Source organism: Numida meleagris, chromosome 5 (genome assembly GCF_002078875.1).
Source record: "Numida meleagris isolate 19003 breed g44 Domestic line chromosome 5, NumMel1.0, whole genome shotgun sequence".
Classification (NCBI taxonomy): domain Eukaryota; kingdom Metazoa; phylum Chordata; class Aves; order Galliformes; family Numididae; genus Numida; species Numida meleagris.
Window position 1 is genome coordinate 3,293,997 of NC_034413.1, and position 285,928 is coordinate 3,579,924.

General features: G+C 46.5%; 6 protein-coding genes and 4 long non-coding RNA genes across 22 annotated transcripts; 6 read left to right on the top strand and 4 right to left on the bottom strand.

The window, feature by feature from the left end:
• On the bottom strand, nt 8,298-27,275 carry ABRAXAS2 (abraxas 2, BRISC complex subunit). Its single transcript, XM_021399230.1, has 9 exons — nt 27,125-27,275; nt 25,916-26,006; nt 23,012-23,048; nt 20,400-20,466; nt 18,226-18,416; nt 17,551-17,670; nt 16,820-16,904; nt 14,561-14,675; nt 8,298-10,462 (listed from the first exon to the last, which is right to left on the bottom strand). The coding sequence occupies exons 1-9, from the start codon at nt 27,194-27,196 to the stop codon at nt 9,996-9,998; spliced, it is 1,245 nt and encodes a 414-aa protein (XP_021254905.1). The 5' UTR covers nt 27,197-27,275; the 3' UTR covers nt 8,298-9,995.
• On the top strand, nt 27,304-34,547 carry EEF1AKMT2 (EEF1A lysine methyltransferase 2). 3 transcript variants are annotated; one of them, XR_002439440.1, is made up of 7 exons: nt 27,304-28,102; nt 28,349-28,414; nt 29,220-29,334; nt 32,317-32,424; nt 33,295-33,511; nt 33,960-34,042; nt 34,284-34,547. XR_002439440.1 is itself a non-coding variant. In XM_021399231.1 (6 exons), the coding sequence occupies exons 1-6, from the start codon at nt 28,047-28,049 to the stop codon at nt 34,379-34,381; spliced, it is 660 nt and encodes a 219-aa protein (XP_021254906.1). In that variant the 5' UTR covers nt 27,996-28,046; the 3' UTR covers nt 34,382-34,547. The 3 variants fall into 3 exon arrangements, 2 of the variants coding, with proteins under 2 accessions (XP_021254906.1, XP_021254907.1); XM_021399231.1 differs by lacking the exon at nt 33,960-34,042 and having other exon boundaries at nt 27,996-28,102; XM_021399232.1 differs by lacking the exons at nt 28,349-28,414; nt 33,960-34,042 and having other exon boundaries at nt 28,006-28,102.
• On the top strand, nt 40,157-79,721 carry FAM53B (family with sequence similarity 53 member B). 7 transcript variants are annotated; one of them, XM_021399501.1, is made up of 6 exons: nt 40,157-40,285; nt 46,299-47,808; nt 52,300-52,503; nt 55,060-55,111; nt 61,932-62,659; nt 76,555-79,721. In XM_021399501.1, exons 3-6 carry the CDS (start codon nt 52,435-52,437, stop codon nt 76,879-76,881), a joined length of 1,176 nt encoding a protein of 391 aa, XP_021255176.1. In that variant the 5' UTR covers nt 40,157-40,285; nt 46,299-47,808; nt 52,300-52,434; the 3' UTR covers nt 76,882-79,721. The 7 variants fall into 7 exon arrangements, with proteins under 7 accessions (XP_021255176.1, XP_021255179.1, XP_021255180.1 ...); XM_021399504.1 differs by having other exon boundaries at nt 40,165-40,285; nt 46,427-47,808; XM_021399505.1 differs by having other exon boundaries at nt 40,166-40,285; nt 47,655-47,808.
• Nucleotides 67,836-75,804, bottom strand: LOC110399979. Of its 2 annotated transcripts, none has more exons than XR_002439504.1 (2): nt 70,495-75,804; nt 67,836-68,680 (listed from the first exon to the last, which is right to left on the bottom strand). It is a non-coding gene; the product is annotated as an uncharacterized LOC110399979 (long non-coding RNA). The 2 variants fall into 2 exon arrangements; XR_002439503.1 differs by having other exon boundaries at nt 67,836-68,771.
• On the bottom strand, nt 80,323-153,828 carry LHPP (phospholysine phosphohistidine inorganic pyrophosphate phosphatase). Of its 3 annotated transcripts, none has more exons than XR_002439501.1 (8): nt 153,673-153,828; nt 142,846-143,033; nt 142,082-142,235; nt 139,371-139,434; nt 138,151-138,243; nt 130,376-130,467; nt 89,139-89,267; nt 80,323-81,567 (listed from the first exon to the last, which is right to left on the bottom strand). XR_002439501.1 is itself a non-coding variant. In XM_021399508.1 (7 exons), exons 1-7 carry the CDS (start codon nt 153,789-153,791, stop codon nt 81,477-81,479), a joined length of 801 nt encoding a protein of 266 aa, XP_021255183.1. In that variant the 5' UTR covers nt 153,792-153,828; the 3' UTR covers nt 80,323-81,476. The 3 variants fall into 3 exon arrangements, 1 of the variants encoding a protein (XP_021255183.1); XR_002439502.1 differs by lacking the exon at nt 89,139-89,267 and adding an exon at nt 99,668-99,886; XM_021399508.1 differs by lacking the exon at nt 89,139-89,267.
• On the top strand, nt 156,375-158,340 carry NKX1-2 (NK1 homeobox 2). The gene is made up of 2 exons (XM_021399512.1): nt 156,375-156,876; nt 157,722-158,340. The coding sequence occupies exons 1-2, from the start codon at nt 156,375-156,377 to the stop codon at nt 158,288-158,290; spliced, it is 1,071 nt and encodes a 356-aa protein (XP_021255187.1). The 3' UTR covers nt 158,291-158,340.
• OAT (ornithine aminotransferase) lies at nt 167,512-178,581 on the top strand. 2 transcript variants are annotated; one of them, XM_021399509.1, is made up of 10 exons: nt 167,512-167,666; nt 170,314-170,540; nt 171,479-171,703; nt 171,832-171,927; nt 173,260-173,387; nt 174,286-174,408; nt 174,707-174,835; nt 175,803-175,916; nt 176,706-176,850; nt 177,608-178,581. In XM_021399509.1, exons 2-10 carry the CDS (start codon nt 170,342-170,344, stop codon nt 177,766-177,768), a joined length of 1,320 nt encoding a protein of 439 aa, XP_021255184.1. In that variant the 5' UTR covers nt 167,512-167,666; nt 170,314-170,341; the 3' UTR covers nt 177,769-178,581. The 2 variants fall into 2 exon arrangements, with proteins under 2 accessions (XP_021255184.1, XP_021255185.1); XM_021399510.1 differs by having other exon boundaries at nt 167,560-167,673.
• On the bottom strand, nt 188,355-192,886 carry LOC110399982. Its single transcript, XR_002439505.1, has 2 exons — nt 192,804-192,886; nt 188,355-189,023 (listed from the first exon to the last, which is right to left on the bottom strand). It is a non-coding gene; the product is annotated as an uncharacterized LOC110399982 (long non-coding RNA).
• LOC110399983 lies at nt 228,858-244,243 on the top strand. Its single transcript, XR_002439506.1, has 2 exons — nt 228,858-228,895; nt 242,623-244,243. It is a non-coding gene; the product is annotated as an uncharacterized LOC110399983 (long non-coding RNA).
• LOC110399984 lies at nt 246,056-252,030 on the top strand. Its single transcript, XR_002439507.1, has 3 exons — nt 246,056-246,622; nt 246,944-247,247; nt 251,042-252,030. It is a non-coding gene; the product is annotated as an uncharacterized LOC110399984 (long non-coding RNA).

Consider the following 285,928-nt stretch of genomic DNA (forward strand, 5'->3'; position numbering starts at 1 on the left):
CTCGTGGTGCACGTGTCCTTGGCTGCTCTGCTTTCCTCCACTGCTGTGACAACACTTCTCCCACCGGAGGAAATATTTAGCTTGCATCTTCCTGGAGAGCAGCAATTTCCCCGTTCCCGTAACTCAAGAGTTCCTCCCCAAACAGCTGCGGCGTCTCCTCGGATCGTGGAGCGTATGTATTTATTTTGGTGGTTTTTTTCTCAAAGAACCGATCAAGTGAGTGCGAGGGAAAGATACCTACATCATCTCCAAGAACAGCTGCTCTTTACAAACCAGCCCCAGGAAATCTTTTGTCTATTTATACTGCCAATTAGCAGAACGTAGGCTTCTGTATCCTGAAATATTCCGCCATCTCCCATTAAACAAACAGGGAAGTGAGCCTCGGTTCCTCGCTGCAGATGGCAGATGTAAGTGGGATGAGAGCAAGCAGCCCCTTCAGCGCTCCCCTCACTGCTGGGCTTCACATCGTGCATTATCGTTACCTGCATTATCTCGTTCATCTGGAGCTTCTCAACAATATCCTCAGGAGAAAAGAAAATAGGTGCGATTCGTGTTGGCTTTCATGTATTTATTCATTCATTTTCCTCGGCGTGAGTTCCTCCGCATCTTTCTTAGCTAAGCTGATATGCACAGGATGGATAAAAATGCATGAGGTCTCTATGAAAATGCAAGTATTCTCTAACCTGTGCCTGGCCAAGGGTCAAAGCAAGGCGCGTGATGTTCGGGCTCACATTTGCACAGTGTACATACGTTCTCGTTTTAGTGCGGTGACCCGGATGGCTGCGGGCTCCTGGTTCTGGGGGCTTTCCATCTGGGAGTTCCAATGGAAGCGGCCATTCCTGATCCTGCATTCATCACTCCGAGCAATCAGGCCAGGGCCCATGGTCCTCCATCACTGCGACTGACAGTAATAGCAGTCTCTCAGCTGTCATCAGGGGATATGAACAATCCTTCTTTGGGCAATGGAGAATTCAGTCCCGTCTGATGACTGTCAGCTGAGGTGATCTTCAAGGGAAGGGATTCTCCCCACAAATCCCATGTCCCCCTCCCCAGCAGCGCTCCTGCCCTTGTCCCTTCCTGCATTCCTCCTTCATAGAGCAAACTCGCACCCATTCTGCTGTGCTGTGGCAGTGCTGGGACAGCGGCAAGCACGGGCACTGCATGTTCATTTTTGCTGGCCTCCTTCTGCAGGAGCCAGGCCAGAACAGGGGCTGTGCTCTTGCTTCCTACAGTGGCAAAGGAGGTGCCACAGGAGGGCACAAAGGAGAGTGACTCATCTCTGTGATCATTAATTAATTAGTGCCCTGCTGCTCCTCTGGGCAGGCCAAACTGATTATCTGTGAGGAAAGCTGACACAGAAAAGTAGAAAATTCAGCTCACAAAGGAACTTGGAAGGTGTTCGGTCCCAAACCTGCGGCAATCCTGCCTGCCCCATTGATGGGGTGAGAGGTATTGGCCTCAGCCAGCACCGGGGGGGGTTCCCGTTGGAGGTTAGGAAACATTTCCTTGATTCTGTGATTCATTCTCCAAAAGAGCAGTGATGCCCTGGCACAGCTGCACAGGGACTGGGGAGGGTCACAGTCCCTGGAGGTGTTCAGAGCCACGGGGATGTGGCACTGAGGGATGTGGGCAGTGGGCACGGTGAGGGTGGCTGGGTTTGGGGCTCTCAGAGGTCTTTTCCAACTCGTGTGATTCTATGATACTATGACTTCAGGGTGCTGTTAGGTGCTTGGACTCACTGGGTTCTCCTTAACAATCTGGGAGGTCCCCACCACCTCTAAATGCTCAGAAACAACTCTCCCTGTCATCAGACAAGTGTATTTTTAGCCTTTTCCCAGAGATCTTTAGAACTGCTCCAGACACACAGGTGCCCCTCGTAAGAAGGCCAAAAGGCACATTTGTGGCAGATTTGTGCACTCCCTCATCTGTTAGTGTGCCTTGGGCAGCAAAGGCACCTGCCTCCCAGAACACACCCTTCCCTGGCACCCCCTCCGTGCCAGAGCAAAAATCTCACCAGAAAAGGCAAATATTGCTCAAAAAAAAAAAAAAAAAAAAAAAAGATCTTCCAGCCCCACCTGCCCAAAGGAGAAGGGATGCTGAGCAGGAGGGCAGCTGCTGCCTGCCTGCCCTCACAGTCCCTCCTTCTCTCCTGCTTCCAGAGCTGGGGACAGAGCGGAGCAGGGGCTGGGTGCAGCAGAAAGCATCTGAAGCCAACGGTGCTACCAAGAGCTCGGGCTGCTGGCCAAGGCGTGCTGCCAGCTGCTTGCTGCTCACATTGTTTAATACAGTATATTAAGCAAAGATCAATATTGGATGCACGGTCTCCTTCCGTGTCTTAGAGCATGAGCTTGGCCAGAGCATCCCACATGGACAGCCATGCAGGGACTCATCTCCTGGCAGTGGAGGTCGGCGGTCACACTGCCCTGCCCCCAGCCAAAGTTCTGGGGGTACTGAGAGAGCACAAAGGGACTGCTTAGAGCCAACTCCCTGCACCTTATGGGGCACCACAGCATGGCAGGAAGTTGGGATGGGACTCCTCAGGGACACGGCAGGATGGCCCAATGTGTTCCTTAAAAGCATTTCTGACTCCTGAGTTCAGGATGATGTACTTTGCTTGGTAAGTAAAATGCAGAAGGTCTCGCCGTTACCATAGTTTATTAATTTGTCTCTTTAGTCTAATTCTCTGCTCTCTGTGGGGAAGGATTAAATGAATCATACGTAGCCCAAGTTACAGGAAAAGCCAGCACAGAGTAAGGGGAGAAATGCGGAGCTGCAGCACAGGAGAGTGAGTCAAAATTCATTAAAAAAATATGGGTTAAGGATTTGTAGTGAGCAAAGTCTAAAATAATGAATATTTCTTACGAGGAAGAACATCCCCCTCTCTTCTGCACATGGGTGAGGAAACTCCTCGCAGGGCTGGCAATGAGCAGGGATTAGGATGCTGTGTGTTCTGAGGGGTTCCTCTCTCATCCCGCTGTTTTCCTCCGTGCAGACATGGCTCTGCAAGGCAAGACCTGGAACGACAGAGCATGGAAGCAAAACACCAAAGGGAACCTGCTGGTCAGTCACTGCAACCCACGTTATGTCAGCGGGAAGAGACCCTGTTATTGGCCTAGCACTTTTTTTCAGGCTTGGCTACAAGGACGCTTGCTTTGCAGAGCTCTTCTCGTGGGCGTGTGCCCTTCCCCGAGCAGTGCTGCAAACGCTGCTGTGCAACATGCAGGAGGATGCACGGGGAACAGCTCAGCAGGGCTGCACGGTGCTGCTCCGGCTGCTGCACCACCGCTGCCAGCAAGAGCCACCCGGGGCCGAAAGCAAAAAGCACCACGCAGGGAAGCAGCTGATTGCGTGCCTCAATCTCGTGCGTTGCAGAGCTGCTCTGCAAGGTAAGGTTTCAATGGCAAAGACAGGAGGCATTCAGGATGATGTCGGTGCGGTGAGCTGCACAGGGCTGGCGTGGCTGGAGCTCAGCTGCGAGGCCGTGACGCTGAGCTGCTCGCTGCTCGTCCGGGCAATAATTGGATTGGAAAAGAATAAATCATTATTATTTATAACAGAGCTATTACCCTGTCCTCATCCCAAAGCTTCTGCTGACCTCCTGCCGCCCAGCTCAGATCCACGCGGCACTTTTTAACCTCAACTTGCTTTCAAATATTAATCCTCATGCAGGGCACTGGGTATCGGGGCTCTCACAGTGACGTTGGTTCCATGTGGGAGGAAAACAAGTGTGCTACAATATCCTCATGGTGATTTTTTTTTTTTTGCCATTTTTTGCCATTTTCTCAGTTCACATAAAAAAAAACCAGACGCATCACTAGGCGAAACGAGCTCTGATTCTAATTATTTTTCTCTGGGAATGAGAAGGGATGGGGAAGGATTCCAAGTGGGAGATGATTCTATTAAAACAGTAAGCTGGCTCTTTCTGATTCCTTTTTTCATAACGAATTGTTGACTAACCTGAAAATACGCCGGGAAAGGGTCGCTTTGGATTGAAAAGGCGTTGCGCTCTAAAATGATTACAATAGTATAATTACAATCGATGGCTTTAGAATCATAGAATTGCTCAGGTTGGAAAAGACCTTTGTTAGATCCCATCGCTCCCTGGCCCTGATCCTGCTGCCTCTGGCTCTGCCCTCACCTCTCTTCCCTCTGTTTTCCACCAGGAATGCCCTGGAACATACAAGGGTTAATGCAGCCTCTTGCAAGATGCTTCCATGCAATGCTGAGCCCATTTAGGATCCCAGGTCCCTGACTTTGGCAGGGTATGGACCAGCTCACCCTCCCTCTGAGCGACGCGGTCAGCAATGCCCCATTGCATTCTGCAGACAAACACTTTGCACCCATGTGAGCAAAGCAGCCGAAGGACCTCGCCTTCTCTGTGTCTTCATCCTCCGTGTGTTTGATGGATCCCGTGCTGGCCGCTCAGAGCAAGGACCCGCCACCAAATGGTTTCACCAACTGAAGCATTGGCTGAAGCCTTAATTAAAACGCAGAAGCTCCAGACGAGGGTTTTCGTGAATAAATGCCGCTAATCACATTTTCAAAGAGCTGTACGACTGAAATTAATACCTCCCTCCTCCATTTCTACGGGCGAATCCTCCCCAGAGATAGCTCCACATGTTGACCATGGATGTTCCTATGTCATACACGCCATGAACCCGGCTGGCTGCAGCACAGCCTGTCAGCACGAGCCCTTCCCGAGCACTGCTCGACTCTCCTTGAGGTTCTACCAGCACACAACCAGAGCATTCCTGTTTCAGACATTCTGGTTATAATTTCCCCCTACAATGACAGTGCAGTTACAGCTGGGAATTATTCACGGTATTCAAAATGAGTGAATGAATGAGTATCCAAATTTCAAATGACCACCTCCATGAGATGGTCCTGTCCTACTCCTGAAACGTTACACCCCATGAACAAACATGGCTGGGGTTTGCTGTGGCTGGACACGTGCTTCAAAGCGTTTATGGACTTTTTTCCACAACTCCAACACAGCCGTGGGTGTGCAGGGCTTTGTAGTGCTGGGCGATTCGCATCGCCCTGAAAAACTGGAAACCTCATCTCCCTTTGCCGTCAGCTTCTTGGATGGTCTCCGAGGCCTCTAAGCAGAGCCCCGGCAGCTGCTCCCCACCCATGTGCGAGTCTGCAGCCAACTTGGGCTTCAGCTGTGGTATGGGCAGAGAAAAAGGAACCTCAGCATGGACTGCAGCAAAGACATTGGGCAACTTGTGCTCAAGCAAGATGAAGAAGTGTAGAGGATGAATGTAAAGCCTCGGGCACCAAAGCTCTCTGACAGATGGGTGAAGCATAGAACCATAGAATTATTAAGGTTGGAAGAGACCTCTAAGACCACCAAGTCCAACCCCAACCCATCTCCACTAACCACGTCCCTCAGTGCCACATCCCCACAGTTCTTCAGGGGCAGTGACCCCAGCACCTCCCTGGGCAGCCTCACCTCATGCTTGGCAACTTCAGCACAGTGTTCATAAAGAAACTCAAATTTTCAGTGTCCCCATTCTCAGCCAGAGCCCAGCTGGCACTTTGGATCCAAGCAGATAATTCTACCATTCCAGTCTTCCATTCGCATCGCATTAAAATTGCAGCGCCCTGCAGCCATAATGCACGCTGGTGGGCCATGCTGAAGACAGCTAGAGACCTAAATGCTGTACCCAGAGATCAGCTGCACCTACAACACGCATCCATTACTGTAATTATAATTACATGGACCCGAAGCCCTAGAAACACATTGCATCATCGGCTGGGCGTGTGCCAAAGGCCCTGCAAGGAACCGGCCTGAGCGCAGCATCGCTCGTTATTACATCCACCCTCCTGGATGTAGAATTACATTACAAAGGTATTTGCAATGAAAGGGGAACGGAGACTTGTGGGTCTGTGGGTAATTCGGAAAACTGGGCTGCGAAACTGTGAGATCTGCAGCTCTCTGGGGGGCAGCGAGGGAGCTGGGAGCCCTCAGATACTCACCTGCTCTCTCAAATGAGAAAGGAATAAAGCTTAAGAGGAAATAAAAATAAACAGGCTTGAGTTTAACTCGACGTTAATAAAGCTTAAGAAAGGATTAGGCTCAGCTTGGGGAACACACTTGGTTCCATTCAGCAGCTTGTTAGGGCTTCCCTTCGGAGCACATAGAGGTTGCAGCCACCCCGTTTTGGTGCGGGACAGAGCCGAGCAATGCTCAGCAGCGGGGAACAACCTGAAACTCAGTTCTCTTCATTTGCACTGCTGCTGTCCTGTTACATTTTGTGTCAGCATTGAGGAGCACCCAAACCTTATTAGGTGCATCAGAACGGAGAGCAGGTGATGGTACAGTTCAAGATCCCATAAAGAACAGCAGATCTTCAGCTCTTCAAAGCAAGGACAAATCGAACAGAACTGCTCAGTACTTTGTAGGGCTGCAGCTGCTTTGAATTGCAAGCACTGATAAACGAATAGAGCAGTTCCTGGGCTCCTCTGCTGCATGGGTACCTTGCTATATGCTTCTAAAGTCAGAGAGGGATTTTTCCCGGCGTTGCTCACTGAATTGCTGCAGCAGGGCTTCTACCTTACACTGCGCTGCAGGAGAACCCTCCCACGTCTCCCTGCACGCTTACCAAGCCTGCCAGCACCGGGGCATCCCTTTTCCAGCCTTAATGACTCTATGAGTAACGATGCTGGGCTTCATGCACTGGTCATGGAGCACCCAATTCATCTCCTGGGGACAGGCCAGCTGCTGGCTTTGGTGAGTTACAGTTCCCTTAGTGCACCCAAGTCAACAACTCATCTGAATCATTAGGGATGATTAAGGTTGGCAAAGACCTCTACAGTGTGGGATTTCATCGCAACAAATGCACAGGAAGAGCCACAAAGTACAGCTGGATGCACGGGAGGAGACTGGGACCAGCTCCCCTCACCTCACAGCGCTGCTGAGGGGACAGGCGGCAACGTCTTGAGGCTCAGAAAAAAAAAAAAAAAAGGTAAAAATTAAAAAATAAAATTCTAACACATCCTAGAGCCCTCAGAGCTGGAGGAGAAAAGTCCTTACCAGGGGGTGAGGGAAGGAAGCACCGCAGCGAGCAGACCATCCCCACACTGAGCACCCGGGGATGGAGCGGGAATGGGTGACAAGCTTGCTGCTAAAATAGCAGCCCTAATCCCAGCACTAACAGCCCTGATCCCAGCGGGCACCGTGATTAGGGGCTTACTGGATCGCTGGCACCTCCCTCGCTCCCGTCATCAGCGCTCCGGGTGGGATTACGAGGGCAGGAGGTGGGTCTGCCACCGTGCCCCTGCTGTGAGGACACGGGTGGGCCCATGGTGATGGAGGAGGATGCTGAGGACGGGTGGCAGAAGCCCCGGCTGCTGGGCGTGAAGGAGCCAGCGCTCAGGAGGCAGCTCCCCGCTGCTCAGATTATCTCCTGGCTTTCTGCTCGGGGATTTACCACTTGGCGCTTGGCAATTAGAGGCAGGAGCTAAGATGAGGACAGCCAGAGGTCTTCCTGGCTGCAGGACACAACGGACGGGCACTTTCCATGTTCTAAATATTCCCACCTGTGCGCAGAGTCCACTCCTACTTGCAGTTGTGACGCTACAGCTGTGCAGCAGTCCATCTCCCATAGCATCCCTCGGTGCATCCTGACCCTGGATTTCCTCCACTGGCAGGGTCACTGTCCCTGGAGGTGTTCAGAGCCGTGGGGCTGTGGCACTGAGGGATGTGGGCAGTGGGCACGGTGGGGGTGAGCTGGGGTTGGGCTTGGGGATCTCAGAGGCCTTTTCCAGCCTTAATGATTCTATGATTCTCCATACTGTACAGTCCTGTTCTTCTAGCTATAAACAACCAGGAAAAAAATAGTTTAGAGCTAAAAGGAACAGCAATCCTAGGTTTCTCACAACAGTAAAACAGGAAAACATTTTCTTGTGCCAAACGAACTCCTGGACTTCAAACTGAGAAGCAGACACCATTTTCCAGCAGCTTTCCTTCAGTGCCGCCTACCTGCTAGTTACTGGTTTTCCTTTTTGTGCGTGCGTGTGTGCTCCCGAGAATCACCAAAGGAAAACGTGCATTCCACCCCCAGTCACCTACACTCTAGATGTCAGAGAGGCGCAGAACTCGGGCTGGCTTTGTTCTTGACGTGGTCCAGCACTCGGGCATCCCTGCACGGACACTTCCAGCACCGCCTCCTCCCTCCGGCCCAAGCCACCTCTACGAGCAGCCCAGCCGTGGCAAGTCATCCATCTCCAGCCCCATTTCTGGACTCTGCTCGAGTCACTCATCGACACAGAATCTGACAGAGATTCAAATCTAAATGACAGGATTAAATAAGATTTTATTGTCACATTATAACTGCTTCGTCAGAGATGTACATTTTGCAGGTTTCTGTGCGGAATGAGAATAAAACCGGAGTTGCCATCTTGTCAATCCTTATTGCGACACACGCCGAGAGCCAGGGATACAGCCAGAACCAGTCCAATGGACTGCAACGCCCAGAGACAAAATGCAACAGCTTAAGGCTAACAGGAGTCATGTAAAATAGTTAAAACAGACCCCGAGATGTTGAATAGTGGAAGCACTCGATAGGAGAGAGGCCGGGTAGAGAGAGGCCGATGAGCAGAGCTTTCCCCACATACACAGCACGTGCTGAAGTTTCAGTCTCTTGCAAATCTGGGACATTTCAACCCTCAGTGCGAGCGCTTTGTTCCTCTGGGTATAAACCAAAAGTGGTTACTCACATCTCAAAGTGACAAATGCTTACGATGCCCTCACCGTAAACTGTGTGTTTTCCTCATTTACAGATCAGGGACGAAATCCAATAATACAAACGTTTTAGTGGCATAATTTCACGTATTTGGGGCAACGTTAGTATACAAGCAGTAATTAAATAAAAAATAAGTGCATCCAAACATGAAATTCTCTAAATACACCACACTTCATTTATCCCAAATGGCAATTTTCTGATGAGCTGCAATTCCAATTAAAATAATCATTTACACATTTCATCCGGAGCAAAAAAGAGGTAAGAAACCCAGGGGACTCTCCAAGCCATCTTCTCCTACTCTGTCCCCTATTTATTACATAAAATAACTCATCCAGAAGCGTAAATCCAATATTCAGATGCAAATCAAATGCAAGAAGCAGGCTCTGCTGTTTGCGACTTGCAGACTCCAAAGTCCAACCATGATGGAATTTACTACTTCCGTCAGTCATTTTCTCCTGCATGTGCACTTTGTATTCATACTAAAATAATAAACGAGACAATAAACGAGGCTAGTGTGGCATACAGTCATTGTAAACCCAGCAAAACCAGAATAGTAATAATTGTGACATTCATTCGGATGATTTACCAGCCATCCCACCCCCCCCCAACACCCTTTACAGGAAAAAAAGGCAACTGTCATTGTAAGTGATAGACACATTCTGCTAGTAGAAAAGTCGAAACAAACCCCTCCTCTGTTCAAAGAGCATGCCCATAGAAGGTAGACTACATCTGTTCCAGTCAGGCTTCTCAGAATTACCAACATTTCTTTGCTTGCAAAGGCCAATCCGGCTTATCACAGAAAGCTATTCTGAAGGCGGCCCATTTTTTTTTTTTTTTTTCCCTTTCGAAAATTAAAATTCAAGGCATGATAGTGCAAGAGGTAAGTTTTGATTTGAGAACATTACTTGTAGGCTAACTGTGCTTAGTTACTACAACCCAATGTATTGTCTTCAAGAGAATACGGCAACGAAAGCTACAAGGTTTCTATCAATTTCATTTCGCCTAGATTTCCCAGTACATCCATGAACCTCATCAGTATTAGTACAACTTGATTATCCTAATGATCCCATTACAAAACTTGCAAAATGCATCACGAGGTGAATAAACCTTCTAGTGCAAGTCTTCTACGCTGCGTGCACAGGAATCCTGTGTAGTTCGTTTCCTCCAGGTTTAATCCCCAAAAATCTTTCTGTAACAACAGATGAAAAACAGTGTCACATCCACTTTTTCCCCCCCCCCCCCCAATCAAATCTGAGAAGTTTGAGCGTTCCTGGAGTCTCCATCGGGATGTGCTGAAGGTCGGGAATCCCTTGTCTGTGAGTATTCACTGTCAGACGACTCTGTAGGTTCGAGCAAGTTTTCGTAATCACTGTCTTCTGATTCGTCAACATTGTCACCAACCTCTCTTTGGGAAGATGGCATGGATGCTCCATTACCAGAATATTTCAATCCTGTGTTTGTTGAAACGTAACCAGAAGAACCCACTGCTTGAGGCCGAGGCATAAAAACACTGCTTTCCAGGAGCCCGTGACCGACAGTACTTTCTTGACTGGTCGCACTGAGATCCGAATACGGAGGGGGAGGATTGGAGACGTCTGAATCCTCAAGCGTGCAGCCTTCCACCGCAAACCCAGTGTAGGACATTCGTGGAACAAACATAGGTTCCAAGTTATCCGTCGGCATTTGCCTACTTAAAATTGCTTGCTGCAATCCTAGGAGAAACAAAGCAAAGCGGCGTGCTTAATGCTTTTGTAAAGGACATTACGAAGCCACCAAGCTGTAGCCAATTCCACCCAACCCTTACCCATGCTCTTCTTTCTCTCTGGTTGCTAATAAACTTTCCTCTCTCTGGCACTGCTTTCCAACTCCGGCACTGGATCTTTCCTGCTCAGTGTCCAGTGCTCATCTTCAGCAAGCTGTGATTTCCATGGTGATGAGCACACGACACACAGCACGGCTGAGGCTGCCAGGGACCCGAGGGCCCATCTGCTCGAGCAGGGACGCCTAGAGCGCGGTGCCAGGACAGTGTGGACAGACAGCACCCCTAACGATCACGTCAAGTCTTGTTTATTACTACATCACGTTCTTGGGTATTGAAAAAGAGCATCTTTGCTAAATTTAACGGTACACTCATGAGCCTCTTCTCTATTAGCACAATTTGGCTATCCTAGCGTCCTCATTTTAAAAAGCTGCAAAAAGCATCAGAAGGCAAATCAACCAGCTAAGTGCAGCTCTGCTGCATTTATTTGCACACTCACCCTCTACAACTCATTTCCTTCACGTTAAGTCCCCTACAAACATAGCTGCATGAAGTTCCCACATCTTGATGCTTTTCCCTCTGTTTTTTGCTCTCTCACATCAGAAAGCAGCTATGCCAAGGCTCATTGTGCCTGTGTCTCTTCAGTTCATGTACTTTTAATAGCCAAAGCAAGGCCAAAAGTTGCAGATGTGCCTTGCCTTCAAGGATTTCACAGTCTCAGCGTTTCACAGTGAACAGAGAGTAACATAAGCAGTACTTGTGTTACAACCCAGACGATGGAATTTAATCAGCACATGCTTATTAAGATTACAGATGGTACTATGCTACTAATAGCCACCAGCGGAACAGAGTATCAGAAAAGGAATTTCAAAGTGATCCTAACAAATGAGGTGACCACGAAAACAATTCATGGAAGACATGCAGAGGAACGATGGACTGCACAAACTGCACAATAAGGGACCGCTGCATCCTTCTGCAGACAAGAAACTGAGGTTTGCTGCTGATGGAACAGGAGTTACGTTGTGTGTAACGAATACAGCTGGAACGCTGCATCTAATTTTAGATACCCCAGGATGAGAAACATGGAACAACTGGAGAAACCCTACAAAATAAAGGGATTTGCTCGTGGTCTGGATATCACGACCTAAGAGGGCAGGCTGAAATAGCTTGGATAATTAGACAAGACTGAGGAAACTGCTTAAGCCTTCAAACACACATAGGAGGGTACCGTGGAAAGTTAATTAGAAGGCAGCTTAAGTTGATAGTATTGTACATTAGACACGAGGAGAAACTCCCTTGCAGTAACACTTATTAAGCACTGGGATAGACTTAAGTTTGACTGGTTTCTAACTGGTTACCAACCTCCAACCATCTGTCAGATCTGACACTCGTGTCTTTAAGGCTGTCTTGCAGCTAGGTGCTAGACTAAGTGGAATCAGCTCTACTGAGCACACACCTCACTTCTGGCAAACGCAAAAATCAAAGCTGAATAGCTCCTGTAATCAGGCCAGTGAGCTGCCTCTTACCTAAATAAAAGGGCATGTTTCCCTCAAGTGCCTGAGGAAGGAGCTACATAGCACAACTGCAGTTTCAGCCTGCAATATGAGAACTATGGTGGGAGACTTCCTGGCATCCGGGAAGCGCACAACCCACACCCCAGAACACTAGCAAAATAATTTCAGTGATCTGTCAAGAAGTCTCAGCTGACTTTTATGCTCTAGTGTTAGAGCCATAACCCATTACCCAAACATCCTTAGGAAAAGCAAGCTTTCACACAACACCACCACAGGAATTTGAATCAGATGCTCCCTCGTCCTCCAGCCCAGAGGCCGATTAGCTGGAACAACTCACTCACTAAAACCAAGGAAATTCTCCCAATACTGAGAGAGTGGGAGAACAGAAGGCCAGCTTCGCTATTTAGCTACTTGCCTCTAAAAATATTAGAGATACAAGCTGCGTGTTTTCTTATTTCTGGCACCCATTCTCAGTCCAGCACTTCCATCTCGCTGGTATTATCTGGAGACTAACACTGACTGCTCTTCCTCCTCCGCCCTGAGCTTCTGCCATATGGGCTGAGATCAGCTCCAGCCTCACTGAACAACCAGCTCTGCCTCTCGCTGGCTTGTGAAGCAGCAGCTCCCTGGCTGCTTCATCACCAGCCAAGCAAGATGCAACATTGACTCATGCTGCTTTTGCCTTGCAGATAGGCTGTGACCGGTGCTGGCTCTTCACCTCACCTGTGAGGATCAGGGAAGGAAGAACCTCAGGGAAGAGGCCCGGCAGATTGAAGTTTGCTGTGAAATACTAATGTGGTAACAGTACCTTGCTGCCTGGAGAAAAAAAAGCATCCCATCAGAGCAACAGAGTGGCCTGCTGCACAGCTGGGGTTATTAACCAACACGAGCCATCTTTCAGCCTCAGGCACAGATACAAAAACCAATAAAAAACACGCTGCAGCTAAAAGAACAAAAATTTGATTATTTTACCATTGCAAAACACGGGAAGACAGAGGAAGCGTTTGCTAAAATAGAAGTAAATTTATAAGCAAATTATCTAAGTATTACTTCCCGTTTGCCTATTCTCTGCCTCTCCCTTCCATGTTCAGCCTTCCCCGACACACACGGACTCAATCAGAGCAGCAGTGTCTCCTTGGAAATGTCAAGGCTACCCACCACTGCTAACCAGAAGCATTTGAAGCCATGCTCTGTTCTTGGGCAGCTGGGACAGTGAGGCAAGCAGCCCGGTATGTTCACACAAGAGGTCTGCCTGATTCACAAAGATACGGAGCAGCAAAAAAAGATGCTGCATGTACACCTAGTACAGGTTCTCCTCACCAGCTCTGAATACGTGGTAGGAAAACTTGGTTTTATACTCTGTATTAATAGATCGGATCTAATAAAAGCATGGATTTTTAAATAGGATTTATTTAAACTGTTGAAGCTTAAATGCCAACTCAGTACAAAGCTTGCTGATACAGGTGTTCAAAGCACAGCAGAAGTGCAATTTCCTTTCAGAGCCTCACTAGAAAGAGAAGAGAATCATTACTATATCGCATTGAACAAGTCAAAGAATTATCAGACTCTATGGCCCCAAAATTCATCCCTCCAATGTGCTGAGAAGGACATTTCAGAAGCACCATGCCAACAACATTGATACAAATTAAAATTCACATTTCAAGTGCCATATCATCACTGATAGGCAGGCAGATTCCAGTGGCATTCTGCACTAAGAGCTTCTTCCACTTTCTAGCAGGTACTTCTGAACGGAATGGCTTCAGAACAGATTTTTGGGAAGATCTAGTGTAACACTCAAAAGTGGTATTTCAATACTAATCACATTCACTAAGTCAGTAAAGAACAAAAATAACGCTGAATAAGTTAGGATTCGGTAAAAACACAGTGGGAGGAGGATAAGAATGTAGATGATCTTCTCTATACCAGTGGTGAAAAATAAACACACCCCCTAAAAGTTGCAAGGTCAGAAGGCATCTAAGGCAGCACATCGGGTGATCTATGTCAGTAGTCATCACTTAAGTACTCCTTTCCCCTCAGTCTGCTTGCTTGCTGTCCACTGATGGAACTGGAATCTAATGTAATTGGTGCTGGGCTGGTATTTGGGGTGGAATCAGGGAAGGGAATAAAGATTTCAAAAGCATGGGCAGTTTCTGGTCTGTAAACACAGCACCCTGTTTTTATGTAGTATTTCAAAAGGAATCTCTCCAGTGCTTAGATGTGTTTTTCCTGTTCCTGGCTTTACTCCGTTTTTCCTTTCCTACAACTGATCTTTTCCTGTGTTACTTCCAGGATTAACTTCCCCACTCTTGCTCTACAGTTCCACCTCTCCCCCTTATTTCCAGCACGCTAACACCAGCTGAATCCTACAAGGACACTTGCAACACTTACACTTCCAAAGTGCAGGTACCACCCGTCCCAGTGCGGTATATTTCATTCTTTTGCTATGAGCTACCAGCAATGCAACTCCAAACGATTCCACAAAACGTTCTGCCCTTACAGTATCTTGTTCTGAAACGATGACATTAGAAAGTACTTACTTATTTTTTGTTCTTTTTCGTTTTTCCTTTGTGCAATTTGCCTTTTTAACTTGTTCACATCAGCTTGAAAAGATTCAACCACACGCTCACTTTTTTCTACGTCTATACATACTGCCTAGGAGAAAAACATAAGGCGTACTCAGACTTTGCAGAAATACAGAAAACACTTCCAGAGCAACATTAATAAAGTCACTGCCACAAAAGAAGCCATTAAAAGCACAAAGCTAAGAGCAGGAATTGGCTATTTCAGAGCATTTTAGATGTTGTGTTGAGAGACATGGTTTAGTGGGGTTATTGTTGGTAGGTGGATGGTTGGACTAGGTGATCTTGTAGGTCTTTTCCAACCTAGCTAATTCTATGATTCTATGACTTAACTCAACCCAAAGCATTTTCTTCATGGCTGCTGTCCATTCACAACTGCTGCATGGCAGGAAAAGCAGCTCCAAATAATTCCTCAGCACAAGGAAGACGGCCATAATAAGAACCAAAGATAGTTTCTCTCACTTGGTGAAAGAGGCTTGATTTTTTTTTTTTCCAATTTGAACTCCAAGAGTCTACAGTTACCTTAATGCAATGTTGTTAGCACGATAACGATACTATGGCAGCATGATTACAAAACCTAGCATGCACCTTCATGCTTTTCATAGCAGGCCAAATTTAAACTGGAGTGTGAAACAGCTGTGTCAACAAACAACTGCCCTGAGCTCACCTCCCAGCTGATAACTCCTAACTAAGCAAGGCCCAGCAATTTTCAGCCAAGTTTCCCTACACTGGTTAAGAAATGAATGGGAAATTTCAGGAAGACCTTCATTTAGGAACAGTTCTGCGTAACACGGGTCTCCTTTTTAATCCAAACATGTTATAGTGGATTTTGCTTACATCTTCTGGAAATCAATACCGGTCATTAGCAGTAAACACAGTCAGTTTTGAAGAGTACACAACTCTAAAAGCAATGATGAATCTTCAACAGTAAGTCATTAGCAATTTAGTGCTGCTGCTTCAAAGGGTTACAGCCAGTGATCTTACCTACAGCTGGAATTGAAGAACATGAACTCTGCTTTCAGTGCTGTACCTAATTCTTAAAGATCATAGTGTAAAAAAGCCACCACACACACAACTAATTGGTGAATAGTGCAAACACAGGCATTTCAGCTGCTTTAGCAGGAAACCTGTTCCTGTAAGGTTCTCTATGAAACGTGTACTTGAAAGGTCAAAGTTCCTCAAGTCAGCTAACACCCAGGTTATTTCTCAGCTCTGTAATGATGTACAGCAGCAAAATGGGCATGGTAAAATACAACCAAGCCATACTTTTAACAGGTAGGAGGACCACTCCCTGATGATGTCACAGTTTCCTTTTTTTTTTTTTAATTTTTGCTGATTCAAACACCGTCAAGAACAGAAGAGGAAACATTCTCTGTTGGCAAAAATGTCATTAAAAAAATAATACCACTAGCTAGCATATTAGACATCAGAAAATAAATGTCCACGTGCCAAGGTGAAAACAGCCTTCCTTCTTGATGCAAGTTGCCCACCTTACCACGCAGGTTCAAGGGAGCAACTTCCATGGAGAAATAGTTCTGTGCAAGCAGGGTGAGGAGATGGCTGGAGTAATGACTGCTTTGCTCTCTGCTCTTTGTACCAAGCAGCAAAGCTACGCTGGAGCAGAGACACATATCACTGCAGGGCAGATGTGAAGGGAAAGCCTGGAAATTAACTGTGACTCCATCACAATTAGCAGATGTGCGTGCTCCCAAGGCAGCACAGCTACAAGCTGTGAACTGACAACCTTGCATCCTGGAGGTTTGGTACACGAGGAGCTTTCAGATGCTTTGCTGCATTTGGAGCAGGATGCACTCGTGCTCTACACAAAACATTCACAAGTTTTAACTACCAGATGGAGCTCCGTGCTGCATACTACACACCAAGAGCCAGGAATCATTTTTAAACTCACACAGGCAAATCCCCACAGCTTTCAGGAAAGCTTTTCTTCAAGATGCACTCTTAAAAATAGCTGACATCTCCCAGAAATCATGGAGCAATAAGTCACATTTACTTGCAAGAAACAAAGGATCGATGGCATTCATATAAATCATTTTTGCTGAGGTCACTGTCATGTTCCACTGCTGAAGTCAAACATTTTTGCACAGTTTATGAGAAATCATTTATGAGCTCTGAATAATTCCTGTAATCTTGCTTTAATTAAAAGACAAACAAAAGATGCCACATACACACTGACGAATAGTAAGTAAAGGAAGTTACCTGCACTTTTTCCTGAAGTGCATTATAAACCTGATAGATAGCCCTGATGTCCTTCATCACTCCATCTTTGTCAAAAAAATCAGTACTGCAAAAAGAAAAGCAGAGATCATTAGTTAGAGAAGACAACACAAGTTCCTATCTCACGCTCTCTCTGAGTTGCTGTTAAGCAGTCAATCTCTGTATTTCTAAAATACATTTTCTTTTATACTGGTAAAAAAAAAATACTCTACAGAACCAAAATTTGAATTGCAGAACATTTGATATCAAGGCTCCTTCTGGAACAATGAAGTCCCATCTTTATTCAGATTAAACGTATGCTGAAAACTGTAAGCTTGTGACAATTTCACTGTCAACAGTCATAAGAGCTATTTTGCATTAAGAGCCTTTAATTAAAATTACTAAACCCAGCAATAACAAAAACCCCAAACACTCCAAATCAGCGTTCTGCTTTTAAAACAAGCTTGCATACAAAACTGCTTGAGAAAAAAAATAAGTAATCAAATAATCCTTCAGCCAGAAGGCCCACAGCACGGACTGCCCATACTAACTCTGCTTTTCCACTTAGCACATTGAGTTACAACTGTTCCTGTCAAAGATTTCATTCTAAGCAGAAAAAGCACAGTAGGAACCAACTGCTCATTCTCCTCCAGAACTAGTTTTTTGCAGCTTGAAGCACATGTCCTCACTATTTTTGGGGAAGGTATGGAAGGTAGAGCTTGATAAAACCTTACCCGTATTCCTTAATAACTTTGGCATAATTCTGAGAAGTATTTGGCACTGAAGAAACTTTGTATTCCTGTTGACTAGTGTTGCCTAGATTAGGAATAGCAAGGGACACCCTTTGATTATACCTGCAGAGAAAGTTTAGAAAGAGTTCTTAATTACTTTTCAAGAAATTATTTACAATAGTCTTGACACTATTCCATCTCTTTGATGATCAGAACTTGTCTCATTTCCAAGCTATTGAGTTAGGTTTATGATAAAAATTGCCATATGTTAGAAGTTGTGTTTAAATAAATGCATGATCAAAAATTCCCTCGAGATGGAGGCACCTCTGTAGCTCTAACAGCCACTGTGCCAGAGACACGAGGGTGAAGCTGCATTCATGTCTCTTACAAGGAATATGGTACCAACATCCCATTTCTCTTAAAATATATTGTTTTTATTCCTTGAATGTTTAAAAACTGAGAAGAATTCTCACTCACCCCAAGACTGACCCATCAATTACTTGCACAGGGTGGTGGTGGGTGAAAAACCATCATCACTAACAACTGTACACCAAGGTAACACTTGATAAACAGAAAACTGTGTAATTGTGCCAACTTCAGAATAGTTTACAATGTAAAGAACAGCAATAAGAAACAGAACAAAGAACAAGGATTGGCTCATGCATGGAGATTGCTTACCTTCGGTTTGGTCTAAAAAGCACATATTCTAAAGCATGTGTTGAGTTGTTTGCAGTGGAAATGAAGCTGAAGAGAAGGAAGACGAGATCAGGCACTCCAAGAATGTGGGTCAGCTGTTTATGAATGATGTGCTCTCTGTATGACATCTGCTGCTGAGTGTTCCTCCTAAATCTGTACCATCCGATAACGTTCTGTAATCAAGTACAAGAAAGCATTAATGAGAGGTACAGATGTATCGACTGATCATAAGGCTGCCTTAACTTTGATATGTTAATCAGCCAGATCTTGCAACAGCTTTGTTACAAGAAAACCTGACCGAATTACTAGAGGTTTGTACCTGTTAAATAGCCCCAGAAACTGACACATCCTGCTACACACAACTATTAACTGCTCAGCCTCCTTGTGCTACAAACACTCCCATGCCCTCAGTGGCATTTAGGAGCCCGCTTTCATTAGTTTCTAATTCAGTCGTTTACTTCTAACGACAAATCCTGGAGCACCTTCAAATGATCAGACCCAAGCAGTTTTCAAACACAGCAGATGTATTTATTTATTTTTTTTTAGCCTAAACGTTTCAACTGCCTATTCACTCGTATTGATTTGCAAGACACATTTCCAGTGCTATGCAAACTTATGTGCAAATACTTTGTCTGTCTGGGAGACGTATGGGACTAATCTGCTGCGCACAGCGATAAAATTGTGTGCTTAATTGTGATAAGACTCATATGCACAGCAGATAAGACATTATAATTCAATGATGATTTTGAACACAACATATTAAAATTATTTAGTGTAAATGGGCAATTAAATTAAGACAATAATGACAAAGGATGCATCATTAACAATCCGGTTTAGGAAGACTCCCAAGAATAGGCACTATCACACAGTGGCACATAAATATTGTGTACGTTTATTGGAGTAGAACAGACTTGATGTATCAAACAATAGGACACTCAGTGTCATAATTAAGCATTTTTTTTTAACTTCTTACAGTAAAATCTGTACAATTACATAGTCTGATGTAGTAAGTCGTGCTTATTTTGTTAGCAAAATGAACACAAGACTGCCTTGGTTCCTTGACTGCACTGCTTCTTTTCTTTTTTGACACTATGACAATTAATGTCGTCAAATCTACAGTACTTTAATCACAGGTATGTGCCTGTACATATAAGATACACACACAAAGAATGTATATGCTAAGTGTAAATACGTAAGTACACAGAGAAGAGTTTGTTCTGACAGCATTTGCTAGAAGATAACAAAAACCATCGCCATGATTTATGTCGCAGTCATTGCACAGATTTAGAACTTGCTTCCCTAAAGATCCTTCCTCAACAAAACTGCCTGTAAGCAGAGGTTTGCAGTTCAGCTTGGCAAGATGATCAGCAAATAAAGACTGCAAATTCAACGATGATAGCTTCACCCTTGCTCAGAGCAGGATAGTGAAAGTTACACTAGAGTCACCTGCAGAGGACAGCAATCCCCAAAGCCCAACACATCAGCCCTCACCATCAGTTCTGTGACTAGAGGGATGCAGGCTGCAGCTCTACAAGCAGCTGGGATAACACTGTTTTGCTGCTGGTTTGCAACAAGAAGTACAACAAGAGAAAACAAACCTTACATCTGCTACCCCTGCCGTGCAGTAACTGCTGCTAACCAGACGTTGTGAGCCCAACTCATGTACTAGCTAACAATGCACACATGGCAGAAAGCTATGACAACAGCAGGCATATGACTGCCTCCTGCCAAGATCTCCAGTTTAAAACTGGCCCTGCAACAATTACAAGGCTATAGCATGACAATTTGTTTTAACCTTCTAACATGGACTTTTTGGAACAGATGTTCAGATTAGAGACATTTTTTGTTGGCTTCAGCAGCTGAGCACACAATGGTTACGCTACACATTCAGCTCAGAAATCAGATGGTGCATTAGTACCAGCCCTTCATTTCTGGAGATGTAAACTTAAATTCTTCACTTTTCTTCAGGGAATTTAGACACTGCCCCCAGTTTAACCTAAGTACCACAAATCCACTAAGTAGTGTACAGGATAATCCCCAGTTCAGAACAGATCAGATTTGTTAAAAGGAACTATTTCTTCTAGTTAGCTGGCTGTCTTTTCAAAACCATTCTTTCTAATTATGTCTAGAAGAGGAGGAAAAGACACACAACTTACTTTTCTTCGATCTTTAAGAATCCTGTCCAAACTCTCCTCATTAACCTTGCCGGCGTAGTCATAAAAGCTTGAACCAAAAAAGGAAAAGAGAAACACAGGCACTTAGTTTACACACACGCACATTATACATAAAGTAGTTTATGTTCTTCAAATAGATGGCATTCTATAAATCAGAAATCAGCCTCTACAATTTTACCCTTATCAACATTGGTCAGTATTCACACCACCTACCTAGTACATCCAACTTGGCAGCTACTTAGCATACAAAATCAGAAGCCTGGGGTGACTCCACAGCAAATAAGCGGGAGTCACTCACAGAGGAGGACGCCGAGCACTGAGGTGAGCTGTATAAGACTAGCTGGTGCAAATAGCCTAACCATTTTTAAACAACTGATAACGAAATATAATGCGCCTGAAATTATTAGCTCTCAAATGCTTTCAATGAGCACTTTGCTTTGATGACTAGTATTTCACTGGCACCTCCACAACAGAGGGAACATACAGAAGCGGACTGTGGAATTGTATTTTGACCAGCATTCTGCAAAACCCTACTTTGCTAATGAGGGGCCTACCTGCCAGGGAGGAAAGGAAAGCAGGGCCAACTGACATGCAGCTACAAATCACTTTCCTGAGCTCCAATCCTGCAATTAAGCTCACATGAACAGACCCTTAAAGCCAAAACAGTTACACTGGGGGCAGCAAGAATCTGAAGAAGTACTGTGGTCTTTCCACATGGCTCTGCTTAAGGAACAGAGTCCCAAATCCTAACAACTTGTTACTCAGAGGACACGACGTAGTTAAGAATTTATAAAGCTATCTACACAGATAGGTTTATAAATTCAAATGAACCACACTTCATAACAGAAGCAAAAACATTTGAAAATAGATTCCTCCTTGACTTACCTGCCAAGTCCTTAGTCTCTCTCAAGAGCTGATATCACTAACACCTAAAGCAGTGCAGGAAAACACTCTGTTTTAGAGGTCTATGATCTCAACTCTTGTTTGTGTGGGGAAAAAAAAAAACAAAACAGAAAATTCTGAGCTCAGTACTTGGCTGGTAAATAAGGGTGGAAATAAGATTTGGTTTAAGATGCAAGTTATTTGGAATATCAAGGCTACAGTTATTAATTTGAGATACAGCATTTGCATAATCTTTTCAATTCATTCTCATGTTTGTATGTTCTTGTAAGTATTGAATATCCAACTCTTTCTTCACAACTGGTAATTTTCCCACAGGATGAGCAACTCATACCTCACAGAACACCCTAATTTGAGAACTGCACAGATAAAGATATCGGGCCTTTTAAAACCCTTACTTCTTATTCAGTTCCTGCTCCTTGCTAAATGCACTGGAGCCAAGCCTGTGATATTCACCAGCAATGCCAGCTTACAAGAATACAGAGCAGATGAGCCACAGGCCTCCTTAGCCTGGCTACGTTTAAATCAAAAGAATAAGGCAGAATGCCCCCACACCAGCAGCTGCTGCAGCTGAAGGAACAGAACAACTGGCATCTTGCTCTGGTACTGATAAAGGTTAGCTGAACTCCGTGCGATTCCCCTATGCTCTGAAGTTAATAAATTCATTCTTGCTCACGTGCAGAAATCGTGCTGTGAAATGCAGACTTCCTCCCCTTCCTTCATCACCTCAGCTACTAACAACACATTTCTTGAGTGGGGAGAGATGGTGAACGTGATCGGTTTTGATATGTGCTGCACGAAGCACCGCTGGGAATCAGGAAGGGCCCACTAGACACTGGGACATTATCTCAATGTGTGGAGCCTTCAGCATATAAATCACTGGGATAAGAGTACCCTTCTGTAATTATCAGATAGCAAATGACAGACTGCAGCTCTTCTCTCTACTGTAACTAATGTCAGTCACAGTATCTAAGGTACTGTGTCTTCTTAATTGGCTGGAAATCTCTAAATAGAGACAAGAAGAAATTAATTGGGAATTCCTTCTGAAAAGGATTTCTAGGGAGTAATTTAGAAGCCATCACTGTATAACAAATGAAGACCATATAGAAAAGCTACACGTAGTAGATTAAAGCTGCTAAAGGGAACATCAGACCTACATTTAATTTTAATTCTGGAGTGAAGATCAGAAGGCAAAAAGAAGTAGCAGCAAGTTGAAAGCTTCACAGTAATTAGTCGGTGCATATCAGTACAACTAACTACAGACCTTGTGAACCCAGCAGGTTTGCAAGGTAAGATTGTACTGCGACCCATCAGGCCTAAGCAGAGTTAGTCTAAGACTGCAATAATTAAAATTGGTTTTGACATTCACCTTAATTATCAGTGATATGATTTGATCTGACTTACATCTCCCTCCACTGAATAGGTGGCAATTTGAAGAGGCAGAGGAAGAAGCCTGCAGCAGTTACCTTGCCACTCTTTCTAAACTAAGACTTTCTATTAAGGCAGGAGGTACTAAAATTGAACACATGCTTCCATTGCCACGGTACATGCAATTTACATGTATTGCTGTATCATCACCAGCTGAGGAAACAACACAAACGTTGCTAGCTATGGCTGAAATGCTGCTACATTACAGAGAGCTATTTCATTTCATATATCACAGCCAACACCCGAAGAAAACAGAAAAAGCTTACCTAAAGAGTTTTGAACAAGGCTCATGGTTGTGGATTTCTGCAACAATAAAGAGAGAGACACATGTCCAACTGCTCGAGATAAAGAGGAGTGATAGTGGCATATCTTGCATAACCTTTCCACATCACATCTATTGAGCAAATAAACTTTTCTATCAGACCACACAATGTTCTTTCGTGTCTCAGCAACTCTTGATGACACAGCATCATACCCGGAAAAGCAGCTTCTCCTTCTGGTCTTCCATTTCACAGAGGAAAACGCTTGAACAATACGCAACACACACACACACACTAGCTCTCATATACACAGATATATCCTAGTCTCAGATATATACATTTTATATTATTTTACAGTTGTAACCTCTTCACAAAGGCATTTATGATTTCTTTCTTCCTCTTTGAAAAACCTTTCCATGTTTTACTTACATTGGTATTCACTGCTGCTTTAGTAAACAGCGTTGAAGAGGAGGTGTTAAACAGCACTCCACAATGATGAGCTGCACTTTCATTTCATACAACAGAATATATAAATTAAGAAGTCACTCTAATTTTTTTCATTGATGAGTTACTAATGAATGCTAAGATGCTAATTTAAGCGAAGGTTGTAGTACGTCAGTAGTCACAGAGAGGAAAAAAAAGCAAAAATAAACCATACAGTTTCTCTAATACCAAGCACGACTTCCTTTTTGTGGCATTCAGTACTTCTGTCAAGTTCTCCTCTGCTCGTACTCCTCAGACACAGTTTGTCACTTATTCATATTATTATGCTTTGATCACACAACTTTTGCCTGACATTGTATTTGCTCAAACCCGGCAGCATTTATGGGGCAACGCTATTTCACGTTCCCATATCAGAATGCTGCCAGAGCGCTCGGCAACAACTCTGCTCAGAGCCTTCCTTCCTGCGTGACTCACCACCTGCTGTTCTGACAGCCACCGCCTGCTCGCCATGCCAACCTCAGCAGAATCACAGGCAGACCACAATTCCCAAGCACAACAGACTACACACACATTGGCCTCGCAGCACGCTGAGCCACCATCACTACAAGGCCCCAAACATCGGTGGCACGCGCGCTGCCTGAGAAGCGACACTTCCACCACGAGAACAATTTGCTGTGCTGCCGTTAGGCTTTGAAACAGCTCCAAACACAGAAAGCCACCTCATCCCCATGGTTTCATTCTGGCACGCAGGAATCTGTGGGAATGATCTGCTAAACGAGGCCAGCAAATTTAATTATTCCAGCTCCTACTAACGCCTTCCAGCAAATACATTGACTATGACTGCTGAGAATACACTTCTTGATTCTTGGGTTACTGCACTGCTACATAGATGCATGAAGGTGCCATCGTTCCAAATCTGGGTTTTACACATTGACTTATTTTACATATAGAGTATCCTTACTACATATATGTATATTTATACACACACACAGCGCCACTAAGCCTAGAGATAAAAGACACAAAAACGTTAGGGTTCATCTGTGAGAACTCCAACACTAAACTGCCCATTTCATTTCAACTTCTAAACTCCTGGGTCAACTTGTAACGCCGATAAATAAATGCCTAAGTAAGAATTTGGTCAACAAAAAGTATCCAGAATATATCTGGGGGCATAATTTCCCCTTTTTTACAAAAAAAGAACTGAAAGTATAACGAAAGAGTACCTAAAAAGGGAATAATTTTTAACATTTTCAAGCACTTGGTTATGAAATCAGACTAGAGTGCAGCTGCTTAGTGACATTACTGCCTTGCATTGTTATCAGTAACTATGACTAGATAGCACTGAACAGTCACGTTGAGTTTTGTCTGAACAAGCAGACATCAGCTGCTTTCCTTGACACAATGCTCTGATAATCATATACACAAACACAAGATCTATCCCTTTATTTTTTGTAATTTATCTCAAAGATTAGTACAGGTCACACAGTCAATTTACCACATATTTTTCTTTAGGAATGCCCAGACCAGGAACCTACTTAACTTTTCAAAGCCACGCATACACAACCACCACTACTTCAAGGTTGCAAGTATCCTCCCATGTTCCATAATACAGCACGTACTTCCAGAGACCATTAGTTCTAAAAATATCATTTCCAAGATTGCTGGAAGACATCTGTGTCTTAGCTAAGCTTTATAACGACCGTGGTAAGTTATCTACAATCTGTTCCACAAAGTCAAGTATGCACACATTTGGGTTCTTACAGATGAAGATGTATTTTAACACCAAGTTATATGCACGTATACAAAAAGGACATTTGCTCTTAGGGACTCCTTGATTTCTGTAAATCGCAGAGTTGAAAACCTGTGTTAGCTTCTCACTCGTGACTTCAACCAGCAGTTCTTGACATTAGATATCCTGCTAGCAACCTTTCAGCTTTCATAGCAATACATCAGCAGTACATACCAGCTCTTCTTGTCACTAAAGTAGACCATTTGACAAATAATCCTGGACAAATAATGGTTCAGCAGCTTACAGGGTTATCACCTCCCAGCCACTGATCCATACCCTCTACTGTAAGTTTGCCCCTCTTCTTGTTGTAAACCAAACAACACATTTTATTTTGAGCACATCCCTGCATTTAGGCAACCATACAAACAGGAAACTCCCTGCAGCACCAAGAAATCATTTATCCATTACAAAATTCAGATCAACTGCTACACTGAAGAATCTCTTCTTCACAAAAAGAGATGCAAAAAAAGCCCTGTATGTCACAAACAGCTTTTCCTTTCCTCACATCTCAATCATGAACAAATAATATAGCAAGTGATTTAATTCCACTTTTAAAAGATTGGAAAATCTCACAGTGGTCTCAAACGTGAAATAATAATTCCTATTGAATTATTATATTGAGAAATGAAAAACCCAGCAGTGCTTCTCTCAGAATTTCTCAAAGCTCTGTTACTTACCAATTACCTGTAGAAATTCTGTATTGCTGATCTGGGAGTCACTGATGCTAAAGGTCTCTTCTTGTCTAACCTCTCCTAGCAGAAACCCTTCCTGCAATTTCAAAGGAAAAAAAAAAAGACTAAAAATAGAAAAAAAACACAATATGCAGTAATTCACTGTAACTTTCTTAGCACTAAATGGAAGGCTAAATACAAAGTTATTGTTTGACATAAACACATGGGTTGCTGTAGGTACAGTCTTACATTTACTAGGGTTGATATCCTAATTCATAACACTGTAGCAATGAGCCACCCCACAGCAACATGAGGATTTCATGACCCAAAACACCCACTGTAGTGAAGTGAATGCCCACTCCCTGGAAGCATTCAAGGCCAGGCCAGATGGGGCTTTGAGCAACCTGGTCTAGAGGAGAGGTATCCCTGCCTGTAGCAGGGGGTTGGAACAAGATGATCTTAAAGGTCCCTCCAACCAAAAGCATTCTATGATTCCCTAGGCAGTACAGCACTCACACAGGGAAAGCACACACTTGGTGGAAGGGCACTGCCTCTTGTTCTAGCCCCATGGGAACACAGCAGGCAGGGAGCAGCCCTGAGGAGAACACCACAGCCGCTCCTGGAAGCAGAGTTCTCATCTGCAGAGACTGAAACGTACACACGGAGGCGAGCCAGGCCCTGAGCAACACCAAGCATCATAAAGCCTGAAGTAACCTAATCTTTCCATCTCCTCTCCTACCCAGAATGAGTAAGGGCAACAAGCAGAGATGAGGCACTCCGGCTATCAGCATAGACACAGCGGCGCACGGCTTCCTGGTACGGAGGGGTGGGAGCGGGTTTCCAAAGGGAGCGTGTCAGCAGAACGGAGGCATTCAGGAACACCGCTCTGAGGCAGGGCCGCCTGACCAGCGGCTCTGGGAAAAACACCGCCGCTGAGCCGCGCTCAAGGCCGGCAACTCCCGCACACGCTGCCCACCGAGCGGGAGCCCCGGGCCCAGCTGCAGCCCCGACACTCCAGCGGGCCCCCCCCAGCCCCAGCGGCCCCCCCCCCAGCCCCAGCGCGGCTGCAGCGGCCGCTCAATGCGCCCCGCCGGCCAGGGGCCGCTCCTCAGAGCCGAGCGGGAGCCGCTGCCGCCGGCCGTTCCCCTCCCGAGCGGTCCGAGCCCTGCGGGCCCAGAGCCGCCGCGCCTCAAGGAGGCGGCCCCGGGCACCTACGTGGTCGGCGCTGCTGTTGGCGCTGAAGTAGCAGACGGAACTGAACGTGTAGCCCGAGATGGAAGCCGCCATGATGGAGACCACTGCCGCCGCCGCCGTTCCCACAAGGTAGCGCGCGCCCACAGCGCCCAACCGCTTCCGGCGGGGCGCGGGGACTGCTGGGAGATGGAGTCCGTCCCCGCGCCGGCTGGCCGGGCAATCCTAGCATCCTTCGAGATCGTTCAGTCCAACCGCACCGGCGCCAAACCGTGCCTCTGAGCACCGCACCCACACCTACAAGGATGGTGACTCCACCATCTCCCGCTGGCTGGCCGCCCCTGCCGTGAGGAATTCTTCCCGAGGTCTGAGCATCACCTGGGTTAAGATAAAAGAAGCGCAATTATGGATTTATAAGTAATGTGCTGTGGTCACAGATGAAATGGATTCTCTTTTCCCATCTAGGACACCCAGTGTTGCTTACAGTTGTGTATAAGTCAGACTCTCTATGCAAGTGGCGCAAAAAGAAATAGCACAAATCCTTTTTTTGTAAAGATGGCCTGGACTTTAGGCAGTCCTTATGAATGAAAATGATGAGGATATATCCCCTTGGAGCTGTGCTGTTCCTTAGAACCAAACTATCCATCGGTTTCAGTGAAACACTTTGGGACGGTGATAAATAATGAGCCAGCAGAAGAACGAAATGTTGGCTTCGGAAGTGCTTGGGCAAAGGACACAGCGGTAGCGCCGAACTGAGCAACACCCTGCTGTAAACCACTGAATCCCAGCGCTAGGAAGAAAGCGCTTTCGCCCCAAGGCAAAGCCCGGGGCCAGCTTACGGGAGGAGCCCGGCGGCACGGAGCGCCGGTCCTCCGCACCGCAAGGGCGGCGCCCTCTCCCCCCGCGCCAGTCACGCTCTGTGGTGTCGCCGCGCTTCCGGGCGGGCATGGCGGGCGCCGGGGAGGAGCCCTTCGCGCCCTCGGCGCTGGGCACTAGGCCACAGTGAGTGGGGGGCTGTGGGCAGGGCCGGCACCGGGAGCAGCCCCCAGCCTGCGGGAGTGCCTCGCCTTCTCGGGGGGCTGCTGCGAAACGCTCCCTGCCGCTTGGTTTCGGTTGTGAAGCGGGCTCCAGGTGGTCCCGTGACCTAGATGCGGGCTCGCTCTCCTCCTTTTTCCACTCTTTGAAGTCGTTCTCAGTGCTAATTGCGATATCTTCTTCTTTCACTCCCCCCCCCCCCCCCCGCTGTAGCTGGGATGCAGCGTATGAGAGAGAGCTGCAAGCTTTTCAGGAGACGGGAGACGCTGGGGAAATTTGGTAATTAAACCAACTCTGCCGGAACGTGCCTGCTCTTTGTTTCCAAAGGGGATGCTGCAAACATGCAGCCCGTGGGTCAGTGAATAGCTCTGGGTGTTGGCAGGGGGAGGGGGGGTGTCAGTTTTGGAACCACCCATTCCTCTCCTGACCAGCTTTGCAGTGTAAGCTGTGCTTACACAACTGTCCTAGTGCAGAAAGCAAGCTGGTAGCTATGGTCTGTTGTGCTCACAAGTGGTCGTTTTATCACTGAGCTCACATGCAAGTAGGCAAGTTGCCAGTGCTGTCTTCTCATACAACATACAGAGGGCTTTGCCTTCCAAAGGTGGTATTACAGTACTTGGAGGGACCTTGTAAGCAGGAGGAGGACTGACTTTATTTACACAATCTGATAGGACAAGGGGGAATGGCTAGGAACTGAAAGAGGGGAGATTTAGGTCAGAAGTTGGGAAGAAATCCTTCGCTCAGAGGGCAGTGAGGCCCTGGCACCGCTCCCTGAGCTGTGGTGCCCCATCTCTGGAGGTGCTCACATCCATGGATGGGCCCTGGGCAGCCTGAGCTGGGGGAGACGACCAGCCCATGGCAGGGAATTGCAACTAGGTGACCTTTAAGGTCCCTTCCAACCCAAGCATTTCTGCGGTTTGATTCATTTAAATTTAAAGCAGACATGGAGTGTGAGCTATGTCAGGTGCTAGCCAAGTGCTTCAGTAAGAAGGGCTCTGCAGAAGCTGGGGAGCAATTAAATACATTTGCTGTGCTGATTGTGTGTCTTTGCTAGCTTGATTACCTGAGCCCTTGTTCCTAATAGGTTTGGAGAAGAAAGCATGGTTCGCATAATCAGATGGTTGGAAAAACAGCAGGTGCCCCTTGACAGCTCAGTGCTTGACATTGGAACCGGGAATGGTGTTTTACTGATTGAATTGGTTAGTACATTGCAAAGTTTCTGCTTTTGTAACAGAATCGGTGCTCAGAACTCAGTTCTCACAAGGGATAGTAATCACAGCGAGTTATGAGCTACAGGAAAGACAAAAACAAGCCCTTCCAGGTCAGATATTCTGTGCTTTTGTGAAAACTGATGGTAGCTTTCTAGACAATGTGTAAATTGGAACTTCTACTTTTTTTTCCACCAGCAGAACAGTGGTTACTGTGCATGAGGTCTTAGGTTTTCCTTTGGTTTAAGAGTACAAGTGAAATTACTTCAGTGTTGTTGACAGGCCTTAAAAAACATTCTGTAACAAAGACAGAATTGCACAAGGCAGACAGCCTGTGGGGCTCAGATAGGTAACTCAGTGAAGCAGCTGTGCCATTAAGGGTTTCAAAAATGCAGACCTATGTGACAGAACATATGTGTTGCTCTATGTAATGGAAGTACCGATGTGTTTTTATTTTTATTATTTTTCTGCGTATGCTCAAACTTGAAGTTTCTTGATACCGCCTGGATCGTCACTTCGGATTTCAAATTTTGCAACGTTTCTTTAAATCAATTGGCCTGAATATCCCTTATTTTAAGTTTACTTTCCTGTTTTCCTACATTTAAAAATGCTTTTCTTCCCACTGTTGTGTTAAACACTCACAGTTAAGGAGATGAAGCTGATTAATGTGCCAAGTACTCAACTGCGAAACCAGACTCCTTGTCCATCCTCAGTTCTGACAATAATACTTATTTTTGATGTAAAAGATGGCCAAAACCACGTAGTTCATATAAATGCTTTGATAAGTTGGCAGTGCTTCAAGAAGCATCCCTTTTTGCCAGGGTGGAAACCCCTTACCAGAAAGGTTCTGAAGTATTATAATGTTATAGAGTGATGGAAGATGATGTGGAGCCACAGTAATTCTTTTATGGTTCTGATTAAATCCTTTGCTATAATATTACTGCAGAATTGGTAAAGAAGGAAGCTTTGTTGCTGTTGTAGTTCCTATTTCCAACATTCTCCACTGGTTCCAACAGAAATTGAATGGAAGTCAAAGTCGGGTTTATAACACATCGTTGTTTTAAAAAACATGGACTTTGATTTTAGAAGAACTTAAAGCCTTTGTGGGGACTGACTGCCACACTGCAGCACAGGAGAAATCATGGAATCAAAAGCAGAAATTGTTCATCTCATTAAGAGAAATAAATGTTGAAGCCTACTAATGATGAGTTCTAAGTGCAATGCTAGCTCTTTCACTTTTGAATCATCCAGTAGAAAATTCTTTTGATTTGTAAGGCGTTTTATACTGACACCACTTAGAAATCTGAGATCGATTTTCATTCTGTAAAAAGCAAGCAACAGCATGATAGCTTTTCAAAACTATTAAACTGCTGCAAGAGCAGGTGAAGGGTATTCACCACCCAAGTGAGGGTGTCTGCCCTGCAGTGCAGAAACCCAAGCAGTGCTGCACTGATAGCACTGCACGCTGCTAATTGAACCAGCTCTGTCAAGGAGCAGCAGAGGCTGTTTGTGAGTACCACCTTCAGGACACGTTGTGGTCATGTTTGGCGCTTGAATGAATGAACCCTTCCTCTCCATATGGAGTCAAGCCATACAGGTTTAGCAGCGTTTAATGTTGTTTATCCTTAAACTTTCCTTCTCTGCCCCAGAGACTATAGGAGTGAATGGAAACTCCCTGAAGTGACTCAAGCTCTTCGTTTCCAAACAGAGGAGCTGTTGTGGAAACTACGCTTCCACCCCCAGGCCTTCAGCACAGGCATCTCAGGAAGCTTGGTTTGCTCTTGGAGCTCTGGGGAGGAACGTGGGCAGAAGCCTAAGCAATATGCTGTTCTTCATCAAACACAAACAACGCAGTCTTTGTGTTAAGCTGAAATTAGTCCTCAATTAAGAACAGCTGGCTAGCACTGCGCTCACACGGACAGAGGGGCTGCTAGAAGGAGGAAGGACTTTTAAAAAAAATATAGTTTTCCTTGTTGGGGTATTGGCCTATGGAAGAAGTAGACAGGCAGCAGATTGCTTAATGCTAGTTGGGGTCCTTGGTATTCAAAAAACAACAAAAAAATGCACCCCTCCTCCCCGCCATTCCTGCCTGCAGCTGGTCACAAAGTCATAGCTCTTCCTGCAGGGTTTGGATCCGGACAGATCCGCTGACCCACGTGCTGCCAGATCTCCTCTCTTCAGCTGCTCCTACCTGCGAGTGCAAATGTGTTACCACACTGCTCCCAGGTACCCAGCTCCAGCTGATGTGAGGCATGTGAGCCCATCTGCTTTGCAAAAGGGTTGCTAGGCTCTCGTTGCCTGAGCTGGATGAGCTGGGTTATCATTATCTAGTTCAAAGTCAGCAGAAAGTCTCTGTGTGCTCTTTTATGTGGTTCGTAACCTGCCTGAAAATCACTGATACAAAGGCCCCCCTGCATGCAAATAATTGCATTGAGATAGACATTAAGATGAAAAATCAGAAAAGTAGAAGTTTTACAATGGTTTTCTGTATTAATAAAGTGTATAACGTATATTGCCTCTTACAATTTAGGTTGTAAGCCAAAAAATTGCTCAGTCTCACATGTGTTAAAGAGGTTTTCTTATTTTGAAGTATCTGGCATTGGCACATGTTCTCATCACGGAAAATTCCTGGTTTCTAGGTTACTTTTGGTACAGATAAGAGCTTATTCCCCTCCAGAGTTTTTGACAGTTCTGCTCAGTTTCCCACTTGTTGACATCAGCCAGCTTTCAGTCAGCAGTTCTTCTGATGAGGTAGCAGGCAGATGGGGTTACTGCAGTCCATTCACTTGGCTGCTAAACTCTGGTGGTGATAACAGAAATAAAAATGAGGAATAGAAATAAAGGTTTTGGATTGTTTTTTTTTTTTTTTTTCCCTCATTAAGAGGGAGGAGGATGAATTATAGAGTATAGGAATAGACCTGGTGAGCAAAAAACTTGCTAGCACGCTGATTAAGATTCTCTGCTTCTGACTAGGCAAAAAATGGCTTCACTAACCTCACTGGGATTGATTACTCACCTTCTGCAATACAACTTTCAGAAAAAGTAAAGGAGAAAGAAGGGATGTCTAACATTAAATTACTGGTAAGTGCTGAGTGAATCTTCATTAAGGAAATTGAGAGCAACTTGGCCCCGGGGTTAAATGACCTACTTGATATTCGGATGCACTCAGCGTAATATATTAATGATGTATTTTGAAATTCATTTGTATTTTATACCTCGCAAGAGAATTCTAACCAAATAAATCTGTGTTCACAGGAAGATCTGTGGTTTATCTTGTTGTTTGTAGCAGTCACAAGCTGTCTGTGCTTCTCGCAGGGAACAGAAGAGCGCGTAGCCATTTCACAAGCCCTATATTTAAGCTGATTTACTCTGAATTTTAGATTTAAGACAGAAGACTATATCCTTATGGGAGAGGAGCCCTGCAGCAGGGAGTTTGGGAGGCCCTGCTTGGGCAGAGGGGGACCGGTTGACCTCCAGAGGTCCGTTCCAGCCACAGCCATTCTGTCACCGCTGTTTCTCTGCTCTGCTTTTCCCTGCCAGCTCTGTATCCCTCTGATGTCTCTGTTCTTGTACCTCAGTTGTGATCTCTTTGTAACAGGCACCATCTTGTCTTCTGTATTTGTACAGGGCCTAGCACCCAGCGCCTAGGAAACCAGGGATCAAAGTACACATAATGATTTAAAGAATGAACTCTCAAATGTGTTAGCTTGTGCTTTAGATGAGTAGGTATATACGTGGGCTTTATAGCAAATAGATTATTATGTCATATGTAGAGAACAGGAAGCTGATGTGGCATTGTAACTGTGAAAAGCCTTTGGCTTAGCTTTTCCTGAGGATGCCCTTTCCTATTGCCAAGTTTGAGACTTTTGATGCTAAAGCATTGATTTTCATTAAAGTTTCAGGAGCTCCTGAGCAGAAGATTGTTTTCACAGTTGTAGACTTCTGGTTTAGGTAGAAGACTTCCTGACTCCATCAGCGGAGTTGTCGGGATTTCAGGTCTGTATTGACAAGGGGACTTTCGATGCCGTGAGCCTTAATCCTGAGGATGCAGTTGGAAAAAGGAAGCAGTACGTGAGGTCTCTCTGCAGTGTATTGAAACCAGAGGGCTTTTTCCTCATAACATCTTGCAACTGGACCAAGGAGGAGCTGCTGAATGAGTTCAGAGAAGGTGAGCAGTTGAACAGAACCATTTGCCAACTTGTGGTTGATCAAGGGTGCAGTGTCTGGGTTAACGTATTTTCTCAGATCAGGATAAGACAAGGTAGGAAAAAGATTAATAAACTCCTCGGCTTATTCTCACTGTTTTCCTCAAGAATTACTGCTTCTACATTTGCCAGCACCGATGTGCCAAGGGGCACAGGTTTTGTTATACTTTAGAGAGCAAGGATCTCAGTCTAGCTACACTGGGAAGGGAGGGAATTCTGTACCCATGTGATTTTTTTTTCTCTTTGGCCTTTTATTAGCAGATCCAGTTCACCCATACAACTGCTATAAAATTGCCTGTGTTTAGGGGAGCTGGCAAGTCTGACTGACCTTTTTTGTGCCCTCCTCAGTGACCTTTCTGACCCTCTCTGAAGGTGTTTTTGTCTTGCTTTTTTTTTTAACATGATGGTTAGCTTCTGAATCTCATGCCTGAAGCTTGAAACTCCAAGAGTGTGGATCTAAAACAGCCATCCCTTCTGGGGAACTAAAATCACTGGCAAGTAATCATCTTTTCTGCCATTAATTTGTGTGATTCAGCCAGCTAAGATTTTTATTACCCATGGAAGGGTTTCAGCTGTATAAAGAAGCAGTGCAGTGTAACAATACAGCCCTGTGAAATTACAAAGTAACTGGCTTGCAAGTTTTCCAGACAAACGAAGAATGGTTTGCAAAGGGTTATCAAGAGGAGAATAAAATGACTTCCTTCTAATAAAAGCATTTTAATTTCTGTCTGGCAGGATTTGAAATTCTGGAGGAGCTGCCAACACCCAAGTTTTGCTTTGGAGGAAGAATTGGAAACAGCGTAACAGCATTGGTTTTCCAAAGAAAAAAGTGAGACCATCCATCTTGGACAAATTAGATTAGCTGAGAAAAGTCTGAACTTTAAAGTAAGCCTGACAGCAAACCTCAGACACGTGTGTAAATAAATGTTATTTGAGTACACAGTTAAATGCTATGTATGGAACTCCAAGGGACTATAAAACTCTGCCCTAGAAACATAACAGCTTTGCATAACTTGCCTGTAAATTTTGTCCTTGCTACAACCTCACTTGTTTCAGGGAAGCTGCAACTTTGAGAGAGACAAATAAGTCATTCTAAATATTGACTAAGATAGCCAAATGATGCTTGCATTTGGAATATAAAGATTAGCAGGTGTTTAATTTCTGTTTTGGTAATCAGTGACCAATAGAAGCAAAGGTATTCTACCAAGTAAGTCTCATTTCTCTGTTGTGGTATAATTGGAAACAAGCTTTTGAGATGTAGTTGTTGGACCTTTTAGTTTTGCCATAGGTAAACATGAATGTAACTGTTAAAGAGGGAAATGAATAAAAGCTGACAGTCTTGCCAAAAAAAAAAAAAAAGGACCAGTCAGTGCTTTAAGTTCAGAAGATCTGGGGCTAAGCATAGTTCTGCCTCCACTGAAATAGCTTGACTCCTTCCCCACAGAGGCCAACTACTGAGTGCTTTTAAGAACCTCACCTGTGGGAGTGTAGCCTTGCTTCATAACTTACTTCCACTGATCCCATAATTATATAAAGGTGTGACATGATAATCTCACTAGCATGTGACACCTGTCTCTTCCATTATTAAGCTGCTATATAGTGATGTCTTAAGAGCCAGCAGTGACCATATGTTTTCCAGTGAATTTCTCAGAATAAATTTTTGTTGCATAATCAAGAGGACTTTACCTATAAATTCACACTCTGTGAGATATGTAGGATTTAGGGCAAGTTTGAGGCAGAGTTCATGAGCCTGTCAGCTTCTCTTACAAGCAGGAGAGGGACTCACTTTTTACATGGCTTGATAATGATAGGATTAAGGGAAATGGCTTTAAACTAAAAGAGAGGAGATTTAGGCTAGATGTTAGGAAGAAATCCTTTACTCAGAGGGCAGTGAGGTCCTAGCACAGGCTGCCCAGGGAAGCTGTGGGTGCCCCATCCCTGGAAGTGGTCAAGGCCAGATGGATGGGGCCCTGGGCAGCTGAGCTGGTGGTTGGTAGCCCTGCCCATGGCAGAGAGATCAAAGCACAGTGATCTTTAAGGTTCCCTCCAACCCAAGCCATTCTGTGATTCTATGGTTATGATCAGGAGTTGGACTCAATGATCCTTATGGGTCACTTCCAACTCAGGATATTCTCTGATTCTATGATTCTCAGGACTACATTAAAGTTTTCTAGTGAAATGCTCAAGAAATGAAAAGAGCAAGCCTGCAGATGGGTGCTTCTATGGGGAGGAAGGATGGGGAACAGAAAAAACAGAATGGCACCCACAAGTGAAATAGTTTTGATTCCTGGTAGTGGCCTCTCTTCAGTCTCAAGCAAGCGCAAACACTTGGGTCTAATGATTTCTGCATCTGATCTGTAGCTGGCAATATTCTTAGGCCTGTGCCCTTTGAACTATCACTGGAGAGTAGAAGAATGCTTGTAAAACATGTTGAGGAGGGCTTTTTTAAGGCAGTAATAATCAAAGGCCTGCTGTTTGAAATCTGCTGTTAGAAACCTGACCCTTACGAATAATGGAGTCTAGGCAGCAGCTGTAATAGTGACTTGAATAATGGCTTTTTACTGACTAGTAAGATTTGGAAAAGACATGTCAAAGAATGGCCTTGATTTTGAGCAGTTCATCTTGCTGGACGATTTTTCATGAAGGTATAATCTCAGAATGTCTATGCTTCTCAGTGAGAAACCTCTTAAAAGAGGCAGAGAAATAAGCAGTGAGTTAGGAGCAGCGAGGCTTTGCTTGCGGTTTGGAGAGCTTTATGGTAGTCCATAAAGGTGGATATCTGCATGAATATGCAGTTGTGTGACTTTTGGTCTCAGCTGCAAAGCCAGACTACAGGAGAGTAAATACAGCATTTGAAATGCGTCCTGCTCGTATTGTGTTTCTCTCTGGAGATTTTGCTTGTGATTTCTGTCAAAGGTGAGATTTGTGGGTAGTAAAACTAATACCGTCCCTGGATCTCAGCAAGCTTTTTCTGCAGTCCCAAGTTTAGGTTGGATGATGCTGCAGGACCAGCATACCTTTGTGGAGCTGTGAATAGCTTTGTGTAAAAGGGAGGCAGGACAGAGAGGGATTATGTTCCTTTGTTGATCTACAACGTGCCAGAGGCTGAAATTCCCTGAGTGCCAGTGGGCTTTGCACCTGGCTTCATGAGCCAGATGCCAAGCTCAATGAGATGCTTGCAAAGACTGGAAAGGAAAGGGCGGCGTCAACCACTGTCCTCCGGTGGACACTGCTTTGAAATGAAGTCTCTCCCATTCTCCTTGACCAATTAAGCCTCAAAACTAGGACAGAAATTAGATCTCGTCTTTCTAAGCCAGGTGTTTTCAGTGTGTGCAGCTCTAGTGATGCAAGAGCTGCTTGGAGCTGGTGGTTGTGGCTGGGCTGTGCAGGTCCTGCTAGCCACTGCTGACCTTTTCTTCCAGGATGATGGCTTTTAGGACATAAGCCCTAACAAGCAGCACCTCCACAACCAGCTGCTTTTGGTACATCTCTGACCCCCAGTACCTGGCTCCTTATATCTGCCATTGCCAAGCAAATGGCCTTTTGTGGTTCGTTTTTGAGGTATTTACTGGGAAATCCATCGTGTTTGTTGTGGCTCTCGTGCTGCTGAGTGGGCTGGGAGCATTTTACCTGGGGGAGAGCAGACCACTGGATTTGTATGGGTTGTATTGGGGAAGTGAACTGTCAGGATGAAATATCTGAAAGAGGAGACCAAGTGAAATTAATGAAATAAGTATTGATTCGAGAAGGCCTATCTTTACACGTGGGATTCGGTTAAAGCAGAGGGTAAATAGGTTCTCAAGACAAAAAGCCTTTGCATTTTCAGCATCACAGCGCTTCCTTGAAGCAAAAGCTACTCCTGTAATCATGTTGCTATAAATTAAAAGGTGGGAAATACCAGACGTGAAAACTGTGACACAAATGAATGAACACAGAAAATTCAGAAGAAAGAATAACGTTGCCTTGCTCCTTGACTTCCCTCTTGGTGACCAAGCTGTTATTTATGTGAAAGTATTTTCGTTTCATGGTCATTGCTCCCTAAGGAGCAAAGAGTCAATGGCAGTGCAGTCTGGAGGGTGTTTTTTAAAGTTATTTTTTTGGAAGGCTATAAAGATATGGAATTAATATTCTCTTATTAAATTTAAATATAATCTTGTGGCCTAAAAGGAAGAATTTATGGGAGCTACAGTTTTTTTTGAAGGCATGCTGGGTTACATCTGGAACACTGAGAGAATCGTGGCAGCTGCTGCACCAGAGAGGGCCGGCCATGATGAAGTTACAGTCTGTCTGTTCTATCTGGAGACTATTCAAATCTTTATAGAGAGCATTGAAATAACTGCAGTATACTGGGGTCATATCTCCATACAGATGTGGACTCACCCCCCCCTCCCCCCATATGAAACTCAGTGTTGTAGCCTGATTTCTGTCCACGAAGAATGGCCTGCTGACCCAGTTGTACTGTGGGATTTGGGGTATTGGACCCCGACAGTGACCGGAGAATCCCAGCTTTCACTTCGGGATCTACAGAAGTCACTTTTAGGATTGTCTTTCAGTTTCGTAACGGAGCTTTCAGATGTTTGGGATTTCAGTCCTGCCGGTGTGACACCTCCTTGCTCTTCCCGGCACGTGTCCCACTGCACGGATCTAGGCTGTGGGTCTGAGGGGAGCAAACACAGCGTGCAGACAGTGCCGTGTTTCACAGGTTGACCTTAGGACACCTGTGTGGGGTCAAAGGCCCGAATGGAGAAAGGAGGCGATGACTCCGCTCACTTGCAGCAACGGGGCTCGGTGTCCAGGTGCACGGGGTGAGGCTGAGAAGTGGGGCTGACGCTCATCCTGGCAGCACCTCCAGAGTTAGTTTTACATAAGGATGAGTTCTTGACCAGCTTTTCTGCTGCATTAGGCACAGCGTGCTTTTCTTCGGTGCTGACACTGGCTGCTATGTATTCCCGTGTTCCAGGAATGCTCTGGCAGCGTTGTAGCCATTGTAAGGAAAATCCACGGACGTGTGCTCTGCTCTGTCCGTTCTGCTGGCTTCCAGGGTGCCTAGTAAAAGCTGCCAACGTTTATGTTATTTCATAGCAGAGAAAACCTGCGGGTATGGTGTTCAGCCACACACAGCAAAATTCGCGGGGCTTTGGCACTCGGATGGCTTTCTGAATCTTGGCACGCCGAAAGGTGAAGAGCGTGCCTCGCTACAACAGTGCCTGCTTTATTTCATGGACCCATTTTAACGTATCAGATCGTCTGTGAAACACACGAGGAACGCGTACAAAATAAACAGGCCAGAGCTTTGCGTCGCCCCGGGGAGACCCACCTGCCTTTGCGCTCCCGTGGTGTGTTCCCTTTGCCTGGACTTTGCAGCGTTTCCCTTCTTTCAGAGGGGCTGGCTCTGCTCTGCCCCTTGACTGGAAGGTCCTTGAGCCCAACCCAACCCTGCTGGGCAGCAGTCAGTGGAAAAGGGATGAACCGCGACCGCCTTGGGGCAGGGGAGGGGAAGGAACACTGGTGTGTTTTATTTGATACGGGGGAAAGCCAACCCGCGGCTTGATTTCCATTTGTTAGGTAACAGGATAGCCTGAAATGAGCAGATTTCTAGGTTACTGGAAATTCAGCAGAGTGCTGTCGGGCAAACACATGATGTAGCCATGTAAATTGTGGATCATGGCAAGAGCATACACTTGTGCTGGAAAGCCAGGGCTAACAAACACGATGGGAGAACAGAAACAAGCCTCAGCGCAGCCACTTGAACAGCCAAGTGCTCGTGGACGGTGTCACAGGCCGAGCAGAGATGGCAAGAATCTACACTTGCTTTTTGTAGCCTATGTAGGGTACCAGCTCCCCTTGTCCAGGTACGCCGAGCTAGGATACGTTGATTGCGTTACAGAGACATGGAAAATAGATTCACACATTGAGGATGGTGCTGCAAGGGCTGCCACGGGGATGGATTCAATTATACTGCGAGCTTGATTACTGAATGTTCGGCTGGGAAGCCGCACAAACTGTTTTCAGACTTGATTCCCCAAGTTCTGCAAAAGGAGCTCGCAAGCGTCGTATTTTCATTGTTAGCAGTCTGGATAAATGATGGTTAAAGCGCATCGTTTGAGTGGGATGGAGGAGCTTATCGGAGAATGGCTTGGATTGGAAGGCACCTCAAAGATCATCCAGTCTGAACCCGGGCAAGGTTGCCGGCCACCGGATCGGGCTGCCCGGGGCACCTCAAGGGACGGGGGCGCCCGCAGCTCCTTGGGCAGCCGGCAAGGGAGCAGCAGCGCGGCTGGGGCCGGCCTCTTCCCCCGGGTGCCGGCAGGAGGCACTCTCGGCCGCCCGATGGAGCCGCCGGCCCCGAGCACGCGTCCCGAGCGCCCCGCGCGGTGCCCGTGCCCGCGGGGAGCGGGGTGGCGGCGCGCCCCTGCCGTGCTCCTCCCCGAGCGCTCCGCGGGCGGCGGCGGGGAAGCGGAGCCCGGGTGCGGGGCGCGGCGGGGCCGTCCCGGGGGCGGCTGCGGGGCAGCGGCGGGCGCGGAGCTCCGCAGGTGCGGGCCGGGCCCTGCCTCCGCGCCGGCCCCGCTCAGGAAGTGACAAGCGCATTTCCTCCCTCCTCCTCCTCCTCCTCCTCCTCCTCCTCCTCCGCCCTCCCCGCCCGCAGCACGGCGGCGGCGGCAGGAGGGAGGGAGCGCGGCTCGGAGCGGTGCCCACAGCCGGCCCCGGCCGGGCCGCGCCGCCGCTCCGCCAGCACGGTAAGAGCCGGGGCCGCGCCGGGCGGGGCTGCGCCGCGCTGTCAGCCCGGGGGGGGCACGCAGCGCCGTCCCGGGAGCGGCGGACAAAGGGCGGCGGCGGAGAGCGCTGCGGGCAGCCCCGGGTTGGGGGGGGATGCGGGAGCTCAGCCCCGGGTTGGGGGCGGGGGGGGGGCAGGTCGTTCTCGCAAGTTTCGCGTTCCCCGAGCGAGCGTTCGCCACCCCCACCCCCGCAGCTCCCGGACACGTGCTTTGCTCTCTGCGGGCCCGGAGCGATGCTCGGCGCGGTGTCAGCGCGGGGGGTGCCGCCCCCGGTCCCGCTGCGGGGCTGCGTGCGGGGTGCCGGGCCTCGGGGCTCGCTGCTGGGTGGGAGCCGTGCGTGCTCCGCTGACACTTGGCAGCGCACCCACCCCCGAGGAAACGCGCTGAGTCCAAACTGAGCGTAATTGGTTATGAAACAGACCGAGCTGCAGTTCGTAACCGCGAGCAGATGCGCCCGCTTTCCTTGTCCGTCCCCGAAGCGCCTTTTTGACAGGTTAGAACTACCCTCGGGCTGCCCGGGTAGCCCCGAGCCGGGGGGAAGGCGGGCGGTGCGAAGCCCGCGGTCGGGAGCATCCCTCCCGCGTCCCCGAGCCGCAACGCGCTGAGCCCCGGCACCGCTCCGCGACGCCGGACCCCGTCTGAGTGAGGATCCCCGCGGGCTGGGACCGTCGCGTCCAGGCTCCGTCCCCTCCGGGGTGGATGCGGAGCGGGGAGGGTCGTGTCGGAGCAGAGAGCTGCTGCGGGGGGCTCAGCCTGCCCCGTCCGAAGCGTTGCTTTGCACGTAAACCCGGGGTGAATCCACGAAGAGCATCCGTGGGTGAGGTCGGGGTTCTTGGGTACGGGAGTGGTGCGGACTGTGACACGGATCCAGCGCTGATTGAGGCTGATTCTCAAGTGTGGATGCATGGACAAATAACTGTGTGTGCGTAAATATGCCAGTAGGTAAACGTAGTTATGGGATTTATGTTCCTCCTTATTTTTCTTTCTAGTAATATTGGATACGGTTTGGCTCTTTTTCTTGCTCGTCATTGGGACAGATGTGATTTCTTCTTTCCTTGCAAAATCCCAGCTAAAGGAGGGGACACCCCAGGCTGAGGAGCGTGGAGTGGATGTGTTCCTTCTCCCCGCCCCCCAATTGCAGGGCTGGCAGGAGCTGGAAGCGCTCCTAATGAGTGCTAATTGGCAGCAGAGCAGCGATGCTCGCAGCCCTGGGAGAGCCCAGCCCACGAGAGGAGGGGGTTTTCCACCATGATGGTCTCAGGGCTCCTTTAGTGAGATCTGATGGACCATGGAACCCTCCCCAGCACCCGGCTATGCAGACAGGAGGGAAACCCTGCCCCAGTTCCCCCATATTCGGGTGAATTCCAGCTTAGGCAGCGAGTGGTGATTACAAACTGCGCTTATTAGCATGGGTACGAAGTGACCTGTGCATGACAAGTACTGCAGGCGGAGAGATGCTATCAGGTGTTGCAGGGAGACACCTAATCCCCTCCTTTGGTGCCGTTTTTCACCCTTTTCTTCCATCCCCTGATGCTCTCCGCATTCCCGAAGCCACGGTGTTCCACCAGTGGTGATGGGGTGCAGCCCTGTGCCTGCACTGCCTTGTTGGGCTTTGTGCTGCTTGACCCCAGAGCTCTGGCTCTGTGCTCTATCAGTGTGCCGTGTTTATGAGAAAGGACTTTGCTTTTCCAAGGTCACTCTCCAAGCCTGCATTCACAGCCCGGCTGCCGGTGCTCAGCCAGCAGTGCAGAACGTGGCTCTGGGGCAGTGACCAGAGGTCCCTGGGCTGTTTTGTTTCTCCAGATCTGATGGGTTGGCTGCCTTTGGAGAGACCCACTTCCCCAGCCAGGGCTTGTTCCGCTGGTGCGAGCTCTGATAGCACGGGCTGGGGACATGTAAATCTTCCATCATCAGCCTGTATTGAAAATTGAAAAGCAGCATCATGAATTAATTGACACATGGCATTGCTCTTGGTTTTGGGGAGCTGATCCATGGCTTGTGAAGCCTCTTAATATTTGATAGGCTGGATTCACACGATGTCAGATAGAATCATTCAGGTTGGAAAAGCCCTCGGAGATCCCCAAGCCCAACCCATCCCACCATGCCCATGTCCCTCAGTGCCCGGTGCCCACAGGTCTGGACCATCTCCAGGGACAGATATGCAAAATGAGTAAGATTTGGTAACGTTAGGAGTTTCGATTGAAACTTGGTGAAGGAAATCACCGCGTGGCACTGAGCTTCTGCAAGAGCCCCCAAACCTGTGCAGGTCCCTGGGCAGCAGGTGTGCTGGTACCTGCTCCCGTTTGAATTTGTAAACACGTAATTGGATGTTAGTTTAAGAGATGGATGGGAGAGTGTAAAAAAAAAAAAAAAAAGTGTTCTGGGGAAGGGGTTGGGTTGAGGTCTCCACGCCTCCAACTCCACAAAATATTAAAGAGAATAACCCCAAGGGAGACTTGGTCACGGTTTTTGTTTTCAGAGGATTAAATGTAGCAGCATCGGTGGTATCGCTGCTCTGTACCCCGCGAGGCGTTCCCCTGGGCTGCATCGTGCCCGTGCTCATGGGGTTTTGCATTCAGCAGCCAAAGCTCGGGGCTCGGCCGTGCAGTACGAGTGGGACCGGAGGGTTTGGCTCCGTGGCTGCTCTCCTGCATCGCTCCAGCTCCCAGGCTGTGTAACATGTGAAAACTGGCAAACCGTGCTCCGGCAGCTGGAAAACCTGCTCCAAGCCAGCCCAGAAAGGAGCAAAACTCCTAAGTGGGAAGGTGACGTTAGCGGTGGACGTGATGGGGTTGGCGTTTGTGTGCTAACCTTAACGTCGCTGCAGACGGCCTCGGGGCGTGCTGGGGAATAGTTGTGCACGCCACGAGATGACTTCAGGAATGTGTTCCTGATCCTATTATGGCACGCTTGTTTTGTCCCAGCCTTTACAAGCGAATATCGTGTCATATTTTTGAAGGGATGAGTTTTAATTCTATGAAATAGATGCCACAAGCTATTATCGTACGGAAAAATGGAATATCCATTACAATTATGAAGATACAGAGAGCGTTACCGAGGATCCGCATTCGCTTTTTGTAGCTTCTCTGCTAGTTCAGAGAGAAGATTATCTCCTTATTGGCCCATCAGTTGTGTGATAATTGAAGTGCAGTGTGGTGGCTGGTGCTTCTCAAGGCGAAAGCATCGCGGGTAATGAAGATTTGCAGTTCCCGGTGGCTTCATTGGGGCACCGAGCCACCCACGCTCCAGCTTCCACGTAGGTTGTGCTGCTGGTGGATAGAAAACTGCTTTTCCCCTGCAGGTCTTATGTGAATCGTTGGCTTTGGGAAGGGGTTGGGAAGGGCCGCTCTGTGCCGTTCCTCCCCCCTACTGGGATGAGTCAAACATTGCAAACTTCACTGGAAGTCCCCGGCTGCGCCGTGGGAGCCGTGGCGTGGCCCCGTGAAGGCTGAAGGTGTAAATTATTTGGAGCCAGTGTTTAAGAAAGCTCTATATTTAGTGCCTGCTGCTTAACATCACCCCGGCTTACTGCTGGCGACAGGCGCGGCCATGCTTCTGCTTTCTCCTGCACGCAGCACTAAAATATCCATTGGCTGTCCCTTTTCTGCATCATTTCTGATGTCCCTTCCGCTGTGAGGGGGACATTTTATTATTCCCGTTGTCTAAACCCCCTGTATTTTATTTTCTACCTCTCTGCTATCCACTGATTTGCTTCTTTGGGCACTTCTGCTCCTGTTTCTGTTTCTCCAACTGTCGATGCCAGAAGGAGCATCTTCCCCAAAAAGGAAGGAGAGCAGAGGAGGGGGGTGAAGAAGAGGAGTTACCACGGAAAGTTTGAAAATGTGAAAAAACATCATCCAAAAGACAGAACTTCACGTTAAATTGCAGTCTCATGCGTTTGAAGGTGGTGGTGTGATGCTGGGGTCTGTGCCATATTCCAGGAGCCGTTAGTCCCTTTGCTCCGGAGCGTGGCAGCGTGTATTTCTCCATGAGATGCCCCATTTGTACCAGGCAACCATTCCCATTTGCATGCTGACAAAACTCCTGGCCCAGCGCCTTCCTGCCAGCCAGGGAGCCAACACGGGATGGGGAAGGGGCCGCGTGGTCCCTACCACCACCAGTCCTTAGGGCACAGGGGCATTGCCTTTCCTCCTGATTTATGCCTGTAGGGTGGGAGGAAAGGGGATGTGTGAAGAGTGTCCAGCTACTGGAGGCTCTGGGAGGAAAAAGGAATATATATTTTTTCCCTTTACTGCGTGTTCACGCTGTCGTAAATGACTTGGCACCTGGTGGGATGGGAGTAGCACCCGTCCCGTTGGCTGGCGTTGGTGCCAGCTCAAACACCGCCAGACGTGGCTTTTGTTTCCATTTGCTGCTGGGCCGTCCTTTCTATTTCCTCAGAGACAGGCAGAGGGATTGGGGCTTCTCTAGTGCCAGCAGTAGTGGGGAGCATCCCACCCCACACTGCCAGGCCCACAGCATCCTGCTCCATCCAGCAGGACCGTGCAGGAGCCGGAGCTGCGCCAGGTTTGGGCTATACGTGCTGCTGACACCTTATGGGAACTGAGCGTGTGCTGGAGTAACAGATGGGTATTATTTCAGCTTTGTGAATGTCTCCCTGAGATATTAAAAACACCGGCTGGACCCCAAGTCCCAGCTCTCATGAATGGCTCCCTGGAAATGCTGTCGGGAGCGTTCAGGTGCTGCTTGGCTTTGATGAAATGAGCAAATGCCAATAGCTGGTGTTTGCTTTGCCTCCTTCCTCCTGCAGAAAGGCTCCCTTTGAGGGGTGGCAAAGCATCCAGCCCTGTTCCACGTCACAAAATGTGACCATCCCGCCTTTATGTTGGTGCTTTGGGGCTCTGCAGTGGGAAATGCTCAACATCCCGCATCAATGGGGATGTCCTGTGCCCATGGGTCTGCCCATGGGGATGGGTGACCCCAGCAGAGCCCGGCTCCCAGGGGAGAGCCCAGCCCTGCCCAGAGAGGTTGTGGATGCCCCATCCCTGGAGGTGTTTGAGGCCAGGTTAAATGAGACCCTGGGCAACCTGGTTTAGTGCCTTATTTAGTGGTTGGCAGCCGTGCCCACAGCGAGGGGTTGGGACTGGATGATCTTTGAGGTCCCTTCCAACCCAAGCCATCCTATGATTCTGTGACTCTCCTTCCTGGAACCAGCAGTGCTGAGGCTGCCGTGGGATGTGCTCCCCAGATCGGCTCCTTGGCAGCCCGCGCACGTAGGAGCCGTCTTCTGCTAACAGATTGTGGTGTATTTAATGAACCCGAGGAAAAACAAGAAATCCGAAGGCTGCGGGGCGATGCAAGTTTGCTGTTCGGTCTGCCAAATGCACGCTAATTCAGACAACTCGCAGATGTTTGGCTCCCCGTGCGTTAAGGAGATTTATGTACGATGCAGGGCTGGGAAATTCATTCCCAGCGTGCCGGAGAGGCGAGCTGGCAGCGGCCACGTGCGGGCGAAGGTTTCCTGGCCTCCTTCCTTTGTCCGTTCCTTGCCACTGACATTTCACTGCAGCGTGCCCGTTGGTTGCTGGGAGGATGGGTAAAGGTTCGTTTTCCAGGAGCCAGCGAGCTCTGTGAAAGCTTTTTCCCAGCTGAGGAATGATGTCCCAGAGACTGCTCGAGGGCAGAGGGACGATGGTCCAATGGGGACCATGGTGAAGTGTGACTGCAGCGGTGGCATCGCTGGCCCTGTGGTTCTTCCTGCTTTATGGGCTGGTCACAGGTGATGCAAGTTGTAGGCCCAGAGACTGCCAGCTGAAAGCGTTCCAAACTCCGAAAATATTGTCTGCCTAATTGAATTTTTGGAATATCCTGAGCGATTGCTTTTCTGCTGGAGGCTCTGCAGTCTTAGAGCTTTTACCCGTAAGAATGGAGCAGGAGGAGAAGATCTCAAAAAGTCTGTCTGTTCTCCCTCATCGTTGCATGTACATCCAGTATTTCCCTGCTTTAAATCCAGACACTTCCATCACCCTGGTTCTTCAGGGCCCACCAGCCTCAATCAGTTCTTCCAGCTCAGCCTTGAAAAAGGGAGAAATCTGCCTTGCTGATGGTACCCAAGTCTGAGAATGATGCTTGTGTTCCAAGATTCCCTACAAGACCCTGCGAGATGCCCAAGCTCTCACTAGCACTTGGCCGTGCCATGGTTCTCTGGTTGCCACAGTTGCAGTTGATGTTGAAACCCAGGGCCTCTGGAGCAAGCAAAGCAAGGCTGGCCAACAACCTTGGAGGTTTGTCACCCCGGAGCTTTGACATCTGGCTGTAAGTAGGTGGACGTCGTGCTGCAGAGGTAGGTATTGAGATGGGTTTACATGGCGCCTGAAATCGTTCACGTTTGAGAAGTGGTTCTGTAAAAATGGCATGGTGAGGCCTTGTTTACCATCTCTGACCCAGACGTTTCAGGTTGGATATGGGAAGACAGTGTGAGGAAGAAACAAGAAGGGGTTTATTTGTTTCTGTTTTCTAGAGCAGTGTACTCCAAGCAGTAATTAAAAGTAAACCTGGGCTCTGCTGCCTTGTTCAGCATCCCTGGTTGTTAAGGTTAAGCAGCTAAAGCAATTCTCAATTCAGCAATTCCTCAACTTTTGGGAGCGTGGCCAACACTCACAGTGTCTCACAGACCATTGCAAATTCTTGTCATAAATCTCACAATTGGAAAAATACAGACATCGAAAGGTGAGCTGGTTCTTCGGACTGGCAGGCTGGGCTGTGGTGCAGCTTCAGCTGCTCTTCTCCGTAGACTGCCATTGCTCTAGCTCCCTGGGCTCGCTAGGAAATATTGCTCAGAATAAGAAGCAGACCCCTAATAAGCAATTAGGCAACGGTTGAAGGTTTTTCTCAAAGAGAATGTGCCATTTTTACAGTCCTTTTACTGATGAAAATCATCATAGAATACTGTCATAGAATCATAGGATGGCTTGGGTTGGAAGGGACCTCAAAGATCATCCTGTTCCAGCCCCCTGCTCTGGGCATGGCTGCCACCCCCTAAATCAGGCACCAGCTCAGGCTGCCCAGGCCCCATCCAACCTGGCCTTGGGCACCTCCAGGGATGGGGCATCCTTTAGGGGGTATGTCTAAACGGCCCATGTGGCACCATGCAGAATTACTGGTGGTATTTCCTACCAAAGTGGCTGGGACCTGAGGATGGCTCCTCTTGCCTTTAATTGCTGTCGTGCATGAGATCCATGCAGCAGACTGGACCCCGTGCAGTCGCTGTGCGCATCCAGTTGCCCCCTCTGTGCCAGCAGTCCCCTGTTTTGCACCTCTTGTTTGCTCTTTGCAATGACTAATTTTGCTCTCTTCTTTTCCTTTTCAGTTGCCAGGGAGGAAAAGGCAAAGTCACAGCCAGCCGCCGCTTTCTTCAAGCTGAGATGTTGAGACAAAGCACCTCTGACCCTGCCCTGTCTTTTCTCTCCGTCCCTTTCCGCCGTTTGTTTGTGAGGGAGTCTTTCCCCTGCCACTCCTATTCCGTAAGAGCAAGGGGGCAATAAAACTGATGTTTCTTTACTGAACTAGATGGTGTGCAATTTTCCTTAATCGCTGATTTTTTGGGGGGTGAGCACTTTGGATTTCGGGCTCTCCCTGTTGGATGCGTGGCTTTGGGCTCGGGATAGCAGGACTTGATGTGGTTTCAGCATCACCTTGAGGCAGGGTCCTTCACGGAGCACTTGGAAGCAGGGGTCGGATGGAAGGAGACTTTTTATTTGCAGAGCAGTGTATTTATGGCGTTGGGCAGCACCCTGGTACATCTGGGGCTCCTGGTTGGGTTGCCCACCATGGGCCATGTTGATGGACCTGGTTGTGCCAAGAGTTGGACTGGGTGATCCTTGTGGGTCACTTCCAGCTCGGGATATTCTGTGATCCTCTGATTTACGGTGGCTCACGGTCAGGTTGTGCGTTCCTAACGTGGCTCCTTGAGATGGGTGCTGCCGCGGTGAGCCTCCTGGTTGTGACTTTTCTTTCTTTTTTCTGGGGTTCCATTGCGGACGGGGGTATTTACTCGCATTTATTGGAGGTTTTAATCTCGTAAATAAAGGCAGTGTTCACTAATGGTACAGAGCAGTGAGCACTGTGCAGCTTGGCTGCGGGAGTCCGATGTGGAAGTGAGCCCGTGCCTGGCCCTGTGCAAATATCAGCCTGCAAGGACTTCTTCCAAACTCGTAACACAAAAAATCAACGAGTTGAAAATGCACCTCTTGGTATTGTCTGAAGTGCGGTGAGGCAGATGTGGAGCCCTGACATACCTGAATGGAATGGTGTTCTGTGGACAGACAGGCAGCTCCACCACGCAAAGACTTGTCCAAGGATTGGACGCCATCCCCTGACGAGGCAGCTTTTTTGTATGCTATTTAGAGCTTTAATTCTGCTTTTTCAAAACACACCGGTTGTCCCAGCCAAACCTTCAGGAAGGTTTTTGGTTGTCCCCAATTCTTAAGTCATTTGCAGATGTTGGGAGAGCTGTGTTGTGCAGGGCCCCAAGTGTTGCTGGGGCTTTGCATGAAGAAATTAGGATCTGCATATCAGGAGGGGAGTGTGCACAGGGATCATTAGTTTCCCCTTGTACTGTTGCAGTAGGACAAGGGGAAATGGTTTCAAACTAAAAGAGGAGAGATTTAGACTGGATATAAGGAAGAAGTTTTTTATAATAAGGGCAGTGAGGCACTGCACGGGCTGCCCAGAGAGGTGGTGGTGCCCCATCCTGCAGACACCCAAGGTCAGGGGATGGGCTCTGAGCACCTGTGGAGCTGTGGGTGTCCCTGTGCATTGCAGGGAGTGGGATCAGACAGCCTTTAGAGATCCCTTCCAACTCAAACGGTTCTATGATTGTGGCCGTAGCACTGATGTTGGCATTACTTTTTCGGTCCACGGATGCAAGTTCAATCCTCCAACTCTAATGTGTTGTAATTTGGGTTAAGAAGAGTCTTGCCCTCTTCTTGCTGGCGGTAAGGGTGTGGTGATGATAGGAGGCTTTGAGGGTGAGAAACAGAGATTCACGGTTTGAGCAACTCTAAGAACAGAAAGGAAGCACAGTATTGTTGTGACTGTAGTCATAATAGTGATACAGTGAAATGGTAAAAATGTCTAGGTTTCATTCCTTCCAGCTGGTAGCAAATCTAAGGCAAAAATAGTAATAGCAGCTCTCCATCCGTTCACAGAGTAAGTGGGGACATGGCTGGGGGGGTTTGGGGTGTGGGTGCCCCTTGCTGTGCTCTGCAATGCACTGCCCTCAGAAAATGTGTATGTGGGCCTTGGTGGAATGACGTGTGCAACAAGAATTGTTGGATGGTAATTTGATGGTAGCAACAGCAATTTAGCCTTACGTTGCAGAATAAGCCGTAGGAAACTCTAGATCTGCTTTAATATCTCTTCTGTGACCGAGCTGCTAGATGAAATCAGTGACACCTGTAGAAGCAGGTCTGTGTGCCCACTGGGCAGAGGTTTCTAGGTGTGGTGGTTGGAGATGCTCTCGCTGCAGTCCTGGCTGCAGAAGGAGATGCTAAGGCAACCAGTAAGCCCAAAGGGGTTCTTGAAAGATTGAGTTTTCAGCCTTTTGGGGGGTTAATAAAGCTCCTGGATTGTGTCACACCATGGCAGCGGCCCAAGTCTAAACTTAACCTTGACTGAAGGATGAAGATAGTTCCTTTATCTGATTGCAAATGAGGAAATACATTCCTTAAAATAATTAATGGTCCCCGAAGAGCATCTTTTTATTAGCATCTCTATGCGTGGAAAGCTCCGGTCCATAAATACCCGGCCGTTTCCTGCTCATGGCATGCCGTTCATAGGAAGACCAGTGTGAATGGGTGCTGCCCCACAGCCCCGGTGGAGCATGGTGGGGCAGGGCATTGCGGTGGGAAGTTTTGTTTGGCCGTGGCACAGTGCCGTGGTGGCAGTGCCCAGGGGGATGCAATGGGCAGAGCACTGCCACCCAAGTGGGGCAGGGAGCTGCTGCCCGGGCTCACCGCCACGCCTGGGTGTGCGTAGTGCTCTGCTGCAGTGGTATTAATCATTACCTTAGGGAAAGATAATTATTGGTGGAGAAATCGTAGCCTGTTAATGAAAAAACGTGCTTAACTGCTTGCTGGCTGCTGGGACTGCTCGTTTGATCTGGATTTCCCCTGCGGCTGCTCGCCAGTGGTGGCCTTGGTGCCCTCCGAAGCACCACGAATCTGGCGTGGGTGAGCATCTTTGTCCCCATGTCCCAAGCAGGGACCAGTGATGGACATGGCTAGGAATGGTGCAGAGCTGGTGTGGTGTGGTGTGGTGTGACCCAGGGGGCTCACGGCAGCAGGAGTGGGCTCGCTGCTCCCTGCTATGGGCCCCACGTAGGGCTCTTGTAGCAGATGGTGTTTCCTTGAGCAATATCAGCTCTGTTTTGGCAGATGCAGGCTCGGACGTCCTCAAGGGCAGCCCTGTCCTGTCTGTGGCTCAGCCATGGTCGCCAATGGAACTGAAATTGCAGGAAGAGCATTCCTAGTGCCATTCCCGGTGGCATTCCCGGTGATGCTGGGAAGGAAGAGGAGCCTGCAGGACTGGGGTGCTTTGTGGTGCCGTGTGCGTGTCACTGGGGCACCACGAGGGCTTTGGAGATCCCGCTGTGTAACACTGGAGGCTTTGGCAGCGCTCGTGCCATTGGGTGGTCGTTGGGCTGCCCAAGGGTTTATGGTGAATTTATAGTAAATTGTACATTATAAGGCATCCAGTGGCCCAGAAGAAGCTGGAGTCTGTGCCACGTGCCTTCTGGAACAGTAAATCTTAGAAAAATGTATTGATTCCCGATCCTGGCTTTGCACTCTGGCTGAACTTTGTCCTCACAAGACACAGTAGGTGATTTCTCTACCAGCCAGCTGGCCTCTAAATGAGCTACTCATAACTCCATCGCGGCCTCTAATCCAAATAAACATGAAAAAGATTATTTGCAAGCTGGAAAGAGAATCCTTATCAGTTTGTAATGAGGTTTAATACTTAGCAGTGTGTTCTCGAATATTGTCCTTAAGTACTGCAATTTGGTTTTGACTGCATGTTACAAGATAAGTGTTTCATGCTCTTCGGATCATGCAAATGGTGTTTTTGTTTGTTTGCGTTAACGGCAAGGCAACAAAATAGTGAAACAGGATTAGAGGGGCGATTTGGGAAAAACACTGATTTCTATAATCAGATTTGAATTGCAATCTGTCTGCTTTTGCGTGGGGGTGGGTGCATGGGAAGGGATGCCAGGAGGTGAAGCAGGGTTGGGCAAGTGCTTGCAGTCCGTGTGCCTCTGTGCGCTCCTCATGCGGCCCTAACGCAGCATTTACTGCCTCAAATTCCCAAGGAAATAAGTAGGGATCAAGAGGCAGGGAGTGACACCTAGGGTTTGTGGGCAGGCAGTTCTCTCCTTCTTTGCAGACAACTCTTTGCCTCGTTTCATGTCCAAAGGGCTCCTCGTGGTTCTTCCAGGAACCAGGGAGTTACTGGGATGGCATGGGGCAGGCAGGAATCAGGGAGTTATTGGAGTGACATGGGACATCCAAAGGGTTTCAGAGGGGTAATGATGCTGAAGTGGCTTCGGCTGCAGGACGTCTGTTCTTGCTGGGTCTGCAGGCAAGTGGATTGCCTCGGTGGCTGTAGCGATTCCTTGCTTCCAAGCCTCAGTATCTCCATGCAGGGCCGATGGGTTCCCTTTTTTAAAAAGCAGAATTCAGAGGGCTGTGCCTTTATCTGTCTGCAACACTCCTGTTCCTCCGCCGTGCCTCGTGCACACTGTGTGCTCCCCACAGCTCCTGCCAGTGCTGTTGCATGAAACGCCTCCGAGCTAATCGGGTGCCCAGGAACGCCAGCAATGCTTAAGAGCCCAAAATAAATACTCCTCGCCCTGCTCCTAGGGCAACCCCTTCACTCCGTGCCTGCCCGTCGCACTCCGGCCAGGGAGAGCTCCTCAAACCTCACCTGACACCTCGTCCTCTTCCTTGTGCCCGCAGGAGCCGCCGGCCCCAGCCCCTGCTGCTCTCAGCCCTTTTGGGGGAAAATGCACTGAAGTGGGAGCTTGGCCAGAGCGTGGCTGATGGAGACCTTTGCCTGGACTCTGATGGACTCCGACGCAGGACTGCATTACCATGGTGATGATCTTAACCAAAACTCGGGAAAACAAAGGTGCTGACTCTGTAACATGCAGGACTGAGCTGGTAAGCATTGCGACGTTGCGCTTCACGACTCTGCTGCCGCCATCGCTTTGCTGTGGCTTCAGGATGCTTTTTCACGCTGCAGGGTTGGAGCTTGAGATGGTTTTCTCGCTAGTGCTCCACTGGTTTCTGCTGGGCTTGTTAATATCCAAAGAGCGGGCGATGAATAAATGATTGGAGTGCTGTGGCTGTTGCATATGTGCATTTCACTGAGCACGCGATAGAATAAACAGTCAGAAAAATAAAGTCGACGCCGTGAATAACACGGGCTAGAAGTTGCTTTTCCCAGAGTGAACAGATGCTCGTCATTAATAGGAGGATGAGCAAGTGGGGAGCAGGATTAAGTAGGAGATGGAGAGGTCGGGGCTGTGTTACCTAACAGTCTCGCTGGCAGCATGGAGGGATGCAAACTCAAATGCACCCAATAAGCAGGTAACAGAAAAATTGGGGCGGCAAATGGGGAATGATGCTGAAAGGGGCAGCATGAGGGTGGGGTGGAGGGTAACACAGAGCTGTCTGGTAATGCTCAGGGGGGACTGTTGGGGTTTGCACCTCTGTTCTGCAGGACAAATGGTCACAGTCTGGAAAGGAAGGGGACAGAAAACTGTGCTGTGCAGGGAGCCACAGATAAGGATGCTCAGGAAGCATCTGGCAGGATCAGCCATACATGGGCATTTGGAGCATAAAAGCAATGGGAATGCCTGAGTTCACTGAGGATGGAGAGCTCTGTGGGCTGGCTTCCTGGGTTGGTAGTGCAGGCTGCTGGGTGGGCTGTGTGGGCAGCATGTGCTGAGCACCCCAGGGTGTGGGTGGAGGGGTTCGGCTGCAGGAAGGAAAAGAGCAGAAGCTTCCATCTTGTGCGGGATGGGCTGCGTAGCCACACCACCAAACTTTGCCCTCCCTTGTTTGCTGAGTGCCTGCTGCAGCGCTGATGCTGTGTCAACAGGGAGTAACCGTTCTAGTTACATGGTTTGCATTGCCAGGTTGTCCGGGCAGTTAAATTGAGGCAGATGTTCACAAGAAGTCTGATCCAGCAAAGAGAGCAAGAGTTTTTCTGTTAGCTTCATGGGAAAGGGTGAGAGCAAAACTCAAAGGCAATGAGTGTCTGAGTGGCAGGCACTGTCACCTGCTGGAACATGGTGGGCTCGCTGGCTGGTTTGTATCGCAACGTGGTGCTGGGCTGAGCTCTTATAAAATTTACGGCAGTTATGCTCAATATGTGACATACATCATTTGGAGATGTTCCTCTTCCTTCCTCATTTGCAGGTGTTCACTTTTGTCTCTGAACAAAGCCTGCTGCTCTGGGGGCTGGCACACAGATGCATGCTGCTCTTCCTAGGGCTGTTCCATGTTTGTGTTGGCTCCACTTTGGCCACTCTTCAGAGACAGCTGCACGCCCTCCTTGTCTCCTGATCCATTGTGCCTGCCTCTTAAAAAGATGGGGCCTGGCAGAAAGAGATCTCTTTATTGCACCTAAAAAAGCCAGACATGCTCCAAAAAGTGTAACCTACTGTTATTTCCCTTCTCCTCATCTGCACAAATCCCTGCTTTCTGCCTCCACATCCCTCTACGTTCAGTATTGGCAGCATATGAAGTGGGGTCATTTTGTTGGATTGCCAGCAGCTGGTACAATGTTGTTTTTGTTATTCTTATATTATTTTTATTTGCAACGTATAGAAGAGGAATCAGGAGAGAAAGTGCAAATGCAGTGGCCTAATGCTGGATAAAACACAACTATGGTAGTGCAGATGGATGTGGAGTGTGTGCTGGTGCTTTGCTCAGATGAAGTCAAGCCTTGTTCAGATGGGATGGAGTTGCCAGGACAGACACTTCAGAAGCAGAATGTGGATATTTTGTGGGATAACAAAAGGACGATCAGTATGAAAGTGTGTTTTTGCAGACATAGCTGAAATGGCATGTGGCTCCAGATGACATATTGATTTATTGTATATAAAACTGTCCATGCCCATTTTTAGAAGTCTGATGATTTGTCATACACAGTCAAGAGGAAAATTCCTGGGAAAAAAAAAAAAGAGCATAAAAAGCCAACTGGGCTTATTTAGTGCCCGTATAATGGCATTTTTACCTATTTTTAGTGCACGTTGGCACCATCTGAGTGCAGAATCCTCAGGAAAAGTGCTGGGGTGCCTTAGAAACACACTATATGTTTAGACAAAACACAAAGCTGCCCTGTGTCTAGATGGGAGGCCTGCATGAGCTTGGAGGAGCTTCAGCCTCCGCTGCTTTTCTCCCTCTCAGCCCAGAGCTACTGCCCAGCCCGTTGGGTCCTGCAGGCAGGGATGGCTGCAGGATTGCTCATTTGCAAGCTCAGGCCCCAACACAGACTCTCCACAGCATGTAGCTAACCTCCATTTGGCTGAGAGAGGATGGAAGGTGGACGACGTGCAGGCCGGGAGAGGAGGCCGCACGCTCGGGGCCTGGCTGTCCTTGGATGGTGCGAGTGGGCCGCGGGTGCCCGAGCCGAGGATGCAGGCCGGGCGGTTTCTAACGCATTGATCGAGTCTGCCAGAAGTGAATAGTTTTTCTGGTTGTTTTCAGCACACTCCAAAGATGAGTCAAGGACCTACCCTCTTCTCTTGTGGCATTATGGGTAAGTAGCAGAAACTTCTGCCCGTATTTCTTTCATCTCCGCTCCCGGGTCCTTGGCGATGTGCGGGAAGATGTCCTCACCTTCTGCACCTCCCCTAAAAATGCTGCCCTGCAGAGCCTGGGGTGCAGCCCCGTGCCTTGGGGTTCAGTATCGCCCATCCCACAGCACCGGTGTGGGAAGCCCCTGCCCAGGGGTGGTTTGCTGCCCCGCAGTGCTGAGTGCATTCCTAGTCTCCTTCCCCATCACTTTATGTGTGCTTATTTTTGAAGTTACTCATACAGTTGGGATTATAAGCATTTTGAGTCTGAGATTGTGTTTCTCATGTGTTCGAGTATCCATCCCACAACTACATCTCTTGACTGTTTGCATGATACAAGTGATAAATGTCAGTATTATAGCTAAAACGTTCTTCCTTTTGGCACAGTGTGTATGGACAGGCTTCAGGCAATAACAAAAATATCTTTTTTGCCTTTCACAATAACATAAGCTGTTGTATATGATGTTTAATACCATTTATGGCAGAGCTTGCTACCAACTGTCACGCTGAGTGGCTACTGAAATTGATGGGGTTTTGGTGCATCAGTCCATGATCCTGAAAAAACAGTAATGCAGGAGGATGTGCCACTATACAGTGCTCTTTGGGTTTTGAAATGAGGATCCAGTCCCTAGGCGAAGTCTCAAATCCCAATTAAAATTGTAGGTCAAGTTTGAGCCAAGCTACTTGGTATGAAAGCCAATACTTTGCAGACAAAGCGACTGCCCCTTTTCTTCATGGACACAACTCTCATTAGCGTTAATGGGAGCTGAGCACATGCATTGAGAGGAGATATTTCCCAAGCTCTCTGATAACTTCAGTTGTTTGGAGGAGGGGGAAAAGATGGAAAATGTTTTGATTTTTTTTTCAGATGAAAGTCACAAGCTTCAAAGTCAAGAATGGGCAGAAACAGTGCATTCCTTTTCTCCTGCCTGTCAAAAATGAGTAAGGAACAAAGAAACCCAATCAGATGGTTTTGTTTTGTGCCATGGCACTGGCAGGCTCTTCCACAAATATGAAGAGTCTAAGCCTAATTGAAAATCAGCTTGGTGTTAATAGCTTTTACAAAGCCATTTGCGTATTCCTAGCGCTGCGCTGGTCTTCCTTGGCTGCCAAATTATCCTGTTTCCAAGGGAACCTAATCTCACCTCCTTGACCACAGCTTACCATGTAATTGTCTTTGTCATGCCCAATCAAGAGGAGTGAGTCTCTGGCGTGCGAGAGAGCATTGTTTGGTTTGTGCTTCATTTTAGGCATCTTTCCCAAATGTTCTTGATGTCTCCAAACTTGGGCCATGATCACAAACCAACTCCGTGCTGAAACTTGCTCAGCATTTTAGGTGAATTGCAGGGTTATGATGGCACTGAATGTGCAATGAGTGAATATTTCAAGCTGAGAGGGAAAGCACGGAGATGAATGGATCGAGGAAGGTTGGAGCAGTGTCCCAGCCAGCATCAGCACAGCTTCGTGCCACGTCCTGAGCAGAGCAAGGCCTGGGCACTAGGGCTTCTCACCACATCAGCCCAGGGATGCATATCTACAGGAGGGATAGGAAGAAGCTGGCCAAGGCCCCAGGTGTGCATAATACCCCATAACTGACAGAGCCAGCTAGCCTGGGCTGGCACGTGCCTGTGTGCAGCATAACGTTGCTTTTAGTGTCACTTGCTTCCTGCCTGATGTGGCAGCCAGAGCACTAGGGCTGGCGATAGCAGAGGGGATGCCAGATACGGGGACTGCTCCCTCCCATTGCCAAAGCATGTATTGGTGTCCTCGGGCCAAAACGTAAAGAAGTCAAAACATGAACGTGACAAATGCCCCAGTATGGGTCTCTGGCAGCATCTCAATGAGCAACACAAGGCGCTCTGCTGATACCTGTGCAGGCAAAATGTCCTGAGAGCCACTTTGAATGGGAAAGGAGTACACTGATGCCCATACCTTTTAAATGTAAGCATCTCATAAGGTACTGAAGTCTGGGAAGATCCGAAAATCAATTGGAACTTTTAAAAAACTGAATATTATTAGTAAGCTTTATTAAAGACTTGATGTGCCAGATGATGCAATGTTTGATCCACTTCTCAAGGTGACCTAAATATTTAGAGTTATGTGTGGGACAATAGCAATATTACTAAGAAGACTGTTGAATTTATAGTTTTAGGCATTTCATCTTTAATCTTTTTCCCAGCTAAGGGCTATTTAAAGAAGCAAAAACCACTTCCTTTTTCCCTTCTCCTTGATGTGCCCTTAAAACACCTGGGAGTATAGAAATTATCCTACTACAGGATAGAGATTTTTTTTCCTTTTCTTCCCATGCATTCTCCATTGTGTACCCCTGTGAAAGTATCAGTGGCTGCGCTAGAGAAAGCAGCCAGCATTTTAGAAAGTTTGGGTATTACTTTTGGCTTGCTGCATTGAGAATTTTCTGTCTGTGGGTGGATGGCAGTGGAAAGTTTACACTATTTTAACAATGCCTTGGCAGTACCGCCTGACTCCTCTCTAAGTAGGTATGTAAGAAGCACTTGGCATCTCCATCAGTAGCAGTAAGCAGTATGCTATTGCAGCCCTGCCTCAGAAGCTCAGCAGATGTGTAACGACAGCCACAGCCTCACGTTCTCTAAGAGCAAGAAGTCATCTTTGACCTGACATCCCAGCAGTGTTTCTTGAGCCAGGTGACTGCTGGCGAGAGGGGAGATGATGAGGAGCCTTTTAGTTTTACAAAAAATGTGGGGATATTCCCCTTGATGTACAGCCATCGACACCAAGCACATGGCTCTTGTTTGCATTTCCCATTGAAACACGGCTCCACACATGATATTTTAATCTTATTTGTGCCATGGGAAAGCAGGAGGGCTGTCAGGCTCCGTGGCGCTGCCATCAGCTAATTACAACCATTAAATTTGTTCCATGTTTAGGAATCATCTCTTGAACATAAACAGGGGGCAGTGGAAAATACAGGCTGCCTTTCCCCGGTGCGCAGTGGCCAGGAGACCGACGTTCAATGCAAAGAATATGTAAAAAAGGGAATTGGATGTGCACCCGAAGGAAGAGAAATGTTTGGGTTAGGATCCAAATGGAGTTTATCTGCCAAAAAGGAGAAAAAAAAATTGATTGAAACCCGTAATTACTTTACAAGTTGCTGTAATAAATTATGTATGAATGTAAATTATTTCGCAGGAAAAGAACGTAGGGGAAACTTGAGCAGAAGGATCATGCATTATGTATAGAAAGGAGCCGTAAAAAATATTACAGCAGCACATTTGTGGCATGGTAGTTAAAGTTGTGTCAGCGATTTGATTTGACGCCGTTCTTCTCTGTGGTGAGGAGCGCGGTTGTTAAAATTTGGGTGCCCAGATCTCGGTGTTAGGGCTGTGGTGGTTGCTTCAGGCCTATCCAAAGCTAAAGGATAGAGTGAAGGCATTGTCCAGACCCTTCTTGAGCACTAGCACTTGGGAATTGGCAGAGAACAGCGAGGTCACCTCTCAGCCTCCTTTTCTCCAGACTGGACAACCTAAATGTCTTCAGCCTCTTCTCACAGGAGTGCCCTCCAGACATTACATGCAGTTCTGGAACTCATGGAGAAGGGACCTGGCAAGTTCTTGTGTGGCCTGTGCAAAATGTGGAGCTCGACGCATGGAAATCTGCCTACAGGGATCTCAGTGCCTTCATCCAATGGGACCGTACCGGTCCCCTTGGGTTTGGAACAAAGCTTCTGAGAGCCTCATGACCTGGACCTCCAGGCTTGTGTGATGTGGTAAAGGTTACCCAGGGAAAAAGATGAATGTTCAAGGTTCTGTGCCAGACACGTGCACTTGTAAGAGGAAATGCCGAGGTTTTGCCCCAGAGGAAGTTTAGAAGTAGATGGCGGCATTCTAAACCTCACGTCTGACAAACTCATCCTTGTTTCATTGACGGGCATGTTCAGCAAGGGGCTGGAAGTGTTTAGTTTTGCAGTTTCAAGTTGAAATCCAAAAGTGAGAGGCCCAGGCTATTTTGTCTGAGGACACTGACTGCTGAGAAGGACCCGTTTAAGGAGGGGAAGAGCTCCACGTACCACATCTACATCGCGCCTTGGTGGTGAATGCCCTTCCATCGTTTTCCATCACCGAGCAGTGTTCTCCAGCAAAGCCGTTTACTTCTGAACTGAGGAGTCCTCATGATGGATTTTGCCCTGGAACAAATTGCTGCCTCTGGGTAAACCAAGCTGAGGTTTGTCATTTCAGAAAGTTAATACATGCTTAACTGCAGCAGTATTAATGGTTCCACTGCAATTATTGTTATCAGTGTTCTCAGGATGTGAATCTTAGTCTTAAAAAGTTGAGCAGAAAACCAGGTGTTTTTCCTCATAAGCGGTTCCCAAGTCTTTTAATTACACCCTCAACCCCTTATATGATCCCTGTTCTCAGTTTGTTTTTCTGTTAGCATCACTTTGCATTGAAAAAAACCCCACATTCTGGGTTCTTGTTGGGCTTTGGATGGGTGGTTTGTGCTGGGGGTCAGCGGGGAAACCAAGCACCCCATGCACGAGCATCTCCTGGATGGCAGCTGCCCTGCCAGAGCCCCAGCTTCCTCCAGCACAAGCTGAGCACAAAGGAGGAAAGCAAACAATAACCCGAAGTTGTTGCTTGGGATAACAGTATGCTTGCAATTTTCTTTGTGATTTTTTTTTTGAAGGTTTACAGCTGTTTGTGCAGAAGTAATGTCGAAAGAGGAAGGTATCCTGTATCCTCTTGAACAAGCTTACCAAGGCCTTTTGTAAAACGTGACGTCTGGGCCTGGGGGTCGTGGCAGCTTGCCATAAAAAATTAGCTTCTATTTCTGTTTCTTTTGTCTGGTGACCTGACCCGAGAAATCTCTCTGCTGGCAGCATAATAAGGGGGGAAAATAATAAAGATCTAAACATAGATGTAATTGTTTAGCGCGGATTTCTCACTTTTCATCGTGCTTCTTGAAATGAGGACAGCAGCAGTTCAGGCACGGCGCGGTGCAGTGCGGGGCTGCTGGGGGATGGAGCTGTCCTGGCAGCTGCTGGCAGGGGGAAATGGGGAAAGGAGCCAAGAGGGGTTTAGGGGGTGTCAGCTTGCGGGGGCCCCGGGTCTGACCTCCCAGCTGGAAGCCAGCGCTGGTAGGAAGCGGTCTGAACCGTGACATCTTCCCTGCCATCAGGCTGTACCTGCAGCTGCAGGCTGGGCACGGCTTTGAGTTCATTGCTCGGTTGTCTAAATGGAAAAAAGAAAAAAAAACGAAAAACAAGCCAACCCTAAAAAATACTGTACAATTTAGATATGATCACATGAAACTTACAGCGACGGTTAGCTAGCACGGTTTGCCTCCCAACAACAATAACAGTTACCAGAGAAGGTCTGTTGGGTGATGACTTTTTTCCATTGCAGCAGCCGATGGTGCAGCCCTACCATGGTTTTCCTGTTGAGCATCAACAGCGTGTTTGTACAGAGCCCTGCTGGCCCCAGCAGCCCGTGACAAGGAGCCCAGCCCTGACGGCCCTCCTTTCTTCTTTTATAGTCAGGGAACCATGTGTGTGAATGAGATCATCGTGCTTAATCCTCTTTTCACATGGCCATCGCTGGGATCTCTGCGTGCAGCTGCAGCCCGGTTTGCAGTTTCCCCATGTCCCTGTGGATATTAGGAAAAATTTCTCAGAAAGAGTGGTAATGCATTGGCACGGTCTGCTCACGGAGTGGTGGGATCACTGACCCTGGAGGTGTTCAGAGCCGCGGGGATGTGGCACTGAGGGACATGAGCAGTGGGCATGGTGCGGATGGGTTGGGGATCTTGGAGGTCTTTTCCAACCTTCATGATTCTCTGGTTCTATAAAGTGGCTTTTGTCCCATTGCTATACATGTTCTGGATGCTGTTATAAACCACTGACTTTGGAGGCACAGGTTTCTCAGAGCTTTGCACAGATCCCCTAAGCCCATCTCATAACATAAATGTCTTCACGCCATCCCCTGAAACCTGCAGTTTTGGAAGATCGGTGCAAAATGTGCAAAACTGGTGGACATAGCAGCACGGGTGACCGGGGAGATTGGCACCTGGGCCCAAAGCACTGGAAGACCCCAGTCTGGGAGGACGGATGGGAGGTGGACATCTAATACAGCATCAGCCAGCACGGACCTTGTTATGTACTCTAACTTCTGTTAGACACAGTATCTTTGGGTGGCTATGGGAGACGTGCTCAGAGCCTTAGCGGGGAGGAAGTTTTATTGGCTTCACTGGAGCGATGCTGTTTCAGCAATTAGCAAGCAGGACAGCCCAGTGGGCTTAGGGCTTTGGCTTCCTGTAGGCTCTGATGTCCCTGTCTGTATTTCTTTGCCCACAGTGGTAGCCACAGCCTCTGCCATGGAGAAGCCCCCAGGTCCATCTCAGCCCAGCGTTGTGGCAGCTCTGGCCCCTCACTTTGGGTTTTTTGTGGCCTTCTCAGGCAGCTGTTGCTTGTGGAGTCCAAGATGAAAGGAAAGCATCCGAGGCATGATCTGTCCCAGAGATATGGCAACAACCGTGTCATTTCATAATGCTGGATGCCCCTTAGCGAGGGCAGTCTGGATATTCAAAGGCATATTTCTATGCTGCTGTTATCACTTTTTCTCTCTCTCCATCTATGCCACAGCAACCATTGTGCTGGCGGTTCGGAAAACCATATTCCGAGAGTTAATTAATTTGTACCGAAAAACGTCCCATATGCTACTCTTTGTTTACGCACGTGGAAAGCGAATCACAGAATTCATTAACGCTAATGCCTGTGGGTGTGTGTTTTTATCATTTCCGAACCAGAAAATGACAGATGGGGAGACCTCAGCAGGAAATGTCCACTGCAGATCGAGCAGCCGGGTGCCAGCATCTGGGACTGCCTGGCCGACAAGGGCGAGGAGGGCACGCTGTGGCCGCGGGAGGCCACCAGCACCTGCTCGGTGACCAACCTCATCAAAGAGCTCAGCCTCAGCGACCCTCACGGCAACCCGTCGGCGCCGCCCAGCAAACGCCAGTGCCGCTCGCTGTCTTTTTCGGATGAAATGTCCAGCTGCAGGACATCATGGAGACCCTTGGGCTCCAAGGTCTGGACTCCGGTGGAGAAGAGGCGGTGTTACAGCGGCGGGAGCGTCCAGCGCTACTCCAACGGCTCGGCCACCATGCAGAGGAGCTCCAGCTTCAGCCTGCCGTCCCGTTCCCACCCGCTGGCCTCGTCCTGCGAGCACCGCCCGGGCTGCCCGCCGAGGAGATCGGGGGCTGGAGGCGACGCCTGGAGCCCCGAGGGCGGCCGGGCGGACATGCAGCGCTCCCTGTCCTGCTCTCACGACCGCTTCTCCTCCTCGGAGCCCGGCCCGCCCTCGGCCAGCAGCACGCCGGCCTCCACGCCGCAGCTGGGCCGCCGTGCCGGCGGGCTGTGCCGCAGCCGCTCGCAGCCCTGTGTCCTCAATGACAAGAAGGTGGGCGTCAAGCGGCGCCGGCCCCAGGACGCGCAGGAGCCACGGCCCTCGCTGGACCTGGCCAAGATGACGCAGGTAAGGGTGGGCACCGGGCACCCTCTTCCCTCTGCCACAGGCAGTGGCAGGGCTCCAGCTCATGCTGTGCCCCAGCAGCAGGCCCAGGGCTTTGTACCCATAGCAGCTGCACTTTTATGTTCCAAGCAGTGGTTTTCATTACGCTGTCTGTGCAGCCAGGCAGTCTCTCCCAGTGAAGGATGTCTCAGTGTTGTTCATATCACTGCATGAGGTGAGGCCAAGAAACATCCTGGCATTTTCACTCCTGATCATCTCGTGCTATAAATGCATTTGTTCCCACTTCAGCGATGCGATGGCATTTCATGCCTGGCAGCTCAATAGGTGTTCAAATGAGCTCGTTTGTGTTGGAGGATGTAATCAGTTTTTCCTTCTCCCGAAGAGCTTAGCAGATAAAAGGGGTCAGAGAATGACGTGTCTGGGTGATTGGGGGGGGACAACGCATGGCACCGCAATCATCTTTTGATAAGCCATGCCAGTAACATTTAATATGCTGGGCTTATTTCATTAGCTAATACATGGGACCGACAGTGAAAACAACTGACACTTGTTACTGCCTTTTACTAGCCACAATTGGCATGACTGAAGGCCCTCTCGTTTCCTTGTGTTGGTGGAAACGTTTCTAAAACACACGCAGCACAGCACTGCAGTTGGCAGCAGGCTGGCTCTGAACGCTTTGTTCTATCCATCCGGTTCTCAGCCCAGAGGAGGAGATGGAATGCAGTTTAGCCATCTACTTTTTGTCGTGCCTCCCCCACTCCCTAGTTCTCTCACGGTGAGCAGTCACTTGTTGCTTCACCTGTACTGCAGGGCAGAATTTCCTGCAGGCCTGGGTGGGAGTTTCGTGGTAACCCACAGCCTGCAAAAGGCCTGACTTGCCCCAGAGATGGCTGCAGGGAGAGCAGCTGTCATCATCATCCCCATCATCGGGGATGGGGCAAAGCGGGGTCACCCCAAATCGTCGCCGGAGTCCTGGACATAGGGAAGTGATACCAGGGCTCATTGCAGGCTGTATGCAATTGCCTCTCCTCCAGAGGAGAAGCTGGAGTGCAAAGCATTAGCCACGCTCCTCCAGTTTGCTCTGATGAGTTTGCTTACTCCTGTCTTTAAGACTATGAACAAAAAGGCTTTTGGCTCCCTGCACGTAGCTGCAGCACCCTGAAAAACATACTCCTCATGCTCTGTACATAGCATGCCTACAGCTGATCTGTGGCAAAGAGTAAGCGCAATAAATGCGAGTTTGCACACAAATACCCACAGCAGTTTATGAAGAGCTGTGCATAGGGTCGTGTTTGCTTATCTCAGGTTTTTGTTGCGTCTTGGCAATGTTGCATGGAAAAATGTTTGTGCCACAGTTTCTGGTGCAGATGTGCAATAACAAAATCCAGTATTTGCTTGTGCTACGGCCAAGGGGTTGATGTGCAGTGTTGAATGTGGTCGGTGTCTCTTACCATTCGAGCTGCTCACCTTCGAGAGGAGCTGACAGCACTTGGTAGCAGAGAGGTGTACACAAGACCTCTCAGAATTAGACCAAAGAGTTGAATGAGTTGCAAAGGCCAATGAGCTGATGGATTACTGCACGTGCGCCCCATCTGCATTTGCTGGAGTAGTTGGTGGTGAACAAAGGGAAGAGATAAAAGATACTGTACTATTTTTATTCCCGGAGCTATTTTGAGCGCCTGCACGGTGGTTACCGTCACGGAGTGATGCTTGTGCTGTGGTGAGATGAGCGAGAAATGGTTTCTGCAGATTGTGGAGGAGAACCAACTGCATCGGGCGTTGGTAGGAGAAATACAGACAAGCAGAAGGGAGCACAACTTGCAGAACATGTTATTTTTAAAAATTGCCAATCCTGTTGCAGTTTTCCTGGGGATAAGTGCTTTGGGCCATTGTAGTCGTTGTGGGGCAGGCTGTGCTGAACGGTGAGGACCATCCTCCTCAGGTCACAGCCATGGCAGGGCTTGATCTCTCCTTAAAAGAACAAATGAATTTGTCTTTCATCAAATCATAGAACACCTCACATTGGCAGGGACCCACAAAGACCAACCTGGCCAACCCCCAGCTCCACACAGGGCCAAACCCTATATCTGAGAGCAGTGTCCCATTGTTCCCTGAGCTCCAGCAGCTTGGGGCCATGCCCACTGCCATGAGAACCCTGTTCTGTGGACACTGCCCTCTGGGGCAGAGCCTTTTCCCTATATCCAACCTGAACCTCTCCTGGCAGTTGATAAAAAACCTGAAACTGAAGCTCCACAGGAATCTTTGAAAATGCCCATAAAGCAATTTTTTTTTTTCCAAAGGCTCGTGATGATTTTCTTCTCTTTAATTGTTGATACTTGCAAACAAAGGGCTGGGATGGAGAGGGTGGCAGGTGGGGAGGCACTCGCAAAAACATCCATCTTGCCCTCCTACTGGCAGACAGACCAAGGGCTCGGGGCATCATCTGCAGGTCTTGGTGGTGCCTTCCCTCCCCAGGCTTCAAAGGAAGTGCTAAGGGATCTAACAAATCTCAGCCTGTCAGCTGGACTTGTGAGCCACACCAGAGTGAATGCCAACATGTGCCCAGAGGAGGACCCACAAGAATCTAAAATGCAGTTTTGGAGGATGGCAAGCCCTGGGGCCTGCTGACTGCAGTCCTGGGGCTGCATGAAAGCTTTGGAGCCCACCTGGAACCCAATGCAGACCATGGGGAGCTGGGCCACTGGCTCCCACAGGCCGTGGTTGCATTTGCACATCTTGCAAGTGTGGCTGCAAAAGTGAAACAAAAAAAGGAAACGGGCTGAGAAGTGGGGACAGTGTGGACAAAGAGTTGTGGTTATGAAATAATGGAGATGCTAAAAGCAGCAGCGTGTCACCGTAGCGAATATGTTTGGTAATGGAATTGCCACAGAAGGGATGCTGATAGTGCCACAGCAGCTGTTTGGCAAGTGAGAGGTTGTGAGAGGAGAAGAAGGGGAGCAGCTGTTCCCTCCCTGCAGGAAAAAACAGGCGAAATACCCCTACGTGGGTTCAGCCCATAGGCCAGTGGGAGCTGAGATGCTTGGAGTGAAGCTGAAGAGCAGTCTGAGCTCTGAGCAGAGAATGTCATGGGTGTCCCTGGGTGGCCACAGCACCTTGCGCACCAGCACAGACCCAATCCCATGCAGTGCTGCTGGTGGGTTGCACAATGTAATCCATACCAGGAAGGATGGCTTGTGCCATGGATGGCAAAGGAAGGGAGCATGCAGGCTGCAGAGGTGTGCGGGCAACAGCCCCTGGAGCAATGGTGAGCATCTCTGCTAGTCCTGCCCTGGAGGCCATCTCTCCTCCATCAAGCCTCCTGTGGTGCCTGTGGGCCTTCACATGTGCACGCATTTCCCTTGCAGTGGATGTGCCTGAAGTTGCTGGATTCCAACAATGCATTGAATTATCCTGGGAAGCCTCAGGGCAGAGCAAGGTTCTCCATTGGGTCCAACCAAGGTGGACGTTTGTCAGCTGGGAAGCAAAGCAGTGGAGGCCTTGTGCAGGGAGACTCCGGAGCTTCCCTTTTCCTCTGGACACCAGCCTCGTGCACACATATAATTTGGATAGCCTTGGCTTTGGACACAAGCAAAGGGCCAAAGAATGACAATAATTGGATCACATGTGTGGCTGAATACAGCTCAGTTCCTTGAAAACCTCAGGCATTAAGGAGTAGCTGTATTTTCTCTGGCTCCTGTGCTCCACCTCAAAGCATCCTTCAAGCCAGGGAAGCGCGGCCTGCATTACGTAGCCACCCTCCAGCACTGATCAGAGGAGTGCAGCTGCCAGGACAGCTCACACTGTGCAAGCAGCGATGCCATCAAGGAAGGAAGCCCCCGTGCTGGTGGCACCTCCTCCCTGCCCATCAGTGCCAGCACTGTGGCCTGGCTGCTGCTGGCTGCCTCCCGTGTGTTGCTACCACAAACAAACAACATGGCCATCACCAAGGAGCCAGCCCTGTGTGTGTGTCTGTGTTTGCTGCCGGGTTTGAGGAAGCAGGGCTGCAGCTCTGCATGGGTTGCAAAAGCAGTGCTGGGGGCTGTGCATGGGCTGGGGTTTTCCTCATCGCTCAGTTGGGGTATGGAAAGGTTTTCACGTGAAAGCTGTCTCCACGTGGGAGGACTGGCAAGGAGCAAGATGAGGCAGGTCATGGTGAGCATTCTTGCCCTTGGTGGGGCCGGATTTTGGAGTGTGGGGCACCGTGCTGGAGCCCTCCCCAAGAAGGGAATGCCACAAAAACCAATTGGTTCCTCTTGGGCAGTGGGAGACACTGTGGTCAGCGTGCTCAAGAAAGCCACGCAGATTTGGGTGTTGGGATAGATTTTTCCTGAGGTGGCTTTTAATGACTCTCAAGCAATGAGAGTGGTTGGGTGATTTGAGATGAAGAGCAGAAACAATGGCAGGGGGTCCACATTGCTGCACGTTTCCTCTTCTCTGGCCTTAGGGGAGGTAGAAATGGCTTCAAAGCCATTTCACAGCTGGGGAAACTGAGTCACACCAGCAGAGCTGGGGACCAAGTCCAGCTCCTGGATCAGCATCCAGCCCCAGCAGCACATCAGTTAATTCTTTGCCTGTGCTGGTAACCACATGTGTTTATAGGCCATAAACCCAGCACCATAATCAAAATAAGAATAATTTGACCTGAAATAAACATTTTCTTCATACCAAGAGGGATACTTGGGCCAGGCAGGATGCATTGAGGCAGGAGGGGAGCGAGCTGCTCCTGGAAGCAATTACATGGCCACATAGCTGGGCTAATTAAGAAAGGGATCTAAATGTTAAAGTTCTTCTGGGAGGGAAAATGCTTGGAAAAAACATTGCCTTTAATTTCTCAAAGCCCTTGTTGCCTGTTTTTGTCTCTCCTTTCCACATTTTCCTTAGGAAGGAGAGGTGGACTCACATGACTCATGTACTGGTACGGCACCAAATCAGAAAGACATCAACATCGGGCAGACATCAAACCCTGAAAATTACTGCCCTTGAAATGCTAGCCGGTTTTGATCCAAAATGCTCAGAATCATATTTTTCCCCACGAGCGATGTGGTTTCTCCAGCACCTTTTCCCAAAGCGCTGGGTGGGTGCAATAGAAGATGCAGGAGATGGGTGATATCACGGGGCTGTCAGGGCCTGGCCACGTTCCCGCTGGGCAGGACTGGGGCACCGTGATCTGCAAAGCTTCACGGCAGCACTGACGTTGATTCAGGCTGTGCTGTTTGACTCATCCATGGAACACCGAGCCAGGGGCCGGCCCCGGTGTTGCCGTATGCGCCGAGCAGATTGCTTCCCTTCACACAGGCTCTGGAGAGCAGCAAGGGAGACAAAACACGTCTGTCGCAGCGATCGCGGCAGCCCTGGATCGGAATTTGAAATCATCCTTGGTAATGGCAGAATGGGTTCTTGGTATCTCTTGCCCGTTCTGCTTCCTGCTTTGTAAGATGTTGATACGGCTGTTACTGCGAGATGTGAATTTGTGTTAGCACATTCCCAAACGCAGCTATCCTTTTTACAGTTGTTGTTGGTTGGTTTTTGTTTTTTTTTCCCTCCAAGTGAAACGTTTATGCGTGTATTTGTTCAGCTTTCCCTGCAGCATACAGCCCTGGCCTGAAGGAGAGGGTGGTCCCACGTCCAAGGCAACGTGCCCTGGAAAGATGGACATCTTCCTGGTACATGCTTTGACACCTCTGTGACAACAGCAGTCAGATGCAATAACAGAGGGCTGTTCCTGGAGGGGGCTCAGGGGAAACCTTATTGCTCTCTGCAGCTCACTGAAAGGAGGCTGTGGCGAGGTGGGGGTTGGAAAGACCTTGTTCCTGAAGCTGCCTGTCCTGGTGGGGTGCTGGTGTGTTCGTGCCATGCACAATGGGACTATTCACAGCGCTCGCTGGCTCCGTAGACACACGGTGCCATTCATGGGGTGACTTCACCCTCTCCAAAGACCACGTGCTTTCGCAGGATGGAGACGTTGGCACCCATACTCACAAGAGGGTCCCCTTGAAATGTGGTCAGGAGGTTCTTAGCAGTTTTCTGTATTAAAACTCAGCTTCAGCCGGAGCTGGAAGTTGATGTTGGTGATGGGTGGGAGTCAGGCTGTCCCCTGCCCCATTTCCTCTCCAAACTAAAGAGCAAGAGCACATATCCACGAGGGTCAATAGATGAAGGAGCTCACGTGCTCCCACAGCTGAAGTAAACAGCTTAGAAATATTTCAAGCTGGTCTTAGTATTGAGTGGGGAGAAGTTTTAAACTGTAGCGTGGGGGAAACTGCTCTGTTCTCTCCTCTCCAGCCACCCAACTCTTTCCTGGCGTGGTAAAGCTCTAAATTACCACCTAAAGCTTTCTTGAACTGTGGCAACTCTTCTTTGGATGGGATGGGCAGCAGCGACCTCAGGCCGCCTCAGCACCCACTCTGAGGAGTAGCAAATACTGCCCAAAGGTAGGATGAAGGGCCAAAAACTGGAGGTTTGGGATTCCAGTCGTGTCCCAGGAAATAGTTTGATGTTGATGTAACTTCTGAGAGAGGTTCCAGCTTCCAAGCCCCAGTGTTTTTTAAATAAACATGAATGAGAGACTGGAAAGGTCACTTTTGTGGCTTGGTGGGAAAATGCATTGGAACTGAGCTTTGGGATCAAAAGCAAGTGACGTGGCTTGGAGGGGCAGAGACCTCAGAGGCCAGCTGGGTTTGGCTTCAGTCAGGCTGTTGTACATGCAGCATGGGTGGTTGTGAAGTGACAGCGTTGGACTGGACCCCATATGAATCAGTGCCATCCCTGCCTCTCCTCCGCGAATGCCCTTATAGTTTCCATGCCATAAAAACATGGAGATGTCACACTGAGGGACACAGTCAGTGGGCACGGTGGGGGTGGGTTGAGGATCCCAGAGGTCTTTTCCAACCTTAACCATTCTGTGATTCCTATCATAAGAAGTGCAGCCCAGCAGTGACCATTTCAGGCAGTACGTTGGCCTGCTCAGAAGACGCTTGTAGGAGGTGGTTTGTTGTGGCAGGCTCTATTTTAGGGGCACAGCGGAGGTTTTAGTAGCAGTAGTGTGTAATGCAATTCCATACGCTGTTTTGATTTTACAGTAGAAATAATCCCATCTGCTTCAATTACAAATTTGTGACTCACCAGACAGAACTGGCAGACAGTAAATCCTGCCATGGGAGTGGGCAGTACCTGGGGATATGGGCATCCCTGCCATCAAATTGGGGTTGTAGCACAGGGATCTGCAAGCATGGCCAGGCTCTTTGCACAGCACCCTGGGTTGAGCAGGGCCCTGTGGGTCCCAGGGGTGCTGGGGCTGTGCCCACTGCTCTGTGCGGCCCAGCTCCGTCCTCACTGGTAGCTCTGTCCCTACAGGGCCAGGCATTGCACCCCTGTTCGCACTCACATGAGAGGATGGGGCTGGAAATACAAACAGAGCTTTGCAGTGTCTGTCCAGAGCAGACACAAAATCCAATTGTATCCCAAATGCCTGTATCTGATGCATCACATGCCTGGTTTAACCCCTGCCCTCCAGGCTTGCATTGTGTACAGACCTAACAAACTGCCTTCATGTAACACAGTGCTTCATTCTCAGGCCCAGCCCACCATGGGCCTCTTGAATCTTTCTGGAGACCGCCACGTTCAGGATAGGAACCTCACAGCACCTACAGAGGCTGGTGCTGACCTCAGGTCCCCTTGCTTTGCTGAGCCCAACCTGGTGTGTGACCCTGTAATGCTATAACATGATGGAAAGTACAGCAATAACAGCAGAGTGACAAAGTCTTTGGCTACAGCAAATAAGAACAAGCCCAAATACAACAGCTGTGGATGCAGAAACAAAGTAAGAAAAAGGTGCTCACCTTTAGAAGGCCTCTGGTAGGGAGAGATCTCCAGCAAGATACCCTCACCTCCACTGCCAACCCTTAAATGAGGTCTGGGAAGGGGTGGATCCTGGCTCCAGCCCTTCTGATCACTCAGCTACATTGCATGCACCTGAGCTCCCCTGGGTTGGCCCTGCCTTCCCACCATGTGTTCAGTCACTGCTTCAGGCTGTGACTTAGCGTGTCCACTACAGACCCATCTGAGTTCCTGTTTGCTGAAGTCTTTGCAGCAGAGAGAGGATTGCAGAAAAAAAAAAACGCTTTGGCAATGAGGTCTGCGAAGGTGCAAAAGAAAAGGAAGGTCCCACGGCTGGGGAGGTCACCATCTCTGCGCTTGTTTGAAGCTGTGTCTACTCCTTGGTGTCTTGGCACAAGGGCCAGGCCACTGCTGGACTCCTCATGCTCTGACAGACTCAGCGGTGGTGGCCAAAAGCAGTTCCTTGTGCTGTTTGAAAAGAAAAACACCAGAAAAACCCGGCCCTGCAAAGGGCTTCTGGGCTCGCCAATCCTTTCCCTGTCTGATGAATGATGCGGTGATGGGATCTGCAGGCAGCAGCCAGGTTCCTCTCCCGTGTCCCCCTGAGAAGCTTCATCCATCACGTCTTGTAGCAGGGGCTGCTGACAGTGCTCGGGGAGGCGGCGTGGGGCTGGCGGAGCAGGGCAGCACGTGGCAGGGCATGAAAGAGGAGCTGGAGCTGTGGCCAAGCCCAGCACGGCTGAACCTCAGCGACGGCCTCCTGGGCAACGGGTGTTTTAGTAAAAAATATTTCTTCACTGCAAAGTTTTAGAAGTGATGGTCAGAACAGTTCCGAGGGAATCTCTTTCCTGCAAAACTCTCCGAGAGCACTGCAGAAGAGAGAGCTGAATCAAGCAGGAGGGCAGCTCGCTTTTCAAGAGAAAGATGCTCAGAATTCACCCAAAATAGAGATTGCGTCGACAAAGCAGCGCGTGCCTCATCTGCAGCACCTCGCGCCGTGCTGCTGGGGACAGCCAACAGTGACAGCAAGGTGCCACCTTGCTTGTTGTATGGTGCCAAACCCCTGTGCAGACAAGTGCCACTGTAGGTCCTGTCCCCAGCAAGGACATCCCTTGGTCCCAGCCAGGCAGTGAATGGGCCGTGCTTCATGATGGTCTCAGTGGCTTCACCCAGGGGAAGGACCCTCAGGGCCGTGCCAGGAGCAGAAGCGAGCCCATCACCCTCCTTGTCGGTTTTTGCTCCATTGCACTGATTTTTTGGCAAACGCAGCCTCGACGGTACGTGACTGTGCAAAATACAGTATTGGACAAAGCCACGTTGACTCATTTGGAAAATGTTCCGCTTTCTCAAACCGTTTTCCACAGCTTCCTTTTCTGCCAGCAAGGGCCTGGGCAGCTCGCTGTTTGCTGCTGCTCACATTTACCCTTGTGCCCCTGTTGGCACGTCCTGCCCCGCACCCACACTGGGGCATCGGTGGGTGCTGGCAGAGCCAAGAAGGTCACAGGGAGATGGAGGCTGGTTTTAAAGAGAGGAAGCCAGGTGATCTTTTGGATGCTAGCAGTCACCTGCCTTCCCCTGCCTTCATGGGGATGGATTGAGGCACGGCGCAGCCTCGGGGCTCCTGCCACGCGGAGGAGATGCCAGAGGGGCTGCGTGGGACAGCCACCACTTCCAAACCGAGTGAAGCTGTGTATGGCTGCAGCTCTGCTCTGCTGTACGTGGATGGAGCCATGGGCACGGTGAGCAGCTGGGAATAAAGGTGCGCGTGCTCATGGCTGGTGGGGCTGCGCAATGACCCGAGTGAGTGGAACTCTCCAGCTCATACTGAAGCGTTCGGTGTCTGCTAGGGAAAATATTTGTTCTTGGCAGGAAGTGAGGATTTCCTCCAATTATCGTTATGAATGGATTTGAAGCTGCGAGGCTTCGCTGAGGCTGCTGCGCACGGGGTGGGCGAGCCCTGGGCAGCAGCACCGCTCAGATCCCGCACATGGCTGTGTTCATCCCTCCTGGATTTCAGGGTTACACCTCTCCAGCACTTCCCAGGGGCTCTGTAGCAGCAGCAGCATTCCCACCGATGGCTCCTACAGCAGCATCTCATAGAGTCATGGAATCACAGAATGGTTGGGTCGGAAGGGACCTTGAAGCCCACCCAGTTCCATCCCATGGGCAGGGATGCCTCCAGCTCAGGCTGCTGTTGGTGAAAACCCACTACAAACCCGCACTGTGGCTGGGGCAGTTGCAGAGCTCCAACATGAGAGTAAAGCTACCAGTGAAACCAGATTAACTCTGCTAGTCCCAAAGGCAGTGTTAATACCGAAGGCTTAATCAAACCCTCTTTTTTTCGTTATTTTTGGTCTATTAATGTGGTGTGAAGCAACTCAGTAGGATAGGAGATATTCCTTAGCGTGCTCGTGAAAGCTGTTGTTCACACCAAGCAGAAGAAAAGCAAAATTAAATGCTAAAGCTGTAGAATTTCAGTGCAGCATCTACACAAACATCAAAATGCCAGTGCCTGTCATAGAATTAGAGGTGGGGAGGCCAACTGTGCTTGCCAGTGGTGACATCCTCAGCTCGTCCCTGCCTGGTGTGTGTGCAGGATGGCTGCAAAAAGTGAATCACTGTTTTGCAATGGAGGTAACGGAGCAAGCGATGTAGCTGGGTGGAGAATAAAGGCAGACAATCAGGCATCCAGAGCCATCCGTACCGCGGAAAACCTCTTTCATGGGGCAGTTACAACATGCATGCAGCGTCTGGTTGTTTAATATTACCCTGTGTTGTGGGAGAGGGAGCACCTCGAGCCCCCAGACGCTGCCGTGGATGGATGTGGGCTCGCAGAGTCCTGGTGCTGCATGTGGTGCAGCCGGAATTTCAGCCCTGCATCCTTGAGGAAGGCTGTTGGTTCTTCTTGCAGGTTTGTTTTCCAGCATCTCCTTGTCTCCAGCAGAGATAAGTATCTGGCCGGAGGGGCTTGAGGGATAAACAAGGCTATAATAGAGCAGCAGAGCTCTGCCGGCTGCCTTTGCATTTTGTACCGGTTTGCTTTGAAGCTGGCATACGTGGCTGCTTGTGGTTTCGGTAATGAGCACTGAACAGCCTCCAGCTGGCTCTCCTGGGCCTGTTTGAGCACACGGAGAGCTGGGTGCCTCCAAACAGACTCATCGCTGGGGAACGAAGCACATCTCTCAGCTTGGCAACGTCTGAGGGATGGCCGGCTCCTTGGAATGGAAACTTGCTTCCGCTTCTTTCCCTTGCCCCGCTGGCCATCCCATGCCTGCAGCACGGCGCAGCTGGAGCTCTGCCCACCACCAGCTCAATGCCTCGATAGATACATTGAAAAAAAAAAAAAATAGTGGATGGGTTTGAGCTCACTGACACACAACTGCCTATAGCCCAGCTCCGGACGTACGGAGCTGTTTGCATTTCATCTACCTATAACTGCCCGCTGTGTTTTTTTTCCTCCGGTATTTTGGCCGTTCCTCCCCTGACACTTCATCCATCACCGGGAGCTCTCTCTGGCGCAGGCGGTGCTGGTGCCGGCTCTGCAGCCCCGATGGCGGTGTTGGTTTTGAAGGCTGGGCTCGGCATGGCTCAGCCCCTTGGGGAGGCTGATGGCAGCTCTCCATAAAGTCAGCCCCAGGGAGATCAGCCTAGGGATGGAGTTGGAGAAAAACTGGTCGAGTACTAAAGCTGTGTGTATTCCTGACCTGAATTGCGGCAGGAAGCCCATTTCTCAGTCTGAAGCAATGGATGTTCTCTTTGGCAGCACGAGCGCGGGACGTGCAGGACATGGATGCCACGTAGGACTTCATCATCCTACAAACAGTCAAAGCAGCAGATAGCAATCGAGGCTGTGGGTGAAGGTACCTCACGGCAACAGGGTCGGAGAATGGCTTAAAACAGAGCAGGGCAGCGAGGTGCCCATGGCTTTGTTCCATCGAAGCCGGGCCGAGGAGGCTGGCGCTGGTCCCCTGAGCTCCTCCGCTCCCTTCTCAGCCCAGGTTGTCTGCAGCATTCTGAAGAAACTGGAGCGCAGTGTGCTAATAGGAGGTGATGACAGCTCGGTAGGTAGGGCTGGGATCACTGACAGCTCGTAGCGTTGCACCTTCACCGGGAAAACTGCGGCAATGACCTGGCAGGGTGGAAAAGAAGGTGTTTGTGCAAAAGCCGTTCCAAGCGTTTCGCCACGGGGATCACGGTCGTGCTAATATTTATTCTAGCATATGCACCGGGATCTCCTTATTTGAGGGAGACGTGTTTCGGGGAAAAACGCACAGTTGCTTATTTTATGAGGGGAAAGAGTGTTACGAGGAAATGTTCCCGAGGAATTTCTCCAGCTTTCTCGCTGCGGGGGCTGCCAGCATTCAGCCTGCATCCCTGCCTGCTGGGCACGCAGGCAGCAGGAGGGGAGGGAGGGAGGGAAAACCTATGGAAACTTGCACCAAAACCTATGGAAAAGGTTAAATGTGGGAGGTGAGTCCCTTCCTGCTGCTCCTTTCGCTCCAGATCCGCTGTAAAACCTGGAGGAAAGAATTCAAGTGACTGCAGGAGCAGGTAGGGCCACTGCCGGTTGACCCGTTGTCCTTGGTGGCCCTGCGTAGGGCAGTCGGTGTGGATGGTGTTTGCTTTGGGTTGTTCCTTGGAACCTTTAGCTGTTGGTCCCTGCCCGATGGGGAGCACTGTGGAGCATCCCTACGCAGTCTGAGCCGTGCCATAAGGTCTTCGCTCTGCTGGTTGGCTGGCGACAGTGGATTCCAGCTGTGTGGCTCATTTCAAGTCGTCAAGAACTTCTTATTTCTGCTTTTAGACAACTTTTCAGGTGTTTTCTTTAACATCTCATTTTCTTCCTCTCCCTGAGGGGTTGCTTTGCGTGCTCCTCGGGCATCTGCACTGCTGCAGAAGCCTAGCTTCCTCTTGTGGTCTGGTGTTAGCGGGCAACTTTGGGAGAGGCTCGTAGGAGCCCCGAGGTTGCCTGGGATGGAGGAGAAGCTCTGCATGGTGCTGACACCAGGAGGGCTTGCACCACCTTGTGCAAAGCTTCTCTCTTTGTCTGATACAGAGGACTTTGATGCTCCATTTTCATTGCATTCACGACTCTTCTCTGAGTCACGTCCAAGCTTGGAAACAAATGGAAATAGACATTCCTCAAGTGCCAGGGCTTTGTTTGTGAAAGGGACTTGCTCTTCTAAGAGCGCTGTTGACTTTCAGGAGACTTAGGCTTTCAAGTACCTAAATCACTTTTGGAAACACGCTTGCAAATTTTTCTGAGGTACTTAGAAAATAGTTTTCATGTGTCCTCAGGCCTTGGTAATTAGACGTTGTCCATTAACCACAGCTTGCAGATCTCTGCTTGAAGCTGCTGTGCGCTCAGCCCCTGCGAGGCAGAGCACACGGAAAGACAAGGTTGTATTAAAAACAGGGAAGGGACGAGGTGGGGCCGGGTACCTGCAATGTGCCCAGGGGTGGGTGAGGGCCACAAATGGCACTGGTGTGAGGGAGCAACCCTTAACTTAGAGTCATAGAATCATAGAATTCTTTGTGTTGGGAGGGACCTTTAGAGGTCATCTAGTCCATCTAGTCCTCTGCAATGGCTTCTTGTGCCGCAGTGCTTCACTAGCACAGCACCTGCTGATTTTGAGAGAAGTAATTGGAGTGCAAAGTAGCTGAGATTGCAACCTAAGTTTCTCAGGAGATACATCAAGGGACGATCTGACTTCATTAAGAGCCTGGGGTAAGTTGTTTTGGTAGAGTTACTCCCAGCTTACCTGGATATGAAAAGTACACAAGAAACAAAAGCCTTAAGCAAATGAGCCTCATTATGCTGGGATCGTGGATGAGGATGCTGGGAGCAAGGCGGGCTCTTTGGGTAATGGGATGTCCTCTGTCCTCCAGCTTCGGGTTGGCCCGGGCCCTCACGCGAAAGCCATGAGAACAGCACAGAGATTTGCCTTCCAGAAGGAGCCCTAAACACCCAAGGAGCCGACCACACAAAGTCAGAAAATGTTTTGTCTTGGTCCTTTACACCCCGTGCCCCTCTCAGCTCTTCTCTCCCCTTCCTTCCGCAGAACCGCCAGACCTTCAACAGCCTTAGCAGCCTTAGCACCGCGGCGGAGGACGGCGCCCAGCGGCTCCCCACCGCCCGGCCATGGACCACAGCCCCCCGCTCCCCGGAGGTGATGCCGGGCAGGACCCCCGCCTGCACCCCAGTGCCAGAGCCACGCACACGGGGCGAGGAGCGCGGGGCGAGCCGGGACGACCTGTCCTGCGAGGAATCCGACGAGGGCGGCGGGAAGGAGGAGGATGGCACCCCGTGGCGGGGCAGCGGGGTGGGCGCCGAGAGCCCCTTCCAGCTGGATGGAGAAATAGACATCGAACAGATTGAAAACAACTGAGGACGCGGGGCCCAGCGTGCCGGGGTCTGGGGCTTGCAGTGGGGAAGGGTCCCCCGAGGGTCAGCGCGGGTTGTGCCGCGCTGCCGGCGTCCCCCTGCCAGCTGGAGGGGACGAAGCAGCTTTGCCAAAATTTCATCAGGTATTTAGAGCAATTCCGTGTGCGTGTGCGTGTGTGTGTGTCAATCTTGAAATTCTTTGTAACTACTGTAGCCAGATATCAGCTAGTTTGGGAAAACCGCCTGTCAGACCTTGGAGACCGGAGGGACAGGGATCTCCAAACAACGCGCATCCGTCGGGCTGGGCCTCCGGCAGTGAGAAAACAACTCCTGAAAATGTAGGATCGCGGCTGATGGATCCAGCCATGGCTTCCAGTTCACCCGTGCGTTTGTTTGGAAAACAAAAGGAAACAAAAAAACACCCCCGGGGAGGACTGGAAAACTGGGGGGAGAAAGAGAAAGTCAGCTGAGATTTGCCAACCGCGCGCTGGTGAGGCCGGGCTGGTGATGGGGCAGCCATGATGCCCAGAGCCGCCACCGATCCTCCAGTGCCTGGCGGTGCCATCGGATGGAAACCACAATTTTTGCTAGAATGTATTGATGGTAAGAGCTGGATATTTTGCTTTATACGTGTTTTTTCATTTTCCTTTTCCCGATGAGGATCCAGCAGCGCTCGGCCCCTCGCCAACCATCGCGCGGCTGCCACGCTCGTTTTGCTCTGGCTGTGAAGTGGGTCCCTGTCCAACGCCATAGGATTACTTGACAAAAGTAAGCTGTCAAAATGCTGAAAATTCAGGTAGCAGCACTGAAAGCTTTTCCTCTCGCTGTGCCTTGCTAAAGCACAGATAAAGCAGTGACCATTACGTTTGTACGAGATACAGTCTTCGACGAAATAAGCTGTCCACTTGCTAACAGATTTAGAAGGACACGTCCTTATTTTTTTTTTTTTCCTCCCCTTTTTATTTCTTTTGTTTAAATCTTTTGGAAAGCTGTACGTGCGGCTTCCGGCATCTTCTGCAGGTTCCTTGGGGTTATTTCCCAAGCTCTGCAAAAGCACAAAGGGAAAATGAAGTGATAGATCCCAATGGATCCCAACCCCTTCAGCAGGGGTCCGACACCCCACTGGGAGCCCGTGAGCCAGAGGAGGCTGAGAGCGGCCGGCGCAGGTTTTACTGATCCCTGCTGTTACGTTACTGCACTTTTTCCTGTGGGGGCACGGGGTGTTCCCCCTGTCCCATCCGCTCATAGCTCTACACCTGTGCGCGGCCGCGGTCATCTCAGCTCCCTGCAGAGCGGTGCTGGGGCCTTCTCCTTTCGGGGAATCCTCCGGCTCTCTTCAAGTGTCTCTCCATGCGTTGTTGGAAACAACTCACCCTGGCTGCACTCCCCTCGCGGGAAGCCTGTGCTCCAGAGCTGGGATGGCTCTCCGTGTCCCAGGCCCTTTGGGACGTGGTGTCTGCCAGCCTGCGTCCCCAAGAGCAATGCAACCACATTTTGGCTTTGAGTCTTCCTGATGTCCCAAACCCCCGTGACAGCCCCGGGCTCCCGCAGAGCCCAGGGCTCGCCTATGCACACGTGGGGCTGTAACCACAAGGGCTCTCTTCTCCCTCCAAGGGCTGCTACCTAGGACATGCTCACCCCATGCAGTAGGACGGTGACCGAGCGGCCGCCAGCCGTACCCGACACAGACGTAGCATACAGTTTACATACAGCACAACCCGTTTGCCTTACTAAAGACGCTTCTCCAATGAGTAATGGCCTTATACCGGGCACATTAGCTTAGACACAGACTGCAGTGACGGTTTGTAGGCCGCAGTGGTGTTCTGTTGGGTGTTTCTCTGTTGGTTTCGTATGATTTCATGTACCTGTTTTCAGTTCGAGAAAGCCTTACTTTAAAAAAAAAAAAAAAAAAAAACTCTCTCTCTGTAGAGGTAAAACAGTTGTGGATTTATATATATAAAAATATATATATAAATAAAAAAAATTAAAAAAAATATTAAATATAATATAGTACGTGCCTCAGATCCAGGGGACATCCTGATGATTGTAGTCGGACGCGGTGCGAGTGCCGCGGGATCCGTTGGTAGAGGGCCTCACCCGTGACACTGGGGACCCCTGCAGCCAAGCCCTGCCAGGACGTGGGAGCGCAGCGATGTGCAGGCCGAGGCCTTTGCTCGCAGGCTCGTGGTTGTGAAGATGCCCGTGGTTTGTTCAAGGCTTGAACCGATCCGACGGCTTCAGGACGACTTCAGGCCGCGGCATCAGCAGTGAGATTGCAGCAGTAGGGAAATGAAGGGTTTGGGTAGGGAAATCCTCAGCACCGGTAACGCACGCACGTGTTTCAAGCCTGTTCTAGGAGAGATTACATCTTGGAAAAAAAAAAGACGGGAAGAAGTGTTTGTAACATAGATTGTAATTTTTCACGTTCTAGCATAGCCTCCTTGGCCAATACCGTTGTGTTTTCAGTGCTTTGTTTCAAAGCTCCTGGCTGAACAGGATAACAGACTGACGTAGGATATTCTAGGATTGTAGCAGTGCTTTGCAGAGTTTATGTTTTTGATGTCGAAGAAATCAAAAGAAGAGGATGGCCAAAAAAAAAAAAAAAAAAAAATTAAAAAAAAACAACCCACACAACAACAACAAAAAAAAAGCCTTCTGAAGCTCTGCCCTGCCGTAGCGACGTCTCTGCGCACCGCACAAGCACAGAGGCATGCGCGTGCCCCAGGGGCGGGCGAGAAGACTGCTGACCTGTCCCCTCTCCATGACTTGATTGCACTAGAGCAGCTCAGTCTCAGGAAATTGCTTGTTACTTTTACTGTGTAAATAAAGCTTCCTGGTTCCGTAGCCCTCGGCCGACGTCTCGCCTCTCTGTGCTCCCGCTCGCCGCTGTGGGTCGGGGCTGTCGCGGTGCTGGGAGGGTCTGTGTGCCGGGGGGGAGAACGTTGTGCTCTGATGGAGCTGAGAGAGGCAATGCTGGCGCCAGGAGGTATCTTATGCTTCTTGTTTAAGGTCAGAGGGAATGATATCCTATGAAGCTGAGCGAGGCAAGGAGCCCAGGTGAAGGCACACGGGGCCTCTGCTTCCTGGGGAAATCAGGCAGTGTCCTACAGCCTGCACAATGGCCCTCGCCTTCGCTTATTACTTAAAGCAGAAAGCTGAACGGCTGCGTTTCCTTAAGTGAGCAAACAATCCAAAAAGTTTCGTGACAGCTGGCAGCACGTTCGTCTGCCTGACCTTAATCTGACGGCAGGTATGGCAGAACAGACAAAAAGGAAGAATTACAGGATCAAAAAGAAATTCCCCGTGGCCCACTGCAGCCCTAATGCTGGACCATGGCTTACAGCATCCTCTGTGTGTGCATCCAGCACACGGAGCCGTAGACTTTGGCTGAACCGCTGCCCCGGGGGTAAAAGATAGAAAAACAGAACGAGAGACGCCACTAAGGTCATTTTCCCAGATGTAGTTTATTTTATTGCCATTGACCTCCTAGCTCACATTCCCCCTCCGTCCCCAAGGGGTGCAGCCTCCGCAACGCACCCGGTGCAGAACCGCGGAGCCGTGCGTCGGTGCCTGGGGTCACCTCAGCTCTGTGGGCTGCTGGAAACCCATCTGGAATTGTCATTGACCCCCATCCTGCGCTCAGACAGCAGTAGCTGGATGCAGGCAGCAGGCTGTACGTACGCACACGTGCACGTTGTGTTTAAATAACCTTTCCGAGGTCCCTCAGGAGGCCAGAAGCAGGTTGAAATCCACGTGGTCTCATTCCATTCCACTCCAAGGCACAACGTCTTGCCTAAAATCCAAGGGGTGCAGAGCTGCTGACGGCGCTCAAAAGCTTTTGACTTTAAAAGGTTGCAAACACCATCCAGAGACGGTGATGGTGGGGAAGCCATCCCAAATCTCCAGTTCTTTCTGTTTGGAGCAAGCAGCCCTCTCTGCTCACCTCACAGGCTGCCCTGTGAGGGGAAGGAGAAGGCATTGGCCCCTGCTGGGGAGGTCCCGTACAGACCCTTGGCGGGTGCTGATCCAACTGAACACAACTACAACAGCAGGGCTAGATTCATGGAATTGTGTTTATTAGCGACATGATGACACAATTATTCAGTAATTTGTCATAGCTTTCCTGAATTTCTGTGCTCTAACCCAGGCCAGCGCCAGAGAGGTGCTGGAAACCGGGATGGAAATGCAACCACAGGCTTGCCCAGTGTGCTCGGGCAGTCCCACAGGGTTTTTGGGATGCCCGTAGGATGACCACCAGTGCACTGTAGAAGCACACCAGTACCCAGCCAAACTCCACAGGGCAGGGTTGCTCTCCATGCCCCTCAGAGACATGCTCGTCCCAAAAGCCACCCTCAAGGGCTGTGCTGGCACTTGGATGGCACCGAGGGGAAGGAAGCTCAAAATGCACGCAGAGAGTTCAGTGTTCCCTCTGTTGAGGTTAGTGCCTTGGTTTAGTACCTTGAGTGAACCGTTCAGAAGCACGGGTGTTCTGCACTCCTGGGAGACAGAGAGCAGACACAGAGAGGACGCAGCAGCCGGTGGCCATGCCACGTGCAAGGCCCCGTCCTCGTCCCTTAGCTCTCTGCAGCACCATTGCTCCTACATCTGGCTGAGGATCGTGTCCACCGCTTCGGCCAGGTTGTTCACATAGGCGTCAGGCTTCACCTGGGGGTGGTTTTCATCACAGGGCCTGCGAAGGAGATAGAGGGGACCGTGAGCAAGAGCAGCCTGCCCACTGGGTCCTCCTGCTCCTGCCCACAGAGCCTGGCTGGGCTCAGGGCCCAGATGGAGCCCTCGGCCGAGCCTGGGTCTCACTTGACTGCACGCCTACGAACCTACGAAATTAAGCAAACCATTTGTCTCCCATAGTTTTTCCTCTAGAAATAGGCAAGGAAAGGAAGAATCCACTTCTGACCTAGAAACAAGCAAGGTCTGCACACAGCTTTAGTGAATGGGGAGGATCTGCTGGGGTTGAATTTTGCAAATCCGGTGGTGGTGGTTTCCATCAAAAAGAGCCAGACTCGCGGTCACCGCCGTCAAGACCTGGGAGCGGAGCAGCTCAAAGCCATGCTCACCAGGGATTTAACTGAAGATAGCGGCCTGCAGATGCACAATCCCATTTCACTGATTCAGCAGCATTCCTGGCTGGGAGAGGCAGAAAGAGCCCGGGTCGATTTCCCAAACCTCGCGGCCCTCTTATGGCCCTTGGGCTGAGAAACCCAACAGCTGCTGAACAGAAAACATATGTATTTTATACGCTTAATGGCTTTCCTTTGGGAAAGAGTGAGAGCCCTCATGTCCAGCTCCTGTCGCTCTGGGCTCCTGTCAGGGGCCATTTTCCCAGCAGGGAACATGCATTTCCCATTGGATGCATGGAGGTGGAAGGTTATTCCATGGGTCTTTAGTTAATTCTCCAAGTTCTATCTTGTTCCAGGGCTGGGGTGCGATAGGAGCCGCAGTTATGAGGATGTTTAGGTTTTCCTCAACCAAAGGAGGATTTTGATTGCTGATGGCAAAGCAAGTTATAAAACAGTATGGAGAAAAACCTTAAAATATAAAGAGCAAAAATCCTGTGCATCTCCACCCCTTACGCACCAATCATTGCTCCCTCTGGGATTTAACCAAGGGTCTTTTATGACTACAGAAATACCAGGATGGTAAAATACTCTTCCTTTTTTTTTTTTTTGGCAATAATCCTTAATCTCAGTGGGGATTCAAAAATGTAACGAACAGAACTTCTTTCCATCTTACACCTTGAAAAATGTTTCTTCCCTCGCTTATACACTAGAGGGAAATGTTAAGAACTGCTGGAAAGGAAAACTGCCAGACTCCTTCAATCACGTTGCCCTCTTTGACCTATTGAGAGGATTTTGCAGTTGAGATCTGTGCTGACAGTACAGAAACCCACCTGTAACTCAGCTTCTTAATGCAGCTGATCAAGGAATGCCCTGTACACACCTGTGTGCTGAGGCAGGGGCTGGCACAGAGATACACAGATCTATAAAGTGGAACAAAGTGAAGAAGGGAACAAGGCTCTGATAATGCAACCCTTACTGCAGATCAGGGCCAGGCCACGTGCACGCGTGTCACCTGGCTCCAGCAAGGACTGTGGGCTGGACTGCATCAGAAGGCAGAGCCCTGGAAGAACACACGCTTCCCTGCTTGTCCCAGAGCTGAGCCCCCATCGGTGCCACTCCTGGAGCTGTTTCGTGTGGTCACTGCCTTGGTCTTGCAGGACACGGCTGTGTGTTCACAGCCAAGCAGCTCTGGGTTTTTCTCCTGGCTCTTTTATGCATCTGTCAAAGGGAAACTGCGAGCAGCAATCGCCAAACAGCAATGCCAAGAAGCAACGCTCCAAATGCAGCCAAACAAAGCTTGTTGTTAGAAACTGTGCTATGGAACCATGGGGACCTGGGCACCGAGGGGCTGCAGGATGAGCTGGGCTGGCAGCGGGTGCTCCTCCGGCCTTCCCAGGGGTTCAGGCATTTCCCCAGCAGAAAACCCCAAATGTGGGGTTTTGGTGCCCTTACATCTGCTCCAGCACTGATGGCCCTAGAAGAGCCCCCACCCAGGGCCTCCAGGGGTGGGTGGGAGCTGGAGGCTTGGTAGTACTCTTGTCCATCAGGGCATCCCTGGGGCATGACCTGCCTCCTCCCTCTGCCCACGGGTCAGTGCTGCAAGAGCCCAGCAGCTCTCCATGGCCCCAGGTGCCAGATCCTCCACCCATCCCAAACAGGTTGGTTCAGGTCAGTGCTTCAGCACCAAGGGAACTGCAGGAGCAGAGAGCCAGCTCTGCCCTTTCACCTCTTCACACGGTCACTTGGTGAGAAGACCTCCAGCATGGGAGCAGGGCTACCAGCACACAGCTGGCTTCCTCCTGGTGAAGCACAGAGCCAAAGCCCAGACCACAAGGCAGAGAAATTCTGCAGGGCCAAGGGGATTCGTTCACTGCCTGGGTCAGACTTCCCCTGGGGCAGGTCTGTTCCATAGGCCACGCTCCATAGGTAGATGGCTCTCAGTGTGGTTCAGCACACAGAAGTGTAAATGGAGGTACCATTAAGGACAGGGATGGCCACGGGGTGAAAGCAGCTCCATGGCTTGGATCAACCCGAGACCTGCAGAAACTTGTCTTTGGAGAAGAGCAGATGGGAACCGATCAACGCACAGTCGTTATCACGGAGTAAAATCAGCTTTCGTGTAGTTCTTTAAAATAGGGGTGGGTAGGAAAAACAACAGGCAGGGACAGAGCAAGGCACACAAGCTAAGGGGAAAAAGACAAATGATCTCGCATTCCAATGTGCGAGGCTGCGGTCATTTGGCAAACCTGGTCCCTAGCGCTGCACGTCCCACAATCACTGACCTTTCCAGCAAGACAGCAAGCAAAGACCATCCACCAAAGCTCCCTGTGTTTGCACAAGGAATCTCTTTGTGTCACAACACAGAATTCCTGCTGACTCCCCAATTAAGCAGCGTACACTCCTGCTGCACCAAATTAGATGAAAAAAAAAAAGATTAAAACCATTCCCCCTGACAACGTATTCTTCGGGGGCTCTTACCACGGCTGTAAAATATGTGAGACAGAGTTTAACAAGATTTTCTTTACGAGGAATGTAAACAGACACCGTTAACCTTTGCTGGTGTCTTTGGACAGATGCAATAATTTCAGTCGGTGCTCGGAGTGAAACTCTCGCTTTCACTGAATGTGCAATTTAATCAGTTCAGCACTGAAAATCCAAATAAATCCCGGTGACTGACAGCGCACCGACGTGCAGCTGATGGATGCCTGTGCAGCACATCTCCTGGCGTTGCGATGGGAGCCAAAGCAGCACGAAAGGAAGGCACCTGGAGAACGCACCCAGGGCTGGAGCAGGTCCCAGAGCTTCAGGGGACTGTACCTCATCCCTCATGTCACAGCCAGATGTCCCTCAGAATAGAGAGAGAGGTTTTTTCTGGTTCAAACGCCAGTTTTTGGAGAGCCGCTGCAATGGCTCGCATAGAATTATAGAATCATGGAGTCATTCAAGCTGGAAAAGACCTCTAGGATCACCAAGCCCAACCCCAACCCACCCCCACCATGCCCGCTGACCATGTCCCTCAATGCCACATCTCTGTGGGTCTTTCTTGTTCTGCCCAAAGCAGAACACAGTGCTCGCAGAGGTGGACAAAGAGTCCCAACCTTAAGCCATGGAGCCAAGGATGCCTCTTGCACTGCTGCTGCTGCTGTGCCATTCCCCCTGGCCAACACGCCTGCAAGAGCCCCAGGAGCACAAGCCCATGCTGGAGACTTGCAGCAACCTCCACCTCCCCTCTTTTGCCTCCCAGAACTGTGCACAAAGCGCACTGTGTTTAACTGCAACTCACTGAAATTCAAGCATCCACCAGATGAAATCCGGTGAAATTAACAGCCAAATTGTTTGCTAACATCTGAGGGAAGCCCGTGGGCCCATCTCTTAATTGCTCCCATTCATATTAAGCTGCTGCAGTTCTATCTGAGCAGAGTAAACCTGCTCAGGTACAGTGCTTCTCCGGGCGGTGCACTTCAGCACGCAGGGAACGCTGGGCTGGAGTTCACAGGGAGCTAGGGGTGAGAGGAAAGGAGGTGGCCAGGACATCACCAGCCAGAGGCTGGTGGAGGGCACTGCCCTTATTTTGGGAGAGGCTCAGCACAAACCTCACCCATGTCCTCTTCACGGGCACATGTACCCGCAGCAGTTGTGAACTGTTCCCTGGACAAACCCCACGTGCTGCCATTCCTGCACAACGCGTTGGACCAGCGGCCTCGGAATGCATGCACTGAGGACGCGGGCAGCTGTTCTCCCTGACCCGTCCCTGTTTTATTTTCCCTCTCAGGAAATACAGCACATGTGGACACGCCAGATTAAGAGCTTTGGAGATTACATGTCTTGACAGTGTTTGCTCGGGCTGTGGATAGGACACAGACAGAGGCAGCAACGTATACAACCAACACCTCCCACTGCCTTGAACTACTGCACCAACCCTCGACGAGCACAGCTGGCACACGGCTGATGGTGCCACCTGTGGGACTTTGCTGGGGTGCAGCCTGGAGGAGCACAGAGGTCACCTGCCCCATGTGCAGCCCCCGGCACTGCCACGGGCACCCAGAGCCCGGGGCATCATTGGGAAGGACAAGGAGCAGCGCTCCCACCTGCTCTGGTTTTGAGATGTGCTGCCCAGAGCTTTCATGCAGCAAGGATGCGTTGTGAAGAAAGTATTTGTTACATCTGTGCAATAAATTGCTAGGCTGACTGATACAGCTAGAGGAAACAGACAGGACTTCTGGAATTACAACCCCTTTGCCTGGTAGCGTCCAGGGTAAATGGGAGCTGAGATTTATTGCTTTCACCCTGCTACCTGCACCAGAGCACCTGTGCAGCTGTACCAAGGGACGCCGTCCAGCAGCCAGGCTCGCTAAAGCACACAAAGCACTGGGTTCTGCAAATCCTTCTCAAAGTATTGCATTGAACAGACCCTAAACTGAGGTCTCTCCAGACTCCCAGTGAGAGATGCAAACTGTGGCCACCTGCACTAAACCCTGGGCCTGTCAGTATGCAGGGCTGAGCTGCGGGATCGGCCGCTCTGCGCTGACACGTGGATGCACCTAGCGCTGCAGTGCAAGGGCAGCACAGATGGTTTCAATAGCAGCAAGTCTCCCTCTCCTCCTCAAAAGTTAAATGCACGTTTGCTGTTTGCTGAGGAAATCTGAGGGCTGCCCCTGCTTTGCCAAAGCCTCCAGGCGAACAGGGTGTTTGCAAGCACTGTGAGACCCAGCGCTGCCTGCCTGGATTAATTATTGGTGACCTGCGTGGTTGTGCCAAGTGACCTCACTCCATCCAGTAGAAAATCATTTTAAACGCCCCCAAGAAAGTATTTGGACACAAGCATGTTCTTTGTGCATGCATACACACAGACGTGCACCTTTGATGCCACCAGGGTGCTGGCTATTGAAGGAGCTCAGTATTACCTGAAGGTGGCAAAGGCCGATTCCAAGGGCTGAGTCTGAAGCTCAACAAACTCCGTTCAGTGCTCCTGCAGACCTTCTCTGAAGAGAGTATTTCATTGCTTTCCTTTAACACGTTCTTTCTGTAATCCATGTTAAATGTGCAAAGTGAATGCTGGCTTCCACATCTGCACAGCACCGCGGAGAGGTTAAAGCTGCAGAAATCTGGTAGTCCTGGGTACTGGCAAGAAAGGAGCTTTGTGGATTATCGGGGAGTGAAGTCTCAGTTTAAGAATTTGAATGCCCTTGGGAGAAACGTGACTTCATAGAGTCATAGAATCAGTAAGGCTGGAAAAGACCTCTGAGATCCTCTAGTCCAGCCGTCAATTTAAGAAGCGTTAGGCCAAAGTTGCACTGATAATGTGACCCTCTAAATGAGACACAGCATTCCCACCCAACAAGCCTGAGCTACCCTACGGATGGCAGGGTATCTCATCTGATGGTGCTTACTCAACTGAAGTAACATGGGGGTACTTCTCAGAAACTGCTGCCCCTTTTAGAGTGTAAACTTTGCCACGGTTATTCCAAATTCTGGCTCATTTGCTCACACCGCTCCATAAGTCAGACCTTCACAACCTTCTCCTTGCATGGCTGCATGCTGAGGTTCCTCCCTTTCCACCGTGCAGGGCGGAAAGAATCCACCTGCCTGGGCAAACAATACCTGCAACCTGTCAATGAATTTTCACAGCACCTTCTGGATTAATGGCAATGAACTTTTGGGTGAGGGAATATCCTTTCCTATCTGCACTGTGCCCACAGCAATGAAGCTTTCCCTTGACGGTGCTAATACAGTATGATTTTTTTTCTGTGAAATAACAAATCCATGCTAGAAACCCACTGCTGCTGCCATTTCCATTTCATAACATCGTGAGATGGTTCCTCACTTACTCTGAACTCTACAATTAAATCATCATGTCCCACGGATTATTCGGAACTCTTTGCAACCTCTGCCTTTTTTGTTACAAAAGCAGGGATTGCATCCAAGTGAGGAAAAAGGCTGAGTGCACATCACCAAGGTGTGATGTGGGCACACAGTTTCCCACAGATGCAGCTCACGGCGCTGCCGCAGCTGCCCAAAGGGTTGGAGCCCATCAGCAGCTCTGCTTTGGGCCTTCCTTAGCACCAAGAAGAACAGTGAGCCTTGTGCTGGGTGCCTGCAGCCTCTGAATCACTGCACAGGGCCTGTCTGGGGAGCAAAGTGGACAGAAAACAACGCAGCCCTGTGTAGGAAGGGGTCCTGGCATTGGGCAGGACGTGCCAGGGAGCGTGGGGCTGACGGCGTCAAACCACATCTATCTACGTTTGTGCTTAAGAATGGATTAGGGAAAGCATGCTAAGCCAACAGTGTTAGTGTAAGGATTAAATCCCCGGCGCTGCTGGCTCCCGGCCCTCTGCAGGTTTCCACCTCCTTCCTTCCAGCTCCCAGTTCTGCTCCTCAGCTGAAGGCTGTGTCCGACCCACCGGGGCTGCAGCCCACGGTGCAGGCTCAGCAAGAGCCTGCTCCCACCGACATCTTCTAGGAGGTCCCCAGCCAGTCAGCAGGGATTTCGCTCTGTTTCCAAGTAAATCATTCCAGATTTCATAGAATCACAGAACCACTACAGTAGGAAAAAGTCTGTGAGATCTGCAAGTGCAGTGCCAGCCCTAACCCACCACTGCCCATGTCCCTCAATTCCACATCCCCACGGCTCTGGGACACCTCCAGGGACTGTGACCCCCCCCACTGCTCCCTGGGCAGCTTGTGACAGTGCATCATCACTCCTTCTGAGAAGAAATTTTTCCTAATATCCAACCTGAGCCTCTCCTGGTGCAGCTCGAGGCCATCGCCTCCTGTCCTACCAATGGAGGCAGCCAGCTCGCTGTGGGCACGACCATCAACCCCAAGCCAAAGCTGGGGTCCCTGCTGGCGCAGTGGGGCTGAGGCCAGCTTAGGGATGCCACTTCTTCAGATCAGACCAAGCTTGCTATGGTTCTTAAATATTAAAGCAGTAAACAACCACTTCTAATACAAAGGAAAAAAAAGGCAAAGAAGAGCAGCGGCTTTGAGACTGCTTCACCTTCTTGGTCTCAAAGCTTTTGCTTTTATCCGCTGAGACTATTTCCTTCCCTTTGCATCACCTTCAGGTGAAGACTAATCCTCTGGAGAATGAAAGGCCCCCAGTACGGGTCTTAGCTGCGCACGAGCTGCTTCTGTAACCTAACCTGCCTTGAAATGAAGTTTATTTACACAGCGTGCTCCATACCTTTGAGAAAAGCTGCTGCTTAAAATACATCAAAGCGTCGCTTTGTGCTGGAGGTGGAGCAGCCCAGGAGGCTGCACTCTGCACAGACTGCTGAATTCTCACAAGGCATCTGAGGGCGGAGATATTTGTCTGTGAGATAGAAAAAAAGTAGAATAAAACAACCCTCAAACCTTTTCAGACTGCACTGAGGACAGCACAGAGAAATCCATGCAGGGCCCATCAGCCCTTCGTGCTTTTTCCCAGCCAGCAATTAAGCAGCAGCTTGAAATGCGGGCTTAGTTTGTGTGCTATGTGGGCATAAACATGAAATAAAGGTGTTTCTGAAACAGACCCCTCAAGCCCTTGTGTGGAAAGGGCTTCTTAGATCATAAAGAGAGAGACTTCATCTTCATTAAGTAAAACATTAAAGGAAATGTTCTAACTTAAAGCGCTATACATTAATGCCCGGTAGTGTAAGGGGTTTAATTGCCTGTTGCTTTCCCACCATAAATTAAGACCTGCAGCTAATGGAAAACCTTCCCCCAGCCTGGCTGGTGCACCTCGCTCCCGTTTCATGCCTTCACCCTGGATGGAAACAGAAGGGCACCACGGAGTTGTCCAAAGTTCATAGAAATGGGAAAGTTTGGAGAAGACAACAAGAACGTAAGCATCGCACACGTTTGGCACGAGTAGCTCGTTAACTCTGCAGGCTTTGTGGTTGTGTATGTGTGAATGGAGTAACAGTCTGGTATGGGTTAAAGATGCCCCACGGTGACCCAGTGTCACACAGTCAGACAGGATGTATCCATTGCCACTCTTGGTCTGCAGCTGAACAATGCCCACATCAAACATATGCAGGTACATCTATCTATATATCCATATAAAAATACATATGTCATTTCTCTTTATTATTGCTTGCACTAAGTGACCCCAAACTGCCTGTGCAGCTCTGTCCAGCAGCTCCTGTGAGGTCAAGACGAGCAGCACCGTTACCAAGGAGGTCCTGAATGACCCTACATGCCCCTACAGGGCTGATCCATCCCCATTGGGACCACTTCTCAGAGTGGCAGTGCTCACACCCAGGGATATCTGGCAGGTGTCACCACAGCCCTTCTGCTGCTCCTAATGGCAGCCAGCACGGAGGGCCCAGAGCCACCACTGCCCCAAGAATGTGCTCAGCCTGGACAGTGAGGTACCCCTTGGCTGCAACATCTGGCACCCCTAACAGAAAGAAGTCAAAGGTTTCATACAGTTCTAGAATCACAGGCTGATAGGATGGCTTGGGTTGGAAGGGACCTCAAAGATCATCCTGTTCCAACCCCCTACCCCAGGCATGGCTGCCAACCCCTAAATCAGGCACCAGCTCAGCTGCCCAGGGCCCCATCCAGCCTGGCCTTGGGCACCTCCAGCGATGGGGTGCCCATAGCTTCTCTGGGCTTCCACTCACACTTTGTAATTAATTGGTACCTTTGCAGCACATGTCTTCCGGGGCCAGAAGGGAGCCACAAATCACCCAGCCTGACTTCCCATCTGCTGCATGCCATAAACGTCACCCGGTAATCCCTCTGTGGAGTCCCAGAACACGTGCTTGGCCAACACGCTTCTTTCCACAAAGAAAGAAGCTATCAGCAAATGGAGATTTTACCGTTGCCCTTGGCAGTGCGTGCTGATGCCGAGCCCCTGCCAACATTTGTACCTTATTTCTAAGTTCTTTCGCTACCACCTCCAGTTGCTGGCTGTGCTATGCCTTTCTCCACTGGATTAAGGATCCCTTCCGTTCCCTGCTTCTTCTCCCCACGACAGTGCTTTGCCTCTGTCATCAAATCCCCATCTCCTTTACAACAAACTAAACAGGCTGAGCTCTCTGAGAGTCTCAAAGGCAAGGCATTTCCTCCGACCTTACAATCACATCTGTGTCTCCCTTCTGCGTCCCCTTGTGCTCTTCCATTTCTTTTAAAAATCGCCCCTGAGAAGATCAGCACGTGCCAACCTGACATCCAAGGAGTGTGTTTTCCTTCCCACCCCTCAAATTCCAGCCCCAGCCCCAGCTCCCAGCAAATTCCACCAGCCAGCTTCACTGCTCTATAAAATCAGATGTGAAATCATTTCATGGGTCACGGGAAAGGGAAAATCTCCAAGAAGAGCGCTAACGTGACCCAGGCGAAGCTGCAGAAACCCAGTGGGAAGAAAAAATGCTGATCGCCCAGGCGTACTTCTGCTGCAAAACCTAACAAAATATTGATTCAGCTTCCAAAAACGAGGCTAAAATCCACGGGCTGTGCAGATCTCCAAACCCGCACGTCTCCCAGCTGCCGCCCACGTGACCCTTCGCTTCGACCGCGCTGCAAGGAGTCATTTTCAAACCTTCCCTTATGGAGATCTGCAACTGAAGTAAAAGCAAAGTAAAGGCATCTATGCCTTAAAATAACCCTCTGAAGTCACCGGGAGAATGAGCTGAGATTTCTCTGATATTTAGGAGGCCGCTAAGTTACTGTTGGCTCTTCTGACACATAAGCATGGTTCTGTGCTCTGCACTTAGCTGTAGTATTTTTTTTCTACCAAACCTCTTTTCCATTCTCCTTTTCGCCCAATTTAACATCTCTAAAATGAACTCTGGGCTAATGCGGATGTCAGGCTCTCACAATTATCCTGCTTTCAGCACAGAGATGCTGTACGACATTTCTCCCTTGGTACTGCTTTGCCACAGCCCTGTACTCAGAGCCACGCTTTTGATACAGACTCTGATGTGATTTGGTTAGTAATTACCTAGGCTTGATTATTCATTAATATTAGTGATAAATAAAGCCAAGCAAAGGTCTCCCATTGCCAGTGCCAGGGGAACTGTGACTCCTCTGCTGTCCTTCGCAGCAAGCAGTACCAGCAAGGTGAAGGATTATTCACAGGAGAAAAAATTGGTTGGCTGGAGATCAGTTTAGTGTGAGCCAGCCTTGAAATCTTACAGAACAAGAGACAAAAAGGCCTGAAATAAAAACAGGCAGAGAGCAGCTCTCTCTGTCGTGCCACGGGTCTTAATTCCAGTTCTATGAAGTGTGGTCTAGTCTGCAAAATTAAAATTACAAAGCGTAACTATGGATTAATTGCTAGAGGGGAATCCATAAACTCTGACTTTGGAAGACCTCTGCCTGGGTCCTGGCTCCAGGGGCTCTGATACAGTTTTCTAACTCTGCTTAGTTGTTTCTCTGGTCTTTAGAAATAAACCCATGCTTTGATGAAGTTCCTACTTCCGTGGCCAGTAGTAGAGGAAGAACTTTCCATCCAGCCTGTAACTATTTACAGTTCCTAAAGCTGCTTCTGCCTCCATCACTGGAACCTGATTTTAAACCTGCAGCCTCTGCTTGCATCCTATGGCAGTTTTTACAGGTCAGCACACTGACCCCAGACAAAGACTTTAGTGCTTTTGCAGCTAACCCAGCAAGCAATGCTAAGAGAATGTTCAAGATCTGGAAACTACAAGAAAACAAAAAACATGAGAAAGGACCTGCAAATTGTTTAATTAACATTGATGCAGAGTATCGTAGAATCATAAGAGTCATTTGAGTTGGAAGGGACCCTCAAAGGCCAGCTGGTCTAAAAACCCCTGCAGTGACCAGGGACAAGGTCCACACATCAAATCCAGATCTTTCCAACTTGGAGAGAAGGATGTCATGGGGTACCATGCCAAAGGCTTCACTGATGACATCAGTGGCTCTTCCCTTGTCCACTGATGCAGTTACACCATCATAAAAAGCAACAAGGTTGGTCAGGCAGCACCTGCCCTTGGAGTACACGGGGGTTGATATGCAATTAGCATCAGACGAATCATGCTGGTTTCCCTGAGAATGACTTGCTGACAAAGCCAAGCCTTCAGTCAACACTAATGCAATCACGGAGCGCTGCTGCAGCACGGGGCAGCAGAGGTGACACCGTTCTTAGAAAAGCGCAATGCCTCCTGCAAGAGTAGGCCCCAATTACGCTACCCCTAATTAGCTTTCCGGTGGTAATTTGAATTTTTTTTTTTTTTTTTCATTTCCTGTTATATCGAACCACTGCCATGGTCCACCCTGAAAACACGTCAGCCATTAGCAGGATGATCACAGTGCAAAGCGAGCCCCAAATCCGTGACCAGGGACAGACTCCTGAGAACTTGCTTTGCTGGGAAAAACCCAGCAGCGGTTTGGTGAGCAGATGGAGCTCCTGGGAAACTCTGATGTCACAGCGAGGGCAACTGCACCCATGCAAGGAACACCATGGTGGCTCTAGGAGCCCCTTGTAGGAGGCTCCTACGCTCACATTGCTTTTTATTTGGTTTGCACATGAAGAAAGTAAAGGGTTTCTAACTTTTTAATAGACATGGGCGTCAGGGAGCTGGAGCTGGGAGCCCATTTGTGGTTTTTTTGCCCAGGGTGCATGTCTGGGGTAAAACCGCTAACCTGGAAATTGGGGGTCATCATGGAAATGCTGACAGACCTTTACCTGCAGTGACAGTGCATTTCCAGCCCATGAAGGCTTCGGAGAACATGGCATGTGGGTGGTTACAGCCACAAGTAATTACGCAGTTTATATTGAGGGTTTGGGGGTTTTGTTGTTGCTTTTGTTGTCTTGGGTGGGTTTTTTGGTGCATGCATTTCCCAAGTACTGCTCTGTTCAACAGAAGACCTTACTGATGGCCGTTTGTGAACAAGCATCCCCCCAGCTGATGTTTCTCCCCATTTTGTGCTGGGAAACAAGCACGCACCTGAGCTTCTGCTGCTCCTCTTCCTATCCCCTTTGCAAATCTGTGTGGCTCTGAAGGGCCTGGCCACGCACAGGGCTCCTGGTGTGCTGAATTCAGTACCACCTGCACAGACATCTTCCCTCTTCGGTCGACTACAGCCCATTGACATGTTTATGGTTCCTACCCAGTAGGCATTACTACTTACTACTTCCCAGGAGAAATAAAAGACTCTTTAAGCTGGTCTCCAGACGATTGCAGAGTGCTGATGCCCAGCAGCACTGGCAGTGACTTCACTTCATCGAATCATAAAGGTTGGAAAGGACTGCTAGGAGCACCAAGTCCAGCTGGCGACCCAACACCACCATGCCCACTGTCCCTAAGTGGGACAATGCGGCCAGTTGCTTGAATGGGGAAGGAGTCACCAATGGTAGAGAGGCAGAGGAGCAAGGCAACATATGGACCCTGGTTTTACCAGCCTAAATCTGGGAGATGCTATTTAGGTCTAAATCCAAAAGAAGCCTGGAGCCCAAGGCAGCCTCCTCCCAGCCCCCCACTCCCAAAGCACAGCTTGAAACTAAGTCACGAGTGTTTGCAGCATGAAAGCTCTGCAGCAAGAAATGATAGCTGCTTCCCACAAATGTGGGCAAGATAAACATCTTTGTTACAAAGCATGAGCCTCTCCAGTTTTATTGACTGAGATAGAAAGCATCAGATAATGGGAACTGCTGAATCCAGTCTCTGATTAGCAATTAAACACTTAGAGAGGGGCAAGCCTCTGGGCAACAATGCCTTCCCCATTGATTCATATAAAACCTTCTCACATAAATTAGCTATCCCCATGATTTTAATGCTTCACTATGCCCTTGACAAAGGAGCCCTTACAGGGCTGTGCTCAGCAATCGGCTCCAGCTTTGCCCTTTGGAAACCTGGCCAGGATCCAGGGCCGTGGATGCTGCTGTCCCACTGGAAGTGGGATGCAGGAGCAGAAGGGGCTCCTCGCCACGCCGACCTTCTCGTGGCCGTGGGATGGGGCTGTCGTGGCTGGAGGGAATGAAATGCACAAAGCACAGCGGGGTCTCGCCGCAGGGCTGCCCGGATCCGTCCCGTCAGACTGATTTGCCCACACAAACAGCAAACACATCTTGGTTTGCAAGAGCAAGGAGCGTGCACGGCCCGCGTGTGGCTGCCCTGCAGCTCCCGCTGCCTTTGTGCACCTTGGGCCGGGTTCCAGCCTGGCTGGGCCAGCACCGACCTCAGCGATCCATTCTGATTTGCACGGGCTGATGGAAGCGAGATGGGAGCGGGGCATTTTCTACGTGAAAGGTATTATATAAAAGCGAACGGCTATTCACGTCACCAGCCCATCTCCCTAATTAAAAGCTGAAAGGATCCGAGCTCGGCCCGAGGAACGATCAATCCTGCCAGACACAATGTACCCGGGAGACGTTTGCAGAACACGGCTGACGCTGCTGAGGGCTTTGTTTCCCCAAGCCTCCTTCCACCAGTGTAAAAGCTGCGACTGGAAAGTCCTGGTCCTTGGAGGGAGCGCTGGTTTTTATCAGATGGTAATGATGAGTACATCGTGAAATCATTTAATAGTTCTCATTAAATGCATTGCTGGAGAGCAGGCGTGATTTACGGACGGTATGCCAGGGGTATAAATAAGCCGCGCTCTGCTTGTAACACAGCTGGTCAAGAAAATTAATGTTTTGTTTTCCATAACCTTTGTGCTCTCCCTTCCTCTGCTACTATGGCAAAGCTCGAGGCGTGTAACTCGATCGTACTCTGAAAGACAACACACGTCCCCACGCCTCAGCCCAGAAGCAGAAAGGCTCCCACATGGAGCTGCATTCCAGCCCCTAACACGTGGATGCTTCCTCACTGCAAAACAAAACCCCAAACTACTTCCAGGCAGACTCGCCTCCTCTGCACTTGTGCTACGAGTGCTCCCAGCAAGCCCGGCTCCAACAGATACTGATACGCTCAGCATTGCTGCACTAAATGCGTTTCCACCTTTAAAACTGAAGTATTCCTTTTTCTTTCTTCTTTTTTTTTTTTGCCCTGGGAACAGGACAAAAGCCATTCAAACCAGATTACCATCCATCTTCAGCTTAGACGAGAGGAAACACGAGGCAGTTGCGGTGCAGGACGGTGGCCAGAGACACTTTTAATGCTTACACTAACTGTGGCACCTAATCCTAAGCAAACACTTCATCAGTTGCATAATGTTTTTTCAAAAGCCCTTTTACTCCCAGCACAAGGCGCCCAGTGTGCGTGCGACCCGGGGCAGGAGAGCCGAGCTCTCAGGGCAGACAGACGTGGATGAGGCTTAGCAGAGAGTCGATTTCAGAAGGACAGAGGGAAGGGCTTTGAGATCATATGGTTCACATCTGGAATTTACAGGCCCGATAATTTTATAACCCTCTCCTTATGGTTTTCCCCCTCGCTCCCTGGCCTAAGCCTTGTTTCATTGCACTCTGCGGCAGCTGCTGCGTCTCTCCAGCCCAGAACTCCACGGAGGGGTGGGAGAGGACGTGTCCATGCAGACCTTGGTGGCACCAACCAGGACTTTTGCAGTGGCTGGGGAAGGCCAGCAGGACAGCCCGCTGCTTGCTGACAGCACGTGGGGCCAGGTGACCTTTAGAGGTCCCTTCCAACTCAAACGATTCTATGACACTACGCTAAGTCCTTTTAAGTCTCACCCAGAGTCCCTTCTGGTTGCTTTTTATGGCACATAGGAGCCTTTCTTCATAAAAGCCACTTTCTGAAGACTTTGTAGTATTTCTTTTCTGGCTGAAACCAAGAAACCTCTTACTCAACCAACCATTTCTCAGATGCGCTGAATAACCTGGGCAGTAACATCACCGCATGAAGACATTCAGAAACGAGCAGTCAAAACACTGAGGCAGCAGAGGACACAGCAACATGAAAACCACCTCGAACCACGACAGGAAACATGGAAAAGATCAGTCTCATTTAAGCCTGGGAACCTGTGAGCGCGTGTACATTCATTAACAAATAATCTGTTTGTTACTACGATTGCTAACACTTGTTAACGCTGCTTTCAGCGTTGCCAGCCTCTCCCACCCAAAGTGAAGGCACTCAGTGAAGGATGTCCTTCACAGTGACACAGTGGTCACTGCCCTACCTTAGTGCAGGGACTTGCAATCTGCCTAGAAGCAATCGTAGCTGTCGGGCTTAGTTTAGCCATGCCTTGGAAATCTAGCTCTGAATTTCTTTGGGTCGTTTCCTCTGGAGGCAATACAGCTTTTGGAAACCCCCGCTGAGTTTGAAACGTTTGGAAGTAATCGCTAATGCCCCCAAAAATTGGAACTGAGGAAAAAATCTGAGCAGTATCAGCTATTGGAAAGCAATGGGACTGCAGGAGAGAAATGCTGCTTGAGAATCAGCCCTGACCCCTCTGGGAAGGAGCAGCTGCCTGGGGAATGCGTGGTGTGGACACAGCAACCTCAGTAATGGCTTTGCTCATCCTGTATGGGCCAGGTTCTGGGCCTGCTGTCTGTGGGGAACTTCCTTTAACTGCAGTGGGAACTGATCCCAGGAGCCTGACCACAGCATTTGTTTCTCTGTGTGCAATGCCTTGTGCGTAAACAAAGGAGGGAGGAAGAGACCTCTTCGGTAATCATCACAGAAATGATCTTGACCTTTTAACACTGAAACCAAGAATAAAACTGATAAATCCCCCTAGAGCCGTTCTCTACCTTCTTACTGTATTTCTGCCAGATTAAGCTTGGAAACTTGGCTCGTTTGCTGGTATGCAAGGATGTCCCCTGCACAAAGCTCCCACTGAATGTATGCAAGGAACCAATGGCAGGGCCATTGCTGAGCTCCTCCTGGCACAGCAAGCCTTGGGCCTGCAAATCTACACCCTGCACACTAAGTGCTCTGGCTCTGATAGCAGCCATAGCAGCCCCATGATTGACACTACAAGGCTCCTGTGCAAACCTCAGGACCTCAAACCAACCATGACCGAGTGCTTGAAAATTCCAAGGGACCCGGTGGCTTTGGCTGACAGCAGATGCCCACTGCGTGCTCAAACAGGCCAGCCACTGCTTGGCCTAATGTGCGATCCGCCCCTTAAAGAGTTAAAACAAAGAGTTCTGCTAATACTTAAGCGTTACAAATCTTCTCTGTTAAAATAAATTATTCAGGGGATGTCATCCTCCCATCAGCACCATCTGAGCTACGTCTTTAATAGTTCTGTGCGCTGAACACTTTCTGTCATACTGTCAGCGATAGCACGGCTGCAAGACGAGGAAGGGGGGAATGCGTGCGCGCACACTATCAAACATGAAAGACAAAGCTGCTTCCTCTTAATTGCTATGAAACACACGCTGTCCGAGGCTGAGGGGAGATTTGCGATGTCCATTGCATTACAGAGGGGTAAAGCAAGCAGAAATAACACGCAGACCTTCAGGAGCAGCAGTCGCCTCGACTTTCTCACCTGATGGATAATTCACCCACCCCCTACACTGCATTTCCTTCTTTTGCCCCCAGATGTTAAAACAACCACCTATCTGCCCACGTCATCACTTACTTGTCCAAATGACATGCAAAATGCAGAAAACAAATGTAACCAAACATGTTTAGAAGCAAATGTGAGCTTTACATAGGAGAACTCTCCTCCCAGGTGATAGGATGAGAGGTAACGGCCTTACGTCACGCATGGGGAGGCTCAGGCTGGATATTAGGAACAATTTCTTCTCTGAAAGAGCAGTGAGGCACTGGCACAGGCTGGGGGAGGTCATCGCCCCTGGAGGTGTTCCAGAACCACGGAGATGTGGCACTGAGGGACATGGGCAGGGGGCATGGTGGGGGTGGGCTGGAGTTGGACTTGGGAATCTTAGTCTTCTCCAGCCCTAATGGTTCTGTGATTATCACAGCATTGCCTCATATTAGTGCCTGTGATGCCCAGAATGCCCAGGCAGCTGCAGCAAGTACAATGACTACGATCTGCCAGGACACGGTGATTAAAACCTCACTTGCATTTGTAAAAACAATGTCTGCTTCATGATCCGTGCAACTTAAGGGGATGAGCTCCATCCCTATGGGTCAAATTGTCATTCATAGTCAAACGTCTCTTCTCTCTCAGTGGGAGTGGAGAATAGTAAAGGTTTCCTGAGGGAGACTGCTCCATCTTTCCTTCTTACTCTGCAGAGCTCCTACTAAGTGCTAAGTGGTGGTTCTCCTAAAAGACAGACCAAGGAGTAAGAGATGGCTGCTTAAGCTAACGAGGCAGGCTATAGATTTAGCAGAGGTTATGAAAAAAAGAGTCTTCTTCAACCCTGGCACCACATTCAGAGGTAAAGAGGAGCAAGAGGCATGAAAGCGCTTGGCACTGCCTGTCAACACACCCTCCATTCACCCAAGCACCTCAATGGGACCCGAAAGCATTCTGCTAAGTACAAAAATGCTGTGGTCAGTTACGTGTGCTCAATGACTGAACAGTCAGCAAGGAAAAGCCGTTCATGTCCAGGCTGGAATGAAGAAAATTCAATTGCAAATATGCTAAGGTATTACTCGCAGAAGTTGGGTCCCCTGTGGAGTGGCAGAATGAGCATTTGCCAACACTGTGCCTTATGGGACTGAAGAGTGCAGCCAAAAGAGAACGGGGTGAAGCCACCAAACAGGGAGTGCAGAACGGACACCAAAGCCTGAATGTACAATCAGCCTAAATCTCAGAGATGAGAACACTCTCTGCTGAGTGAAAAAGAGAACAGGCGCATTCCGCAGCAAAGCCAGAACTCCATCACTTTGCCAAGACTTCTGATCTGTGCCTGTGTCCCCAGCTGTTAAACAGGTTAACTCCTCTCACCTATGGCAGATAGGTTTCATATGTTGGTGCTCCGTGTCTCATCTGCTGCTAATGCACTCGTTTCCTAAATTTGGATGCAAGGAGGACGAGCTGGCCCTGTGCTCATGCATAAAGGATGGTCAGCATCCTGGAGAGAAGCCATCCAACCGCAATCTATCATCCGGACCGGAGCACAGAGGATACAAGTGTAGGCTGAAAGTCAGCTATTGTGTGATGCACCTACAGGAGAACATTTGGAGAAATAAGGTTAACAAGGAAAACAGGAAGCCTGAGCTTGTTTGCCCAAGGACAGTGATTATAATAGTGCCTATCCTTATAACATACAATGGACATTCAAGCAAGGCTGTCACATGCCACAAGGAGGAACATCTGGAGAAATACCTCAGTCTGGGTACCTGGGAGGGTGAGGAATCCCCATCCCATCCAATGCGAGGTGAGCAGTACAGGAGCAGAGCAGGGGTGGATGGGAGCACGGGGAGGGCCAGCTGCTATTTCTGGCCGTGGTGCTGCCGGAGGTACCGGGGAGGTCACTTCCACTTCCCTCCGCGCCTCTCACTTGCTCAGTGGAAAAATAGTTTGTCATCTGACATCTGAGAAACAAACCCTGATCTTTTCCAGAAGTGCTGTGCAAGTGGATCAGCACTGAGATCCACCACGAAGAAGGAATTCCAGATTGGACCTGGCATTACCATTACCATGGTTATGGTAACTCCAACAACAAGAGTTTTACATGAGGCTTCTCCAAGGATAAAACTGGAAGGGACCCGTGATGATCATCTAGCTGCCACAGTGCTGATAACCTCATGGAAAGCAAACTTCTGACCACGTGTGTGAGAAAACTGGGCAGCACTCCCCGTGTGCATGGCCTGGAGGCTGTGGGGAATCACTGCTGTGGGGGAATCACTGCTGCTGGGTGTCCCAGCTTGGGAACAGCCGTGGCCATATGTCCACATGGAAAGGCATTGAGGATGGATGCCACCACTTGGGCATGTCAGGAGCCGTGTGCCAGTGCCAGCTCAGCTGCTGGAAGTCACTTAATCCCTAATTTGGGCTCTAGGTGAAACGTCAGGTGCATGGGGTCCCAAGTTTGGAAGCAAATTTCCTCCTGTCATTTGCACAATCCTAATAGGATGGAGACAAGCAGCAGCCACTGGTCTTGCTGTTATTAGTATCAGTGTCTTATCAATTCCCCTTCCAGCCATTCTGTGAGAAGGCTGAAATGTCACAGTATTAAACCTCACAGGAAGCTTAGCAATGTAAAAATAGCACTTTGCAGAAAAACAAACGCGACGCGCGATGCCACCCTGAAGAACTGCCTGGGGAAGAAATGCTGCTCAGGGGAAGTTCAGGTTGGGAATAGGGAACAACTTCTTCCCAGAAAGATCCGTGTTGCATTGGCATAGGCTCTGCCCAGGGAGCGGTGGGCTCACCATCCCTGGAGGTGTTCCAGAGCCACAGAGATGTGGCACTGAGGGACATGGGCAGTGGGCACGGTGGGGGCGGGCTGGGGTTGGTGATTTTAGAGGTGTTTTCCAGCCTTAATGATTCTGTGATTCTACCTTGGCCATCAGAGGGAAAAACCAAGAAACCCAACCGTAGCGCAGCAGTCAAGGCCCAAAAACACAGTGACCTTATGAATATTTAAGACAAAGCGATTTGTTTTGTTTGGAAACACACCCTGGCAGCATCCGCAGTGAGAATGCACGGCCTCTAATGTGGAACATGTGTTTGGGGAGAATAATAAAGCACCTGAGCTGGAAAGTCAGGCGGGTTGATCCTCCTCCCCTCTCTTGGCAGCCTCAGCGTCGCTTTCTGGATTATGACTTCAGGGGTCAGAGCACATCAAACAGGTGGGCCGGGAGGCTGGGTGCTTCCTCCTGCTACCCGTCCCCAGAAAGCCAATGGAAGAAGCAAAGAGGACGGGTGGGAAAAGAGCCGGCAGCAGTGGAAGCAGCAGCGGAGTTCTTATGCACAGCAAACCCGGGAACGGGTCCAAGATTCGCTTACTGCCAGACCAAAGCCACCTGCACGACCATTTCCTAACCACGCAGCACAGCACGTGGCACGAGGCGTGAGGTGTGCAGACGCGCTGGAATCCTGCTGTCAGTCAAGCTGGCCAGCACGCAGGAAGGGTTAAAGGCAACTGGAGCCCTCCGCTTGTTGACCGTGTGAATTAGAGACGGATAGTTTGCTGCGAACACGCTGATCAATATCTCCCAGCTGCCAGTTTAATCAGGATTAAGCCAGCAGCTATTAATTTTGCTCTTTTCCGACAACATTTAGCCACCGTGTGAAAGCGTTTCCTCTATCGCAAACAAATTAACCTCGATATCATCTACCCAGACGTTTTCAAGGGACAAGGAAAAAAAAAAAAAGAAAGAAAACCCCAAACGCAAACAATAGAGGCCAAGACTAATCATCTGGCTTTAATTAGAAGTCATGTTTTCCAGCGAGTTGGGAGGAGGAAGCGCTCCGGCTGCCAGCGGCTCAGCCCCTTGCTGCAGGCACCCGGCGCTCGCTCCGAGCACGCGTGTGCTTGCTCCGAGCGCTGCACCTTGCAAAGCCACCTCTGAGCTCCCAGTGCACAGCGATGCAGCCAGCAGCACAGCTAGCAGCATCCCAGGAGAGGTTTGGCTCCTCGGACAGCTCCACAGCCCCCGAGCATCCGCCCCTCCCGGCAAAGCGGTGGGAATATTTTAACATTCCAGCTCGCTTGGGTTTTGGCTCACCTGCAGGCGCTGAGTATGTACACACACACAAACTGCTTTGCTTCTGAAATGCATCCACGTTGGAGAGCGGTGGCAGGCAGCCGCGCAGCACGGCGTGCAGGTATGCATACCAATGCCCCGAAATAATGCAGCGGAACTCAGGGATGAAAGCCCTGGGCTACACACAAAACATGCTTGCAGACCTAGGAACAAATGATCACAGGGAGCGGAATAGCAGCTCTGAGAGCCAGCTGTTTTGTCCCCTTTGTCCTCGAGAGTCTTAATCTCAATTATGGAGTGACTCACGGAGGAAGAGCACACATCCTAGGACACACGGGACCGGGCTCCCAGCTCTACGAAAGCCCTTTCTCTCAGCTATTCTGCCCATGGCAAGGGCACCAGACATTCTCTGAAGAAAGGATAACAGAGAGGCCGGGCTTTCCTTCCAAGCTTCCTCTGAAATCACACTTGGCAGAGAGGCCCCAGCCTGCTGAAAGAGCATGGGAATGTGCATGGCAAGAGCCGTGTCCAGGTTGGACCTCGCTGGGGTTTTCTAAGCCATCTGGGCTCCGACTTAGCTTTCCAGATAAGCTGCAAGTGAAAAGCCAGCTCCCAGCTGAAGGGCTCAGTTTGGAGTTGATGGCAGGGGAATGGCTGCAGGATGTGCTTGCTGAGCTCTACTGCCGCCAGGTGGGGTTAAGGGCAGCAGAGAAAGGCTTTTGCCACCGCTGCTGTGTGGGGAGGACAGCTTGCTCACTCCTTTCCTGTTCCCCAGATCCACAATTCCACTGCCTCTTCCAGCTGGAAAACTTCTGCTCCTATTTCCCATCTGCTGGAAAAGGAGCGAGAGACCTCGTGCAGGCAGAGCTCAGGCAGTTAACGAATTTCCCAGTGCTGGGTTACACAACCGTCCCCCTAGCAGGCACAGCAGGACAATGCTTGAAAGGAGGTTGCCCTCCATCAGTCCCCAAACCCCAAATCCCAGCTGGTGTACATTTCCCACCATCACACAAACACCATCTGCTGGAAATCCCTCCTCATTTACACAGCTCCCAAGCTTCCTGAGATGCTTGGACACCTCTCTTCCCCTTCTCCACGTGGACCTGGAGAGGCCCTTGGAGGAGGGATAAATGCAAACCACCATTTGCCAGCTAGGGTGGATTCTGCCCTCTTGATGTCATGTCAGCTAAGGCAGCTGGTTCTTCCCCAGGAAGACATGACTGGGGGGGGGGGAGGGGGGTACGTGTCTCTGTGAGAAGTCTTTTGAGAGGAAACAAACAGGGAAACCTCAAAAGTGTTTGAGCACAGAGTTCTGCTTCCTTCCACTCCAGCCTGTACAAACCACCTAATAATTGCAAAGTGACATCTGGCTCTGACTGACAGATTGGGTGGCACTCAGCCTCCACCCTCCCGGCTTAAGGCAGGAACTGCGTTGAGATAAATTAAACTGAAGAGCTATTGTTCAAGTCAGAGCAAATTAAGCTGTATTCGGGCCAGAGAGGGGCGATTTGAGGGAGGCTGACATGTAGCAGAGTCAGTGCAGATAGCACCAAAGGGCAAACAAACGTGGAGAGAGAGAAAAGCCATCAGTGCCAGGTGGGACAGCAGCTACCATTGTGCTCTCCCAGGACTGGATGTAATCCAGGTAACTGACAGCAGTTACCCAGCACTGCCTCTGGGAATCGGTGGAGGAACGTTAAAATAATACTTTGCTCTCTTTCTTTGTAAGATCTTTAAAGTTTTGCAAACACTGGGGAACAAAACCCCTTGGCGCTCCCGTGCTGCAATATGAACTGGGTGGGATAGGCACTCGGGCAGGTTAGGAATCCCAACCACTCTTTCATTTGTTTTACTGAAGGGGAAACTGAGGCCCCGAGGGAGGCAAGCCAACGTTTCCTGATTTGAATGCTTAATGTTGGGCAACTCACCCGCGTGAAGAAGCCATTTACAATTTTAAACGTGTATATATATATATATTTTTTTTTTTAAATCAGATTAAACCATCACAAGTTTGATCCCCTTCCAGACAGCTCGGTTGGCTGCCTTGCATTTCAGCACTTGGATTTTTCCCACAAAAAACAACGCCGGTAGATTGCAGAAACGAGACCATATGCCTGCGTGTGCTCACACACGCATCGCTTTGAAAATGGCAGCACCAAATAAGTACTTCCCCCCACAAACAAAAATTCCCTTTGAATCATTAAAGCCGCTACACAAAATATAGACTTACTACTGCATAATTAAAAAAGCCTCTGCAACTTTAATGCATATTGCCCTTGATCATAGGGAAAAAGCAAGAAAGAACAAAATCATTAGGAGCTAAATTATTCCAGTAGCCTATTATCATAGTGTAATCTTATTAAAGAAAATTCATGCTGGTATAGCCTCTTATCTTCTCCACTTACAGAAGAGCCATGTGGTGTATTTCTGAGTGCACAGAGATAATAAAATTATGGTGAATTATGCAGTCTGCATAAGGAAGAAGCATAATTCTGTCCCTTCGAGGAGGGATGCTAATTTTTCTCAGGGAGGCCAAACCAGCACTACCCAGTTCCTAAGTACGAAGGGACCATTCACTATTATCTATGGAGAAGCAATTTTGGAAGAGATCTAGGGGCTCACCCCTGTGAAAGGGACTGTCTTGCTGCCACAGATCAGCCAACAGCCACCACTGGCTGGCACCCACAGGTGCTGTGACCTCCACCAAAACCACTCAGTGTGGGTGTCGGTGTCCACCCAGCAGCATCACTACACTGCAGCACTGATGCTGTTCTCTCCTAGGTGAGCTCACATTGCGCAGCAAGTCCCAAGCCTGGCCACCAAGCCCATTCTGTGCTGCGGTGCAGCACTGGGAGAGCTCCTTCTTTGTAAGCATCCCTGGAGCAGACAGATCCCGCTTGGCTGATGACACTAATTGAATTCTGAGTGCTAATTAGCAGGGAGGATGATGGCTGCTGCTCCAGCTGTCCCGTGGTTCACTGACAAGCTGAGGCTGTCCCATGAGCTTCTGCTGTGCTATGCCAGGATGCCACAGCAGAGCAGGGTGTGAAATCATAGAACTACAGAATCCTTAAGATTGGAAAAGACCTCTAGGTTCAAGCCCAACAGCACACATCCTCACCATGCCCAATGACTGTGGGCCTCAGTGCCACATCTCTGTGGGTCTGGAACACCTCTAGGGGTGGTGAGCCCCCCCCCCACTCCCTGGGCAGCCTGTGCCAGTGCCTCACCGCTCTTTCAGAGACGAAATTGTTCCTAATATCCAACCTGAACCTTCTCTAGTGCAACTCGAGGCTGTGACCTCTATTCTATCACTGCTACCTGTAAGAAAAGGCTGACCCCCACCTCACTCAACCTCCTTTCAGGGAGGTTGTAGGGAGCCATAAGGTCTCCCCTGAGCTTCCTCCAGCTCCACTTTCCCCCGAGAAACCACTGGAGCCATCTGGTTAGAGCTGACCACACCACCACTGCCTCGATAAGAACAGCAGGATGCTCATCCAGCACCATCCAGCTCAGCCAGCTGCCCTGAGTGAGGATGGGCCATATTGGGAAGCTCACTGTGGTTTGGTGCCCTTGGTGCAGCTGCTGTCTTTTCCAACCAACTTCTACAAACCAAGTTTTACTGATCGCAGGCCAAGGACACACAATACATTCCCTGCAGATGGATACATACCCAGCAGTGGAAGGGAAAAAGGCCTCACTTCCCTCATCACCTGCTGCGAAGGACAGACACGCAATTAAAAGTTTTCTGTAAATGTTAATTACAGTAGACTTACTTAGCTAATGACCAATTGATCTTCTGATTGTATTAGGTTTATAAGTGTAATGAACTTAACTGAAGTACGGATTACAATCTTGTTCTAATTAAAACAAAAATGTGTAACATATATGAGCCATCAGAAAGAGATTTAATGGTTGTTTGGGGTCAAATCATTGAAAATATTAATGAGTTGTCTAAAGCCCACAACACTTAATTCGCTTCTTCATCCAAGTGGAATTTGTATTACCAGGATCCATCCAGGTAAGATTTTCTTGTGCACTCAAAACCAGCCAGAAGATAGACCTGAACCACAACCTCCACGCTCCATCACTTGCTCCCCTGCTCTTAGACTCAAAGTTTGGAGAGGGAAGGTCATTGTTACCTTGCAACGGACTGACAGAGAGCAAACACCACGCGTTGCTACCAGCAGCCACAGGGAAAAGGTGCTGAGTGCTTGTGCTTCAGTGGGATATAGGTAAAGCTGGCCAGGAAACAAGGCAGAGCTCTGGAGGCCACAGGGTTGGAACGCTGCAGTCCTGCAGGTCCTCTGCCGGCTCTCGCGTTGCCGAGAGGAGGAACTGACCTACTTTAATCAAAGTTTTTAAAGCCAAGTGAAGAGGGGGATTGGAAACAGGACGTTCTCACTGGAAAGCTCTGGAGTTAATTTCTTCCACTCTTCTGGCAGCACCGGTTCCTGCACTTCTCTAAGTTACAGCTTTTTCCCTTTTCCTGGATGCTGCCCCAGGCAGGGAAATGCTGTTGGTTATAGGTGATGCCTCCACCCAGTTCCTACCAGAAGTGACACGTTTACAAAGTCAAAAAGCCTGAGGCCTCTCCAAACACCAAATAACTCTTTTAATGATTGTGATCTCCCAGTGATGCTCAGAAAAGCGCTTGCAGGGGGAAATACAAACTTACCTCTAACAGGAATCCCAAAACCACAGGGCAGACTTGGACATCTCAAGCACCTGGACAAACTGGCACTGATGGGCTGGTGCCCCATTTATTCAAATTTAGTGTCAGGGCTTGCTATTAGAGAAATGGCCCAACTGGTTTCATTGTTCCCTTAGCCCCCAAAAGAAGCCCCACCAAGCACACGGCTGGACAAAGCTCTCTAGGCTGCCTTTCCCCAGGCTGCAGGGGGAATCCAGCAGCATGCAACTCCTACCTGGTCTTCTGCAAACCAGCTCTGAAGAGCAGTGGAGATGCTCTGTAAGAGCAGCAGTTGCTCAAAGGCATGGTTGAGGAGGAGAACATGTGAGCTCAGGAAGAGCTTGTGGTTACGACTCAAGGTGTCATGAACTAGCGTACGGGATGATACTTAGACCAGTTTGAACTGAAGGCTTCCTGTCACCAAAATACCTAATTTGGATGCCACTTGAAACAAACCAGGCTCTCAACACGTGCAGCTAACGCCATGGGTGGCTCTTGGATCCATCTCCAAGATGGTGCTGTCAGACTCCATGAAATTTGCCCACCTAAGGCATCCCAGTCTGTGTCACTCAAACCCACCTGCCCCCATCTTACCCCTGCCTATTCCTCTAGACCACAACATAGCAGCTTGTTAGCACTTACTCTCAGGAAAAGACACTCTGTCCACCTCTCTCAACCCAAGCTACTGCCTGGCTGTGGAGTGTGGGGCCAGCAGAACCTTTCTCAACCTGCCCTGCCACCAGTGTCACCCCAGCACACACAAGAGACTTCAGTTCCAGAACAATCTCACTTCAAATGGCCTTAACAGACTGCCCTTGGCAAAACCAACCTCATTACAGAGCCCTCCTTGAGAACTGCCTGTGTTAACCTGGTTAGAAACTGATAGTTATCTCGTATATCGAGTCCTAGATTATGCATCCAGGAGAGTGCCCTATATTAATAGAGGGAGGAGAGCTTATACTAGAATACAGAAATTGCTTTAAAAACCCCTCTTGCTCGACTTGCAAGTCCATGGCAGGACTGTACAAGACAGAGAGTTTGAGCCCACTGAGAGCTGCACTCATCACCTCTGAAAAGTGTGATACCCAATGAGCAGGGCTGAGAGAGGGTAGCACTGTGGGGAATACTGCAGGGAGTAAACCTAATTATGCTCCTATTAACTTGCCAAGAGCTGCAGGGATAGAAAACACTGTAAGGTGAATACACGAGTGTAAGATAACATCACTCATGCTGCTAGCCCCAGAAAGGAGAGAGCCTGCAGCCAGAAGTGACCATGTCCAAATAACCAAACACTCTGAGCACTCATCATGAAGCAAAGAGCAGGCTAAGGAGATGGACTGGTCAAATTCAAGGGCAGAGAGCTTCATGTCTGAGATGACAGGACCTCAGGGCAACAATAGCTAGATATAGAAGTCCAAAAAAATAAATAAATAAAAGCCAGTGGTTCCAACAGATAGGCACGGGTCTGCAATGTCCCCATGCAGAGCTCTTAGATTTCAGAATGCAATTACCAGGAGCAGAGCAATAGGCACCAGTGGGAAGCACTTGTCAACAGGGGATGCATTTATTTAGGGTGAGGGTGTACTTACGTGCACAGAAATATCACCAAATGACTCTGGGGACAGCTAGGAAGGTTCACAGACACACGACCCTAGGAGCATGCTGCAGCAAAACAAGCTGAGTAGGAACGATACGATTCACTGAGAAAACAGAGCTCTAAGTCCCTCTAAAATCTGCAGATTTTGCTCCTGAGGTTTCTGTGCAATAAATCGCATTAGCAACAGGATTTACATGTTGAGAGGAGGTAAAACAGGGTTAAGGAAAAGATAACACAGATGCTACTTCCCCAGCCCCAGCTAATTTTCATGCAGTTCCGGTTTTAGATAAAGAGCCTTCCATTGGGATTCGTATGAGAGCAGCGACGTGGGGTATTCAGAAGGGCCATAATGCGCTGCTCGGGTGGCTAAAGCCGCTGCTTCGGAGCAGGCATCCTTGTGGAGCACAGCAGGGAGCCAGGACACATTGACAGCTCTGCTGCCAGACAACCTCCTTCTCGAGACCCTTCCCACCTCTGCTTTGGGGCAGAGGACGGGGCAAAATGATCTAGTGAAGCCCTGACTTGCTAATTGCATTCTGTACTATCAATGGATGATGAGGAGAACTAACCAGAAGCAAATGAGTTTATTCTGTAGGATGGCTACTTCAGGGAGTTGGGCTCAACGTTGAACCCCACACACACTTGGCAAATCTCTCCTTTTTCAAGAAGATCCTTGAGCTTGTCCTTCTCTTAGGGGACAAGATTTCAGCTTCGTTAAAGCGCCTGCTTAAGTGCTTCACTGAAAACAGGTGAGCTGAAAACCACCTTCAAGTGCTGAACAGAACTGGAGCAGCTCACCATGGATGGCTGAGCTCACAGCCCCAGAAATGAGATGTTAAAAAAAAAAAAAAAAAGAAACACAAAGCAAAGCAAAAGAACTTCACTTAGGCTGAGATGAACTCAACCCAGGCACACGTACACACCAAATAAAGAAACTACAGCTCTCTCAAAAGCTAAAACGAGCTCCTCTTTCCCAAGAGTGTCAAGTATGACCATCTGCAAAACAGGAATGTGAGCGGATGTTTCTTTTACTAAAATGAAATATAATTTTTTTCTTAGCAACGAAACACGCAGGTGAATTTTCCCCAGTTCTCTGAAGCCAAAAGCCAAACCTACCCAACATATGCAACGAGCCCAATCAATCCGTGGGACCACAATTCAACCCTTTTGTGAGCCAGACACAGGACTCGTGCTGCCCTCACACAAGCCCTTTTGGCCCTTCTGTTCATATATTTATGAGCAATGTGGAAACCAGACAAGGATAACTCAAAAGGGAGCTGCTGTTGGATGGCTTCCCTGTGGCTTTCACAGAGAATGGGCTCCTTTTAGCTTTTCCCACTAGGCAGATGTTGCCCTGTGCCCGGGACAAAGCTCCCACCCCAGTGATGGAGAGGCTCCCCTGCCCAGAGCCATCCCCAGGCTCTCTGAAAACCAGAATGCAGGATTTTGTTGCATGACTATAAATGGCAAATTGCAAAGGCCAAGGAAGATTATTTATTTATTCTTTCATTCCTTAGTGCATGCAAAGCCAAATTCTGCCTGTCTTATGGGACTGCATGCGAGAGCTGATGCACACAGACTGGCTGCTGGGGCAAGGTCCCCAGGTACTGCTATGTGGATGCTGGTTTCCTGCGCAAAGAAACCTGAAGCTGCAGGTGACAAATATCCTTGGGACAGAAGGTTTAGCACGGCACAGCAACACTGAAAACATTCTCATCTGACCCTCGTGAACAAAAAAAAGCCACTCATGCTGATACTTCAAGTGCCTGCCAAATCTTTATCCACCTCGTTATGAAGTGTCATATGGGGACATCCTTTCTATCTCCCATTTCAAGCTCTTTCCTCAGTTTTCCAGCTCCTGTAACCATGGATAATGCTCAAATGATCCCAGGCTCTCTGACTGCACTCTGATATGTTCTTGGAAACCATCACATTCTGTTTTTTTCCTCCAACTCACTTCATTTTATCTATCCCAGTTTCTTCCCACATTGCCTCTTCCTCAAGTTCGGCCCCAAGGAATAGGATACATAACAAACTTGAGTAAAGTGAGTGGCACCTTCTACCAATTTTCCCCATGAAGGAAATGTTCCTGCCTGACTCTGCAGCCCTGGGTGACTCTGGGCAGCACTGTGGTATCCTTCGCCATCTCAAAACCCTCAGGACCCTTTAATCCTGTTTTCAGATCTAATCCACTAAACATATGCATCATTCTACCCAGATGTTTTTTGTTTTGTTTTTCTGAGCTCCAGTAAAGCTCTGTGTCAATTCTCTCTCTGTTAGACAAGATTTTCTCATCAGCTTTGCTCTGAGCACAGATCCTGGCAAAACTGCCTGAGACAGACAAACCCTCCGTGCTCCAGCATAACTGCACGTAGGCTTGGCAACTCACCCCAGAAACACACCAAAAAAAAAAAAATGACATTTTGTTTTCTTCTGAGCCACATGACAGTGCTCTTCAAGCACTGAGTGATGCAGGGGACACCATGTGTAGATGGTGGAAGCCCAGCATATCAGCCGCATGGCCACTGCACTCTCTCAAAGATATGCAGCAGTGACAGTTGATTGTCTCTGCCGCCATGCCTTGCTATCTCCCCAGGCTGAAAAACTCCAACAGCACTTGTGTCTATGGAATATTCTACCCATGGACTCATAAAATGAAAAGGGAAGACATTCTGTGGAGGGTCTTCTTGCATTCTCCTAAAGCTGGAGTTTCCAAAACCCTTGCAAACTAAGGAGTCACTCTAGTTCCTCCCCTGCTTTGTTCCTAGCTCAGGTTCAGCTCTTGGCATGAAATACCTGTCCCTGTATTCCTTGTTTCTTTCTTAGAGACACACTCAACTCAACCCCAACCCATCATGCTGTTTCTCTGGCACGTGATGTCTGAATTTAACCAAACTGCTATCCTCATCTGATAATCAGTGAGTATTCCTTTTTTTTTTTTTTTTTGCCTTCCCTTTGGTCCACGTTCAAAACAGTTTTCAAAATACTGAAGGTTCAGTTCCAACTCAAGCAAAAAGCCCCCAGATCTCTGGCACTGCTTTCCAGAGTGAGTTCTGATGTGAAACAACCTACTCTGCATCCCCCCCAACCTCCACTGCAGTGTGCTCCTGTTCCAGCATCCTGTCAGGACACCCCCCCCACAAGGATTTTTAATAACCTGAGAAAAGTAAATTAGCCGAGATGGAGTGATTCTGCACCCAGCAGGATCGCAGTCCAACGTTTCTTCAGTAAGAGTCCTCAGGTTAGAAAACCGTCATGCAATTTCGCAGACTTTTACAGCACAGCCTTCAGGCACATGCCAGAATCCCAAATTTCACCCGGTGACCAGACTTATATATTGACAAGGCCCTTCCTTTTGCCCTGTGCTATTCATTTCAATGGTACTTCAAAGACCACAGGTCTACGGAGGAGAAAAGGACATTTTCTTTTGACCGTCTATTAACATAAATGAAAGTCCTTTGAAAAGATACGAGCTCTAGAAAGCTGCTGTACGCTTTTCACACACTGGATGCAGTAAAAAAGAAACCAGGCAGAGCCATTCTGCCTCCGAGCCGGCTGCAGAGACGTGCTCAGAGTGCTGGGTTGCTTCGAGCACCAGCAGCCGCAGCCTGCGCCGAGACAGGTGCAGAGCCCACCAGGCCTCAGGGTTGTTCAGTCCCTGTTTCTGATTTGCAGCCTTCTTACCTACGCTACATGGTCATGGAATCTCTAGAATCACATCTGGGACCTTTCCCCTCTCTGTAAGCACACGCTCCAGGTGTGAAGTACACACAGGGCCTGTGCAGTTGTGGAACTCACGTCGCAGGTGCTCAGAGCTGAAGAATGCGATTATCTGATAAGCACTTCCAAAGTAATCGGAACAAAATAATTATAAGAAAGACTTCTTCTGGGGCGCTGCAATTCTTCGAAGCTTGGAGCACAGGAATATCGAAGCTGAAATTGAACATGCAACGGTTTAAGCCATCTGAAAGTAAGTTCTTCCATATGGTGTCAAAAAGACACTTGCTCTCTCTCTCTCTCTCCAGTCTTACCAGCTTTCACGAGGGAATTTCTTGCACAGGCCAAGCAAGTACCTGCAGTCTGTGCTGTGCACCACAGGAGTGATGCGGCCTGCCAGCCAGTGCTGCCTGCTCCCCTCACCTGGGCAGGGCAGAGGCACACTACTGCCAGACCCTACCTGCTGCAGCCAAGGGCACCCTGAGCACAAGGTTTGAAGGGTCAGGCCCGAGGTACATGGCCTAGCAAAGAAGATGAGGTAAATTTTTCTCTTGGAATTAACAAATAGAGCAGAAGATAAAACCAGCAGGAAGAAATGCCAGCTCTTCCATTTTAATTGAAAAAGAGATCCATTCGGTCCTATTAATGTGAGCGCTAGGTTGCAGCTTAAATACACATCCTAAGGGCACACTATGTGACAAGAGTTTAAAAGTCACTGGGATTTAGATTTAAAAATAAAATCTACAAGTGTAACACAATGGAAAATGCAGCAACAACAGCAGAGCAGCAAGGTCCTAGGGTGGAGCAAGAGCAGATTTGCTCAAAATGCAACAGCCACAGACATAAAAGAGAGAATCCACTTACCTTCAGAAGGCCTCAGGTACACAAGGATCTCCAGTAAGATAGCCTTGCCTCCACTGCCAGCCCTTAATGAGGTGTGAGGAGGAGTGGATCCTGGCTCCAGCCCTTCTGGTCACTCACCTGCATTGCATGCACCTGAGCTCCCCTGGCTTGGCCCTGCCTTCCCAGCTGGTGCTCCATCACTGCTTCAGGTCACACATTTCCTCTATACCAAGAGTGTTCCCCCCATACCTCACTGCATACCCACTGGCTCCTCCCAGTTTTCTTCATGTTGACTTAGAGAACCTGAATTTGGAAGCGCTCACAAAGAGACCAGAAATAATTGTGTGTTAGAGACCAAATTTTTGCAAGGCACGTGTCAGCTCAGGCTCTGAGGGGTTTCCTGATGGGCTGAACCTGCTGGTTTCAGGAATCCCTAAATGTGAGCATTGAGAAGAGGGATTTTTTCCTGTGGATTGCTGACCTGCAGTGACTATTAGGTAAACTCATGGTTTATAAAGAAAGAAAAAGACGACGCATCTTGAATCATCCTATGCAGGACACTATATGCAAAAATTACCTACATGTATTAGAAGTGAACAAAATTTAGACATAAAAAACTGCCCATGAAGGCTTGTGATGAGCAGACAAATGCATTTTTCCAGTGAGATTACCAACAAATGGCTGAACAGGAGTGAGAGGCAGCGAGCCCCAATGCAGCACTCACCCAGTCCCAAAACCAGGAGGGAAACTGGGCCCCACATCAGGATTAGACATGGGGCACGCTGTTGAAAGCTGAAGCAAAAGGAAAGCGATGCGCAGCTTCCTTATTTTAAGGGCCTGTTGTAGAACAAATCAGCTAAAGAAAATACAATTTATACCTTCCTTAATACCTGATACAGGAATGAGAGGCACTTGCTCTCAATCTCCACCTCCAAGCATTTGTAGAACAGCTCATTCGCAGCCAGCGTAAGCTGAATGGTGACAGGGAACTTGCTGTCTTTGATGCCATCTACTGGGAAGGCGGCTCCAATGGTTGGGACATGGCCTGGGATGTGCTGCTCCACTGGAGAACATGAATTATTGCAGAGATCCAGAGTCAGAGGCTGCAGGCAGGACGTGGGGAGCTCCTCGGGGACTACAGACTTACAGAGCACAGTCAGGGTGTTCAAAGGCATCAGCAGAAACCACGGGGCCACACCACCACCTGCTTACCTGGAGTGATGCTGCACCAGGGAGCACAGTGGTCTCCCAAGACTGCAGGCATCCAGGAAAAGAGGCAGGAGGGAAGAGTGCAAGGAATAAGCAATGCCATGGGAAAGGAGGCCGTGCAAGAGGGAGGCCCTGAGTGTAAGGTTCAAGCTAAAGGTGATGATGGTCCTGCTAGGAAGGGACAGGAGGGACAGAGCAGTCTTTTAAGGGAGGCAGTGCCTCCTCACTTCCAGCTACAGCCTAGTAGCCCCAGTCTGTTTCAGGTCCCCATGCTGCTGGAGGATATCTCATGCAAACACTCTGCGAGGCAGAGAAACAACTCTGGGGCAGTTGGTTGAGTCCCAGCTATTTTAGGAAGGTGTTAATGACCATATTTAATCTCCTGGGGTGGAGGGTGCGTGTGTTTGGTTTTTTGTGCCATTTTATGAAAAATCCCAGCAGATAAGACCACAACTGGCCTCGTTTGTTTGTTTTTTTTTCCCATCCCAGTAAGAATGATTTACAGATGGGAAATCCCTGCCAAGCATCCCAGCTCCATAGCACATTCTGGCTCTGGCTGTGGAGTCAGCACTGACTTGGAAAGCTGGCACAGCAGTCTTGGTAGAAAGGACACTGCTCCCACACTCTCCTCGGAAACTAGCCCAGCAGCATATCAGCAACCACGTGGCTTTCTGCAGAGAGCAGCCTGTTTTCTCCCTAAGAAAATGGCCATGTACAGAGCACACCCTGCCCCTGGGTGTCACACCTGCCCCGAGTCCCCCACAGCCACGCAGTGCTGTGCTTATGCAAAGCTGCTCTTCCTGATGCTGTACAAAAGATATGGGAAGTAAAGAGAGAAAAAGAACTACCCAGGAGAAGCAGTAACTCCGATGGCAAACAAAATGGAGCTGGTATACAATGACACTTCAAAACTCAGCATAGATAAGCCAGAAAATCAACTTTTCTTGGATCTCCTGTAAATACACAAAACTCCCATGCTATACAGAAGGGCAGCAAGCTGAATGAGACAGAGGAGATGTCTAAGCTACCAACAGATCTTCACGTTTCTCTTCTATCTCCAGTCACACACACACAGTCAAACCTGTTGGCCCATGCATTAGCCTACCAATAGGTTGTTCTTTATCGCTATTCATTGCCTGCACGCGGCTTGCACAGACAGCACAATCAACAGTCTCCAAAGGGAATAATAAACGTGCCTGAGAAAGTCACTTATTTGGAAATAAAACCCCTTAAAACAACAGCAATCGCTGGGAACTCATCTGGGATTTGCATGGTTCAGGGCCAGGACCCAGCTCCACAAGGGACACCCACAGCTGGATTCAGGGGGCTCTCTGCCATGTGCAGCCAAAGGGACATTGCTGGCACCGGGTCCCGGGGCAGCAGCGTGGGCTCAGGGCACAGTCACGCTCTTGTGCAGTCCCAGGCTCTGGCACAGGCCCCGTGGATAAAGAACTAAGCAAATAAAGACAGGAATCTGGGGCAAAGAGAAGGAATGGGATAAAACAAAATGAGGAAAATGAAAGGATGAGCAAAGACTGCGTGCATCTCAGGTGTAGCAGGGGGAGGGGTCGATCTAGATAAAAAAAAAAAGGCAAGTTTGGTGTTTTCTGTTCACAGGGCCACATGTACCTTTGTGTAACAGCCTATGCTGCCTTTAGTGTTACCCCGGTGTTTGCAACAGAAATCTGGGCCGACTCTTCATACAAACAAATGGGATTGATTAAATTCTATCGTGCTCTCACAGATTTCAACAGGCATGTCCTATATGTTTGCTATGCAGAGACCTGGCCAAATTCCCCGCAGAGTAATAGTTATAGAAAACTGTTGGTTTACTGCCTGTGCAATCCTCTAGGAGTTTCCAATAAAGACAGCAGCTCCTGGATTTGTTCGGCAATCATCCATATCTTCACAGTTCTTGAACCCCTCCAGGGACGGTGACTCCCCCACCTCCCCTGGCAGCCTGTTCCAATGCCTCACTGCTCTTTCTGAGAAGCAATTTTGCCCAGGATCCTGACCCAGCACCAGCTGGGCTTGCCAGCACTCTGCTGGGCTGGGGGCACTCACCTCAACTTGGACCTCCGAGCAACACGGGCTGCTCATTGAAGCTCAGCCCTGCTCCAGCCCCCAACCGGAGAGCTGCCCCGCACGGCTGTGCAGCGACGTGCAGCCAGGCAGGGACAGGGCTAGCACAGCAGCAGGGAGCCCAGCCGCAGGAACTGGCCGCAGCAAAACCATTTATCCATTTCCACCAGATCCAGTCGCTCTTTTTTGATCCAGGAAGCATCTGTCTGGATGGAACTGTGCTCTGCGTTATGATTCAGCGCGGGTAAGTTTTATATGGCAAACTCTGTGGCTTCCTCTTAATTGTCCTCTTCTTTTGGCAGGGCAAAAGCCCTTGAGAATGGCCATATTAGTACACGACTGTGTGGGAGGGGGGTGCCAAAAGAAGCAATTTGGAGCTAAACACTGTACACTGCAGCTGGAACAAGGATCCCAGTCACTGACAGAGGGCAAGAAGGTCCAACCCCCTGCCCAACCGCACCATTTAGCATCTTCTGTCACGTGCATCCCAAAATCTTCAACAAACTTTTAGAGCAACTTCTGAGAAACCCTGCCCTGAGCTGTGGCACTGACAATGTTGCCACAGCTTTTTTTTTTTTTTTTTTTGCAGCTGAAAGCGATCCCAGGTCTCAAGAACAGCCCCGCTTCTTGTGCCTGGGGTGTGCGATGTTTCAACAGTGACCACGAAGCAGGAAGGACGTGACAGACGTGGGATTTGTGGGACCTTGCTCAGTTCTTTGGGACCCGTGGGTAAGGCTCCCAGCTGTCATCAGCCAGAGCAAACACCATCCAATACCACAGCCAAATTCTGCACCTTTGGCATGGAAGCAAAAACCTGGGGAGCCACAAAGGTGAGGGGTGGGCAGGATGTGCAGCAAACGGGGCACTGAGGCTTTCTGACACACAGAGCTCAAACCCTCCCTGCTCTCCCGTCACCTCGATCCACCCCATTTACTGCTCCCTTCTGGAGCTTGTGGGTGCTGGGCTTAGGGGTGACAGTGCAGGAGTGGCAGTGGCAATGCACCCCTCCTGTGTGCTCGTAGAGGAATGCACAGCACAGGAGAGCCACAGCTCCCGCTCAGACAGACAGCCCGAGCTCATTCCTGGCTCTGCTTTCAACAGTGGCCAGCTTCTGACAGCGGTTGAGAAGCAAAGTGTGGGAGATTTTATATTAGAATTTGTGCCCCGAAGGAAAATTTCCTTTTGAATTTTATGAGTGAGAATTTGGCTTGCGTCTGGAAGCACAAAGGCTTACGCTGCTACCAAACCCTTTGGACCGAAATCCCGACTCCGAAGGATTCAAAGGAAATTCTCCTTCTGTCTTCTTCGGAGCAATGTTTTCTTTCAGGTTTGTTGTTTGTATAAGTATCCGTATAACAACCCTAAAACCCCCAAACGCTTTAGAGCTGAGTAGGAAATCAAGTCTATGCATTTATGCTCCTGCAAGACATGCTGGGCTGGAAAAGACTGTTACTTTCATGGTAATAAAAGCGTAAATACTCAGCCAAAAGGCACAGAGCTCATAAACCCACAAAAGCAGACAGGCCCAGCAATTAGGAACTTGCTACAAAAGAGACCTGCAACAATTATTAAACCCCAGTCTCGGCATTTTCCTCTAATATAAAACCATGGCAGCAAAAGGGCTTCCAGGCCCATAGCTCTGCTCCTTTGCCCATCTGCATTTTCATGGGTGCTGGATAACCTCTTTTTTTTTTTTTTTTAACAAATCCTACATCGTACCAAAGTGATTTTCCTTCCTGTGCTGCTATCCCAGCTTACAGCAGAAGTTTCCAGTTGCAACGGGGGATACTCATGGCTAAAGAAAGTCAGCCCTCCCATTCAAAAATGCATTTGCTACAGGGACGCTTCCTTGCACGGCCTACTTCTGAGCACGTATTGCCTCTCCTCACACGGACAAACATGAAGGAGAAAACACAACGATAAACTAGAAAGAGAGAAAATAGGAAACTCACGAAGATGGGACAGGAGGAGCTTTGCTCCCTTCCCACCAGCACTGAAGCTGCCGTGAAGGGCAGGTATTGCTTGCCTGCAAAACAAGTGGAAGAAGAGTGCTCTGAGCGCCTTAGCCTGATTTGGGCTGGTGCCTCACGAGGCCTCTGCTGTGCTCCCGTCTGCATTCCCTGTTCCCACGGCCCCGAGCGGTGACAATGAGAAAAACCAGAGCAGCCCATGGACTGTGCGGATGATCTCTGAAGTATTTACATTACTAAACTGCACCTCCATAAATCTGGCCGATTCTCTGACATAGGAAAGGGCCCAGGGTGTTAAATAAATAGGCAGTAAATTTCAGAGGATTTGGTAAAATGAGAGTTGTCGTTACTTTTCCATTCCGAGAAGACTGATCTCGGTTATAATTATCCCAGCTACATCCACTCTTTTCAATAGCTTGCACGCTGATAAATGAAGCGTTTGCTCTCACAAATGCCTCTCCTTCCCCTGATGTACGCAATGTGTTCCAGATGGATGGAGAAATCATTTTTTTCTTCTACACTTGCTAAGCTATTTCCAGGCACCCAGAGCACCAGCAGGTGTAAATCAGCAGCGCACTGCCGAACTCTGACACTCCAGATCCTCACCTGCTGTAAAGAGTAGTCCCCTGCTCCTAAACTTGAAACAGCATCCAGCACAAAGATAGCATCACAAGCAATATCCCACGGATGACTGCTATAAGGAAAAAAAAAAAACCCCATCAGATAAACACAAAAGGTGGTAATTGCAATAATCACTTTGAGCAGGCAACGCTGCCGCTGCCTGCCAGCTTAGTGCCGCTCCTGGAAAAAGCCACTTTAATTAGGCTGATTTAAATGCAGATAAGTTTTCCTTTCAGCCGAGGTCTTTGTACCCATTTTGTGTGCAGAGGAGTTGGCCTCAGAGTCCTCAGCCAAAAAGTGTCCTTTTGCTCCCCTAATGGGTGCCAAGTGCTTGCCACTCTCTTCAGCAGGGAGCAGCGGAGCCCATTGATGCCGACCATTGTACTTAGCTCTGCAGAGAACACAGTCCTCCGATTCCAGCCTAATAGCTCCTCTGAGCAGGGACTTCACCACCAGGTTAAGAACAATCAGAGAAGGACAACCTGACAGGAGCTGGCACACGGTGTGGGATCCAGCTGTGCAGCAGAGGGGAGTGGTACCTCTGAGGCTGGTGAGCAGCAGGAGATGCTTTGGACATCAGAAACATCAGCAGACACTACCAGTTTGCAGTGCCCAAACACTCCTCAGGACACACTGATTTTCTGAGTGCCTGCCTGGGAACAGCCAGGACCTCATCTGCAGGAGTGCTGAGCCCACACAGCTGCCCCTGCGGCGGCTGCAAGCTGCCTTTGGAACATATGTTTCCATGTAGTGCTCCAGTACTTGCAAGCTAAGCAGATGAGCGATCGACCCCTTGGACAGTGTTGGTTCTAACCTCCGAGCCTCTCTTCCCTGCGTGCAAAGCAAAGAGAGCATCCGAATATTGCTTAGCAATTTGTACCACCGCTGGTTTGGGGCAGGGAAACTACAGGCTGGCTGTGCAGGGATGTGTGTCCGAGAGACACAGCTTTAAAGGATTTTGTGCATGTGAGTGCAGCTTAGTACATGATGGAACTCAGGGACTGCTGAGAGCAGGGGTGGTTAGTCATGGCAAAAGTTCAGGAAAGGGCTTTTCACAGCAAAAGTCCATCTGCTCTGGTGAAAGTGGACTCCCCGCATCTCCACAGATTTTAAAGATGAGAAGTGTCATCTTTAAAGATGAGTGTTTGCTAGGACATCTCAAATGGCAAGGAAAAATAGAGAGCTCTGCCTACAAGAAGAAAAGCCAGCTCTTTTATTGTGTGCACTGCTTTCCTTTATGTCAGCTCCGTTAATGCCCCATGAAGCCACGGGTCTGTAATCGAGCAGCTGGCCTACAGCAGCACTGGCATTCGCTGCTGTCTTACACCAGACTTACTCCAGCTGTTAAGGTTTAAGGCCTCGCCTTTCACACAGTTCCTCTTATTAAAATGTACCGGCGACCAGCAGCTAAGAAGTTTTACAACCGAGTTGCAAATAGAGACTGTTATCTCAGTTGAAGAGGATTCAAACTGTAACATAGAAAGTGGGTAAAACACAGAAGCTCTGCCCAAGCCCTCATCTTGGAGGGGCAGCACGCAGTCACCCTTGTATCGAGGTCAATTCCTGCCCCCGCCTGGGCCACTGTCTGTTTCCAACGGGCTCAGGCCGTGCCAGAAAAACACCTTTGCAGCTGCAGCCTGGTCACTTCCCAGCAGGCAGCCCGAAATATTCTCATGCTTAGTCAGACAAATCCTAACCAGAGGCTGATGGAGTAAAGAGCAGCTCGTCTGCGTGCACTGCTACGGCAGATGTCTACAAACCAGCAGAGGCTTTGCCCATCTCCAGCAGAGTTTCACTGCTGCGATGATCTAAGAGTATGAATACCCAGAGAAGGGCATGCATGCCTGAACGCTTTTCTCAGTCTCTAGCCAAATACATTGGTTTAATATTAGACTATAGTTTAGTATGGTAAATTTTTTTCCCTCTGTCACTGTTGGTTAAAAGCGCCCAGCAGTATTCGGGAAATCAGCTCTTGATACAGTGTTTACAAAGCAACAGGAGTTCTTTCAGCATCATTTGGGACTCTGAGACCAAACACTGCCCATGGTGGTGCTCCAGGCATCTTTGCTATAACAGCATTATAAAAATGTAATGAGAATTTAAAAGACAGACGGCAAACAGATAATGGAGACACCCAACATGAACATCACATTTAACTCTCACCATCTGAAAATAGCTATACATTCCAGCGTGCACTCCCCAGCACAGAGGGAATGGTGTCTGTGTTAGAAGAGCCCAGGAGTCACCCAGCAGCATCCAGAGGGAAAAGGATGGGGACTTTCAGAGGAAAGCTGCCTACTGTATCTTTTATACACTGTCGTTTTTAAAGAAGACCAAGAAGCGTAGCACATAAATATGAGGAGCTGGGTTCAAGCAATTAGGATTTAGAACACCAACAGCGAGGTCACTGATGCTACCACATCACAGATTTTTCTAAAATCCCTAGAAGTTAGCCTGGACAAAGCTGCCTGTGAGTATCACTGTGCTGAAATCAGGGAAGGTCACTCAGTGCCTGGCTATCTCAGACATCTCTTGGAATAGTCCTCGGAGTCCTTCAGGAGCAAGGGTTGGACCAGATGAACCAAGAGGTCCCTGACGACCTCAGCCATGCTGGGATTCTGTTAATGGTCCAGAGAAGAACCTTCTTTTTACTCCTCTCATCTTCCCTTGAGATACATTCAGTTGGAGCTTCCCAAACACTTCTCTGACATGCAGTCTCCACTCTCCCCTTCCCATCTTCAGCCCATTCCTTCCTATTGCCTCCTTCCTTTGAGTCACAGTCACGTCGAATGTGCTGCCTGATTATCAGTGGCACTGGCATTTAGAGCTCCCTCATGGAAAGCAGCATTTTGAAAGCTTTTCCAGCTTCTCCTCCAGATGATGTCACCCTGGGTGGGTGCCAGGCTGGGTTCAGAGTGAAAATTCTTCACTTCAGGGTCAGACATTCTCCTATTTTTAGGCCTGATTTCAGTGTCAGGCAGCCAGTGGTATAGCTGAACGGTTCATGTTATTCAACTGCAAATGCCTGCTGGAGTTCCAACAAAGCTCTGTTTGTAGCAGGTTAAGGGGCTCTGCAGCCCAGGAACCCCTTTTGAAGTGTGGCTGCAGCTGCTCTGCTCCACAGTACTCAGTCAGTCTGCATGGAGGTGCAGAATATTTCCAGCTCACACTCTCCATAAACTGCAATAGAAAAAACAAGGCACTGAATTCTATCTGGCTCTTTGTAATCTTCTGCTGGCTGCATTCTGTTCCTTGCAGTCCTCTGGAAACGCACACTGTGAAAAACGCAGCTCCTCAGATGCCAGCTGGAAGTTGGCAGCGTCCTAGAGATGGTGGGGATGGGGAAGGGGACAGATAAGAATGGCCCTGCAGCACATAGGAGTGAGCCACAGCAGCCACAACCTACTTAGGATCACAGAATGGCTTGGGTTGGAAGGGACCTTAGAGATCTTCTAGTTCCAGCTTCCCTGCCATGGACAGGGTTGCTGTCCACCAGATCAGGCTGCCCGGGGCACCGTCCAATCTGGACCTGAATGCCTCCAAGGATGGGGTATCCACAACCAGCCTCTAACCCATCATGTTTTTGTCACAGAAGCATGGCACAAGTGATGAGCTGCTGCAGGTATAGGCTCACCTCCTCCATATGTAGGCATCTGCATTCACATAAGCTGTCTTTACAACGCAAAGCAATGATGGTTGTGGTGTGTGATCTACCTGACCTGCTGCAGAATGGGATGAGTGATGCTGACAAGTCCCCAGATCCCACCGCAAGGCTAATGAGGGCGATATGAGCTCATACAAGGTGTTTGCTCTGTCACTGTGGAAAACAGCAGGATGGATCACAGCATCCCTTCTTTCTGCAGGAACACGACCATCTGCAACACCACAGCAGCACGTGTTGTGCAGCCAAGTTTCCCATGCGAGAGCAGGCTGTGTAGCAGTGTGACTGTTTCATGTGTACGCTGACAGCTGTTGAAACAGGTTGGGAGGGAGCGGAAACTGAAAGGGCAAAACTGACACATCCTCCTCTTCAGGTTCCTCGGGTGGCACTCAGAACACAACTGGGAATGGAAACAATAATTGTAGCTGTGAAATGAAAGCGTACACTGTCATAAGAGTGGTGAAGCACCGGCACAGGCTGCCCAGAGAGGTGGTGGTGCCCCGTCCCTGCAGACACCCGAGGTCAGGGGATGGGCTCTGAGCACCTGATGGAGCTGTGGGTGTCCCTGTGCATTGCAGCAGGATTGCACCAGACGGTGTTTAAAGGTCCCTTCCAACTCAAACCATTCTACGGATTTAAAAAGAAAATGAATAAGTTTTTCAGCCAGGAGGTGCAGCAGCCAGGCCCAGCCCAGCTCCCCATAAGGCAAAGCCAGACCCCATTTTTCGGGACGGCGGGTGGCTCTGGTTTAAAGCTGGCTGCTGCTGCACGGGACACAGAGCCCATTCAAAGCAGCAGCCCAGCGAGCTGCGTTAGCTCATCTTTTGGCAACCTATAAGTGAGCAGGGCTGAGGTGTAACCATATACACTGTTGACAATGACTGAAAACCACAAAGAAGTAAGAATGGTAATAGTTATAGGGTAATGTGTGAGCATGAGTCACGTCCAAGCGTCAGCTGCAAGCTATCTTCATCTCCACCAAAGAGCCCTCCTTGGTGTTAGATGGGCGGAGCGGAGTGCTGCTCCTCAAACTCCCCCTTTTCTCACATTACTCTTTTTCTTCTTGACATGGGGCACAAAATGAGCAGCCATGTATGGAACCATTGTAGTTGTGCAGAAGACCTGGCAGTGCTGGTGCTTTATTTTTAACTCCAGGCAAGTCACATCATGCCTTCCAAAGGGCATGAAAAACAGCCACCAGCCCAAGCACAGCAGAGGCAGCCTGAAGGGGAGCAGTCCCCACCTCTTGTCTTTTGCAGTCCAAAAGCCACATGTCTACAGCAGGGCACCCCACTTTCTGCCTCTGATCACCTGCAGCTACGTGACCACGTACTGGAGCAGACAGCCTTGCAAACATCTCAAGAGCACAAAACGTGCTGGGTCCTAGCCAGCCACTCCAGGTTTGTTGGCTAAACTCACTCTTGTCTACCTAACATCAGACGAGAAAACCAGTGTCACCAGGTAAGCCCCCAGGTAACCCCCAGGCACTTGCAGGGCAGGCAGCACAGCACTAAAGCATGAACTCTGGGTTGCTGTATGCAGACACAAGGTGCTGCCCCAGCACAGCCACTCCTCAGCTTGTTTACAGAGTGAGCAAGAGCCCCAGCCAGAGGAAAGATTGAATTTCAGATACTGAATCATTTGCTTCGAGCGAGTTACATCAGCAGCTAATTTGGCTTGCTTCTCTCTTGTTTGTTTGCTCCTTTCTTTGAAATGAATGCTCTGCTTTGGTTGTATCAGAGCAGTCCCCTCTCTCGCTATGCTCTCATTTGAGGGCTGCTGCAGAACTCCACTGACCCAGCGAGCTGGGATGGCATTTAACTACGGGAGAAAAACACACCGAGAAGAGGAACCTGCGTTTTAAAAAAGGAAATCTCAAACGAAACCACAATTGTGCAGCTGTCCCAGCTCTGCCATTGCTGCAGCACATTTCAACATGCTTATTAGCAGTTTTACGGAAATAAAGTAGTTAGCTATTGGTATGGTATTCATCATTGCTGTCAAATGTTGAACAAGCTAATGCAGCTTGGCATTCTGCAAGTGACAAGTGTTGAGAAACACTGCTGTGCTCGACCAGCTCCCATGACTGTTCTGCTGAGGAATTTTTCTACTGCAACATTACATTGGCACTGAGAAAAGGCCGCTAAAGATAAAAATACACGAGAGCCTGCTTCCTGTCCCATCTTGCAGATTGTGGTTTTGGGGCTGATACCAGAAAGGGAAGCTGGGGGTCCAACAGGAGCTAGGGGTAGCCCTGCCCTCTGGGATGCTGCAGGTCCCCCTAGACAGGCAGCTCCCAGACAGACCTCGGGTGCCTACAGTGGAAGTGGGTGCAGAGCAGTAGAGCAGCCCTGGAAAGCCCCTGAGCTGCCTCCTTTCACTCATTCCAGCCACCAGGGCTGTTTTTCTCGGCTTATGAATTATGTATCTGTGGGGAGGAGAGAAAGAGAAACTTTCTGGGCAAGCAGCTTGCAAGCCTGAAGTTGCCACAGGCTCTGTTGGTACCCACGCAACTGCTGGTAGCTGGTGCTGGTAACATCTTGTCCTCTCAGTGTCCTTTATTTCACTTCAGAGTAGGAGGAATGGAAACCTTTACAGCCTGAACGCATTGTGGGGATGAGGGGGAGCGAAAGTGCAGCACAAGCTGATGTGCTTACTACCAGCTTGATTTGCTACATGCAAATCGCTTCCTTTCATAAATGTCTGAGATGTAGCAGCTGATCAGAGTTGGACTACTATCAAAAACATGGCTACGTTCAGGTCGAGAAACAGAAGAACTCAAGTCACACCAAAGAAGACTCCTTAGAGTCAGATGGTAAAGGCTTCTACTTCCAAGTTCACACTTGTCCTTCAATGCTGAAGTATTTCCAATGCATTTCTTTATTTGGCATTGCAGTTGGCTATACCCTACGATGACGAGCGGCTGGTTGGACTGTAACACCCTGTTACAACATCAAGAACCTAGACCTGTTCACAGGCCCTTCACTCCTACAGCACCAGAGGCTTAAACTGTAATTTCTGTGCCTGGACTTTTTGAACACATGGGAAAATGTAAGGCTGTCATCAGATGAGTGTTCATACGCTAACTCTCAACTTCCCTCACAGAGCTGAACCACAGATGACAGTAACCAAAGTGTGGTCAAGAAATTGATAAACACATGCAAAGCTCCTCACATGGAGGGAACAAACTCTGATTTGAATATGTAATGAATGGTGACTAACGCTACGCCTTCTGATTAAGTGAATAAAATGAACACCGACTTGCTGACACTGGATTTTAATGAACATTGCTTAAGACGCTCAGATAAATTATAATACAGTTTTTATAGCGCAAATATGGGTTGGAAGCCTTTCCATTTAATACGTGAAACAGGCGTCATCATCAGGACTGTGAGGCCATCAAAATGCCTCTGGTTCTGTTTCAGCATTAAGGGAGTGCCACTGCATGTTAGTTTCAGTACGCACTTCTGGTACGCTCCATCAAGACCCGTGAAACATGAGCAAGCTAATAAAATTGTTCTTCTTGGCTGTGGTTAGTAATTCAATGAACAAGAAAGCAAGGGCGGGAGTGATGCTGCTTCTATTTCAAGCAGCATCGTTGCATAGCATTAGGATGTGACTGCTGCTTTGCAAAACGAGCCACGATCTTTCATTGACTGTTACAGGCTAAAATAGCTGTGCATCTATCTGCAGGCGAAAACCTGCTTTTTAGAATCATTTAATAACTTTATTTAAGGGGTTGTGATCAAGACCCACCCCCATTTATCAGAATCCTTAATCACTTGATGATGTCAGCCTGAAAGGTCTTTCCTCTGTCACAACTTCTGTCTCGATCACATCTGGCAAGCTGATTTCCTATAAATATCTACAAATACAGTATGTTTTCTTCAATCAGATAAGAGGAACAGATCACAAACCACTTTCTTAATAAAGTCAGGATAATTATTCTCAAAGGATCATTATAAAGTGGGGAAACTGAAGAAGGGCAACATGAAGTAACTTGACTCAGTTCTCCCAGAGAGCAGTGGCACAGCCAGCAAGGGACAGGAGCTCTCCTGGGCCCCTTTTCTCCTTTCATCCCCTCTCCACCTTTCATGTGCAGTGTTACAAGAGAGCTCAGGACAGTTGCACTATCAGCCATGATGGTGAAATAAATACCTAACTGTGAGTCCACAGCAAAGGCCTGTTCTGCACACCGTGGCAGGAAGGGGTAGCTGAGGGTGGTGACACCACCAGCAGACCAGCTCACACCTCTCGTTTGGGTTTTACACCTCAAAAGGCCACACTTGGTCAACCAAACTACTCACCCCGTGTCAGAGAATCACATTAACCAAGATCGACTCCAAACAACACCTTACCCACATGGCTTTCCATTACTGCCCTCGCTTATGTCAAAAGAAATTTTATTCCGTGATTTATTACACTTTACGGACTAATCTACTCCATGCATGGTTTGGCTGAGGAGGAATAGCGCAACTCTGACACACTGCTGGAGGATTAAGTGCTTTCGAGAAGGATAGATACAGGAATGAGAAACCTCCTCAAAATAAAGGGAGTTGACTACGCAGATTTTACTAAATTTCAAAGATCCAAACAAAAAAAAAGCAAGAGCTAATTTTCAGGACTAATTTTCAAGGTGGTGTAGAACGGAACGCTTTTGCAGCAGCTGAATCCATGCCTCGTATCTCAGCTGGGAGGGGCCCTTGCAGAGCCCAGCTCCAGCCAGAAACGTGAGCACAGGCAAGGAGGCAGTGCTGAAGCTGTATCTGCTCTCCATATACCCCTTCTGCTCCTCCTCTGGACCCCAGATCACCTACACAGCCAAACACCTCAGCCTGTGACACAGAATGAGTTCAGCATCACCACTGGGAAAGCTCCTTCAGCCGGCTGGAAGCTCCCCATGTGGTAGGCCCATCCACCCCTGCCTACCCCTGAAGTCTCTGAACCAGCAGTTTACCAGACTGTTTGCACAAAAAGCCTTCAGGACAAAGGGGACCTTTTCTTGTAGCTTATTCATGTCACTAAGATGCATGGAGCTACTCTGCAGCCAGTAATCTGCACACAATCACCGGAGTCCCTTTGAAATACAATAAACAGTACAGTAAGCCTTGGCTCGTCTGTCATTTTTTGTGCTGTAGTGTATAACCCCTGGCTGGCAGCAGGTCCCCAGGTTGCTGGTATAAGCTGCAGTGACTCCTGAATGAAGGAATGCTGCACAAAACGCACAGCAGATGACAAGGTGCTAGTCAAGGCCAGTATTTCAATAGGAGTGGAGAAGTACAACTGAATGCCTCGGACGTCGCGCAAAATGGTGATCCCCCATATCCTGGGCTGCAAGACCCTCACAGCCAAAATGTCTGGAAATCCCACCACACCAACACTCAGCATCTCCAATAAAAGCCTGAAGCTGATTTGCTTTTCACTCTGTTTGCACAAACAGCCTTGGCTTTCAGGGGAGCTCGCAGAGCCGTAGCTAATACTGAAGTATGTGTACTAACGGTGCCATCCAGAGGCACTTGAGTGCAGCACACTGCTCTGTGCCAGCAAGAAATACAAGGGGACACCTGTGTACCGATTCTATCCATTAGACGTAAAACCAGCCATGAAATAACTGTGTGTTGTGTTATTTTTAATTTCTTCTGGCAACCAGCTTTTACCCCCTTGCCTTTTTTCAGTCCCTCTCAATACTCACTGTGTGCTTACATTTTCCTCGTTTACTAATCGTTCTTAAAAACATGTGGATCTCCGGCCTCTCTCGAAAAACAAGAAATATTTCATTGATAACAACAAGTCTGGCACCAGAAGCTGAGCTTTGAGACATTTCCCTGTATTTCACTGCCACACCATAGTATATGGTTTTGGATACCAGCAGTCACACGTTCAAAGTGGGCATTTAACCATGGAAAGCAATTTTTTTTCCCCATCTAGACCAGATGATGGTTCCCCTTCAGAAGTTTGATACAGAAAAATGCTTTTCAAATGTAGAATTATATATCTATGTGTGTGTGTGTGCATATTTATATCTATTTATACATACGTATATTAGGGGCCTAAGACCTTTGGACACAGCATTGCCCATACCTTATTTTACAATGGGCCAAGCATGTCGCAGATTGTACGTGCTCGGCAGCAAGGGTCCAATTTATCTCTGTTTTCACACAGACCTCCTTCACTGATGCTGGTATCTGTGTGACATTAAGACGTGGATTCACAAAATGCTGCCTGGTGATCTCCATCAATATCAGAGAAAAACCAACAGTTCAATCCTAATTCTCTCCTGTAGGGAGTTAATAGGATTACACAGATCACAGATAAATAACCACGACAGTACAAGTTACATACTTTCTTCCTCAGAAATCATCACTTACTGGTCCAGCAGAATTATTTCATCAACTTATGTAAACTGAAACTGAGAGAGAGAAAAGTCACTTGAAAACTAACAAAGTAAGACTGCAGACAGAGAAAGGCAAGCACCATTCCCACAGCCCACGTTACATCAAATTGCAGGTGCTGCTACCGAACCATGCCTACTGCAAGGAGGTATGGCTAAAAGGAGTCCAAATGTTAAATGTAGGGACCAATGTCTGCATTGCATTTGGAGAGTCACCCCGAGCTGACACTTCAGGCTTCTCTGGGCAGTGCACAGTGGCTTCATTTTCCACTGGACGCCCCTGGACTATGCCATATTTATAACTGCACTCAGGTCTTCCACCAAGAGTTTCCAGGAGCAGCTAGTGATAGCTCTTCTGTCAGTGAACACACAGGATGACAGAGACACCCGCATGGAGGAGGGTCTGAAGGGCCATTTGGAAGAGGTGAATGAGTCTGCAGAAGCCTACTCTGGTTAAGACAAGAGGTGGAAAGACAGCTCTTACGTTGCAGACTTCTCTGTGCTGAATATAATTCTGGAGAAAAGAGGAGGGGTACAGAGTCCTTCATAGTGCTGTGAGAGATAACCCACAGGGATCACCAAGTCGATAGTTTAATTTTACATCTTGAACCTGCTACAAGTTTCAGACCCACTTTGTATCAAGTGTAGAACACTTACGGTAGTAATAAAAATAAATAAGCAAAACCCATGAAACAAATCAGTTCTATGCGTTAAACGTGATGCAAAATTATAGCTGTAATTTAAGAGGAAGTATTACAGCAGTAATTTAACAGAAAATATCTCTTGAAAAGATCAAAGAAAACATGCCTTCCCCTTCCTGCTGCTTTCATACAGTCTTTACTTGAGATGCATTTTGCAAATGAAAGCATCATCACGAACCCAGACCTGATGGCTGCTCAAGGAGGTGTTTGTTCAGGTGACAAATGGAAGTGTACATTGACGGCAAATGGGTGCCACCAACAGGTAAAAACCTGGAAAAGGCACAGAAATCAACCCACCAAACAGGTCTCATGCATTCCACCTGACGCACCATGCAGAAGGTGTACCAAGTTTGAAACTACAACTCCTTTTCTTTTCGAAATCAACACGCTGTGTGAGAATTAAGAGAACGGCGTAGCTTGGCCAAAAGGCAAGTGCAAAAAATCACTGAGCACGGGTATTTCCCCTCTTTCCACCATTACCCGGGTGGAGCAAAGGGTGCTGGGTGCACACTGACCTGTACTTCCCCGTCCGCACCTGCACAGCCCTCATCCCGCACTGCTGGGCGCCTCCGACATCGCTCACGATATCATCTCCAATCATGATGGCCTGTCAGAGCAGTGAAATAGGGAAAAATCGGTGTCAAGCGCATTTTATTTCTGCCATCCTTCACGCTCCTCTGACATAATAAACAGCTTGATTTGATGTTTAATACTGCCATCAGACAAATTAAACAAGATCAGATTGTCATCGTATTGATTAAACGTCGTTCTACCTTGAATATAATTCACGCGATAGCTCCTTGAGCAATATACCAGTGCAGTATACATCTGTACAATTTGTAATCAATCATGAAAATCAAAGTGATTTGGCACACAGTTCCAAGAACGTGTTGAATTTTATGAAGTTAGTCCTGTTCTGTTCCCAACCGCGCGTTTATGTTATGCTCCGAGTAGTTCAAATTAAGCTCACCTTTTTAAACATTTCCTTAAAATTGATATTCTAAAAGCTAGTCAAAACCTTAAGCTTGTGATCACTGAAATGTGTCACTTCACAGAGCTTGATTCCAACCCATTTTCAGGTTCATATAAAAATGTGGGAAGCCTTCCGTGGGTGTAAAATCTAATTTATCAATTTGGGCACAACGTGACCAATAAACTCGACTGAGCAAACTATCAGAAAAAGGAAAAGAGTAAGTTAAAGTAAGGAAAGTGTTGCTTTTCATACTACAGAAACTGCTTTCACATGTTGAAAGCTAAATCTTTCTAGCAGGCATAATTTCAGTTACCGCTCTAGCTAATACAAAAGCCTCTTCTTCCCCAGCCTTCACATGGAAACACCTCATTTTCACATAGCGTGCAAACATACAAGAGCGCTGGAGAGCTTTGCTTTTTGCAATCTGCAGGCACCCGTGCTCTCAGCACTCAGCACTCTGCAGCAGAAAGGAAGAGGGACACACGGACACCACAGGAAAGTTGTCTTGACAGAGCACATGCTCCTGCCTGAGCAGGGGTAGGTTCATCTTCCCAAAATTTAGGTAGCAAAGAGGCGATGCAATTTACCCACAGTCCACCTATTGTATAAGAGACACTAGCCTTACTTTCCAGATCCAGAAGAGCTGATGCCAGAACTGCTAGATCATCAAATCTAATCTCTCTTATGGCATGCACCTCTTATTTTCACCGAGACACCTCTCTTACTGAGCCCAATAGCTTCAATTTCTTCAGGATACAGCTTATGCTTGCTGAAGGACGTCCTGCAGAAAAGCATCCAGCCTTGGTGTGTGGACATCGAAACATAGGTTAGTTACATGATTAACAAAAAGCATTTGCATCTGATGTTTCCCTGTCTTTGTCTGGTTTCAGTGTTCAGTCAAAAGTTCTTCCTTTAGATTAAGTGATCGTTTGCTATCTTGTGCGTTCTCTCCACGAAATGAATTTTCAAAGTGTACAAAGAAATACTGTAAAACACTGTCCTACAGCTGAAACACATTTGCTCTCATTTCCTTCATCCCCCTCCCCACACTTGCAGTTCTTCCCTATACCTTTTCAGGTGACCCATATCCCCAAATAAGGACACCACAATGTGAAAAGAAGTTCCATGACAACCCAACCAGCACCATACACAAAGACCTAAACTCCTCCTCGCTGCTCTCCTGTTCCTACATCCATACACCCAAACTTTCCAAGCCCTCCTTGCCACTGCATCACAATAGGAATTCATGCTGCAATTGCTCTTTTCTGAGTTCATGCTTTCCAGAATAAAGTCTCCTCCTCCATGGCTGCAGCCTTTGAAATATGCTTTTGGATACAAACTTGCTTTGCACTGCTTCAGGGCATGAACATACCCACCTAGACTAGCAACCACCCTGCCTGTCCTGCTCTGTCCTCTCTTACCTCTCACTACACCAACCTGTCTCACCATCACAGTTCCAGTACCAAATCCTGGTGGGACCCGAGGCAACACCTTACGTGGGCATTATTTTCCCCTGCACACGTGCATACCCTCTTCCTCCTTCTGTGACCCCAGGGACATACAGGAAACTGTACTGAGTCCTCTTTAATGCTGTCAGGCGGGGAGCTGCCCTGGGACTGAGCAATGTGTGCCACGTGTGGGCCAGGGGCCTTACCTATGCAGCTGGAGGGGCAAGCTCAGCTCCTCCAGTGTCACCTCTACTTCAACAAAAACTGCAGTTCCCCCTCTGTAAGCTGTCTGCTGGGCAGGACTAGGTTAAATATATGGAAGTCTAAAAGTACTGAGGCTCCAGAGCTATTTTTATTCATTGTCTAATTACAACAGAACCTTCTCCTACTTATCAAAGAGCACGTGAAGGAAATCTCAGGATATACCTAAAGCCCATCTAAACAGATTATTTTGTGAGAGCCTTCATGCGCCTATGGTGAGATACGTACATGCACATCTGGAACAGCTTCAGCTGATAAAACACAAATCCTCTTTTGAGTAATGCATCAGGTACAGCATGCAAGATTACATACAGTAGCTACCAGCCCAGTTCATCTTTCATGTTGTTTTTAAATACCATTCATGTGAGGGATTATCATCATCCCTCAGGTGATGGGATGTAATAGGCCATCCCTGCAAGTCAAGGCTCATTTGTCTGGTTTCATGCCGAAGCAGTTTATTTTGAAGCAGTTTATGTATGCACACCCTTGCCTCATTCTGCCTAGGAGCAAAACCTCTGCAATCACCCTCTGAGAGCTTCTCTAAGGAGCAAGGAGACAAAGACTCGTGGGAACACAGAGCTGGGGAAACGTGGCCATAGGGAAGGAGCAGCAGGAGGCTTTGGGACAGGAGGCATTGCCCACAAACTGCTTCAAAGCCACCACACAAAGGAGGGCTCAGTGCTTTTTCATCCTTTCATTACTGGCCCATTTTCCTTATCTACTCTGCTCGTGGAAATGCACGTGCTCCCAGAAAGATGCAAGGTTCCCTGCAGATAGCTCACCTTTCCCTACCACTGCTCCAAACAAGCGTGAAATGAGGAAGAGCTGATTACAAGTAATGAGTAAATAAAGCATGTATACACAGATGAAGAGAATGGAGAGAACAGAATGATGGGAGCGATTACATTTCTCAAAACAGCTTGGGGGGAAAATTGGTAACAGTAGTTGGCTGAGAGCAGTTTTGCCAGGTTCTGGATTTTTTTCCTGTTTTTTATCTGCGTGTATACCCTTTGTTTTCACTCCTGGGTCCTCAAAACACTGGAAATGAACTTGCTCTGAATGCAGGAAAGGGCAGAGTGGGGTGGCTCCCAGCCCCGGGGACAAGCTTGCTCACCAGGGCTGTATTTCACTCCATCCAGGCAAGTTTTCCTGCAAGACACACAGCAGCTCTGCAAGTGCAGCTGCACATGAGCAGCGATGCCTGTCCAGGCCAGCTTGTGGCATACGCATACCAAAATGTACTCCAGCCCCGGGGGATTTCGCAGATTTACTATCGGTGAAGGGCAATAATCACTAAAGGAGGAGCAATTATTCCCAAATCATTTAGGATTTAAAAAATCATTGGCAAGAAGATAGAGGTCAAAAGGTGCGCCGTCGAGGGAAATAAAAAAAACTCTACCTGTCAAACCTGGGTTTAACTTCCTCTCTGACTGCAATATGGTAAGAAGAGAAAGAAATATAAAACTGAAAGGTCACATACCCACTGAAAGCAGGAATTGAAAGATCCCATTTTGGGTTCAAATTTTACATGGGGACCACACCATTCATCTATTCGATCAGTCTGAGGAAGGTATTGTTTTACGTCAGCTAAAAAATTATTAAAAAGGGCAAGAATGGGGTGGGACATCTCTCTGGCTTTAAGAAAATCACTGAAGAATTAAGGTGGGTGTAATTTAAATTTCCCTAAATCGTACAGCTGATGAGAGATGGTGTGTGGCTGTATGCCTATGATAAATAAGGCAGACACGTGCCAAAGCTGAGCGAAGCCATTGCTACCGAATAGTTCCAGTCAAACTCAAGCCTGACCAGCAGTGATAAAGAGGAAAATGATCCCAGCTGGACAGACGTCTGTCGTGCAGACATCACCACCAGGTCGGCAGTCTCACTCATGTCACCACAACCCAGAGCTGGACTGAGGTGGGGACAGACCCCTCTCACCACCAGCAGCAGCCAGTACCGACACGGACAGCTTCCGAGGTGTGGGAGGGCAGCCAGTGGGAACCTTGTCTCTTTTCTTCCTCTCCAGATTCTTAGTATTCACTAAACATCAAACTAAAAAAACGTTTGATCAGAAAAGGAACTATGGAGTGTGAAAATAAATGAGGGAGAAAGATGAGAATATTCCGTATGACCTAGCCCTTACTCCCTACTACCCAGCCCTGCCTGCGTTGCAATGCCCTACTTACTGGGAGGAGCTCACACATGGCATGTTAGAGGCTGAGGTCTATGGAAGGTGCAAACACAAAGATTCACAGAGGGAAGAGTATTTAACACGATGAATGATTCTGGAGCCGAAAGTATTTAAGCCAAAGCAGATTTTTGCTATAGGCTTAATAACCAAGCTAAACGTGCCAACAATGTAAATAAAAAAAAAAATAAAGCCGCTGCACAAAATCTTGACGATGTATTAAGAGCCTTTGCACAAGAAATACGGTGCATTTACTTTTCTCCTTATTCCCCATGGCCCAGCTGGTAATCTCCTAGGCTTCAAGATCCCGTAATACTGTTAATTACATTTCTATCCGGGCTGTGCAAACATCAAACACACATAGGGCATCACCTGCGGCCTCTGACCTCGCAGAATTTGTACAGCAAGGCAGGTGAAACAGGAAAAGAAATACAGGACACCTCCGGGGCAGATTTCCAAAGCGCCAAGGCCTGCCAGGCTTTCAGCAGCACGCAGTGCTTGAAACTTCACACGGCTGTTTAACTCTTGGTCCCGAGATGGAGAACCTTCCCGTTATCCTGGTGATGGGGAAGGGATGAACACAGCAGCAGATCTCGGGGTGACCCCGCTCTGCTCTCACACACCACTGACCCCCACCCGAGGCATGCAGGTGGCAGAAACGGAGCTGGTTAACTACTGGGAGCTTATGCACTCCGGTATGACTTGCCATAACTCCGGGCAAAGCGGGACCATTTGCTACAGATAGAACTTTTTTACGGTTATATAAAACTAGGGGAACCTTAACATTATTTAGGTTTTACTGTAAAGCCGTAAAAATCACCCACTGTTACAGCTGCCTTAAAACACACGAATTAGGTATCTCGGTAACCTTTAAGATGTGTTATTCTTTGTCGTACTACTGAATCATAAGACAAATCTGGTTACCTCTAAGAGGTTTAAATTTCCAATCTATTAAAGTAATACTGGCAATCTGTTATTTCTAGGCCATTGAGGAAAGGTTAAAATGAAAATTGGACTACAGGGAGTTCCTCCCATTCTAAGTGCAGGTTGAAAACATCTCGGCAGCAGAAGGTAAAGTCGGGGTCTCGGTAAGAAGCAGTTACCAAGGGAAATGACTGGTGATAACTTTATTGATTAAAGCGGCTTGAGAAATTTAAGGTTCGCCACTGTCTGGCATTACTGTGGTGAGACAGCTTTATTAAAAAGATATTTCTCATTAAAAGCCAGGTAAAAGAAAATTGTAATGTGTTTTCAAAAGCACAGCTCCTCTAGAACGGTTTAATGATGGTACGGATTAAATGCGTTCCACAGGTGGAATAAATGACTGGCAAACATTTTATAAAATTAAGGCAAGTAAAGCCAGTCCTCACCTTGCCATTCCAAAGCCGTAAAGCTCAGCTGGGAGACAGATTAAAATGTAACACAACGTGCTACTGATTAAGGAACTTACTGAACAACGTGCCCCGAGTTTTCGTTATTTTGTATGACTAATACAACCCAAAAAATCTGCCTCAAAAGGACATTAACGTTGCGAAGTTAAGCACTCAAAAGTTAGGAAAATCCACGTGCTCTTCTGTAGTTTGTTCCTCCTAAGCATAGTAGCTTAGTGACAGCAGCATGCTCTGTTTTTCCACAGCTGAGAGCACTGCTTGACCAGGGACGTGGGGCACAGTGCTCACCTCCTGCTGAGGCGCATGCACCCTTCATCTTCATGCTCTCAGAATACAAAATGCTGCACCTACAGATTAGACTTATTATTACAGATTGATGACGTTTAACACTAGAAACCGTCTGGGAAGCAAAATCTCTGTCTGAATGATAACGCCAGGGGGTAGCACCACAAAAATCCAGCAAACAGCAGAGTAAATAAATAACAATCTCTGCGAGGGACTGTTGCTGCTTTTTTGTACCCAAAACAAATTCTCCTGAAGTTGATGGGAACCACTCCCCAGGGCTCCTCCTATGGGACCATTTTCACTAGCTTGGTGATGCATTAAATCATTTGTTCAAATCTGGTTCCCTGGGCAACAAGAAACAAGAAACTCGTTGAAAAACGAGGTGTGGTGTTGCAGCCCAGTGTTGAAACATATCCCTGTAATGATGTTCTCCACAGTGGCAGGGGCTGACACGATGGCAAGGTGGGTAAAACAAAGCTTGAGGACCACCACATCATCTACCTATGGAAAAGGGCAAGCAATGTCACTATGCAGAGCCCTGGAAAAGCCCAGAGCAGCATACCATTCACATCTCATATAAGCAGAATGAAAACAAATCTTCATGCCTCTGATTGAGAGGCATAGAATCCAAGGGCTGAGCTATGTATGTTGGCTATTTTTTTTCTTTGTTCTTTTTTTTTTTCCCAGCTACTTTTTCTTCAAATGCCATTCTGTTTCTGAAATGGATTTTTTTGGCCTGTTGGTTGGATGAATGGATTGGGTAATTGCTCAATATCTAGGATGTTTTGTTCAGGCTGAGCTATCATGTTATTGGGAAGATATTGACAAACTGAAGGCAGTAGAGAAAAGAGCCCCATGCTGGGTTAGGGGGCAGAGGGACTGAACCACAAGGAAAGTTGCTGAGAGCTAAGCACACAATTTTAGTAAGAGAAAACCACTGTAATGATAAGGATCCTGGAGACAATTGGAAGAAGAAAACATCCAGGAAGGAAAACAGTTATTTTTTGGTTGTTACCTGGAGTAAAACTAGAAAGAAGGATATATAGTTTAAATGGAGATCATTTCATTGAATCTCAGAAAAAGCTGCCCGCCTGCGAGATCTACTAGGCCATGAATACTGACCCTAGGGTACTTTAAAAAGCCTAGTTGTTTGCTCACTTAAAAACTCTCTGGACAAAACATGGATAAACATGGAGCAGGGAACACTCCTGCACAGGGAAAGAGATGGATGAGATGGCCTACTAGGTCTTTTCCATCTTCTCGTTCTATAATAAAGTAAAACTCAAGCACACAGTGAATTACAGGGCCATAATTTCATCTCCAGGCTCCAGGGACCTACAAGCCACCCAAACTTCACTCCTGTTGTTTATGATGTCACCAGAAGCCCGTGATGGAGTTATTACCTTGTAATTCACTGCCGTCTGTTAGTCATTTCATACTCATCCTTATGTCCTGTGCGATATAACAACAGATCAATAAAGAGGGCACAACTATAGGGAGGGAAAAAATGGGCCATGCTAAGTAAGCAGGGAGCATCCCACACACGCAGTGTGTTTCTGGAAAGCCTGATGAAACCAGTAACACCAGACGAGATTAGGGCCAGTCAGTGCTTCCTGTTACTTCTGTCTCTCCCTTTAGCAAACGTGATAGCAAAGAAAATAACATTTTAGCAGCAATTCCACCTCGCTGCAGCCTTCAGAGCTGCTGTTATCTTGTGAAGCACAACATCATTCAGAACCATTACCTGCTCTGGCAGAACTCCCATTTCTGCTAGGGCTGACTCAAAGAACGCTTTTGCTGGTTTTCCCACTACCTCAGCTTGAACATCACAAGCATACTGAAAAAAAAAGAGAGACACAGATAACACTATTAAGATCAGAAAAGGATTTGTTCAACTCCGTAGCTCCAGTCAATTGTATAAAAAGCATGTGATTATTGATTTTTGCCCTTAAATAACTGGATGGGTTAGCAGATGAAGATAACTATCTGATAGCTTGGATAACGGGAGTGTTCAGTGCTCTCTGTCAAAAGAGAAAATCCTCTTGAAGCATCTCGAGTTACAAACCTGTTTTGTTCTCTGTTGTGACAGCAGCCTACCAAGCCAGTTCCAGTATCCCTGTTTAGTAAGAGCCTCGCTCTGACAGAAATAACAAATATCCTTCACTTTAAAAGACGTGGAGAGTTCATTCAATCTTCCTGCATACTTTTAATGGTTAAAATAAACAGTCTGAGTTGAACACGTTTGTTCTCCAGCAACATGCTGACAACTTGAGTACATAAAGCATTTCTAGCCTGTTGCATGAGGATGAAAAGTCCAAACTTTTTGTAAAGGCAGAAAATTTCTCCAAAACTCATACTGATACAAATCAATGTGCTGCAAGCATACGTTACAACCACTATCTTCTGTGTTTGTATGCTCCCCTACCTTGTTTTATTCTCCACATTCACTCTGTATGCATTTTTTTAAAATCTCTATGCAAGCCTATAGAAAGGAGAGTAATGATTGTCCCCTTTTCTCACCCTTAGGTCAGTTTATCTACAGGGTTCTGCACAGACTTACTGCTTAAAAGCAGGACTGCACATAAGCATTGTGCTGAATAAGGACCTTATGCTGTAAATTGCTAAGGGCAAGGGCTGTGTTAACAACACTATGGCAAACATCAACAGACCTTCAGTTTTTCTTGGATATCTTGCAGAAAATATACCATGTTTTTTTCTTTTCCAGTTCCTTCTTTCAAGGGCCTCACTTCCAATAAAGATATTGTGATAGTAAAAGTTCACATTTTAAGTACAGAAAAATGAATAATATAAATCCAGCCACCTTTAGAATGCAGCAAATGGGTTTCAGTCTGTGGAAACTTCCTCCACCAAGGAGAGTAATTACAGATGATGACCCATATTTATGCTGGTGACTCTTTAACAAGGTGCACAGAGCGAGTAAGCATAATGCAAGCTATAAAATACCTCTAATGCCTTCATATATGCTCCAACATCAAGTTTCAGACCATCAGTTTCTTTATAGTAGCGTCTGGAAATGAAAGTGATAAAGTTCCAATGAAATGAAAATGTTGGCAGTTAAATCCAAAGAAACTACATTTTATTATTTCTCTGCCTATACAGATGTCCATATGGCTGCAACAAAAAGTCAAGTCATCAGAAACCCTGAAGCCTTAAATTAGCACCAGGAATTAAGCAAAGGGCAGGCTCAGCACCGTGCAAAGATTTCAGACCAGGTGCCCATCTGGCATCTGGGACGCAACTCTACTCGTTTGAAGGGATTTCCTCAAGTTTATATTAGGGATGGATTTGCCCCGTTTTCTACTTCACAGAGTACCAGTTTCTCACAAAGGACAGCAGTTACATTGCTCTTCCTTTGGTCGGAGGCAGAGGTACCCCTTGGTAGATGCAAGACCTCCTTAGGTAAATCTGAGACCCTAGGCAGGCGACCATCATTGCTTGTCATCAGCCTTCACGTGCCTTTACTTTTATCAGGACTGAGAAAGTCCTCAAAGCTAGATTTTACTCCTTCTAAAACTGTTCCTACTGCTATGAAGTTCACAAAATTAGTTACTGATTTTACGGCGTTTTTCTGGAATAACCACTCATGTTAACACAGGTCTTCTAAGCTCTCCTGATCAGAGCAAAGACAGGTTTCTGTATGACAGGAAAAGAGAGTAGGATGAGCAGTCAGTTAAGATTTTATGCCTTATCCTTCTGCCATTTTCGATTATTCAGCACAGCCTCCTTTTAAAATGACCACTTGACCTTTGCTAGAACAGCCATTAACCTTCTATAGTCTAGCGTAAACAGCTTAATTTTCTGACAGTGGCATGACAGAAGAAATTACAAAGCCAATTCCCACTCTCGGCCCAAAACAGATGCTAAATGTAAATCACTCCATTTTCAGGAGGAGGGCATTCTGCTTCAGTGACTCTGACGCTTTCCTTTTCCATGGAATGAACTAAAACTTCAACAGAAATCAACCAGGTAGAGGAGCTGCTCAGGTCCTACCACTTACACTGATTCTGCACATGAACAACAAAGCTGACTTGTGGTTTGTCGTTTTTTTTCACATGACTCTTGGCATCAGTGATGCATCTTAGCCATAAGCTGTGAAGCAATTCATCCAGTTTATAATCTCCATTCATCAGGCCCAAGAACTTGCCTACCAGAGTAACTTATTCAGCAATTTCTGCAGAACTCTTGTTTGCAGTATCTAAAGGTTTGATCGTAGAAGAGCAAAAACTGAGCTCAGGAAATCCAAGCATGGGCTATTCTTCGTTAAAAAATAAATAAAAATAAAAAAATAAAAAAACCCACATCCCACCAAACAAACTGTGGCTCTGCTCTAGAGCTGTCTATACCAATGAGCAACTAAACAAATAAACACTTTCAAACGCACAGGGTACAAAGTCATTCCGGCGTTGCTCATGTTGCAATCTTAAAGGTTGATTCTGTATTTCATTTTGAAACATGGTGTGCTGCAACACAACATTTTACATACGTTAGCCATCGTGCTCGTAACAGCTCTTCCTTACCCTTCTAACCAAAAAATTGTATGGACTTTTTTTCCCCGGTTTATAGGATCGGAGCGTGTGAGTGAAAGGATTGGCAGCACAATGGATTTAACTGCTCCTCGCTGATAAGATCTACCTTCTGGATCAATAACCCACAAACTCAGAAGGGCTTTCATGCTCATTATGGTCTATTGAACCACTGAAAAAAAAGTCTCTACGGTTTCCTCAAACTAAACATGCATATTCTTTTTTAAGCCCATACACAGGGCAACAGATAAGAATAACTCCTCAAAGGCCCCTGGGATTTGTCGTTATTCAGCGCTGTCATTAATAACCACCTGTTCACAATCTCAGAACACATCTAAATGGATGTTTTAACTAAAACATACAAAATTCCCGGACTGGAATTTTTCCACCTATGAAAATAAGTAGTCAAAATTTCACTTTAATGTTCAGAGTATAATTAAAAATATCTTTTGACACTCGTACTATCAAAGCAACCGATCCGTCAGCTCAAAAGCAGAGGTGCTTTTGCAGTCTTCATCACAGATATCGGCCAAGCCATTTCTCAGTATATCACTGGGCTCTCCCCTTAGGTCTCCTCAGCCACCACGCTTTGCTTGCAGCCAGAAAGCCCCCACCTGTACTACAGTTTCAGTGGAGTTTGGGCACTGCAGAAAAATGACCATCAACAACTGTAATTCAAGAGATGCCCCACCCCGTGCACCACAGAGACCTCCTGACAAGTATTTGCTAAGTTAGCTGGAGGATTCAGCATAGCATGCTGAGTGATTCCCAGTGCTCTCTGCAAATCTGCACGGGGATGAACTGGGTCTCGTCCCAGTTAGTGCTGCATCCATAGCACCTTCTACCTTCTCACTCCAAGTTCTCACATCTCTGGAAAGACTACAAAAAAGTGACTCAGGACAGGAGGCCAAGTTTGGTGACTGAATTATGATCCTCAGTTATCCACTGAGGATCTTTCATCGACAGATATCTCAGCAGATCAGCCCCTCCACTTAGACACATCAATGAACTGCTTAGAAGTTGGCAGCGTGAACACCTATGCCAGTACCTGGCTCCCACTAAGTACAAAGGCATTGGGTGAAATTAAAAAATAGAAAGACGAGAGGAAGAAACAAGCAGTGCTCAACTCACCCTTTTCCAAGGGAGATCAAAACAGGCTTCTCCAATCCAATCAAAACTCTGAAAGCTTCATTAAGGTTTGCATAGGAGAAGTTTTCTGCTGCATCTCCGATAACCACGCAGTTTGGGTTTGTTTTATCAATCTCAGCAAATTCAGGGACAAGATCTAAAGAAAAAGAAATCCACACATTCCTTACCATCTCATATCCTATCCAAACTGACGGTTTTCTCATAGATTTGTGTTTCCTTTCATCCATTACTCAACACATTAAAAAAAAAATAAATACAAGTCTGAATCAAATAAATAAATACAAGTCTGTTCTTCAGCCTCCTTTTATTCCTGGCTAGATGCTGCTATTCATCACAAGAAAGAGAAAAATAAACCATTTCCCACTGTTGCCTGAGCTCCCACCACCCACTTCTAAGTGGCTCAATACACACAGGCATCTAGACCTGGGGACAGCCTGTTTGCAGGGAAGTTTGCTCTTAACCTCCCGCACTATTATTTACTGCTCAAAAAGATCTCCCTGCAAAAAGAGGCCTCCTTGGCTGTTGTTTTGCCAAATCACTCCATCAGCCTGCCTTCACTGCACTACTGATGGAGATCACACTCAAGCCACACTGTTACGGTTTTTCCAGAGTCTTATGACTAAAGAAAGAACAGGAACACAGCCGCTAGGAGCTATTCCCCCACCAAGCTATGGGACTTCACTGCTCTGTCACAAATGCCCACATCCCTCTGGGTTGTCCCCACCCAAGTCCCAGTGGTGTCCCACCATCGTGCACGAGCAGGTGCGGCCTCAGCCCACGCTCCTTCAGAAGGCGGCAGGCTGCTGGTGCTGGAGCGGTGACTTCAGCCACGGAGATGTCAAAGCCCAGGCCCTGGAGCTTCTTCACAAATTTCTCTCGGGTCGCTTGTGTTTCATTAGTGCAGAACCGCAGCTTCAGGCCGGACGCTTTGATCCTGGTGAGTAAAAGCAGCAGAAGGGTTAATTGGACATGGGAAAAGAGCTGGGAATATCGGCTTTGCTAATCCACACATAACACGGATAATGACAATAAAAATGTAATGATGACATACCAGAACAGGAGCAGGATCCCTTACCATGACCGTGTGGGCATCCCTACAATGCATGGTATTAGGGCACTACATGTGCAGAGCCCCTGCGTAACATGGAACTGCCCTTCTGGAGCACAGCTAACACCACGATGGTGGCAGCACTGGTGATGGACACGGTACCCAGGATACCTCAGCCCGCCATGCTCACGTTCCCTCCATGCATCAAAAACCTCCAAATCCAGTTCTATATCACTAAAGCAGTCCTGGGATGTACCTACACACTAACTGCACAGCCATGAGTACAGGAGCTGGTGCCATACCACTATTAGCATTTTAACTTGGATTTACACCTTTCTGCTTACTGGTCATCTGCTGCTTATCCTGGAGGTAACAGCACACCTTTGCACTTCTGTAAACTCCAGGCACAAGGCCTGCTAGTTACACTGTGCTACAAGAATGATGCTTTTATCAATGCAGGGATGGCTTCAGTCACATTTATCACGCAATCTCTCATAAAACACCTGCGCTGCCATTTGTTGGGTAATCCTGAAAAATAGAGCACTTTCATTGATTTATTAATAAATGTTTACAGAAAAATAATGTTTTTGACTTCTCAAGGGAAGAAAAGAAAATATGGCCTCAAGTGCCCAGAGCCAAGGACACCGTTCCTGTGGATCACTGCCCTGCATTCTCATGCAAGTTCTCTGCCTCACAGCAATTTTGCTTCCTCACCTGCAAACAAAAGTGCTAGTAGTACACACTGCACAGCTCTTCAAGCGTCTGCAGAAACGTAACTATCTCGTCAAGTTTTCATTGTCACATGAAAATCAAACGTTTTAACCATTCTTTGCTGCACTGCACCAGAATCACCTCACAGCGCCAAGCTAACGCCTTGGGATTCACCAGGTTGTGGTGACCCACTAGAGATATCATGGAAAGGCCTCTTCTCCAAGGACGAGCTGTCTGCCTTTTGGAAAGTCAGCATATTTCAATGTGGTCATGGCAAAAGAGAGGCCTTTAAAGTCTTACCTCATTGTTTTTCTTCATTTCTGCCAAAGGGACCCTGACTTAGTTCCTCAAATGTATTAAAATGTCTAAATTTTGCTAGTTTTAGCGTAAATATGTACATAATTATCTTTGAGGACCTGGACCTGAGCTAACGTAGGTTTGGATACCTAGGTAAGTTTGAGGTTAGGCTTATTAAATTGTTACTAAATGATTATTACTTGTGTGTGTGTGTGTGTGTGTGTGTGTGTGTGTGTGTGTGTGTGTGTGTGTGTGTGTGTGTGTGTTAGGAAGAAAAAAGGCTTTCCTATCAATCAGGAAATCCTCTGCACTGATTCTTAGCAAAATGCATGGGTGATTTTTCTAGGGAAGAAGTTCCCAACAGGTTGATGTAAACACCAAAGCCCAGAGATAACACATCTGATGAAGAACATTGCATCCAAGAATTCTTAGAAATCCAGTCCTGATCCAGAGAGCCCCTTCTGCTCATTAAAGCTGCATGCCAGCGTCTTCTTCAATAACACAGGTGATTCATTTCTTTCTTATTATTTGTCTTTCCTAATCATAGGTATGTGAATTATCAATTACACTTAGTGTTTAATTGCCCTTCATAAAGATAGCTTTTCTATTTTAAATTAGGCAGTTAATATATTGTAACTAATAGCATCCACTTGTACATTATAAATATATCTTCATTGATTGGAGCAGTGAATGTGAGATTCGCTCGCAAGTTAATGAAGCAATTGAGTGAAGAAGCGCAGGGTGTACCCAGGGAATAATTATTGTTAATGAATTATGATGTGACCTTCTCAGAACAATGAACAATTGGTGTGACAGCGAGATGACAGTATTCCACATCTGTTATTCGAAACACGGTTTCAGCTGTAGTTAAAAAGCAAAGCAATGTAATTTGGATGCATCAACTTTTAATAGTGTGTGCTGTTGTTAAAATATATATATATTCTAGAGGTAAAAAATGCCATGATTTATGATTGTCTGGGAACAGATATTTGTTGAATAAGAATCTATTCTCTCTTCTCAAAGGTCAATGAAATGAATTCAGGAACACCACTAACCATTGAGTTGCACAGACAAATAAATGCGCCCAAATTGGTCAGCTGGTTGAAAGCAAAGACCAGCTTTTCCTGCACTACAAATTCAGCTTCTTTTCAGAATATTAGATGAAAACCACAGCTACACTTCTAAAATGCATGACAGAAGTAGACGTACACTGAGCAGCTCCCGGCCTTGTGACAACCAGCAATTATCATCCTACAGACAAACATAGTTCTTGGTAAGAAGTAAGGCCTAGAAAGAGTCCAGCCAAGTTGGCCTGAAAATGGGAGTTCTTTGGCTGAAGCACAAAGATAGCTCTCAAATGCATCCAGGAATGCCAATAAAAAAATCTACAAAAACTCCTGATTCTACAATGAAGAGTTATATGTACATAAAAACCTTTTCAGTGAAAGCTCAGCTGTTCTTCCCAAGTTGGTGTCCCTAAGAAAAGCCCTCTGTGAGCTCTCTGCCAAATCCCTGTGTGACAGAATCACACCCACTGGTAACTGCATGGTCATATACACAACAGGACCGGTCCCTCACTGCTCAGCACGCAGACCGTGATGGAACTGTAGGCTCTGCTGCTGAGTTTCAGGGGAAACCTTGAGTTTCTGAGCTGATGCAGCAGTCAGAGCTCACACTGTAAGAACCAGAAGCGGAGCGTGTTACTGCACCTTCTAGCACTGCCAAGTGTGGGGATGCTGGGAGAAGAGAAAGAACAAAATTTGCGATGTGATGCTTTGTAAGTTAAAGAGCAATGGATTAGATGCTTGCAAGTAGAGAAAAATGAGGCAACAGAAGATAAAGTACACAACAGACATTCTATCCAGATCTGCAGCGTATTACGGAGTTATTGCAGGAGCAGAGGCATAAGCTGGGAACCCAGTCAATAAGGTCTTCTGCTGACTCCACGTATCACAGCTGTGAAACTGATCCCAGAAGCCTCAGAAATCAATCCTGATTAGGGTGCAAGCCAAGTGCCTAACAGACAGGGCATCACTCCATGCTCTGGGACTCTGTGGGCTCCAGACCCAGAGCAGGAACAGGGGACCTTCAGTTTTGCCTGCGTGCTCAGAGAGGGCGCAGCTGCTGGCCTCTTGGGGTGTCACAAGTGGCAAACTGCTAAAACCCTTTCTCCTGCAAAAGACACTTCTAGGAGCCGCAGTCGGAGGAGGCCAGCAGGGCGTGGAGAGCTGCAGGGAGCAGATGAGCAGTCTGACAGCCCTGCTGCTGCAAGCCTGCCCTGCTCTGTGCAGGGAACCACCGCTGACAGAACTTCCAAGCCACAAATCATACTTGGACAGATGAGTGCAGAACTAAAACACCGACAGGTGGGTAAGAAGACCTCTTCCTAATCTTCACCACTTGGTCCCAAAACAACCACTCTGTCACCCAAGCAATCCCTAAATCTAGAACTCAGCACCAAGCACATCGTGAGGATGAGTACATGGGAGATAAGAAAATGAGGTTTGAATTCCAGCCCGGCGCTGTCCCTCCTGCTTCACCAGCTCTTTGAACTGACCTTTACCTCATCCTGCTGGAGCAGGACAGGACGCTGAGTGACAATGTCCCACAATGCAATTACCGTGCGTCAGATGAGCCAGTCCCTTACAAATCACCTCGAACTTTACACATCTGCTGGCTGTCAGCATCTGCCAGGTTCACTCACCCGAAAATAATGAAAAAAACTCTCATTATTGTTCCATAACAGGTAAAGTGTTAGGACAATTATTAGACATCCTGACTGACCTTGTGCAGACTTAACCAGCTGCCCTTGCCAACCTTTACGGGCAGCCCTTGGGCATATAAAACACAAAAGCTGTTCTTTTAGACAATGAAGAGGTTGTGACACCGGCAGGAAGAGAAATGGCCCAAGGATCCGGGCTGAAAGCCATCACTCCTTCAATTCGCGCCGTCCTGCAAACAGCAAAAGAAACTAAGGGCACAGTGTGAGCCTCCCCATCCCTGACCACCCTCTGGCGCAACGAAAGGTTTTACTAAAAAAGAGTTGAAATCACTCAAAAGGAAACCCCTGAAGGGCCGTATTATTCCATGCTGCTCGCTGCATGGTTCTTGCACTGCCTTTTGAAGCAATGAAGAGTGGCCACCGTAAGAGGGAAGTGTCCCCATTTGCCTGCTCCCTGTAATTCACCTAGCAAATCACCCACTGCTGTACAAAGAAGGCAAGCATTCTTCTCTACCCATGATGATTAGTTGGTCACACCATGAAGAGCCAGCTCAGGTCACACTAATTAATGCCAATCCTGGGCCTGGCCTTGCAGCGTGGACAATGGTGAAATTCAGAATGGTCCCAGTATAGAACTAAGGACTCTGGAAACACCACTTGGAAATATTGTTTGATAGCAAGAACTTAAAATTGTTTAGTTGATGTTCAACATGAACATGACATCCTACCAACACCCTTATTTAGGCATCCAAGTCATCCTTTTTTTTAAAAAAAAAAAAGCAGAGATGCTGAGTTCCCATATCACAGCAAACACAAAGCCCATCCAGTCCTGCATTTCCCACGCAGGCTGCCTTTCTCTGAAGCACCAAATACAGCTGGGTACCAGAATTACTGAACAAATCACTTGGTACTGCAAATCACATTTCACCTGCCTGAGCAGAAGGGCACTGATGTGTAGACAACAATATGTCACAACAGTGAAATCTAGAATTAAGTGCTTAATAAAAATAATACATGCATTTGCTCTGTTCTTCCTTCCTATAGATTCACCACGAAACATAACAAATCTCTCTGTGGGCCACCATGTTCAGTAACAAGATGCATTTAATTGCCACAGATTACCAAGTCAGCTTAAAGTATTAAAACTTGCAGCCCTGGAGTTCAATCACACCGAGTCAGAGCTTCTCACATTATCCCACAGTGGTGGGCAGATTACAGCACAGATTCACACAACACTGAGCGCTGCTCGAACATACAGGTGTATTCTGGAACAAAATAAACTCTGGTAGACTTTAAATACTTGGCAGTTCTCCACTTTGGAGTTGTCAATACAAAAAAATCAGAGCCTTGGGTGCTCAGTTAGCAGGAACAGATCTGGAATATAGTACTTTTCATTATGCAAAACATTTTTATGGACAAGATAATTAATCGTACTCCAATAGTTCTAATTCTTTGCTAATTATTCCCTTAAAAGTTCAGTCAAAACAAAGCTACCTTTGTCACTGTCAAATTCTCAGTTTGTATACAAATAGCATCTGTTTGTAAGTAATGGATTCTGTTTTAACTAAGTCAGTCGCCAAACGGCTCCATTTAGCCTATTTTATCAATAAATAATTCACTCTCAGGTGCCTTGCACACTACTTAAGAAAGTGCCACATGATTGCATAGCGAGACCCCAAAGAGCAAGCTGAATTCCAGCAAACCTAGTATGACTTCAGTCTGGAAGTGATCAGCTGCTAAGGGTACAAATGCAGATATAAGCTTCCTCAAGGCAAGCAAAACTCAGCTGACCTTCCCTGGGCACCTGCAGAACCTCTCAGCTGACTTCTGCACCTTTCACTGTACTCTGAGGAAGCAGCTCAGCTAAGAACTACCCCTGCCAGGGCACCGCCTGCAAAGTTGGCAAGCAATTTGAATGAAGACCCCTAAGCCTAACGGTGATAATTAATAATGGTGGTATCACTGAGGATATGCAAAGGATCGGGTTTGATTCTTAAGATTTCACACCAAGATCACCCAACATGGAAGATGGGAAAAAAAGTCACCCAACAGCATTAAGGTGAGACAAGTCTCTAAGGTGCTGAATGGGGCAGACAGCTGCTAATCCATTTCAGGATTAATTGGTATTTAGATAGTAGAGGAACAAGTACCGTCAGTGGGTATCACGGTTATATCTTTTATTATTTTTTGTTGGTAAACATTTGTATGTCCCATAATTGTGCTGATGGACAGTAAATAGCTCAAGACCCTAAAGGTTAATGATATTTAAATTCCAAAAGCATAAGCAGTTACTCATGCAATTTACACAGACAGCATTTGCTTGGAGTGCCTACACCTTCGGGCATACAGCTCTTTTTAAAACAATAACAAACACTGCTGATTAGAGAAGAAAACCTGGCTTAGGAAGGCCCACCACTCTAAGAAACCTGGGGCCACAGCTAGTGTTGGGGAAACACGGGGCCACAGGCTGCTGCGGAGCTGTGAGCACTTCACAGCCAGTGAGGATCAGATCCTGGATCAGCTCCTGGCTCTGCCAGTGAACAGCTGCGTGCCTACACGGAGCTCCTTCACCTCTTTGTGTCTCTGTGGCTGCACCCAGAGCGGGCAGATGGTCACACCCAGCCTTCCCTGGGATCCGTGGATAAGAACTGCTAACAGAATTAAGTGTAAAGACAAACGAATGGCTGTTGACACAGGAGTTTGTATAGTTTATTTGAAAGCCTTTCTAGGATTCCTTTGCTATCGCACGCCCTCAAGATGCAGCAAACCATGAAGCTTTGCTTTGGTTATCATCCGCTGCAACAAAGATTTCTAGCTCCCTGCCCAACCCACGCTTTCAGCTGGCTCTTTGTAAACCCACCAGCATCCCACCCGAACCCCCGCACGCTGAATTGCTTTACAGTTCCCGTTCCACTTGTTCTGCTCACAATCCTCTCCTTGTCCAGCTCTCCAGGTAGCTGACTTTAACACGACTGCCCAGCTGCTCCGCAGCCTCCCCGCGCCCCAGATTTCCGTTGCTCTTTTCAGGGCCTCTGTAGAAGGCCGCGCTCACAGATGCACTATACAGACCAAACAACAGGATGTTGTAAACGTCCAACTACTGTGTGCTTTTCATATGGATATGCTAATGGGCATACTATCAGCACACAGCTGTAAATGCAAATAGCAGAGCTCAGCTTGGGCATCTTTTATGGGTGTTTAACCACCTTCTGTCTTATAAGGGACCAACTCCCTATTATTTGGAAGATAAAAAGCGAATAGCTCACCTCATGTCAACGCTGTGTAAATCAATTAAGACAATAAGAGAGCAGTACAGAGGCACTGTTAAGGCTGGCTCCAACAGAAGGCTTTAAGTCACCGATGGCTTTCTCATCTGCTCCAAACGGCAGCGTGGTGTCTGCAGGCTATCTGCACACACTGTGAAGAGACGTGCTCCATTCAACTCCATTATGACTCCGCTACAACAAACGCATGCCACAGCAAACTAAGCAATTGGGAAATGTTGTGGGTTAGAAGCTTTAAAGGACCAAGTTATCTTCCCAAGAAATGTATGGATTGTCTAGTCACATACCACTCCACCTAAAATGAACTAGAGCAGTCCCTAGTGGGTTTCTGGGTGCTTTGGAACCCTGGGTTCTGGGTTCAAACAGTGGTGCCAATGCCCTTAGCCACACGGGTGCCCGTCTGCCATGGTTTGGCCAAGCATCAGAAGGATCCACATTCACCTTAGTGCTACTTGAGAACAGAAGGATGTGTGCTCCATACAACAAATGCTTCCGTGGCTCACTCTTTTGCTCCCGATTCACCCATTTCCATCCAGTGCATACTGAATCCTAAATTATTTGACTGGTAAAACTTATCAGAGATGCAGGTACATTAGGAATAAAACACTGCCTGTTGTCATCACAAGTAATACCAACTTGGACAGTGACCCACAGACAAGCATGTTACTGAATGCCATCTTGGTCGGGGCATTTCAGAGTCCATCAGCTTCTTTGGTGATTTTTCTACTCCATCTGACTGTACTGCTAGCTAAAACCAAAAACAAACGAGAAAACTGATCCCCTGCAGCCATCATAAACATTAAGCAGACTGAATTCTGCTGGCAAAAGTTACGCTGCTACTCTCACAAATGCTAGCTGAAATAACCGCGTAGCAGAATTTGGCTGAAAACAAGAAAAATCGCGCAGCAAATATAGGTTTAGAGGAGCTGAAATGACGTCAGTCATATGAAAGCAACAGCAAATGAAAATATTTACTTATATTTTTTATCGGTGTGTAGTATATAATGTTACATGAAGTTAATTGCTGTAATGGTGTGGGAGATGATGCAGGAAGACAAGTCAGCCACCACTTTGGGAGAGTTCATATCCACAGTGTGAATCATCAAAATGGTGTTTGAGAACCATGGTGGACATTTAAAATATATGTATGCACTAAGAAAATTTAGATACATCTCTTTTCAAAAGATCGTATCAAAGTGAATTTGTTATAAAGTTCCTAGCTATCTGCATTTATGACTTCTAAATTGATACAAAAATGAATTAATTAGGAAAGAGCCACTTTTAGCTTTAATCCATCTGCATGAAATCACCGAGCCGTACTGTGACGCAGACACTAATATTAATGATCAACTTGTAATAGGATAATGAGTGAATAAAGATTTTAAGTGGTGTGAGCTAACAATTACCAACCTAATAGGCAGATAAATAAGGCTACTTGACTTTACCCAAGGAAAATGATCATTTTTACCCACTTACATTGAATGACCTGAACAAAATACGCTTTTTCTTTTTGCTTCCTGATGCCTTTCAGCGCTCATTTGTGTGGTCCCCAACTGCCACAGATACAACCACTTGTTGACACAGAACTTCTAGGAGCCCAAATATACCAAAACCTGCCTCTCTGTTCCTAGCACACTCCCTAAGAAACAAGTATGATGCTTGGAGCTGGGTGTCAGCACGCAGGGCGGTGGGCAAAGTGCTGCACACACAGGCACCACACTGTCCCCATCCTGAGCCCCATCCCTGCTCACCACACCCTGTTCAACTCAGCTCAGCTCTCCCAGCATCTCCAAACCCTCCTCAAAGGCGTCCTAAAGCTCCCTCTGCATCAGGTCGAATTAGCTGCCGAGATGCGGAAATGCCTAACAAGGAACGGGGGCCTAGATACTTCCAGCATTTCAAGAGAAAACCATTAATATCTTGTATTTAGCCCAAGGCCAGAGCTTTCCTGTTGTTTCAGCAGCGCATTTCTGGCACTGCCGTAAGTTAAATTGCAGTGTATGTTGCCTCCATATGGGAGGTTTCAGCAAATGCAATGACAAAGTTATTAAATAACAGCCTGCAACCTGATGGAAAATAAAGTTTAAAAACCTAGGAGAAACAAACAATATGTCAAAAACATCTGGGGAACTGTGATGCAGATATTATTAATATGTCCTGGTTTATAAAGAAACGATATGCTTGCAGACAGTAATTATATGGTTGTTGTTATTTATGTTTACTATGGCCATGCCTGAGTGCCTCAGCTATGATCAGGGCTACCCTGCACAAACTTAGCATAAGAGAGAAGCCCCTGAAGCACTTACAGTCTAAAGAATCAATGGGAAAAAAAAAAAACAATTTACCAAAGGGGCAACAAGACACAAGAGAACAAAATCATTTTGTCACAGCCATGCCAAAAATTTCTGGCAGAAGGAATCAAGCAGCTTCTCTGCGAGATAAAGGATGCTACAGATGATATAGAAATTAAAGCAAAATTAATTTGTGGCTCTGACAGCAGGCATGTTTGTCCTTCCTCTGTCTGAGCAGAACACCTGGCTTTGACCATCTCCTGCAGCCACCAGGACAAGAGACAACAGCCTCAAGTTGTGCCAGGGGAGGTTCAGGTCGGATGTTAGGAAAAATTTCTTCTCTGAAAGAGCTGTGAGGCACTGACACAGGCTACCATGGAGATGTGGCACTGAGGGATGTGGGCAGTGAGCATGGTGGGGGTGTGCTGGGATTGGGCTTGGGGATCTTAGAGTTTTTTTCCAACCTTAATGATTCTGTGATTCTTCCTCTTGGGGAAGGGAACTGCCAGAGCAGCTGAGAGCCCCAGCAAAGTAATCAGAAAATGCCAGTCAAGGAGACGTGACTGAGTGCTGTCGCAGGGAGATGATAGGATGTCTTATCCTGGAAGATGGAGAGCAGGAGCCGCTCCTTCATGGACAGACTGACTGTCAGCTACAGCTTCAGCAGGGAAATAATGTCATCAGGAGGATTTGAGTGAGATGAGGAGGGAAGCCAGGGAAGTTTAATCCTGGCAGAGGTCGCACTCAGCAGCGCCTGCCTCTGCACTCAGCAAACAGGCTTGCTCTACACTTAAGGAGAAATAAAAGCTTTTATTTTCCTGTAATCTTTTCCTCCTAGCGTCTACTCTGAATTCTGGATCTGCAGCCCAACTTCAGAAAAGCAAGGGAACACGCTGCAACATTGCGTACAGAAAACACAGAGTCAATATTTACCTTCAAATAAATAGAGCCCAGTGCCACACTTGCCCCCTGGGTCCCACTCTGTGCAGGACACACCGGCTAGTTCACCAAGTTAATTAGCTGAACGAGGCCGCTACCTGCCCAGCAGCAGTTCAGCCCTTTGCTTTACCAATACCGCATCACCCAGCTGAAAGCAAAGGGCACGCTGCCCCCCCCAGCAACCCCAGCATTCACCTCACGCTCACCGCGACCCACAGGCCTGCGGACCCCCAGCCCTCACCCCGCAGAGCGCAGGGCCGGGCTGGCAGGGCCTCACGTACCTCCGCACCGCCTCGGCCGAGCCGGCGATGGGCAACCCGCCGCCCTCCCCGCCGCTGTCGTACAGCACCCCGCTGATGTCCAGCAACAGCCCCCGCACCGCCCGCGCCCAGGCCGCCATGTCGGCACCGCCTCGGCTGCCCCAGGGGCTGCTGGGAAATGGAGTCCGAGTGCAGTGAGGCGCCCTGAGGGGAGCGGGGGCCGGCTGTTAAAAGTAGCAGGGATGTGTGCGGTTCTTTTCAAGTCACACTACTTCTGTTAGCTGTGGAAGTGTCCCGCACTGTCAGGAAACGGCCCAGGCTTTGCTGTGGGTCTGCCTGCTGACCCACTCTGCATCTCCCCCTCAGGCAGCTCCTCCTCACACACGGCTCCTAGAGCACAGAGCCATAGAACCCAACAGGCTGGGTGCAATGCTGAAGGTCTCCCGGAGGTCTCCAAACAGACATACAAATGGAAGCGTGGGCCTGGTTCGCCAGGGCTCTCTGCTGTGGGGATGGCTGTGCTGGCCCAGGGAACCCTCTCCAGCCTGGTGATGGCTGCGTGGGCCTTGCCTGCCCCAAGCACCCAGGCAGGGCCGCGTTCCGCCTCCGTGGCACCTCCTCACACGTGCTCCGAGAAAAATAATTGCCTTGTCATGTAAAAAACTGAACTAGTCCTCTCTCTTTTACAGACACGGACAAGATTTTATACAGATAACACTGGTTTCTCCCTCAGTATTGCCCAAATGCTGCCTTATTGCTAAACTTATCGATAGCACACCGTGGCTCACAGAATGCATCACAAGATGCGCTGGAATCACAGTCCACTTTGTTTTAAGGAAAGCAGAGAAGCCTTGGCAGCATTGATTTGCATCGCTGCGTCTGGAATAGCCTTTGGCTTCTCCTTAAAGATAATATCTAAACTGTGAAATTCACTAAATAGACCCAGAAATGGATCAGGTTATTTAAAACAACATCACTAATGGCGCAATATCTCAGCTGTCTACGCTGATAGCGAACATTGTCTTGGATAGTGTTATCAGCCCAGGACACCCGCTATGAATATTGATCCGCAGCTTGTTACAGCCATCACTGCCGTCAGGACAGGTCAGGGTTGAAACCCACCTAGCATCAAAGCAATTTAAAGACAGCACTCAGGCTGAATTTTAATGCTTGAGCTGGAAAGCAAACCAACTTCAAACAGACAGCTAAAACCAATCTATGAACGCGTGCTTTTTGTGTGTGCCTTCCATGGGCATGTCTGTTTGTAGGTCAGTCTCCATGCACGTGCTAACCTGACGATATTTGAAGATGTCTGCCAGCCCACAAATTAATCCCAGCACTACAATTTACCTTTTAAGCTTCTGCAGTTGCAATAGCTCAGAAATATTTATATTTTCACCATAGATGAGATCAATTTTTCCTTCCAAAAATGAAACATCTCCAGTGCTGCAAAGGCTGACAAGCATCCTTAAAATAAAGGGAGCCACACAACTATTTACCAGATCACAGTACCTATGGTTTTTCCACAGACTTTGAAACAGGTATTGTCGCAAACAAAAGGAATCTTGTTCAAAAAAATACTAACTGGATATGCAAGAAGATTTCATATTCATTTCCTTTATTTGACCTCAGTTTTGAAGTACACTGTCCAGAAACTGGAGGCTTTTCCCTCTCTTTCTGCACCTCAGGTAACTTCATCATGCTTTGACACACAAGCACTGAGCAGCACCCAGCAGACTGCTTTCCAGCTAACCCCCAGGGTCACTTTCATGCAGGATGATGATCTACAAAACTAAGTTTCATTGGTCTGCAGCTTCAGTGCGTGAACTGCTTGGGATAGAGATAACTCCTCTTCTGAATGTGTGTGGTAACCCATACCAGAGCCAAGTGCCAAATGGACTCTCAGTGCTGCCACCACATAATTGACCAAAGAAATTACTTGTAATCATGTCTCCCTGCACATCTTCATCTTGTCTTCCAGCTCCTTATTATCTTAAAACCCATGCCTTTGCAATAACAAAAAGAAGCTTTACCTTCTCTATTCCTATTCTGCAGCACCTGTTAACATCGAGCAGCACCTTATTTTTACCTTGTCTGATTCACTCAGACAGAGTGGGAACGCTCCCTTTCCTGCTGCACAAAGTCTTTGTCTACATCTCACCCTGGCATGCAGCACCAACAAAATGCAGGACTGCTAAGGGGAGGGAACCCCATCCTCCTCAAAAGCTGCACAAGTACAGCACTATGTTGCTAGCAAGTTTTAAATAAAGGCCAGAAGTGGTTGAGGTCATGGGAGTGGAGCAGGGTGGAGAGATCTGACCTGCTGTTGCTCATCTTACCCCTGCTATAAGGATAAGAGGTGATGGGGCACTTCCATGTTAGCTGACAGGGCTCAGTCAGGGGCTGCTCGGTGGGGCAGGCATCCAGCACGGGTGTGCCTCAGTTTCCCCACCTGTGAAATGGGGATGATACGCACACCAGGGCTGAACTTCAGGAGTCAGGGCCAGCCTTTGAACTAGACAGACCCCGAGCTGACCCCAAAGCGACAAAAACGCGAAGATGCTTATTTGCACAGATGCTCATTAGGGACCAAAGCTCAATTTTACACCCAAAACAAAGGCCGCTGGGCAGAGGCACTGCACCGAGCCCCCGTGCTCACCTCCGCGGGGCTCACCCGGGAGCAGCCACGCGTGGATACCCCGGGGCCGCTCCGCGGGGCGGTGATGATGGTGGGGGGCGGCGCCGGCTGCGCCCCCGCGGAGCGGAGCGCGGGGAGGGCGCGGGGCCGCGTGCCAATGGCTGCGCTGCCCCCTCCTCTGCCCCCACCCCGCCGCCCGCTCGCCTCCTCCCCGCCGCTCACTCCGCGTCGCCGGCGCCCAGGCGGAGGTTCCGCGAGGAGGCGGCGGAGGAGGCTCCGCGGCAGCGCTGCCCTCCGCCCGGCCCCGGCCCCGCGCTGGCACCCGCGGCTCTCCGGCAGCGCGGAGCGGGGGATGCTGGAATGCCCGGACGGTGGGGCCAAGGCGGCCCCCGTCCAGCAGCATAAGATCTCCTTCTCCATCCTAGACATCCTGGATCCTCAGAAATTCACCCGGAGAAGCGAAGCTGCCGCGGGGAACGGGGGCAGCGCCTGCCGCTCGGGAGAGCAGGAGAAAAGTTTGGCGAGAGTTGAAGTAGGAAAAGGCACTGCTCAGCACGAGAGCGGGAGGAATAAACTAGAGGCGGATGGTAGGAACGCGTTCGAGTTTCTCTGGTCGGCGCTGGCGGGGCGAGCAGGTGCCGGCAGCCGGGGAGCATCCCTCGAGCCCGGACACCTGCCCGGGGGGTCGGGCCGCAGGCCGCAGGCCGTCGGGCGGGAGGCGAGGCGGGGGGAGCGAGGGGGCTGCAGCCGCCTTCGAGTCTCGAGGATAGAAAAGTCCCCACCCGGACAACCCTCCGGCTGCGCCCCGAGCGCACCGCGACGTGGTCCGGCCCCAAATGGGGGCACCCCCGGGCCACCGTTCCCCGGGCCGGGAAGGGGTCCCGGTCCCGATGCCGGTCCCTGCCCGGCCCCCCGCCTCCGGGACAGCCGGCTGGGTAATTGCTCAGCCCGTCCCCACCGGAGGATGCCTTAGCTCCCATTGATCGATATCCTATTACTGACTCCCGCCTATCTCCTGCCCACAGCTTGCAGGTACCCACTTCAAACCTCCTTCCCCCGGCCTGATCCTAATATTGTTCGATTAAAACTTACCTTTAATAGATGACATCTATCGATCTGGCCCTCGCAAATCTGAAACTCCATTAGCACGGAGATGGAGAGGGGGGGAGGGGATTTATTTCGCTTCAGAAGGGGACTTTAATAACTTCTTTTTTAATTGGTAAGAAATCCATATCCACACCTCCCCGTAAATGAGCCGCCGTGGCGGGGGCTTGCCGGGCAGATTTCTTTCTCCCCTTTCCTTTATTTTAACGACTGTTAAATCTCGGCGCGGGGAGGGATGCGGATGGAACAGCTCCCTGCAGCTGGGGGCCGGGGGGAGGCTCGGCGCTGCTCCGCAGTGCCCCCCTGACCCCGCCGCCCTCTCCCGTAGATGCGCGCACCCCGGCGGAGAGCGGAGCGGAGGCAGCGGCCGAGGAGGGGCAGCCAGCAGCCGGCGCCGGCTCCGCTTCGTGCTCCGCAACCCCGGGGCCGGAGGAGCCGGGCTCGCCGCGAGGCAGCCGGCGGCGTCGGGCCGAGGCGAGCTGCGCCAAACCGCGGCGAGCGCGGACGGCTTTCACCTACGAGCAGCTGGTGGCCTTGGAGAACAAATTCCGGGCCACCCGGTACCTGTCGGTGTGCGAACGCCTCAACCTGGCGCTCTCCCTCAGCCTCACCGAGACGCAGGTGAAAATCTGGTTCCAGAACCGACGCACCAAGTGGAAGAAGCAGCATCCCGGAGCCGACGGAGCGGCCGCACCCGCTCCCTCCGCCGCCTCCCGCGGCACCCCCAGCCCACCGCGCCCCGCCGCGCTGCCCGGGCAGACTTTCCCCTCGTACGCCGCCGCCAGCGCTCTCTTCCCGGCCGCCTCCCCCTTCCCGCTGGGCGGCCCCGGCGGCGGCCCCTTCGCTCCCTTCCTGGGGCCCGCGTACCTCGGGCCCTTCTACGCCCCGCACCTCTGAGAGCCCACCCCGGGTCTGTCCCAGCGCTCCGGGGGGCGAGGAATCGGGTTTTTCTCCTCGTCACAGCGTCCGGCTCTCTTCGACAAAGAGAAAAAATACCCACAAGCTGTAACCACTGGATTTTATTAGCACGTTTGATATGTAATTATAGGCGTTGGAGACGGAGAGAATAATCCTCTTTACACATGCCTGACACTAATTCTTCTCCACGTTTCTCTTTCGAACGTTCCTCGTTGCCGTCTGGCTTGCCAGCACACGCCTCAGACCCGGGGAACTCGGAGCTGTGACACTTGTTCCCACTGCTGCTGTCCCGGTGCTGCTGACCACACGCGGCCGGTCCGATTTCCAGGGATGCTCACACTCAAAAGACGTCCACGACTTTTCCTGCTGCTCCCAGGACTGGTGCATGACTCACGTTTATATCAGACTTAAGATCCCAGACCTGCAAGCCGTGTGCTTGGTGACCTGTTAAGAGTTTTCCCTTTTGTCTGAGGCGTAGGGACTGCAGCTCCGTGCCATCGGGCGAAGAGCACAGAGTCCGCTCGGGCAGCGGGAAAGTATTCGATGGCTGCTGATACGCCTTGCCCCTCTGCCTTGCTTTTCACTTCATTCCCATTGGCTTCAAAGGTTTTAGATGAGACGTCCAAAGATCATTCTTTTTTGCAGAGAACAGTTGTTCTTGGAACAACAGCGTTGGTGCCAAATGAGGCTGAAACAAAAGCATAAATCAGAGAGAATGACTATTCATTTCTTTAAAAATGGGGCATTTGTGGTAGAAAATAAGGAAAACGCAGGATTTCCTGCATGCAGAGACCTGTTTTCCAGAACAGAGAAACACATTGCGTTTTGGTGGGTTTATTTTTTTATTTTTATTTTTTCTTTTTGGAGCATTTCTTAGAAGGGAAAATCATATTTCATCTTCATTGTTATGAGCACTGGAATGAAAAGGAATTTTAGCTGGGGGCTGCTCCCTCCCTGAACGCTGGGAAGTCATTGGTTTAAAAAAAATCCGCCTCGTGTGGCTTCACAAATGATTACAACCCATGTGCATCCCCTCGGTCACATCACGATGCTTTAAAGTACGCATTGGCTCTCCAACCAAAAATCAGAGCTCATAAATCCTATCTATCTCTTGTGTTTGTCTAAATAAAAAGGTTGTGTTGTTTTGGTTTTTTTTTTTTTTTTTAAGTCACCCCGTGTTTAATTGTTTTTAATTGTGCTCGGGCAGAGTGGTGTTTGCATTCCTCTGGGGGATTTTTGGGCTTCTTGAGCCAAGGTGCCCTACAAGGTTCAGGGCAGGTGGGCTGAGGTCCTGCTGTTACCTTCCCATGCCCAGGAGGAGGCAATCAGCGTCTTCCAAGTTACATGGAGTGGTGTTAACAAAGCACAGGGTTTGCTTCAGGACATGATTTTGGAAGTCATAGCTCCTGTATGAGTATATTTACCTGTAAGTTAATTACAGTAACTTTTTCGCTCTGATTGGACCTGAATTCTAGTTGTAGAAGGGAGGGTCGTTGCAGCAGCTCATCCCATCCATGCTCCCGAGTAGGAGAAACCAGGCTGAAATCCTCTTGGCCTCCTGGTGGCCTTGGGACTCACATTGCTGTGCGTGCAGACACTGCTCTGGGTTTCCTTTGGCTGTCACTAAGATGTTCCCAGAGCACGGGCCCATTGCTCACCTGCACTGCGCCGAGATCTCGGGGGGAAGGTCTTCTGCCCTGGCACTTGTGATGTGATCAGCTCTCTTCCTTAATAAGTGTAAACTGTAGAAAAACTAGAGAACATTACCAATTAAAACATGCAACAGTATAACTTGATATGCAATTTTGATGTCTGTAAACCTTTTAAAGGCTTCTGTCTTTGGCAAAACTACGTTAGCTTTATGAGAAATCTGAACACTTGATTCCTATGCAAGAAAAGCCACCCATTTCCACTTTTCCACTTTCACCACTTTCCCCCCCCCACCCCATTCAGTCATATCTATTGCTCTGGATTGATGAAAATGTCTTACCATTAATTTCAGAGAACACATCGCAGTTCCTGTGGCGTATCACTCTGCCTTGGAAGAGTGGTGCATGGCAATGGGACTGCAGACCTCACAGCACTGGCCCCAGGCCACCAAAACTCTCCTGGCTCAGCTCTGGCCAAGCAGCCACGCTGGTGTGTCCCTCCTCATGTCCCTTGGCAGGTGACCCCTTTGACTTCTCGTGGTGACTGGCCACTATGGCGGCTGTGATTCAAACCTCAGCCCTGGAAATAGCAATTGCTGCCAAGCTCCGCGCTGCCCAGATTGTGCTATTCACACCAGTAACACTTTTAGAAGTTCCCCACTGAGTATCCATTATCTCTAGCAGTTCTGAATACAGAGTTGTGCAATATTATCAACCGTAGACAAAAATTGACTTTACTCACAGCTGAATATAGATGTTAAAGGGAATCACAAGTAAGTCCCATGTGTAAACTGCAAAAATTGCATCTATGTGTTAATTTAGAAGAGCTTTGAATTAAAATGCTCCAGAGAGAGCAGGAAAGTTAGTAGCCTCTCTTATTCCCCTTGTACTTGCTGTAACAACAGTGTGGGCAGTGAGCAGGGCCAGCTGCTGGGCAAGTTAGGGTCATGCATCCCCATGTAAGGCTTTGCTCACAGTCTTAATTTCTACTCCAGAACACAACATGGCAGCTAGGTCACCAGCCTGAAATCCTCCTCCAGCCATGGCAAACACGTGGTGCTTCATAGGGAAGCAAGAGAACATCTGCTGTGCTTTACCTGTGCAAGCTGCGTGAGGATAAGGGAAAACTTTTGACTCATACAGTGTTCATCTTCGGACCAAAAAAAAAAAAGTGATTCTTGTTTTTTACCTTCTCTGCATAGAAGAAACAAAAATATCAGTGGTCCAAACCCCACAGATGCACTCTGGTAATCAACTTCATTTAACCCAGCAATGAACAAAGTACACAGGGGAGCACCACGATGAAAACTAGGGAAATGTTGGAAATGTCAGTTTAATTGGACTTTCAGATCTATATTAAAAAAGCAAAACAAAACAAACCCATCTCATAGAGTTGGGTTTGCAAAGTCACAAGAATACAGTGACCAGTTAAACCTAGTGGAGATCAAAAGATAAAATATATCTCGTGAAAGGTCAGTGACCATGCATTTTTAGTGAAGAAAATCAGTATTTATTGTGCATTACAAAGCTTTGGAAAATTTAGCTGAAGTCCAGTTCCTCCCTTCTTCTTTCTCCTTCTTTCTCTTTCATTCTCCCTTTCTCAATCTTTCCCTCGTTTGCTTTCTCTTAAGCTATTTACTGGAACACGTGCAGTAAGTGCTTAGCTCTCTATGCACAGGTCTCAGAGCTGAGGACAGATTTCAAACCCCTGCTGTCCACCTGTGGGCTTTTCCTCCCCCAGCTCAAGCAGGACTGATGACTCCTGGCAGGCCCCACAAGACCCCTCTGTGCAGTGTGGGACAGGTGGTGCACAGGAAGGTGGCTCTGATTGTTCCTCTTTGTCAGCTGCTTGATGTGTTACCATCAGTCCCTTCAGGCTGGACTCCCATCAGCAGTTTTCCTGCCAGATCTACGTGAAGAAGGCTGAGCCCCCTTCCGAGATGTGGAGATCTCATCCTATGCCATTCTCCAGGGCACATGGTTCAGCGATGCGGTATGTGCAAACCCAGTCTTGGTTCTCCTAGTCCAACAGCTAGACTCTTTTTGTTACTTAGCTCATTTCATAAACCATCGCTTTGTATATCTGTTTCACATGTAAAACCATGGATACCGTGGCTGGCAACCTACCTGCCCCACAGCACGTTCAGAAAAGCAGTGAAAGTCGAGGTACCCTGTGTTTATCGCAGGCCTCACAAAACCCACAGCTGATCTGTCGTCAGCCTGCTAAGTGGCCAGGTGAGTCAGGAGAGGTCAAGCAGCATCGCTTTGGCCCCATATACAGGTCAGGAACGTGATCAAAGTCTGATTCCAGCAGCTTTACAGCTTGCAGGCAGACCAGACGTCTAGCAAAATATTTGGGGGGTGAAATCTTTCTGAAGAACAATTGATAAGAGGACTCTTGCATCAGTAGACCTGAACGCATTTTTTTTTGTTTTCCGCGATGATCCCATATCAGCTGAAGTCACCTTGAGCAGACTTTTATGGCAGTTCCTTGGCACGGAGAGCTCAGGTTATGGGTCTGATATCTGATAGTGTGTTCAGTAAAAGTTTCTGGGAGATAATGATGCATGCCCCTAATTTACAAAGCTGTGCGTCACAGGTTTCCCTTTACCTCCCGTGTAGCATTTTGCTGCTTGGCTCCCAGGAGCTTTTCTGTGGCTCTGTGATTCCTGCAGCCCGTGGCACTACAGCCTTTGCTATTTGCTTACTACACTGTAACATGGATATTAACCTCAATTTCTCTTATATTTTCCTCCTCAAACACCGAGGAGCTCCCAAACCAGCTTCTTTCTCAAGCTAATCATCTTATTTTCTACTCCTTATAATACCACATGATGAATGTAATTAAAAATGTGGTATTTCATGGGGCTTAGGCAAGTCATAACACTACAGAGGTATTCAGTGGCATTCAGGATTCAGACTTTTTCACCCAGCAGCCTCTGACACACTGAAATACTTTCAAAGATATCATATCTGTGTACAAATCCAATACAAATAAAATGTTTTACTCCTTTACACTACTGATTTATTATGCTAGCTTTTAACACAGAACTTGTTCTAGCGCTATTATTTAAAGTATTGATTTTATTTCTCTTTTTTTTTTCCCCCAAAATGAGAGGATATACGAAGATGCACAGACTTTGCAAAATGGGAACCTCACAAAGCATTGGGTTCTGCATCTGTGGATCTTCAAGCACCTGGCACAGCACCCTGCGAGTCAGACAAGGTGAACTCTCGTCCTCCCAGGTAAGGTCACCCCTGTGTCCCAGTGCCGTGCCGACACCTCCCAGTGTGTGTTTGTGCACAGCCACTGGCTGACACTGAAATACACTGCAAAGCACAGTCATTTATAAGCTCAAGAGATGCTGCGTTTCACTGGAATTGGTAGAGAACAGCATCAGTGTGGAGAAACAATAAATAATCTGCAGTGAGCAAAGAATAGGCTAAATGCTCTGCTTTCCGAGTTGGTTTGCCCCTTCTTTGTATCAAGAAAGCCTCTAGTTTTCTGAATTATTTGATATTCAATAGGTCCCAGGATGGTTTAAAGTCCTGAAAAGAGGAGCATGGGAGCTGACAGCAAGTGAGCCAAGGGTTGGGACAAGTGGCAGTGATGCAGTGTGATACCTCAGTAACCTCTCCCTGCAAGGAGGCCAAGTTAAAGTCTGCTGGCACGAGGCATTTATGTGCACTGCTCAGTCCCAGCGTGCAGCAGCCCTGAGCAGCTCAGCACATGGAGAGATTGGCAATCCCTGCTGCAGCAGTGTCAAGCATATGAGCAGCAGGGCCCTGCGGGATTGTGCGGGGGTAGGATTTTGAGCAGAGTTTCCCAGCTCCTGAGATAAAGTGCATCCAGATGCTCAGGGCTCAGTTCTGAGATTAGCCTAATTGATGAGATATTCATTCTTATTACACAGCTAGGTGGATGTGTGTTCATTTTCCGTGTGCTCCCATGAGAGTTACAGTTGCCAGCTTGGCTAGGTTTTGAACATCTAAAGAGCAGGTTAAGCAATTTCCAGGATGTCTTTTCCAGAAGTCACTGTCATGATACAACGCAACAGTGAATCTGATGGAGGCTCAAAAGGCCTGCAGGATCAAAATCAAAATATTTTGGTACTAGGAGGAAGCAAGCTCATGTGAGGCACTTGAAAGCCTGAAATTCAAAGTGGCTTAGTCTTGTTTTGATATTCTTTGCATTTTAGTTTACTTTTTCTGCTTTTTGTGATAGAAAATGCCATTTGTCAGGGTCTTGTGGACTCTCAGATTCCTGCCCACTTGCTGCACTCATGGATCTAGCAATTGGGTCATACATTTAATTACCTATAAGTTCTATGAATAGAAGAGTATATAATTCACTCTTAAGTCTAGATTTCACATGCAAATAACATGTCACATCTCCTGTGTGGAATGCTCTGGACTTAAGCATCATAAGTTGCAAAGGAAAATAACTGAATAACAGTTCAAACATCTGAAAAAATGCCTAACAGAAGACAATGGCTATTTTGATTCTATAATTCACTTATCCATGTTGTCATCTAACAGATTATCATTGGAATCTTTGTAAAATAAGACAACAAGCAAAGCGGGAAGGCTAAGTATTAACTGTAGCTCAGGGTTTATCTTGCAGTGGGAGTGTCATCTCCCAGGGTCACTCATGGTGCTTCAAGCTGGGTTAGGGGACATCCACCTGACAACACAGCACTGATTTTGAGGGGGTTGTGCTATGTTTTGCTGAACTATCTTGGAAGATATGAACTAAAAAAAGAAACCTTTAACTGAACTTGAAAGGCAAATGTGCTTTGCATGAATTGCAATCTGTTGTTTGTGTGTTCTGACATGCTACAACATAAAATCTCCTAGTTGTGCTGCGGGAAAGACTAAACTTTCTGGTCCTGCAAGGAATGTCTTAATGTAGAATCCTGCTGTCAGTAAACAACCAGAACAACACAACCATAGGCCACAGGAAGCAATTTTTCTATGCAAGAATCTCTCAGAAATTAATATGAACTTCAAATCTTACTGATGAAAATAAAAGATGCAAGTGTACAAGTAGAAAAATTCTTGAAATCACTCATGTATTCATTACTGTCTTATAATAAATTTAAAAAAAAGAAGAAGGGTTGTAGCCTACCCTTGTGGCTTTCCTAGAGTTAGGAAGAGGGGCGGGACTGTCTGTCTGTCTGTCAGCACTGTAGACATCGATTAGTTTTAGCTAATAATGAACTTGCTCCTTGAGCCTCGTGACTTGGAAGGACTCCATGTCCAGCCTGCTGGCTGGTCTAGGTTGTGCTCTATGGTAACACTTCTTCTGAGCCAAGCAACGTGCTACCATGGCCACTACCAAGGAATGGAGTGGAAGGGTATCACTCCACTAGCGCTTCCCATTGGGCACCACGTTCCACCTGGAGAGCTTGTGTAGCTTCACCCATGCGGGAGGCCAGAAGTCGTTCAAGGGTACAAGGGCATTGGCCCAACCTCAATGGGAGAAAATAATGATAATAACTGGGACGCAATTCCTCAGTCTCTTCACATGCCTAATTCCCAATGACTTCAATGAGCAATTCTGCCAGAGACAGAGCTGCAGAATTACTCCTAACGACTGGCATGACTTAACTTGTTCCTTCATATAACTTTGTGGTTTACATATATGTCAAACTGTATTTTCTGCATAAGCAGAATGAATATAATAACCTCCTTCCTCAAGTAGGTCAAGATTTTCATCTTTTCTGTAGGGCAAATTATTGAAAAATGTGAAAATTTCATGTCTTCTATGTTTTCGTGTTTTGGCTACTGTCACGTGGAATCTTTTAGGTACCTGCAGGTAGCTAAATAGTACTCATTAAGCTTCTGCTGTCTTTTTTATTATTATTTATTTTTAATCACAGGGAATGCTACATCTAGCTGACAGCAACTGCTTCAAGATCGATGGTAACAGCAGCTGCTGTGAAAAATGTGAACAATTTAAAATTTCAACTTGATAGAACTCGTAGAAGAAAAATGGGTATTTTCAGTGTCTCAGTTGTGAGTGCCTAAAACAAAAGGGGAAAGAAAGCAATTCACAGCAGAACTGCAATGATCCTACACAAACCGTCACCAAACTTACACAGCGTAGGGGTTTGAAATCACCTTCTCAGATGTTAAACAGCAATGCTCCAGCTGAGAGTTACTTTATACCCATATGGTTTTATCTCAAAAACAACCCCTGCCAGCTTAAAAAACAAACAAACAAACATTTGCATGTAGTAGTATATAGGCATTCTGTGTTATATCTGTATTTGTGCATATAAGCCTTTTTTTTTTTCCCTCCTATCAGGCTTTGTAAAATCCATAAGGAGGCAAGGCCTTTCTTGCTTCAGGGTTGTTTGTTTGTGGGGCTCTGCATTTCAGACATGAATGTGTAGTGTTTACTTGAGTGCATAATCACTGCTTTCCTGAGAGCGAGGCTGGATGCATGCATTTTTTCTTCACACCAGAGATGAACTGCAGCAAAATATAATAATTGGTTCATTGCTCTCTTTTTCAGCCTTAAAGTTGGAGGTGTTTTACATAAAAATCATATATTGTGTTAAAAAAAAAAAAAGAGTTTCAGTTGCTCCTAGGTAAAGACTGCTTCCGGGCTTGGGAAGCAGCTTGGCACGGTACAACCCTGTATTCATTCGGCAGATGTGGTTGTGAAATGTGTTTTGCAATCTAACGCCAACGGCACAACTTTTTTTGTGCCGAGGCTTTTACACATTTCAGCTTTGGCAGCAGACGTAGGCACTCTTTCCTGGTAGAACTAAGCCAGTGAAGAGGCAGAACTGATCCTGACTGTAGATGTGCTTATGGAGGATGGCCTGCCCTGCTCCCAGCCCTCGCTGCATCGAGCTGACTGCGTGCTGGGAACGTTTCCTCCGAGGGCATTCTTCTCCAAACGCATAAGCGACGCTGCTCCTGACATCCGAGCTCGGAGCCGTCTGCTTAGAAGATGTGACAGGATTCCAGAATATTGGGCTGTTTCTGTGCGGGGACGACGTGCAAATTCTGTGTCCTGTCGGCCGTCCTATACCATGATTTCTTTGTGGAAAAACAAACTCCTCCCCAGCACCAATAGGCTTGTCAGGACAAGGTGCGACTCCGAAGGCATCCAGAAGTCATCGGTGCCGAGTTTTTGCTTTTCCTTTTTTTCTTTTTTCAGTCAGGTGGGTAACGCGAAAGGAGAAATCGTCTGATTCCAGCCTCATTGTTATTCCGCTGGGTAAAAACCAGCGCGTGCCTATTAAGCGTATCTCCAGGTCATTGCGAAAGCCTGGCAGACGCCCTGGTTGCGCTCTGGGATGACACGCGGCTGGAGGGCACGCGGTGCGAGCAGAGCCCCGGGCTTCGTTCCGCTGAGGGGCGGTTCTGCGGGTGCCCGGATCGCCCCCGGGTCGGGACAAGCGAGCGGAGCGCCGGGCGGAGCGAAGCCGCCCCGAGAGAAGCTGGCCGTGGGCGGGTCTTGCTGAGGGAATGTGCCGGCGTCGCGCTCTGATTGGCCGAACAAGGGGAGATCTCGCTGCTCGACCAATAGGAGGTGGGCGGACAGGGCGCGGTGGCGAGGGGGAGCCAATCAGTGGCGGGCAGGTAGGGTGTGACGCTGGGCGGCGAGGCGCGGTGACAGCTGCCGCGGGCAGCCTCCGCCTCTTCGCCGCGGGCTCCGGGCCGAGCAGCAGCAGCAGCAGCGGTGGCAGGTATCAGGTACCGCGTACCGCGCGGCGGGGCGGCCCGGCGCTCATCCTGCTTCCCTCAGGCATCCCCTCGCCCGGGACTCCGGAAGGGGGGCGAAGGCAGCCGGGTAGGGTGGGGAGCGGGGCCGCGGCCTGCCCGACCCGGGCGCGGCGTGCTGAGGGCCGCCCCTGCCCTCGGTGCCCGCTCTCAGCGTCCCGGGGTGCCGAGGGGAGGGCAGCGGGGCAGCGCCTTCCCTCATCCTGGGTGCCCGGGTTTCCTTTTCCGCTCACCCTTTTTACGTCTGTGCGGCTGTGGCGTGGCACTGAGCGCGGCGTTCCGTGCTCTGCGCTGCGCGGCCCAGGGGCTGCGCGCACAAACCCAAGGGTTTACCTTGGAGAGCTACAGGCTGCTCCTGGCTGAACGTTCTTGCCGGGCCCGGCTGTCTCGCCGCGGTTTATAGCAGTGCTGTGAGCAGGCTTTGTTTTGATGCAACACCTTTTCCTCTTGGTGCAGCGCCCGGGCTGCTGCTTCCAGCACCGTGTGATGCAGGGCATTCTCGTGTTTCTCACTTCCCCGCAGTCAAAAACAACCGTGCTCTCCACTTTTCCTGACGTTTCCCTTCGCCTTGCCTTGCTGATCATGACGGCCAGCTTTTTCTTCATTCTTTTTTGCTCCAGCTGCAAGCAGCGTTCTCGGTTTCACTCTGCCTTATACTCCTGCTCCTCATCTCAAATGATTCGTGGCATAGTTTGAAGGCTTCCCCGAACAGCCCTGTTAGAGATTTCTGATGGTTTTCTGCCTGGAAAGAAGAAGAACCTCAAACTGACAGTCTGCATACAGCAAGGCAGCTCTCTGATACAGGGCAGGTGTGAGCTTCATTTCCTTACGGCTTTCATTTGAGGTGTATCTGGAAAACGTCCTAAACTAGAGCAGCTTATCAGGGAATTAGCTGCTGTGCCATGGAGGTGTGTCAGGGGCAGGGTGGTGCAGACCAATGGCATTGAGGGAGCTCAGCTGCTTGTGGTTCTGAGTGGTGCTGCTGAGCTAAGCTTCTGTCAAAGATCTTGTGTGCAGAAGAAATTGACTTCTTTTTTTTTTTTTTTTTTTTAATTTGTGATGACGGTCTTGAGAAGTATTAACACAAATAGCTAATACTTAACAGGATTGGGGATGGCTGGTAAAATGCCCTGGGCTGAGGAGCAGCTGATCTCCTGCTGGAACAGAGACTGCTGACTCTTCCCAGAGGCTCAGCTGGTCCAGAAAAACTGAAAAATGTTCTGGCTTTGCTGAGAAGTGAGGAGCAGCAGCGTAATATTGGAGGATGCTGCTGAAAAAACAGTGCCTGTGCAAGGTGATGCATCCAGGGTGCATTCTTTTACCAAAATAAAGTAAGTCTGTGACTTAATATTTCTGTCTCTGCAGGCAGCCTGAAACAACGGTCTGCTTGTGTAAACTGTGTTCTCCTTTTTAATATTTAATGCATCTCTTTTGGTTGGGTTTTGCAGTATGCTTTCATTGTTAGGTGGTACACCGGTGTTGATGTTTCTTAGAAAGCTCTTTAGTTTGCTATGGAGTGTGTTACAAAGGAGGCTGCGTTAGATTATCAGGGCACTTGTTGTAATCTTCACTGTGTGCTATACTACCCTTGCCAGTCTGGAAGTGTGATGTGCACAACTAGCATCCCCAGCTCTGACAGCTCGTGGTCTTGCTGAAAGTGATCTCCTTTGCTTTGATGGTTGTCTGCTGTCCCCAGGGCCCAGTGCCACTCTTCAACTTCTTCTACAATGCCAGTTCAGTTGCCCTTCTCCATGGCCATTATGTATCTTTACAATGACTGGGGTGAAACCATGGAGAAAATGCAAGAGCTCGTTTATGTTGTTGATGTTTTCAACAAAGTATTACATAGGATTTTCTGCTGAGATGCAGACCAAAAGTTTGCTATCTTGTAGGCTGTAACTAGTCATGTGAACCCTCTTTTCTCTCTTATGCAAGAACAAGACATATGTGGAATAATCCTTTGCTCCTTCCAGCTCCTCACAGACATCTTTGGCCTTTTCTGTGTTCGAGCTGCTCCTTGAATGAAAGGATACAGAACTTTCCCACAAAGTATTCTTTTCTTGCTGTCTCAGTGTTGTGTGTTAGGTGCTTCTTAGTACTTCGCCAGAATTTGGAGGTGCTATCATAGAATTGTGGAAACAATTTGCATTTCATTGGAAAACGTAAATCTGAGAAGGTTAATTGGATAGAGCATGAGACTCCTGCCCTCAGCTTAGATAAAACTGCTAGGTCTGTTTACGAGGAGACGTCAGTCATATCAATCTAACCTTCTGATTGTTTCCCTGCTCTACTAATTGTAGCTTATAATAACACATTTAGTCACAAGTTCAGACACAAAGAATGCTGTTATAGGTAAAATTACACAGCTAGCTCATGCACTTTCAGAGTCTCAAGTTTTCTTACTATTACTGCAAGTGTACATTAAAATAGAAAAAAAAAAACCCCAAACCTTAACTGAAGTTGGGACTGTTATATGAGCTTTCTTGGTTGAAATGCAGACGAGTTGAGAAACCTGTATTCCTGGCAGTAAAACCACTTTAATCACGTCATGTACTTATTCTGAAGAACTGTCAGTGCTAATCATTAACTTACTTTTTTTTTCCCCCCCCCCAGATCAATTACGACATACCTGAAGTCAACAATGTTTTCCAAGCTAATCCGCTCCCAGAGCCTTGCTGTTCTCTGCAGAGGTGTTCATGCTTCACTGAACTCTGCTACCTCAGTTGCTACTAAGAAAACGATTCAAGGACCTCTATCCTCTGATTACATCTTTGAGCGTGAGGCGAAATATGGTGCCCACAATTATCACCCGCTGCCTGTTGCTCTGGAGAAGGGAAAAGGTATTTTAATTTGATTTCCCTGGGCAGTGTAATTGAGATGTGTGTGTGTAATGACTTTGGCCTAAGCAACTGCAGAACTTTCAGTCTGTTTTTTGTTTGTTGCTTGTTTTTTTTGGCAGGGTGGGAGAGGGCTGGATGGAGTAATTGACAAAAAATGACAGCTAGTTTCTGAGCATAGTACTTGATGAGGCCTTACAGTGCCTTGTGATGTCATTGTAGAATGATATCTAAAATGATTTAAATAGAGTTCTGATGATTTTCTTAATTTGGAATAACTCAGCAAGTAAGTTTGGAGCATCCTTCTTTCTTCTGTTACCTTGTATGAAGATTGTCAACATGAACATGAAAAGGGGTATTAGATCTCTGTTAAAGTCCTTGCATACTTGGTCCAGTATTACTGCTTCATTTAAATTTACTCCAACTTTTCACTATATTTAAGGGGCTTTTCTGCCTCTGTGGGTTAAATTCTGCAGGTTAAATTCTGGACCACTATGCTATCAGCACAATCATTCAATAGTGTGTCTCCGTTGCCACGTGTTTTGATATTTCAGATCAATCAGTCTCTTACGTTTTGAGGGTATGTGGTTCTTTTATCTTATGGCCTCTAATTCTTATTATTTTTCTTCTTAGGACTAAAAACGGAGACTTGGAGGGGAAGCAATATTCTCATGCTACTTAATAACTTAGAATAGTAGCTTTATATGGGAAGTCCATCTTTTCTAGATTCCTCATTGGCACTTATTTGTTCTGTACCTCCTTTCTGCTCACGGTCTCTTTATCAATTGTTTGTGTTCTAGCTAGAGTGTCTCTTGTGGTCATACCTGAGTACTTCAGGGAATAGCAGGAGTACAATCTATGCTTTACCAGGCTGCATTGCAACTCTTAGCTTATATCATTTAATATTCTCTCATTTATTTACAATACCTTTGTTTTTCTAGGTGTTTATGTGTGGGATGTTGAAGGCAGAAAGTACTTTGACTTTCTAAGTGCTTACAGTGCTGTTAATCAAGGCCACTGTCACCCAAAGATCGTGAACGCTCTGAAAGCTCAGTCTGAAAAACTGACCCTTACATCTAGAGCATTCTATAATGACGTGCTTGGTGAATATGAGGAGTTTGTCACCAAAATGTTCAATTATAACAAAGTTCTTCCAATGAACACAGGTAAAAAAAGGAGAATATTTCCACTTTATTTCTTGCCCATACGTTTGGTCCTGCATTGGTGCATTTGGTGCTGCATCCATGACCTGTCTCCTGTACAGATATGATACTGGTACTGTTTTATGTTTTAGGAGTGGAAGCTGGAGAAACTGCCTGTAAGTTGGCTCGCAAGTGGGCATATACTGTGAAAGGAGTTCCAAAATACAAAGCAAAAATTATTTTTGCAGGTATGTTAAATGCATGGTATGAGTTGAGGTATCGATTCAGAAAGCAGACAGCTCTATGCACTGGCTGTAACACTCTCTCCTATAACTGTAGTGATTACAGCATGGTATTCTTAATGTTCCTTTCTTTTCCCTCAGTGAAGCTGATCTGAAGGTCTGTAAAAATATGACCTTTGATGTTTTCCTAGTGTAAGCTAGGACCTCAGCAGGTTACATTGCACTCCTGTATCTGCAGGTGATTGTGATTTTGGTTAAAAACTACTGTCGTGGCTACAGTCCTCTGCAGAACATTTAGATTCTCCAAGTGCCTCCTTCTAAGTTGTGAAGTTCAGCCTTAAATGTGTTCTGTTAACACAATATTCTGTGGGTTTCTTTTTCTGGCATTTTGATTTTAGACTTAAATGGTTACAGTGAATTGTATACTGCTTCTTAAGTCTCCTTTAAGAGACACATGATCTGAACAGGAATGACTGTAAAAACAGGAGATATAAATAAAATTCCTATGATAAATTGATCTCAGATCTTCTCCCTTGAGGTGGATCTATCAGGAAGCAGTGAGGATAGATGTGCTCTGCCAGGAGCTGCTGGTAGTGTCAGCTCTTGTGAGGAAGATACAACACTGAACTTAAATCCAGGAAGGAAACCATGGTTAATGAAGTGGTTTATAAAGCTTTATAAGCAGCAGTTGAATGTATAAAGCAGAGATTATTTGTACTACTTAACCTCTTTAGTTGTCAGAAATTGCCTAATGGCAGCCTGAAGTCAAATGGAAGCTGCCTTCATCCTTCGTGCTCTTATAACTGCTCTATGGTTGTTAAGATGCAGGGTTTTGTCGTTTTGGATTTTTTTTTAAATTCCTTATTGACTGTGATTTTTATGTACTTTTTAAATTAAAAATTGCTGTGACCTTTCTCCCACGTTTGGGATAACACTGCTTCTTTCTTAAGCTTTTGCTGCTCGTACTTTTCTTCTGCATTCCGTGAGTTATTCCAGAAGTTGGATTTAATGCAGTAAAGCCACTTTGTAGTCTTGGTCATGCAATGTAGGTTGCAGCAATCTTGCTAAAATTAACGTAGGGCCCTGGAAAGTCCTGATTATCCAAGTGGTGTGCTTCCTTCCATCATCTGCTCTCTTAGCTGTGTTACAAGGAGAAGAAACTAATGGACTTTGCTGAAAAATGACTTTATGTCTAATTCAAATGACTTCTGTTTGCTATTTTTGGCTGTAGATGAAGTGTCTGTCAACTGTCTTAGGTGAAAGTGCATTGTAAATTTGTCAACTAAATGTTAGCTATATACATATATATTTTCTTCTTTTTCTTCTCTTTTTATTTAGCTGGCAATTTCTGGGGCAGGACAATGTCTGCTATCTCAAGTTCTACAGACCCCTCCAGTTATGATGGATTTGGACCCTTTATGCCAGGTTTTGAATTGATCCCATACAATGACCTCCCAGCTCTTGAGGTATGTGAAAACATTGTGTAGTATCTCTTAACTAAACAACAAGATAGGAAAATTATGTTTGCCATTTGAAAGGCATGCATTACAAAGTATTTAGACAAATATTAGAAATATATAAGCTATAATTACCTGTAGGAAATGTGTATAAGTTCTGCTTTGGTTTTGGTTTCCAGTTTTGATTTAGGAGTAAAAGGGAAACCACAAGATCTGTTTCATTTCCCTTCTTGCATAGATGATATATAGATATACATGTAAAGAAGAGCAAATAAACTGTAAGGGCATTTATGTTACACATTCACAAGGTAAAAGTTGTTATCTTGACTTACTTTTCTCAAAAACACTATCGATTCTTCAATACTGGGGGACTGGAATTCACTGCAGTTGTATGTGAATCTTGCCAGTTTCACAGCATCCTTAAAACTGTACTAGGCTGGTGATTCACTTCAGTTTCTGAAAGTTCAAAACCTTGTAGAGCTTGATAGTGCAAGAATGTAGCTGTGGACTTTGCTTTAAGATGACAGATTTGCTTTGGAGAGGCTCTGTTCCTTTGTGCTTGAGGTGAACTGGGAAAGCATTGAGTAATTGTTTGTCCTGCATGGGCTGATGCAAAATCCAGTGTGTTTCTGGCGTAACTCATGAACTGATCTGATAATCTGCTTGTCTGGCTTTGCAATTTCTAAGGTTTCTAATTCCCTGAGCGAACACAGCACCTGATGTTTTGAGTCAAATAGTGACATATGCTTCCGTTTTGGAGCTGAAATGGCACTCGGGTAACAGCCTGACATGATTCCTGTTATCATCATTTAGGACTAAGAACCAGAGTTACAGCCAGGTTTTGCTGCACGTGTTCATCTCCACGTTTGTAAATTTGACCTCTTTCCTGTACGTACCATATTTACAGCGGGCACTTCAGGATCCCAACGTAGCAGCTTTCATGGTTGAACCAATTCAAGGAGAAGCAGGTGTGATTGTTCCTGACAAGGGTTACCTTACAGGAGTCCGGGACCTCTGCACAAAGCACAATGTAAGGAATTCATTATAACAGCTCCCTTTGTTCTGATAGAATTCAAAGAATTCTTCCTGTAGAAGAGGATTTTTATGCTAAAGATGTCAGAGAGAAATAGTGCAGTACATTCCCTTACCAGTTGTTTGACATCTCCCTGAGTATGTGCCTCTCCAGGAGGCTTAGTGTACACTGTAACACAACTGCAAAGTCTTTCACTGGCTGTGTGCAGCTTTGCTAGATTGTTTCAAGTAAGAATGGGTGTGAAAAGTCATTTTCTGTTACTGCGAATTTTTTTTCCCTTTTTATCTCTGTGAAGGTTCTGTTTATTGCTGATGAAATACAGACTGGATTAGCCAGAACAGGGAAAATGCTAGCTGTTGACCATGAAAACGTGAGACCTGATATAGTTCTTCTTGGAAAGGCACTTTCTGGTGGCTTATATCCTGTAAGTAACAAAAAGTATTCAGTCCTTGGATAATCATTTTTAACTAAATAACACTGAAAGTCTACTAGTTGGAGGAAAAATTTGATATATATATATTTTTTGTGCTTCAAAATTGTTGGTTACGTGATTAACTGTAATTTATGACCCAGTTAAACCGGCCTGTGAGTGATATATAAGAGAATTATGGAATACGTATTTACAGGTATAGCTGGAATGGCTAGGCTGTACTTAACTTTCTATGTTAATACTTCAATTGTTAGCGTGGCAAGTTATTAGATGTCATCTAATAATAGGTGTTCTGGTCCTTGTCAACTAAATGAATCAATTTGGTCTAGATCTGTTTGATATCAGTTTGATAATATCAGGAAAAAATAAGTGTCCAGTAGTCAGCCTTTCGTTCTGGAATTACTGGTTAATCTCTATATGTCCCCTGGAGAGTAGCTGATCTCAGTCTTGCCGTAATGAATCTCTTGAGTAATTTTCTAAAAGGGGAAAAAATTATGAGTGTGTGCTAAAACATCGTATATTAAAAACATTTTGCAGAACGAGTGGCATGGTTTGCTTGTCTGCCATGCCCACATGACAGAGTTTATCCTCCCGAGGTGACTTCGCTTCTTGCTGGTTAGGCTGGAAGTTCCAACCTGCCTTGAACTGTTTTAGCTGATTTCTGAGCTGTTAAGCAGTGTTTTGAAACTTAAACTCTGGAAATAATATTCATTTTGGAGAAACTCCTCTCAGCTGTAGTTAGTTGTTACCAGTACAGCTAAGTGTATTTCAAAGGATTGAGCTGTGATGTGGTTGTCAGCTATACCCTCCTTTGCACGGAGCTAGGAATGTGAAAGTAATATATGTCTATAGGATGAAAGTGATCCTTTCCTGAGCCCTGAGGGAAAATTTGCTTCAGAGAGGTTTAAATTTACTGTTCTAAATATATACACAAATGAATGAGCTGACCTTTCTATTCTAGGTCTCGGCAGTATTATGCGATGATGAAGTTATGCTGACTATTAAGCCTGGTGAACATGGATCTACATATGGAGGAAATCCCCTAGCTTGTCGTGTTGCACTGGCAGCGCTGGAGGTTTGTGTGTTTCACTAACAATTTGGTTTCCAAAGGAGGATGGGTGTCATGCTGATATGATCTTCACTTAAATAACAGTATTTGCTATGCTGCAAGTAGAAGTCTAAGTAGGGATGAATGATTGGTAGTGGTTAACTGTTTGCATTATATCACAAAACAAAATTTGAAGTCTTAGCTGTAGATGTGCCCTAACTTCTGTGAGTTTTATTGTCTTAATTTAAATGAGAAAATAAAATTGGACAAGGACAAGTTTCTAGGTGTTTACATACACTCATAAATGGCTTGACTAATTTCACTGAGGTGTTTTAAAAACTGTGCATTTACCATAAGAGTGTGCTGCTCTGTGAGCTTGATAACATGCATATACCACTGGAGCTCCAAAGGAAGCTAGTAAGATCTCCAGATTCCATATTTTAAACATTTGATGACTACATAATTCACCACATTTAATGCAGGTCACTCAAAAAGCCTCATCATTGCCGAATATATGGACTGGGCAAACTCAGATTGAATCTTTAGAGGTTTCCCTTCAACTTGTTTTTTTTTTTTTTTTTTTTTTTCCTTTTAAAACAAAAAAAGAAAAGAAAAATTACGAGATTGTTTCTCATAAGCATGAAAGAGTGAAGGCTTAATGTTAATTGGCTTGAATGTGCTACCTTTGCATTGACACTCTGGATTAACCAGCTTTTGTTTCTCAGCAATTACAATGTCGTTATGTGCCGTGGTGGAATAGACAAGTAAAACAAATGCAGTGCCTTTCAGTTGACTGTAGATCTGACTTTCCTTTAGGTAATTGAAGAGGAAGGCTTGGTTAAAAATGCAGAAATCATGGGTAACATACTAAGAAATGAGCTCATGAAGACACCGTCTGACATTGTAACTTGTGTCAGAGGAAGAGGACTTCTAAATGCTATTGTAATTCGGGAAACCAAAGGTAAGGAAATAGAACTAACTACATATTCATAGCATGAAAAAATATTTCAAACTTGTAAAGTATCCATGTGGACTGGGGGGAGGTGGGGGGGTAACTTACATTCATCTTATTTGGGTTCTGATCTTGTTACTGTGGTACCTGTAAATTTATTCAAGTGAGTGTGTGCTATTAAGAACAGGAGGTTTTTACTATCTAAATCTGAACTTTTTTTTAATGACTTGAATAATGCTCTGGCCTGATGGTGAACCTGGCTCCCCACAAAGACCCTGCTGTCCCTTCACCTGAAGAAAACTGGCCATATCTGGTCAGAATATGGAAGGTTAGCTGAGGTTGTTTGTTCCAGGATAGGCAGGTGATTGCAATGAATACAGGAAGGCATAAGAAAGGAAAAGAGTTGGTGGCTGAGAACAAGTTTCTAGGGATAAAAGCCTTCATCAGAAAATGGTTTGAAAGCCCCAACTGACAATCTTTTTTTTGTCATCAATATGCAAAGTGACAAACTGCTGCAAGAGAGGGCTGTAATTTCTTAAGGCACACATATGATGCACTGAAATGTGGGCATAGAAGTAGCCTTGTCTGAAGTCCTGCTCACTGCAAATCCCGGGGAGCTGCTCAGATGCTTTGTGAGAAGGAACGCGTGCTGTTTCATCTTCTCACTGCTAGATGGCAAGCAGTTTACAGGCTGTCCCTCTGTACCACACGCTGCAGTCGTGCCACTTTCTCTGCCTTCATGTCAGTGCCTTTCCTCTAACTGCAGACTACGATGCCTGGAAGGTGTGTCTGCGGCTTCGCGATAACGGGCTCCTCGCCAAACCGACGCATGGCGATATCATCCGGCTGGCCCCACCCCTGGTCATTAAGGAGGATGAAATCAGAGAGTGCATCGAAATAATTCATAAGACCATTCTGTCCTTCTGAACGCGTGGCTTTTCGAGTGTGTTTGGTGGCTGACCCGAGGTGATCTGTTGACATGTGTGTGATGGAGGCCTGCTCGTGAAGCGAACGTCTTTAATTCATTTCGCCCAGGAGGACTTAACTCTTGAAAATAAACAATCAAAAGGGCAAGAAAAAAAAAAATCTGTCTTCAAATAAAAATGGCTCTAAAGAAAATAAATGACGATTTTAAAGAGCTTCCAATCTTGGAACACTTTGGAAATGAAATTGCAAGGTTCTGTTTATCTAGTCGGTACTTACTGAATTACTAAGTCAGAATATTTGACGGAAGATGTCCGTAGAAACCTGTTTAATTCTTGAAAATCTTGGCCAAAGTTTCACATATGAATTTATCTATATTTTAGTAAAGGTAGTCTTGAGCTCTCATAGAACTCTCCAGGACACCATGTCTGGCATTTATCTCTCCTGGTGAAATGTCTGTAGTGTGGAAGCATTTGCAGTTATGGCTGAATTTCTGTTACTCATTTGTAGCTTTAAAAAAAAAAAACAATCCTAAAATGCTGTAGATTTGACAAACCAGTTGTTACGCTGGTGTACAAGCATCAGGCTGTATTCTGTGTGCAAAGTATTTTGATTGTATAACAAGAGTTGCTATTTTCTAGACTGGTCTCAGTGTTTGGCTTTGCGGTCTTGTAAAATAGATCTGAGTGTACAGATCTGTTTTCACTGTTATAAAACTTTCTATAATCTGAATGTTTATATTAAAACATGCCTTGCATTAAAAAGAAAGTTCATGTGCAATTTAAATCTGCAAAGTATTAAAAACAGCAAGCCTCACAGAAACTTGCAGTTGCCTCTGTCCAGAGCCATATCAAGTGCTGCCTTTTGTAGTCTGCATTTTTCTCTGTCATTGTATGGAAGCTTGTGCTGTACTTTTCTTCCCAGATGAGCACTTGTGTGTTTCTGTGCCTTTGGATCCCCAAGTATGCTGCAGAGCTGGCTACTGTTCTTGCACTACGTTGGTTTTTTTTGTATTTATTACCTAACTGAGCTGGTTTTAGCTGAGGCTAAACCCTGATTAATGACTGTTAAAGCAAAATGGTGCTTTTGCCAAGCATGGAGGTTTAACATGGTCACATGTTGATAATTGGATGTGGTAAACAATTCTATTTTAATTTTAATAACATTTTAAAGGCAACACCATTTATAGGAATGGACTAATCTGCTGCTTAACCTCACAGCGTGCACACCTTACTTTGTACATGGATGAAATAAGGCTTGCTCAGTTTGGAAAGGCCTCGTTTTTGCAAGGGATAGTGTGTCACCATGATTGTTACCTTTAGGAATAGGAATAAAGTGCAGAAGGGTGTTGCCTAGGAAAGCCTGCACTTCTGCAAGCTGTGCTTATGCAGTGTAATTGGAAAGGGGGTGAAATAATTGGAAGAAACTGCTATGTAAACGTCACTATTAGAGTGCCTTCAGAGATCAAAAGGTAAACCCCAGAAAGTCCTCAGCAGCCAAAAATGTTGACTTTCATGGAGTAACAATGCTGATAAGAACCAAAGATGTTATCAGGCCCATTCCCCTGGCCCAGTTACAGTTATGTCACTGTTGGCATAAAACTGCCTGGAATGGCTCTGGGGCAGAAGACTCCACGGTTTGTGTTTCAATGCTTCCCTGTCCTTGCTGTCAGCAAATCTCCTCCCATGTTCTCCACACGTCACTCTTGCAGCCCATTTACTGTCCACCAGGTCCACAGAGAAGAGGTTATTTTCCTTCTGCACAACAGTCTTTTGCATACAGAAAGATTGCTGTCATTCCTAGTTCCGCCATTTCTCTAGTCAAAATTGTACTTCTTTTCTGAGAGAGAGCATTTTCTAGAGCCCTTGAACATTCTTGCTTCTCTCCTTCTGTGATTCACTGCTCCAGCTGTTGCCCTCACTGACGCTGAGCTAGTTTGCCTTGCTTGTTTGCTGTACTGCAGTTTACACCCAAGCATTGTGGTTTGTTTTTTCTTGCAGTGGCATATCTTAACTTCTCAGTCTGTGCTCCTAGGCTCCCTTTTGTGCAAACTGTTTTGAAGAGCATCTTTGAAGCTGTTTTTTGCCCATTTTCTTTTTTTTTTTTTAATTTCTGTAATAAGCAATAATAACCTGCATGTAAAATTTTGTGGTCTGGTTTATTGTCTTTCACCTTGTGTTACTGAGAAGGCTTCTCTGCCTTTTGGTGATAATTTGATCTCTGATCTTGTCCAGTCTTCTTTCTGGTCTCAGATGAACTAGGCCAAGTCTGCTTGGAACTTGAGAATCATTCTATTTCTACAGCAGACCATTGCTGACTGATTCCTGGGCATTTCATTCATCCCGTGGTTGCGTCTTGAATCCCATTTCCTTGAAAAGCTTCTGAAAACCAAGGTACGTAACGCCTTTCCGAAGACAAATCAAAAACTGTCATCCTAAAATGCAATTATTCATGACTAGGCAATTGTGGAATCTTCCATTTTGACCTGAAAGTTCTCTGAGTTGCCCTCAATTCTGCATTGTTCCCAGTGCCATGACTACTGTGTGAGGAAGGAAGGTATGCAGTACCTGCCCCAGCAGCTCAGAAATTCGGGAGCAGGGTTGAGGATGGTGAGGTCCACAGAGCCAGTAGGTATGTTTGGAGCCCAAGTACACGCTTTGGGCTACCATCCTTGCAGATGTTTGATGTCAGAGCAAGAACAGAATTGCATATATTGTTTTGGGAGTAGAGACAGGAACCCAAGACTTCTCCCACATTAGCCCTGCCAGCAGCCAGCTTCTGCTTCAATAACAATAAACAACATCTCAGAGGCCATCAGTGAGATAACAGGAAGAGCTGGAATGGCCAAAGGAAATGTTTAAGCTCCTCCTCTTCTAGTGTGTAAAGAGGCAAGATTATAGGCTGTTAGATCGTCTGCCTTTGATATGTAGTGTGTGTTTTGGGGAGGAGAGGGCAGGGAAAGGGCTTACTTTATCATGTAAAGTGCTTTTTTTTTTTCTGTTTTCTAGCAAGCACAATCTGAGATTTTTTGGCCAGGTTTCAGTGACACGGCTTCAACCTCTGAAACTCAGATGTGGCTGCTCATATAACTAATGTGCTTGTAAATCAGCCTCTGGTTTTGTTGTCTGGGATTTTAATTAGCGTTAGAAATTTTCTTCAGGGCTTTTATTACCAAAAAAAAAAAAAAAAAAAGTAGACAACTAAAGTGCCTTTAACTGCTCAGTGCCAGGGATTCGGTGCTTTCGGGTTTGTACCTGTTCTACACCATTGTTGCTCAATGGTATCATAGCTCTGCCAAATGCTGGTCCTAACAAAGTTTAATTTGAAGGATGCCAAACTGAAAATCATTTACAAATTAGTGTGATACATATATATATATACACACACACATATATATATATAATGAAATGTGCAAAGAAAACGTGTAAGACATTTCATGAAATATTAGTTTTTTTGCATCACAACCTCATAGGAAGTGAAGAAGTGAGAAAAGCAAGCTCAGAGAATGCCCTTTCTGTACATTCCCACTGCCTTCATAATACTTCCCAAGTACTCTTCTTACCTTGGGAGTATGGAAATGGCATTTCTTTGGCGATGCTTTTTGCTGTTGGAAGTTGGAATTTATATTTAAAGCAGTGTTTGAAAGAGATCTGTATGTTTTACACAAACTGCCTCTGCAAATCGCTTCTGTTTCTGTAACAAGAGCTGTGCAGCAATAAAATTTTCCAGAGGTAGGCATGTACTTACAAAATGTTGCTTTAAGCATTTGGCCCTAAAGGCTTCATCTGTCTCTATTACGTTGCCTGCGCAAAGTTTGTGAAGTGGCTTCTGACATTTCTTTGTGCTAGGTCTGGTGTCTGAAGTGCTTCTCTAAATGAATAGTGACACTGCACCGAGTGCTGTGCTAACACAGGGAGGTGATCTAAGCACCCAAGAGCCAAACCAGAATTCCTTGTGTACCCAAGGCAGCCACTGACATCACTGGGAGCTTTGTTTGCAAAAATAACGCCGGACTGTGCTATATGCCTATGCTCTTTGCCAAACAATACACACATTTCTCTTGGCATGAAATCATGCAAAATATATATACCGGCAGGGAAAATAATTCTTTGTTTGTGGATAAATATAAGCTAAGATCTAAAGGCACCACGTGCAGCAGTGAAAGGTAAGGGCAACATGGGGAGACGGGAAAACATAAGGCAGGTTTCCTTTTTGTTTTGTTCTTTCCTGTTGGCACTCTTGTGAACCGTGCTTATGGCATTGTCCTTCATCTGGGATTCTTTTCAACTGCAAAAACATGAATTTGTCACCAAAGAGTATTTCTTAAAAGTTAAAAATTACCAAAATTACTTCCTTGAAAGGATTCAAATACCTATGGGCTATGACCTGCTAAAGAGGTGCACATCTTAAACCTGTCAGAAGTTTCCATGATGAAGCAGTCTCTATTTTGTTGCTTTCAACAGCAGTTGTTGGTGATTAGTTAATCAGAAGTACCTGTCTTAGCTGAACTTTTTTCTTTTTAATGGCCAGTGCTTGTTCACGTTCTTGTTTTTTCCATCTTTCTGGCAGCAGGTGGAGCCAGAAGTTCAGCTTTACACTAAGAGCTTACTGCTTTTGGAGTTTCTGACTCCTGAGGTCTTGCTTTTGGTCTTTACCAACACCAAAATGTGACCCAGGTTTGTCTTGTGTCCGGGTGCTATGTCAAAGTGTAGCTTACGCTGTGCACTTGGGGCCAAACGTGGGTAGAGGGAACTGCAGAAACCAGTTTCTCTATCCCTAGCATGATCAGTACTTGGTTCATAGCTGTGAGTGTTAGACTGATAGGGATGAAGGAACATCTGAGAAAGAAGATGAGAAAAAAGAGGTTTTCTTTCCCGAAGAACTGAAGTAAGACAAATCAGAAGGTGGGGGTTTGTGACAGAACTTGAAATATTTCTTTAAATTAGGAAACTCTTTTCTGTGGGCATCCCTGTGGTGCTTTGGTCCAGAGTGAGAGATGCGACAAGTTGGGGTTCCTGTGTTTGTGCAGCAAGAAGTGAGCTTTTAAACATCTAATTTTCCCCTCGGGAAAACAGACAAGAAAAATGTGTGCCTGCAATATCAATCAGTCAAACAGAGCTAGAACTGCCCTCCTGGAAACCTCGCCACCCCAACACGTCGACCACCGCTTGGTCGGGGCCTTGGCGTCTGCTCCTGAGGTATTGCTTTGTCTGCGAGGATCTGGAGGGGGTTCTGTGGTCCCACCCAGACACTGTGCAGTCAGAGAGCTCACGGGGTCAAGGCAGCCCTGCTTACAGCACTGCTTTGTTTTTCGTTCAAATGTGAGTTCAGATGCTTTTGTTTTCATGCTTGGGGCAGTCTGTATTCATCCCGCAGCCTTGCGTGCTAACATGGCACAGATAAGAGGTGACCATAACGAATCCTCCCCCGTTGTTCCTCTCCTTGGTGCTGTCTGTTTGTCTGCATGGGCTTGATTGCAGAAATCTGAGCAGGGACTGTGCTGTCTGGAAAATCCCCGAGCTGTTATCGGCTCTAGTCCAAATAAATAAGAGTAGAAAGCAACTCCTACACATTCCTGTATGAAATCCTATTAATTTTCCATGATTTAGGCTACGTATAAAGACCTGCAGGAGTATCGACCCTTTGCACAATGTGCAAACCAAACAAAGGCCTGGACCTTGGATGAACTCCCAGTCCTTCCCTGGGGTCTGACACATGGAGACCTAATCCTCAATGTAATACGCTCATTCGGAATAGATGTGAAGTGAGAACTGGGAAAAGCTGGCTGCATTGCACAACTCCACTTGAAATAACAGAAGGAACAGTGTGTAAGGGCATAATTCACACTGAGCACCTGACTGAGCTGTACTTGGCTGTCCAGCTCCCTGGCTGGTCCTATACAGCAGTGGGGCTGGGGGGTGAACCCCCACGCTTCCCCTGCCTGGGGGAGATGAGCAATGGCAAAGACTGAATATCTCCTTTCTCCCAGCTGCTGTATTGCTTCCCAGCAGGGTGCCCTGCTGTAGATGGGTACTGATGGAGCGTGGCTCAGCAGGAGAAACAGAACTCAAATGGACTGGTTGGGTAGGGCTGGCAGTGACATACGTTCCCTCTGGCACTGCTCAGTTGGTGGCGGTACAGCCAAAACCTTGTCAACGTGAGCTGTGGTACTTGGCAATTAGGAAGGTGTTAAAGGAGCTATTGGCTTCACCAAGAAGCTGTAGAAGTTTCCTCCACGTTCAGAAAGAGACTTAAATGCTTAGAGAGAGACAAGGCATAGGAAAGCTTCCCTTCCTGCTGCTACTGAATGTTCCTCCTTTTGAACGGCTGTAACACCAGCAGGGTGATCCCCACGGGGACCCACCTGCTCCATCATCATGAGTGGGTGCAGGAGGAACATATTCCTATGAGGTGCTGCATGGATTCGTTCTGGAAGCTGGGTGAAGCCTTGTTGGAGGGGATGGGAGTGAGAAACATCCTTAATTTGAGCCCCAAGGAGATGATGCAAGTGAGATGGGAACGGTGCTTTATGTTCACAGAGACAGGGATCCAACTCCAGTACCATCTTTCTCTTCAGGAACACCCACAAAAGACTCTGAATTTTGGCTGAAGCTCTTTTTGATGGTCAGCCCGTAGTAATTAATGTTCATTAGCTGGTGAGCTCTGAGCTGTCAGTGAGTGCCTGATAGCCCTGTGTCTGGCACCAGGAATGGCATTTCTCCTCTGCCATCTAGGCTCTGTACTCGTGAGTAATCATTTTGTAGATGGTGCTGATGGTAGAGAGCAGAATGTTATGAATGGAAAAGGACAAAGAAAACCACGCAGCGGTACTGAAGGCAGCGCAGCGGGCTGGCTCCGTCCCTGGGGTGGCTGTGTGTGCACATGGAACAGAGCTGTGTTCTGGGGACAGTTTGTGTTGTCTAGACTGCAGTAAGTGAGAGGCAGCTGGAGCACGAGCACGGAGCCGTGGCCTTGCTGATACTCTCCTCCCTCTCTTGCTCCTTCACAACAAGGTTAAGGGCAGAGGGAGGAATGTGTGAGAAAGGGAGCGATGTCTGCATGCGGGGCGGGCTCTGAGCAAAATGAGCTCCAGCTTTAGCTCCCGGCACTGAAGCCAGCCTTCAGGAGCACAAAAGTGAAAACAAGATGTAAGCCATATTGGGCAGGCATTCCTGGGCAGCTGCTGCCTTTGTAAACAATCATAGCAACATAATTAGAGGCATCAGGTGCGTGTGGAGTGCCCTCTCCAAGCAGAGCTGCCTCTTGCTACAGAAGGACCTAATGCAAAAACATCATTTTGCAGGGTCATGATGAGCAGGGATTTTCAGAGGTGAACTGGGCTCAGTAATGGGGCCTTCTTAGCTCTGGCACCCAGCTCTGATGCAGCTGTGAGCTGCAGGGATGTCCAGCTCCTGGGTGAGCTTCATCCTGGGAGGAGACCTGGCTGCCTTTGTCCTGGTGGCTTTTTCTGTTCTGGGAGCAGAGGAACCCAGCCAGGATTCTCCAGCCTTCATGTGTTCCTGCCCCTCCTCAGCGCAGATGCTCGCCTGGGTACCACGTGGGGAAGTGGGGAGCAGGGGATGCTCTGAGCCCCCACAGCTGCTCTGAGACAGATGGGGATGCTTTTATTCCGTGCAGAAAGTCACCAGTTTGCAATTCACATGACAGGATTGGGAGCAGGAACATTTTGGTTTAATCTAGTCTTGTGCCCGTGCTATTCTTCTGCAGGCTGGTGGGTGGTCACATGCTAAGCCAATATCAAGTAAATTAAAACCAAAAAGAAGGGCTGAGAACCACGGTGGTGTCTGGGACCTGCCTCCCCATGCTGTGCAGCTTTCCTTTCCTGGTGAAGTCTGGGCCAAGCATGCCCACATGGCTGTGCCAGCATTTCTCTGCGGGTTTCCTTTCTCTCAGCAAAGCTGAAATTCGTGAGCTTTGGAGAACACGCTTTCAGAGCTGAAGAAAAACTGAGAAAATGATCAATACGTATCTAAAAAACACCACCCAGAAAAAGCATGTGAAATCCTTAAATGTGAGCTTGCTGGGGTTGCCCAAGAGCAGGAATTCCAGCCATGCGCCCCAGCTGAGCACTCTCCCCCCAGATGGAGAACCTCAAAACTTCTCCTCTTTCTGTTCATCATCGTGTCTCACCTTATCCCTTTACAACTTCCATTCCTTGCTCGTATCACCCAGGCCTTGGAGAACACCTTGTTTTCTTCTTAAAGACTTAGCACGGCCCCTCTCTGGGCACTTTGAGGCAAAGCAGTCCAGATGTTGAGTTGTTTCCACCATCACCGTGTCTTCCAGACTGCTGTGTTCTTCTGGTGCTCTCAGCAGTGCTCTCTGCTATTATCATGCTCCCAAAAGTGGTTGCAGCCTCCAGTCAAAGCTCTTCTAGACCTTACATGGAGCAGCAGCACACCTTCAAGAAGACTGTTCTAATTTGGACATCTAAGCAGGATGTTTGCTTTCTTATCTTATTTTTTCACAACAGCATGACTCACATCTCACTTGTATCCCCTTACGTGCACCCATCACTGGTTTTCCATCGTGTGTGGGTGCAATAGGTTTACTCCTGCCAAGCGTCGCACTTGGAGATTGCCCTTGCCCTCTCCTCCATTTTCTCCAGATTTTGGTGAATGTTGTCCCTGAATCTCCCTCCCCATGCCATCCCCTGCTCAAGAACTCAGCCTTGTGGGGCCATGCATGCCTGGACCCAGAGAGGTCCCGGTCCCTTGCTTGGCGCTGGTCCCACTTGCACTGATTCCATGCAGCCCTCAGCATTTCAGTCCAGCTTGTGGAGGGGAATCCTGGAAACACAAAGGGAGATCAGGCACTGAGAAAGAATGAAGCCTATTAGCAGATGATGGTCCCTTCTCATCTGCTAATTACCGAACTCCAGGCAGACAATTAGCGTTAAGAAGGCAGCACACCGCCACTGGCCCATAGTTTTGTACCCACCAGCTGCATTCTGCATTACTGCTGCCAGGCACTGATTCCCACAGCTGTTAGTGAAGGCATATCCCAGAACACTGGAGCATTTCTCTCTGCTGCAAACCAGCCAAAGGGTTTGTGAGGAGGAAAGTTCTTCTGCATCTTAACTGTGGGCTAAATTTGGGCACGCATTGCAGCTATTCCAAGCTGCATGGTCAGAGTCCAGCTCAGACTCTTCAGGTGAAAAAAAACTGTGCAAACACACCTTCCTTAGGTGTGATCTCCTAAAATGCATATTTGGGAAGTCGTATTTCTTGGACACTCTGACTTGCCTGGATCTAAGTGGGGTCCAAAATAAAAATACCTTATGTCCTTATTGATTTATCGGATTCTCAAGCTGATGGACCCTAATTCCTGGCTACCTTTGGAGCCTGCTCTGTGTATCCAACCTCCTGATGCATGGCTTGCTGCCTCTGCACCGACTGCTCAGATTAATGCTTCTCAGTCACTCCTATGCACTTCCACATACACACAGAGAGGAAACCCCAATGGAAAGGTAATTGCCTAGGGAAGATAAGATTCACAGATAACTACTGCGCCTGGCACAGGGAACACAGGTGTCTGCTGCTTGATGCAGCTTGTATCTTCCAGTGGAGCCCTTGCAGAGCTCTCAGTGTGGCCAGGATGGTGATGTCCAAGCCTGGTGGCATCTGGGCTTCCCTGCCCTGGGCAGGTGGAGTGGGCTGCGGGAGCCCTGCCAGATCCCTGCTGCATCCCACTAGATCATGGTGATCTAGTGAGGTCCCTGCTAGATCCCTGCAGGTGCTGGAGCTCTTGCATCTACCCAGCTTGCATTACAGTGCAGGTTTTTTTTTTTTCTGATTATCTATATCAGCTGATGACTATCTTAAGATGGATTTGGCAGTTTTTCAGATGAGGCCACCTGTGAAAAGCTGCAGAATAAGTCGATCTACAGGCAGCTTGCGACCAGGTCACAACAGCTGCAGCAGCACACGCTCAGATTTGGATGTGACCACAAACTGCATGAGTAAGTGTCTGACACAGCCTCGCTGCTGGACAAAACAAACACTGAGGGTGAGCAAGCAGTGGGCAGGGATTGTTTTAAAGCTGCATTCCTCAGAGAGCCCAGCACAGGAGATGCAGTGTGAATGGCATAATGGTTAGGTCACACGTGGAAGCAGCGGGAGCAGCGATCTACTGTGTTGTGTCTGATGTCATCCCTCCTCCCAGTGAGACGCAGGGCAACCCCTGGTGCTGTTCTTTGGGAAGTACAGATCGCAAATGGCTGTGGTATACGTTCTGCTGCATAGCATCACGTCAGCAGCAAATTTTGTCAGGAGATTTGAGCTGCAGGAGTGGAGCTCTGCTGCTCGGCAGTATCTATCCCAGGGCAGGAGGAATCTCCCGGGTCTTTTCTTCCCATGACTCTCCCTGTGCCTCAGTCATGATTTTCTTTAAGCCTCACTTCAGTGAAAATTTCATTCATTATAACCTCATCACCTTTAATTTCTGAAAGGTCTGCCTAATTATACCCATAGATACCCCAGCAGAAATATTATAATCAAACATCATCCATTTAGCATCCACATATCTTGAAAGTCGCTCTGAAACAATGACTCATCTCATTCCACATGCCAAAACCCATGCCTTGCATTTTTAATATCTGAAGTATTGATGTACTTAGAAAAGCTTGGCCACCACGCTAAGAAGTGTCATCAGATAACATTTGTGATTAAGCACTGTGCTCGGGGCACGCACATCAGCACACACCAACTTGTCCACCAGCTTGGTGCCTTCCGGCTCCCTGTCTCGGTCTGATTCTCTGCTTCCATTTCTGCGTCTGAATTAAGAAACGCTCTCGCTGCTGGCCCGCTCCACCACCCGTTCTTTACTGATCTCATTTATTATTTTATATGCTGGGCGCCCCAGGCGTCCTTGGACGACATCTGGTTGTGGTGCCTGCCGTGGCTGGCTGGCTGGCTGCCAGGGGATTGCTCTGAAGAGGACTTCAAAGGCAGATTTCAGCCGGGATGTGGCAGTTCTGCCTGGGAAATCCCCCAGTACCGAGTTAACCTGCAAGGTGTTACCTTCCCACCTTCAGATCCAGCCATGCCGTGTTCTCTTAGCAGGCAATGGGGACGTGTTTCTGTGTTTCTGTTCCAGCCGGCACACTTTGTATCCAAATGTGTGGAAGAATTGGCTGAAGGAGTGTTCCAGGCTTGTTCATTAGCTTAGGAAGTTAATCTGTTTGATGCTGCCTGATGACATTTCATTAAGCATTAAACTCCTGGACCCACTTTTGCCTAGACAAATAAAGGAAATAAGAACCAGTGCATTAGGCTGAATCTTATTCTACTGTCTGATGCTCTCCCTAACTAGAAGCTCTGCTCTTTTAAATCAAATTTATTTCAAATACAATTAAAATTATTGGCCTTACATAAAGCTCACCCCAGCACAAGGCTGAGGGCTTCGAAATGAAGCCTTTCCTTAACTGCAACCTTCAATGCAGACGGATGGCTAAGAGCCTATGGCTGTTTCTTTCTGAGTCCGGGGGACTGGATGCCAAGAGTGGGTTGTGGGTTGTTGAGGCTGCACAGAAAGTTCTGCTTTTTTGCTCAGATTTATCCAGCCCCAGCTGGCTTGCATCACTTCCAGTGGTTTGCAAGGAGTACTTAGTTCCACTATTTGTAAACCATCTTTTTTCCCAAGGAAATCCTCCCTCAACATGACATTTTCCATATATATACAGATTACTCAGGTTCGGGAAGAGCTATAACTCTGCACACTCTGTTAGGGCTTCCCCAGTCTCCCTGAAGTTCCATTGGTTTCCTTTACTGGGGGGAGCTACCGGTACAAATAAATCATTTTGAGCACTGATGTAAAAGTCTATTAACAAATGGCCAAATGGGGGGTGAACCCCACAACTACCCGACACTGAATGCTGTTCTTCCTGGTTAGCATGACGTATTTTTTCCATGTATTTCTTTTCCCCCAGTGCTTTGCAGTTTGCCATTCCCCACTGTGGGGATGTGGGACGTGCTTTAGTGGACTTGGTAGGATTAGGTTGATGGGTGAACTTGGTGATCTTAAAGGTCTTTTCCAACCCAAATATTTCTGTGATTCCTGCCAATGCCTTGGCCAAAGTCTGGCTCCAGACTCTTCCTTGCACTGCCCTTCCCGGTCCTAGCTCACCAGCTACCACTCCATTAGCACGCATAACTCAATGACTTGTACTCATTAATAATGTTTCTGATGAATGCCCGGGCTTGCAGGGCTTGACTCAACCAACCTCATGCAGCTTCTTTCTCACGAGAGGCATGGGAGCAGTTACTATTACTTACAGGCAAATAAAAACAGTACAGTGTGGTCATGTCAACCCCCTCACAAAGACAGGAAGCAAATTAGAGCAACAGCGAAGCCATCTCAAGATAATATGATTAGCTACAAATTAATTGCAGTTTCAAGTTAGTTGGCGTGCCTTTACAAATGCCAAAGAAAGCAAGAGACACTCTAGAAAGCAAACGATACCTTGTCAGTTATGGAAGCAGAATGAGCAAAGCTTTCTGGGGTTCAAAGTTGCGTGAAAGAAAAGCCCCTGCTACAGTGGGAAAGGGAATGGCTGGATGCTGAGACAGCCATTACAAACTGGCCATTGTCTTAATGCTGGTTATGCCTGTACCTTTGTCCTCAAGGTCCTATGTTTTTCCAGAAGCCGTGCAGACTTTTGTTTTTTTGGTGTTGGGCTAGAGTTTTTTCAACCAGCTTCAGTTAATAACTTGATGATTGCAATTTCATGCTCACTCTCTCTAAGTATCACTCAGTTTGCATATTGCCTGGGAGCCCAGCTCTAGCTCTAGCATCTTAGAATCATTCTGTCCTTTCTTTTTCTTTTAAATACATCTTAAGTACCCAAGCACTGTACCCCACAGGTTGGTGCTTGTGTGCAGCATATAAAACCTGCTCTCTGGCTGTGTTATTTCTCCTGGCTGAGGAAGAGGAAAGGCTTGTCCCAACAGATCCGTCATCTGCTTCTTGAATTGCCCTGCAAGGAGCCGGCTTTCCATCCAAGCTCAAAGCCATGATTCACAGTCAGACCATGGCCCAGCAGCAGCTGGCATGCATGTAACTGAGGCTCCCTTACTATCAGGATGCAGGTTCTCCCTCTTGTCTTAGGGAGACTTCAGTTGAGCCAACTCCCCACCTAATGTGCAGAAATGCCTAATGTGGGAGTGACTAGACGCACCCAATGGCTTCTGCCCTCATTTAAAACAGCTGACTTGCAGGGCATCTAAGAATTAGTTTTCACTTTGCAGTAGGTGTCTTCAACCTGTTGAAGCAGAGCTTTAACTTATTGCATTTGACAGCTTTTGGATGGTCCTCTTTTGCTTTTTGCAGAAAATTAAAAAGAAGCACAAAATGTTGTTTTAAGGTCCCTGACTTTTTTTTTTTTCCCTGCCAAATCAAATGAAGGATCTTCGTAAAAATTGATTTTCAGCTGCTTTCAGAGAATACCCAAGCTATTTAGGAGTCTTATATAGCTGATATTATCTGTGACTTTTAGATTGTATATGGATCTCTTGGCTTGGGAATGCCCACTATGAAATAACAGTGTGCTTTGTTGAGGTTATCGCTACTTGCTGGGTGACCTGGCTTTCCCCCGCTTAGCGTTGCGCTGTGATGGTCAACCTCAGGCAGCTTTCCCATAGGCTGCCATGAGGTCTCCCCGGAGCCTTCCCTTCTCCAGGCTCAACACCCCCAGCTCTCTCAGCCTTCATAGCAGAGGTTCTCCAACACTCTGCTCATCCCCGTGGCCTCCTCTGGGCCTGCACCTACAGTCTGACAGGCAGTGGTGAGAGAACGAGGGGATGCTCTGCTCCTGGAGTCGTTGGGTTGGCCATGGGGTGACCACCACACCTGCTTTGATGGGGAAGCTTCCCTGCTGCCATCCCCTCTGGGTGCCTCTGCCCTGGCAAAGCTGGCTCCAGGGGCTCCTGGGGACAGCCACCAACAAATCCTGGGCTCTGTGGTGGCACTGTGAGCTCAGGGCTGATGTTGTCATGGCCACTCTCACTTCCAGGGCTGAGCCCACATAGACCATGCTGCTCTGCTCCATTTCTGCCTCTGGTCCCAGAGCATCACCCCCACCCAAGGCAGGCAGGCAGCAGATCCCGTCGCAGATCCCTGTAGCAGGAAGGCAGGCCTCCAGGCTGCTCCTTAACAGAGGCAATTGCATTTTGACTCTTGGATGACAGTGTTTCACCGTGCAGCGCCAGTGCTGTCATTACATTTTGCTGAGTGCTCTCTTTATGCTGCTCTCCCGAGTTGCTGCCCAAACAGCCCTCGGCCATGTACATCATCTCCCCATCTTATTACACGGTTATCATCTTGGTGGATATAAATATGCTATTCCAGAGCCTGCTACTCTTCCACCAACAAATGAATGCATTTACAAAGTAAAATACTTTACAGACTGGTATTGCTGGCAGTACTTTTCCACATTCCTATAATTAGATGGGTCCTAACCAAACTATGTGTAGGAGTCTAGCTAGGACTGTAAATAATAGATTTAGTCTCTAGATACCCTTCTGCTAACTGGGCACAGAGTATTTTTGCTGCTTAGAGCGATTAGTGGTTCTTGGTGTACACCCAGAGCTCTTCCACACCAGCCCACCTCCAGCTCGGCGTTTGCCCTCTGCATTGCTGTTATTAATTGTCTGACCTTGGAGTAAGTTTCTGGAGAAACAGTAGAAGTCTGAGTATAATCAGCCTGAAGCTGCCTAGCAGGATATCTTGCTGCAAGTATTTGACTATCTGGGCAATAATGTGCTCTGAATCTCTCAGCAGAAGGATGCTGCTGCTGCTGCATTTTCCACTCTCTTTGTGACTGATGGAAATGTCCAAATCCAACACAGAAAAGCATCTTTCATAGTCTGGACCCAGGTAACTGCAGTGAAACTCTACCCCACAAAGCAGCCTTGCCAAAGGCTTTCCAGAATGCAAACATTCTGATTTTCCTGGAGAAGCGAGGCCAGCCCTTGCAGTTTTTCCATGGGATATACCCAGCAGACCAATACCACTCTGACCTTGGCTGCTCTCCCCAGCTCTTATTTTCCGTGTTGAAGATTCATTGAAATGCCACTTGTGTCCTGGACATGGTAACTACTCTTGTCTTTCATGCATTTCTTCTGGATGCGTGGCCTTAGGCCAGCACCCACATCCGTACCGCAGGGGAAGGAGGAGACTGGAGGTGGTATCAGTGCTCTGAGTGCTTGCTCCTGAGGGGCTGATGGCTCAGAGCACCAGATTTGTGATAGATCTGATAAAAAGCCCCATCTGCTCCATTTTTATAACTGGCCACAAGAAGCTGTTGGATTATTGCACATTACAGCCTCCCAGTAGCTGGAGGTTTTATAGCCTGCATTTTACTCTTGGTGATTCAGCTTATGGTGGAGAACTGGATGTGAGAAGCAGCTCTGGTTTTTTGGTTGAAGGCAGTGAGGTCACAATGAGCACCTGACATCAGGGCAGGAGAATGCAGTTATAGACAGAAATACTATCAGGGACAGCAAAGTTGGCCAACTCACTGGAGAAACAAATTTGACCTTCAAAGTCCTGAGTGTTAGTACTGGAAAACATAAACATTGTTGCTTTAATATGGAAATGACTGCATCGGATGTCCGGTTCACCCAGTCCTAGGGGCTTGTGGTTTATCTCATTCTGGTGATACAAGACTGTCAATGTTATTCTTCTGTTAAATACTTATAAGAATTTCTTAACGCAGAGCTTGGCAGTTCTCCGTGCCCTCTTCCAAACCCTGTCCTGAAAAGGAGGGACATTTGCCATCTCACAAATAGGTAACAAAGGCAGGGAGATGCTGACTTGCCTAATGTAAAACATGAAGTCTGCTCTGGGGTGAGGAGCCTTGGCTTTGGTTTCTAGCCCTGTGCCTCTGCGTAGTGTTTCCTTGTTCTTCTGGTTCCTGAAAGAGGCTGGATGTCTTAGTACATGGAAAAAAAGAAAGAAGGAACAGTTTGCCTGTCAAGAGCTATTTGCTGTGGCCCAGCGCTGGGTTGTGAATCTCCTTGTTCAGAGGCTGGCTGTGCTGCATGTCTGTCTGTTGTCTAACACAGTGGGTAATTAGACCCAGTTGGGATATTTTGGATGTGAAAATTATGCAAATCTATTTGCTACTACTAATAAAAACGGTTTAAAAAATAGGCAAAGGCCTCCTGCTGTCTAAAGCAGTTTTTCGTTTGAAGCCAGGGATTTTCAGGGAAAATTCCAACAATTGACTCAGTATCGCAGCCTTTGCTTTCAGTTTCCCTAACCATCTCCTCTGGGAAAGCAATAAAAACGTTTTCCAATCATTTTCATTTTAGTTTTCGCAGATAAAAGAGGGCTTATTCCCAGCCTAGATCTGTCAGTTGTTCTTGATGCCTCCAAAACCCACTCTCACTGCTCGGGGCTGGTGTGCAATTGGGCTGGGAGCAGAGTGCTGCTGGTGGGCAATGAGGCAGCTCAGGGGGAACAATGGGACCACAAAGCACTCTGTCTGCTCTCTGCTCCCGGTGACCCTATGTGTAGTGGGAACAGCTGTAGACCAGTGACACACTGCTTTTGAAATCCCAGACGAAAATGGCTATAAAAATAGTTGGATTGGAAAAATGTTGACCGTATAGTTGTTGGAAGATGAAAGATTGAGGTTCACAGTCCAGAATGTATAATGAGATTCACCACAGATCTGCTGGCCCAGAAACTCAGTGTCATGTAGCTTCTTCTTTTTATAATACATTTTTTTTTGGCTCCAAACTAGTGGCAATATCAACTCTTGCTTGCACGTCCCCTACAATTGCTCAAAGGCTTGAAGAGTAAATCAATGACTACTTAAGTCCTGGAGATTCGTCCCTGTCAGAAGCAGTTTCACCATGGTGTAACCAATATTCTGGAGGAAAATAGAACTGTGATTTGCAGATAGCTGTTAACGTAACTCTGCCCAAGTGTTCCTGCTTTGCAGGGAGTCGCATACAAATGAGCCCTCTTAACCCACAGGAGCTGAAGAGATGAGCAAATCCAGCCAGTTCCCAGACATTCAACGTGACGTATTCCACACTGCAGTCTTCTCATAATCTTCCCATCGATGTTTTCTCCAGGGCCTTGTATTTTCCATTTTTGTCAGGATAGATAATGATGCCAGTCGCTTCCAAACTTTTAGCATCAAAAGGAAACAGATGTAAATAAGGCTCATAAATGTCATGACCCTTCATGTCCTAGGCCAATGTACTGTAGAGCTGTTCTTTAAAAACAAAATGGATACTACTCATCTGCATGACTCTTGGAATCCCTTGTATCACTTACTCACTGTGGGATGTGTCTGTCCTACATGATGAGAGAGAGGGTGCATGTGCATGGGATTGTAGAATCATGGAATTGTAGAATCATCTAGATGGAAAGGATCTTCAAGATCACCAAGTCCAACCATCAACCTGACCTCCCGAGTCCCATCACTAAACCATAACCCTTAGTGCCACGTCCACTCATCACTTTAACACCTCCAGGGATGGGGACTCCTCTACTCTCCTGTTGCAATGCTTGAACTACCTCCAGGGATGAGGAAACCAAGGTCTGGTTTCCCTGCCAGGCACAGCACACGGGTTTGGTTATTTTGCAGGTATATCCCCACAGCAGTGGGTTGGAACCAGTTGGGCTTTGAGGTCCCTTCCAACCCAACCTTTCTGTGATTCTGTTCTGTGATTCTCTGACAGCCTCTATGGAAGCAAATGCAAAACACAGGCATGGCAGCGAGGGATGGATGCCTCCAAGGCTGCAGAGCACGACATACCAAAGCCCAGATGTGGTCGTTCCACCATGCCACAAATCTCCATCCGTGCAACTACCCAGCAGGCTGCAGGAGCCGTAAGTATCCCACTGCCACGTGTTATTTGTTAGCGACATCTACAAAATTGCAGAATAATTAAAGGATATATTACATGATATTTGTGCCCAGCCACTCGGTAAAATCACTTTCACAGCTGTTTTTACATAATGCTCACTTTATTTACAAAGAAACTGTTACGCTGAAACAGCTGTGAAACTGCTTTTCATGTTGTCTGGCTTCACCTTTATTCATAACTAGGACACTGATAAAAATCCATTTTTCTGCATTTTCCTGTGTGTTGAATAAGTTACAGAAGGTGACACCTTAGCAGCACGCTCGCAGGGCTCCATGCAGGAGAAGTACTTGCTGCCTGAACTTCTGCAGCTCTCTCCTTCATACTTATGTACAGGAAAATGACCAGTTTGTAAAGTTTGCGTGGTGGTTTACTGGTTGGCAGGAACTCCCCCACAAGTTTCTGCTGGATGCATCTTGCTAACATTTTTTTTTTATTATTTCTACTGGAACTTTTCAGTTTTTTCCAAGAGCTGCTACATGTTCCAGTATATTTATGACACGTATGGTTTTCTTGGTAGCCTCCTGAACACGCTGCTCACACCTCCACATCTCAGTGGGGTGGGTTGCCCCCTCCAGCAGGACTCTCACATGCCCACTTCACTTTCCCAGTGGTCCTTCCTTGGGTTGCTGGGGTCCGGACACTGAACTTTTGCAGACATGAGCTGGAGGGGAAGTTTGAGGGGCTGCTGTGGCTCCAGGAGTGCACAGGACTAAGCCACAGAAGGGTCATGGATGGTCTCTGGGCAGCCTGAGCTGGTGGGGGGCACCCAGCCCACGGCAGGGGCTGAGACTGGATGACCTTTAAGGTCCCTTCTAACCTAAGCCATTCTATGATTCCATGATTCAGTGACTGGATAGGTCAGGTTGCTGGTTGGACTTGGTGACCTTGAAGGTCTTTTTCAACCTAGATGATTCTATGATTTCATTTAGCAGCTTTAATTCATGTTTAATACAGAGTGCAGACTATCATCAGTACCGCACAAGCAGACATGCAAAGGAGGGATGCCAGCACCCTTTGTCACCAGCCAGTGCTGGACTGGGGCAGCCACATGGGGGGCAGGGAATATCCCAGGGAATGCACTGAAATAAATGAATGGAAAAGAAAAGATCATTTCACTTGGTTGGATTCCTGGGAAGTTCATAGGAAAACCTTGTTTGGTCTCCCTTTAAGGGATGGCCAACCTTCAGAAACACGCATGACTTTCGTACATAAAACTTTTACAGATTTATGCAACAGTGCTCAGCAAGTGGAATCAATCATAACAATAACACTAATAATAACAATGAGCCTGCACTGAGGATACGTTAGACTTCCAGTCTGACTGACTGCAAGAACCAGTTGGGCGGATCATTAGTCGCTCCTGCTCACTGTAATGCTAAGGGGATGCAAGGATGTATCCTTGCCGAGATTCAATGAGCATCATGGCCACATCCAGCTCTTCCCATTGACACATGGGGATGAATTCTAAAGTGCTGCACGTGCAGATGACAGTGACCCCAAGTGCTGAACTACAGGGTGGAGGAATGCAGTGCTTAAGGAGCAGTGCTCCTCTACAAGTGGACCCAATGTATTTGTCTTCTTTTGTGCTATCCAATTTGTATTCTCCAGACTCAGCTGTACTTTAGGATTTAGAAAATAATCTACATGTAATGGAGAGAATCAAACTTTCTTTTTCATCTCATTGTCTCCCTCGCTGTCAAAATCTTATTTTATGCGTTCCTCCGGCAATCCATCTTAATAGCCACAGTGGCACAGGTAATATATCTCTGTGCCTGAAGAACTCAGGGGCACTTTGGTGCTGATATCTACGTCTTTGTGAGGGATCCAAGAGCAGAGCAGGGAAATATTGTCCCCAAGCAGTATCTCACTTATTGTCACACATGGAAGGTAACTCTATAAACCAAAGCCAACATTTCACCGTAAACATCAAACAATGAATGCCCCCAACACACTGGCCAGCCAGGCTCACCTCATCTGGGTTTATCATTCCTTTATGTGAGGTCATGCAAGATTTTCTTTATTCCAGTTAGGAAAGAGGAAAAATGACTTCTTGCCAGTGTAAGATTTGGTTAATGGGGGTCTGGCAGCCCCTGGCTGTAATTCCTCCTGAGCTATCATGGCACGCACTCACAACTGTGCTGGGAGCAATGGGTCTAGCTGATAAAACACAATTCAAATGGAACTGTATCTGAAAATCACTAGACTGAGCAACAGAAATTGCACATTTCTTAAATACATTTTCTATTATTTTCATACACAATGATGTTTAGTATCAGAAATTGAGTTTTTGCTATCATTATAATCTTGACTACCAATTCTCTGACTTCAGACATTTCAGCTGACAAAGGCCAACGTAAATTCCAGCACTGACCCAAGCCACGGTTCTGAGGAAGTTGAAGAGAAAGGATATGCACAGGCAGCCTGATTTTGTCACAATCCACTGCATTTTCATGAGAGCATGAGAAGGGAGAGAGATTTCTGAAATGCTCTTGTGCACTGAAATTACAGGCTGCTCCTTGTTAAGTTAGGTGTCCTGGCAGTGGTGAACGAGCACGGATTGTTGTTCCCCGTAACCATTATATTTTAGAAGACAGATATTGCAGATGAATAATGTATAAGCTTGAAATCACTTCTGAAGGTACTTGAAGCTCTCAGCTGAGATGCAAAGCACAGCACAGCATATTGCTTAGATTGCCTTCAAAGTGTTCTGCTTTATTGTTCTGAAACACTGCATAACCATTTCCCTTCCAACATCGCTTTGTATAAATCACTCCTTCCAAAAGCGACGATGATTTGTATGAATGAAACTGCTGCAGAGCCTCTGCCTTACCACCACCTTGAGCCCAGGCTGTGACACCCAGGAATTTTCTAAGACTGAAGTCATGTCAGTACGTTACCACAAAGGCTGATGCCTCCCCCTGCTTGCTACCAGAAGGTAATGGCCTATCGATCCCCCACAAACAGATCAGGCAAATGTGCTTCGTGACAAACATGGGGACGTACAAGCCTGAGTGCTCTGGGGACAATAGTGCTTGATACCCAAATGGATTTTTCACCCATGTTTTCTTTAAATGGCTCTAAGAGAATACGTGAGGGGAATGTTGGTGGAAAATTCAACCTCTACTACCATACCACCAACATCAGCCTCTGACGTCATGGGTCAGGAGGCATTACTTTCAGAGCAGCCCTCATGCTTTTTTGGTACCCTTTGCTGTCTATCTGGAGGTCTTTGAGGCAGACACTCACATTTTGTGAGAGCTGTAGAGAGCAGACAGTAGCTCTGGATATACAGTGCAAGACTTCCAAGCCCAGTCTCATTTAGCTCCATATCAATTTTTTAGTTTCTTGCTCAGATTTTTACATGGGTAAATGTGGTACGGGGTAGATGTGATCAGGTGCACTCCTGACCTTAACAAAATCAATGGCCGCATGCCCACCTACTTCAGTGGGTTCAGTCCATGCAGGACCATTTTTCCACCTTCAGAATGATAATAAAATGTGGTTTTGTAACTTGACAAAATGGAAATGCTTTCAGTTTGTAGCAGAAATGCTAAGTCACGGCCTGAAGCAGTGGTTGAGCACCTGGTAGGAAGTCAGGGCCAACCCAGGGGAGCTCAGGTGCATGCAATGCAGTTGAGTGACTGGAAGGGCTGGAGCCAGGATCCACCCCTTCCCAGACCTCATTTAAAGGTTGGCAGTGAAGACAAGGGTGGCTTGCTGGAGATCTTTGCATATGTGAGGCCTTCTGAAGGTAAGCAGCTTTTTTTTTTATTGTTTCTGTGCCTATGGCTGTTGCATTTGAACAAATCTTCACTTGCTGCAGCCTAGGAGCTTGCTGCTCTGCTGTCATGGCTGTGCTTTCCACTGTGTTACACAGCTTTTGTAATCTCCCTTAATGGAAGTACTACTGGGGAAAAGCAAGTCATGGTCATTTCTATTTGCTGATGAAAACCTTGTCTTTGACCTTTCCAAGAGACATATTTCCTGTCCTATCCTTTTGGATTTGACTGGAATATTTTAGGGTGCTGGCTGATGGCATGTAGGTCCTGCTTATTTCCTACATGTCCCCAGAATAAACACCCAAGAAAATGGAATTCAGTAGATCAAGGGAAGATTAATGTAGTAGTAAATAGGCAGAGGCAGAAGAATGTCTTAGAGAGCTGCTGTTCCCTGATCTTGACTCTCTCATCAATACTTTTCAATCTACAGTGCTGGGGGGATATCTCTTCTAATGCCCTGAGGTTGCTGAAACCACACATCAAATCTGTAATCCCTGAGATGGCAGCTCAGCAAATGATTTCTCTATTGGTCTTTATAACTGTAATTGTCACTGAACAGAATCTTTATCTATTTCTCACTCGAAATTACATGACTGATGACGGGGTTGGTCTCTGCACGAAGATGAAGCTGATGGCTTCGAGGGTGTGAAGATGATGAATAGTGCATCTGTTGGCTTTTATGTATTTCAAAAACAATTTTTCTCCAGATGATCTTTTGAAACTGTATAATCTCCTCCTGTATAGTTGAGGTAACACTGGCACTGTAGCACAAAGCTTAATTTCCAAGGTATGGTAACCCTTAGCCACCTAGTATGAACTTCAAAAAAAAATTCAGTTTCTGTCTCATTGTAGAGATAGAAGAAGAAAATATTGCAATGTGGAACTGTTGGACAGGCTTGTAGAACTGTGCTGTTTTGTGGAACATAGATGGCTGAGGGTACTAGCAACAAATACTGAGTTTTCAATTAATTTAGGTTCTCCATTCACATATGCTCCAGATTAATCACGGCCAAAGAAGGGCTTGTGCCTTTTGTGCAGCCTCGGATGGGAGAAGTGTGCACAGCTCATCTGCAATCAGCTGAACATTGGGCTCAGCACTCACCCCTACACCAACAAAGGCCTTCCCACTTCTGGGTGATGTGATCTGGGGGTAACACTTGCCACCATGGCCTGTGCCCTGCCTGTTCTGCAGCTGATCTGATTTTCCTGGCCTGGCCTTAGGTGTTTTATTCAATGTATTCTGCACAAGTTCCCATGTGAATCAGTGTTTTTTTTTTGCTGCCACCAGTAGAAAGACCAATTATACAGCTGTTGGGCTTCAAGCTGGAGGTGGGAGCTGAGTGTTTAGCAATGTGACTCAAGGTTGGAGCAGATGTTTTGAGTCTCCTTCCCCTCTGAGGCTGTCTGAACACTGTGTCCCCTCAGCACTCCTTTTCTCCCAAGGAAGACTGGGTTTGGTGCTCTCCTCCTCACAAGGTTTGGGCCAAACTAGAGAAGAATCGGGCGCTTCTCTTTCTGTCTGGCACAAACACTCTTCCTAGTGAAGATCAGAGTTCCTTGGACACTTCATACCTCTGCACCTTGCAGCAGGGCTGGTGGGATCACCAGTGCATCAACTGCAAAACGGGTCTGCTGGTGTTCATGGAAGCACTAAGCCAGGGGACATTTTCCCATACTGACTGCACATTTTCCCCTGGCAGTGCTGTGTTGTACTCCCATGTTGCTGGTGTCATGAATCCAACTGGTTTCTGGTCACTGGTAGCTGGTGTAGCAGTGCCTGTTCCAATCAGGAATGAAGAGGAATTGGCTTTCCCTGGTGGCCTCTGCAGTGCTCAGCAACAGAACAGCTTTCCTTCAGTGCCAGCCCTTGAACTGTGGGGCAGGTAGCAGGGCTTTAATGTGATTGAAGCATTTTTCTTCCTTTTCTTTCTTTCCAGCATTGTCTACAACAATTTCCTCAAATAGGTGTGAGAGCAAGCAGCTGAATTCTCAGCTGTCAGTGCTGACTCTGTAACCATATGTTGATTTATAGTAGCTTAGAATCTGGTTTTACACTGATTTTATTAAAAACATTAAATAAAAACCCAACAAAATCAGAGTCTGATCTTATTAATCCTTAATTGCTTCAATGAACTAAGGCAGAGATTTTTGCCAGTAGTTTTATTCTGTCTGAGATATGTTACACAACATTGTGAATGACTTTGCATTTAAGTAATCTTTCACTGTAGACCACGCTGTCCCAGCTCTGGATAATTAGAACAAATTAATACATTTCCTATGAGACAGCACTCCAAACTTTTTTACAGCAAAAGTGCTTTAGGGTGGAAAGCACAGGCATGTCTTTATCCAAAGAAGAGCAGTATGGAGCAGTACCAAGGTAACTGAAAACACAATTGCTCTTAGAGCAAATGCCATACATCAAGGAGATATATGGCATACATGGGGAAGCACTCAGCTCTGTCCTAGGCATGCCACTTGATGAACTGGCAGCTTTTATTCAGAACCTTCCTCGCATAAGAAGAGACATTCAGGGAAATCTTGCATCTTGAACCCACATGGCAACTATGCAGGGAAGTATTTATTCTTGGAAAAGCATTCAAAGATGTTGAAAGGTGAGAAAGGAAGAGAGTGTATGGGGGTGAAGCAACTCCATGGCTGTAAGCATAGAACTGGAGTAGAGGTAGTCAACAGCACAAGTGATGGAGAGCCAAATGATGGATGGATGGATGTCTGGCTGGGAAGCCAGATGCTGTGGCAATAGGAAATACTTTGGCATGTACTGAGGACAGTGGAGGAAAAAATCACATGTGGGAAGCAGCACCACAGAAAGCATCCAGAAAAAAATTGCACGCGTTGAGCTTTTGGTTGAAGAAAGCCCTTCTGCTTGTTTTTGAAGAGAAGTGCACCAAAGCAGAGAGGCAGAGAAGCTGTAACAGGGGAGGTCAAGCTGGAGAGCAGAAGAAGGTTCTGTACTGGGGGTGATGGACATGAAACAGCTCCTCAGGGCAGTGGGCATGGTTCTGAGCAGCCGGCGCTCAGGGATTATTGGGGCACTGCTCTCAGACATAGGGTTTGTGTTTGGGTAGTCCTATGTGGAGCTGGGAATTGGACTCAGTGGTCCTTGTGGCTCCCTTCCAACTTGGGATATTCTGTAACTCTATGATTTTGTGCAGGGAAATTGTATTCAAGTGTTTGCTCCTGTCCAGGGCAATGTGGTTGGTGCCCAGGTAGCACCTTGGGATGTGCAATGACAGCTGGGGACATCAGGCAGGAAGGATCTGCCATTGAGGGCTCAGCAGAATTTGAGCAGCAGGTTGGGCTACACCTGTGCAAATGAACTTGTTACAGTGATCTGCAGAGACTTACATGTGGATCTTTGCTACCCTGAGAAGGTCAGGCACAAATCCTCTGTTTTCTCAGACAAGACTGTAACTAGCTTGGGTTTTGGTTATCACAGTGGGAGGGAGGGAGGTGCTCATAGCTCCAATCAGAGGATGGAGAAGGGAGGACAGGGACCTGGCTTGATCCAGCTGTGCAGCTCTGCAGCTTTTGCAGCAAACCCAGAACTGCAAAGGCATCGGTAAGAAAAAGAAAGGAGGGACCCAGGTCCATTATCAGTGCTTTTCCATGCTTGATTTATGTCCACAGAAATGGCCAGAAACCAGCAGGGGATGTAAACTGGAAATGTTTGGCCTCTGTTTGCGCTGGATATTTCCTGTCTTTTGCTGTGTTTTCCCACTGTGAAAGATTGCTTTTGGCACAGGAGAACTACAACGTGTACTGAAGCATTAACATTAGGTACACTGCCTGCTGCTGGCTTCCCTCTTTCTTTTTGCCCCTGTTTGGGGATCCATAGACATGCATTTAACAAAATAACATCCTTTCTCATCTCTTCTGTAACACTTGTACCTGGTTTTGATTTGTGCTAACAACACTGTTAATGTGCTTCTCTGTGGGCACTGATCTCACCCCACCTGTTCTGAGATCCAAAGCACTATTTGATGATTTTCCTCAAAAATCCTATTTTCTCCCCTAAGAATAATGGAATGTTCTGTAAGTTGGTACCTGCTGGGGACTTTTGTGACCATTCCAAAGCACTTCAGTCAATGTGATGTGACACAGTCACTTAGGTACCCTCCTTGTGGATAAGCTACTGCCAAGAAAACCTGACAGACTTACCCAGTGCAATTAAAGCTCAGCGTTCACAGTGACAGACCCATTAAAAATTATGTTCACTCCTCACCACTTCAAGGCAGCAGCAGCTTGATGAGTGTGCAGGATGCTTTTGGAGCTGGTTGCTGGAGGAGGCACTGACGATCTCTACAAACATTAGTGCAAATCATACATGCGTCCTCCTGGAAAACCACCTACCCACCAACAGTGAAATACCTTAAGTGAATGATATGGGCATAGAGGGGGAAGGAAGGCAGGGTGTAGATCTGAAAATAAGGGATACAGTGTGTGTGTGATAGGATGCTTCCCAATGTGGAATTGCAGCTGGGGTGCTGCAAGGGCTCCAAAGGAGTGAAAGAAAAGGTGGTTGTGTCCTTAGAGTTACAAATGGATTGGCTGAGCTGGAGGATGGGAAAACCAGCCTGTGTCCCTACAGGGAAGAGTCTAAAGGATGAACACATGGAGCTGCAGTGATAAGACTTGAAGGTGACCACACTTGAGCACTATGACGAATGTCACTGCTGGGTTCCTCTGCTACATGCACAGGTGGGCACAGGGCAGCGCAGGAGTTGCTGAGGGATTCATGCAGTACATTAAGGGAGAAAAATAGGATCCATGGTCCCTCAGGACCAGAAAGTGATGGCTTCAGTCACTTTGCTTCTTTTTCCCTACGTCCACAGTAATATGTACTGTTTGGAAATGTTAAACTGTTCTGTGAATTGATCAACCTCTGGAGATGTGCACTATAGGACTTCTCTTATCAATTCAAGGCTATGCCCAAAGGAGGATGGACTCATTTCAGGTAGTGTGATGTGCTGCTGGGGAGGAAAACACAGAAGGAGAAAGGAATAAGAGGAGGATTATTAGCCCTGCCCAGTTTCTCACACAGGAAGAAAACCTTAAATTTCATCCATACGAGGCTCTGGTAACAATAGATGTATGCAATATATAGTGAGTTAATGCTTTTAGGAATACTTTAAAGATTTATGGGGTGTACTGAATTCATTTCATCAGTACAGAGATTACGTTAATGTGGTTTTCTCCTGCATTTAGCTCAGAAGCTGGGGTTGGGAGTGATGGAGCATGCAGCCTGTTAACCAGGATAGATGTCGTAAGAAAACACAGGCATGCAGAGTAAGCCTGGCAATAAAAGGGGCAGAGCACTTTGTTAGGTACCAGAGGAATACAAATTCAACAGAAATACGACTGCACTTTGAGAGGCATTTGGAATCGCTCACAAAAAGGAAAGAGTGGAAAAGAAGAGGAAATAAAATAAGGAGAAGCTATTTCCCCCGGCTCAGCAGCGCGTGCTCCTGTGCTGTGCAGGAAGCCCATCTTCTTAGCTTGTAGACAGCTGCAGATAAATCACCTGCCTTTCCTGCCCAGGCTCTGGCCAGCTGTGCAAGGACATAAATAAGTTGCTCTCCACCAGCGTCCTTTGGAACAAATTAGTCATTTCCACTCGAAAGGACATGAACAAAATGGGCAAACAAATGCGAATAAGGTTGCAGAGCAGAGATGGTGGCCTGCAGGACTGTGAGATGTCTTCTGAGCTGTGTAGAGAGGGCTCTCCCACATATCTATTTGCAAAAGTGAATGCAGCATAACATTTTGTTCTTGGGACAGTGCTCTTGACCCCGGTACTTGGCTGCTGTAAACAGCATTTGGCATTAATGGGAAAAGGCAAACAACAGCTGCATTGTTGCATGTGTCACTGACTGCAGTGGGAACTTGTGATGCTGAACTTGAGGTGTGAGATATGTCAGACTCATGTTTAATGTATAGAAATGTATCCTCATGATACTGAATTTGCAGCTGCAGCCAGTGCAAAAATACATGATCATTTATCAAGCTCCAGGTTTTCCAAGAGGGTAGCCTTGAAAACTGAGCAGAATTCTCATTTTCTGGATCATCCATGAAGGCTTTCCCTGTTGGGAGGGATGACCAGGACAAATTTGTAAGGCAGATGGCCAGAGTTCAAAAGAACCAGAGAAAGCTATTAAAAGGAAAACAACACATTCAGGAACTTGCGTTGGGGTGATGGAATTGAGACTGTCACGACCATCTGCAAGACTTAGTGCAACAGGTGATAAAGCAGGACAAATGAGAAGCAAAGTCATTGCCTATTTTTGAGATATGCTTGCACAAATGATACTGGCTGCTTTGTTTTTGATTTTGAGTCCAATCACCTTTGAGGGGGATTTCACATTGAGTTTGACAAAAGTCATGAACTGTAACCAAAACTGAACATTAAAATATAACCAGGGCACTGATTCATGTATGCCTTTGTCAGATTATTTTCTCTTTATGAGGTTTCTGCAAAAGCAAGGAAGAGCCTTAGTTCCAGCTATTTGTGGAGGAGGGTCTCATTGAGGAAACCCAGGAATCTATGATAATGGCAAATATGGAAACCATCACTAATGTCAGTGAAAGTAGTGCAGTTTATTAAAGGGATATGGAGAACACTGAGGGCTCGGTGGCTCTATACAGGCACATATTGGAGCTGAAACTATTACAAAAGGGCAGTAATAATTTTGGACTCAAGAAGCAAATAACACTGCAATTAGAGAATCTAATTAATGAGGATCTTTTACATAATTAAATTAATGTAGTCATTCTGGTAAAATGTCACATTAACATTTCATTGGCATTCATATTTACTAATGAAACAACAAGGTTAAGCAGTGATGCATTATGTTTTCAGGATAGAACGTGCTGTATAGGAATTTTCTTTTTAGTCATCACTGCTCTCTACAGGCAGGGCGTAGAGTTTCATGTTTGAACACCCACATCATCCTTCAGAGAACAATTTTGATTTGATTTTTGACAGGGAATGAGGCTTTAAGCATTCCAGGTACAGCTGAGTGTCTCAAGTGCATTGCAATGCCCAGCTGGCATATCTTCATATATTCATGAAGGTTGGAGAAGACCTCTAAAATCATCAAGGCCAAGCACCAACCAAGCCCCACCATGCCCACTACACCTTAGCATGATTTGTGGTCTTGGCACAGCAGGACCTTCTTCTCCAGGGCCCAAGGGACAGGGTTAGGGGGCACCCAGCCCATGCAGGGGTTCCCAGTGACCCCTCTTCTCAGATCTGTAAAACCAAATTTCTCCGTGGACTGGTTTAGAGAAGCAATGATATTTTCACTGCTTCAGATGTAATTTCTAAGTAATGTGCATCTATTGCATAGTGAGATTACACCCAACAGTGAATGAGAAGTAAAGGAGCATTTCTAAATCCACCTGAAGGGAGCTAGAAGAACGCTCTGAAGCTACAATACATGTAAACCCTGCTTTAATATGCACACGTTTCATCTTTCATGACTAGATCCAACACCCAGAAAAATTATAATAGGCTTTGAAAAGAGACTTTAGCTCTTTCAGAGCCCATATGACGCATCCTTATCACATAACCCTGTGTCTGTACTCATTTTCCTCTGCAAAAAAATTGAATGCTATTGATTTGGAAACAGATGGTTTTCTTTCCTGTGTACTTATTTCAACATTCAAATAAGAACGGGGATACTGGGAGGCTTCTCTGTGTGTCTATCTTCTTTTCTTTCTGGGACGAATAACTTAAACACTCTGCTTATCTAATCCCACAGCGTATCCCAGATGACTGGGATCCAGCTATAGTGCCAGAGGATAAAGGTGCAGTTACATCTCTCTAACCTGCCTCTCAGTAACAGGAAGAAAAGCAGGAGGTTATGCAGAGTCCCAGTGAGTCAAAGTCTGATTTCATCTCAATGGGGAGGAAAAGTTCTAATTATTAACCTTTTAATAATAGACATATACCTTACCCTATCCACAGAATGGGGTTGGAACCAGATATCTTTAAGGTCCCTTCCAACCAAAACCAGTCTATGATTCTACCCCATCAACCTGGGTCTAGGTTTAATATAGGACTTGTTTCATGCAGAATCTTATCTATTATCAATTTCATTGATTTATTTTCTTAAAATCACTGTTCTGGAATATGATTAAGAATAGTAAAAATCTCTCTGCTGGGTAAAGCCACTGCCTTCTGCTTTCAATGCCTAAATACTCCTTGAGAAAACAGCATGCAAACTGTGGCTTTATTGCTGGGCCTAAGCAAAAGAGATGGCTTCTGTGTAAGATGGAAATTGCTAGCTAGAAGCCGAAAATACAGATATGAATGAAATCTGTGAAGAAGTAACCCTATAGCCTTCTTCAGGAGCTTCTAGTTAACTGAATTTAGCAAAAGCCTCAGCATCTGCACGCGTTCCCAGCATGTACTTTGTCCCGTGTGAGATGGCTTTTCTGTAGTGGCGGGTACTTCGGTTTGCTTCTTACAGATGGACTTTCCCAAGCTCATCTGGGAGGATCTAGTGGCAAAGGGAAAGTTTCAGCCAAATGGCAGCTGGCTTTGGTGGCTGAATGAAGAAATCATCCAGATTTTTGTTGCTCGAATGTCCTTTTCCGGATTGGACTTGATGATCCCCAGAGGGCCATTCTAACCCCTATGATTCTGTGATTCTCTTTTAGAAATGAATTCTTGATCGCTCTCAAAGGACCTGGATACCACAGAGGCATCTGAGTGCCTCATTGCCATCAACTCCAACAGGAGCTGCCCTAAATATACACTGGAGGACCTATGCCAAAACCAAACACATTTAGAAGGGGATTACTCTCTATGAGAGCTGATAATCTTCACAGTTCCTGCCAGTGTTTGAGCATAAAATCAAAGTCTTTCATTTTCCTGCCTGCTTGGGCAGCTGAGGCACAGGGAGGAGGACTGCAAGCTGCCAAAAGGTGGCTGCAGTGACTCCAGAATCCTGGAAAGGACAGAGCCTGTGCAAGGGGCAGTTCTGTTAGCTACCAATTTAGAAAGGCTCTGTATGTCTAACACATTCTCAGCTTGCTCAGCTTCCTCGGAAAGAATTTGCTCCTGGCCTTTGCTTTCAGCCCACATTGTCTCAGAGTTCACAACACAATGACTGGATCATCAAAGCGTCCTGAATTAGCTTCTCCTGTCACAGTGATATGAAAACAGCAGTGAATTGAAGTGATCCCCTCGTAGCTTTTAGCAAGCTGTGCCACTACGGCTCATTTCTTGAACTTCCCACACCAGATGCCAGGTGGTTTTTGAGCCCGTATGTTATGACAGTGACAGAGGAGCTGATGACCTAGAGTAGTTCTTTTCTAGGCAGGGAGAAAACAGCAGGTGAGAGAGGATATCAGGGTAAATGTAGCATGGGTTGCCACGTGCATATAATTAGGTAATGTTAGCCAAGCTGCCCTGATGGCACTGCAGATCCCTCAGGATGCACAGGAAGATGCTGATGTCTCTGTTTGTTGCAGCTGGACCAGATGACCTTCAGCGGTCCCTTCCAAATCAAATGGTTCTATGATTCTATGCTTGCATGACCACTCCTTTCTATATTTCAAGGGCAGATGTTGCTCCAAGCAGCAGGTTATTAAACAGAACGCTCCAGTGTGGATCAGCCATGGCAAGTACTGGTGTTCAGGGCATGTATCTGGAACTACGGAGCAGTGGCCCTCTTTGACTGCTAACAGAAAATGTCTTCCACTGCTGAGAGTGCACTTGCACTTCACGTGGCCCAGGAGGGGTCAGCACATGGAGAAACTGGTCCTTGCTGCTTTCTTTTAAGCTATTCCTACTTCAGATTCAGGGACAAGGTGTCCACTTGGAAGCTTATGGAAGAGTGGGGGCGGTGTTAAATGTCTGGCTGATCTCCACCTGCTGCTAAAAACGCTGGAAAATGCGGTTCCCTAATCTGACTTGGGCTAGCATGTAATTAATTTGCCCAATAAAGTCAGGCAGCCTGCATCCACTTCTAATACAGAGTAAAAATTATTTCCCATCCTGCTTGCACTCAGTGAGCCTTGAGTAATGTTAGGGTTGGCTGAGTTTTTGAAATAATATTCCAACTGGCGTTTTGGTAAACACTTGACAAAAATAACAATCTCCCACTTGAAAACAGTCTCCCTCTCCTTTCTATTTCAGTGATCTCTCCAATTTGCTGAAGTGTCTCCTTGTTCCCAATTTGCAACATCTGGGGTCCTCAGGAGCGCTCGCTGGGATTTGTTGCAGTGTTTTGCAGCTGCCCTGTTTGGATGAGGAGAGATTTCTGCATGTCTCTGTGTCTGCCCATCACGGAGCAGGTCTTGCCCTGTCCCAGCCCTAATGCAAAGCAGGCTGAGCTCGCGCTGGCCTGAGAATTCATGCCTTTGCATATTTCATTACGGCTGCTGGTGTCATAAAGAAGCTTAAATAAAATGCAGCAAAAGGAGAAAGCTGAGTGGAGGGAGCAGACACGTAGCAAGGCCAAAGAAGGAGCAAAAAGGGGAAATCGCATTGTATTTGGAGGCACTTGTTAATAGAGACTCCATCCAGTGATCAACAGAATCACAGAATTATGAAGGTTGGAAAAGAGCTCTCAGATCCCCAAGCCCACGTCTCTCAGTGCCACATCTGTATGGTTCTGGAACATCTTCAGGGATGGTGACCCCACTGCTCCCTGGGCAGCCTGTGCCAGTGCATTACTGCTCTTTCAGAGGAGAAATTGTTCCTGATACCCAACCTGAACCTCCTGTGGTGCAACTTGAGGCCATCACCTCTCTTCCTATCGTTGTTACCTGGGAGCAGATGCTGACCCCCACCTTGCTACACCCTCCCTTCAGATACCTGAGCCCAGCAGTACTCTTTGCTATCTGAAGCCTCTCCTTGCAACCCAGCAGTACCAGCACCCCTGCCTGCTCATGGCATAGCCACCAGTGTGGAACCAGGGCCATTCACCCCAGCACACACTGACAGTGCTCACCCCAACAGAGTTTCCAAATCCCAGGTCCTTCTGGGGCTGAAGTGCAGGATAAGTCTGGTTGGCTGCATCTGGAGAAGGAAACATCACGAGCTAAGTGATAAACTCCTTTTGTAGCAAATAGCATGAGGATAGGAACAGGTTTATGCAGCACAAAAGGGGTAAAAAGAAAAAGAAAGTCATTTTCAATCAGAGGCAGAAGAGTCCCTTCCCATCTTGTGTTTTTTTTTCAGTAATTACATGCAATTTCTTGTCAGCCAAAGGAAAGAGGCAGCATCATCTCCTCAGATAAATACCTTCACCTTGCCCACCATTAAAACTTAGAAAAATACGTGGAGCTTAAATAAATGTGCTTGCTGAATTTGCTTGACATTATTTTCACCCCCAGTTCCTGGGCAAGCTGCTGTTTTACCTGGTTTTTGTTGCTGGAATTTAGTCAGAATTCTTCTGGTTTTGATGAGAAAGGGAAGAAAAATGATTTTTAGTTTGTTTTTTTACAGAGCAGGTCCAAAAAAAAAAAAAAAAGAAAGAAAGAAATGGAAGATCTGCCACCATTTAGTAAGTGCAAAATATTTTTCCCGGCTTCAGCTCCTCGCATTTTTGTCAGTCACACCTCGAAGAGTAAAAAGGGCTGTTTTTTATGCACATGAACTTGAAAGAGTTTTCCTAGGAACTGGTGGCTCCCTCCCACATCCCCTTCATTATCATTATTGTGATGTTTTTAACTTTTTGTGTGTGCTGCGTTCGTCGTAATGTGTTTGAATATCTCCAACGCTTCCAAGAGAGGAGTGGAATGAGAAGGGCCGGGCTTGGCTGCTCGCGTGCAGCCCCATCCAGAGCTGCTACTGAGAGACCTCCAGGCTTTGTGCTTGGGAACGGGATTGCTCAGATGGGATGAAATATCATTAGTGCCTGGCTGAAGTTCTCGCTGAAGGATTTTTGCCTTAAGATAGTTTAGGGAAACAACAGAACGAAGGATTGCGTTTTCTGGCTGATCCGAGCCTGGCTCAGTGCTGTGGATGGGAGCCAGCCCCATGATACCTGCCCTGGTTGTGTGGGGGAGGGACATTCCAGTGGGCTCCTTGTGCTAATGCTTCCCAGCAAAGCATCATCGCCCACCCTTGTGAAACAGAAATCAAAAATCGGCCCTTATGCTGGCTGGGGAGCAAGGAGAGGGACTGGAACGCACACTAGTTTGTAGGACATTTGCAGCAGAAATGCTAAGTCACAGCCTGAACCAGTGATAGAGCACCTGGTGGGAAGGCAGGGCCAACCCGGGGGATCTCAGGTGCATGCAATGCAGCTGAGTGACTGGGAGGGCTGGAGCCAGGATCCATCCCTTCCCAGGCCTCATTTAAGGGTTGGCAGTGGAGCCGGGGGTTTCTCAGTGGAGATCCCTGTGTATCTGAGGCCTTCTGAAAGTAAGCAGCTTCTTTCCTTTATTTCTGTGCCCATGAGCAAATCCACACTTGCTGCAGCCTAGGAGCTTGCTGCTCTGCTGTCATTGCTGCGCTTTCCATTGTGTTACAACATTGAACAAATATTGAAAATACATCCAGATTCCAGTTATGAAAATGTATAGTTGTTTTTTTTTAAGAGGAAATGAATGCAACAGCCTCTTTTCCCCTGGGGAGGAAAAAAAAAGCCCTTTTTTTGGAGAGTATTTGGTGGTCTTTTCAAAGCAGTTGAGCATCCCTAGGAGACAGGAGTTCCTGGCAGGGAAAAAGCCCTTTGGTTCCTCATCTCTCTGGGCAGCCAGCTGATGGGGATTTTCCATGTGCAGCCTGTTCCTGCTTCCCTGACCCGGACGTTCCTCCTTGTTTAGAGAAATTCGGTCTTATCTTGGAAAAAGAAAACCAAGGGCTCTCACTCATCTCTTGTCAGGGTGAAACGAAAGACAAAGAACAGCGTGGCATGATGGGACTTTCCAGAGAATCGCAAGCATTTCTGATGTGTTACTACCATTAAAAATTCTGAGTCTGGGACTGGAGTCGAGGCAGATCAGTTGGTGTTATTCCCTTTGAACCTTTTTAGGATGGCAAAGGGACAATTCAGAAAATTACAAAAGAAAAGGCCCATTTTCCCTATCTGCCCCAAGCATTTTGCTTTGAAGCTCTGAAATTGGGATTGTTTTCCCAATTGTTCGTTTCAGTGAATGCCTCTGGGCTCGCCCTGCAGCATCACATGGCACCATGTTGTCTCCGCAGAGGGGCTGGTCAGCATCCCTGCACGGGGATGTTTCTCATGGGAAATCCATGGAAAACACTGGGAAGCGGATGCCAGGAATTCAGCCTAGGCTCACACAGAAGCCTAAGCAGGAGCTGCAGGTACCCAGGTAGAGGGCAGAAAGCCCATGCTCTAAGTATGAGAAGATGTACAAAAATATAAGGAACACGCCAACTGCTGTGACAAATGGACAAGAGCAATGCTAATAGAAATGGGTGAAGTGCTGCAAGAGAGGAAGTGCTAATTACAGGCACAGCAGTGTATATATTAACCTTTGGCTATGCCAAAAAATATTCCAGCAACAGGTGCAAATTCCTGCACAGCCCATTAAAAGCCTGCACCTTGCTCTTAGTGCTCTGGCTGCGGATGGACATGGTGAAAATGTGAGCACCTGAATGTTGTCCCCTGCTTGATGGGACAGACTCTGTCATCACTTTTATCCACTGCTGTCACAAAATGGTGGGTCAGTGTTCCCCACAAAGCTGCCTCCGAGCAGAATATGCCATCAGTAGTACCACACTATGATGAATTAACCATGGGCTACTGTTAATAATGCATTTGTCACATTACCTTATCACTGCTGTAACTTGTATTGTAATGAATTAGTCAAATCCTGACCTGCTTGCACACAGCGGGAGCAAGACAGTTCCCCTGCATGAACACCTGGGGATTCGCTCTCTGTTCCTTTATGCCTGGGATGAGCAGCACTGCAGGCTCAATGCTGGCTGCAGATCCACCAGCCTCTGTGTTGTCAGGGTTGGAAATAACAGGTAAGATCAAAGACATCTGGGGTGTGAGGTCTTCTCAGGCAAAGGCATAGTCTGTGTGAGTGAATCACAGAATCTCTAAGGTTGGAAAAGACCTCTCGGATCCCTAAGCTCAACCCCAGCCCACCCCCACCGTGCCCGCTGCCCGTGTCCCTCAGTGCCACATCTCCACAGCTGAGGAACACCTCCAGGGATGGTGACCACCTCCCTGGGCAGCATGTGCCAAAGCCTGCTGAGTCTTTCAGACTTATATCCAACCTGAACCTCCCGTGGTGCAACTTGAGGCCATTGCCTCTCATCCTATAGTTGGTTACAAAGAATCAGTGGTGGTTTTGGCACATCCAGAAAGAAGTGTTTAATGGATGAGCAGAGTGATGGAGATCTTTGCTGGAGAAGCGCAGCATTGTACCTGCACCAACAGGATCCATCGTGCACCACTCCTCAGATGAACCATCCTGTGCTTGTAGTAACAGGATTACGTGGCCTAAATGAAATTAAGCTGTTATCACATTATCCAGCTCCCTTCTGAACCTCTTGTAAAGCATCCTGCCAATTTCTGCTCATCTTTTTAAAAGCACACCGGGTCCGTGACACAGTACAAATGGATTTAGCTTCTGCTGCGGTTGACTAGCAAACTCACCATTAATTATTGATCTGGCCTGTCAAGATCTAGCATCAATTATTGCAACCAAGGCACACAGGACTTTGGAATCATAAACATCCATAACCTTTGCAGGGAAAGGGCTTACTCTTTTTGGCTCCAGAATACCACTTTTCTTGTACAACACATCACGACTCCTGTACATACAATCTCCACTCACACGTGGCTGTCTCCCAGCTCAGGTAGCCCTCTGGGCTGATTAAATAACAGCAGTAGATGGCCCACAGCCAGAACCTCTGATAAGCAAATGGTTGTTCACCTCTGGAGCTGATGCGCGGATCCCCAGGTGTCACTATTTTTTCCCCTCAGTATGAATATCTTTCTGTTTCAGGCTTGTAAGAATATCTTTGCTTTTCATCCATATTCTAGCTTTGAGATAGGTAGAAATGGAAGTTGCGGCCATCAGGGGTGGGAGATGAATCAGATGACATTTCCCTGGTGTAATCAGATTCAGATTTATTTCTGGAGGATGGGAAAATGACTCTGACAGAGCCCTAAAGTCCCGAGCTGAGGAAATATGTTTTTGTAATTGCATTTGTTGATGAAGAAAGGATAAGCAGAGGATAGAGCAGTATTTCCTTTCTGACTGATTCAAGAAATATTACCTTGCCAATTTTAGAAAATATGAAAAATCACCTTGTAGTTATTAGGGCTGGGAGTTACAATGAAACACAGAGTCCGCAGAGCACTATTTCTGAGAGCTTTTACATAGACGCATTTCTTAGCGCTGAAAAGCAGAGAAATAATTCTTCACGTGGGGTTTGTGGGTTTGCAAATGAAAGCAACACTTGCTCTTTGCAACACGAGTGCGTAAAAGAGCTGAGTCTTCCCTCTGACCTCAGTGGGCATTGCAATCCACAATGTAATGCTCACTCTCTGCCTGTCCGTGGGCTCCAAACACGCTCCAGAAGTGCTGCTGGATCCCAGGTGTGGGCAGGGAGCTGCCGGCCTGTTTGGTCTCCATTTCACCTCAGGTTTTATGGTTGGATCGGGAATTCCTCTGCCTTCAATATTTTTACAGCACCTATTTTGAGACAGCCTTCATCCTCTGGTGGCATCACGTATTCAAGTGGATGTGTTGGCGAAGGATTAAGAAGAAACTGCAAAGCGTGAGGCTGGAGAGGAGCTACTGAGTGTAACCCACAGTATCAGTGTTTTCCCTTCAAGATCTTCCATCAAACACAAATCAGCCAAGTCCCACTGTTCAGAGTCTCACTGTAGCTCCTATCCCTTGACACAAAGGGAATGGAGCAGCCCGAGGACAACGCACTCGTACATCCAACGGGGAGGTACAGCTGACAAAGTCTTACTCAGCGAGGGCTGAGCCATGGCAGTGACCTGCCATCCCTCCGTGGCTTCGGCTCCATATCAGCCAAAAGGAAATGCTCAGATAAATACTGAGGTCAGGGGAGCTGGTGTGACTGCAGCCCAGCCTGATGGAAATTCATAACGAATGACTTCACCACGGCCTGTGAGTAAGCATCTGACCTTTGTGATGGGGCAACAGAGTCAATGGTTATAAGGCCAGCCCTTGCAATCTTACAAACACAAAGCTGCAGAAACAGAGAGCTCACAGAAGCAGGCAGGCTACGCCTGGATCCCATGCCCTGAAAACCAGAAGCAGCTTTCAGTGACTGATTCAACCTCCTGCCAAAGGTGGCTCTCAGTGGCCACCAGGGCTGGAGTTTCACGGTGGGAAGCCAAAGCGCAGGGCTGCCCTTGTGTGCACCCTCCTACGAGCAGGTACCTTCCTTCTTCCTCTTCCCATGGGCCAAAACTCCTGCCAGTCTGTTTTCTATAGGAGAAATGACAACAAGTTATGCCCAGCTTTTCCCTTCACCCTACATGGCACGTAGGGGGAAGCTGAAGAGGTCAGTGGGCAGCAGCTTCCGTTCTTAAGAGAAACGGAGGAATTACTTCTTCTATTCAGACATCAGCGGAAATAAATTTAGCAGCAATCATTGCGCACTTCTGGAATACTTAGGGACAGCAGCTGGGAGCACTGGGAACATCCCCGTACACCTCCTGCTGTAGATGATGCACACAGCTTTCTTGCAGGTGCAGGTATACGTGCAGTGCTTTGCCCCTATCCCATGCATCTCCTTTTCAGCAGTGTGGGCAGCTGTCCTCACACTGAAGGAGCTGCCTCCTGGGTTTGGTGTATCTCCTGGAAGTCAAGTAGAAAGGATAGAAAATTACAGACCATGCTTGGAAAACCAGGCGTGCCAAAGGTGGATTAGTGAAAACACTTATGCCCTTAACAAGGTGGATTAAAAATAATACATCTCATCAGAAGGCTTGCTTCCATCGCTGGGATGAAGCCAGCAGTGAAAACATAAGGGAAGGAAAGCTTGTAGGAGATGTGTCCAGAAGAAACGTGTTCCCCTGACTTCCCTCACAAACTGGAGGAGAAAACTGGCCTGGGATTCACTTCTGCCTTTGATTCAACGTAATAACTGACTCCTGCAAAGCTATTTGCCGTTATGGCCATTTGTGCTAGCAGCTGTACCTCAGTACTTTTAAAAATCATTATCTGTTAAGACTTTTGCAAACACGCAGTGAGGCTGGCAATGCCTCATTAAAGCACCGAAGAAGCGTATCATAAATTTTATTGCCTCCGCATTCCATGTTAATGCCATAACGATACAGATCCATTCGGAATGTATAAATTTCCTTATCACTTCAGCAAAATCTCGTGTTTTTCTGGACAAGCTCTTGAGAAGGGCATGAAAACGAAAACGCCATCAGAATTCAAGCACAGAAGTCAGACCAGCTCCATTTCTTTCACTGAAAGAAAATGCTTGCTCTAACCATGCAGAGAATATATTTTAAAATGTAACTGCACTGAAATGTCAGGACAAATACTATTCCAGCAGCACTTTCAGGCAATAGACTTATCTGCTGTACTTAACTGCCCACTATTTCTCTGGAGGCACGTTAACTTTTAGTTGAGAGTCTCTATCCAAACACACTGAGGTCAATGGAAAGATTACCATTGGCTTCTCTCAAACCTTAGGTCAGGACAGCTAGATTTTTGTTATGAGAGGACACATGAACATGGGTTATTATTAAACAGTGCTGAAACACAGAGCTTCACACGATGTAATTCTGTATTTTAGGGACAGGCCTCCAGCCTATCTTCAAGAACATGCCGTTTGCTGCTTAAGCTTGTAAACCTGAACATACAGGAAGAGATGCATTAGTAAGAGATTAACGCTGTGAACTTTTCGGAGTTAATAGTGTTTGAGAGACAAATCCCATCAACAGTCGTCACCTGCGTCTTATTCCATGTAAACCTGGAACAGGGCTCTGCATAAGTGAACGCAGATAAATATTACTTAGCCCATAGAAATCCCCATGGGCTGGGATTCGTTTCCCACTGTCAGCCTGCTGTTCCTCTCTGCAGGTCTTTGGATGTGGTGAGGGATTTTCAGGACGTGTATTCTCCTTGGTGTGCATGTCAGTCACCTGAAAATAAATCGCCTTTCTATAGATTCTCAGAGGGAGTTAATCTGTTTAGGATTGAGCCACCCACCCTATAAAACGGGAGATGGTTGCATTAAATGATACGGATGCTGGAACATCCATGTGCTGGAGTTTCATGGCCACGCTGCTTTGGCGAGGGAGATACAGAGCAGGGACACTAAGATGACATTATCACTACAAAGCCAGATTTACCATTATCATTCCCAGTGATTTAATTCAGGGCTATGATATCATTCTCTCTGAGTTTATGCAGACCTGCAGTCTGTATTTCAAAGTCCACATTTCCATGTAGATAAAAATACCACTTGCTCACAAATTGCTCATAACCTTTTCATTCTTTTTGGAGCTAGATTTCTAACCAGCATCATGGGGGGGTCTCCTAACCCTGCAGGAGAAGGACGTTCCTACTTTAAGCTATCTCCTTGAGCTGGGACATCATACGCTGCGATGGAGGGAGCAGGAAAGGGACAGGCCCATATCCCTCAGCCTCCAGGAACTTTTCAGTGGGATGATGGAGCCAAACACCAGCTGCAGGCTGGTACCTGGCCATCAGGCACCCAAATCCCACACAGCTTTTTCCATCCTTGCGACCCCAGTGGAGAAATGTTTTAAAAAGAGAGAAATAAAGCAAACACATTTAGGATTCGTCATTTTAAAGGCTGGACGAAATCTAAAAAAAGAAAACCAAACAAGGAATCATAGGAAAATCTTACGAAAATGCAAGAGGCCCCTGAGTGTTTTGATCACTAAAGCTGTCCGGAGGTGTCACCAGACGTTTTTCTCATCATGCTGGAAAAACCCTGCCCTGGGATAGGTTTGCTGTGTTCAGCTCTGGGAGGGTTGGTTTGGCCTTGCTGAAGCTGAGGGTGGAGCTGGGAATGAAGCCTGCTTCGTGGTCGAGCTGTGGCTTTGATCTCAACTATGGAGAGACTATCACCTCTCACCATAATTTGGGATCTGCCACAAATATTTAAACTTTAGGCTTTTTTTTCCCCCCCTTTTCCTTTTCCGTGCTTTAGGTATTTTCCTTCTCTACTTGGACTCTCGTAATTTCGGGAGCTTGACCTCTGAGCAATGTTGGCAGCTGTGTATGCCAATGTTGACATCCCAACCATGTACAGCTACGTACAGCTGCACAGCCCACAAACCTCTGCAGTCAGAAGGTCAAACCGCCCCAGGAAAAAATAGAAGAACTTTTAATTTGTCTACTCCCAACACCTTTCATTTTAAAACCTTAATGCTTTTAAGAACACAACTGGCTCCTTTCTAGGGGCAGCTCAGCCCTTCGCCAGACCTGGCACTGCTGCCTCTCATCCCCAGTGGGCAGGTCAGCAGGGACAAAGTCTTGGCTCAGGATCCCAGTGCTGATCAGCTTCACAAGATGCATCAAGGCTGGGGAGTTGGCTCTGAATAATCCCTCTTTGGACCAGGAACTACATGAACTCAGCAGTCTGAGCTTAATTCTTGCCCTGTCCTGGATGCTACACAGCTATGTACTTGGTAAGGGGTCAACCCGGCCCCAGAGAGCCTCAGAGGTAAAGTCAAGTATGTTCTTGCCATTGAATTACTGAAACACTAAACCCTCAAAGGCAGCAAATGCAATATACAGAACCTACAGAACATAATTTTAAGATTAAAAACAGGGAAGAATTGTTTCACTTTAGACCTGTAAATTAATGTCTTGTCCTTAGCTGCATAGTTAAGAGATTTTTTCAGGACAGACTAGTGTTTATTAAATCACAAGCATCACTCATGCAGCGCTTCCACTGCTTTAAAGTTATTCAGAATAGGGGGTTTCAGGACACAAGAGATATCTACAGCATGATACTGAAACAACTGGATGATTTCAGCAGCACCCAGAGATGATATTACAATTTTCATTACATCTCTCTTACAGCAGCACATTTCAATGCCTATTTCTCTCATCCACTGCTGATTTTCAAATCCAAGTCTCCCTGGGTGACTTCTGCAATGCTTCCTGTGCGTTCTCTTGCGGCCTCAATGCACTGTGAGGATAAGAGGCTGCCACAGGTTAAACCATGGGAGTTAAGGCACTTGACAAAGCGTACATACACAATGACGGACAGATGTACGAAGCTGGGATCTCTGATACTGCTGTGAGTTGACATTCTCTGAACTTTATAGTGGTGGGAACCGAGTAGCTCCGAATGTTTTGTAAACTGACCCTCCAGTTCAGAAAAGCCGAAGGCAAATTTAATGTAAGGTTAAGCAGAGAGGTCGAAATGATCTGGCTATAATGTGAAGGGGTGAAAAACAGCCTGGGCTTCTCGAGGTTCGTTCTCAGGCTGAGAATGATGAGATGTAAGAGGTTGGCTTGCTTCAGGTCCCAGCTCTTTGGATCCAAGCCAAGGAAGGCTCTTCTTGTTTAGGTTGGTGCAAACAAGAGCAGCATCTGGCTAAAGACAAGAGGCTCGTCCTCACGAGGTCTTTAACAATATCAGGCAGAGTGCTTATCACTTTTCATTAACATGCAAGATGAAGCCAAAAAGGCAGAGCACAGTTTGTTCCATTTCCACCCTAATGAGATGCGTTTCATTATTTTCCAGATCATTCACCCTTGGTTCAGTTTAAGTTTATTTTAAGACAGGATAATCAGCCTTTTAACTAGAGAATCTCTGGCCTCCCACTGCTCACTTGCAGTTGTGTCTAATCAGGTAGAAGGAGCATTTCTGCTCTGTGTCAAGGCAGGACTGATGCTGACTTTAAGAAAACCAGAGCAGGCTGCTATGATGTGTTCAGGGACATAGCACAGGTGCATTGTGCCACAGTAAATGCTACACTATGTGTCCAATAAAGAGGCAAAGAACCCATGGATATGTAAACATGAAAGTGAAGAATGAACTCCATCCACACCGTCATTACGTTGTCTACATTTAATTATTTTCAAATAAGGAGCTACAGCACTACCAGAAGAACAAGGAACTGCATCCAGCAATTCCTGCATCAGGGTTCAGCACCGGTTATCACCACCGCTCCGTCTGCTTCACGTGGGTACCTGTACAGCACAGAGGGAAAGCACTCAGCCCTGATCCAGGAAAAGAATATGAAATGGGACACGAATACTGGAATTAGTAATTTGCCCAAGGGTGAAACATGAAAGGAATTTCTCTTAAGAAATCATCTTAAAGATGGGTAGATAATAGACTCTATTTCACTGTGCATTACCAGGGAACATTTTGCACCACGAACACAGGAGCTCTCCAGGTAGCTGAAAAGCCTTTGATTTTGATCTTTGTTTCCCAGTCCTTATGAAATGGCGATAGAAATGGAGATGAGACAGAGATGATAGTTAGTGGGATTCTGCACTGGCGCCTGAGAAGGGGAAAAAGCAAATTTTTTGCATGTTTAACTCTGCTCACTTCACTAGGGATGCTGCTGGCTTTGTAAGGCTATTGTCTTGGTACAGTATGTTTTTGTACTTCTATGAATGGGCTATTTATGTAGATTCTATGGAAGAACTTCATCTGCTGAAAAACAATAGAGAGAGATGAGGATCTCTTCCACAGGGTTACAGATGTGAAATTGGAGGGTCCCATGAGTACTTCAGAGATAAAGCCCATTGTCTCTAGATTCAAATAGAAGGAATGTTCAAGTTTTAAACAACAACAAAATACAACTCCATTGTTTGTTGTCTTGAGGAAACCTACATGTTGCGTTTTCTTTCTGTAGATGAGAAGACAGGTAGCTTTGGTTTCTTTCTTCCTGGGATCTAATTAAATAACTAAATTCTTCATGGATCTTCTTGCAGAGTCATGCATGAGCTTGGGTCACATTGATCCCAGTGGGACCAATGTATCCCAGTAGCTTCCTTGCAGGAGGACCTTGGTTCTCACCACTGTAAGGAACGAGACTGCATTTCCACCCATCTATATAACAGAAAGGCTTCTGAGTGGGTACATTAATAGCGTGAATATGTTTGAATGCTCACCAGGAGGTCTGTCATGGATTAAACTTTGTATAGTGCTCTTCAAAACTACTCTCAAGTAAATTTCACATTTGGAAAGCAGTCATTTTTCTCCTATTATTTCCCTTTTATATTGTGTGTCATTTTTTACCATGTTTGTGCCTTCTTGGGTGGTTGAATGGTTGAATTTGTGACATAGGCATTGGTCAGGTTCCTAGAAGACAATTACAAACACCTTCTTTGATCTGCTGCACAGCACAGTCCAAAGAAACCAAGTTATTATTTCTGTCTTCAGCTCATAAAACGCACTTGAAGTATAGACTATCTCTCAGGGAGTTATTGTCTTGGTGCACTGAAATAAAGACCTCAAAAATTGACACTCCCACACATTTTTCCTTTCTCATAGACTTCAAACAATAAAACTGTTGAGCCATCATCCCCTGTGTTCAGTTTGCTCTACTTATAGCATGGGTATTGGCCCAAGCAAGAAATAACATCAGTGTAGATGTTACCATGCAAAGAAGGGTTGCATTGAAGATAAAAATATCGCTGTCTTAGGTAGCATGATAAACGGACCCTTTTACAGCTACCTAGCCTCTCTGCCTGAAACCCAGCTGTTAGACGAGTGTCCTTGCACCACCTTTTCGCCTCGATGACATTTCTGGTTTCAATTGGGCTTGACTGAAAGACCTCACAGTAGGAGAAAATCTGGCAGTCTTATGCCATCGTCTGTGGTAACAACATGTGCCAAAACAACTTTGCATCACTTTCTGCAGTGGGGCGTGGGATAATGAGAACAGAAATAAAAGGATTAAGGATTGTGGGAAGACAATATTTTCCATCATTGGGAAGTGCCATTTGTAACCAGGTTCCCCACGCAGCTATTGGCTTTTGGCTCAGGGCAAAAGGATTGAGCACTCTCCTTCCCCTGGCAGGGGGAGGATGCAGCAGTGAAGCCTGTCCGCTATCTTTCTTCCCCCCAAAACAGTTAAAACATCGGCGTTACAATTACCAAGGCTGAAAAAATACATTGTGGATATGGCTCTTCTCCAGCCACGTGTGGGCCTCCATCTACCTCGCACATGCTCCCAGTGCTAAGGGCTCCAATCATGTTGCCATCTCCTCATGTCTGTCCCACATCATTCTCCTGCCCATAAGCACGAAACAGTGTTTTCTCCTGTTTTTTGATCTTACAGACCAAGCAAGCACTTAACCCTTCATCCAGCTGGCAGGGACCAAGGCAGAAGCACTGAGTTACATAAAGCCTGGAGCTCCCATTCCCTTGCATGCTTCCTCCTCCTTGCCTATAGTGATTTCTGCATATCCTACCCACCAGTGTGCTGGAAAAAGCATGAGGTCTCCCTAAGGTTATTATTCATGAATACTGAGAGCAATAACAGGCCAAACAGTGCAATTCCTGGGCTGTGAACTACCACCACATCTCCATGAGATGCTGCAAGAACACTATTGCTTCTGATAGATTAATTTGTCTATCAGCGATGAGTCTGGCATTATTTCTGAATTCCTTATCATAACTGTAGATGTTTAGCTGCCTGTTAAAATCCATGGGAATAGTTATTCTGGTGGATCTGGGAGAGCATTTTTGGTTTAGCATCCTTTCTTCTCTCTGAGGACACTGTTCTGGTGGCTGAGACTGGAAGACATCTTTAACAACAACAAAAAAAGGGAGCTAATGAGTCATCCCCAACTATGAAAAGGATTAAAATATTTTTAAACAGAAAAGTAGTTATTAATAAAGCGCAGGAAATGATAGGGAGTTATTGCACTTTGAGCAAATAGACCAACACGACTCCCTCCCACATAGTACTTACTTTGATGATACCCTCCCTCCCTCTTAAATCTTATTTTTATTCCCTCTCAGCTTTCTTTCAAAACCTGTTTCCAAAATGTTTCAGCATAAAGCGCTGGCTAACCTAGCACCCACCTTAGAACTGAAAGTGCCAACATCGCCATTCTTCCATGCTCATAGCCAGAGGTTGTTTGCTCCAAGAAGCTCCCTTTGAATAAATAATGGTGTCACTGACACTTTCCATCATTAAATCATTTCAGGAGGCATTTTACACACAACTGACTCTTTTTTTTCCTAGCAAATATCATGATGCTCTGTATTTTTCTCCCGATAAGTTATGAATGCACTTTAACTACTGGAAGTATTTTGGTTGCTTTCCAAAGGAATTCAGAGCAATCCATCAGAGTTTAGTCAGGTACTGCTGAAGTGCACACTCCATATAGCTTGAGTGCTTTCTGACAGAAAAGCATTTTTCCAGAAACTTTGCAATGGTGCTCTTTTTTCTCCCAGCAGCCCTCCAAATCAAAATGTTAAACCTGTCCCCACCTAATCTATTAGATTTCGTATAGCCTTGGCTCTCTAGCTGTTTGGATCACATTTTTCTGGTGTACTCTGCTTCCTTCTTTTCGTTGCCAGTAATAGGATACTGCCACTGGAAATGAGCCCAAACCTCAGGTTTAATTTTAGTTCATGATGTTTTACTGTTGTGATGGTCACTTTGCAAATTAGAATTCCCCTCAGCTACCAGTTCATAGTTATTGTTACACATCCTATGAAGTGCAAGAGCACAAGGGAAAAACATCCTTCTTAATCTTGAAAACATAATGCTGAATGGCTGGAATGCATTTAAATGGAAAAAAAAAACATTTTAGGATGCATCTGATCTGCACGTAGTGCCATACAGGGAAGATGCAATCCAGAAAGTTACAAGTCACAAAATGGAGGATTCAGAGGAAATCAAGTTCTTATTTCTTTCGCTCTTTAAATGGATGCTTGCATTATCAGAACGCCCCAAGACCTTTATAAGAAAACCACAAAATCCATCTCCACACTATTGCTTTCTTTCTGATTTCAATTATGAGGATTTGGAGGCATTACGTTTACTATCCCTATTTAATATCCCTGAAGTCTATCCCTGCTTTTCTATTCCAACATTTGCAACCCAAGCTCATATTTCCTCCTTGGATTTCTTCTGAACAGTAAGATGGATCATTGTTTGATTTTGGCTTTTTCCTCGCTGCTGAGGTTGTTGTTTTATTTCTTAATCAGCTGTTACAGCAATGGTCTTCTACATATTTCTTTCTTCTATTGGAAATTGTACATCTGTTCTTGGCATCTGTTCCATATCCTTTGCAAACACTGAAGAAGGGAATTCATTTATTTTTTTTTTTTTGCAGAGGCTAAATCTATTGTCTCTAAATTATTGTCTTTGCTTTAGAAAGCCCACAGACTCCTTCCCTGCCTTGTTACTCTTTGTATGTTGGAAATGTTTTCAATTGCTCATCATCTGGTGAAATCATATTTTATTCTATATCATTACTTTCTTTGTAATTTCTTTGGAAACATTAATTGCATTCACAAACTATTCCAACTCTTTTCTGCTATCTACCTCTTATTACCCCCTGTTACTTTCTGTACCTCATCCATATATATATGTATTTATTTTTAATGCTACTATTTTATATTTGATATCATCTACAATCTTGGGACCTACTATAACTTGACTCTGAAGACACTGCTTTTCCACACTTTGTTACTTCTCTTTTTCTTCAACAGAATTTCACTACATTGCCTTTACATCAATGCAAACACCTTGCTTTTATCACTTATTCTTTCCCACTGGGATGGAGCAAAACAATTCTGCTGAAGAGTTGTAGTCTCCTTTGAAATATTTTGCTCTTGGTAGCTCCAAATTGAGCAGAGTCCCTCACACTTAGTAGTTTTCGCCTGAGATTTTGCATAAAAGAAACTTTTTGCACCTCAGCAAAGTGCTTGACTGATGCCTTTAGTGCTCCAACCTGTGCGTATCTGTAAAGTCAACGTCTTTCATCTTGAAGCGTTATTACACACTGTTGGCCAGCAAGGTGAAAATGGACAAACACACGCAGTCTGGCTCATAACAGATCTATAAACAGACATTTTTATGCTTCACTGAAGGATTACCAGCAGAGCCTTTGCTCTCTGGAGAGAGCCAAGGACTTGCAGATCTCAACAATTGCAATACACGCGCAAAGGGAACGCTGGTGCAAAGCAGAACAAGCATTTACTAAACCTTGGAGGGTTGTTGGATGCACTGCTCCTCCACTGTGGCTGAACGCGACCGTGCAAAGCTCAGGGCAGGGAAGGGGCTCCAAGTGACAGATGTGCAATGCGATGAGCTGTTCTACCCCGAGCAGAACACCAGCCACCCACATGGAGACTCAGACATCAGGAGGAGCACCAGCATATCCTGTGTCTCCTGCAAAGCCTCTGAGGATAGAATTTCTGCCTCTTCCACCACTCTCTCAAAATAAGTGGGGATAAACTTTATTCTGCTTCCCATGAGTAACCCAGACAAGCCCTGAAGCAGGAGGAGATCAGTACAAGAATGAGACATGCATTAGCAACAAGCAAATGAGGCATTTATTAACAGTTCTGACAGACATGGACTTTTCACAGGAAGAAGCATTAAACTCCAAGATTACTCCTCCTCTCTCACTTCTTTTGTCTATACACTTACCAAACTCTCTCTAAACACTTTAGTTTCAATACATCTGGGAGATTGCCCCACTGTTTTACTCTTTGAAAGAGTAAAATCTCTCATAGAGCTCCCAGACTGGAGGTAATACTTCGCTTGCATGAAAAAAGACACCCAACAGTAAAAAAAAATAAAAAAAATCAGGACAAAAAGCCAAACTCAGCACGAACCTTACTAGCTTTATGAGCTAAATGAAACCAGAACTTGGTTCTCTTTTTTAAAATTTTCACACAAATAATTCTGCAGCCATTAAGGCATGCTTTTTCTCTAGCTTGCCCTGAAACTTAAGAACTCGTCCTACTTTACAAGTTCACTCCATAGGCTATTGTGTGAGACCAAAATCAGAAGGACGTTGCCATATGCAAATGCCTGTAGAGCTGTATGGATCTAAGTTTCCCTGATTTGTACCAAAAGTGATTCACTTATTGCTTATTTTTCGTAGATCATAATCCATATCCACCATTTGGGATGTATTGAAAAATTGAAATGGCTTCAGAGAACTCATGGTACAGAGAAAACTTTGCAAAATTGCCTACCAATGTTAGTACCCCTGAATTTTACATTCCCTGTTGGGATGATGGAACAGATCCAGCTAAACTATCACATTGACACTAGAACAGTTTGCTGTAATGTATAGAAAGAGCTGGAACTCCTCATCCTATTGGCGTTTATGTCTGTTGGTGAAAAAGAAACACCTCCTCTGGGGGAAAGGCAAGAAGAGGACCGTGCATGCCAGAAAGCTTATGTTGGGAATTCAGCCATCTGCTGGGAAATCATATAGGCAAAAGGATTTCCATCCATATTTTAAATGCAAAAAATTGTGAGAGTAACATTGAAACATTCATTTGGATAGGGCAAATTATCAAAGAAAATCAAAGCAAAGACAGTTTGTTGGCAGATGGGAGAAGACTGGAAAACTAACACTTTTGTAATGGCCATTCTGTGCTGTAGTACAACACATCTGGTTGGATCCCCTCATAAGATGAACAATGTAATGCTTGTGAATGGAGCTGGCTCTAGATTCTATTCCCGAAACATCTTCAAATAAAAGCTATTCTCTAGATGAGATTAATCAATTTGACTTCCTTGGGGTAATGAAATCCACATCACAGGCCTGAAATATCAAGTTATATTCTATAAGACACAGCAGAAAGTTGGTTCATATTCTCCAGAAATCAGTTGAAAAAGTGTTTTCTGTTGCATAAAAGGCCATTCAGTGTCCACAACTCAGATCATATCTCCTACTGATTTGCTCACTATCCTTCATCACTGCATTTTTTACCTTTTACTTTGTGCAAATATAGATATTTCACTCACCTGCCATTTTAGACTTCCACACTAAAATGAAAATTAAACTACATACTCACAAATAAGTTTGCGATACATTTCCTCTACTAGCACTTTCGGTAGAATTTGATCAAATATTCTGGTTAAAAATTGGTATTCAGAGCCTGGCTACCGAAGAGAAAGTTGCTGTTTATAATATTCATGATGTTGTTGACTTGTTGAGACAGCTCCTAGTGAAAATTAATGATTGACTTCAGGACACGACAAAGAAGGCAAGAAATAATTGCGTGCGTAGAGAAATTATTGCTACAGCTTATGGAGGCCATGTATTACCCATCCTAATTAACACATTGTGACACAAGAGAGGAAAAGTCTCATGACTGTACGGAGGTTGGTGAAGCAGCCAAACGTTGGCGTCAGAGGTGTACAACAGAACCTTCAAGAGCTGGCTTTTCACAGCATACCCCAGAGGAGCACAATGCATGGGCAGGTGGGCCAGCTGCCCCCTCCTCGACCCCATTAACAACTGGCACCTGTAGACTGCAAAAGCCACCTGTAATGTGGAGAGATTTGTTGCTAGATGTCATCCAGACAGCGTGAAGGCCTTATTATTATTTTTAAAGGAACTTCATAAGCATTCTACTTTCAGTGAAGCAAGAGGTTATCAAAGCTATGCTATGTTTCTACTGATCATACAGCTGATCCGGTGCAAACATAACCACCAGAAAAAATGTTAAACGCACACCTTTCCAGCTGCCCTCTTTGAGCTGTGTTCTTAAATTTTTCATTAACACAAAAATTCTCTTGGAGGAGCAACGTCATGCAGCAGAGAACAAGATCTTATGAAAGCAGTAAATGTTACATACAGGTATACAGACACTTTTTAAAGCAAGATGTTTCATAGATGTCTCTAGTGCAGCAACAGGATGAAAAGGGGGGGGGGAGGACGACTAATTCCCTGCCTGATATTCCAAGCATGTCTGCACTGAAGCTAAGGGTATAGCTGTGAGCAGCAGTGAAAGACTGCTTTTATTTTCGTTGCGCTATCCTACCAAGTCCTTTCAACATCAGCATGACAAAGGTAACTCTGTTGATCTTTAACGTTATCCCTTGGTATTGTTAATTAGGATCAGTAAGCACTTTGTTTGCAGAGAGTGAGAAAATGGGGTAAAAAACAAAGACAAGGAGTTAGTAAAATAAATACTCCACAACAGTCCTAGGGGCAGAGCCACGTGTGCTTGAGGAAAGCAGCTGGGAATATCCATTGCCTCTGAGTGGGCACTTTTGGAGCAGATGTCTTTCCATGATGTTGATCTCTTCTCCATCTTCTAAGTATTGTCTGTGTTTCATGCTGTAGCAGAAATGCTAAATCAGGGCTTGAAGCAGTGATTGAGCACCTGGTAGGAAGGCAGGGCCAACCCAGGGGAGCTCAGGTGCACGCAATGCAGCTGAGTGACTGGAAGGGCTGGAGCCAGGATCCACCCCTTCCCAGACCTCATTTAAGGGTTGGCAGGGGGAGGTGAGGGTATCTCAGTGGAGGTCCCTTCCTACCTGAGGCCTTCTAAGGGTAAGTAGGTTTTTCCTTTGTGTCTGTGGCTGCTGCGTTTGAGCGTACTTTGACTTGCTCCAGTGTAGGACTTTGCTATCTTTGCTGTGTTTTCCATTGCGTTATAGCACTGTGCCTGTATAAACTTGTTTTTTGATGTTGTGTATTAATCCCTGAATATTTTTAGCATTGAAATTATCAGCTGATCTCTATGGGTAGTCAAGAAGAGTAGGGTGATCCACAGTCCAAATCAGCCATAATTTAATTTTCTGATGTACTCAGGGTGCTCCCAGAGCCATGAAAATTGTGTAACATTGATATTAGATATATATGCAATATTATATCTATTGGGCCTTTCCCTTTTTAGTTGGGACTAAAGCTAGGTGCCTTGGTCAACACTAGCAGAAACAGACCAGAGCAAGGCTGAGTGGTGAGACTTCCCAAAGCGTGCCCCTATGTTAGAAACATATATTTTTTTAAATAGTCTTCCTTTAAAGATGGAAAAAGCAACAAGTGTCAAGAATGTTCTCTCAGTCCCTACACTACACATCTCCATGGTGAGGACCTTACAGGAACCAAATCCTCCTCCTAGCGTTTTTGAGGTGGGAAGCTCAGAAGGAAACAATACACCCAGTCAGGTTGGATTAGACTTCACTTGAAGGTATGGCACCCTTTTGTTTCTGTTAATGCTGCTGTATGCAAGGAGCTTCTCTTATCTGCCTTTAGCAACATCAGCATACATTTATTGTACAACAGAACAGTCAAAGTGCACCAAATATTTGTTCTTGTCAGGTGGAATTACCTTGAACTCTACTGGCTCATGCTTTGAGTCATCTACCAGCTCCCCCTTATTTTCTCTCCAGGCATCCCACCTTGTCTAGTGCTCTTCATAAGCATGGATGCCTTCCTCCTCTTGGAATCAGCATGCAGCCTTGGGCAGCCCCACCAGTTTTCAGGAAAAAAAAAAAGCATAATATTTCTCATTCTGTTCCTACATCTCTTGAGCCATGACAGCCCATTATGTTGCACCCTGTGCTTCCTTGCTTTTGCAGAAGTTTTCATAAGTGAGTTTGTCAGTAGCTTTTTAGAGACCCCAATAAGCACCACCTGATCCTATCTCACAGGTGCAGAGCAGATACAGAAATAACAGAAACAAGTATGCATGAACCTTCATTAGCTGAGACAAAAATCCAGCTCAAGAGGAATGATCTAAGAGCTTTGCATAAGAACTCTCAATAAAGCCCTTCCCTGAGACAAAAATTACAGCAAAGGAGATCATGACCACATTTTGGAATTGCATGCATGTATAAATATGATCCAGCTCAGAGTAGGAACAAAGTTCCTATCACAGCCAAGCAACACACAAAAAAAGCATACCATGGCTACTTCTTGATAAAGTGAAGAGAAGAAATGCATATTCCAACAAATAAAAGAAAAGCAGCTACCAATTCTTAAGAACAGCCTCTTCCATGGCTCAGTAACAAACAAAATAAAGAACGAGAGCAACTAATACTATTGCAGCTATTTATATCATTATATAAGCTGCAACTTCTCCCCCCCCCCCCCCCATTATCCTATTTTAAGAAATGCAAGCAAAAAGAGCTGGGGGAAAGGCCCGATAACATCTAGCACAACCTGTGCAGTTGTATCCTCTGCTTGCGAAGCACGCACAGCTGTATATGATGAGCTCTTTTCTAAGGAAATCACCACTTCCTTCTCTCATTATGGTTTAACTTTATGGATGTATATAACCCCTAAAATGCGTGAATGGGATTATATGGTTGTTCCTGTTCACTGGGTATCAATGCCTCAAACTGGTTATGATTAGAGTGTGCGCTGCAGCCTTGTGCAGGTACATTGTCCAAGTTTGCTTCTATTTGACAAAATTTCATGGAGTATGCCAGGCATTGTCTGAAGTTGTGGGTTTAAAACATTCAACTCGCATGTTCTGTAATATTGCTTCACTTAGTTTGAATAATGTTCCCTATTATTCAGTAATCTGTTACTTGAATAAGGAACAGCTTTCTTTAAGTATTGCATCTGATTAAAGGAATTCTTACAAAAACAGCAGAAATGCCCTTTATGCAATTAAAACTTTCCTGTTTACATGGAAAATCGCTATGAGGCCAATGCTGAAAGAAGATGAAGACCTTAAAGGGTAGAACCTTGACTTTCAAGTTCTGCTAAGGAATGTGAGTCATCTTTGGGAATGGGATTAAAGTGAATTCTGCTCCTGCAGTAGGCTTAACGGTGGTGCTCCTTTTTCCTGTTCTCTGGCTGCCTGATGTCAGTGCTCCTAGCTGAGCTGGGAAGGGGAGTAAGCTGCTACCCCCAGGGCATTCCTGCAGTATTTTCCTTGCAGTTAAGGATGTGAGGCCTCCATTGTAAAGCAGCCCTGTTAGAAAGTTAGTTCTCTCGAACAAAACAGCCCTGTCTTGTGCAAGTGCTGCCAAGCTCTCTGTTCTGAGAGAGACAACTAGCTGTGATCCCAAAACCAGTCTTCTTTTGAGACTGTATATTCTTGTTCCAACTTGTTGGGGTGGAGAGAGAAGAGCAATTTCATGAGAGCTCTTGACAATGGAAACTATTTAACGTTTTGTGGCAATCTAACCAAAGTTTTGCTTTTATTTTCTGGTATTGCATTTCAATTAGCAATGGTTTTGCTCATGGTACTTTATCTTATAAAAGAATAAATAGCTCTAGGCAATACAATATTTAGTACCAGCAGCTTACTACCTAGGGTAAGATACCCTCAATGACAAAGTTGCAATAAAAAGGAAACCTGAGGCATTTTATTGATCCCTTAGCAAAGAGCAAAGCCAAACTGAAAAAAAAAATATATCTGCAGGCTATGACCTCTGTAGTGTATGTAGCAATAGAACAGGGACCTGAATGTGCATTTGTAGATGAGCTTCTACAATTCACACCTCATTTAATGCTTTAAAAATGACAGCTGACTCTTTAGCCTGTTTAAAACAGGCTGACCTTCGCTATTAGGCAGTACGTGCAGACTTTCCATCATAGCTGAAGGTGGAGGAGGAAGCTTGCTCCACCAGTAGGGATTTGTTGGCACTCTCTCCATTCTTGGCTTGATAAAGTGTAAGAAAAGACATCTGAGAGAGCAAACCCAGGATTCTGAGTGTCACTGTGCCCTCTCCTTGGAGGTGACTGAGCAGAGCCAGCCCTGGGAGCAGTGGGGAGGCAGGGATATGTCTGCAGGCCAAGCCCTTCCCTGGGAGAGGGGGTTCTCACCAAGCGGAGGGAGATGACGAGCGCTGAAAGCAGAAAGCCCTGACTTGTGAAAAAGCAGGGGAAAATTCCAAGGAAAGAGGGAAAGCTATTCCAGAACCCCTTGGGAAAGGGGTAGGAGTGAAAAGGGATGGGAAATAGAGGAATCTTATTTCTTACAAGGTCTGAACTCTGGGGGCCAGTATTATTTCATTGCCCTTAAGTGGAAATGCAGAGCCAGGCTCCCTTGTCTCCTGATCAAGTCTGTAAGCAAGGTGAAAGTTGTGGAGTACAATAAGAAGTTATTAGAGCACTTTCTGCTTTTATTTCTAGTGATTTCTATCTCTGTCTGGAAGTAGCTCTGTCACCATGAACTGAACTGCTAATTCAATGCACTGAAGCATTCTGGAGTTAGAACACAGGGAAGGCTTGCATAACCTATTCCTGCACTAAGTCTGTTTTGCCATTTGTGTTAAATCACTTGTTGGTATTCCAGCAGGGCACACTGGTGTTAGGGGATTTGGAGGACATAATCTGAGGAAACAAGAAAGGCAAAAACAGAAGAATAGAAACTCTGCGTATTGTGTCCATGTAGTATCACATCTCAGAGAATGTAGTGAATAAAATTAACCTGACATTGAATTGCTCTGATGATCCCCACTTTCAGAATAAATGTTAAAAAATAAAAAACAGGTGTCCTTAAAGTGTGGGTAAGTGGAAAATAGGGACACATGGTGGAGAAATTCAAGCTCTTGGCTGAGTGATATCACCTGAACTTTGAGATGGTCTTATACAAGATGTATCCTCTTTAAAGAGGCTAAAGTCTAATCTCACTTAAGTGCTTGAAATGAGAAGAGTAATGAGGGGTAGCAAACCTTATTCAAGAAATCACTCAAATGCTTCTGCAAAGTTGCCTTTCCACTGGCACTTTGCTGGTATTTATGGAACTCATTTTCTGGTAGAATAAATTAATTTCTGCTTCAGGCTGAGAATAGTGATGTTTTTTTGAAGCCAGTTAGTTTAAGATGAGTTACTTAGAAATGTCAAAAGACTTTCTTCTTCTTTCAGAGACCTGTAGCAGATAATCTTTGTTTTGGAGTATCTAAAGCTGTATTTTTGCTACGACCACATTTTTCAGCCAAGCACTGACTATGTGTACAGACTTGCTGATGCTGAAGTTTGTATAAACTTTGAAGTCAGCAGGACTCCTGGTAGCATGGGAAGGCCTGGGATGTCCACGGTGTCCTGCCTGATGGAGGTCTCAGATGCTGTGGCCAACTCTGCCAGCTGTGTTGGGGTGAGGGGCCAGTACTGTGAAACAGGCTGTCCAGGCATGCTTCGTTAGTGAAGCTGAAAAGCAGTCACTGATTGGGCTAAAATCCTTCCACGCTGCATGGAAGTGTAAAACAAGCAATGCTGGTATAGGGTTGGCTCCATATGCTCCATGGCAGCACTATAGCTGCTCTGCCCTATTTCCATAGCAGGCTTGCCCCAGTCCTGTGGCGTATCACTCAATCAGCTCACAGCAGATCCTGCTCTGCCCTGAGTGAGCTTGGAGACTGAAATCCCAGCCCTGGGGCCTCCATGGAACAAAAAAGTCCTCTTTATCTCAGGCTCAGATGCCAAATCTCTGTTCTCTCAGTGCTGGATCCATACTTCTAGCCAGCATGCAGCTGGGTGTCTGCTGTCCTGCTGCAGGCAGTGGGGTTTGTATTCCCTCCTGCAGCAGAAATGCTAAGTCATGGCCTGAACCAGTGATTGAGCACCTGGTGGGAAGGCAGGGCCAACCCAGGGGAGCTCAGGTGTGTGCAATGCAGCTGAGTGACTGGAAGGGCTGGAGCCAGGATCCACCCCTTCCCAGACCTCATTTAAGGGTTGGCAGTGGAGGTGAGGGTATCTGGGTGGAGATCCCTCCCTACCTGAGACCTTCTGAAGGTAAGCAGATTCTTTCCTTTGTTTCTGTGCTCACAGCTGTTGCATTTGAGCAAATCCTCACCTGCTGCAGCCTAGGGGCTTGCTGCTCTGCTATCATTGCTGTGCTTTCCATTGCATTACACCCTCCAGCCAGGTACAGCATTGCCTGGGAGATATTTCTGCTCCTCTGTTCTGCTGCACCAGCTTCTAGCTCAAGCAGTTTCTGGTGAAAACAAAGCCTCGCCCTCTTCTCTTGCCATATGCTTGGAATTAGTAAAGCTGTGTTGTTGGAATAGGATTTGGGAAAGCTAATTTGTTGGAATTAGGCAATATCTGTGGGCAAAAAAACCAAGTAGGGTTGTGGTGTTGAGCAAGAAAAAGATACGCTACCATTTTCTTAGAGGCTTCATCACTAAGTGTAGGGATACTTGGTGTGTTATTCAGACATGAATGCCAACTAGAGATGAATTATGTTGTACTCAGCTCTGAAGTTACTCTAGAATGGATCAATTCTGAACTACAAAGTGAAAGAAAAGCATGTAATATTTATACGGTGTCAAGTTGATGCCCTTGAAAAGTGCAGATCCCAGCACTGTGAATTTGCGGGCTTCCCTGGCCTCCAGTGAAGATATATTGATGTGGACTTAAGGAGAATAGGCAGCTTCATTGGCTACCAGGGAAAATTCTTGTTCTGCTGATGAAGTAAGTGCTATTTGTCATTATCAGGCTATGATCAAGAATAAAAGCAACTGCCAGGGGGAAATAGGTGGGCTTCACTTCTTTTTTTTTTTTTGCAGGAGTGCCAGCTCATCTTCAATTTTGCTAATAAAATCTAGTATCATCTAGTGTGAGTGTTAGATAAGAAGTTTATTTTTCTGAGAAATGATTTAATACTTTTTCACGAGTCTGAATTGCACACGGGTACTGTAAATCCGTGTTCCTCTTTCCAGTGCGTGTGACCATCAGTTTGACTGTATATGACAAAGTTAAGGATAATGTTCCTGAAAATGTCTCCACTTCATTTCAGTTTTCTTCTCATTCCCCATATAGCCTTGACAGTATTTGTGAACTATATTGTATCTTTTGGACCAAGTCTTCCCATCATTTTCAAAAGCTGGGTAATTTTCTGTGGTTGATTCACAATTGAAAGCAATGAAATTAATTGTTATTGAACTGCATAACTGGGGTTCTTAAAATTTAAGGTTTATCTGACAGCTGGTGTCAGCCGCCTATGGAGAGATAGCAGTAAGACCTATCAGCCTTAATTCCTGCCAACCTGACCTGTGGGTGCTGTCTTTTCTGTGGCTAAGCTCTACTTTGCACTAAAGTCTCTATAGCTAAGCTATAGGTCTGCTCAACAGGCATGTGGTTGAGTGAAATTCCGGTGGGGTTCAGAGTTGGGGTGTTCCTGCTTCTTCTACCTGGAGAGCTCCTCCAGGAAGATAGGCTTAAAGAATCCTCTTGGCTTAGTGGTTTGGAGGCCTTTAAGATAGGTGGGGAAATAAGAGCTTTATGCTGTGTTGCAAGTAGAAGGGAGATTAAAATGTGGATCATCCATGTGCCAATTAACAAATCCAGAAGCCTCATCTACTGCCTCCTCTTCCAGAGGCCCCACTTTGCTTTGCACCCAAGCCAGGAGCTGGTTCACAGCTGTGGATGGTGGAACAGGAATCTCAGCTACTTGAAGGGTGTTTAATCCATGCTCTTTGGCATGCTGTTCCACCAGCAAGGTGGAATCTGTGTCAGTACTCCAGTTTGAGCTGTGTTTTTAGGCATTTAATTATTCCCATCTATTCTAGGAGTCATCAGTGCACTCTTGCATGTCTAGCCCCTGAAGCCTATGCGTAACTACCTCTTTGGTAAATTTAAAAAGATGCATTATCTGATGAAGTGCTTTTTGTGATTTAGAAGCAGCTGCGGGACTAAATGCAGAGATCAATCAATATTGATTATCACAGTTTTTCCTGGGCTTAAGAAGTGCGCTGTAATAAGGGACTGCAGGGCTCCACTGCTTCTGAAGCATTCCCTGTGCGATATCAAAGTGAGGGTAATTAATGCTGTGGGCACGGACATTAATTCTGGACCTGTGAAGACATGGACATTAAAAGGGGAATGTAGCCTTTCCCATAACGTACTGCAGTTAGGATGTATGTATATTTGGCTGTAGTTGAGTTTGAGTTATCTGCCTGGGTCCTGCCACTGCTATTTTTCTAAAGCCCCTTAAATGCAAGGCAGTGGCAAAGATACTGGATGGTGTACAAGGTTCTGTCTGCTCTTGGGCCACTCACAACGTGCATTTGTGCCCTGGTTTCTCCAGCTGTGTGATAGGAGCAGTGGAGGCTCCAAAGTACTGTGTACAATAAAGGGCTGCCTTAAAAAGGAAGGAAATACTGATGCCTCAGTCTTCCAGGGAAAACAGCACTTGATGGTTCCTGCAGTGCTAGGAGGGGGGAGAGTTAGAGAATATTTGTGTGTTTTGTGCTTTGCTTCTGCTTATGCTTGAAGTTGCTAACAGCTCGGCCTGTCAGTGCAGTGAGCTGGGTGAATAGCTGTGCCTTTTGTCCCTGCTGGCCTGGGATGAACTCAGCCTTTCTGCTCCACTTTGGGCAGGGGCTGACTGCAGAGGCAGGTACAGATTTAACGCTGATTATCCTCCAAGCTCTGGTACCGTCTGCATAAGAAAGCTAAGAGCAGAGTGACTTGTCTCACTGGTGACAGTCTCCATCTTCTCTATGTCTCTGTTCTGAAACAATAAAAGCTCATTTGTGTCTTTTAAAAGCCACTCTGTAGATTGCAGCCTCATCTGCATGGCAGCTTGTGTGGTTCCAGTAGTCCATACACTTACTCCAGAGACTGATCTAAAACTCCTCTGATTTGTTATGGAAGAAAGCCCTCTGGGGGCTGGATGTAAGGAGCCACCATTGACCCTCTAAACCATGAGGCTTTGTAAATGCCTTCAATTCACTGATAGAGAAACTGAGGTGGAGATTTTTTCTCCTTACAGCACTGCATGCATTGACCAGTGGTAACATTTTTTTAATATAATACCTCACGGGGTTCTTGGTGTCTAGATCATCGGAGCTCATGGAATTCTGTTTGCCCCTTCCAAAAGGCTTAAAAAAAAGCCAAACAAATACATGGCATCTAGAACACCTCAAAAGCTTGCCTTAAATTTCCTCTTTTTAGAAGAAAGGTGATGGAGATGAGTTTTTCATCCCCAAATCTTAGTAGCTCTACAATACTTGTTGCTGAGAATGACAAATGATCTCATTAGCTCCACCTGCTCCCATGTTTTTCCTACAGTAAGGTGTCAGGAGGCAAAATACTGAAACAGAATTGCTGGGCCTTTCTGATTTGTTTGAAATAAATCCTGACTTAAGGCTTTGGAAGTGGTTTTTTTTTAATGCTGCTTTATCAAAATGCTTGTCTCAAGCTACCTCGAGGTTGCTCGGCTTGCATTTGAAAGCTCTCACTAGCTTGATGTTATCAAATTTACTCAATGATTCTTTCTTTGCATATCAAAGGCAAACACTGCCTTGCGTGCTTGCAAAGCCAGATCTAATCTTGAATCTTGTGTTAATTCTTTGATCTTGGTACTTCCAGCAGTGTAAGACAACAAACCGCAGCATTTTCATTATGCTACGTAAGTGATACAATTTCCGGAGATAATTAAATCTTATTTCTTGATCTTCTGAAGGGGTTAGTGAATGTGAGATTTATTAGTACATTAAAAAAGTCAGCAACTCTACAGGGCTGTTGAAGAAGGAACACATTTACCACTTGAGAAAACCAAGAAGCTGATCTACCTCTGTGCAATGGGAGCGTTTGACCCCACGAAGGAGATAAGTGTGAAATGGGGCTGTGGCCACCCACAGCAGCACCTTGCAGAGAGCCTGGGCACAAGGGATGAATGAAAAGGAGTGGGAGTTAAGGTGCTGCTGGGCACCTACCCAAGGTATCCACCTCCTCGGCACAGGTATGCCTTTCTCAATGGGAGCCTGATAGGGGAGGCTCTTCTGGCTGGGACTACTTGGTTGCAAAATGAGTGTTGAGAGCACAACTAGGAAAGCAATGAACAAATGTTTCTTATCCCACAGGCCATAAATACAAATGATTGAACATGAAGAGCCTCAAATCTGATTCACTGCAGTACAATGTCTCTTAAGCGTTAGGGTATAAATAAATAATCTTGTTTTGATCTTTCTGATGAAAATATACACAGAGGAAAAGGAGAGTACAAACAGTACGTGTGGAATCCATTTGTATCTCACAGCATAAAGCTTGTAAATGAGACCTTGTTTTCCCCATCCTTAACCCAGGATATTAGTGGGTATTGGACCTCTTTCAACCATTAGCCTAGCTGTGCACTGTCATTTGTGACATAGTTTTGGGGGAAGAAGACTATAAAAGCTCTCAAGTTCTAGAAAAAAGCCTGTGATTATCCTGGAGGTGCCTTTATTCCCTCTGCAGTATTTGCAACTCTGAGCCCCAAATCTCTGATCCACACAGTTGTGCTAGTCCAGTGCCTCACAGAACCTAAACTGGTGATTAATGGCATCCTGGTGATGGGCAATAGACTACAAAGGAGGCAAGCCTTCAATTGCTGTTATCCTGCACCTCCCTGGGAGAGCAGCAGCAGGGCAGGATGGTCAGGAGGAGCTTTTAAGAGGGATTTCTTTCAAGTTTTCTGTGAATAGCTACAGACAATGGGCAGGATGTGGCCGTGCTATGGGCTGGGGCCTGGAGTGAGACTGGGAGGGACCTGACAACTGTGACTGAAAATGGAGTATTTTTTACTGATGGTTGAAAATCCTGTGTGAATGTGATTACATGGTGTTGTGTTGCAATAATGGTAAGTGGATGGTGCCTGGGAGAGTTATAAATGTGCTGCCAATGGGAGCAAGGCAGAGACAGGGCCAGCCATGATGCATCTGGCTATTGACAGTCCATGTGGGCCATGGTCTTCCCCAGCAGCTGCCTGAGGATGTGGTGTTTCCCTTGCTCCCATTGCTTTTTTGGCCTGCTTCTGACATTTTTAGGCACAGTGGACCCTATAGGAAATGGAGGCCCACTGTATATGTGGCCCCAGCTCCTTGTCCAGACCTTGGAGAGTGATTAAGGAACCGATCACTCTGCTGGCTTGGAAATGCCAGTGAGGGAGCTGGATCCTGAAACCTTGACTTCATGGAGCCAGACTCGAGGATTCCAAATCCCATGATCTATTTCATTGTGCAATGGCTCAGACAAAGTCCTCCCAAAACCAGTGAAAAGAGAGGTTAGGTCTGAATTTTCAGGCTCAAGTGCATGTTTTTGAGGTATGCTGCACATCCGATGTTTTTGTCAGACTAACAATAAGCTTTGGTGCTGAAAAGATCCTATTTCTGACAGAGTTAGTATTTCATAAGCTTAAAGTGGATCTGGCAAGAGAAGGATCCTGCATTCATTGTTATTCTAAAGAGTGCCCATGAGAGAAGATGCCTGCATTAACAAACTGTTGGACAGCTTGCCATTTGTAGCTTGCTTAAACTAATCAATGAGATGGAATTATGAACAAGACTTGCCGCAAGGCTGAGGATTTTATTGGAACATTTGCAAATGATATTAAAGTGAGACTTGTAACAACCCCCTTGATGAAACTGAACATTTAACTACAGAGCTATGTTCCAGTTCACCACTGAAGTCCCCTTCAGGATGCTTAGGAGGTGATTTCTGTAATGTGGATGGGTGCTTGAGTTCCTGATGTATGCCAACATGGCTCTGCCTATGGGCTGCAGTTGCATGAACTGTGAACTTCCTCATGAATTGCTCCGATTTGATTTTGCTCTTGTAAGTGCCTATTGCTCTGGATGCTGAAAGCATCTGCACGGTTACTTGTGTTTCCATCATCTTGTGCTAGATTTACTTTCCATCATCTCTGTGAAGCGCTCATTCCAGGAACAGGGAAATCATTCCTTGGCTAATCAAAGAAGAGGAAAGATGGATATGTAGACTAAGACTGATCTCAAGGGCTTTGCTTCTTGGTAAGCTGAGTTGCTGCCTGGTGCTGCTGCTGATGGAGGTAACCAGGACCTCTGATAGGTTCCCAGTGGTGGCAATGCAGATACCTGTGTGCTGCTAACCTGACCTGGCTGGAGCCACCAGAGGTCACCTGGCAGTGACAGGGTGAGACAGATCCACTGTGCTGCTCAGGATGACACATCATGGTGTTGTGCAACACTGGAGAGTTTTTCAGATTTCAGACTCTGGTTTCAGAAACAGAAGTTTTTGGCCCTTCCCTGTTTTTGGTTATTTTTTTAGTAGAAATCCCTTGGGAATGAGTCCATTCCTGATGGAAGGGGGACTGGCTCCTTACCATTGTTTAAAGCTGAGATTGCCTCTAATATTTCTTTCTCCCAAATAGTTTGAAACTGTTTGAGCATACTAAAAATGAACACTTTCTCATTTTAGAGAAGTAAGCTCTTTCTGGTTTTTTTGCACAGAAATCCTTCAAAAATGAGTGAAATGCCTCCCTTGGAGTGCTATTTCATCTTTGCTTTGCTTTTGTGCCTCCTGCTTATTTATGGAAGTAGCTTTGTTTCCTCAATAAACACAGGCCGCATTTTTTCTTGATTTCATCAGCCTAACAGCATGAGCTGCTCAGATCCACCTCTGCTTTGCTGCAGACACTATGAGAAACAGTGATTGTGTCAAAGGGATGAGGTGTAGCTATAACTACAATGTGGGCACAGGCATCTGTGAAGAGAGTTGATACCAAATATAAACAGTTGTTGAAATACGATAAACTGTCTGGGGTTGTAAAGAAATGACTGGAAAGGTTTTTGACAGAAATGGAGGCTTTTTTCCTCCTCAATCCATCTGACTCTGCCATAAATGCAATAATTCTGGTCCCACTTGCAAGGACTGTATCAGTCTCACATTCTCAAATCAGGCTATAAATGAGAGGAAGGGCCCGTTTTCATACATTTGTGCCGGCTCTGTTTCTCCTTGTGTTCAGAGAGCATGGTTGCAAGGCAGGGTGAGCTGGGAGAGCTGGTGGACATGCTGGTGTTCATCCTCTCTGGTTCTGGCTGAGATTTCGGCCAGGAGTGGACCTAGAGGTCACTTGTCACAGGGACATGGGCAGTGATTTCCTTTGAATTACCCCCCTGTGAATCATACAAGCCTGAGAAACCTCAAATCCCTTTTTTTCTATATAAAAACAGAATTATTTTCCCCTTCCTTTCTAGCAGTGGTATTTCACATTGGCTTGGCTGTTGGCAGTCCCTGCAGATACGGGGCAGAGCAGCACTTCCATTTACTTCTGTGGAAGGATGCCAGGCAGTGCAGCTGAGGACCTGGCTCTTCCATCTGAGCTGCTGTTACAACACTTATCTAAGCTGATCTGTAAATTTTGCCTTAGTGATATCCCACGTGGAAATCTTCATTAGCCTTGCTAATTACTGTTGTAGTATTTACAATCATTTTATTTTTTGACTAGCCAGAGCAGATCTTTATCATTAGGACTAATTTACATCATGCAGGCTTTGGGATTGCAGTGCCTGAGGTTCTGCTTGTCTGTGTGTGCTAATGCTGAACCTCCAAGGAGGTTTGTAATCACAAGGAAAAAGGAACAGCAATATTTAACTCCAGGCTGTAATGCACTTCCTATAACATGTACACGAAAAATGCTCCTAGCCATTGCTCTTTAGGGTAGGCAGCACTGATGGCTGGGAAGGCTGTGCTTGCTGTGGGAGGGATTTCCTTGTACAGGTGTAATGTAATGCGTGTGTACATCTGGGTCTGCTGATGTTTTAGCCATGTATTACCCAGTAATGGAAAATGCAGCCGTGCGACATGAATGCTAAACCTGCTGCTAGAACCTACAGCCATGCAAATGGGAACGGCCTGATGTGCCCTCTGTGAACACAACTCGTTTTTACATCTTTTAAAGTTCAAACTGCACAAGTTCAAAGCTCAGCTGTTCCAGGGAAGTTTGCTCTTTACTGCTCATGTGTTGTATAGTACTCTACCTATGGATCTCTGTTTCAGTGTTTTATATGCATTGTATTTACTTCTTTGCATGATGTATGCAGCAGGTAAATGGTGCAGATTCTGCCCCTAGAATATGATAGTAAACTACTTTGATAGTGTGTTCATTTTTAGATATGAAAACACTTTAAAAAAGAAAAGCAAAAGCCAATTACTCCTACACTCTACATAGGGAAAAGAGCCAGTAAGTGTTTAAATTATTTATGCAAAATCCATTACCAGGACTGTGGCAACATCAGAAGCTGACTCGAACCTTTCTGTGCTGCAGTCCTGGTCTGCTTGCCAGCCTTGTGCGACGTCCAGGCTATGGCACATGATGGAACAAAACAATGCTCTATTAGTCAGCCCTTAATTAATCAGGGTGTTGCTGTGAACTTGCTATGGCAGCTGCTTCAGGAACATGCTTTCAGTGCATACCTCGCTGAAGTTCGATCTCCTGTCCTAACCACTGAAGCACAATTTACACAACAAATCATCAAATGCTATTTTCAAGCAGGCCCTCAAGCAGTTTGACTCCTCAGTTACAGCATTTGCTTGTATTTCTCTTTTCTCTTGGTGTATTGATGCCTGTCTTCCAGTCCTTCAGCTAGACCTGTGTGTGACAAAGAGCTGAAATGGCACGGGATCCTGTCTCAAGCAGCAGTGCAAATGCACATCTGGCATGGAAGGGGCAGTTCCTGAGGAGGCATGCGCTCGAAGGAAGGTTTTCTATACATTGTATGCAGCTACTCTTGGCTCATAATTACAGGCAAAGAGCTATTTGAGGCATTCCAGCCTGTTTCTTGTTACCTAAAATAACTTCAAAGTACCCATTTAGACCCTCAAAATGGGTGTGTGTTGCAAGTATAGCTCTGAATTACTCCACAGAAAAATATGTTCCAGCAGTGCTTGCGCACTGTAATTGAAGAAGGTGGTCTCTGTAACCCTCCCTTGTGATGCTTCCCAAAGAGGGTGCTGAAGGTTCAAGCCTGCTCGTTGCTCCTAAGCTCCATAGAAAAGGACCAAATATTTTGTGTCAATTTCAAGCAACTACCGGTATGAAGGGGCAGCCAGTTTTGTATCTTGGTCACTGTTACCGCAACAAAGAATTATTTTTCTTTATCCCACCCTTGATGCTTTTTTTTCGTGCAGATCTCTGCTCCAGGAAATTCCAACCACATGTGAATTTCTCTCTAAAAATCTCTGCAAACATCCCCTGTAAGACCCACATGAAGATCCATTCTTGCTTCTGAACAGGACACTTGAAGATATACGGAATGCCATTTTCAATTGCTTTAGTGCCTGGGATTTGGTTTGTGGCTAAAATGCGACTCTCACATATTTGGTCTGAAAATCATGCCCTGCTTTTTTTCTTCTAATTTAAGGGAGAAAAGCCTTCCAGAGACCGCCATGGGAGGGAAGAAAGGAGAAATATCTTATCTGCGTTGGTTGTTTGCTTTTCTCTGGGACTCCCCACTGCAGCAATGTGGTGGTTGGCTGCTCCGCAGGTCCTTATCTTTTACAAATCCACAAGAATTCCCTTTACGGGCTGTGAAATCTTCCCACGGAGGATGAATTGCCAAGGCAAAGAAAATGAGCGTGGCTAGAAGATGGAAGGAAGAAATCCATGGCTGTGGCAGGGGGCAAGATCAGTGCTGGCTTTGTGGGGCTGGGAGGGGACCTTCACACTGTTGTGCTTTGTGTGGGTCGTGCGGATCTTTGTGGTTGTACACAGCTTTATTTTCTGAGCTGCACCTTGCTCCATCTCAGGCCTCCCCCGTGAGGATTTTACAGCGTTCTGCTGCTTTGCCACCAGCTCCCAGCTGGCAAATGAGAAAGCTGCTTTCCTCCTCTAGGATTTTACACCTTGCTGGAGCATAGACAAGGAGGACAAATGGGCCATTTCACGCTGCTGTGCACTAGAATGGCTGCTCAGCTGGGCGTTCAGGTGTGCCAAAGGGAGGTGGCACAGTGCTGTCAGCAGAGCAGTGCATGTCCAGTTGTGTTTGGGGCTGCTGCAGGGGTGGGGGTTGGGAGCAGTGGGTAGGCAGAGGAATGGCAAGGTCTTAGAGGTGTCCTAGGAGTGCTGGAGTACACTACTAAAACACCCACTGGCATGTTCTACCTTTAGTTGTGCAGTCACTTGAGGCTACTTTTTAGTATGAGTGAAGTCTTAACTACACTTCTCGGTATGAATATAGATGGAAAGGAAACTTAAAACTCAATTTCCATTATTTTGGTGTAATCACTGCAAGCCACCACGACAGTGAGGACTTTCAAGATGTCTCTGCTGTAAATCTCACTACATCTGCACTTCAGTGCACTAGCTGTATGTGCTCTCTTTCCTGCTAAAGCTGCTTCTTGCGCTTGGGGCATTATTTTAGCCTGTTCAGTTGCAAAGAAGGGCTTTAAAATAGCTCATTCCTTGCCATAGATGAGTACAGAGGTGACAGTAACACGAAACTCGGAAGGGAAGTAAGGAAACAATCACTTGTAAAACCTTTTGCAATGACACTTGTAATTCTGCAGGGTTAAATAGGCAGAGGCTTGCCACTTTCCTTTCTTAGCCAGCGGAAAAGCACTGGAAAGGAAAACCACACTCTTAGAAACTCTAGTTTCGTAACACGGGGTTCTAACTGCAGTATGAACTATATTGCTAAAACCAGGTTTTTGAATGACACAAGCTGGTGTGACACTGGGTCTGGTTTTAAGAGTGCATAGTCTTAAGACCTATGACCCAAGACAATGTGTTCGGACAAAAACTAAAGGCCAGATCTTGCTACACCACAACTCTGGTTTTGGCATTGCCTACTTGGCCACGGAAGATAGCATCATCCAGTTGAGCAATATTTTTGCAAGACCTAATCTTGTAGGCGGTATGGTCATAAGATAAAATGTAGGGAGATGAGGAAAGGTAAGGGAACTTGCATGGTATTTTTATCCATGTGAGTAATTTTCAAGTGAGTAGTCCAGTGAGCAGTTTAAAAGAGATGATTTGCATGAGTGAGAATGGAATTTGGGACTGGACCCTCCTCTCTCCACTTTTGGACCCTATAAACTGTTGAATGGATTTATGGGGTGGTGGAGTGGCCTATTTGCCCACTTTATTTCAGCACTGTAGCTGTCATAGCATTGGTCTTGGCAGAGAACATCTCAGATTGATATAATTTTACAGTTTTAAATAGCTGAAGGAGTCTGTGCAGCCAGATAATCGATGATCTGTGTAAATGCCAGTACTAAAATTAAATGGTTAATTAAGTTTATTTTCCCTGGGCTGCTCCATTTGCATTCTCCCAGTGTGCTGCTGTAGGGCAGACAACTTTTCTTCCAGGAATGAATGGAGTTTTCTAGGTATAAAATGAAGCCAAGAGACAGCGGACTAGCGTGAAACCCATTAAAATGACTGGGAGGCTTTCCATGCTATTTAATGGGCTTTAGCTCATCTCTTTTATGAGCTCTATGAGAGCTCTTAGCCATTTCTGAAGAGGCCCCTCTCTGGGGTCAGCGTTGGCCAACTGCGTTGGCAGAGCTGGCGGCTGGTGGGCAGCCACATCTCCACCCACGTGGGTGGTGAGGCACCCTCAAAGAATTACAGCGTCCACACGCAGCCTGGTGGTGTACCTCCTGAGAGGCATGTGCTGGGTAACACTGATTTCTTGCAATAGCAGTCAACATCACATCCAAAACACCTAACATGGTGTTTAGAGTCTCTCAAAGCAGTGTTTCTTGTTTGCTGGCAGCTTGGGGTTATTCACATGAAAAATTATAGTGAATTCTACATGCTGAAATCTCCCTGCCCTGAGCCTAGGAATATCTAGGCAATATTAAGTGGCCCTCAAGCAGAAGCAGTTGCCTGGAGGCTATCCCTGGAACTTGTGTCCTTAGAGATAGGGGCATCCCCGGTGAAGTGCTGGTGGTGAGGCCACAGCCATGGAGACTGTGGCTTTGGTGCTGCTAGATCCTTTGGGCTTTGACTCATTTTCCTTCCTTTCTGGACTTCCCACTTTGGGTAGCAGAGATTTCTATCTGGTTGGAAGTAATGTGTTATTTTTCTCTCCTCTTTCTTCCTCTGTCCACTTTGCCTGTTTGATGGGTTTGGGGAGGAAAAGCACTACACTGCAAGGGCAGCAAACCACATCCAGGTCCTTCTTGTGCTTCATCTCCTCAGCTGCTTGTCCCCCTGCTGTTTCCAATCATTGTAGTGATCCATATCCGCACACTTTCTCTTCCTCTCATTCCCATGCTTGCTCTCGCTCTTTTCTTTTTTGTGTGTGTTCATAACTATCCTGAATGTCTGAGCTTCAGAGCGGGTAAAGCTGAACCCACCTTTGTGTTCCTCAAAGCCCTGGGATTTCTTTGCTATGCTCATCTCCCAGCAGCACAGACCAATTAATATTGTCTTCAGGCCCTTTCCCAGACCCGCGCGTGTTCTTGTTGTTCTCTGAAAAGGCACATCATCTCCATCCCCATGGCTGCTACTGACTGCTCCTTCCAATTTATTTTCAGGTGCTCTTACTGCAGGTTGCATCCACCAGTTCCCTTTCCAGAAGGGATGAGTGTAATTGCTTCAGATTCTTCTGACAGTCTGTATCTCGGAAGGTGAGCCACAGCTTCTGCAGCTGGAGCTCCCCATGGCTATCATGTATGCAAAGTGCATTTCCTCTTGCCAGAGGCTTAAAAACCTCTGTGCACCTGCTGTAATGTGACGCCAGCGCTTCGTGGTGTTTCATGTCAGATCAGAGCTTTTCTACACAAATTCTGTCTGAGTTAGGAGGCTTAGTTCCCAGCTTTAGTTATGCAAAATTTAAGTCAATGACACTTCATTCTTTGAAAAGCTTCTATGAAGATGCTAAGATGAAGCCTATTATTTAGGTGGTGTTTGAAAAGTATTTAAACTGTTTCAGCTCTATTTTCTTCCAGACCATTTGGAGGAGACTATCTGGCATCCCTCTTCTGTGCTGAATTCTGAAAGGCCCAAGGTCTTGCCTGGAGAAGCAGTGAACAGTGGTGGACAAATGAGTTTCTGGGATTTGTATCTGGGAGAAGCAGAATGTACTTGGCCTGTTCTGAGGTGGGATTGTGAAACAAGTAGAATCGCAGAGAGCATCATTCTTAGAGAAGTGTGATAATGAAGCATTTGCTTTGGTGTAGCAGCATCTACACCAGTATATCTGCATTCATCTGTATGGCTCTTCTCTCACCCGCATCCTTCAGGATGTTTCAGGTATTCCACCAGTTATTTTCTATTTGCACATTCTTTTGTTGATGGGTAGGTGTGTCCAGGTGCTTCATTCAGCTTTTCTATTCCTGTGTAAGTCACACAGGTCTTGAGGAGCTGCCGTATTTCTATACCCATTAACTTCTTTCCTAAAAAATCAAATTAATTTATAAGTGCAATTTAGGCTGTAACTTAAAGTTAAGATTACATGGTCCTTTACTAGCATTATTTCCTAGTGTAATATCTCTTGTGCTTGTTGGAAATCAAGGTTGGCTCTTCCTCCCACAGTGGGAGAGGAGGGAAGCTGCCTGCCATGTGCTGCAGTGGTATGGGTAGCACCAAGTGTACCTTCATGCTGAAACATAGAGGACTGTGAATGGGAAAGCCAACTCTTTATTAATCAGTTCGTTAATTAAAAACTTCACTGTCTATGATGTGAGTTGGTTGGATCTGGACAAGTTCTGCCATCGTGGTCCCTTCCTTAACTACAAAATGGCATAGTGCTTCAAGACAGGCAACAAGCTGTTGGGGTCTGTAAATTGCCCACGGGCAGACAATTGTTCATGGAGGATTCTTATGTTCAAAGGGCTCAAATCACAATTCCCAACTGGTCTCAGACTGGGCACTCGTGGCACTCTACTTAAGTTGCAGGATGTTGCCAAAAAAATCAGGCCAGGCTGACTGCACTTATTGCAAAACCTGAGCTGTTACCTCTGAGTGGCCCAACACAAGATCTGATAACCCATTTTTTTTATGGCTTAGCTTGTATTTCACTTTGCATCTTACAAAGAGATCTCTGTACACTTTGTTTAATAAACAGAGCACTTCTCATGCTAAATTTTCTATTGGAGCCAGCTGGAAGTTACTGTTCATTTCTTTGCTAAAATTAATTGAACTATTTTCCTGGAAAAAGCTGCAGTGTGCAGGAGCCATCGCTCTATGGCACATTGCATTGGTTTGAGAAATAGCTATATAAAGCCACGGGGAGTAATGAATGGTGCATCATATAGCTATGTTTGCAATTCCAAGGAGCAACCTGCTTAGTACAGAAATGCTTATATTCGCATACTGCTCTTGTGTTTGTAATTTGCATTTATTCTGACTTCTAATGAGGAAGCTGCATCCATCCACTGGGAGACGGATGCAGCAGGAGTCCTGCGGTGTGTTAATGGAGTGAAGGCAATCTTCTTGCCTCTCTGATTCATACTGCAAGTCTTTTCCACTTTGAAGGATTACTATTAGTTTGGTTTTCCAGCTTTGCTAGGAGACGTCTTGTATCCTCTGAAAATAGGAACATTTGAGTTGCAGTTGGCATGGACTGAGAAAGACTTTGTTAATGCACCATTCTGGGGGTTCAGCAGCCACTTTCTTGCCCTTAGAGCAAGAGATGGCACTCATGGGCATCACCCAGCCCATGCAGGGCTGACAGCTACCTAATCCAAACCATCTAGCCACAGGTGACATGAACATTGTGCCTGCCTGTGACAAAGCTGGGAGCCTGGAGTTCCAGCTGTTTTGTTTATTGATAGGGAGAATTGCTGTAAATTTGCTTCAGGGATATATTTTTTTAATAAAGACGCATTTGTTCCAGTAAGACACACTTCACTTCATGCAGCTGAAGCAGTAAGTAAAAAGGAATGGTGGAATTTGGTGCATGATGTTATTTATACAAATGTCTTTCGCATTTTGTGGTTTCTCTAACCTGGAAAAGCAAATTTGCCTGTGTTTTCATTTCCTAAGAGGAGATAAGAACTCCCTGGAAAAAGCCCACTGAGCTGCTCAGCCTTGATGTGTGCTAGCTTATAAAGCATGGCTATATGCAGGCCACGTAAATGGAATGTAATTGCAAGCTTCTGCTTCATCCTATGTATACAGTGACCAGACAGTTTGGTTAGCAGTGTCCTGAGGGACGTCTGGTCACCTCTCTTTGCCCCTGCTCTGCCTGTACTCTGCTTCTTTCCTCATCCTTGTCCCGTGCTGACACCTTGCAAGGGTGATGGAGGGAAGCAGAGAGGATTTACATCTTACAAAACTGCACCAGTATTTCTGCTGCAGCCCTCCTCACTCCAAGGCTCAGGGTTCCTCTCATCTGCAGAGCATGGGATGCCTGTGATCCTGTCTGCGGGACTGCAGAATAACCAGCCCCACATCCCATCCCACACAAGCTTCAGTTTTCCCGGTGTTTTTCACTCTGAATCTAGGTCTGCTTCCACTGTTAATACAGAATGGCCAGAGGGAAGTTCCTGAGCTTTGTCCTGGTGTCTCACCTTAGATCCCAGCTCTTCTATTTCTGTTCCTGAGCAGTCTGAACATAAGCTGTAATGGTCACCTGGTCACACCTTGATCCAAGCTCCCTCATTGCTTTGTCTTGTGACTATCAGGAACTGAACTCTTCTGTTTCTTTTTTCTCCTTGCCGAGTACAGATTTAGCTCTGTCTCTGTTTGCAGCTTGCAACAGTGATTTGGAGAGCCTGGGTTGCCCTGTGCACAGGGCTGCAGCCTTGCCAGACAGACTAGAGAATGGAGCTGCAGCTAAACCACATCCTCAGCTCAGTGTTTATTTAAACTTTGCAACCAGCACCTTGAGCTAAAACCTCGTTGAGGTCTAGGCTGGTCAGGGTTTCATGCTGTCACTCCCTGCTTTCTGCTGTGGCACCCATAGGCCTGGGGCTCAGAGCAGGCCCCGTTCATGCAGGCCACAGGCAAAAACCTGGCATTTGGCTCTTGATGGCTTAAATTGGTGCAGATCTATAAATGAAAGACCCTCTAGTCAGTTATCAGTCCTCTGCAATCCAAGCCTGCCAGCCTGACTGTGTTTATGGGGTAGGCACTTAAACAGACCCTGTGTTTTATGGGCACATACACTTATACATTCACGTCAACCATTTAGGGCCACGTGAGCCTTTAAAATAGATCTCACAGCCTTGCACTGCCCCAACTGATTACACACAAACCTAGTTTGGGTGCTGGCTCCCAATTCTGCTTGTTGCCATCCTTTCCAGGTCAGGGAAACCAGGTTTAAAAGGCTTCACTAGGACACCCAGGAAAACCTGGCTTTGCAGAAGCTATTAGCTGTCTCAGTAGGAAACCAGACTTGCAATAGTGATTAATATTTCCAGCAGAGCTTCTGAAGCAGAAGTTATGCTTTCATTTCAGCCACCGAACATCTCTGTCAGTTTACCCCTTTCCTGCTGTGTTTTCAGTGTTTCTTGTAACACTGACAATAGCACCTACTACTATATGGAACAACCGTACTTTATGGCACAAAAGCACATGAGGTGTATTTCGGTAAAAGAGAGCAATAGATATCAGTTCACGCTTGGCAAGCAATGAGATAATGGAAGCACAAATCTGTGCAGGAATATGAAAGTCAAGTGCTGAATTTCAGGCTGTGGAGTAATGGATGTGAGATGTAAAGATAGGATGTGTTGGAGGGGCTGGTGTGGTCCCCCAGACCCAAAGACAGAAGAGTCCCAGCCAGGGCTCTTCATGAGCCTGTCTTCTGAAGGGTGGAATGTGAAGGAGTAGTAAAGGATATAAACATTTTTTTTTCCCTCTATAAACCTAGGGAGATTTTAAAGTCATTGGGAAGAAGTCCAAAAAAGAAATGAAGTGTTTAATAGTGCGCTGAGTGCTCTGCAGTTCTCATGTCTTTCCCCTCCTCCCTCCTGTTCTCCTGATCTGCACTTCAGGATTTATAAACTGATTCAAGTGCAGATTTTGAACCCAAAAGATTGCTTCCTCTCCTCCTGAACTATGTTCCCCTCTTGGCTGAGCTGTGGTATGCCCTTGATTTGCAGCCTTGCAGCACCAAAGGAAGTTGAGGGAGCAATGCTAGAGGCACCAGAAACCACTCTGCTCCTTCTGATGGTGGCTACAACAGCCCAGACACCATGCAGACATCTTTCTGCAGACAGATGAGGAGATCTGCTCCAGACCCAGCAGCCTGCATCCCCGCTGGTGGGAACTGCAGCAGGGCTGGGAGCGGGGCCAGGCTCCCTGCTTCCTTTCTTCCTTCTTGCTGTACTACCATGGTTGTCCCTACGGGCCTCCTAACAGCCTTGCCATGGTTGATGGAGAAAGATCTTTCCTTCCTGTATCTCTTCTCATCCAGAACGCCTTTTTAATGTTTTCCTGCTTTGCTGGTTCTTACATTTTAGATTTCAGCCGTGTGCATGTTTTATCCCTTGTGCTCTCTTAAAGCTAAAACTAGGAATTAAGACAATCTTACAGAGAGGGTGTTTTTTTTTTGCAATTAGTTGCACAATCAAGTTTTTTTGAGAAGGAGCAAATCTGCATTTTGCCATTGAGAGTTGCCCTGTCTGCTTTGCATTTGAGTAAACCCAGCCTGAGGCTTTGAAAAAAAGCCCCTGCAGGACCAGCATGTCCCTGACTGGAAGAGGAGTGCGTTCAACACCTGGTTTGTGATGATGATAAGGCGTTTCCTGCCACTCAGCCCTTCTAGCTCTCCTAAGAGAGCCTAGCCCTGCCTGTGGACAGGTCCCTGCTTGTTTCATGCATTGTTCAAATTGTTCAGCAAGTTCTTACGAAGGAAAACAGCTCAGTCACAAAGAGGTTATGTGGCTGTCATGGGCACGACTGGAATGTCATCTCTTGCTTGGCTTGGGAGAAAATAAAACTGATTTATGTGCGGATGCTGGTCAAGGTACCTGGAGCATCTTGGTGTGCAAATGATTTGCCAAGTTGGTTTTTACAGCAGGACTCCTCTGTTGCATTCCACGGAGGAATTACTAACGTGATGCCGGAGAGAAAGGGTGCTGTAGTCCAGGAAGAGAACATTTATCATATTTAAATGAGTCTCAGTGAGTTCAAAGAGAACATCTCAGGGGACGTTCTTTTCCTGAGGTTTCAGGAAGGGTTCCCTCCTTGCTGCCAGCCCTAGGTTTGTGAGCATAACATCATCAGCTGCAAACAAACAGTAAATGGGGTGCAATGTCTGGTGGGTGCTGCCCATGGGATGCTCAGCCTGTGCATGAGCCTGCTTGCTTGCTGTCAGTATTCTGCCCAGGTAGTGTCTGAGAGCCAGTCTTTTTATTTCAGAGAGAGAAAGAAGGCGGTAAACTCAGCAACATCTCTGCTCATGACCCAAAGTAAGGAGCTGCTTTTTCCCATCTAAGCTTTCCGTTCTTTTTAAGGACGTTTCAAAAGAAGTGCTTACAAATCCTATCACCTTTTGTCAAGAGGTTGGTGTGGGGAAATACAAAGCTAAATTGGAGTCTGCTGCGCGGTTGTGCTGTAAGTTACGCTGTAGCTGACATCAATTTAAGAGTCTTGTTGTAGCGTTACGGCTTTTACAGGACCTAAGTAGACATCAGATATATTTATAGCTGAGCACACTTTGTAAATCTGAAGTTTTGTCCTTTGCTCTTTTTGGACTAAGCAAGAAATCAATACAATAGTTCCTTCAGTCCATTTTTCAGCAAATATAGTATATGAACTATATCAGTATATAAACTGATGTAAATCAGCAGTTTGTGCACTTCATATTCTGCTTAGAGCTAATTTGGATTAGCCTAAGATTGAAGATTAATCTTAATGCAATGTAAGAAGTTACTGTCTGAGGAAACAGCAATGAATATCCTGTCTGTGAATATGTTGTGATCTACAGTACACTTTTAAAAAAATATTTCCATTACACCACTTTAACCAATGGATTTTCCAACAGTTATATTTAGAGATAATTTTCTAGTCTGGCTCTGTGATTACCTGGATAGTTAAGTGTTCAGGAGAGAAATAAAAGTATTTTAGTTACGGGTAAAAACCATCATCCTTAAGTAATGCAGATGCTTTTGCCAAACTTGTTGCAAATTGCCTCAAGGGTTGAAACTTCCTCTTTGAATTTTGTTAGGTAAGTAATTAACTCTCTAAGATGCCTGTAGAGGTATAAAATATACATGAAAAATCACATTGCAGGCCAGTGTTTTAACCAGAGTTGCACATTGTGTCACCGTTCCAGTCCATCATTGTCCCATAGGGTACATTTTCTTCAATGAAACTAATAAATTGCTCTAATGAAACGAATCTACTCACAGTCCTCTGAAATATGGTCTGTGTTGCGTGGAGCAGGGTGAAGACACCCTATGATGTGCTCTCTCCTACTCTAACAGCAACACCTAATCTCCCAGGATCGCATAGGTAAGTAAGTGAGATTTCCTCTATAGCTTTGAATCAAAGTCGTTGGTGCTCTCCAGCTGTTTGCACTGTGCTGGTGATGGAAAACAGCCCCAAACTTGGCTTAGCTTTGAGATGTTGGGTGTGCATATTGCTTTGCACCACTGGCCAGAGCCTACCATGAATCTAGCCCGCTCAGTGGGCTCATGTTATGAAGATGCAGAGCTGCCAAAACCACAAGAAGGCTTTCACTGCTCTGAGCAAAATTCAGCACAAAGTAAATAATGATCATCATGATATGGCGCTTCCTGCGCTTTGTGAAGCATTACTCAGGATACAAAGAGCAGCCTGGGGCTTGGAAGCTCCTGTGGTAGGAGCCAAGCACTGACAACTCACTGAAATCTAAGCATGTGCACTGCACCTGAAGTGCAACTCCAGCGTGCATCCCAACTCACTTTTCTTAGGCATCCGAATTCATTGCATATAAATTCAGGTGATCATTTAGTAGGTCAGCATACACTTTAAATAGAAATTGTAATCATACATTTTTGCTTTCCAGATTAAATCATAAATCTCTACGTATTTATTTCCTCCTGAAATAAATAAAAACTTATGCACACAGAATTTCTCAAGAAGTTGGGAGCAGGAGTATGTTACATTTCACAGCAAAAGACTTCTGAACAAAGTCGCTTCCAGTGAAACATGAATCAGTTATTTGCTCTCTCTACCAAGAATTTACAGAAGTTTTAATTATGTAAGTGAGATGCAGAAAGAGAAGACTGCATATGTGTTTTCAGTGCTTAAGCAATATTTCCTGTGTTCAGTGTAGATGCGGGAATGGAGGCCTTATGCACTGTCCTGTTGAGTATTTGCAACAGCACGTGTTTCTAAGTCTCAAGAAAACAGTTGCAGAATTTTATTTATAGAGTTTTCTTATGAAGAGCAGTTTTCCTTCCTGAGAAATAGCTTTTCATTACAAAAGGTGTACGTAAATGCAATCATGTTTTCAGAATGCATTACTTCTCAGGGGAAACATTTTATTAGGACTTTTAGTCTGTGACAAATGTTGAATGGGAATTCTAAAAGAGTTGTGTTTGTTTGCTGAAGCGTGCTTAATTTAAGCTTAACCATTGGCCACGACTTCTTCATTACCATTCCCAGTAATGGACTTGCATATATTAACATTCATTTCTACATCCCAAAGAAGATTTTCAGAAAAAAAAATGAGCGTTGCATTAAATACCCTATTTTCCACAAGAAGAAAAAGTTATAGTCAATTTAACATGCAAGCTCCTTGTTCACAGACATTTCAGAGTCTGAGGAAAAAAAGAAAACACTTTATTTGATGTTTCTCTCAACTTGCCGTTTCTGTTCTGTTTCTTTCTATGAATAACCTGAAATCACCTTAATTTTATAATTCAATTAGTAGTCAGCTAATTACCTCTGCAGAAGAACAGCTAATGAATGTAAAGGGGAAGGTTTTGAAGCCTCTTGTGGGGAAAGTTCAAGTATTGCTGATGAGCTCTGAAGTGTGGAGCTTGGCTCTGTGCTGGGGTGAGCACAGCTCGTGCCCCCCTTCCTCCAGAAACCTTGGAGAGCAAATTGTAGTCATTGCCAAGCCAGTGTACATGTATACACAGCACACTGCAAGAGATCTTAGAGAGCTTCTCTGTTGAACGTGTGCTGGTGCCCGTACCACGTGTTAAGGGTTGAGATTAAAGGATGGCATTGGAGGATGGAGCTGCTTCATGCAGGGGGTGCTGGAGGACCAGTGTCAGCTGCCTTGTGGCTTGGTGTCAGCTGCCTGCATGTCCTGGGCCATGTTGGCCAGGTTGAGTTGGCCATTCCCTGTGCCAAGGACTGCTTTCCTTGGAAATGTGAACAGGGCTTTTCCTATGTAAAAATGGAGGTCTGACTGTCACGTGCATCAGCATAGCTTCTATGAACTGTAGTGGCAGTCCTGATTTACTCCTGCTGGATGAGCCTCTGAGCATGGACACAGAGGTAGTCCTTGAGCCATGTGCAGGGTGAGCTGGGGAAGGAAGCCATAGAGCACAGGAACACATGGGGCTTGGGAGTCACCACGTCCCTGTGGGGCCAGTGTCACAGAATTTCTGTGTTTCCAATGCTAATTCTTGGGGTGTTCCTGAACCCAGCTAAAACACACCCCTATTTGCAGAGTGTCCTTAACTGGGGATGATGGCACCCTGATGTACTTCATAGGAGTTATGCTCTTCATATTATCTACTTGGAAATCATTCATTTTTGCCATACGTGAGATTTTCTGTCTTCCGGTTCAACAGTCTTTTCGAACAAGATTTAGAGAATATTTAAGCATAGATAAAGGGCAGCTTTTGGGTAGGCTCACTGGGACTTTGGTCAATGAAATTGGGATAGAAGAACTATGTTTTATTTCTACTTCTATTATTGATTCAATCTCAGCATGAGCTCTCAGCATCTCATTTTCTTGACTTGTAAGATACAGGCCTGCTACATTTCAGGGTGCTTTGAGTTATAGCAGGGAAAAGCGAGGTTTCTGTTTGAAGCTGCATGGAGGAGCAGTCACATGCATCAATAAAGAGATGCACCTCCTGTGTGAAGCCATCCGTATGCACATAAAGCTACACCAAAGCCAGCAGGAAGGGCTGGGGAGGTGGGTTTGTTTCAGAATTACGTTATTCACACACGTTTTGTAGTGTGTTTAATTGCCTTTGTTTGTTTTCTTACCTGGGGTTAGTGATCTGAAGAAGGCTGAGTCAAATACTCATTTACAAGGGGTGAAATTCTATTAGGATTCAATAAAAGGAGCTTGAAAAGTCATCAGCCTTTGGCAGAGAGCTTCAGCCCTCAGAGTCACCCACAGAGGAGAGGTTGGGGGTTCAGATGAGGGAATCCAGTGCTGGGAGGCAAACACATTGTTCAGCACAGAAAGCACTGAAAAGCGTATGAGCTGAAGCGCCGTGACTTCTTTCATTGCCCTTTTTTGTATGTTTGACTTTTGGTTTGTCACCCTTAAGGGGAGCTGGGTCAGACAGCTGCTGGTGCAGGTTCTCACTATCATACCAGCACAGGCAGCGTGAGCCTGAGCCAGGTCAGTTCATGCAACCCGCCTAATGCAAGTTAATTTCTAAGTGGTGCTTTAATATCTGTGGCACACATCTGGTAATGACAAACAGTTCTAGCTCACTAGACAAGCAAAATAACTGTCGGCTCTGTTTTCCTCTGAGGCAGCTTTTATGGACGAGGCATCATTTTTCTGTAATTAATGTTTTACAGAGAGTTTTAGAGTGGCGTGCTTGCAATTCGCTGAGGACACAATCCTGCCCAGGCACAGGGACAGCTCGTGCCTGTTATCTTGCAAAGTAACAAAGAATCATGGCTTATGTTAATTTTTATACACCTGGAAAAGGACTGTTCTAGGCATGGCTTAGAGTCCATTCTCTTTAAAGATAGATTCTTTTCTTTAGATGTTTAAGTTTTGTCTAAATCATACAGAAGCTGCAATGTGACTGAGGCACAAGTCCACAAGTGATAAATTAAAGGTATTAATATCAGACAGAATAGAAAAGCTTCCAGCTTCCCTTTACTGACATGAATTTATTGGAAGAGGAAGGCTTTCTAGCTCAGTTGAAAGATAAGATTCTATAAAAACCCCCAGACGGAACGAGGAAGTTATTAGGAAATTAGCCTTTCATCTCTAAATCAGTGTCTGCTCCCTTTAAGGAAGAGGAGGAAGCTCCTCCATCACCCGTCCCTCACCCATGCAGGTTCTGGGAGCCGTCCAAATCTCCTCTTGGTCCCGACAACATCAATCACCAGCCATTCCTAGCCTGGTCCTTCATGTTATGATGCCAACACTGCTGGTAAATCTGCATCAGCAGATGCTGCCCCATTCACAAATGAATTACAGGAGCTGTTCATGATGCAGTCTTGCCCAGATAATAACACTGTTCCACCAACAGTTTTGTAGTGCTTTGAATTGAATGCCAGAAGGTTTTGAGACTTGGTTTATGAAGACATCCAAGTGAGTATGCGTTCCATATTCTGTGTATCAGGTGCAAATTCCAGCAAAAAGACACTCGCAGAAATAAATGTCAGAAGAAAGTCTGTTGCTCTGTGATATAAAACTTGGCAAAAAAATCAATGCATCTGATGTGAGAAGGGAAACAGGAAGCTATCTGAATTCAAGCGCAACTCCAGACTTCAGCCAAAGGCTAGAGTTTCTCATCTTTGTGCTGCTTCTTGTGGGTACAAAACATTGCATTTTAAGTAAATGGTTTGAAACTAAAAGAGGGGAGATTTAGACTGGATATAAGGAAAAAGCTTTTAATGGTAAGAGTAGGGAAGCACTGACGCAGGTTGCCCGGAGAGGTGGTGGTGCCTCATCCCTGCAGGCATCCAAGGGCAGGGGATGGGGCTCTGAGCACCTGATGGAGCTGTGGGTGTCCCTGTGCATTGCTGGGGGTTGGACCTGATGGCTTTAGAGGTCTCTTCCATCCCAAACAATGCTTTGATGCTATGAAAAACTGATATATACAAGAATTCAGTTAACTAAGAGCAGCCTTGAGGCCACTGCCTGACTGGGCGGATTGCTTGCCCATGCAAAACTATTTCTGATCAAAAAGGTATGCTTATTTCTGGCAAATTTTAAGCCACATTTACCCAACTGCTTGCGTGGAAACAAAACTCAGCTGATTTCAAAAACAAAAGAAATGTGTTAACGTTTCAGCAAAAAAGCATGGTGTTTTTTGTTCTCAAGGAATGTCCTGTTGAAAGAAGCAGCCTGCATTGTTGTTGAAAGTAAACAAGAGAAGTGTTTACAAGAGGCTGAAGTCCGTATGCAGTTTTGGTTTGGACAGAAGGTTTCCATTCCACCTATCGTGCAACTGCAAAATCCATTATTATTCCAGACCTCTATTTTAATGGCGTTAAAGCCAAGCCAGCAGCCTAAGCTGGTAACTACAAAATAATGCACGGAATAAAAATACGTCCTTAAATATTTGCACATCACAGTACTTGGCTCCATCAACATCTTGGGGTGTACATAGAAATGAGAACACACTGATTTAATCGTCACTGATGTCTGAGGGCAAGATTTTACACACAGCAGGAGAAGAGGAGAAGCATTTTACATGCAGTTCACAATTCATTTAACTCACAGGAACGACATATTTAGGGAAGCCAGATCAATGTCCCCACTGCTGGAGCGCTCTTCAGTGCAAACCGGGCTGTTGTGTCACTTTTCTCAATGAGGAAATCACACTTATGGGAAGATGACAGCGTGGCTGTTGAATGGTTTCACCCTGTGATCTGCACTGTTTGGGTCCATGTGGTGTTTAAAGGATGCTTTCTCTGGGCGATGCACTTCAGGTGAGCTTGGACTCACCGGATGATGCACACACACCTGCAGTTGGACCTGCATGGCTCCGTGAAGCTCAGCTTCTGCACTGGATTCACGTTGCTGGGAGCTGAGGGAGAAACAGGAGAGCAGGGATGAGAGGGGAAACTCTTCCATCGGCATCCATCCAGCTGAACGGTGTGGTGGGAGGCTGTGTTATCTTCCACACATCTCCACTGTTTCGCTGCAGGCTGAGAGGCATTTATTTTTATTATCTGAGGTAAACATATTGGAAGGAAAATGAGAAATGTTGCCAGTGTTTGTTTAGCCTTACTGACTGATATCCTGCAACTATCGCACAGGGATTTGCACGATGTGCCAAGACTTGATGAGGATGATGTTTCAAGATCAACTCAGAGAGTGGGTGGATCCTGCCCCAAGACATATTTGATTCTTCCTTGAACTAGAATTTACTCTTTGGCAAGTCTCCTTGCATCGCTAGTAAACTCTGTGCTCTGAGGACAAGGTAAAAATAAATGTTGTGAGGACCAGAGATGTACCTGGGCAATCACTTTAGTAGCAGTGACATTTCTGGGGCAACTTTGGAGTAGATTGCATCAGAGCAATAATGAGCTTCCTGTGACTTATGGTAAAGTGTTTAATGTGAGTGCAACATGTAAGGCAGTTATGACTGACATCCCTCTGTTATCACAAGCTGCAAAGGTATTTGTTGTCAAACTTGAGATAGCTGGTGTGCTGGATTTGTCAAGCAGATGTCATCAGATACCACTGGTGTAAAAAAATTCCCATCCTTCCACCACATCTGTGATGAGTTAATGCCATGTGGTATTTGCATCGCATGTCCAGTCACAGCATAGCTCTGCTGAGCTCAACCCACAACGCAGCAATTTGTTTTTGACAATCATTCAGTCATCCTAAATATGTGCTGGGGAGCCACCGCAACCCCACCTACGTGGGTGAGCAGTGCAGCTGCACAGCTTTCATGTGGCAATGGAAGGGAGCACTGTCGGGCCCTCATGGCACTGGGTAGCCCAGCTCTCAAAAAGTCAGAGGTCTTTGTTTTTGGGTGCAGGAAAACCGAATGCTGCACCCAGGCACCTTTTCTGCACTTGACATGTATGGAAAAGTGATGGGAAAGTGGGAACCCACCCTGATAGAAACAATAGTTCTGGTGCGATTGCAAGTGATTGCTTTAAAAGCTGTGTACAATGAGTCTTTCCTTCTCTGGCAATTCCCCTTACGCTAATTAATGTAATATTTTTGGTTAATCTTGTGACAGGGAGGAAATTTGGAAGAGATAGCCAGTAGCAACCTCAAATTTGTGGGTTCTTAGAAACAAATAAAGAAAATAAATATTTTAAAAACAAAGTGTGCTTTCCTCATTCTGCTGTCTTCCTGAGTTGGAAAGTAACCTTTGAAAAGCGCTGATCAAGACGACAAATCTTGGAAATGGTTTGTCAAAAAATATCACGTTGAAACGCTAAAAAAGGCTGCCTTAGGATATCTATGCTAAAGCATTTACAGGGGAGGAGTACATACACTGACTCAAGTGATATTTTTCACTATTCCACGGCTGATATATAAGGAAAGCGCAGCACAGTGAAGTATCTCCCAGCTAGCATCTGAGAAAAGCCAGACAAAAATAAATGGTATGCAGATAAATATGGAGATGCTAACTACAGGAGTCTGTTATTGGGCCTCGGTAGCTGTTGGTTGCAACAGAGAAAATCATAGTATAGAGTCAATGTTTTAGCACTGTGCTGTTTTAGCCCAAGTACTGAAATTGCCAAATATTTTTAGAAGGTATTTCGCACCACAAGTGGCCCATTAGAAGTAAGGTGCCTGCAATAATGCCAACTAAAGGAGCCTGACCTGAGCCCCTCCTTAGAGGGGCAAGTTATCAGGTTTGTATCCAGGGGTCGTTTCTGGGGAATGCCCTGTCCAAAATACGAGCAATGAGTGGTGAGTTGTGACTGTATGATGCCCTTGTCACCGTGCACTGTGCTCATCCCATTTCCAGAATGGGCTGTAGCAATTTCTGAGGCCTAAAAATATTATGAGGGAATGCATTTGGTCACTTCTGATTCTAGGGCCATATGCTTTGTTTACTGCAATTCTTTCTGCACAGGGCTCAGGAAAAAAAAAAAAACTACAAAATCTATAGAAATCTATAGAAATTACCCTCAAAGCCTTACAGAATGGCAGAGTTAATACTGAAATTTAACATCTTGGACTTAACCAGAAGTGGATCTTTTCTCCCCAAAGAGTCTTTCTTGATCTGCATCCCCATACACAGTTGGTAGGGAGCTGCTTTGGTTCAGGCCGTGGTTGAGGCAGAATCCAGCCAAGATATGCCCAGTGTCTCCTTTAACATGATTTTCATACCAGTGGGAGTTCAGGCACTCTAATGGTTCCTTTCATTTTCAGGAAAAAAAACCCACATTTTTGCAGAGTTCCATTTCTTGTTTTTCTAATGTCTGCAAATTCATGTCTCAGGAGGGATTGGTTCGTGTGCACTCACAACACCAGGGTCTGCAGGGCCTACTCAGATGGCAATCAAAGGACACAGCTTTGGAGACCAGCCACTCTTCTGCCTCTGAGTTGTCCTCTCCAATTTCACAGCCTTGCAGGTTGTTTAGAGACAAACACCAAAACTCACCCCCTTTTTGTAATGAATTACAGACATAACTATGACTAGACCACTGCAAAGATAAGATTGTGTGGTTATAATTTTTAGATACAACTTGCTTTAATGAAATCTATTAGCTTACTGGGATCTAACTATAGACAGCTACGGATGGTCACAGGGGATGTTGTGAATTAAAATCAGCAATTGTCTTGAAAATATCCGGTAGGAAACATTCTTTTGGTTTCCAGAGAAGCTAGGAAAACCTTATTCCTTCCAGCAGTTCACAAAATATTTTCTGGTCATTGCCAAAGATGCAAGAATTATTAAACAATTCAGCATGATTCCTCTCTGAAGCTGGACTTGATGATCCTTATGGGTCCTTTCCAACACGGGATGTTCTATGATTCTGTGGTTCTGTGGCTCACAGTCACAACGCCAAGTGACAGAGACACATCATCAGCCTGAACATTACAGCTGGAAGCTCTTCCCCCAGTGTTCCAAAAACTATTGAGGGAGCACCAGAGTGCTTTAACCAAGGAGGAGGACAAGGGGGAATACTGGAAGAATTTGTTTACCTCCATTGGTGATTGCTGCCCTTGGAGTTTCCATTAAAGAAGGCCATTTCAGACTGGAGGATTATGAATAGCACGTGGAACCATAACCCTAGGGAATGTTATTTAATTACAGAGCTGTAACAATACCCAGTGTTTCAGCAACCTTCAATCGGCTTAGTTCAGTAGCCTTTAAGATCTGTTATTCTTTGCCTTATCATTGAGTCGTAACATCATCAAGGTGGTTATCTCTGAAAGGTTTAAATTTCCAATCTATTAAAGTAATTTTAGCAATCTATTATTTCTAGGCCATTGAGAAAAGGTTAAAATGAAAATTACACTGGAGGGAATAAGTTCTGTTCCAAGTCCAGGTTGAAAACATCTCAGTTGCAGAAAGAAGTAAGGTTTCAGGGGAAGAAGCACTTTTCTAGGGAAATGAAATGGCTGATAACTATTGATTAAAGCAGCTTGAGTAAGGCAATGGGAAAGGATTTTTTCACCGCTAATGTAACAGAGAATTTGCAATGTGTGATTTAGACAGCTTCTACCTCAGAGGTGCTTTTGAACAACCGAGTTGGACTTTAGCACTACATTACAGGAATGAAAAATTTCATTTTCAGGAGTAGGCAGCAAGACCAGCACCCACCTCTGCACAGACACTCATCCATTTTAAAGAAAGCTGTGTGGTGCAGGAGAAGCTATGAATAATGATGTTTGGGAGCAGGAATGAACCCAGAGACTCTTTGACACTAAGACCTTGTATGTCCCAGCTGGACAAATAGTCTTCACCACTTAAACCCATGATGGGCAGAAGTGGCAATGCTGTACCTCAGCCAGGTAGAATGCCATTGGGTCATGGCTTAATGCCTGCTCAAAGTATACCTCTGGCAGCACTGGCCTTTTGGTCATTGCTTGTGGCTTTGGTGCCTCCTCCTGCCCTGCAGCCCACAGCCATCTTCGCTGCTGGGCTTTGAAGGGAGCCAAGTGCATCCAGCACTCAGCCGTGCCTTGCAAATGAGACTGAGATGAGGGAACAAAAACCATTTGTTCCTATGTGCAGAAACTGCAGCAGCAGCAAAACCTTGGAGAAAACTTGGCTCTTAATGCTAACTATGTTTATTTTTTAGTACAATAGCAGCAGTTGATTTTATTAATTTTTTACTGCACTGTTGGGAAATTTAATAGTCCTATAAAATCAAGTTTTAAACCCCCGTAATTGTCTTATCTCTTCAAATAAATGCATACTTTGGGAATTTTAAAAATAGAGGCTATCAACTGGATAGGCCCATTACTATGAATAATTTCCCTCTTAAACAAATACTGAGTCCTGACACAATATACAATAGCCCTTCAATAACACCACTAAAAGGGGTGTTTTGTTCATTGACCCCCGTCTGCTGAGGGCTCCTTTTGAGCTGCCACGTGTGCAGAGTAAATTACAGAGCACCAAGGATTCTTGTTCAATGTGTGATTGCACAGCCCGTTGTTTGAAAACAAATAATTCAGTCATTTAATGTACTTTAACATGGTAAAACTGTGTAGTCTCTGGTACAGATGAATGGCACGTTCAGAAAAAAGAACGACCCACTTGGGGCCACTGGATGTAAGTCTCCAGGAGGTGGTGGTATGGCAGGTTTTACAGGAGGACACAGATTTTTAAGATGCAGAGTCACATTTTAAGCAAAGGAAAGAGGAAAGTGGATACTTTCCATCAGCCCAGGACCAAGCACTCAACTCCATGTTTTCCTGATGACACTAGAAGATGGATGTGGCCGATTTCCTCACTTACAGAAGTCATTTCTCCAGCCACACGCACATGCAAACACAAACATATGCTCTGTACGTTGCTTACCTCCACTCACTTACCCAGGAGTTCTTACTTTTACGGCTCTGCATGGTTTCAGGAGATGGCCGAGCCCTTCTAGTTTGTGCTGCCCCACTGCTCAGCCCATCAGCCTGGTCCAACATTATCCCAGTGTGGAGATCTCATTCCCAGCATTCCCCTAGCCCATCGCCATGGCTCAGGGCTTACCCTAAGCGTTCTGCAGGTGGGACTTGCCCTGCAGCTCACCGGGGTTTTTCTTGTAGGTCATGCTCCCATCAAATTATTCTTGCTTCTGATATTGCTTTTCAAAGCTGCTTTTTTTTTTTTTTAATTTTTTTCTGAGAAGAATAAGACTTACAAGGCAGTGACTATAATGATGAGGTTTTGCCTTCAGGAGCTATCTCTACCACTGACAGAAGCTGTAAGATGTTTTATGCTCTCCTGTATAAGGAAGACTATTAAAAAGAATGACAGCAGCAGATCTGGAGGGATGTTTCCGTTTTTCTTCACCTGATCACATTGTTTCCCCTGCTGTGCTTGCAGGTAGGGGCTGCAAGTGTGCAGAGCACACGGGTGACATGCCATGCTTTGACAGTGGACATCCCAAGCTCTCCCATAGCCCCCAGGTGCTCTTCTGAAACCCTTGCAAAATACTTTCTCTGCATATATCCCAAATGTGCACCAGATAGGAATGCATTTTTTTTATTTTTACCTAATTGTGTGAATGGCAGGAATGCTACACACCATCTTCCTTCCCCTCTGCATGTTGAGCACCCAATGGCAGACACATGCCACACATTTTATTTTCAGAATGAAAGCTGCCATCTGCAGCGTATCCCCCTGTTTATGTCTGCTGCATCTCCCCAGACTGAAAGCTGTTGTGTGTGTCAAAGCGGAGTCTCTCCAGTTGATGAACTTTTATTTTTACAGGGATGACTCACACCATAGCGCATTGAGAAAGCCATTTCCAATGACAAGGCTATTTCTGAAAGAGTGCTTGGCACCGGTGTGGGAATCTTGGCTACAAGTGGTTGGTTGTAGTGGCACATGCAATCCCCAAAGGCAGACATCCTGATGAATTTTTGACAGAGCAGGGTGGGAGATAATTCATCCAGCAGCTTGAGGAGGACTCTGTACCTCTCTTCCAGATAATTGAACTTTAATTTATTTAAATTTAATGGAAAACCATATGGAGAGGAACAGAAAGCTAGTTTAAAGCAGTGCTGAAAGCAATCAATATGTTAACAGATTCCTTCAACTTTTCGCACTTGGTTGCTGAAAAATGTTTAAAATGTATGTTCTTTTTTTTACTGGTATTATGAAAACACAGGGTTTCTGGCGGCTTGTATTCAAAACTCAAGAGCCAAAATGAGCCTCTGTTGTGGAAATGAAAATGTACTTTGAAAGCATAAGCCTTACTAGAACTGAAAATGACAACTAAGCCATCTTGTATCAAAAAACACACATCTCTGAATTCCTCTAGGAAGACAGATATAAATCCTAAAAGGCTCAAATCACTGGTCTTCACAGGGCCCAGGATAAAAGCAATGACATTGTATGGATTACATTAATAGATTGAAATTGGCTGCAGAGTACAGTAAGGAATGCTTGATTATTAATGGAGTACGTATGGATTGTTGCAGGAGACTGTAAAATCACCAAGTATATTCCTCAAGGACAAGAGACAAATTTTATCAATTTTCATATTTTCCTTATACGTTCGGTCCACCTCAAGGTCAATTCTTTCCACACTGACTTTCAACAGATATTCAACAGCAGGATATCTACTAGTGTGTATCTGCTCTTAGGTGTTCATCTTCTAAGACGTTGACTCTTAGATGTTGACTCTTCCATCCCAGGTTCAAATGCTTCTAATGCTTTTTTGCTCACAGCAAGTTACACATCGGTTTGATTTTATTATACGTTAAACAAAACATAGGCAATATCCTAGAAAATGATAAACATTCTAATTATACTTTTATAAGGATGTAATGGTTTAGTAATGTTAGCGAGCTGCCAGCTTTATAGACATTTTTTGCCATTTACATCATGGTTTCAGGCTTGAAGAGTACAGGCTGAAGAAGAGTGAAAGCCTACACTTTCCTCAAGTTTATTAGCGTGAGACTGTTGACGGGACTGGAAGCTGAAAAGGGCAGATACTCCCTGCAATGAACTTTCAGCAATCCTTACAAAGACTTCTGGAAATTCTATAAATAGTCTTCATTTGAACCTCACTGAGGGCATGTCCAATTTCTCTGTGGCTTTTTTAAAACAAATTATTCTAAACAGCATTTTGGACGTTATTTTTTGGAAGCAAATGATCCTTGCAGCCTTTTTCATTATCTCAGTCCCGGAATTCATTTCAGATTTGGCAAGTCCTCTCCTCAAAACTCATGAGTGTCATGGTACAGCTCCGCAGACATCGCTCCAAAGGAAAATGAGTAAATAATGTCTACAGTAGCTTTCTATTTTTATTTTATTTTACCTTATTTTATTTATTTATTTATTTTTAGTAAAAGATTACGTTCCTTCTATTTCTTTGCATCTTTTCCTTCTGGATTTGTTCTGTGCTGGGATAGTCTCAACTATAGAGCAACAGATAATTAAAATTCTGAGGTCCTGCAAGTGCTGTGTGTTTATTGTAAAATCAAGATAATAGTAAATCCCCTGGATACCAAATGAAAATTAAAGTCTTTTAAATAAAATGCATCATAAAATTGCTATAATTAAAATGTTTGCCTTCCAGTGGGTAGCCTGCTGGAAGCAATTTCACCTACAGTGGAGTATAGAGGAGCTGGAAATTATCCCTTCTGTGTGACTTCCTAAGGCCTTATGACAAAATCCATTACGATCAGTATAAAAAGACTTAAAGCCAGCACCCCACAAAGGATGAAGCCCATGTCAGTGTTGCAAGATGCCCATGACAGTAGAGCAGTTGTGGTTTGATGCCCATTTGATGAACAACACTCAAAGTGTGACCAACCACAGCTGATCTGGAAGAAAGTAAGCAAAACTCCTTTCTGTCAAAGAGTCCTGGTGGTCCTTCAGATAACAAGTAGCTAGGTCAGCAAAATGGAGTTAATTAATAGCATAAATATGATGCAATCAAAATTCATTTAGAACTACTCAACAAATCTTCTTTCAGCACCTCATAAGGGAAACTACCTTTCAAAGCCTCTGCTTTCTAACTTGTGGATTCCTTCTGTTCTGATACCAACTCCCACCCATTCATTTGCTAAAATCCATCTTAAGTGCCTCCTTCCTTTATGGAATTTTGATGGAGGGTTTCAGAATTTCAATGCAGTGATTAGAAACATTCTAATTCCACCCTTAAAGGTATTCAAGACCTATATATATCCACTTGATCTTGTACTACCCTTCCACTCAAATGATTCTTACAGTTATCCCCAGATGATTTTTACAGAAAAGTATCCTATCCCTCTTAGTCTTTAATCTCCTGGCTTTCTCTGTGATACGTGAGCAGCTCAGTTGGTTACCACTGGCTGCAAGCCGTAAGCCTGCTGATTTTACTTTACATTCTTCCTTTCAGAAAGCAGCTCTGCTACACCAGTGCCCACTTACACCTCCTCCTCAACTAGCTGAGATTGTGCTTTTTGGGGAAAACAAAGGGAAGTGATAATGGACAATCAGTGAGAGGGTGTTTTTTTTATCTGCTAAGCTGGAACTCTGTGACAGCAATGATGATGGCTCTATGAAATTAATAACTAGCTTAAATTATGAATCGGGGAACTACAGAAAGGGGCAGGCAACAAGGAGATCTTGAACAACTTGCATAGTATGTCAAGGCCTTGCTCATGAGGTAAATCATTATTTGTATCATCAGCTGGTGAGTAGTGCAGTGGTTGCTTTTATTCACCCTTCAATTAAAGGCCTATACTCTAACAGTGAGCTGTCTGGTATTCTAAGAAGCCCATGTTTGGAAATTATTTCACAGCAGGAACACCATCTGGGATTGTCACCCAAGTGTTTTGAAGTACTGTCGGTCTCCTGTCCATCATTTTTAAGCCTCCCCTCTGCTTGGCTGTATAAGTGTGCCATTGGCAATGGTACTTGACGTGGAGAAGGTACCAGGGGAGAGAAGATGTGGAAACCTTTTAGGTTGTCCTAAACTCCCCTGGAAGCTTCCCTCTTCCTGTAAAGGGTTTCTGATTCAGGCTCTTAAAAACCAGTTGTGAATATTATTAAAGTGGTGAAGAGAAATACTTTCCCCCATAAATGGGCATCTATACTGTAATGTCTGACTACATTTACATAATTAAATAACTCATTAATGACTCCCTTCACCCTTTACAAACAGGCACCATCCATCATTTATAAAGGAAGTTGGCTTTTCAACTGACTTCACTCTGTATTAGAATTTATTATTTTTTATTTCCATGGCATAAAGTATTTTCTGGTTCCCAAGACAATTTGTGATGTATAAATCAAATGATACAGAAAAATGTTAGATATCTGCTGACTAGAATGACGAGGGTCGCTGCCATGTGTCTTTGCCCAAGGAATGCACTTATCTGGAAAAAATGTGCAGAAGTTTTGCAGAGCACAATCCCTGGAAATCCCAGCCCCATTCGATGCTCCATCTACTGCCTTGCTTGGATTGCCTGCAAGGAGCCAACCCTTTCCTCCTGCGGGACTTCCCATATTCTGAACTTCCACTCACACCTGGAACTTACCTCAACTTCTGCACTCCTTACCGAGCTGTTTGGAAATAATTCCTATTTCCAAATTCCCAAAAAAGCATTTCCTATTTCAGCAGTTATTTCAACAGCAGTCCCTCCAGACTTTTCCAATCTGTATGGAAAGATTGGTTGGTTCTCTGTGACTCACTGTTGTTGTTTTCATGCATTTCTTCCTTGGCGTGGGTGTGTGTTGGACGTTACCTGGCACAGAAGCAGGCAAGGAAAGGGAAGGGGTTAGGCAGTGGGTCCAGAGCTGGAGCAAAGTGAGACTCTGTACATGGTATAGGAACAATATTCATTTCTGGAGCTCAACTCTTCAGCACTTCTGGCCCTTTATGGGGGAAAGAAAGGGGGAAAAATGCCTGTTCTCTCTGAGGCTGACATATTTTCAATCCTTTCTCTTTGAATTTTCTGGGAACAGCCCAGCCAGACAGAGCATCTGTCCTCGAAACAGAGAGCCAAAGCGAAGCAATGCTCTCCTAATGAAGATGATAGAGTGATGGTTTCATCAAGAGGTGAAACTGGAGATCGTGGCACCCCCCTCCCACTTTAACAAAGAAAACTGCTCCTACTTCCTTTTGTCCTTCACCTTCTATCCACAGCTTTTTTAACTGTGCTACCTCAGTGCCACAGGCTCATAATATATTTCTTGTCACATCGCTGCTCGTGCTCCTTTTGTGGACGGGGAGCAAATCACAGAGACACTGAGATCTGTCCTGTGAGACCTGTGGGGATCACTTTGCAGGTCTGGACATGGGTGACACACAGAAGACAGAGAGCAGGGAATGGGAGCTGCTCTTTTGAAGTCTCCATGACCACAGCCAGGGATGTGGCAGATCAGCCACATGGCTACACCCTCTTGATCTGAAGAATGTGCTAAAAATGGGTTGACATGGGTACTCCTCCATCACTTGGTGTGGAGTGGCCGCTTCCAAAGCTCTGCCCATGAGTGCAGCTTTTCCATCCCTCTTTGAAATACTGGAGCCCTTTGCAGCCCTCGATCTCTGCACAAAGAGACCGGTTCTTGTAACACAGCAAGAAATTCCTGTGGTGGTGTTTCAGAGTGCCAGCACATGTGGACTGCTCTCTGCGCACATATTTTTACTGTTTCCATTTCAACATGATTTAAGGCTGTGGGGAAAATAGTTACAAAGGGGCTAACAACAAAACCCCAAACTCTCTGAGACGGCTGAGGTTGGGCAGCTTAATTTCATAGTTAGCAATCATGATCTGCAGCAAGATAATTAGACTCAAACATGGAAAGAAAAGAGCCAGATGTTTTCCGACCTGTTCAGCAGAGATTCTGCCTTTGATTGTGACAATTTACCATATGAAATAAAACTGTCTATAGTTGGAACTGGGGTTTAAACTGTAAGGAAAAAAATCTGCTGCCTCATAGGAAGCTATCTCAGAAAGGAATAAATAGCTTGTGAACTCTAGCAAGATAAAAGGCACAGTTAAGTCAAAAATTAATGAGTTTTGCACTTTGTAGAGCTTAAGCCCGGGCTGCAACAGGGAGGCCATTGGAGTATATGACAAACTATGACTGTACACAGAGATAAGAATTGAAAAAACTGTCCTTTTGATCTACTTCCACAATAACAATAATTTTGAAAAACAAAAGATGCGCATAGGACATCCATGTCACGCAAAAAAAAAAAAAAAGAATATGTATAGAAAAGCCACAATACTTTCAGTTTTTTGGTTTAATTTTCCAAACTTTTATTTCAATATTGGGCTAGAATGAAGTCAGCAGTGACACTTTGAATGAAGATTTCCACCCATTTAATATTTTTTGTGGCCCTCAGCTCTCAGGAAGCAACCAAAGAGACTGTTGGAGGATTGAGGAAGAAAAAATGATAATTATGAGAGCAGAAGCTAATTAGGATTCTGGAGTATCGGAAAGACCCCATGTACACAGACTGTGAAAGGGCAAGTAACTAAGAGACAGTCCAATTAAATTTACTTTCCCCTTCAGCTTTCCAAGAAAACCTCCACAGCCGCAGAACATTTCAGACTCAAAGGAAAATTGCATGGAAATATTAGATGCACTTCAGAGAAAGGGCTTATTTAAGTGCTTTCTCAAGAGCACTGGAATACTGCTGTAAGCCAGACAGATCTTTGAATTGCAAGAATAGAAATGGGTAGGAAACCAGAACACGTAACAATTATCTGGTTACCCATCCTTATGTGGACATGTAACACAAGCAGAGCTGCTCAGAGTCCGCTCTGTGGCTGACCCATCACACTGCAGAGCTGTAATCCAATAACTTCCAATACCTAATGTGAAATGTGTTGTCATGAATAAAATCTCTCTGGACTGGGCAGGAAGAGGAATGACTATACCTTTGCCAAGAGGAATGTATGGCCTCATGTTGTGCCAGGGGAGATTCGGGTTGGAAGTTAGGAAAAACTTCTCTGAAAGAGTGGTCATGCCCTGGAATGGGCTGCCCAGGAATTGGTGGAGTCACCAACCCTGGAGGTGTTCAAGAAATATTTAGTTGTTGTACTGAGTGAGGGACATGGTTTAGTGGGTGCAGCAGAATGGCCAGGTCACAGCCTGAACCTATGGTTGAGCAGCAGGTGAGAAAGCGTGGCTAGCCTAGGGAGCTCAGGTGCAAGCAATGCACCTAAGTGACTGGAAGGGTTGGAGCCTGAATCCACCCCTCCTCACCCTCATTGAAGGGTTAGCAGCCAAGGGAGCAGTAGCTCTCTGAATACTGATTGTCCTTTTCTTGAGCCATTGTTGTTCATTGGAAGGGGTGAGCCAATTTTCCTTCTTTTTTTTAATCTGTTGTTTCTCTGTGGGGTTTGTATCCCTCTAGAAGGCACTGTCTTTGCTTTCTTTTGCCATGCAGTGGGAAATATTGGTGACGGATGGATAGTTGGACTGGATCATCTTAGAAGTCTTTTCCAGCCTGGGTGATTCTATGGTGCCCCATGGTGGCTGGCTTGGGGAGCCAGCCATGTTGTGTGTGGTACTCTTATTGAATTTGTATTCAATGTCTTTGTTTCCTGATACAATATCCTACTGAGCAGTTTCTTCATAAGGTCAAAGTTACCGAGAAGGATTTTTGTAATAAACTATTGCCAGATAGCATAAACATTTCTTGCAGCTACAATTAACCTGGGTAGATCAGAGTCCTCAAGCAATTGTTCATAAACTGTTCCTATTCTCTAGTTTCCTTTTCATAAAGCATGCATAACTGATTGCTATGCATATACTAGCAAAGTCCATTTAAGGTCAATTGATTTCCTAAGCAAAATGGAGCATTGCTCCCACTGTAGCAGGATATAGGTGGCACACCCTATGGATCACTGCAGTTTCTGGATCAAAGGGAGCTGAGACAGGCTGATGGATGAGAATTCTTTTTTCATATATAGCTGAATGAAGCCATGCGAGTAGCACTAAGTTGCTTTTCAGGGCCTGCGAATAAGTCTTTTAAAATGTGAATCATGGAATATAAAATATCTGCAGAGGATGTTCTCTTTAGATTCTTGGAAAATAATCAACGTTTTATGAAACTGTATTGTCTGCTGATGTGTGTGCAGTTCTCTGCTTTCACAAACAGAAATTTCCTTTCTGTGTTTCTTAGATATTGAGGTCAATACTGAGGTTTTTCCAGATTCCGAGGAATGGAATTTGTTCTTTTATGGTACCTCTTTGTTGTCCTTGAAAGCCATGTCTTCTCACTCTATTTGGCTAGAGCTCATAACTTCCCTGTGAGGTAGGAGGGAACGGTCTTCATTTTTCAAGGAGGATGTCTGAGCTTTGGAGATTGACTTATGTACGGTCACACAGTGTGACAGCAGCAGTGCAGAAGAAGACTCAGACCACCTGATGCTCAGACCTATGTTGAAACTGTTAGATGGAGGCACACCTGCAGGATATCCTGTTTTACTATGGGTCAACTGACGTAGAAGAATACTGTCAGAGAAAATAAACATTTCATGCATTAGTATAAAAAAAGTTGATTTTAAAAATGCTTCTAGTTCCATTTATAGTAAAGGAGAAAGAAGATAAGTGGGAGTCTTCTAAAAAAAGTTTTTATTTGGAAGAGTGCATTTAAAAATGTTTCACTGTTGGACACAGGAGAGTGTCATTTCTGATAGTCCAAATCTTTCAGCCAAATTCAACAAATATGTATTCATGCATGGCTGTACAGAAATCTTCTTAGAAAGACTGCTGGGATGCAAGTTCTGATATTCAAAACTCCAGAGAACAAAGTTGTCCTGAATGTACACCCTGAGGCTTTCGTGGGTGAGGATGAAGCAAACACAATGAGTTGCACTCACAACACATACTGTGAGAGCAACCTGTGTCTTATTTGACTTCAAACACCAAACACTCATTTATTTGTATTAAAGCTCAGGTGGAATGGATTGCATGCTTTCCATACGATGGTTCTTCTCTCTTTTTCTCCCATAAAAGAAGACAAAACCTGAACTCTTGGGTGACCGTTGACCGCCTGAAGTAGGAAAGATGTTAGCTCTTGCTGGGGCAGAAGAGCTGGGACCATAGGGACATTTTTTCACTCTTCTGACCATCCATACCCATGGGACGGTCACCACACCGTAGCCTGAATGAGACCTGAAGGATGCATGGGCAGTGAGTGCGTGGTCACTGAGCTCCCAAGGTCATCTGTGGGCAGGACAGAAGCAGCTTTCCTGGCAGCTGGCTTACACCATTGCACAATCTCATGGTGATGAGAATCTGTCTCTGACGGAGGAAAGTAGACGCAAGAGAGGACTCGTCACAGGAAGCTCGCACAGTCACCCAGGGGACCAGCAGCTACTGAGGGCTGTTATCATGAGATATGAAAAAAACCCACAAATCCAGACCAAAGCTCCTGTGCTGCTTGAATGCAGCGTGCTGCAATGTGCCCATCTGCTTGGGGAACAGCAATACTCAGATTTGCTCCTCTAGCACTCACCACCTGGCAGGCAATCAGGAGAGAAGGAGCTGCACAGAGCAGCCTTGCTCCTCTGCCTGTTTGTGTCCTCTCCCTCTAACTCTCTCTGTATGTTTTCATTTTGCTCTTGCAGTTGCTTTTTGCAATTGCTTTTTGTACTGTTTCCACTTTAATTTTACAAGTGTTGATTTCTTCATTTCTCTTTCTGCACTCTCAGGCACGTTGGCATCTAGCATCTTGGAACTTCATTCTCTTTTATCTTCTTCCCCAGCCCAGATTTGACCTCTTCCTGCATGACTGAAGTTTATTCACAAAATTTGCTATTCCTGGCCAGTTCCTTATTCAGGCAGCTGCCCTTCTGTTTCTGTCTGTTTCCCATGCAAAAAAAAAAAAAAAAAAAAAAAAAAAAGCCTCAGACTTTGTGAAGACAGAAACCCTCACAGTTCCGCTTTTCAACTTTCAGCTTATCAGCACCTTCTCCAGCAAAGGAAGAAACTCCAGATCCTCCCACCCTCGTGGGGTCACCCAGTTCATCCTGTAGATCTTGTGGTGAGGCTCTGGAACAGAGAAACTGTGGGTGCCCCATCCCTGGAGGTGCCCAAGGCTGTGGATGGGGCCCTGGGCAGCCTGATGTGGTGGGGAGCAACCAGCCCACAGCAGAGCTTGGAGCTGGTTTGGGCTTGAAGCTCGCTTCCAACCCAAACCATTCTATGAGTCTATGGGTCTGAGCCTACGATCTTTCCAATCTTTCAATTTGAGATTAAGAACAGACTTACATCTTCAGAAACATTGATTCCCTCATTCAAGAGAGGCATGGCTGAGATGTTGAAGGCTGCAGAAACGTGAGCTGAGCTCTGGCCATGAACTACACTCATTCTCCTTCCCAATACCCTTTGCTACACTACAGACATCGTGATCTGTGCAAGCAGTGTGTGTTTCAGCAAAAATCTGCTAAACAGATATTAAATATCCTTTTCAGCTAACCAAGAGTGCTGTCAGCACCTGTCAAAGTAATGAGGTGGGAATGTGTAAGGACATGGCACTGAGCTCCATAGCGTTATTTGCAGTTAATTGGCTAGTGGGAGCCCAGGCTGAGGGCTGTACCCCTACTTTTTAAATCGATACATGGAAAATTAAGCATTAATAGGAATAGGAGTCATCATGAGGCAGAACAAAAAGCCCCGTGTACCACTATGAAAATGTAAGTTTAAGTACAGCAGCTGCCAGCAGAGAGATAATTAGGTGCACTTCTGGCCTTATCTGCAAATCTGACTGTACAACAGGCCGTTAAAAGCCATCTCCCAGCAAAGAAGATCGCCTGCCTCATATTAAGCTGTTAAAATGGTGCACTATAATTATGCTTACAGATGTTTTAAGTGTAGGTAAGTAGAAAATGGCAGGTCTTTAATTATAGGCTGGCTTGCCATTGGAGCGCCCAGCACTGCTCAAAGCCAGACCCTGCTGCCCAGAGCGGCCTCAGAAAGTGCTTGGGCAGGAGCTGGAGCTTGGCCCCTCCTGGCTTTTGGCTTTCCATAGCAAACACAATTTCCCATAGGCGCATCCAGCTCTTGGGGCTTCCCATGGCAAACACGGGACTTGACGGCATCTGGCGTCAGAAGAAGGCTGAGCACCTGAGCTGCCCAAAGTGGATACCCCTCATTTTCTACCTTTGAGATCCAGCTGCCTCATGCAGGTGCTGCCAATGGGCATCTGGCCAGCATCTGAGTGAGTTCTCCTGTCCTTCAGGTTGGATATCAGGAGAAATTTATTCTCAGAAAGAGTAGTAATGCACTAGAACAGGCTGCCCAGGGGGCTGGTGGTCCCCATCCCTGGAGATGTTCCAGAACTCTGGAGATGTCGCACTGAGGGACATGGGCAGTGGGCATGGTGGGATGGGTTGGGATTGGTGATCTTAGTAGTCTTTTCCAACCTTAATGATTCTATGATTCCTGCTGTGTGCTTTTCCTTTCCCAGCTGCTGGACAAATCCAGCCTTGCAGAAACAATGAGCACACCCCAGCGCTGCTAATTACAGGGTACATGACATTATCACTTTTTGCTTGATTCCTCAGGGAAGCGCTTTCTCCTTCTCCCTGTCACCATCTTGGCTTCCTGTGCCCTTTTCCTGTGAAGAGTGCTTCAGGGCAGTGTCCCTATCTGTGCATAAATGTGCAAAAACGTTGTGAGTGGAATTGAAATGCATTGACAATAACAACGCCAGCGTGCTTATAAGCTGCTTAACCAGGAGCAGTGGCTGTATGAAAGGTGGCATCTCAAAATGCAAAGTGATGCACCTCTTACACATCCAGTTACAGCTCAGCAATCAAATAAGCTGCCATCCTTTAATTAAATTTTACTTCTGCTTGCCAGGCAGAGTGCTGCTACCTGAGAATGGATTCTCTTTGGTGTGTTGTGTGGGAGCTTGGCCAGCTGTGATGATGGGATGGAGCTGCAGTGCCAGCTCAGTGCTGGGCCCTACCCTGCTCATGCAGGAGGGGATGAAGTGAGATCTTCTCTTCGCTATCTCCCTGTTTTCCAGTTATAAACCTATGGAATCGGCAATTAATGACTTTATTAAGATTAAGCACCTTTTTATTAAAACGTTTGAAGACAGCAAATACCAGAGAAGAGAGCAAGCAAAGTGAGGATCCTGCTCCCATGGCAGCAGGTAATAGGTAATAAAGGTGACACCAGAGGATTTCACATCTGTTGAGAAATTGTGAAGCAAGTCCTCAAGTCAATAAGAGCAGTATGAGTTGCAGCTTAGAGCAATGTACTCCTGCTCAGAGCAACTCCGTTAGAGGCTGCGGCTGGGGGAAGAATCTCAGCAATTCTCATCTTTCAATAAAAGAAAACAAACTAATAAACAGGAAGGAGTTTCATGTGGAGAGACCACAGCAATGGAATGAAAAGGGAGAAAAGGTTAGAGGATGGCTAGCAAGTTTAAGTGTGAGTATTTCCAGACTGTCTTGGACATGGATGAAAGACTCTGATCTCCTCCAGGCTGTTCTCAGAGTTCTTGGTTCATGGCTGAGAGGAGCATTACATAAAATATGCTTTCCTGCATGTGGAAGACAAGAACTGTTTCTTTCTTCTGCCTCAAAGCTTGCTTCATGAGGCCTTTTTTTGTGATAAGACTGACAAATGTGAATTATCGAGGAATGTGAGCGGCGGGTGTCACTGTGCCAGGCTGGTTCTGCTTATGATTGTAAAGATAAGCAGAAGCAGGGCAAGCTGTCTTTTTCAGGGGTGCAGCTTGAAAGAGCTGACCACTGCACAAGGTGATAATTCTTGTGAATGGCAATGAAGGCACCACTCCCTGCTGGCTTATCTTTTGGGCCAGGTGTGTCACACTAACAGAGAAAAGAAGAAAAAAAAAAAGCTATGAAACAGGGGATAGAAGGTCCCCACTAAACTAAGAACTTTGAAGAGGAGAACTCCCAGAGAAATGAAACCTTTGGGGGAGAAGAACTCCCAAAGAAAAGAAATCTTTGACAGTGGAAAGAACCCCCTGGGCCCTGCTTGCTGCGACGCTTCCTGGCTTTCTCCCATCCCCTGCGGTGACTGGATCCTGAGTTCCTGAGATCAACGGAGGCACTACGAACAATGCTGGACCCACGGTGGTGACTGTTCTCTCTTGCTTTCTACAAGGACTCCTTGCTTTTTCTACCCCTTTTCTATCCCCGCCTTCCCTTCCCCTTCTCCCTAAGCAACTTGGATTTGTAATAAACTGGTCGGGCTAACATTTGACCCATTGGGTCTTAATCTTGCCATCAGGTATTCATATATTAAAAGAACCTCCTCTCCCTCCTATAAATTGGAGCGAGACATTGCAACAGTTTCACTGTTTCACCATTTCCTGACATTGAAGAACAGAATAATTTGACTATATCCAGTGGCTGGCTATAGTGATGCCTACTGATAACTTGGAGCTCGTCCACACTTAAAGCTTGCTGGCACGGTTCTCTCACTGGCTATCCTAGCTCTTACCAGCAAATGCTTTTAATGGCAGACAGATGTCAGATGTATAGTAGTGGACTCATTTGTGGAGCAGAACTGCTGTCTCAGTGCTTGAGGTTTTGCTAAGGAAGACGCACTCGTACAGGGTAGAGGAAGACCCTATACCTCTCTCTAGCGTAAACAGTCTTAGCAGGGTCCATGCCTCTGTTCTTCACACACTCAGAAATAAAATATCAATGCCCAAGCACCTGAAGCTCAGGCTCTGTTTCCATTTTTTTTTCCCCTGTTTGTGTTGTCAATAATTTCAGTTCTTTCCTTTCTAAAATCTTTTGTTTGGTATTGTACAGCCAGCAGCAAATACTTGAGAGGAAGACCTTGGGGCGGTAAGCATGGGTAAATCTTGGAAGGATAGAATACTGACCATTTGCAACCGATGTGAATTTTTGGTGGGCCATGTCTTTCATTAGATCAGATCATTTTTCTGCCTGGCTCCAGTGCCAGAACACACTTCTGTTGTGGAACTTCTGCATTTTGTGTCACCTCAATCCACTGTGAGCGCCAATTTTAAGTGGTCAGTCTTGGTGCATCTGCCCACAGAGGATGGTGAGGAGCAAGGCTAAACAGCAAGAACATTGGTGAGACACAGAACTGCTTAGATAGAAACAGGACTCAGATCTCACGCTGGTTTTTATCCTCTTGCCCTAGTTTATTATACGTGGATAAGAGCCTTTTAATTCATACAGAGACATTACTTACAGCTCACTTTAACCTGAGAAAATTTAACTCCTTTAATCAGACAATTTCAATTTTCTTACTTCCTTGAACTGCAGGTGACATCAGAAAATTATACACATGAATCATGGAAGCAATTGTACAGCGGAGCCCCGTGTTCACTCTCCAGCTCCTGCAGAAAACAGGGACTATCATGGGAAACTAGTTCAAGGATAGCAGCTGTGAACTCTTCCTTCTTGGCTTTTGGGAAGCGATTCTCTGGGATGACATAGCACTCAACCCAGTGAGACTGGGCTGCACGTGAAATCAAAATAGTAGGTGGGCATTTTAATCACCATGCCTTTTAAGATTAAATCTTCTCTTGCAAGTACATGTTTCCTGTGGGTTATGACTATGAATAGCTCTCTCTCCCCCTGCCCTCCCTCTTTCTCTCTCCGGTGTAGTTTTGACTACCAGAATTTCTAAATAAGTCAGGAGCCTTACACCTGGCATTACAGTGAGCCATAAGTATGTGATTTTTTTTTTCCTACAGCTGGACAATAGAGATTTGAAAAACAAGTGTTATTATATGCATACAGACATTTCTATGCAGGAAGATGCAGTAATGCCAACTCTGCTCATTAAAATATCTGTTCACTTATTTATCAGACATACTAACAGCACTGGCTATAACAGAACATCTACTCGTTTCTTGGCAGACAGTGCTCCCAGCACTTTCCTTCCTTGGCACCAAGAAGATGTTCAGAAGCTTCCTATATTCAAGAGTTTATGATCACAAAACCATCTGTAGATATCTATAGGTGTGATGAACCGCCTGCATGCATCTGGTGCACCAAAGCACCCCTCCAAAGTAGCAACAAGCTGGAGAACCATCCAAGTCATGCAGTGCGTGTTCAGGGGTCTCAGCTAGAAGACATTTGTGCTTTATCAGAGGTTTTCCTCTTAGTCTGCAGATGTGTAGAAGGAAGTAGCTCCACTTGGGAAGGTAGGTAGCTCTTTGGCAGTTCTTCCTGTGAGAGGCTTCCCAAATTTTAGATTAGAGTGTAACACTGTAACTAAGCACTGGCTTGAAATGCAAAGTCTAATCTGGGTCCACGCTCCATCAAAATCAAAGAGGAAAAGGGATTTTTAATTTTGACTCCATTCGTAATTTTATCTGCAAATCTGAAACTCTTGGGTTACGAAATGGCAGAATCATTAAATGCCTGCAGGTCTTCTAGCTTCAACCTGTGTTTTCCAACACCATGTGACTTTCATTTAGTTTCACATCAGTTTTCACAAGTTCTGCTTGAACCCTTACTGGAAGTGTTTCCAGAGCCATCATAGAAAGACTTGAGCCTAGCAATGAGAGTTCATATCAAATGAGAAACAGAAATCAAAGCTCCAGAGGAAACCGTGAACTTGAGGCACCTCCTTACAGATACCACCTCCTACTGGAGTTTCCCTCCATCATGGCACCATTAAGGTTGGAAAGATTACTAAGATCATCAAGTCCAACCATCGACCCATCACTACCATGCCACTAAACAATGTCATTTAATGGGACATCTACCCTTTTCTTGGACGCCCCCCAGGATGGTGACCCTACCACTTCCCTGGGTGCCCTGTTCCAATACTTTACCATCACTTGCATGCAGGCTGCAGATGGCTGGAGAAGCTGAAGAAGTGAAGACTACAGCCAGGTGATGCAATAGAGCCATTGTATTTCCGATCATTCAGTATAAAGTTAATCTTCTTGGGTTAAGCGGATTCCCTTCTTTTTGTCTCAGCCATGGTATTTCAAACATGATCATTTAGGGTTCAAGTGAGGCAATAGCTTTTAGGAGCAGAAAGTTTATCTTTTGTAGGATCAGTGTAAGACCACAGATAAGCACCCAGGCATGCAAGGCCAAATGTTCAGAAAGGAGCTGCTTATTTGGAAAGCTTGCCCACTCTCTCCAGCTTTGTTAGTTTGCGTACAGAAAGACCTTCTCCCTGCAAAAAAGCCTTGGCCACCCCTGAAATGATACAGAGAAGTTCAGGACATGGTAGTTTGGATTCCCTGTCAGGAAGTGCTCATGGACAATTTTTGAAGAGCTGGAATGCCAGCCATAAACATGAGTTATACAAAGGTCTCATGGACTTGGATGGGAGCAGATCTGTGTTATGTGCTGCAGACACTCAAGGCCATTCCTTGGCCATGTTACAGGAGCAATATTTATGCAAGGATGGAACACAACGTTGTCAAAGCATTAGGACAAATTGAAAACTCTGTTTTTCCTTGCTATTATTTATAATAGCCCTATGAAAAAAACAAGCATAACTTTAGTTTTTCAGTGAAGGAATTTTAATTGGTTTTCATAGCAGGACTGAGTGACACTGTGGCCCTTTCTCAAGAGCATGGGGCCTGGGTTTTTTCATCCCCAGAGAGAAGGGAAGTAGACTGTTACAAGTTTTATCAGAGGAAAAGCAGCACTAAAGAGAGGTCAGTATGGTATCCTGTGTAAAGACAGTCTGAGCAGGCAGAAGCTCTTTCTGCCCCAGCAGTGTCTGTCACAGGATACAAAACACTGCCACCTTTGTGCTGGCATGTTCTATCAGTGTAAAAGCCTATTTCTTGGAGTCTGAGATGTTTATGTATCTTTCTAATCCTATCCTCACTGCCTTGTGCAAAAGGCAGCTCTCAGATTTGCAAACATCTGATCTCAGCGCAAATTCTACCCTCTGTTGCAATGAAGCAGTAGTAGGAATGGTGGGAAACATTAGGGAATAAAGTCTGGTATAGACAAGGGTGAGCCAGGTCCCAGAAAGTCTATTTTGCTCCAGAGCTCTTTTAAGTGAAAAGCTTCATGCATTTGTTCTTGCTGACAGAGTTAGAAATGTATGAGGCTGTCAGAAGCAAACTCGGAAGCAATGTTATGTCTGTCACCATGTTGGTGGAGTTTAGATATGACTGAGAAAAAGAATTTGTTTCCTTGGTAGCAGAAAATTGCTTATTTTACAAGGTGCCATGGAGAGTGTTATCTACTTGGGATTTATGGCATAGAGGCTTTAATAATGCATTTCAGCAGGAAAGGAATATTTGTTTTATGACATGCTTCCCAGTGTGGTGGTTGGCTTTTAGACACACTGTGTCTTGAAAATTAATAGTGCACATTTCAGAGAGTTGGGAAGTGATTTGTCCCAGGGGCAGGAAGGATTAGGGAAGGGGTTGGAGGCTCCCAAGTGGAGGTCCCCAGGGCTCAGGGCACCACAAACACTGGGCACTCTGGTGGGCCGCTGCCAGGAGCAGAGCATGAGCACTTGCATCAAGCACAGCTCATTATTTTGGCCAGCACCCCCTGGTGTGGAAATTCCATTAGCAAGAGTAGTGGTGTTTGAGCCATAACAGCCATTTCTGTATGGTAGTACTGGGGCCTGGTCCTGTGGAACATCTGTAAATACTGATGAGATTGCGTGAGACTTTGAACTGAATTCAACGAGGATAAAAACGGTGCCATTGTTTTCATACTGAAGTCAGAGGATTGCAAAGCATAATGTAATTTACAGTTATTTGGCATGCACTAGTTCTGTCAGCCAAGTGGAACTGCCACACCAGGCTGGGGAGTGAGGAAGGCAGGCGTGTTGTGTGACAAACACCTAGTAGATGCCGAGAGTTATTTGTTGCTTAATGAAGAGCTTCCTGAGGTTAAAAATGGATGGTCCTTGTACAGTTCCGTTTTGTCAGAGTGCTCAATAAAAATAACCATTGACTAGACTGCGGGGATGTCTCAATGCACAGGAAGTAGTGCAGACCTTGAAGACCTATGGCAGAAAGTTATATTGACAAGGGGAGGTGGACTTGAAACGTGAGCCCCCAAAGGCTGGTTAGGGCATAATGTGGGGGTGCTAGTTAGGACACTAATTGGATTCCTTAAGGAAAGAAGAATGTTTTACAGTAGAAAAAGAAAAGAAAAATCCCAGACCTCTGTCAGATGTCCATTACTGTTTTCCCTCAGACCAATCTGCCTCAGGGTTTCTACCACCTTCTCCACCTTCCTTGAGGGAAAGGGCCTGGTCAAACAATAGGAATCAAAACTGGATTTTGGTGAACGAAGGTGTTCAAGGAAGGAATTGCCCTTTGCAAGCCAGAATGCAGCACCACCTCACTACACCATGTATGTGACCCTAAAGAGGTAAATTACGAAGGAAAATCAGGTTCCATGTGGTTCCAGAAGCAAAACTTACGTCCTACAAACAGCTGAACTTGATTTTCTGAGATGGTTGGAGTTCCAGTAGAACCACATTATTGACCTGTGTTTGGCTTCATCCTGACCCTCTCCTCCAGGGCAAATTTATAAGTCACACTCATTTCATTATACTTTTCATTTTCTGGGCTAGCAGATCAATAGTCCAGTCACACAGAAATATAATCCAAATCTTCACTTCATTCTGTTTCAGTTCTTATCACAAAAATGGCTTACCCTGAAAAGAACTTATACAAAAGATTGTTGATTCTGCCAGGATGGATGAAAGCTAAATCCGTAATACGAAGAGATAAGAGAATTCAAATAGTCAGGAAAAAGTGAAGGCATTTGGGGCACAAAATAACTGTGTCATTTTAGCTGTGGCTCTTTCACCTCTGCTTACTTGTGTTCATATTATTATTATTCTAAGTAATGTCTTAGATATAAAATGAGCATAGTACCTGCAATGGGAAAAAGACTATCAAAGCTACTCAGAACCCTAAAAGAAAAGTAAGCATAACCTAGAAACTATTTACTGGATCAGTGTTTTTAAGGTACATGTGAAAATAGTATGGATCGAGGTGCTGGAACTGAAGTTGTGATCGACCTGTTGGCTTGGTGCTGTGTCCCATCTCAAGTGCAACCTCAAATGCTTTGGTCAGAGAATCATAGAATCATTAAGGTTGGAAGGACCACTAAGATCATCTAGTTCAGCTATCAACCCATCCCACCATACCCCTAAACCATGTCATTCAGTGCAACATCAGCCTTTGTCCTGAAAGCCTCCAGGGATGGTGACCCCATCACCTCCCTGGGCAGCCTGTTCCAATAAAAAGATTGCATCTACATCTGCTGACACCGTATTAAGACCAAATAAGGCCATCTATTGTTGTCCTTAATGCTTTTTTTTGGAGACTTTGAATAAGAGAGGGGTCATCTGGAGCAGCTGATAACCAAGCTGGTAACCAAATTGTACCCCTCAGTTCCAGCCCAAAGCTGCAGCAAGAGCAATATGGTGTTGGCTGGAAAAATTGACCAGAAGTCACCTTTTCATCTGTCCTGCAGCAGAAAGTGCCAGGAACCCCAGCTCAGCTGGTGACCGGTTGGAAAGGAAACCAGAGCCGGCAGTAGGAAGTCTCCAGCCATGCAGCGGGGACACAGTGTGACTGTTTGTGTCCCTTTGTGTTGGGAACACCACACCTTTCTGTTGCTGTGGGCTGTAGGGGAAACAGCTGAGTACACGGCTGGCCACTGCTGAAATAAAAAAGTGCAGGGATCAAACCCAGCACTGGCTGCAGAACCAATGGGAAAGGATTGCAGGAAGGGGAACGAGGAAGGGGTGGCTGCAGGGCCATGCCCAGGCCACTCACCAGCAGTGGCTGGGAGTCCCCATTGCTGGCAGCATCCTGCTGCAGGAAGCCCTTGCTGAGGCAACAGGAAATGACCGACAAATATGAAGCATTGGAGAGGAAAGCGAATGTTGCAGCTTGGGACAGAAACGGCAATGTTTTCATCAATGCCGTCACGTTGGCTGTGGATCACTTTTATTTCCTTGAAAGAAGTGGAAGATGGAGAGTTTGATCCCGCTGCATCCCTCCCACCTCCAAGAGATGTGCACAGAGTGAGTTTGCAATGCTCTGGTGACTGCCCGGTGCCCCATGAAGTTCAGCATCAGTACTTCTCTGTTGCTTGCATGTTGTAACTGACAGCAGCAGTTTAATTAAACAAAAAGAGGACGGCTGTTTCTTGCTAAAGCAGAAGACCATAATCATCTGCTAGAAATGGATTCCTCCCGCTCTCACTGAGGATAAACACTTGGAACAGTTGCAAATTCTGATAAGTGAGTTCAAGCCTTCATTGTTATCTTGCTTTTTTTATACTGCAGAGTTATTGGGAGGAATAAAAAGAGCCAGAAATCTTTATTATTCTTCCTAAGGGATTCATTGCATTCTACTTTACAGTGCATTGTTATATACCCAATTTTCACTGTACATGCTCTTAATAAATACGTAGCGTTACAAAGATAATAATGCTCTTATCTCATTAATGACTTTGCGCTAGTGTAAATGAAAATGAATATTAAGTTAACAGCAACCTTGATACAGGAAAAGAGATTCAGTGGTTATTTCCTTTCACGGATCAGCATCGTTTCTCTTGCTAAAAATATCTTCTCAGACCCAATTCTTTCCCGAGACAGTTCTGCTGCCTATCAGCACTGCAATGAATGAAGACACCATATGTGCATTTCTTCCAGCACGTATCCAGGTCTTTAGGGGTTCTGCGTGAATCCTAGCGTATGGGTCAGACTGACATTTCTTTTTTTTTTTTTTTTTTTGATCCAGAATCAAAAAAGCAATGGTGTTACAGCAGACTTCTGAGATAGTTCTGCATTGTCTCATCCAAACAGCTTTCCTTTTCCTTTTCCTTTCTGAATGCTCTTCCCTATGGGTCGCGTGCCAGCAGAGCGTGCAGCCACCTTCGCTGCTGCCAGGATGTGTCAGACCAGCTTCACTGCCCTGGTTTTGGCCCTGCTCTGTACAATAAAGCAAAGCTGGGGTCATGTCCTGGGGAACTGCAAGCTTCCAGGAGGGCTCAGACATGGTGCTGGAGGAGGGGGATCTGAGAGCACGCAGCCAGCTCAGGTGGTGCAGGATATGTCCAACTGGCCGCACGGCTCCATCCCATCTGTGCAAGGCACAAGTGCTTGGCCTGGCACAGCCCGGGGGCACTGGGCTGGCTGCGATGTTCTTTTGATCTCCACGACTGTAGGAGCCATGTCTGTGAGTTCCAGAAGTCTCATTGCTTGGCGTGAGTCACTGGGAGCTGTGGTCAAGGGGACAACACCCTGCAATTGCAACCCATGGGAACAGAAGATTTTGTGGAAGCACATGCATCGTGGTATGCTCGTTAAGTGAGTCAAACAGATCATCTCATGTTCTTTAAATATCGTCACCTCCAAGTAAATCATCAAATACAGAGATTTATGCATCCCTGTATATTTCTCAAACATTTTTCTCTGTTCAGGAGAAAGCTGAATTTGACATTGAGTCAAGCTGAGCACCAAAGCTTTTTGCACAATTTTACTCCACTATAGACTGTGCTGACCTAAAAATCTCCTATAGGAGCAATTAATACCAAGTAGTAGTATGTTCTACAGCAGAGAGAATAATCTATTCTCAACAAATTGCTCTCAAACATATGGTACTTCCTTAGCCTAAAATAAGAGTTAAGCCGAAGTGCTGAATGTGCAGTCAGAAGGAAAAAAGATATTGCAAGATTTCAAACACTAAGCATGGATATCTTAAACTTAAAAACCAAGAGCTTATGTAAGCTTAAACCTTGAGATTTTTAAGTCTGCAAAATCTGATAATTTTAAAGTTATTGTCCTTCCTACGCTGAACCCTGTCACATTGCTCATTTGCTTTTATAGTTGGTGGACGTTTTTATACACTAAGGCATAAATTTAACAGAATAAACACTAGTGTGAAATACTACAGATGGCAACTGCAGAGCAACCAAGCATTGGTTCTTGCAGTGAATTTAACTTTAGAGTTTCCTGGTTTAACAGATGGCAAATGTCAAGCCTGATGTTGCATTAATGTAGACTTCCTCAGTGTAAACTTTTGATGGAGGGAAGCTTGCGGTCAAATTCACAGAAAATCTGCATTAACTGGTGTCACTA

Excerpts from the sequence above, each read along its gene's own strand:
- OAT (XM_021399509.1), top strand. The coding sequence starts at position 170,342 with ATGTTTTCCAAGCTAATCCGCTCCCAGAGCCTTGCTGTTCTCTGCAGA. Across the intron at positions 170,541-171,478 it reads TGCTCTGGAGAAGGGAAAAG|GTGTTTATGTGTGGGATGTT; the intron begins GTATTTTAATTT and ends TTGTTTTTCTAG. Across the intron at positions 176,851-177,607 it reads TGTAATTCGGGAAACCAAAG|ACTACGATGCCTGGAAGGTG; the intron begins GTAAGGAAATAG and ends CTCTAACTGCAG.
- EEF1AKMT2 (XM_021399231.1), top strand. The coding sequence starts at position 28,047 with ATGGCGGGCGCCGGGGAGGAGCCCTTCGCGCCCTCGGCGCTGGGCACT. Across the intron at positions 29,335-32,316 it reads GTGTTTTACTGATTGAATTG|GCAAAAAATGGCTTCACTAA; the intron begins GTTAGTACATTG and ends GCTTCTGACTAG. Across the intron at positions 33,512-34,283 it reads GCTGAATGAGTTCAGAGAAG|GATTTGAAATTCTGGAGGAG; the intron begins GTGAGCAGTTGA and ends TCTGTCTGGCAG.
- NKX1-2 (XM_021399512.1), top strand. The coding sequence starts at position 156,375 with ATGATGGTGGGGGGCGGCGCCGGCTGCGCCCCCGCGGAGCGGAGCGCG. Across the intron at positions 156,877-157,721 it reads GAATAAACTAGAGGCGGATG|ATGCGCGCACCCCGGCGGAG; the intron begins GTAGGAACGCGT and ends CCTCTCCCGTAG.
- ABRAXAS2 (XM_021399230.1), bottom strand. The coding sequence starts at position 27,196 with ATGGCGGCTTCCATCTCGGGCTACACGTTCAGTTCCGTCTGCTACTTC. Across the intron at positions 16,905-17,550 it reads AAAGTTATTAAGGAATACGG|TACTGATTTTTTTGACAAAG; the intron begins GTAAGGTTTTAT and ends TTCTTTTTGCAG. Across the intron at positions 10,463-14,560 it reads CGAAAAAGAACAAAAAATAA|GATTGCAGCAAGCAATTTTA; the intron begins GTAAGTACTTTC and ends TGTTTCTCCTAG.
- LHPP (XM_021399508.1), bottom strand. The coding sequence starts at position 153,791 with ATGGCGGCCTGGGCGCGGGCGGTGCGGGGGCTGTTGCTGGACATCAGC. Across the intron at positions 139,435-142,081 it reads TTGATCTCCCTTGGAAAAGG|ACGCTACTATAAAGAAACTG; the intron begins GTGAGTTGAGCA and ends TTTCATTTCCAG. Across the intron at positions 81,568-130,375 it reads GTGCGGACGGGGAAGTACAG|GCCCTGTGATGAAAACCACC; the intron begins GTCAGTGTGCAC and ends TCTCCTTCGCAG.
- FAM53B (XM_021399501.1), top strand. The coding sequence starts at position 52,435 with ATGGTGATGATCTTAACCAAAACTCGGGAAAACAAAGGTGCTGACTCT. Across the intron at positions 52,504-55,059 it reads TAACATGCAGGACTGAGCTG|CACACTCCAAAGATGAGTCA; the intron begins GTAAGCATTGCG and ends GGTTGTTTTCAG. Across the intron at positions 55,112-61,931 it reads CTTCTCTTGTGGCATTATGG|AAAATGACAGATGGGGAGAC; the intron begins GTAAGTAGCAGA and ends TTTCCGAACCAG.